This window comes from Heteronotia binoei, chromosome 13, assembly GCF_032191835.1.
Source record: "Heteronotia binoei isolate CCM8104 ecotype False Entrance Well chromosome 13, APGP_CSIRO_Hbin_v1, whole genome shotgun sequence".
Taxonomy (NCBI): domain Eukaryota; kingdom Metazoa; phylum Chordata; class Lepidosauria; order Squamata; family Gekkonidae; genus Heteronotia; species Heteronotia binoei.
In genome coordinates, this window is record NC_083235.1 from 62987715 (window position 1) to 63276072 (window position 288358).

General features: G+C 42.7%; 6 protein-coding genes across 17 annotated transcripts in view; 2 read left to right on the forward strand and 4 right to left on the reverse strand.

The window, feature by feature from the left end:
- Window positions 1-493: 493 nt before the first annotated feature.
- Window positions 494-54523, reverse strand: CSNK1D (casein kinase 1 delta). Of its 4 annotated transcripts, XM_060251919.1 has the most exons (10): window positions 54246-54522; window positions 45809-45919; window positions 42469-42617; window positions 39955-40183; window positions 38756-38926; window positions 37758-37906; window positions 22838-23009; window positions 20326-20465; window positions 7720-7787; window positions 2454-2674 (listed from the first exon to the last, which is right to left on the reverse strand). In XM_060251919.1, exons 1-9 carry the CDS (start codon window positions 54319-54321, stop codon window positions 7755-7757), a joined length of 1230 nt encoding a protein of 409 aa, XP_060107902.1. In that variant the 5' UTR covers window positions 54322-54522; the 3' UTR covers window positions 2454-2674; window positions 7720-7754. The 4 variants fall into 4 exon arrangements, with proteins under 4 accessions (XP_060107901.1, XP_060107902.1, XP_060107905.1 ...); XM_060251918.1 differs by lacking the exon at window positions 7720-7787 and having other exon boundaries at window positions 494-2674; XM_060251922.1 differs by lacking the exons at window positions 2454-2674; window positions 7720-7787 and adding an exon at window positions 10045-10376 and having other exon boundaries at window positions 54246-54523.
- Window positions 54524-62266: 7743 nt separating this feature from the next.
- UTP18 (UTP18 small subunit processome component) lies at window positions 62267-82720 on the reverse strand. The gene is made up of 15 exons (XM_060252996.1): window positions 82503-82720; window positions 81826-82298; window positions 81334-81464; window positions 80812-80907; window positions 79661-79740; window positions 79315-79406; window positions 78002-78127; window positions 77243-77417; window positions 73521-73621; window positions 73025-73115; window positions 71727-71850; window positions 69174-69348; window positions 65329-65471; window positions 63221-63265; window positions 62267-62373 (listed from the first exon to the last, which is right to left on the reverse strand). Exons 2-14 carry the CDS (start codon window positions 82099-82101, stop codon window positions 63241-63243), a joined length of 1635 nt encoding a protein of 544 aa, XP_060108979.1. The 5' UTR covers window positions 82102-82298; window positions 82503-82720; the 3' UTR covers window positions 62267-62373; window positions 63221-63240.
- A 115-nt stretch (window positions 82721-82835) lies between these two features.
- MBTD1 (mbt domain containing 1) lies at window positions 82836-169519 on the forward strand. Of its 8 annotated transcripts, none has more exons than XM_060252997.1 (17): window positions 84679-84737; window positions 90179-90380; window positions 93385-93524; window positions 98877-98991; window positions 99625-99710; window positions 113170-113287; window positions 117371-117505; window positions 117905-117993; window positions 121073-121307; window positions 123524-123579; window positions 125297-125401; window positions 126252-126399; window positions 128222-128304; window positions 129537-129771; window positions 135670-135747; window positions 143487-143678; window positions 164968-169519. In XM_060252997.1, exons 1-17 carry the CDS (start codon window positions 84687-84689, stop codon window positions 165084-165086), a joined length of 2187 nt encoding a protein of 728 aa, XP_060108980.1. In that variant the 5' UTR covers window positions 84679-84686; the 3' UTR covers window positions 165087-169519. The 8 variants fall into 8 exon arrangements, with proteins under 8 accessions (XP_060108986.1, XP_060108985.1, XP_060108980.1 ...); XM_060252999.1 differs by lacking the exon at window positions 164968-169519 and adding an exon at window positions 151063-151281; XM_060252998.1 differs by having other exon boundaries at window positions 84680-84737; window positions 93385-93518.
- Window positions 169520-173546: 4027 nt separating this feature from the next.
- LOC132581095 (nucleoside diphosphate kinase) lies at window positions 173547-180768 on the reverse strand. The gene is made up of 5 exons (XM_060252147.1): window positions 180450-180768; window positions 177809-177945; window positions 175805-175906; window positions 174518-174630; window positions 173547-173788 (listed from the first exon to the last, which is right to left on the reverse strand). The coding sequence occupies exons 2-5, from the start codon at window positions 177935-177937 to the stop codon at window positions 173671-173673; spliced, it is 462 nt and encodes a 153-aa protein (XP_060108130.1). The 5' UTR covers window positions 177938-177945; window positions 180450-180768; the 3' UTR covers window positions 173547-173670.
- A 2325-nt stretch (window positions 180769-183093) lies between these two features.
- LOC132581096 (nucleoside diphosphate kinase A-like) lies at window positions 183094-192958 on the reverse strand. The gene is made up of 5 exons (XM_060252148.1): window positions 192862-192958; window positions 191254-191389; window positions 190473-190574; window positions 187160-187272; window positions 183094-183399 (listed from the first exon to the last, which is right to left on the reverse strand). The coding sequence occupies exons 2-5, from the start codon at window positions 191380-191382 to the stop codon at window positions 183282-183284; spliced, it is 462 nt and encodes a 153-aa protein (XP_060108131.1). The 5' UTR covers window positions 191383-191389; window positions 192862-192958; the 3' UTR covers window positions 183094-183281.
- A 22208-nt stretch (window positions 192959-215166) lies between these two features.
- Window positions 215167-288358, forward strand: part of SPAG9 (sperm associated antigen 9) — a 127881-nt gene continuing 54689 nt past the window's right edge. The window contains exons 1-9 of one of the 2 annotated variants that reach the window (XM_060253431.1): window positions 215167-215660; window positions 229489-229609; window positions 240300-240370; window positions 252142-252236; window positions 258454-258607; window positions 276051-276255; window positions 278745-278844; window positions 279927-280048; window positions 288091-288148. In XM_060253431.1, the coding sequence (XP_060109414.1) occupies window positions 215355-215660; window positions 229489-229609; window positions 240300-240370; window positions 252142-252236; window positions 258454-258607; window positions 276051-276255; window positions 278745-278844; window positions 279927-280048; window positions 288091-288148 (1232 nt within the window). In that variant the 5' untranslated portion in view covers window positions 215167-215354. Of the gene's footprint in view, window positions 215661-229488; window positions 229610-240299; window positions 240371-252141; window positions 252237-252775; window positions 253160-258453; window positions 258608-276050; window positions 276256-278744; window positions 278845-279926; window positions 280049-288090; window positions 288149-288358 lie in introns of those variants that run through there. The other variant, XM_060253432.1, reaches the window with a different exon arrangement.

Consider the following 288358-nt stretch of genomic DNA (forward strand, 5'->3'; position numbering starts at 1 on the left):
TATCACTCAATTTTAGCATTTCCTTATTTTGACAACTAGCTGTCGTAATGTGACAGATGATGTACAAAGTGGAAAGCCTCAGTGAGGTCTAAAGTGCATGGGGGAAAGAAATTCCTTCATTTGTTCCCCCCTTTTCATGTTTCTTTCTTTTGCCAAAGAAGCCCCCCTCCAATTCCAACTGCACCCTCACGGTACTCAGCTTTATCCATTTAAACAGCATGCAAACAAATGCCGTCACTGGTGTTACCTGATCTGGTTGCTAAATGCACAAGTTCGTAAGTATTGGCTCAGAAAACAAAAGTTCTTCCAGTTACAAACTGAACTGCGACAAAGACCACAAAACCCGCCCCCCCCCCCCCCCGAATTTTCAGACATCTGAACAAAATTCCTCATACTCAAATATAGAACTCCTACTACTGAATGAACACAACATTCTACAGGTGGCAAATCCAGGGTACATGCCAATACGGCCACAAGACGGGGGGGAAAAAAATAGAAGTCTTATGAATTTATTTACACAATTATTAAAGTACACAAATACAGTGGTAATACAAATGAGGTGTTCTGAGATATTCGTTACCAGTACACAGGTTTAGAGAGACATTCTAACTATATTTTCAGTTGGTGATGGTTGGATTTAGCTACAATGGAAGGGCAAGGACTGCCCACAACTAAGCAAGCCTAGAAATTTGCATTAGTCGACTTTTAAGTATAGTACAGCAATTTAAGTTTCCAGATATATATAGAGAAGAGGCTGCTTTTATAAGTCTCTAACATTACATCATTTGACCACAAATATTTACAAAGAAAGCACACTGAAGTGTAGTACTGTACAAATGGAAGTGCACATGCCTGAAGAACCCACATTTACATTAACCAAGTGATACAGTTTTGCAAAATCCTCCATGGATCAACATTTTAAAAATATTCCCACAGCACTCATAAGATGCGTCCAATCAGACCCTGAACATACAAACGAGCACTTGGTTAATGTTTCAGAGCAGCTAAAGAAAAGTGACAAGATAAGTTTCTACTCAAAAATTCACAAAACTAAAAAAAGGAACTGTCAAAGCTTTTAGAGCAATAAAATGCTTGAAAATGAACAGAAAAGGGAAACCATGGATTCATATAAGCCACTAAGTTTCCAAGGAGGCAAGAATCTCACATCTGTTGATTAAAAAGTAGTAACACAACACATCTATGTATTGCACCTTCATTCCCAAGACGGGTGTGATGTTACATTGAGTGGTATTTGGTATGATTTACATGCCTTCTATTTCCCCAGATTACAGAGGGACAAAATATATTGCACGTGAAAACAGAGATTCCTCCTTATTTAGCTGGCACGTTTGTTTGCTAAGGTAGGCTTTTTTGGCCATCATGTTGTGTATCTTCAGCTGAAGGCCAGCTGTTCCAGACTGGCAAACTTTAAAATATTAAATTCAACAGGCTTTGAATGATCTCAAGTCTTGGCATCTTGCAGCAAGAACATTTTGTTTATAGCTCCACCAAGCCTTGGCATAATGCAGCAGGCTATAATAAGCACTTGCTGTTCTTCGCATACTCAGAAGCACACCTACCACAACACACTGCACTACAACTCACACTGCAGTGGCAGCGTTCATATTTTTTTTGGCATCTGTACCAAAAACCAAGCAGAAACGGTGGATCTTGTCACTAACATTTCATATGTAACCCTCCTGTAAATAAAAAGAACACATATTGTACATTCAACATTAAAACCTTCCCTAAAAGGTTATTTTAGAGCATTTGACTTTAGTTCCTCAGAGTCTATGAAGTGATCTTATAACCTTGACTGGGTACTTTCCCCTCCTTTTAAAATAACTTTTCTTTCTTGGATAGTACCAGAGACAAACATTTTTTTAAAAAAAGTTACTGAGCAGCATGGAGATTTGGTTAAAAAAAAAAAACCTCTGGAAGAACAAGACAACCAAATTAAAAAAAAAAAACTTTTAAAACAATCCCTCACCCAAAATGATTCAACCTTAACATCCATGCACTTCTTCCTCTTAGCATGGGATCATATATAAACAAAGCAGTGTGAAATAAAAGCAAACTGTTCTAAATCATTTACACATTCCCTGCCTGATGTAAGTTTACGAGAAGTTCAAGTCTCTTTCAAACTTCAGGATTGTTCACATTTCTACATAAGTTTCAGATCAGACAAAAGCGAGAGTGAATTCTTTACAGAGAGTTAAGCCAATAATCTTTAGCAAAATGAATACAAAACTTTCTTAAACCAAGTAAAAGATTTATATAGTTACAAGTCGAACAATAAAAAGGGGGGGTAAAGGCTGCCGCCTGTGGAGGGAAAACTGAAATGGCTATTAAATAACAGGCGGTTAATGCTGTAAACGGTCTCTTCCTTTTCTAGCCCTGTCGCTAGAGTCCGCGTAAGGTTATCAGGTTTCTGGCCAAAGCCTCTTGTAGTGGCAGCTGCTGGATTCTGTCCATGTTCCTGTGAGTATCTTTAGTAAATGGCAAGGAGAGATCCAGTTGTAATATTTCTTCTGCTCTAGTTTGGGGTAGCTTTGCTAGTAAAAGCCATTGGTAACATAGGAGATCAGCCATGCATTATCTGCCCCCTCAACGGCAGCATTATTCACCGATGCACAGCAGACTGGAGAGCGCTGGTTGTCGCCAGAGCAGGAATCTATTGAAGCCAAGGAAGAGGATATCAATATCAGCCCGTGCTACTGAAACAAGTATGAAAATGGATTTGTTAAAAGTCATCTCAGCCACTCGTCAATACGATTGAGCAGAGTTCCATTTCAGAAGGGTGAAATGAGATTGTGCGAATCTGCACTCCAAAAGAACCAATGTTGCACCCACCTGCAGCACCCATGAAGTGAATGGTATTTTCCTTTTGCACTGAGGCTAATGCTAAAGAAAAGCACCTTGTGAGAAATCGTTTACAGTCAGAAAAAGCACAGGCTAGCAACAAAGGAACACAATCCGAGGATTGCAGCTGAGCTCTTGAATCGGTAATGAAATCCAGATCCAGGGTTAAGGGGATAAATGCAAGTGGCACCTAGGAGAGATTCGTCTTAACAATGATACAGTATTGCATGTATTCTACAATATTGTTTTCAAAGCATATGCCGGTGTTAAGCGAGCCCCTGTGAATTCTGCAAACAAACTTGTGCTGAATTTGGCTGTGCAGGCTGTCCAACCCTATTACGATGTACAAAACAATGATTGAGTGGGCTCCAGATGTTGTTGGTATTGACAGCTTGAGTCTTAACCTCACTTCACGGTTTAAAGTAGGAACACTTCCCAAATAAGTTTTGCCAGCCTACATCCTACCTCCAGAGTATGGCCCAACATGTACATTTTCTACTAAGCTAGTAGGGGTGAGCATTCAGATATTTCTAGTCCAAATACATATCTAAAAACATCTACTGCTGTGTGTGTGTGTGTGTCTCTCTATATATATATATTGCTGTAAACATTTGGGCCCAGCATTTTAAGGCTCCCAGTACAGTTTTTCTTCAGTTTCACAGAATTCCTGGGCAACAGGAGGAAGGGGGCAGGGAGGCAACTCTCCCGGGCAATGGGATCAGGTAGGGGGATAACTAAAACCGTCTATTTGATCATGACAATTGGATTCTGGTTTGACATCAGCTCTGTTGGACTCTGGGTTCTACTTGGCTTCTTTGGTCTGACACCGGTTCTGTTGGGCTTACTATTGGGCCAAGAGAACTGTTGGTTCTCCTTGCATCGGGAGATTTTTCACCAGCAGTTGCTCTTGTGCATTTGTCTATTGGTTCCTTTGCCCCGGGGAAAGCATAGAATTCCCCCCCCCCATGGGAAACAATGCAGACATGTAGGATGGTTGAGGGTACATTATTCAGGGACTTGTAGGATTGGACCCCTTGATCAAATTTACTTGAAACTTGGGGTGGAGGTCTCCAGTGGCCTGTTTCCTGCAATTTTGGTGTCATTGGCTTAAAAATGAATCTTTTCCCAGAAAGAGTCCCTAATATCACCAGAAGGAGTCCCTCATAGGGAACAGTAGATTTTTTTTTTTTTAAAAAAAGCAATTTGAAACTGTATTGGGGATCTGAATAATCTAGAATACAGGTATGGGTACTCTTCCTGTAATCAAAAAATTCCTGATTCCCACCCCACCCCCCCAAGTGCATACCTATCTAAACTATCCCACAACTTTTGTGGAGGTGCTTTCAGATTTTACACTTAAGATGAAATCCATGTTTTACTTCATATGAATTAAGCTATTTGCTCCCATACCTTCCTTCACAAGTGTGGATGAGAAAGAAAACCAATGTTCACTTTTAAAAATAAGCAACTGAAGCAGTATAGCGAGTAGTATGCACTTCTCCATTCCCATAAGTATTGGTCTAAAAGGGCACTGCAAAAGACAGTCCTCAAACTCATGTACAAAATACAGGATTAATGGAAAGGACAGACATTTTGCCCACTTAAGAAGGATTAAGAGGGCAGACTACACCAATCCAGGGAGGGAGAATTTCACTGTGTCCATTCCTAGTTCCATCCCAGCTGAATTAGTTCTTACTTTAATGAGGCAGTAGCCTTTCAGTCAAAATGATGCTAGTCAGATTGTGTAACATTTGAACATAAAATCTTCTGCTCAAAAGTACAATTCTTCTTGAAGAACTTTTTTTGATGCACAGTTCATAGATGCTGGTTGCACTAAACCAGACATGATACCCTGATGTGCAACAAGAGGTTCATAGTTACAGACAAGGACCTCAATAGCGTGCACGATCTGTGATTCTTCCCTCAAGGTTTCGACTAGCTTCAAATAGAATTTTAAGACCAGCATAGGTGACTCAACGTAACTAGCAGGAAGTTATATTCAACACTGATGATGATAACTCACCCCAATTACACAAATGTTGGATCTTCTGTTCTTTCCCAATTTCAATTGTATGCCCACCAAAATGATGAAAGGGTGGTGATGGTGGAGAAGACGGTCATATGGGAGAACCAGCTGATAGCCAGCTGGCTGGATGACTTTGCCTGGCAATCTGCCATCTGCATACAGTGAATCCTCCTTCCCCAATAATCCCCACAGCAGTCTCAAGTGCAGGTTATCCATCTTAATTATGAAACCCAGACCACAAGAAAGATTTACTCCCATCAAAGCAGGCAAATATTCTCAGGAAGCATCTACCTAGAACATCCCAAGGTGGTTCGGAAGACACATCTTCCCAACTCAGCTATAAAATGAACAGCTGGATTATCCACATGATGTGACCCGTGTGGATAATCGGGTTGCTAATGTAATTAACAATTCAATCACTACTGAGTCAGACAAGCACAGAAGCAGCAGGGAGAAGAGAAATAGGCAATTCCGCACCAAAAAGCAAGGAGAGATTAGTGTAATATGGAATTTTATTGATGGGGGGGAACAGAGGGGAGAAAAGCAAGACAATCCAGTGAACTTCATAGCCTGACTGAACAAAAGCAAAGAAATGATTTCTAATATATTTCAGATTAGCAGCAAGCTACAGTTTGCTCATACACACTTCATGCTATTCTGCTGAAGCCCTAGCCACTTTCAAGACCATAAATAAATAAAACACACTCGATACATTTAAGAACTGCTGTCACTACAGGCAGACATTCATTCTTCAATTTTTACTAACACAGGCATTAAAGAGTCTCCTGTAAAGAGTCCAGAGGCACTGCTTCCAGCTTCATTATCAGTTTGAAAATGTTTTTTTAATCTTTGGCTGCTTGTGAGAAAGGGAAGAGAATAAAGGCTGAATTAAACATCTGTTCTACTTGCACTAGAGACAGTCATAGTTAAACTATTCAACAACAATGACGACCATTGCATCACAGTATTTTAAAATACTGGATAACTATAGAGAAGAGTCTTATTACACCTACTCGGTTATATTTCTAGATTTATAACTTTGAGAGAATGGCTGATCTTATTGTGTAAGATGTCCTGATTCTACATGTGACAGCGCTAATTTTAATTAAAACAGACTTGCTTAAAATACTTGGAGGCATATTAATTAATTAATGTTCACATTCTGCAGACGGCAATCATATTAAAACTCTACTGTTCATTAGAGAGTGCTGTAATTACTGAGCAAACTTGCTTAGCAGATACAGATCAGATGCAAGATACATTAATATCTCATTAACTGTGTTGCAGCTTCTAATCCTTAGAAACCTGAGGGCTGCAAAGATGCTGTCTAGCAGTAAAGTAACTGAGCCTTCCAACTAATTTAATGAGTTGAAGAAGGGTTATATGTAGTCGCAGATGGGCATTTCCCCTCAACACTACATGCTATTTTGTTATATTAGTTCCATACTGCTTTTGTAACTGAAATCTCCTGGACCAAAATAGGAGGGCACACAACTGAAATACCATTTTGGTTATATGTACCTGATCTGGACACAAGGCGATGTCATATAAGGGCTATATAGTACACCTTTTCCTTGACTTACTAATATTAGAATCTGGTCCTATATTGATTAATATTAGTATTGAAATAACTGAGCCTATGTGCAACGTTTGTGCTTGACCACTGAAGAAGGCCAACAGGCAGAAACGCATCTGCTTCAGGATCACATAAGCTCTTAGCTTATTTAATTTCTGGCACTCCCCTCCCTGCACAGCAGGCTCAGGGTGAGCTACAGCACCCTTACGACTTTTAAAGAAGTTAAACTGTAACACAGTCCTTAAAAATCTATCAGTTACTAAACAATACTGATACATGGAGGATTAAGTGGTGTCACAAGCTGTATAATTTAATGCGTTGGAGAAGACTCTGGTTATGTGTAGTTGCAGATGGAACAGGACAAGGTGAGTGAGTTGGTAAGGAGAGCAGCTACGACGGACTAAAGCCAAGCAGCTAAAGCAGAGCAGGGGAGGGCACTGTAGAGAATGCCACCTCATCCACAGGCCTGGCAGAACACCTCCATTTTACAGGCCCTGCGGAACTGTATTAAATCCCACAGGGCCCAGATCTTACTCGGGAGAGTGTTCCACCAGGCCAGCACCACAGCCAATAAGGCTAAGCGTACATCTTTTGCGCCGGGGATCATCAGTAGACGTTGGTCAGGGGAGCGCGAGGCCCTTTGGATCTGGAGAGACAGCCCTGCCTATCATATGATACTGAGGCTATATTTGGGTCTATAACTGTTTTTAACCTAATTAGCAATAAATGCATATATTTTTGTATAATTTGTAATAGTTATGTTGTGTTATCAATTTTAACATTGCCCCCCCCCTCAAAAAAAATTTGTATCCATTTAACCTTTCCAGTTCTTAATTTATTTTTTGGTTTTTTTGTTCCCCTCCTTCTTTCCTCATTTCCCCTAGAAAAATCTACTGATATCTGGGTGCTTCTGGCAAAGCAGACTTGCAGCTAAGCAGCGTACATTTCTCTCACATGGAGATGAGCTCTGTGCAAGAAAAATGGCGCATGGAGCACCCCCTTGATACTGTTCCATCACTACAACTTTTGTTATCCCTGTGCTCTGATAGTTAACAGCTTTTCTTACTAAGACACCAATAGAAGAGCCATTAGGGAAGGTCCAGAAAATATTTTCACTCATTTGAAATATGCCTAACTACTTCACCAGTAGGGCAACAGGAAATAAAAGTGCAAAACTAATACAAAGATCACCCAATTTGATATCCCCACATCCAAACCCACCCGCCAAATTGGTGTCTAGTGAGAAGAGACTCACCCAGTGCTGCCTTCCAACGAGAAGGAGACGAGCAGCTACTTGCCATGGTGTTCGAAGGGAATGCTATTCTGAGGTGGGAAAAGACAGCCATTTGTAACAATTCCACTGGCCAATATACAATTTCAAACTAAATTTATGACTGAAGCTGCACTTGTGAAAGGTGTATTTTAGCTGCTTCCCAGATTCCCCCCCCCCTCGTGGATTAAAGATCCCTACAAAGTTGACAACCTGAAGGAATGTGTTCAATGACTGATGTCGAAAGAAAGGGCTGCTTCAGCAGCAGGTGGCAAACCGCAGTATTTAGGAAGTGATTTTTGTTCCAGCGCTTATCAGTTTCCAGGGATCGTTATCACTTCAACTGCTTATTGCCAACACTGGCCACTGATTCAAAAAAACATTTTCCGTGTCACAAGCAATGAACTTTACAGAGCATGTAAGATCTCCGTCACTGAAGACAGACCTCATCTCTCATAAATGTACGAAGTTGTATGCAGGCCCCACCTGGTGCACTCTGGTCATGATTCACAAATAATCCCAGAAACACAAACTTGAAACTCAGACCCTATACTGAGGTGGGGGGGCAGCCACTCTGCTCTCTGAGGCAGTGCACACAATCTAGGATCCCTTGCAACATTAGCTACTCTATATTTAGAAGGAACGACAAAACCGGTCTGATGTAGAAGTATCTATTTTAATACTAACAAATGCCAAGTTTCATACACCCAACCATGCCTGCAATTCTCCAATCCAAAAATCTAGTATCTCGCTGCTTTTCAGTTTGCTCTTTTATGCACACGTACATATGTGTACACGCACCCTTTCTTGCAGCAAGAGATGGTATTTAGCGAGGTCAGACTCACTGTTTTCTGTAGAATCACACAGCAGCCAATCAGATTCCCACAAACATATCAGGGAAAAAAACCTGCCCTTAACCCCTTTCTTTCCAAAACGAGGGAAAGTAAAGCCGTATGGAATAATTTTGCAATAAACTTATACAAGTTAAGGCTTTGTTTCTGACTGCTGGGAAATAATTGTTTACCATTAAAGAGGAAGGGCAAACCAGCACTTTCTCCTGAAAAAAAAAGGTTGATCACAAAATTCGACAAAATTGAGGAAAGCTGCTATGCATAAGTCTGTGGGCACTACTACTATTCTCCAATCAACTCCCAATAACAAGATCCCCACACCTTCCCCCCCTGAACAACTACAGACTGAGAGTCCCTAACAGAACAGAACTTCTGAAACATCTGCTTGGGGAAACCTTGTGCCTGAAATTACCAAAAAGGGAAGATCACAGCAATCCTGAATAATCAAAAGTGCCTAATTTAAGAAGGCTATCACAGATAAAAAGGCTGTAAAAATGGAATAGATTTCCAATAAATCTAGCAATTTTGATGATACACTAATGAGGCAAATTAAGCTATTCTAAATGCTTAAGACAGAGCAATAGGAGTAGCTTCGCACTGCCAGGAGGAAATCTACAGGAACACAGTTATCTATCAATCCCCCATCCCACAAGTACAATACAACATGGTGCATACACTTGTATAACTGATTTCTGATGGTTTCACCACCAAAAAGGAAATACTAAAGCTGCATGCACACATAATGAAGCAGTATGTTGTATGTCTGGTGGGGTATACCTACCAACTCATTCATTTTTCAGGCTAGCTAACTAGCTATAAACCTTACGTTCTAATTCTCACCGAGCTGGAAAGCTTGTGACTGGACTGCAGTGCTTCTGAGTGCAAACGGTGGATTGTAGAACTGAATTCTTCAGTATACAAAAACACACACTTCTAGATAGGAAACGAGTTTATCAAGGAGAAAGGAGCCTGCTCCCCGCTATGCTAGCATTTTACGTGGAGGGATATTTTCCTATGGAAGAGTATTCTATCATATGAGCCTCTACTATACTCTGAAACGTTGCAGCCCACTTACAGGTTTATCACCTTAGCAGGAGCTAAGCCTTTACCACACCCAAAGGCCCAAGTTACTTGGCAGTTAGGAGCTACATACTACTACAAAGGGGTTTTGCTAAGGTGTCTGAGCCACTAGAAGGCATCCTGATTTCTTCTAGAAAGGCCTTGTATAGCCATCTGTTTCCCTGATTATGGCATATTCCTAACACTGCCTCTGATCAACTAAAAGTCCTTTTTATCTACAAACCTTTGATATGATCCCAAAGCTGGCAAAACCGTTGACTGCAATTCTAGTTTGCCCCCGAAGTTTCATTCTACTCACCTCCTCTTATTTAATGTAGCCCTAAAATGCAATGAATTCTGCATGAATAGCAGCATTGCCCTTGGTAGTCAGTATCTTAACCCTGACATGACTGATATATAAAAGCAAAGTTGTTTTACTTGATCTACAGTCATCTCCTATTTATAATGGTAGGAAATTTTTAGTAAAGGCCAAAACAAGAATCTGGCCAATGCAATCGGCCTACAACGTTAGCAGTTTATTTAGTACCGAACAGTAGAATTCAACATTTAAGGAGCAAAATGTCCCTTTAAATCCACTTCTCTGCTCTTTATTAACTCTTCTTTCTTCATCATCTTCTGATTTTTGTCTTATTTGGTCTTCCTTCTGCACTTCTTTCTTTGCGGCAACTTCAAATTCTCAGCTCCCCGCAGGCTGCACTCACACCCCATCCCCTGGTGCACCAAGGAAATAGTTAATGTGGTTGACCATTACAGGACTTTATAGCTGACAGAACAAATACTAATTAGGGTGCCAGGGGGAAAATTCTTATGATTTTACGAAGTGTAAAGTGCTCAAGAAGGAGCCACTGTACTTGGATTATTACAATGAAAATATCATTCTATAGGCTAAGAACTTCTGTTATAGATGTTGGCAAGCTGACTGTCCTGACAGCATGCAATTTTGCTCACAGTGAGAACTATGACTTTCCAGGCAAAGACTTCATATTTGGGGAAAAACATTTAAAGTGGCAGCATAGTTGGTAAAAAAATGGAGGAAAATAGTGACTCAATTAGGGATGGGCACAAACAGGGAACATGGCGTTTCGTGTTGGTTTGTGATTTATTTGATTGTCTGAATTGGCGTTTCATTTTGATTAATGGTTTATTGTAAACATATGAAGCTGCCTTATACTGAATCAGACCCTCGGTCCATCAAAGTCAGTATTGTCTACTCAGACTGGCAGCGGCTCTCCAGGGTCTCAAGCTGAGGTTTTCCACATCTAGTTACCTGAACCCTTTTTAGTTAGAGATGCCGGGGATTGAACCTGGGACCTTCTGCTTGCCAAGCAGATGCTCTGCCACTGAGCCACCGTCCCTCCCCAAACATACCCGAACTGGTATGTGGTTCATTCAGTCCCCTTCAGAGCTCACTTCCCCTTGAGCACGGTCAGTTTCAGTGGTTGGAAACTGATCAGCTCTCCCTTCCCTTCCTTTCTCCAGCCCACCTCTATGGCAGCTGGCTGGGCAAAGCGGGGGTGGGGGGGAGATTGGGTCAGTTTCACTCCCCTTGGCTTGGAAGTCTAGGGGAGTGAAAGTGACCTGTTCTATCTCCCAATCCCTTCTCCAGCTGGCCTGCCACAGCAGAGGTACAGGGAGACTTGGGAGAGGCCTCTCAATGGGCTCAGCTAGGGCTATGAGGTAAGGCAGCCTGAACTCCCTTCCCTCCCAGGATTGACTTCCAAACATACCGTGCGGATGTGGGATGACTGAAGAAGCCAAGGCTTTGATGGGAGCAGTTTAAACTGCCTCCTTTGGCTTCCCCAAGCACCCTGCACCCACGGAACACCTAGGGAAGCCGATCCCAGGGCACCTAGGGAGCCAATCCCCTGCAGCCATGGGTTGCCTGGGGAAGCCAAGGCTTGGAGGGAAGGAAAAGAACCCTTCCTGAACCCCCACAATTCATTGATCGGTTTGTGCCCATTCCTACTCTTAATCTTTCAATGTATACAAATATGCAGACAAAAAAAAAATTCATATATTTGTTCTCTCAAGGAGAGGCCAACCCATTTCCCCCTACCCCAACCTTCTCTTCACTCTTACTTGCCTCGGTACTTTTCATTCCTCACTAGTTCTCATAGTACAGCCTTGTGCTACACATACCACACTGGGTAATACAATACATTATGGTAGCTGTCAGTCTCTCGGCACCTTTCCTTCGTGTCACTGAACCCAGGACACAAAGGAAATGCAGGCACACAACTATTACAGACAGGCCCTTTGACAGCAGGTCACGAAAGTCACAAACCCTAGCGTGAGGAGCACTGTATGATGCCATGGCGGCAGAGAGTGGGTAGGCTGATACCACGTTACTTGACTTGGAGTAACACACAGCCTCTCACCCTGTTGTGTGGCATGCTTCAGAGACATGGCTTCTTTCTCAGAGGTGTACTTGCACTGCTGGCACACTACATTTCCCCCTCGAGATTTACAGCCCTGAATTGGAAACAGGTTTCGCTATATACATCACTACTGTAATCCAGTACATTACAAGCCGACCATAAGTATCAGACTACAAACTTTCAAGCATTCTTTTATATAACAGTCTGAAGAACTCTACAGAAAACTTCCATTAACGTTCATATCGAAACAGCATCTTTGAGCAGATGCATGTAACTGTCCACAAAATAATATCATTGGTTTGAATTAAACAGCACTAAAGCGGCTTTTTTTAAAAAAAAGGTGCGTTACAGGTTATTCCTATGTAACATTGTCGAAAGCTTTCCTCTGAAGCACAACAGAAAGGCAGACCAGGGGCTTGAGCTCTCCCCTATCTTGGACGAGGTTACACTCTCCTTGGAAAGTCGTGTCCGCAACTTGAGAGTGCTGCTCAACACATCAGATAGCTGCTGGGAGGTAAGTTTTGCCCAGCTTTGGCTAGTGAGCCAGCTAAACTTGTTCCTAACTCAGTTTGACCTAGCCACAGGGATCCATGCCTCAATTATATCTAGACAGGACTACTGCAGCACGCTCTACTGGGGGGGCTGCCGTTGTTCTGAGCATGCAGCTAGTGGAGGACATTGCAGTAGACTACTAGTTCGGGTCAGTTTCCAGGATCATGTGACACCAATCCTAAAGCAATTACACCAGCTTCTGATCTGTTCCCAAGCCCAATTCAAGGTGCTGGCTTTAAAGGATTACAGGATTTGGGACTGGAATATCTGAACAACTGTCTCCACCCATATGTTTCTGCCCAGGAACTCAGATGATACAGAGAGGCCCTCTTGACTGTGCCATCAACCAAAGAAGCTCATCTGGTGAGTACACAAGAGAGAGGTTTTCAAAGGCAGCTCCACAATTATGGAACCTCCCTACAGAGGTGTGCCTGGTCTTTCCACTCTATACCTTAAGGAGGCAGCTAAAGACAGTTTGATTAGTTTTCAATTCTTTTGCTACTGGCAATTTTAAATTATTGATTTTTAACTAGTAGTTTTTATATTTTTGATTGTGTTTTGTTGTTGTTTACATTGTAAGCAGTCTTCAGTTCTTGTAGCACAGAAAGGTAGCCAATGGTTAATAAATGTTTGTTGGGAAGTACTAGGTAATCGCAAAGGGGTTTATACTGAAATTCAGAACATTTTATTACACAAAGTAAACCTACAAAGGAATCCAAGCTGTATAAGAGATGATCACAGTCCATTATGTTTGAGAATCAGTTAGACACTTCAAAGAGGAGTCATCTCTTTTGGCTTGACTGCTTTACACGGGAGTGAAGACTGAATAGGTTGGGCTTTCTACACACCGTTTGCAGTGAAGTCCAAGGACAGGGCATACCACAGACTGCCACCTTCTAGAAGGATCATCAAGCGGAAATTTATAGCGTTCCCTTCTTGGATCTTTGATAATTAAGTTAGCCACATTTCTACTCGAAGAATGATTTCTTTCACAAAATGAGTGACACAAGTTGACTTTCATTTGGTTATCTACCAGAAGTGTTTTTTAGAAGGTTTTGGAGAGGCTGGAACCAAAGCCAAACACGTTGGACACAAAATGCAAACCTGTCAGTTTGAAGCACTTTCATTAAATTGGTTCAAAGTATGATGATGATATTGATGATATTGGATTTATATCCCGCCCTCCACTCTGAAGAGTCTCAGAGCGGCTCACAATCTCCTTTACCTTCCTCCCCCACAACAGACACCCTGTGAGGTGGGTGGGGCTGGAGAGGGCTCTCACAGCAGCTGCCCTTTCAAGGACAACCTCTGCCAGACCTATGGCTGACCCAAGGCCATCTCAGCAGGTGCAAGTGGAGGAGTGGGGAATCAAAGCTGGTTCTCCCAGATAAGAGTCCGCACACTTAACCACTACACCAAACTGGTATGTAATCAACCAATTTTAAAAAGATATTAGTTGAATATCTTTTTCTTAAATAATCAAGTGATTAACAAGTCTCACTACTATTTGATCTACGTTTAATAGCTGAAAGCACTATTACATATTCACACATGCTTGCAGGGTCCATGCTGTGTCATTAATTTTCCAGATCAAACAATCCGAATAAAGTGAAATTGTGTCAGAGAACAGAAGGTTGAGCCTGTATACATCTGAGGAATACTGTTCTGAGGAACACGGCCTTTTTAAATCAAAGGGTCTAAAAAACTGACCCATTATCTCTGAACATAAACATGAGTCGTGCAGGAAAATATTAACTTAATAGATTGAACTTTATGTACGTACCTACATGCACTGACTTTTGGCCACAGTTCATGAAAACTTCACATCAGAATTTATGGGAGCCATTTAGCAAAAGAATAACTACCTTGGTTTATCCTTCGCCCAAACACAACACAAAAATTTTGCTAATATACAGAGATGCCCTGGAATAGTGAAATGTTGGTCTAGAAAACATTGGCTGGAAGTTTAGTACCTTTGAAAATGGAAATATTAGCATAAACTGGAAATCATGACAGCTTGCTGAGCTTTAAATGCCCCAATACAAAAGAAAGCAAGTAAGTTCACAGGCTAAAAGAGGCTTTATTTCACGTAATTTGTGTGTTTAAAATAAGCACTTCCTCTTTCTTTTGAGGTCTGCAGGAGCTTGGCTTTAAACGTGGAAGGATAAAAAAGAGTCTCAAAATCTGCCAGCCTCTATACATTCCCACAACATGCCGTCATTCAGACCCTAAGCAGAAATCTCTTTTCTTGCCCCATCCAGCATACATGCCCAGAACGTTAGGTTTGAAGCCAAAGAGTATCATCTTATCCACTAATAGATCTGGAGACTGCATATAGTTAAAGCTGTTTAACAAAATTTGTCCTCATTTTCTAGAGTGGGTGTTAACTTCATTTCGGATTAACAACTGAACATATGAAGCTGCCTTCTACTGAATCAGACCCTCGGTCCATCAAAGTCAGTATTGTCTTCTCAGACTGGCAGCAGCTCTCCAGGGTCTCAAGCTGAGGTTTTTCACACCTATTTGCCTGGACCCTTTTTTGGAGATGCCGGGGATTGAACCTGGGACCTTCTGCTTCCCAAGCAGATGCTCTACCACTGAGCCACCGTCCCTCCCGTATAATTATATATATATATATAATTAATATATTAAGAAGCATATTCAACAGCTACCCTTTACCTACACATGAAGTGAGCTAAAGGCTGCAAAGAAAGCGAAAATGCAGTATGAATGAATTTATAATTGGGGATGAGCACTAACCAGCTTATGAACAAAAGGATTTTAGCTGGTTTGCAAAGTGAAGTTCATGGCAGGTCAACTGGCATGAGCTTTCTACGAACTTTCAAGCCATTCTGCGAATGGATACACTTCCAGACAGAATTTCTCTGCTCAATCAAAATGTTTACCTAACTTAAATGCAATTGTGGGGGAGGGGGGGCAGGAGTTCTCCAGCCTTGGAAACATCAAAAGGGCCCCTCCAAAGTTTAACAGGCACTGTTGGTTGGTAATAAAACAGTTCCCATTCTGTTTTATAGGATCAGAATGCTACACATACCCTCTCTGCACCTTCTCCTCAGCTGTTGGCCGTAAGACAGAGAAGCAGGGAACTTGATAAAAGGTGATTCCGTCTATATAAAAATTTCTGAGTAGTTCCATAAATGTAGTTTTAATTGTTTAAGTTTTATTGTTTTAAATTTGCAACCTAAAACTGTTCTTTTAAATGACTGTTAGCTGAGTCTGCTTGCGGGATAAGATAAAATAACATTTACTTCAGATTGTGAACACCTCTCTCCTGATAGGTTTTAGGTAGACTCAGGGCTCTGAGCCACCCCATCTTTCTGCTCACGCCAAGCAGAAGGGCTTAACTACTGGGTGACTTGACATTTATACCCTTCCACCCCTCTTGATTGTGAACACCTCACCACGGTGGAGACTGGGTGACTAGGTGGACTCAGGGGCTCTGAGCCACCCCGTCTCTCATGCTGAGCAGAGAGGCTTAGCTACTGAATGCCTCGGCTGAGGACCCACATTTTATACTCTCCTGGGGGGAGTTGTGAGAGTTGTGAGCATGCTTCCTTGGTTGCGTTGTGTGGCCAGCATGCCTGCCAAGCTGCTGTGGGGCTACTTTGGGGAGCCTCTGTTGAAACTCTGGGGCTGTTTGTCAGGGATAGGCGTGAGCCAGGAAAATGAAGATTCATCCAGTCCCATGAACTGAGACAAACCTCCCACACTTTGCAAACTAGTTCAGGTTCATGGATCTTTCCTCCCTGTTTTCTGCTGGTGATGGCTCCCTGAGGCCAAAAGAATGGAAGTGGGAGAGAAAGCTTCCAAAACCCATTTAAAGGGAACGTTCCCTTTAAATGAATTTTGACAGCCAGTGCTATGCAGGAGTAGAGGCCAATCAGCAAATTCAATACTTGGCCCCCACTTCTGCATGGTGCCCACTTGCGAAAAAATGATTTAAATGGAACACTTGGAAATTGGGGGTGGGGAGAGAGGGATTGCTGAAATGGCCTGTATCTATTTCAGCTTCTTAGGTTGAAATAGATGCAAACCGTTTCAGTGATCCTTCTCACTCCTTCCTACCACAAACCTCATGAACCTTCAAAACCACACTGATGGTTCTGGGAGGTTCATATAGGGATGGGCATGAACCAAGAGAGGGATTGCTGAAATGGCCTGTATCTATTTCAGCTTCTTAGGTTGAAATAGGTGCAAACCGTTTCAGTGATCCCTCTCACTCCTTCCTACCACAAAACCTCATGAACCTTCAAAACTACACTGATGGTTCTGGGAGGTTCATATAGGGATGGGCATGAACCAAGCCTCATGAACCACAAACCAAGCCCGGGTTGCGATGAATTTTAGTTTGTAATCTGGTTTATACCCAACCCCAATGTCTGCTTTCTGTCCAGAACCTGCCTTTACAAACTTGGGAGGGGGGCTGCTTGCCTTCCTTTCAGTGTCTGGCTGGGAGGAGTCTGTCCAAGTGAAGTTTCCCTGGGAATTTGGTGTCACTGGTTTGTTCCTGAGCCGGTCCATGGACTCCTGCCTGTAACCGCAACTGTCTTTTCCAGACAGACTACCTTTTTTGAGAGTCTGTAATCAGGACCACAGAAACGTAATCCTCCCCCCAGCTTGGAGAGATTGTAGAAGAACGAAAGGCAAGGTGAAGTTTCCTGTGCATTTGGGATGTGTAGTTTTGCAGGGGATCCATTCTATACGCTTTTGAATCTATGCCTGATATTTCCTCCAAAAGAACTTTCCTGGGGGCTTCTTCTTTCACGGGCCATAACTCAAACCCCTGGCAAGTTTGATGTCTCCAGCTTGCACAGAGTCCATTCTAAACACTCCTGAACCTGTATCTGTGATCTCCCCAGAAAGCACTTTCCTGGGGACACCTTCTTTGGGGTGCTGTAACTCAGACTCCATATATCCAAGCCTCACCAAACTTGGCGAGCGGGTAGAGGAGAGCCAGTTAGAAATGCTCTGCACGTTTGGTGTCCCCATCATGCTAGGGGGCTGTTCAACCACATCACAAACCTCACAGCTTTGTTTGGCACCTAAAGTTCATGTTGACTCATGGCTCACAAACCAAGCACACCATGAATCAAACAGCATTTTCCTGGTTTGTGCCCATCCTTGATCATCATGTACAGAATTAAGAATTAGCAGAAAACTTTAAAATCCCTTAAAAACCTTAATATTTAATTCTGCAGATTCTTTTATTTGAATCTAGCAAAAAAATTCTGCCAATAGAATTTTTGTCAGAGTGCAACTTCACTGCTTCAGCAGACACAAATACCATGCCCATAAAATGATGCTTCGGGGGGGGGGGGGGGCGGGGCGGGGCGGGGCAGGGGACCGCCTCCCAAGAACTGTATGAGGTCTGCAGTGGGTGTTGGGCAGTTAACCAAAGTCTTTTCTTTCTCTGCTCGCAGAAAAGTTTTGCAAAATCCAAACCAGTATATTATAATGATATTTTTGCATGTTACTGCAGCTATTTGTGTTGGGTGACAATTTGCATTCCCATGGTACTGCAATCTCATATTCCCCTTTCTAATTTAGGTCTATTGTCTGCTCAACAGACTTTTGTCCTCTGCATCACAGACGAGACTGCTGAGGTTCAAATAATCTGATGTTTGGATCACATATCTTCAACAGCCATCACTAATAGAAGCTTTAAAATGTGGCAACAGTAAGAAAGTAAACAAAAAAAGGCAAAATGTCTAGAGAGATAAGTTTTTATCAATGAACATGGCTTACAAGCTGAAAAATTTTAATCAGTTGTAACAGTCTACTAATTTTTGCTAGGAAGTAGGTTTCCTATAGAACGGTATCTTTTTTTATTTTATTACAATTAATAATCTGTGAACAAACTTGCTTCCATAGATTTTTTGGGGGAATGGTTGATTTGTTACCCAGTAGAACATTTTCAGTTAGTAAAAATGAACCACTGATACAGCAGTTTTGAACTGCTGAGTCATAAACCTGCCAATTCTTCATTTTCTTAACTTACTGTCTAGCAGTCCATCCTCATTCACCGATTTAGAAGTGTGGTAGTCTAAACATCATCCTTCATGACTGTAGTCTAAACATCATCCTTCATTTATGTATTGATCAACCACAGAAGTTTTTGCTTTTTTGGCACCTCCTTGTTTAACATCCAACCACAGACTAACTCGTTAATGCTTCTAAACAGCCTTCTCCTTGACACAGTCTGGCCTACATCTTTAGTGCTGCCTGATTCCTTTCAGTTATACAGGCCTCTCCCATTCACACTTCTCATTACACAGATACACCCTGGCACTAAACTCTAACCAGTAGTCCAGTTATTGTTTCTAAATTCACAGCTGTTTTTAACTGCTATTTTGGACTGGAAAGAGTAAGCCCAAAGAGATGCCATTTTGCCCAGCTCAATATTCCATGTGACGAGTACCTTATCGGTGGTGCCTTCATTAAATGACAAACTGGGGAATGAGGGCTAAAGCAAGTACAAAACCCGAAAGGCTCTTAGTGGTTGATCTGTAGTTTTCTGCAGAAGCATGACCATAAATTTCCAAAGCAAGGAAGGTGGGAGCAACAAAAATGTAATAAAATTGGGCCAACTCTCATTCTGCTTCACAACTATTAATACAAGCATTCACATTACAGCCTTTTATGTGCCTTTTCCCTATAACTCAACTAAAGCATTTTAAGCGCTTGGCATACTTTACAAAAATAGCGCCTACTGCATGGGAAAAGTTATGATTGCAGTTAGCATGTTTGGAGCTCTATGGTCACAGTTCCAAAGTTAAGCAGCCAGTTTACTGCATAGGATGCAGATTCATTCAACTAATCTAGATCAGTTTCACACTTTCAGCAAGGATGCAAGTTCAAAGCTAGTTTGGAAACCATTTTTACTTCTTAAACTTATGCAGAGGATTCTAAAAGTGCTAGAAGAGAAAAGAAAATCAAAGTTGTATGAACAGTACAACTACCTAACACAATTAACAAAGCACACAAAATAGACCTAGTCGTATTTTATCAGACATAATTTCAGACGCACAATGGTTTAAAGGACATCCTTCTCATATCAGGTAGAGACTGCAGACGCTAATAGCAATCAGAAATTAGTAACCATTTCCCACAGAAAGCAATTTGTTTTTAAATACAGTCCATGCTGTCAGTATCTCTGGGGAGGCACATTCTTACAGTTAGACATTCTTACAGTTAGACTGAACAATGCCTCAGTTTATTATTCATCTTTAAAAAGACAGTCTATAGCAAAGATAAGAGGGGACCACTTATTAAATCTCCTTCTCCATAAAATGTAACACATACAAATGGTATTCATTCATATACACAAAGCTTCTGAGAGCTGTTAGAAAAATGATTAGAAAAAATACAAGCTTTGCATCACTTGATAATTCATATAGTGTAACAGAAGTTCCTGAAATCTGTATGCATGTTAAAGACCCAAATACATAAATATCCTAAAACACAAACAAAGGAGGTACTTATCCCTAGATTTTAGCATCCTTTTCAACTACAAAGGGCAAAGAGTTAGGGTCTTTATAAGCGGCTGTTCAGTAATTTTCAGATAGGCTAAAAGAGCTCATATGTAACTGTTAAAAACTGTGAGATGAATTTCTCCATCAGGAATATTTTTATTCTTAAATTTCATTCTGAGGAAGGCTACTAAATTCCTACCTCTTTTCCCACAAAAATTAATCAGAATCATTTTGTACCTGTGAGGTTGACATGCGCGAGGTATCTTGTCGGCCTGTTAAATCAGACGAGGAGATATTGACAGGGGCACCACGATGCAATCGCATACTCACTTTCCGTTCTCGCTCCATTCCAGATACTGGACGAGGAGAGGTGTTTGCTGACAAAATGATTTTTAAAAGTCAAGAACTATACTTGTTGATTGTGTTAAAGTATTACATTTGCTGACCTCTTCAGAGATGAATGTCAGACATTCTGCTGTTCTTAAATATACAGTGCTGAGAAAGGGTCAACAATATTTCAATATTACATACGGTTTAATATACTGAGGGCTATTCAGTACTGCTGTTTGCCAAGAGAACAGACAAGCCATACTTCAAGAACAGGCTAGATATCACAGCTTAAAAGGTTTTTTGGATTGCTTTAAGATATCGTAAGCAAAGTATGAATAACTGAAGATAAAGGTTTCAACCTAGTACTATCATGCTTACCTTAAGTTACAATCACCTAATATGAATCTGAACAGTTTGTGTGACTGCTGAAAATTCTGAGTTTGTGGTTGCTGGGGAACTGCTGTCTGTTTGGTTTGAGTGGCCTGAAGGTGATTGAAGGTGATTGTTGCTGATTGATTAGGAGTGGCTGTGTTCCCCACCCTCTTTGCATTATTAAGCTGCAGCTTGCCAGAGGCTGAGCACATTTCAGAGAGCTCTGAGAGAGAGCAGAGAATAAGTGATAAGGGTGAGGTTTGGCTAAGCAGCTGGGGAAGTCGCTGAGAATTTCTGAGTTTGTGTGACTTCTGAAAATTCTGAGTTTGTGTTTGCTCGGGAACTGCTGTCTGTTTGGTTTGAGTGAGCTGAAGGTGATTGAAGGTGATTGTTGCTGATTGATTAGGAGTGGCTGTGTTCCCCACCCTCTTTGCATTATTAAGCTGCGCCTTGCCAGAGGCGCGAGCCAAAGGGCTCTTGGCCTGTGGCTCTTAGCCTGGGGGCTCTGTAAGGACCAAGAACCCAGATCCCTAATTTCCTTGTGCTCCCAATAAGGTAAGCTGACCCTCTAGAAGGGGAGCCACATAAACAAACAGGATTTGAAAGGGGACTGTATAGTAGAGAAAAAGTACTTTTCTCCCTTTCTCATAATACAAGAACTCGTGGGCATTCGATGAAATTGCTGAGCAGTCGGGTTAAAACGGATAAAAGGAAGTACTTTTTCACCCAAAGGGTGATTAACATGTGGAATTCACTGCCACAGGAGGTGGTGACGGTTACAAGCACAGCCAGCTTCAAGAGGGGGTTAGATAAAAATATGGAGCAGAGGTCCATCAGTGGCTATTAGCCACAGTGTGTATATATATATATATATATATATATATATATATATATATATATATATATATATATATATGTGTGTGTGTGTGTGTGTGTGTGTGTGTGTATAATTTTTTTGGCCACCGTGTGACACAGAGTGTTGGACTGGATGGCCCACTGGCCTGATCCAACATGGCTTCTCTTATGTTCTTATGAACCAAGCAGGATATTTACCCATTTACTGAACAGATGAGCAGCTTCTAGGTTAATACTTGCCACGAACACTAGCATTAAAGCACTGGGGCTTGTTTCTGCTGCCATGTCGTGCCACCTTCTAGCTACATGTATAGCCTTAGAAATGCTGAAACTGTGTTCATACACAGATGCCAGACTGAGCATGGCTTGAGCACTTTGCTGATTAGCCACAAAGTACTTTGGACTTGGTAAGGCTGCATTCCAGAAAAATCCACAGGTTATGAATTGTTGCTGGTTGACTGTTCAGAGTAAAAAAAAAGTCACCTGGCACAGGTAAGCCTTTGGTGCCCCCTGAAGTACCTTTCTGAATCCCAGCCAGGATATTTTACCTGGCTTGAAAACATCTATACAGGGCCATAACCACTATGATAACATGATGCATAACAGAACAAATACACAAGCTAATGAGATAGTTGGGCTTCAAACAGCACCAGTAAAGAAATACTTCTGTACTTCAACCATAAGCTCGCTTCAAATTCTAGCAATAGTGCCAGGCTAACAGAAGCTAGGGTTATTCATGGGTATGAATTACTTTTTTCAAAGTAACTAGGTTGAGGCAACACAAATAAACCTTTATTTGCCGTGTGCGGTTGACAATATTAATGAAGTCATACACAGCAGGGACAGCACTTTGCATGGCTGTATCTCGTAGATGCGGTAGTTGAGAGGAGATTCAATCCAGCCATGTTTACTATATTTTCATTTTGAAAGGCTCTCAAGATCCAGCCCCGTTATAGGAAGCCACACATCCTATTTCTGCATTTGTAAAAGATGAAACATTTATTTCTGAAAAATCAACTAATTTCTCTCTCATACCGAGCAATACAAACAAAGACAATACAAACAAGTACTATGTGCTTCATGTATGGCATGTTTCCTGTCTGAACATGAATCCCAAGGATCGAAGAAGCTGTTCTGTTCCACCCTGCGGCATTCGCCTTTGCATTAGGAGCCAGGGCATTTCACTGCTTACCAGTATGTGAGGTTGGAGTAAGAGGAGTTGGTGGGGCTACATCTTGTGTCCCTCTCAGCCTGCCAGAGGCAGTGGATGGTAAACCACGAACTGCAGGGTTCCGTGTATGTCTCAGTCTTTCTTCTCTCTCTCTCCGCTCACGCTCAGCATCTTCAACGGCTCGGCTGGCACCCTGAAAGATTAACAAGTAATGTGATTGGGGTTGAACTCCCGCGTATCTGTGATGTACTGAATTTATACTGATGTATGTCTTCTCCTGAATTTCAGATGACTGCCTAATTAAAAGCATGTATTCACTATTGTGAGAACTAGCTGCCTCAAGGCAAAATTGCTGAGCTTACCTGCAGTACTGAGAACAAAGTAGGAGCCCAGTAGAACCTTTAAGACCCACAAAGTTTTATTCAGAATGTAAGCTTTCATAAGCATGCATACTTCTTCAGACAGAATGAGATACAGTGAGCAGAGCTACATAGAGCTGGTGGGCAGTAGTTAAGAATGCAAAGTAGTACAAAGTTAGAATCCAATGGCAAAATAGTGAAATTAACAAACTGAAAGAGCATTTGGTCTGGATAGCATTTGCATGGGAAACCAACAGCAGGAAGCACCCGCCCCCTCCGCAAACCCAGCGCTTCGCAAGCGCTGGCTGTGGAGGGGGCGGCGTGCTTTCTCCCTGCTTGCCTGCCTGGCTTCAGCGCTGATGCTTAAAGCAAGCGCCGGGATCAGAGGGCGGAGGGAGCGATCCTGGCGCTTGCTGTAAGCGTCAGAGCTGGAGCCAGGCAGGCAGGGGCGGGAAGCGCCAGGACGGAGGCAGCGGATCACCCCCCACCCGGGAGGAACGTACGTATGGTACCTTCGCTCCATAAGACGCTTTCCCCCCCACTTTTTTGGGAGGAAAAGGTGCGTCTTATGGTGCGAAAAATACGGTACTTTTTCAATCTCATTCCCATTCTTACAATAGATAAACCAATGTCTAATAATATTTTCACTGTTCAGGAGGAGAAAATAAAGTTTCCAAAGAGACTAACATATAGTAACCACTGTTCCCTCTAAGCTGAGTTAGCGTGAGCTAGTTCAGATTTTTAGCCTCCAGCTCACACATTTTTGTCTTAGCTCAGGAAGGATGACCCCAGAACACAATAAGAACATAAGAGAAGCCATGTTGGATCAGGCCAATAGCCCATCCAGTCCAACACTGTGTGTCACACAGTGGCCAAAAACTCTCTCACTCTCTCTCTCTCTCTATATATATATACACACACACACACACACATACACACACACACACACACACATATATATACACACACACACATATATACACACTGTGGCTAATAGCCACTGATGGACCTCTGCTCCACATTTTTATCTAACCCCCTCTTGAAGCTGTCTATGCTTGTAGCCGCCACCACCTCCTGTGGCAGTGAATTCCACATGTTAATCACCCTTTGGGTGAAGAAGTACTTCCTTTTATCCGTTTAAATCATTCTAGTTGCCCTTTTCTGGACTTTTTCCAATGCTATAATATCCTTTTTGAGGTGCGGTGACCAGAATTGCACACAGTACTCCAAATGAGACCACGCCATCGATTTATACAGGGGCATTATGATACTGGCTGATTTGTTTTCAATTCCCTTCCTAATAATTCCCAGCATGGCGTTGGCCTTTTTTACTGCAATCGCACACTGTCTTGACATTTTCAGTGAGTTATCTACCACGACCCCAAGATCTGTCTTTTGGTCAGTCTCTGCCAGTTCACACCCCATCAACTTGTATTTGTAGCTGAGATTCTTGGCCCCAATGTGCATTACTTTGCACTTGGCCACATTGAACCTCATCTGCCACGTTGATGCCCACTCACCCAGCCTCAACAGATCCCTTTGGAGTGCCTCACAATCCTCTCTGGTTCTCACCACCCTGAACAATTTAGTGTCATCTGCAAACTTGGCCACTTCACTGCTCACTCCCAACTTCAAACCATTTATGAACACGTTAAAGAGCATGGGACCCAGTACTGAGCCCTGCGGCACCCCACTGCTTACTGTCCTCCACTGCGAAGACTGCCCATTTATATTCACTCTCTGCTTCCTATTAATTAGCCAGTTTTTGATCCACAAGAGGACCTATCCTTTTACTCCATGACTCTCGAGCTTTCTAAGGAGCCTTTGATGAGGAACTGTATCAAAAGCTTTATGGAAGTCAAGGTAAACGACATCTATTGGATCTCCTTTGTCCACATGTTTGTTCACCCCCTCAAAGAACTGTAACAGGTTAGTGAGGCAAGATCTTCCCTTACAGAACCCATGCTGAGTCTTCCTCAATAACCCGTGTTCATCAATGTGCCAACTCATTCTGTCCTTGATAATGGTTTCTACCAACTTTCTCGGTATTGAAGTCAGACTGATTGGCCCATAATCTCCTGGATCTCTGGAACCCTTTTTAAAGATGGGGGTGACATTAGCTACCTTCCAGTCCTCAGGAACGGAGGCAGATTTCAATGAAAGATTACATATTTTTGTCAGAAGATCCACAAGTTCAACTTTGAGTTCTTTCAGAACTCTTGGATGTATGCCATCCGGACCTGGTGACTTATTAGTTTTTAATTCATCTATCAGTTTTAGGACCTCCTCTCTTGTCACCTCAATCTGACTCAGGTCTTTCAACACCCCTTCCAAAATTAGTGATTCTGGAGCGGGCAAACACTTCTCGTCTTCCACAGTGAAGACAGAGGCAAAAAATGCATTCAGCTTCTCAGCCATTTCCCTATCCTCCTTCAGTAATCCTTTTACCCCTTGGTCATCCAAGGGCCCCACTGCCTCCCTGGCTGGTTTCCTGCTTCTAATATATTTGAAGAAATTTTTATTGTTGGTCTTTATGTTTTTTGCAATATGCTCCTCATAGTCCCTTTTTGCCTGCCTGATCACAGTCTTGCATTTGATTTGCCACAGCCTGTGCTCCCTTTTATTAATCTCACTTGGACTAGCTTTCCACCACTTAAAGGAGTCCTTCTTACCTTTTACAGCTTCCATTACTTTGTTTGTTAACCATGCAGGCCTTTTCTTATACCTGTTTGTGCCTTTCCTAACTTCCAAGCTTCCCCAACGTTTTGACTGTATTTACCTTTCCTTTCAGTTTCCTCTTCACATGCCTCCTCATCTCAGAGAATTTACCCCTTTTAAAGTTAAACGTGGTTGTGCTGGTCTTTTGGGGCAACTCTGTTTATAAAAATGGTGAAATCAATAACGTTATGGTCACTGCTCCCAAGCGGCGCGATAACTTTTACATCTCTCACCAAGTCTTAGGCATTACTTTGGCCCAAACCCAGGATCGCCCCACCCCTGGTAGGTTCTGAGACCATCTGCTCCATAGCACAGTCACTGAGGGCATCAAGAAACTCAAAATCTCTTTCTCTCAACCAGAACACATATAGACCCAATCAATCTGCGGGTAATTAAAATCACCTATTACGGCACAGTTTTTACGTTTAGCCACTATCTTTAATCCTTCCATCATATTATAATCATCCTCTATCTTTTGATTTGGTGGGCGATAAACTCCCCTAGTTAAATTTCCTTTTGGACCCTCTATTTCAACCCAAAGCATTTCTAGAAGGGAATCTAATTCTCTGACCTCAGTCTTACTGGACTGTATACCCTCTCTGACATACAGAGCCACCCCACCTCCAACCCTTCCCTCCATATCCTTCCGATATAACTTATATCCAGGAATCACTGTGTCCCACTGATTCTCCTCATTCCACCAAGTTTCTGAAATTCCCACAATGTCTATGTTTTCTCCCAACACTAAACATTCCAACTCACCAATTTTACTTCGATCACTTCTAGCATTTGCATACAAACATCTATAATTTCCCAGGCAAGCTAGGCCGCAACTTTCCTCCTGCCGCCTCGAGACTTTGGCAGACAGTCCATACTGTTTGTCACCATCTCAGTGGACAACTCTGATCCATTACCCGGTAGAAAAGTAACAGCTAACCCTTCATCTCTTTGAGATGAGTCATCCCGAACCAGAGACATTTAATCTCCTGTCGGCTTTCCCCCAAGATTTAGTTTAAAAACTGCTCTGCCACCTTTTTGATTTTAAGCGCCAGCAGCCTGGTTGCATCTGGGGACAAGTGGAAACCATCTCTTTTGTACAGTTCCCGCTTGTTCCAGAAAGCATCCCAGTGCCTAACAAACTTAAACCCTTCCTCCCTACACCATCGTCTCATCCACACATTGAGACTTCTAATTTGTGCCTGTCTCTCCTGCCCTGCACGTGGAACAGGTAGCACTTCTGAGAAGGCTACCTTGGATGTCCTGGACTTAAGTCTCCTGCCTAGCAGTCTAAAGTTTTCCTGCAGGACCTCACAACTGCATTTCCCCACATTGTTGGTGCCAACATGTACCACAACCACTGGCTCCTCCCCAGCACTGTCTATCAGCCTATCTACTACATGTGTAATGTCCACTACCTTCGAACCAGGCAGGCAAGTCACCATATGATCAGTATGCGGTTTTGCCACCCAGCTACTTGCCTAAGGATCAAATCACCAACTTCCACCCCACCCCCGCGCAGGGATGCTTCCTTGGCGCGAAAGGATACCCGCTTACGAACTGAAGAAGAGGTCCCTTCTGAGGGCGCATTCCCCTTATCCTCAGCCCAGTGCCCTGTTCCCTCTCGACCCTCATGGTCCCTGGCAGCAATGGGGCTGCCACGTTCAGAGCGGGGCTCATCTAATACGGCTCCGAGAATCTTCCCCGAGTGTCTGACTGTCTCTGCTTCTCCAGGTCAGTCACCACGGCCTCAAGGGTACGAACTCGTTCCCTGAGGACCAGGAGCTCCTTGCACTGAGCACACACCCAAGGCTTCTGAACTAAAAAAATATATAAAATTTCTTTAAGGTGCAAAATATATTAACAGACAAGACCTGTGAAGGATTTAAAATAAAGAACTATTCTTTTCCAGCTAAATAACACATTTGAAGGCATAATTACCAAAGTTTCAGCAAACACAGAATGCTTGGTAGTCACAAAGTGAGACAAGGCCTTCAGCCTTCAGGAACAGATGAATTGTTCACAGCCATAGGCAAAGACAGAGGTCTAAAATGACCTCGGGTCCCAGGCTAGCCGCTTACCCACAACTGTAAGGAATTCTCCAATCGGAAAGCAGTAAGAGACTGGAGTACCAGCTTTCCCAGGTGCTGACGATTTCACTGAAGGTCATTACCAATTATCTCTTTGTGAGAGCGTTGTTTTCTCAACCAAGACGCCTAACACAGGAACCTAAGAAGATAGGCCTAGGGTAACCAAAGTTACCCCATGCCTCAGTGAGCAGGCAGCCACCTGGAGCTTTAGGTTGCCCTCTTCATTCGTCCAGCCTTGCTATGGCTGCCTCCTCCTTTCCTGACACTTCAGTTGGGAAGAGGGCTCTAATTTTTTCATTTTGTTGCTGCAGCTGCTCTTTTTTTGTTGTTGTTGCCAGTACCACAGTATTGATTGATTGACTGTCAATTCATTCGGCCAATGACCAGTACAAATCAAAAGCAAAAACTATTCAGTAAAACATTTAAGAATAAAATTGATCTAAATATAACAGGAGTATCTCTACAATGTAACGTTTAAAATCCATACATAACTTAAAATCTGGACCTATTATGTAGCTTTAAAATCTAGAATCTATACCTAAAATTTCACACTTGAATTCTACAAGCTGCTGAGAAAAATTTAGCACAGCTAATAGTGACCTGTGGATTCGCACCTATCAAAAGCTTCCTTAAAATATCTGCATCAGAACAATCTAGGTAATTATTAAGCAGAGGGGAAATTATATTAGATCGAACTTCCTGATAAAAACAACAAAACAGTACATATTCTATAGATTCCACCTCATCAGTGCCACACGAACAGGTTCTCTCCTTCATGGGAGTTTTTTTTTAAATCTCCCATCTGTAACTGCAGATGGGAGGGCTTGCCATCTTGTCAAGGTGAAAGCCCTCCGTTGACTAGGTACCTCCAAAATGGAGAGGTAGGGTGCTGGGGCTACCACATATTTTAGCTTCTCTGGAAATAGGAAATTTGGGGTATTATTGCTATCCCTTTGGCGCTCTATATCAAGCAATCTTTGTTTAATCATTGATCTTGCTTGATCATAACCCCTTTGTAAAACAAATTCCATAGTAGTCAAACCATTTGTCCCTTGTTCCGGCTTCATGACACTTTTTTCTGGAAACTTCTTGAGTTCTAAGTTAGCTAAATTTCTTAGGTTTTGGATAATTACAGCTTGCCGTACAGGATGTGGCTTGGAGCAGAGCTTTAGCCTCCTATCCACGTGGTAGGGCTATCCAAACTGGATCGGCCTTCAACAACTCCAATAGGAAGCTATGCAAAATTTGCATAGCCCTACCTGAGTGAACAGAGGCATGACTCAGCCAGCATGGATGACTTCCCCCATTGCAGGAGAAAGTGTTTTTACTCTATTGAACGATGTCCTTGATATGCTGAATGCAAGACAGCATTCAAATGTCACAGCCAAATCTGCTTATTTGCAATGGTTGTTTTCTCCTCTGTGCAGTGCCGCTGAAAACCTGCTTCGACTTCCCATTTGCTGTGACATTCAAATGCAGGTGGCTTAACAGCAGCTGAACGTGGCCAAAGAAATTCCACAGTGCATCCATATTTGCAATTGTGACAAAACAGCAGTTCCCCTGAAACTGCTACAATTTTGTAACTGCTAGTCAATAAATGGGGAGTCTGGACACAAGGTGGAATAAAGGATTTAGAGCACAATCCTAAACAGATCTACTCAGAGGCTTACTCCCAGGAAAATGTTTTTTAGGATTGTGCCGTTATTGTTTTGCCAGTGCCTACATGATAGATGTTAATGTTATGGTGAAACTGGAGAGGAGAATAATGCCAAGAAGGTTCAAAGCATTTATCTACCTTTGCTAACCACTGAATGAAACAAACACTTTTAGGAAGGCCTGCAGCCAGAGAGATAGGCAGCATTGTCAGCATAAACAGACAGCTACCACTAACTGACAGAATACTGCTAAGGAAGAGAGAGAACTTTACAACTCAGTTGCTATGCCTGCTATGATCTAAGGTGCAGAGTGATGGTTAGCTGATGTTTAACATCTCTCTTCGTAATCATATCCCAGCAGAGGAACTACAACATAAAATGGGTGTGGTAAAGTTGATACACGCCACCTATGATGTAGACTAGGGATGGGCACAAACCAATCCACAAATCACGATTCATGCACTAATTGGCCCAATTTGTGATTTGTTATGAACTAGTTTGTTTGCTCACTCTGTGTCCAAACTGGAAAATGAACTGCCTTTTTCCCACAGTGGTTCATTTTGGCAGTTTCATTTTCCCAGACAGCCTTATTTATTTATTTATTATTTATTACCTTCCGTTTATATCCCGCCCTCTCCAGAAGCGGACTCAGGGCGGCTCACAACATCATAAAATACAATCAATCCATAAAACACATAAAACCATAATTTACATCTCTCTCTCTCGGCTTGGCTTCGCGAACGAAGATTTAAGAAGGGTGCAATAGTCCACGTTTGCTGCAGGCTCGCTGGTGGCTGACAAGACCAATGTGGGACAGGCAGGTCCGGCCACAGCGGCTGCAGGGAAAAGTCTGATTTAGGGTTGGTCCTGTAGCAGTGCGATTCTTCCTCAATCTCCTTTTGTCCTCAAGACCAGCTATGCGTGCGTTCTCAAAGGAAGAGACAGCCTGGTGGATGGTGTGCCTCCATGCTTTGCGATCTGAGGCTAGGTCAGACCACTGGTGATGGTTGATGTGACAGGTGCTAAGGGATTTCTTCAAGGAGTCCTTGTACCTCTTCTTTGGTGCCCCTCTATTTCGATGGCCGGTGGAGAGTTCGCCATACAGGGCAATCTTGGGAAGGCGGTGGTTTTCCATCCTAGAAATATGCCCTGCCCAGCGCAGCTGCGTCTTCAACAGCAGTGCCTCGATGCTGGTAACCTCTGCCCGCTTGAGGACTTCAGTGTTGGTCACAAAGTCACTCCAGTGGATGTTGAGGATGGTGCGAAGGCAGCGCTGATGAAAGCGCTCAAGGAGTCGCAGGTGATGACGGTATAAAACCCACGATTCGGAGCCATAGATGAGGGTTGTCATCACAACCGCTTTGTAAACATTGATCTTTGTGCCTTTTTTCAGATGCTTGTTGCTCCACACTCTTTTGTGCAGTCGGCCAAATGCACGGTTTGCCTTTGCCAGCCTGTTGTCAATCTCCTTGTCGATCTTGGCATCTGAGGAGATGATGCACCCCAGGTAGCTGAACTGCTGGACTGTCTTCAGAACTGATTCACCCACAGTGATGCAGGGAGGGTGATAATCTTCCTGGGGTGCAGGCTGGTGGAGAACTTCTGTCTTCTTCAGACTAACTTCTAGGCCGAATAGCTTGGCAGCCTCTGCAAAGCAGGACGTCATATGCTGCAGAGCTGATACCGAGTGGGAGACGAGTGCAGCATCATCAGCAAACAGTAGCTCTCGGATGAGTTTTTCCATTGTCTTGGAGTGTGCCTTTAGTCGCCTCAGGTTGAACAGGCTGCCATCGGTGCGATAGCGGATGTAGACACCATCGTCCTCATCTAGATCTACTGCGGCTCTTTGAAGCATCATGCTAAAGAAGATCGTAAAGAGAGTTGGCGCGAGAACGCAGCCTTGCTTTACACCTGTGCCTATTGGGAAGGGCTCCGAGAGGTCGTTGCAGTGTCTGACTTGGCCTCGCTGGTCTTCGTGTAGCTGGATGATCATGCTGAGGAACCTTGGGGGACATCCTAAACGTTCCAAGATTTGCCACAGGCCTTTCCTGCTAACGGTATCGAAAGCTTTGGTAAGGTCGACAAAAGTCACATACAGACCCTTGTTCTGTTCCCTGCATTTCTCTTGGAGCTGCCTGAGAACAAATACCATGTCGGTGGTGCTCCTGTTAGCTCTGAAGCCGCACTGGCTCTCTGGGAGGAGTTCTTCTGCAATGGTGGGCACCAGTCTGTTCAGGAGTATTCTGGCAAGGATTTTGCCTGCGATGGAGAGCAGGGTTATCCCCCGGTAGTTGGAGCAGTCTGACTTTTCCCCTTTGTTCTTGTATAGGGTGATGATGATTGCATCGCGAAAGTCCTGTGGTAATTTGCCTTGCTCCCAGCAGGTGACAAGTACTTTGTGAAGTGAGCTATGTAGTACTGTGCCCCCATGCTTCCAGATCTCTGGTGGAATTCCATCAACTCCTGCTGCCTTGCCACTTTTCAGTTGCTTGATGGCTTTAACAGTCTCTTCTAGGGTGGGGATCTCATCCAACTCTGTTTTCACCGGTTGAAGTGGGGTGAGGTGGATTGCTGAATCTTGAACTACGCGGTTGGCACTGAAGAGAACCTGAAAATACTCCGACCACCGGTTCAGTATGGATGCCTTGTCTGTGAGGAGCACTTGGCCGTCTGCACTATGCAAGGGACTCTGAGCCTGATATGATGGACCATATACTGCCTTCAGGGCTTCGTAGAACCCTCTTAAATCACCAGTGTCTGCACACAGCTGGGTTCTCTCTGCGAGCTTGGTCCACCACTCGTTCTGAATGTCTCGAAGCTTGCGCTGGAGGTTGCTACATGCAGCGCGAAAGGTTGCTTTTTTCCCAGGACAGGAGGGCTGAGCAAGATGTGCTTGGTAGGCAGATCTCTTTTTTGCCAGTAATTCTTGGATCTCTTGATTGTTCTCATCAAACCAGTCCTTGTTCTTCCTTGTGGAGAACCCGAGGACTTCTTCAGAGATCTGCAGGACGGTAGTTTTTAGGTGTTCCCAGAGTGCTTCTGGAGAAGGGTCTGTGGGGCAACTGAGGTCCTCAATTCTTGACTGGAGTTTTGCCTGGAAGGCAGCTTTAACTTCGGCTGACTGAAGGCTGCCAACCTGAAACTTCCTCCGAGGGATACCTCCTCTCCTGGGTGTGGGTTTAAAGTGAAGACGGAGATTGCAGCGTACAAGACGATGATCCGTATGACATTCTGCGCTGGGCATTACTCGGGTGTGTAAGACATCTCGAAGGTCTCTCTGGCGCACCAGAATGTAGTCGATAAGGTGCCAATGCTTGGACCGTGGGTGCATCCAGGTTGTCTTCAGACTGTTCTTCTGCTGGAAGATAGTGTTGGTGATGGTGAGCTGGTGCTCCATGCAGAATTCTAGCAGGAGGCGCCCGTTGTCATTGCAGTTGCCAATGCCGTGTTTGCCAAGTACTCCTTTCCAGGCTTCCGAGTCTTTACCTACTCTGGCATTGAAGTCGCCAAGGATGATCACCTTGTCCTCTGTAGGGGTCTTCCGTACGAGGTTGCGTAGATCAGCATAGAACTTGTTCTTTTCTGCAGGATCTGCTTGAAGGGTTGGGGCATACACACTGAAGAGTGTTGCATGCTGCTTGTTTTGAAGTGGGAGGCGCATGGACATGATGCGATCTGAGTGACCGGTTGGAAGGTTTTCGAGTTTGGAGGCAATGGAGTTCCTGACCATGAAGCCAACGCCAGAAAGGCGGCTCTCAGCCTTTGACTTACCTGACCAGTAGAGGGTATAGCCAGCACCGTGTTCTTGAAGACTACCTTCCTCAGGGAAATGGACCTCACTGAGAGCTGCTATGTCGATATTCAACCTGAGAAGTTCGTGGGCAACTAGAGCAGAGCGTCGTTCAGGGCGACCACTGCCTACTGTGTCAAGCATGGTTCTGATGTTCCAACATGCAAGCTTTAGTCTTTGCACACTTTGTGAGGCAGGTGCATGCCTTTTCTTTGTTGTTATTTTTCGACCGCAAGTAAGGATGCCCGTTGACCGCGGCTAGCCAACTGGGGTGGGGGAGACGAGCTTTGTTTAGGCCACCTTTTCTAGGCCCCTCTCCGTGTGGAGCAAGCAGTGCTGTCCCTAGATAAGGCTGCTTGGTCGTTCAGGGTGCTGCCGAAAGATGCTTTCGTCTCCGGGTTAGCATCAGGCGACCAATATCCTGAACCGCCTACATGCAGGATCGGGACTGCGGCTTCCAGTGGCACCTTCCACCTGCCGTTTCGCCCCTTGCCTATCGCTGCAGGACTTGATGCGTTGTGGGTTGTGTGTGTGGATATGCCCTTCAGGCCTGCGCAGAGGAATTTTTTAGGTGAAGCGCAGTGTGCGCGGTACTGGCTCCACCCTTTCACCTGGGGGTCATCTGCCATGGCCCAGTAAGCCGGGACGCCGGCAGTGAGTCCTCCAGGTGGTAGGTGTTACATTAACGAGCTCTATCTGCCCGGGTTTGATGTTAGAGTTTTCCTTCTCTTAGGCTGACGAGGTTGGTGGGCCCAGCCTGCCCATCCGGTTATACCGCCGGACAATTCGGTCGCACCATGACGTAGCAAAATCTGTGAAAACGGGGGGGACCAGCGAGAAGGTGTTGCTACGGATGCAGTAATGCAGGAGAGGCCATTGCAGTGACCATCTGCCAGGCATAGCCAGACAGTGACCACGCGGCGTTCACTACACCGGGAGAGGAGAGGCTATGTATTGCGCATGCACTTTCCCTGGGGGGGTAGGATTCCCAGAGGGAGCCCACCCCCCACCACCCCCATAATTTACATATATCAACTTTAAAACCATTCTATGGCGCTATTTCAGTACAATATAGACGGTATCGAATTCTCGACTGTGATTGCCAGCATTCTGTAAGATGTCCGGCGGCAGCCCTTTTTCAAACCGCAAAAGCCTGTTTAAATAATTCGGTCTTACAGGCCCTGCAGAACGCAGACAAATCCCGCAGGGCCCTTATGGCTTCTGGAAGGGTGTTCCAAAGTTCTGGTGCTGCCACCGAAAAAGCCCTGGATCTCATCACACACTGCCTGGCTTCTTTTGGGCCAGGGGCAGACAGCAGATTTTTTGTCCCTGATCGCAGTGCTCTCTGGGGGATATATGGGGAAAGGCGGTCCTGTAGATAGGCAGGTCCCTGACCATAAAGGGCTTTGAAGGTTAATACCAACACCTTGAAGCGAACTCGGTACACAACAGGCAACCAGTGCAGCTCCCTCAGCACTGGCTGAATGTGCTCCCAGCCTGGCACTGATTCAATCAGTTCCTACACAACACTGGGGGTGGACTCCTGGGAGCCCTAGAAAACACCCCTAGCAATTGTCCATAGCTTGACTAGCAGCTTTGGAAACCAATCACAGAGCTCCCGTTCTGCTCTAAGGGAGAAGACAACCTGACTCTGCTGCATAGAGAGAGAGAGGAGTTAGTTGTCATGAGAGCTGAAGTTGAGCTTTCCTGGGGGCACCTACTTTTGGGGGGGCTATAACTTGGATATTCCAAATCCAATCTTCACCAAATTTGAGAGGGCAGGTAGAGGAGAACCTGCTGAAGACTCCCACCCAGTGAGTTTTACACCTCCCAAACCAATGATTCAGCAACCGTATGAATCATAAAATGAAGCACTGGCTGGGGCAACCAAATGAACCATAAACCAACAAACCACCATTTCCCTGTTCCATGCCCTCTCTAACGTAGACCCCCACTAAGACAAGTGGAGTTTCCACATTACAGTTTTGATTTGCAGGGACTTAATGTGTCCCCTTAGATAACTTAAAAGGTGCAAAGATGATCCAGTGATAAACTTACTGGTCAACAACAGACTGAGTTGCTCAAGACAGAACAAAATTTCGCAACTTTGATGTCTTATGGAAGAAGGATTAAGGAAAAATTAAATGCAGGCAATACTGAAAACAAGAACAGTCTTTATAGCTAAAAGACCAAAAAACCAACATCTGATCCAGATTGAATGATATACTGCATCTCAGAAGGAAAGTACACTGCAATTATTGAGCTGAATCAAATACATAGTCAAAATGTATTCGATATCAAGGAGTCTGATTTCAATAAAAGCAAAAGTTTCTTATGAACAGGATGACCTGACATCTAAAGCAGTTATCTACTATCAAAGCTCAGAATAGCAAACAAAATTCTTGATTTCAGGAAAAATTGAAAAAGAAAAATTAATATGACCACAGGGACACCTTAACTCAGATTTTCCTTATCTTGCCATCATGAAGAATTGCTCTGATTCCAAATAAAACAGCTATTAGTCAAGAACCTAAGCATAAGAAAAATCAAGGCCTACATATTCAAGACCAATGAATGGCTCTATTATCTTCTTTCCATTTGCCTCTTGCTTTTAGAACAACCATAACTAATTAGAACAGATCTGAAAAGGAGCATTTACAATGCACAGGGAACCTATGGCAAAATATCTCACGTGATCTCATTTTAGTCATCAACATTGATTTAATACAGTTTGCAGTTATATAACAAAGCCAATTGAAATCATTGCAGGTTGCCATGCTACAGTTTTTTTAACTGCCATTTTTTTTACACTTATCAGACATGGTCAGCCCTCTCCAAATAAAAGTGGGCCAAAAAACATCAGAGAAGCCAGTTGGTCCACTGAAATGATGATGGTAAAGGGACATTAACTATTAATGGAGAATTTATGTAGACAGAGGATCCTTAAGGACAGCATGTGACCAGGCCTGTGGGGGGTATTGTGAGCTGCAGTGGGAAGGAGGAAATGAAAAAATTAGGCTCCATGAATGGGAAAGCCTTCCATCCTCAGAAATACTCTGTTGGATACAAGTGATAAAGCACCAATTATCGCATCGGATCAACTTGATCTCTCTAAACTAATGTCCAGGCCCTGTTTATAGTTGGATAGACTACAGGTTGCCAAATACTCATGGTCAGACCACAGTCTTCAGTAGGGATGTGTGATACTTTTTGAACTGGTATGTATTTGAATTTGGGATTTTTTGGAAATTCTGAATTTTTGGGGGCCCAATAGATCCAAGAAGAAAAATACTAGTTTTTTAAAAAGCTGGTACAAAGCTGAGTCAGCAGGGAACAATCTGCTCCCTGTGGGCACAGCCAATCCTGGCTGGGCTCACTTTTCCTGAAGTTCAGATTAAGGGAGCCCCAAGAGCTGCTGTGCCACACAGAACACATTGCTCCATGTAGCACAGGAGATTGTGGCTGGGCTCACTTCTCCTGTAGTCCAGTTTAAATAGGGCTGCAGAAGACGTGAGCCACAGGAGCTGCTGTGCTGGCGAGAGCAATGCGCTGCATGTGGCACAGAAGATCCTGGCTGGGCTTGCTTTTCTTGTAGTCCACTTTAAACTGGGCTGCAGGAGAAGTGAGCCCCTGGAGCTGCTGTGCCACTGGGAGCAACAGACTTTGCATGGCATAGAAAATCCTGGCTGAGCTCCCTTTTCCCTGCAGCCTGGTTTAAACCGGGCTGCAGGAGAAGCCACTGCAAAGCCCAGCCTGCAAGAAGCAATATGTTCCTGGCAGTACAGCAGATCCTGGGTTTGGCTTCTTCTGCAGCCCCAAGCTGAACCGGCAGGAACAGTCTACTTTCCACTAGCATAGCTGATCCTCAGACTTTAAACTTTAAATAGACTGCAGCAGAAGCTCAGCAAATTGCTCCAGCCTCTGTTTTTGGATTTGCCCAGTAATTCCTGAATATATCTGGAATTTTTTCCAGTATGGTATTTTTTTGGCATTTTCTGCTCCGATCGATCGGAATGCCTATCCCTGCTATCTAGGGATTAAGTTAGAAACTAACATCCTAAACTAACAACACAGGTTGCATTCTTACTGCTTGCAAGCAGCGCACGCCAACATACCAACTGGATCAGATGCAAAGAAATATGTACTGCCCACCCCTAGGCTTGCAATATTAAGTGCAACATCAGGAGAAATCCAAAACTTTAACCATTTGAGTAGCAAATCAATATATCTCATAGTACTTTTAACCCAAAAATAAGAGATAGAGGTTCTCACACAACATTTCCAGTTTCCCCTACTACATTTAAATGAGATTTAAATTATCTGGCTACTTACAAATTTGAGCATGTTCCAATCAAATACATAATCATAGGAGAAGCCTTGTCTGTGGAAGAGGTTTCTGAACAATTGTCTTAGATAAGAATAATCTGGTTTGTCATCAAAACGCAGGGAGCGGCAGAAATTCAAGTACGTAGCAAATTCGGCTGAAACAAGAAATCCTGATCATATTACCAAAGTCAATACAAAAAAAGGAAATAAAATCAGTACAGATTCATCAGTTCATTCCTTTCCCAAGAACTCATGAGAACTTCTGCAGTCATGATTCCAGCTATATGGAAATTAAAGCAGCGGGACATTAATTGTTTGACGTGATCAATTTTTCTCCACATATAGAGAATGTCTTTTCTTCACATGCTGAAACTTTCTCAGTGACGGCCACATAGCATCCTTTAGACATTGTTATGCTACATTAGTCAGAGCCATCCCACAAAGGATTAGAGAGGGCTCAACTCAAGTCTGCCTCAAGAATAATATAGGGATAGTATTTCTTTTAAAAGGATGGCAGGACTAAACCATTATTTCCTCTCTCAAAATAAAACAAGACATCTAAGCCGTAAGTAGCGAGCACTAACAAAGCATTTCCTGGGTAAGTGCAAAGAAAATCAGGTGGTGGGTGCAGTAAACAATGCAGCCCCCTGCCTATTCAAACAGGAACTCAGCAATTATAAGTTAAATTATGACATCATGTGAATGCTAACATCTGCACACACAACGTTTCCCTTAAGGATGCAATGGACAGTTCACCGCAATAAGCAAACACTACAGCCAGTGTAAAAGATACACTGAACAAATGTATCTGAAAATATAAAAGGGCAAAAGGGAGTTGCTGAGTGAACACAGAAAACTCAAACATTCACATATGTGAAAAAGAGTGCCCGAGTAAATGGTGGTGAACTGAAACAGAAGACATGATACTAAGTTAAAAGAAGTTTCACTGATAAATTTGGTGGCATATTTATTTCAAGATTATCTAGTCCAGAGAATAAACTTACAAGGGTATCCTTTACACAAAACCTCAATGGGCGTAGACATTTTCTTTTCACTGATGCGTTCATATTTCTGTCTCTTTGTGGCTGCTTTCAATCCCTGCCAGGGGAGGGAGCCCAGGTTAAAATACATGAGTACATAGCCCAAGGACTCCAAGTCATCTCTGCGAGATTGTTCTATAAGAGTATAAGAGTGGAGTCATTAGGTTCTATTATCTGGTGAAATAGCACAAAGGTGTTTAATACATCAAATGACAGCAAAAATATTACCTTAAAAAAAAGACACTGCTAAATATTGAGGCAGGGTATTCCGTTTGCCACGCAATCTAAAAAAAGTTTACTCCTACATTTGTTCCTAAAGATTCCTGTAGTGCCGAAAAGTACATTGTAGAACTAGGGTCATCTAGCTCATCCCCTACACAGGATCATCTATTCTGTCCCATCCACCTACCCACCAGGGGGTTCATAAATTCTGGCTTGGCTTACTAGCCAGCTGTTTGCAGTTGCTACCACTTCCCTCCTTCACCCATGTTCTCCGCATATGCTTTTGCATCTCTTGCACTGCTGCTTGAATTTGAAGGAGCAATGCTTGACGATAGTGAGGGCATTTTCGGAGCCCTGTGATCCAAACCACATATTCCAAAAAGAGAGAACTGGCAAGCGATGGAAAAGTAAATACAGAGCAAGTAGCCAGAGAGGATTCACACAAGTGATCCAAGCCATAATCTGCAGGGTTAATCATAGCAAATCTTTCACTCAGTTTAGTCAAAACCAAAAGGTAAGATTCTCTTCCTCAACCTATCTGCTCCAGCACTTTCATTACAACTGATTTCCTTATTGCTGTGGTGCTGGATAGAGGCAAGGCAAACCCAACCCAGAAGCACTTTTGCCAGCTGGACCTGAAGATAAAGGTGTTCCTTATTCCAAGCATAGGTATCAATCTAAACATGAATAAGCACAGGTATCAAACCACCCCAAAAGAAATGTATTGGTCATCAAGCATCTTGTTCCATCCTGGGATTGCCTGGTATTTTAAAGAGGTGGAATGCACTCCTTTGAGACTGTAGTTATATTAGGAAAATTAAACACACAGTTTTCAGAATGTCACCGAGAAAACGAAGTCAAAACAATTTATCTTCTCCAGCTCTCATTTTATGTGCATGTATACAACAGTGGGGGGAAAAAAAAATCTGCTCCCAGCTCACCAATTCCAAGATGAGTGTTGATGGAGGCATAGCGGGCAGTTCCCGTTAAGTTTTTATTTTCACGATATGGAATGTGCTGGTGGGTACGAGCATCCCGGTATTTCTTGGCCAGCCCAAAATCTATGATATAGACAAGATTGCCCTTCTTGCCTAATCCCATCAGGAAGTTGTCAGGCTTTACATCTCGGTGGATGAAGTTCTTCGAATGAATATATTCTATTCGACTAATCTGATTGCAAAAAAAGGTATATATTCAATATTCAACATGAATACTGGATACGTTACTGGAAATGTTCATGTTATTATGTTTCAAATCCTACTCTGCTAAAAGTTAACTTTTAAAATAGTACACATTTATTATTTTGTCTGTTTGACTCATCTTTGGAAAAAATGCCTGCCAATTTATCTACTTTTGCTCTTCAACAGAAAACGTTACAACAATTTGGTAACATGACTCTATTCTGCTGGTGTTTCTGCCATAGAAGGAAAGCTTTCTCATTGGGTGACTGGAGTCAAGGGATCCAGCTCAATGTTTAGAATGAATGTACATTACATATTGGTAGGGCAGAATTCTCAGTTGAAGTGGACTGCTAATTCAAAAGTGTAACAGAACTGACTTAGAAAGAAGCAGCTGAAAAAACCTTTATAAAGCTTGAGCCAGATTCTCAATGCTAGGAAAAACCAGCCATGGAGACTCAAACTAGCTCATACAGGGCAGGAAATGCTCAATTTAAGGGTTAATGATTGTGGCTGAAAGGAAGACTGAAGTCAGGCCTGCCTTCAGTGAACAACATCCAACTTCCTTAAAATTGCATTGTTTGCAGAGAAACAGCAATTTTTCCAGAACGATGTTATATTGCACTGCCTGAGAGCAATAATGAACCACATATATTTTAGCAGGGAACAGAAAGGCAAGGTAAATCATAAAAGATAGCACTACCATACGCACAACGATTAGCATCTTCCAAAACAACAGCAGAAGGCATCTGTACTTACCTTCCCCCCAGCAGCCCCTTTTCATATTTAAAAAAGTTGATGATGGGAGGTCAAGGGGCCCACATGGGGGGAAAGGAACATGGCTGGTCAATCAATGCTCTCTGTTTCTTACATTAATGAAGCCAGAAGAGCCACTTGGGCCCAGCTCTCAATCTTCAGTGCAGCACGCCCTGCCCCTTGGTCCATGCAAGCCCCCTAATCCTCATTACCAGCTTTTTTAGGCTCAAAAAAGAAAATATACTGGAGAAAATCTGCTTCTGTCGAACTCTTGTTCTTTGAAGGAACCATCCTTCTGCACCACTCTTGAAACATGCAGCTTATATTAGACTGATGATTATCTATCCTGTATGTTTCCAAAACCAACTATTTGCTTCAAACACAAGAGTAATGCAGCAGCACACTCTAGCTGACACCAGCACACATGCACATAGAGGGCATATGTCATGACTGCACTTAGTAGTCATTAGCTATGATATCCTTTGTGGAAGTCTAGTTCTTATTTTGAATGAAATCTGATAGAAATATAAACCAAAATGCCAATACATTTTGTTTAGAAGAACAATCTGCACTACAAAGCTACATTTTTTTTTTTAAAAAAATTAACTACCCCAGGGGAATAATGCTGCGTAAGACTTTAGGTCAGGGGTGGTCAAGCTTGTCTAATGTAGGAGCCACACAGAATAAACGTCAGATATTTGAAGGAGGGAAGGAAAATAGATGGGGAGGGAGGGAGAATTGGAAAGAAAGCAACTTTAAATGCAATCAGTTGGTTTGATTTGGATAAGTGATTTAAAGACAGAAATGCCTTCTCAAAGACGACCAACGATGTGTTGGTGGCTTCAAGAGACACATAATATGTGTGAAAGAGCCTCACGTGGCTCCCAACCCGCAGTTTGGCCACCCCTGCATTAGGTTTTACAAGTATGTTCTTCTAAAAGATAACGGTTTGGACCCTAAGTCTTGCTTCTGTCACACTGTTTTCTGTGGTGGAGGATGCTTTTGCTGCAGAAAACTTTCCTCATGCACTAGAAATTTCCAGCCATGCAAGACTAGTATCTTCCAAGGATCCAAAAAACATTTGGTGTCAGAGGAAAGGGACCACTGAAGGACCACCTCTGACACAAATGAAGAGGGAAGTAAATGAAAGCATGGCTTAAGAAACAAGTTGAGGAACACAACCCCAAATATTGCAAATGGCTGAACACACACTTCACAGAGCAATCTATGCCTATTTCAGATGCCCACCTTCTAATCCAAAAAATAACCTGTTTGGAGGGGAAAGCATGTATTCTGAAGAAGGTACAAGCAAGTTCTCTGCTGCAATTGCATCCATCAGATTCATACAGCCCAAAGTAGCCTATAACACATTTCTTATACTGAAGGATCACATTTGTCTTTTGGGCTATAAAAGAACAACTTGTAACCCTTTATAAAAACACTGCCAGTTGTTGTCTAAAAAAATTGTTTATAATTAGATCCTTCATATCCAGTACCCAAGAAATGCAAACATTTTAATACCATTTGGTCAGCAAGTAATAGGACTGTTTTGAGGCTGAATTTCCTTGAGCAGAAGTTAAAAAGATCTTCAAGGCTTGGTCCCAACAACTCCATCACCATTACATTGTAGTCACCTTCAGCCCCACACCATTTGATTGTAGGGATACCCACTAGAACAAGGGAAAACAAAGGTTATTCATAATGCTTTGTGAAAACTGCACTGCATATCAGATATCTGAAGAAATAGCTCAAATCTTACACAGTAACCAAAGCTTTAGCTATTTTCTTTCTGACAAATAATGTAGTTCTCGAAGGTGGTGAACTGAAGCTATGTATTGAGTCACCTGGAACAGAACTGTTCATGAAATTAAGAACTATGTACTCTTTCCTTTACCTATCTAGAACAACCATGTCCAACTAAAAGGCTAGAGAACAGGGAGAGAAAACTGTTGTGCTATTTTTCCTAAATAGCCAGGATCACACAAGATTACCAGCTGCCATATTAGGATATAAAGCAGTGAACATATGAAGCTGCCTTATACTGAATCAGACCCTTGGTCCATCAAAGTCAGTATTGTCTTCTCAGACTGGCAGCGGCTCTCCAGGGTCCCAAGCTGAGGTTTTTCACACCTATTTGCCTGGACCCTTTTTTGGAGATGCCGGGGATTGAACCTGGGACCTTCTGCTTCCCAAGCAGATGCTCTACCACTGAGCCACCGTCCCTCCCCATGAACATATGAAGCTGCCTTATACTGAATCAGACCTTTGGTCCATCAAAGTCAGTATTATCTTCTCAGACTGGCAGCGGCTCTCCAGGGTCCCAAGCTGAGGTTTTTCACACCTATTTGCCTGGACCCTTTTTTGGAGATGCCGGGGATTGAACCTGGGACCTTCTGCTTCCCAAGCAGATGCTCTACCACTGAGCCACCGTCCCTCCCCTAAAGGTTATTCATACGGGAGTGTTTGGAGATGTAATGATTCAACAAGAACCTGCATGCTAAGTGCTAAATGGCATATAAACACACTTGCCCCCTGAATCTGCTCTATTTATTCCAGGTGCAGAACTTGCATTTCAGTGCAAACAGAATACAGAGTATTTGGTTACACATTACTTTAAATAATTCTTCCAAAACAATGCACAGGAAATTGCCTATTTTTACCATCTACCTGCATTGCTCACTCCAACAGAACTGCCTCATCGTATCTGGCTTCCAACTTTAAAGGACAACTGGCTTGATAACCAGCATAAGAGCAGTTAATACATGGACTGTATGAGAGTTAGTGTAACAGCCGCTAATACATGACCTATATGCTACCTATTTGGAATTTTAAAAAAGTAGTAATGATGCAAGGCTAGAAGGAGAGCATGTACACAGCCACTGGAGTAACACGGTGCAGCATAGCTGTACTTCCAGACTGGACTCTCCAGCAAGGATCCAAAACATTACTTTAAGTGGATGGATTTCTGTGAGGGTTCAATTTTCCCTTCCTCCCACTGCAGCCCAAAATGACCCCTGAAATTCTGCTCTTGGGAGGTACGGACCCAAACAGCAGCATTCTGGGCTGCAGGGGGGAGGGGAGAAAGCTGTGTTCTGTTGATAAACGTCCTCCTGTCAGTGGAAAAACTTTGTAGGAACTAATCCAAGGTGAGAAATAAGCCACAAGATAGGGGATGAGCAGTACACACGCACTTGTTAGGAACCAATCAAGACATGTACAAGTTTGGTTTTAACAAACCAAAATCTAATGAATGTTGTACTTTAGAAAGCAAAAATAATTGGTTTGTAGTTACTGAAAACTAGAATTGCATGTCTGAACTAGAAAGCTTCTCAAGAAGTTCACAAGAGTGAGTAGGATCTTGTTGGCATCATCTAGAAATGTGAAGGGCCTGGGGGAGGGAAGGGGGGGGGAGGAGAGTGCCAGACTTTGCCCCATTTTTCTGGTGGAAACACTGGAGGCAATTCCACAGTAGACCTTTAATCCTGGTTCAGCCCTGACCCCAAACTGATTTTCTACATTTTAATAATAGATTCATAAACTCATGGAGTTGTTTTATACGATTCCATGACTCAAATGCAGAATGCCAGTTTGGGAACAGGGCTGAAGCAGGATTAAAGGTCTACTGCGGAATTGGCCTGGAAGTGTTTGGAACACTGAAAAACTACAAAATATTTTCTATTTTGGACTAAACGAAATCCTTTTACACAGCTTTATTTATTTAGAATGTCTTGTTATGAAGGTTTTTGTGTATGACAATCTACAGTATTACGTAACTCCTATGTATACCATATGCATACAAAGCATACATTTGTTTCAATATGATTCATTTTGTTCACAATTAACGTGCGATAACAATGGAAACATTACAATAGTTTGCCATAAAATTTTAACTTGGCATGCTGGCAAGTCCCGTGATGACTATGAGACAGCCTCAGCCCACAGAACACACTTTACTAAAAAGGTGTGCATTCTATTTCCTTTATTTATTCAAACCTCTCCGATGGCAAAAACCTAAAATACATGAGCTAAGGCAGCAGAAGGCATAGCAGCTTGCAGTTCTTTTGTCATTGTATTGAGGGTAGAATATTTACAGCTGCTGATAGATGAACACATTCAAATTTCATTAATGCATCAAATAATGCAATTTTATATGCTAACTCAGCTATGAAGTGTGCATTTTATATTGCTAAAATAGTGAAATAAGTATTGATAAGGCTTGGGAAGTATTACATGTATTTCAATTTTTCCAAAATCCTGCCCCCACAGCACAAAAAAGGGCACCCTCCAGCTTTCTCCCCATGGATTCAACATTGTTATCGCTATCACACAAAGATTTATACCTTACATAAATAAAGCAGTTTGTCAGTCCACTTAAATCAATCCATGCTTAAAAGTACCAGCAGGCAATAATTCCCAGGAAAAAGTCACCACATTTATATTCCTGACAAGTTCAAGCCTCTAATGTTAAAATGATTTTGAAAAGCAACAAAGTTTAACAGCTGAACTCGAAGGTGCCATGATTTTGCAGAGTGAAAAAGTCACCACCAACAAAGTGTGCTTTAAGACACAGAGGTACCTATCATCCCTACGGGAATATACTTTTCCCCAAAGCTCTGGAAGTTTGGGACTATTTAGCAAAGCATGATCTGATAGTCCACACAGAAACCCAAGAGCAGCTACCAGCTTTAACGCTGGGCAGCATGTTCAGGCCACAAGTTCAAGACATCACTCCCAATCATTTCAGATTCATGTTCCATGTGTAAAACAGATGGCCTGTAACCTGCCTTGAACAGACACTGAGAATAATATACTTTCATGCTTTCCAACAACGACAATGGGACCATTAACAGCATAATTTTACCTCCACCCTGCATCATTTTGTAAATTTTGCTCTCTATATGGAGTTGAGGATGTTTAGTTTTCACACATTCCAACTTGATGGCAACTTCTTCTCCAGCAGCAATGTCTGTCCCTGAAAACGAAGAGAACTCAATGTCATAATCCAAAACAGATAAATCCAGGTGGGCAGCCGTGTTGGTCTGAAGCAGTAGAACAAAGCAGGAGTCAAGTTGCACCTTTAAGACCAACAAAGTTTTATTCAGAATCTAAGCTTTCGAGTGCTAGCACAAAACTTTGTTGATCTTAAAGGTGAAACTTGATTCCTGCTTTGTTATAATCCAAAACAGTAAAAACATTACTTGACCCCCAGGAACAAATACAGCCAGCATACACTACCTTAGAATCCTGAAGCCAGAAGATATGGCAGAAGAGGTCACTGAATGCACCACGTGTTCAGATCAAGAAGAAAACAATTTGTCTTTTTCCTGAAGTGGGACAAATTATTTCTAATTTACTAAATTTAATTCCTCTCTTTTTTTGCATTTCTTTTAATGTATATTGCTGCCACCTGCTTGAATCCTTTGTACTACTCGGTTGATTAAATCAAATTTACAGAGTAAATGGAGCTGTCAACTACAGATGTGTTGGACACTTCTGTATTTGACAGACCATGTTGAAAAGAATAACTGGCATCAGTTCAGTTCGCTTAATAACTGGCATCTTAAATGTCTTAAAGAGTGTAAATTAAAAGCCCTATTCTACAAAACCTGGAAGTTTAAAAATATTTTGAACAGGTCTTCAAAGTGCATCACAGACCCAGAGGTAGTATCATTAAGCTGTTTAATTTTTTAAAACTTATTTTGGTCCGTTGTGTACTGAATGCACCATATGTTCAGATCAAGAAGAAAACAATTTGCCATTTAATTTGCTGAAATTAAACTTGGTAAATTGGAAATAATTTGTCCTACTTCAGGAAAAAGGCAAATGTATCATGCAAGGGCCTTTTACTAGTGCAACAGAACTATAGATTTCTTCTGTGAAAAGTAAACCCCCATGCCATAGTAAATGGTTTCTGAAAATCTCTTTCATTTCAAAACATTTGCCAAACGGTACCTTGGGCTGTTGTTCAAAACAGAAGTCCAAAACTCCCTTGAGGGCATGGAACTAGTTGCCTGCTTCTGTAGAAACCCTGGGCTTACTTGGTGGTCTCCCATCCGAATATTGACCAGGGCTGACCCTGCATACTTTCCAAAATCTGATGAGATTGGGCTAGCCTGGGCTTATGTGAAGGGAGGAGCAATTTTCACACATTCTTGAAGGTCTCCTGACCCTAAAGAGCATATTTTGGGGACCAACCCATTGTATACTCTCTCCACCTCATGAGGGGGGCGGGGGTGGGAAGAGAAAGAACACAAATGCACAGCAAAATCAATGGCATTAGATATTTGGGTTTTTCTGGTCTGGGGCAACTGCTGACGGATGTGAATCTTTGCCATGCTCCTCTATATTCAACGGGACTTTTATTCTCAGGAAAGTTGATCTCTAGGGTCATAGAACTTGCATGGGCTAATAGCCATGTGGAGCCAGAATGCTACACTAAGGAAGGGTAATTTTGCTCCCTCCCCTCACATGCAGTATCCCATCTCGCTTGGGACCCAAAGCCTTGCAAAAGCAAGAGCTGGGATTGCCGAGGGGTGGGGGAAATGAGAAAAATCCACACACTTTGCCCTGCTGGATCCAATGAATTGGAAATGAATATGAAAGTGAACTGGATGCATCCTACCACTCCTTCAGTTTCAGCACCATGATTTGGTAGTCTTTGATACTGCTTCTCCTTAAGCAGTCAGACATGTGAGAGCCTCTCCAAGCTTAGTGTTTAACAAAGAGATGAACTGCTCTCCTCCAAGTGTGGTGTACTGGTTATTGTTGGAGACCCAGATTTGAATGCACACTCTGTCAGTCAAGACTGCTGAATAACGCTGAGTGAGTTACACAAATTCACCTTAACTTACCTCATGGATTGTTGTGAGGATAAAGTGAAGAGAAGAAAGATCCAAGATGCTTTGGGGTCCCAATTGGAAAGAAAGGCAGGGTATAAATGAAGTAAGCCAACAAACTGCATGTAAGATTTGGGGGAAAGAAGTAGCTATTGTCTGAAGAAGTGTGCATGCACACAAAATTCCAGAATTAAACTTTGTTGGTCTTAAAGGTACCACTGGATTCAAACTTTGTTCTATTGCTTCAGACCAACACGGCTATCCACCTGAATAAAAACAATAACTAAGGGTCCTCAAGCCATGTTCTTTTTGTCCAAAGTGGACGCAACAGCCACAAAATTGATTTCAGTCTTTTTACAAATAAGAACAATTGGGGTGAGTGTTTTTAAAAGTATCTCATATTACACCTACAATCTGGCATATGTTTGTATGACTTATAAAAAGCTACATAGGAAAGGAAGAAAGAAGCAAGCTTTTACAAAGGTTAGTCATTTTACCTAAACTGTCACTAGAATGGCACATAAAACATTAAGTCCACCAAAACCACAGGACACAAACATGATATTTATTCATTTCTTAAAAGTGTACACAGCTGCAGTTGGACATAGATTTCTGAGCAAGGGAGCCACTCTTCTCAGATAAGCACATTTTCTGCTAACAAATCTGTTTAGCGAAGGGGCAACATTTCACAATACTTAAGAAAATAGAAGCTGGGTAAAGGTTAGGGTCTGAGAAACACTGAGGTAACTTGGAAATAAGTACCATTAATACGTAAGATTCTCTCTGTCTCTCTAAACAGCTTGCGATCTTTTGGTATTAATACACAACACTGGTGCATCGCAGAACTCTTACCACTAATAGCCGGAGGGTTCCAATACAAGAAAACAACAAAAATTACTTCTAGATTAATGTTTAGCAATTGTGTCCCCACACCATTCAAAAATTAAATGATGCCGTTTAAGATTGACAGGCTATTAGCAGAATTTTCAGAAGTTTAAAACAGTTAGAATTAACAAATCATTTTCTAGCTACAGCCTCTGAACTGAATCCTGCCAGATTTCAGACTCAGGTCTTATTGTTGTTTTAAAACAATTTTATTTGGTAACATATGGTAACAAATTATATTTCTTGCATCACTGGTAACTTCTTTTATCTATCCCATATGTTACTTTCTACCCACCCCTTCCCCCGTTACTTGAGCCCCGCCGGTGTTATTTACTTAATGTACTAATGTTTAAAGGTACCCTTAACTAATTGACACAGGTCTTAATGTTAAAACTTACAATCAGCCAAACATTTCTGCTGAGAAAGTCCAACAACTTCCTCCTTGAAGTCAGAACTCTGTATTGGATTTTCTGGGAGAACATGGCTATTGCCAAATAAATAACCCTTCGGCTTCTTTTTAGGTCATTGTCAAAGACATGTAACTTTGTACCACATAATACAAAGGTGGGTATTCTAGTATTTCATGAGCAAAACTTTCTCTTTAGCATATATTCTTTCACCTACAACTGTCTTGGAGACTCAGAGTGGAAAGGCAAACTTTTTTTCACCCCGCCCCCTGAGCAGTATTTGATAGCAATGCCATCTGCATGACAGGTATGCAATACACGAGATAATTTTAAAAAAACAAAAAAGGAGGCAAAAGATTCTTAAGAAAGTCAGATACTCCCTAAGACTGAAACAAAAAAATGTTTTATATTACTACTTTAAACTGCCTTCCTTTCTGTAGGAGAATCTTAAGTTATACTTAAAAATCTGGCTTAGAAATTGGGGTGTGTATAAGTGTGTGGGTAAAGTGCAGTCACAGCTGACATGGCAACCCAAAAGCATTTTCCGGGCAACAGACTAGCAAAGGTTATTTGCCATTGCCTTCCTCTGTATAGGAACCCTGGAATTTCTTGGTGGTCTCCCACCCAAGCACTAACCAGGGCTGACTCCTGTTTAGCTTCTGGTATCTGAAAAAACTGGTTTTGTGTTTCTTAGTAGCTGACAGGAGGAAGAGCTTTCACTGCACTGGTGGACTAGAACTAGATGCAATAATTATCTTAATGCTAGAATATGTAACCTGGCCGACCCTCTATCTTATATTCTTATATATGCCAATAAAGGCTGTCTTGTGTGTGCTAGAATATGAAAATAAAAAGGTTAGAGTCCAACAGTTACTGAAAATGGAGGTTGAACTGATGGGTTACCTCATGAAGATACCTAGTTGAAAGGACTCTCACCTAGTGGATGACTGTTGAAAGGACTCTCACCTAGTGGATGACCTCCAGCGACATCTGGATCGAGGCGGCTCAGCAGTACTGATGTTGTTAGACCTATTGACTGTGTTCGATACAGTCAACCATCAGTTGCTGACCCGCCGCTTCACCAACGCGGGGATCCAGGGGTTGGCCTTGCAATGGCTTTCCTCTTTCCTTATAATAATAATAATAATGATTATTATTTCCTTGATGGTCGGGGACAAAGGGTGGCGATTGGGGGTGAACTGTCCCAGAGGCACCTGCTTAATTGTGGGGTGCCACAGGGGGCGGTTCTCTCCCCGATATTATTCAACAGCTACATGCGCCCCCTTGCCCAGATTGCCTGGAGGTATGGGTTGGGCTACCACCAATATGCTGATGACACCCAACCCAAATATTATTATTATTATTCTATCTACTGATGGACGGCCAGCCTGACTGTGTCCCAAAAAACCTAGACCTGGCGTTGCAAACTGTGGCAGCCTGGCTCAGGCTGAGTAGGTTGAAGTTGAACTCAGTGAAGACAGAGGTCCTTTGCCTACGTCACGGCGTTCTGGGTAGGAAAATCCCCCTACCAGCATTTGACGGTGCGCCATTGTAAATGGCATGCAAGGTCAAGAGCTTGGGGGTGCTGCTGGAGCCTGTCCTGACAATGGAGACCCAGATAGCAGCCACTGCTAAATCCGCTTTTTTTCATCTTAGGCAGGTGAAGCAGTCGGTCCCTTTCCTGGAGCACAGCGACCTAGCAACAGTGATCCATGCGACGGTCACCTTGAGGTTGGACTACTGTAATGCCCTCTACATGGGGCTGCCCCTGTGCTGAACACGGAAACTGCAGCTAGTGCAGAATGCAGCAGGCAGGCTGTTATTGGGGCTCCCTAAATGGGAGCACATACAGCCGGGGCTGCGGGAACTGCACTGCTTGCCAATAGTGTACCAGATTCGGTACAAGGTGCTGGTCATTACCTTTAAAGCCCTATATGGCCAAGGACCTGCCTACCTTAGGGACTGTCTCTCCCCATATATTCCCCAGAGAGTACGGCGATCTGGTTCTTAAAACCTATTGACAGTCCCTGGGCCGAAGGAGGCCAAACTGAAAGTTACTAGAGAAAGGGCCTTCTTGATCTCAGCCCCCCACTGGTGGAACCAATTGCCAGAAGAGGTGCAGGCCTTGCTCAGTTCCGCAGGGCCTGCAAGACCGCTCTTTTTCAGTTGGCCTTTACTTAATGATCTTACAGCATACTGTTGAATGAATACTGTTGCCACGGAAAAACGGTACGATGTATAACACCAAGTTCTTTATATTAATTTAATCCTAGAATGTTCTGAATTACAACGATGATGAATTCTATAAATGGTTGAGTTATAATATGTATGTACTTCTAATATGTATTGTTTCAATTGTTGAAGTGCCTGTGTTGTGAGCCGCCCTGAGCCTGCTTCAGCGGGGAGGGCAGGATATAAATTAAATATTATTACTCTTATTTATTCCTCTCTTGACATCTTCCAATTACACTGGTTTCAGGTTTACACGCACTCACTACAGGCATACAATACAACTATATTTAGGGTTAGTAAAAGCTCCAGCACTACAAGTTTGAAGGGTTTTTTAAAAAAATTAACAGGATGGTGAAACAGTTCAATATCCACAGTGTTATGCTTTCACTAGTCTCAGTAGATTCATAGAGACTCAGGGGTGATTGCTAATATAAAAGGGATAGATCCCATATACATTGGTGCAGTGGCGTTATTCTCTCTCTGACAGCCCCTCTAGCTTTAAGACACTGTATTTGTATACAGTCCAGATAATAACTGCACACTTTCTAGGACGAAAAAGAAAATCAAAACAGACAGCTACTTCTCACAAACTAGCTGTTCATGTCTGGCTGCAGATTTGATACCTAGATGAATAGGGTTATTAAGATTAATAACATCCCTTTGTTTTTATATGAAGTCTCTCAACCTGCGTGACAGCTTTAACTACTGCTCCCATAGGTGGAGCTACAACAGAAAAGAATGACAACTCTTTCTACTGCTGGGGGCACACCCTTATATATAGCTCCAGAAGCACTACCTTATAACCCTCTAATAATGTCAGCGTATGAATAGCAATGAAAGCCTTTTAAAACAGTTCTCAAGTAGTTTGAGAACTAGCACCAGAGACACCAGCAAACCAGTCTTCTGATCCTTGATAATGTACAGTCAAACAGACGTTTGATTTTTCATTTTTTTTTATACAAGCAGTTAAGAATATACAGGCACATAAGTGATTAAGCACGTCAGCATTCTAAGAAAGAACACTGCTAAAGAGCAAAATTGTACAGTGGTGTACTTTAAACAACAGCTAACAGATTTCACAGATGGAATCCCTGCTCCTCTTATGCACAAATTAGTGTATTTTAAACCACAAGTCCTCAGACTTGGATTGCCTTACACTTCTGTATATCAGCATGTATAGTCAGCAATCCCATTAAAGACATTTAGTGCATACCGCAATGCTTAGCAGAGGACCTTGCAGGATTGCGACCAAACCTATTTGCCAGCATATTACCAGATATTTTTCTGGCTTAAAAAGGTAAATCACCAGTCGTTTCTGACTCTGGGGTGATGTTGCTTTCACAAAGTTTTCACAGCAGACTTTTTACGGGATGGTTTGTCATTGCCTTCCCCAGTCATCTACACTTTACCCCCAGAAAGCTGGGTACTCATTTTACTGACCTCGGAAGGATAGGAGGCTGAGTCAATCTTGAGCCGGCTACCTGAACCCAGCTTCTGCTGGGATCGAACATATCAGTTTGAAAGGAGCCACGCAGATTAGCTTACAGTTTACAAATGAAACAGAAAATCCACATCAATCCTCAGGGTCTATTAAACATTCATTGCCATTTAAGAGGCCTCTGGTTGTGGCCCACAATTATCAAAACTGGGTACTTAGTTTAAAGATAAATTAGCAAACCTTTCTGCTAGAAAAGAAAACACATACCTTCCAGATATGCTCAGCTTAAGAAAAGAAGCCTTATAACAGTACATTGGAACATATGAACCTGCCTTATACTGAATCAGACCCCTGGTCCATCAAAGTCAGTATTGTCTACTCAGACTGGCAGTGGCTCTCCAGGGTCTCAAACTGAGGTTTTTCACACCTATTTGCCTGGACCCTTTTTTGGAGATGCCAGGGATTGAACCTGGGACCTTCTGCTTACCAAGGAGACGCTCTACCACTGAGCCACCGTAGGCATGGAAAGCTACAAAAGGTGATGCTTACAAAACTATCTAAGCCTCAGGGTTTGGTCTCTTGAATTCATTTCTGGAGCCCGGACAGCACAAACAGTTCAAAACGGTCCCTCATGTTCTTTTGGACTGCCCTTTTTATAGCAGTCCACGTGCAAGATACCTAGATGCGCTGCTTTCTGACCATCAAGGCCTTTCTGACAATGCCAAGGTTCGTTTTTTACTCCACGGAAAACACAGCTTTGTCCCTACTCGCGTTGCTTGCTGTTTTACAGGTTGCGATCCAAATCAAAGAGAGGCTTTTACTCATGCATAGCCTACTGCTATTTTACGTCATTTAACTTTTGCTGTTTTTTTTTAAGGTTTTATTATATTCTATAGTGCCACGGTTGGTTTTAAAGTACACTGTATTCTCGTATTAATGCCAATAAAGGTCTACGGTATGGCCAGTCATTTACGGTCAGTTCAAATATCGTAATGGTCTCCCTCATAAGCAACTGATTATGCTTCAGAAATCCACAGGGCACCTCCAGAAGTGTATAGTTAAGTAACAAGGGCAGGATCCTCTCAAGCCCAGCTTGGGGAAACCAAAAGTGAGGGAGGAAAAGTGACTTACCCAAGGTCACAGAGGAAGTTGCCAAGCACTACTCCGGCCCCCACTTCCGGAACACGAATCATAAGGACGGAAGACTGAAAACATGTTTACTCGGAAGCAAATCCCACTCAAGAAACTGGGCCTTACTCCAAATAAGTCTGGTTATAACCGGGCAGGCTAAGCAAGGGACTCATTCCCCGACACCGCGCTCATTGCGGCTCTTGGGCGTTCCTATCACCCCACGGAGAAAGAAAGAGCATCGCCAACTGAGGCTCCCGGCTAAACGAACAGGCGAAGCTACCCATGCCTCCTCCAGGAGACCCGCTTCCCAAGGCAGGCCTCACGGAGCCCACCCAACCCCAGGCTCACCCCGAAACCCGGCCTGCTCACCTAGGTAAATGTCCCCGAAGGAGCCGCTCCCGATCTTCCGGCCAAGCCGGTACCGGTTCCCGACTCTCAACTCCATCGAGGCGGCTAGACTCGGTTGCGACGACTCCCGACTCAAAGCAGGGCTACTCCGACGACCATCGCGGCCTTCAGTCCCGCTTCCCGATGCCCGAGGGATTCAGGGCCGACGAGACACCCCAGCCGGGAAGGATGGACGCCGATTCCGCGGCACCCAGATCCTCCCTCAGCGCAGCTAGATTCAGGCCGCCATATTATGTGACCTCACTTCCTTGGCAACAGGGGGCGGAGCCTGAGAAGGCGGCCCATCTGATTGAAAGCTGGGTCGAGGGACAGGGGTTTGGTGGGACTTCAAAGCGGCGAGGCCCCGAGGCGGCCGCCCGGGCTCGTCTCCACGGCAACTGCGGACCCACAAGTCTTGATTGCAACCTCCTGGATATCGTACCGTTCCGTTAAACACTTTCGGCAATGCGTTTACTCGATGGCGACGAAGGCACCGGTAGAAACCAAGGCAGCCTCTGCCCTCTAGCTGGGCTCGACCTTTCATTCTGAGCAAAAGGAGGGCTCAGAGTATTTAGATACTGGGCTTATTCTGTATGCTCTTGAGGCAATGATAATTCCATACAATTTTACGTAGTCAGTTTGGTGTAGTGGTTAAGTGTGCGGACTCTTATCTGGGAGAACCGGGTTGGATTCCCCACTCCTCCACTTGCACCTGCTGGCATGGTCTTGGGTCAGCCATAGCTCTGGCAGAGGTTGTCCTTGAAAGGGTAGCTGCTGTGAGAGCCCTCTCCAGCCCCACCCACCTCACAGGGTGTCTGTTGTGGGGGAGGAAGGTAAAGGAGATTGTGAGCCGCTCTGAGACTCTGTCCTTGGAAGGGCAGCTGCTGTGAGAGCCCTCTCCAGCCCCACCCACCTCACAGGGTGTCTGTTGTGGGGGAGGAAGGGAAAGGAGATTGTGAGCCGCTCTGAGACTCTGTCCTTGGAAGGGCAGCTGCTGTGAGAGCCCTCTCCAGCCCCACCCACCTCACAGGGTGTCTGTTGTGGGGGAGGAAGGGAAAGGAGATTGTGAGCCGCTCTGAGACTCTGTCCTTGAAAGCGCAGCTGCTGTGAGAGCCCTCTCCAGCCCCACCCACCTCACAGGGTGTCTGTTGTGGGGGAGGAAGGTAAAGGAGATTGTGAGCCGCTCTGCGACTCTGTCCTTGAAAGCGCAGCTGCTGTGAGAGCCCTCTCCAGCCCCATCCACCTCACAGGGTGTCTGTTGTGGGGGAGGAAGGGAAAGGAGATTGTGAGCCGCTCTGAGACTCTGTCCTTGAAAGGGCAGCTGCTGTGAGAGCCCTCTCCAGCCCCACCCACCTCGCAGGGTGTCTGTTGTGGGGGAGGAATGTAAAGGAGATTGTGAGCCGCTCTGCGACTCTGTCCTTGAAAGGGCAGCTGCTGTGAGAGCCCTCTCCAGCCCCATCCACCTCACAGGGTGTCTGTTGTGGGGGAGGAATGTAAAGGAGATTGTGAGCCGCTCTGCGACTCTGTCCTTGAAAGCGCAGCTGCTGTGAGAGCCCTCTCCAGCCCCACCCACCTCGCAGGGTGTCTGTTGTGGGGGAGGAATGTAAAGGAGATTGTGAGCCGCTCTGCGACTCTGTCCTTGAAAGCGCAGCTGCTGTGAGAGCCCTCTCCAGCCCCATCCACCTCACAGGGTGTCTGTTGTGGGGGAGGAAGGGAAAGGAGATTGTGAGCCGCTCTGAGACTCTGTCCTTGAAAGGGCAGCTGCTGTGAGAGCCCTCTCCAGCCCCACCCACCTCGCAGGGTGTCTGTTGTGGGGGAGGAATGTAAAGGAGATTGTGAGCCGCTCTGCGACTCTGTCCTTGAAAGGGCAGCTGCTGTGAGAGCCCTCTCAGCCCCACCCACCTCACAGGGTGTCTGTTGTGGGTGAGGAAGGGAAAGGAGATTGTGAGCCGCTCTGAGACTCTGTCCTTGAAAGGGCAGCTGCTGTGAGAGCCCTCTCCAGCCCCACCCACCTCGCAGGGTGTCTGTTGTGGGGGAGGAAGGTAAAGGAGATTGTAAGCCGCTCTGCGACTCTGTCCTTGAAAGGGCAGCTGCTGTGAGAGCCCTCTCCAGCCCCACCCACATCACAGGGTGTCTGTTGTGGGGGAGGAAGGTAAAGGAGATTGTGAGCCGCTCTGCGACTCTGTCCTTGAAAGCGCAGCTGCTGTGAGAGCCCTCTCCAGCCCCACCCACCTCACAGGGTGTCTGTTGTGGGTGAGGAAGGGAAAGGAGATTGTGAGCCGCCCTGAGACTCTTTGGAGTGGAGGGCGGGATATAAATCCAATATCTTTATCTACCTCACAGGGTGTCTTGTGGGGGAGGAAGGGAAAGGAGATTGTGAGCTGCTCTGAGACTCTTTGGAGTGGAGGGCGGGATATAAATCCAATATCTTCTTCTTCGTAGTCTCTCAGTCACAGAAAAAGGATGGAAGGCTCGGAAGGATGGAAGGCTGAGTCAACCTTGGGCTGGCTACCTGAATCCAGCTTCCGCCAGATTCGAACTCAGGTTGTGAGCAGAGAGTTCAGATCACAGTACTGCAGTACTGCTGCTTTACCACTCTGTGCCACAGGGACGCTCATACCTAATAAATTCAACAGCAAATTTTCATTTTTTAAATTATTGTTGAAATACTAGCAATGCTACCTTATTATATTCATAGTTGAAATTATGTAAGACAAGTAGTACTTCTCTGTAGCTTCACAGCGTTTTTAGCGGAATTTTAAACCGGCTGTAGTACGAATACTTCGATTCTCATTGTCAAATATTCGTGGGACATTTGGGATTGCTCTCAGGAGTCTGCACCACCTCTGCTTTTGCGTATATAGAACGAAGTTGGAGTCCAATGGCACCTTTAAAGATCAAGCTTTATTCAAGGTATAAGCTTCAGTGCATAGGCATATATTAAAATGTTAGTTCCCAGTCCATGCAAAGGATGAATCCATTTCAGATGTTGATATATTTCTTTCTTTCATGATGTCCCCCCCCCCTTGAATTAAACCAAAACAAATTGTGACCACGTAAACTAAGCTTGTTATTCCAGTTTGATCCTTGCATCTGTCAAACAGCTTTAGTATTCTGCATGTTAATTTGCTGCTTACTCTCCACCTACATGTTTGGTCTGGTAATTTCCATTTCAATGTATCTGAAGTGTGTATGCACATGAAAGCTTATACCTTGATTAAAACTGTTTTGGTCTTAAAAGGTGCGGTTGGACTCAAATTTTGTTCTACTGCTTCACACCAACAGGGTGTCCTGAATCTTTGTTTATATCGTTAAATAGGGATAGTACACTTTTCTCCCCATTTTCGTACGATACTAACCATGTGAGGACTGACGGCAATCCTGAGCACATCTCTTCAAGGTATGTTCAAGTTTGCCCCACCAATCAAGCATCTGTGGTGGAGTTGGTAGTCCTATCTGGGGCTCCTGGAGCCTACTCTTGATGTTAACTGCTGTGTGGTAGCCTTTGCATGGGAAAGATGGATCACGTTTCTTTTGCACTGGGCCGTTTTGACTTTGCAACCACTCATGCAAATACATATAAAAAGAGCACTTCCTCTTTCCCTCCCCTCTCTTTTCAGAGAGATGGCAACTATCATAACATTTCTGTTCCTAACTATATAACCAGTGTGAAACAGGAATCGGCTTACTTCAATGTTTGATGAAATAACTGATGAAAGATTTTAAACCCAAACCTGTCCTTTGTAGGGCAGTGTATAAAGGTTTATTGGGGTAAACAAGCAGGGATTATAGCTAAGTATGATAAAGGCTGAAGTTTTTAAAAGGTACATTAATATGGTTAATATTTTTTTATTAGGTTCTCGCAGTATATACTTGGGTCTTTTGAACTAGCAGCTGCCAAGGAAAAGCTTCTGTACTGAAGTCTGTTGACTCTTACCTAATAAGCAAAGGTCCCCTGTGCAATCACCAGTCATTTCAAACTCTGGGGTGATGTTACTTTCACGGCAGACTTTTTATGGGGTGGTTTGCCATTGCCTTCCACAGTCTTTTACACTTTCCCTTCAGCAAGCTGGGTACTCATTTTACCAACCTTGGAAGGATGGAAGGCTGAGTCAACCTTGGGCTGGCTACCTGAATCCAGCTTTCGCCGGATTGAGCAGAGAGTTCAGATCACAGTACTGCAGCTTTACCACTCTGTGCCACAGGGCCGCTCTTACCTAATAAATCCAACAGCAAATTTTCATTTTTTAAATTATTGAAATATTAGCAATGCTCCCTTATTATATTCACAGTTAAAATTACTGTTCATGTTCTACCTGCAAACATTTTCATGAGTAGTTTAATATATTTTATTTACTTTGTGTATTTATATATCAACATTTCAATCCCTGCTTGAAATGCTTCAATCCCTGCTTGCAATAAACCTTTAAACACTGTCCTACAAAGGACAGGCTTGGGTTTAAAATCTTTCATCAGTAATTTTATCAAACACTGAAGCGAGGATTCCTGTTTCACACTGGTTATAGAGTTAGGATCTTATGCATGGACATGTCAACATTTCAGTTGACTAAATGTACTGCTTACTGGCAATCATTAATTTACATAACATGTATTAGTTATACAATCCTTGCCTAACTACAGAATGCAAATGGTGAACAAACAGATCTACTGTGGCCTGGGTATTGGTTGCACTTCGCGGATATAGATCCAAGAGGGCAGCCTTGTTGGTCTGAAGCAGTTGAACAAAGCAGGAGTCAAGACCAACCAAGTTTTATTGAGAACGTAAGCTTTCATGTGCTAAGCATACTTCATCAGACGAGGAATCCGGTGCAGTGAGCAGAGTCACACATAGCTGGTAGGCAGTGGCTCAGAATGCAAAATGATTCAAACTTAAGATCCAATGACGGAATAGTAAAATTAACTAATTGAGCAAACCGGTGATCTGAGTAGCATGAGCATGCGAAAGCAATAAAACAGTAATATGTCAAAATGTGAGAATGTCTGTTCCTGGGCCTAAAGGAAGGCATTTCTATCTCAGGAGTTTTCCCATCCAACTAATCTACCTTTTAACATGTAACATACATATAGTTTGCCATTAGGAGAAAAATACATTAAAATATAATGGGAGATGGGTTCAGTATATGTAATGGGAAAAACATCCAATATCCCTATTTGAATATGTCAATATAGCTAAAAGGGGAATGCATTGGATAGTGATGTTTTTGTCCATCTAATTTACTTTTTAACAAAGCAGGAGTCAAGTTTCACCTTTAAGACCAACCAAGTTTTATTGAGATATAAAACCAAGTTTTATAGATATATTTATTTCCACAGTATGATACTGGTATTCCCATTTTGGTTCTTTAAACATTAATGTTTTGCGAGAATAGTATGTTAATGCTCGTCTTGCAAGCAAGATGTGAAAAAACAACAGTTGCCTTAGAAAGGACCAGTTTTGGATCCTATTTGTAGATTATGTGAAATCATGAGCCCTGCCTCTTAGTTAAGGTGGGGTACTCAGTGATGAAAATTGGCAGCAATCCTAAGCACATTAAGAGCACTGATTGCACCAGTAACTGTTCTTAGGATTCCAGTGTGAATTCCTAGATGTTGCACAAAGTCTGAGGTGCAGAGAAACTGACTGCAACTCTTTTGAGGGAAGTCTGTGATGGCAACACCTGCCTCACTGTAACCCAGAGGTATATCTGAAAAAAACAGGCTCTAGGTTTGTTGCTGTTAAGCATTTCAATATAAGCAAGCCAATGATAAAGAATAAAATACTCAACAATGGCCACTTGGGGCCAGTATTACACGATAACAAACACCGAGATAAACTTGAAGTTAGCGACATGCAGTGCTTTCTAATGTTCACTTAATGTATAATATTAACTATTACCAGTTATATGGAACCAGGGCTTTTTTTCCTGGAAAAAGTGCCGGAACTCTCAAGCCGGCAAGGAAAGAGCATCAGAAAGCTGTGTCTGGGGGTGCTCTTGCAAAGCTTTTTACCCAGACAGGCTGGAAGACAGGATGTGGTAAAGTCCCTGCAAGCCAGCACAAGATCATTCTTCCACCACCATTGTCTCGGTGCTGTTTCCCAGGTGCTGAGTCCCAGATGCCCAAAGGTGGCTTGGAAGTAAGACGGTAAATCAAGCTCTGTACTCTGCTAATGCAAATTTGGCTAGAAGATTTGGCCCCTCTGCAGTCCAAGATGGCTGCTAGCAAAGGATCTAGGAGCAGCAACCGGCCAGATGAGAAATGGGGAAACAATGGAAACATCAGTAGGCTTTAGGAGGGAAAAGACCACAGGAGCTGTGTCCGCTCAGAGTGGAAAGAGACTAGCATTGAAGCTCCTCTCCCAGCAGAGTAAGAAGCAGAGGAGAGCTGAAAGGAATCAGAGATGCCAGTCACTTTCAGGGGGTGATTGACAGCAGGGCACTTTAAACTGATAGTGGTATAAAAGCAGGGGAATTCATCCCCCCCACCCCCCCTTTAAATTCTCCCAGAGCTAAAATAACTAAAAAAAATAAGGTTGATCTGGCTTGGCTAGCAGGAAATGGATCCAAAAACTCCCCTGCTTGTGATTTCTAATTTGCCACCTTTCATTTACAGCATTAGGCTGTCATCCACCACATCCTATTTGGGTTCCCTGCAGTCCATTCCCTCCCACCCCGCTGGAACTTGTGAAGTCTCTATCAGAGATTGGAAGGAGAGTGCATGAACTCTTGCTGCTTTGGGCACAGGTTTTGGGTTTACAGACCACCTGAGGGGTGCTGTGCAACTCCAGGATGAAGGCAGTTGAGAGAGAAGATGGGAGGTGAAAAATGCTTCCTTGGACCAGTCCTCTTCACCTTAATGGAACTAGTGCAGAAATCTACATGCAAAGACTCATCGGATAAGTGCACCTCATTCCTCTTCCCTGCTGCTGCAAAGAAGCAGGCAGGAGCAACGCACAAAAGCTGCAATCTGGGCTCTCCGTACTGGCATGCAACCTGCTCCCCACTCTGAGGGCCCCCATACCAACCCTCCACCCACATCTTTCCCCTTCCCCATCAGCTGCCACCTGTGAGGTACGTGTTTCCTCTTTCAACTGTGACTCTCCCACTGGGCTTGGCGCGACTGCTCCTGTGTTTCCTCTTCAGGCTTCCATGGTGTACAAATGCCAGGAGCCTTTGCACCAAGGCATGTTTGTGTGATTGGCAGGAAGTCAGCCTCTGGTCAAGAGGAGTCAAGGAGGTACCAGAACGCTGTTCCAGGGTGTTCTGGCAGGGAAAAAAGCCCTCTATGGAAATCTCAGCATGTGGAAAATAAACTCAGATGGCTGGAATATGCATCTCATAAGAAAGACCAAGTAGCCCAAACATATAAAAATCGCTTTGCCAGATCAGGTTGACAGTTCATCCTCCCCTAGCTCATTTTTGAGAATGTTGATATTCTACTTACTCATTTCACCTAATGGTTGATTGCAGTATCTAGTACACAAAGGTGTACTAACTGCCTCTGATTACAGACATTCCATTTGACCACTGATAGCACTATTCTCTATGAATCTGTCAAATCATTTACAAAAGTTATGTAAACCAGTAGCACTTCCATATCCATTGTATGAAGTAATGCTTTTCCTCCTCAATGTGTTACATAATGTCAAGTTATAGTATTTTTTTAATATGAGAGAAATGTCACTTTATTCACTTTCCCCCCTGCAATTCAAATACATTTAAGGGAAAGTGTGTTCATGAAATGAATCCCTCCAGATTGCAATTGAGGGGAATTAAATGCCTAGCTGTTCCGCTACAAGAAAAAAGAATCCCTGCTTATATAAGAATGTCAAAAACAGGCTATAACTCATTTTGTTTCCTCCCTACGTTTTTCTGCATTGTTAGTGGACTCAAAAAGGCTTGCAGCACAATTTCTCTGTATGTGTAGATTAAGCCCTTATTCCTATGTAGTGCACTCTTTTCAATATTACATTGCTGACATAATGGGAAATAGCTGGAGACCAGTTTGTAAAGTTACCATTCATTGTGTATTATTACTCAGGAAAGATGCAAATAAAAATTAACAAAGCAATGAAATACATCCACATTCTTAAACCCACAGATTTCAGCACCTGTAAAGAGAAAAGCACAATGTCAGCAAATGTGAAAAACACTCCACCCTACAATGCCGTTTTGTTGCTAAAATTTAAGAACAATGATGCAGCAGCATCACCACTGTATTAAAGCATCTAACAATACTGAATGCCTAGTGAAAAAATTGAACTCTTCTAAAAGATGCAATAAAATCCATTCAAGTCAGGATAAAATATTTAAATTGCCCTTTAAATCTTAAAGAAAAAAGCAGAAACAAGGAGCAAGGGAGAGTAGTTTGACATTTTAGATCCTAACATATTTTGCAATGAGCTTTGTGAGGGGATCTCAATCAGAAACTTCCCTTAACTCTCACCCTGGAAAAAAATCTCCCTTGCAATGTGCTCCTCCTTTCGCCCCTACTATTTATGGTGCAGCCCTAATTTTCTTCCCTTTAAACCTCAGAAATCATTGTGTAGTGGTTGGAGTGTCGGACTAGGATCTGGTAAACCCAGGTTTGAATCCCCACTCTGCCTTGGAAGATTTCTAGGTGACCTTAAGCCAGTTACATACACTCTGCCTAAACTACCTCACAGGGTTGATGTAAAGATAAATCAGAAGAGGAGAACAATATAAAATGCTTCGGCTTCTCATTGGGGGAGAGGCAAGATATAAAGTAAATAAATATTGATGTGCCTCTTTATAAAGTCATATTTATAAGAAAAGCCACATCAGTGGATTTGTACATTTTCACCGGAATTAGCAGTAATTTGGACAGGTGAAGCGTCTGCATATTGATAAAATGGCTGATTTTTGAGACCAGAAGAGTTAAGTTACACGGCCAGCAATTCCCCAATAGTATCCCTGTTTTATTGATAGATAAATTACCTCATTCTAAAGTAGGCAGCTTAGAAGTCTGAGTAGTGTTGCAACCTGTAATATTAAAACAGAGTTCAGCATTCCACAGCTTGAGAGCTATTCCCGCTCTGAAGGGTTGGCGAAAGAAGAAGAAGAAGATGATATTGGATTTATATCCCGCCCTTCACTCCAAAGAGTCTCAGAGCGGCTCACAATCTCCTTTACCTTCCTCCCCCACAACAGACACCCTGTGAGGTGGGTGGGGCTGGAGCGGGCTCTCACAGCAGCTGCCCTTTCAAGGACAGAGTCTCAAAGCGGCTCACAATCTCCTTTCCCTTCCTCCCCCACAACAGACACCCTGTGAGGTGGGTGGGGCTAAGAGAGCTCTTACAGCAGCTGCCCTTTCAAGGACAACTTCTGCCAGGGCTATGGCTAACCCAAGGCCATTCCAGCAGGTGCAAGTGGAGGAGTGGGGAATCAAACCCGGTTCTCCCAGATAAGAGTCCGCACACTTAACCACTATACCAAACTGGCTCATTTTAAGTCAAGAAGACAAAAGGTGTTGTAATCCCCTCTCTCCTTTGCTGAGACAGGTGTGGAGTGTACTAGAAAAAGGAAGATGCTGAAAGGTGCATCCACCCCAGATGTCAACCCCCAGAAGACAAAATTTTGACACTTTGAAAGTTTATCTTAAAAAGCTAGATCTCAGTACTACCAAGCTTTTTCCTGAAATGTTATATATTGGGCTATATTAGGCTAATTAGAAACAATAGTCTTTTGTCAAAAAAGACTCAAAGTAGCATGTGCAAGTCCTCCAGTATAATGATAGTAATTTTCACAGTGATTTTACACAATGGGTGTGATGCAGCTGCAATAAAATTCTAATGCTGCAATCTTATGAGCATTATATAATTTATGTTTTTATTAACTTTAAACTTCTCTCTCACCCTCTCCATGAATGGTCTCAGTTAAAATTACTGTTTAACAGTTAAATTACATATTGAGTAAGCTGATTTTATTGGGTTTAAGAATACCTAAATCTAAACAGCACTGGTATGTTCAACTCATTCATTTCAGTGGATCAGATTTAAGTATTTATAATGCTCCCAAACTGAACAAATTACTAACAGGCTGGATCATACCCAGTGCTTGGATATATATTGACTTCTCAATCTTTACTTTACCCCAAAGTCTGCAAGTTTGTTTAGAATTTGCTTTTCCTCTTGTACTGTGTTAAAACTACGTGTGCATTTTTAAGATTTAAAGAATTATGCAGACCAAGAGGAGAGCTATCATGCTGTCAGTCACATCCAAATCTGATTCTCTTAGGAACAACTTCATTGAGGCATGTGTCTTTAACTGCCATTTTACACCTGCTCAAAACAAAGGGTAAAGCTTTGAAGGCCTACAAAAAGGTGAGGTGCACATATTTTAAAGAAAGGAAGAATGTCTTCACTAATGGGGAAATTAAATTTCACACAGACTCATTAAAAGGTTTTATTTTGAAATAGACTGGAATCTAAATGTCCAGGGCTGGCAAAGCCCTCCTTGCAGTTACCCACAGCTCTGGGGCCAACCCAGGAGGCTGCAGTGATGTCAGGGCCAGAGGAGCCCCCTGACCCTCTTGAGTCAGAACCAGGCTGGACAGCTGCAGCACAGTTGGCAGGGCAAGAAAATCCCTCGCTACACCCCTATTTGGACGGCACTGGCAGAGCCCAGGTGGCCCTACCTCCAGGGAGGCCATTATTGGACATGACCCCATGACTCTCTGAGTGGACAGGCCTGGCTGCAACTAAGCAATCAAGAGGGTGGACCGAGGGTTGGCGAAAGACGACAAAAGGTGTTGTAATCCCCTCCCTCCTTTGCTGAGACAGGTGTGGAGTGTACTAGAAAAAGGAAGATGCTGAAAGGTGCATCCACCCCAGATGTCAACCCCCCAGAAGACAAAATTTGACACTCTGCTGTTTGTCTGCTGCCCTTCAGCCTCAGGGCAAATGCTTTGTTAACCAGCATATACAGTAAACCAGTAATCCCCATTTACCATAGATGCCAGTTAACAAAGCTTTTAATGTACAATATATCATCCTGGAAGCAATAAGAGTACAATCACAATTCTATTTGTTTAATTCAATACATACCTATACAATAAAGCTGTGCCTTTGTCATTTGCTATAGAAAAAAATCCGCTTCTGGGTGAGAAGTCCATGGATTGAGCCGAGTATATTACCTTTCTTCCGGACAGAGGAAAATTTGAGAATACCGTAAGGGAAGGAATGTGGACCTATTAAGAACAGTTGGACAAAGCAACAACATAAATGGAGGAATGACGAACAGAGGTGTACTTTGTTGTCATCAAATGCTTGCATTTTAAGTCAAGAACAGTAAGTTTGGTGTAGCGGTTAAGTGTGTGGACTCTTATCCAGGAGAACCGGGTTTGATTCCCCACTCCTCCACTTGCACCTGCTGGAATGGCCTTGGGTCAGTCATAGCTCTTGTGGGAGTTGTCCATGAAAGGGTAGCTGCTGTAAGAGCTCTCTCAGCCCCACCTACCTCACAGGGTCTCTGTTGTGTGTGTGTGTGTGGGGGGGGGGAGGTAAAGGAGTTTGTGACTGCTCTGAGAATCCGAGATTCAGAGTATAGGGTGGGATATAAATCCAGTATCATCATCTTAAAAAAAAATGTTGTTAAGAGGTCCTTCAACGTATTTACCACTACTCTCTTGACCATGGTTTCAGTCCTGGAAACCTGCTTAAGCAAAGGCCTTCTGCATGTTCATCAAGTCATTGTGGCTATTCTGATTCCAGCTTCCTGCGCACGTAACAAACCACTTTAAGCACTCCAGAATGGTCTGCAAAAATACATGCTAAATATATAATCAATTTGAACTAAGAAAGAAAAAATATGTGCCTCGTAACGTAAAATCAAATAATGGAACTGAAGAGCCATGTCTGAACATGAATAAATGACCAGGATTATATAGCCTGAAAATGCTGCACAGTGTTAAAGAGATCACAAAGTTTCATTTGTAAGATTCATCTCTCACGCTAAGGAGTAGCAGATTTTGCTATTTCCATGTCAATTATATTTTCTGCTGTCTTCTAAGACTTACTGCAACTCAGAGCATCAGACTGTTTTAAAAAGAATTCATGGAGCATAACTCATCTTCCCCTTGCCCAAGAAGCATGCCCTTTGTCCTGAAACTCCTCCTGAAGACTGGGAGAGTTTCAGAAGCAAAATGGGCAATGGGATGAAAAGCTACAGTGACAACAGGGAAATCAGGTAAGATCGACTCACTCTCCCTCCTCCCCTGAGGCAAACTACAAGCAGAAGAAGGAAAAATAGACAATTTTCTTGATTTTCATTCATCACTGCGATGCTGTGACCTGTGGCACATTTTGCTTGCAAGGCTCTTTCAGTCCTCCAAGAAGAGTTTTGGTACAAATGAAAGACTTTCAGAGGATGGGGAATGCAGGGAAGGGCAACAGACCATCTCTAATTACAGGTGGATCAGTCCCTGGGATCACTGAGTGGTGAAATCCACAAATATTGTTGGGGGCAGACCGTGAGATCAAACTGGCCGGATAAAGACCGCCCCCCAACACACTGGCCAGGGCAAACTGTGCGTGGTACCTGACTTGGCTGGCCACACAAGGTGGCTGCTGCTATCCAGGCAAGTCACACAAACACCTGGTAGCAGGAATGTGTCGCACAAGTTGCCTAACAACAGTGGCCAATGCTGCTTGGCCCAGCCTGCACATCTCATGCAGCAGCCAACACTAGGCTCAAACAACCTGTGCAACAGCTGATGCTGTTGGGCTCAGACGATTCACACCGTTGCCAGGTAAACTATCTGAACCTGGCAATCCTGGTGTCCCTACAAGTCATCCAGGCCAGGCCCACCAGAGGGACTGGGCTACACAAGCCATCCAGCAGTGGTTGTGGAGGCAGGGGACACAGTCAGTGTGTTTATGCCTACTCTCCCTCTGTGTGTTTATGCCTACTCTCCCTCTTCCATGCGCAGACTGACTGTACAGTGGGGGAAAGATCATGTGTTTAGGGTTAGCCATACCATGCGGTCAGGCTTCAGATCATAAGCGAGTGAAGTCACAAATGGTGAGGGTCTACTGTATCCGCTTTACCAGCTCCATCTGTGACTCTAATCCATCACTGTGTCTAAAAAACACATAATTTGCTGGATGGAGCAAACATCTGTATTAGGCTCAGTCCATCTTAACGACGGTGCAGGAAACTGCTACCTCTGCGAAGGAGCCAGTAGGCTAAGCAAAATGTATAATGAAAGAAATTATATACGGGAAGTTCACAATTAAACAAAAAGCCTACGACATGGAGCGACAGCAGGACTTAATGAAAATCCCAAACTTTATGGCCCCTGTGAAATGTAAATACTCAATGACAACGGCCCAGTATCTTGCGGTCTACTGCGCCCTATGCTACCACAGCACATGTAACTTTTATTTGTGTCCGCTGATGGGTAGGTAGGAAAAAATGAAAGTGTATTTGAACAGAAACACTTTCATGCAGTTACGGTGGGATATTTAGATATTAAACTTTATAAATAGCGATTACACTAATTAGTTAATTGTTAATCATTGTTACAATTAACTACATTATAGCATACGAACTGTTGCCAAAATTATATTTAAAGGTAGACATACATTATTTAAAATATGTTGCATATGTCTACCATATACAAAGGAATTGTCTTGCATAAAAATTTCATACGTGTTTCAAGTAAAATCTCATCTTTGGTTTCAGAGGTTTGTGCTCCCCCCAAATTTCCCAATGCTTCCTTTTTTGGCAAAAGTGAAAGAGTTTGGGGGGAGGGGGAATCTTTTATGATTTTTTTCTGGGCTCTCACATCCATAAAAAGGGTGTTCTGTAAGCCCTGGAGGGCAAGGAACAGGATACTGTGGAAAGAAGACTCCTAAAGTGGAGTGGCCAGATGTAGCTGTGTTAAAACTTACATAGCATGTGTATGCTACAGGCAGGAAGTAAGAAAAAAAAAAGCAAGAGAACTTTCAATTGGGGGGATATGAATATACATCAAGATGCCAAGAGACAACACCATGTTTATTAATTGAACCGTGTCATCTTACAATATGCCAAAGTTTAACTAGATAGATTCAAGTGTGTGGCAGAACAAAGATCCGAAGAAGCAGAACAAAGTTCGAATCCACTGGCACTTTTAAGACCAACAAAGTTTTATTCATAGAATCACAGAGTTGGAAGGTACCTCCAGGGTCATCTAGCTCAACCCCCTGCACAATGCAGGAAATTCACAAATATCTCCCCCAATACACACACTCAGTGACCCTTGCTCCATGCCCAAAGATGGCAAAAAACCTCCAGGATCCCTGGCCAAACTGGTCTGGAAAAACACTGCTGCCTGACCCCAAAGTGGCAACCAGCATTCCCCTGGGCATGTAAGAAAGGGCCATGAGAACTAAGCACCGATGCAACCCTTCCTGTCCTCCTTCCCATGATCTGCCTAAGTTCACAGAATCAGCATTGCTGTCAAGCAGTATATAAGATATAAGCTTTCATATGCTTGTACACTTCTTCAGATATATTGAAATGGAAGTTACTAGTCCATACAAATAGGTAGAGGTGAGCAGCAAATTAGCATGCAGTATAATGAAGATGTTTAACAGATGCAAGGACCAAACTGGAATAATAAGCTTAGTTTATATGGTCACTATTTGTTTGGGTTTAATTCTGGGGAGAAAAGTGAAGGAAATGTATCAAAATTGGAGATTAATGAACAGATGTACCTGTCTAAATTGTGGACTGCTGAAATTAATTACCTGAGACCCTGCTTTTATGCTCCATCTCCTCTCAAGCATGGAGGCCTTCATTTCCTGCACAAAACTGCTTAAATGTAGTTGCTTTAAAAAGCAAAGGACAGCTTATATTATGTAATTTGATGCAGTTATTCCTTCACTTAAAGAAGAAAAACTCTTACCATCTTCACTGCATCGTCAATTTTTTTGGAAGCAATTGCCAGTATTTCTGAAGTGGGATTGAAGGACAGTGATGTAACAGCAGTGACAAGATTCATTATAGCTTTCAGAGGTTTAGGATTGGTTTTTCTGAGACAGTCGTCATGGGCATACAAATTCACAACTCCAGAACTGGAACTAGAAGGAAGAACAATTCAGAGTTTATTAGTAATATTGAAGTACAATGGAAACAAGTTAGCAGTACATACACACCCCATCCTCTACACACACATTCAGGGTTGCCACTAAAATTTTATTTTTCATTTCCCTGACCACCATTCAAATATAACCACAAGTTAAAAAATGGGTAGATGGTGTTGCATTAATGCAAGGCTTAATGAAATGTTAATGTTAAATGGCTTAATGAAATGTTCCACTCTACACAAGTCTCAACTGCAAAAAAATTTGTCAAAGAGATTTAATATCAGATTCTTTCAACATTAACTGCAGCAACATCTGTTTTGCAATTGCACCAAAAATTACATCAAGATACAAACTTCAATTCAAGTAAACTCTGAATGTAAGTTAAATCCTAACAAGTAGGAACTTTCCAAAGCTGAGAAAGTTAAACTTTCACTTTCTGGTTCCAGAAAGTGTAATGAGCAGATCAGCAGCAAGAGAGGTGGTGGAGTTTCTGCAATCTAGAGAACCAGACAACCCTCATTTGCAAACCTTATGCATGGGAGAAATCAGGAAAGAGGGTGAGAGAGCTGGTACTCTGTAAACACCAGCAGGAACAAGCAATCACATTTGCAAAATTTACTTTGCATGATGCAGAGTAGAAAGTGCTAATTGTCTGTGAAATCCAACAGCAGCAAAACTCATTTGCGACTCTGTGCTGGGTTTAGCAGGAGACAAAACATCCATTCCATACACAAGCATGACCCAAAAACAAGCTTATATTTATATGTAAGTTAAATGCCAGTTAAACTAGCAGGTAGGGATGAGAACAGTTGGATATTTAAAGTTTTTATATTGCTAAACATTTAAACTAGCCTTGCTTTGCAAATGCTACAGGAAGACTTTGGAAATCATGCAGGGACAGAGCTCAACAAACACATTAGGCTGGTGGGGGAGGGGGGATGGAGCTGAGAAAAGGTGGAGCTGGGAAAGGGCATCATTAAGTTTTACTTGTATTCTGCTACTTTTCTATTCCAGTTGCCACAATAACAGATCATGCTCTTGCAGCAGCAGGTTAAAAATCCACTGCTTGAATATATTTTAATCACAATTTCCCTGACCAATTTCCATTTCCCCGACTTTCCCAAAAGTGGCAACCCTGACATTCCAGACACAAATCTGCCACTAAAAATAGCAATATTCAGAGGTCAGCTGGAAAACAATTCAGTTTCCCAGAACATACTCTTACCAACCTGGAAGTCATTGTTCTTTGGCAAAAGAACTTCAGTTGTAAACTACAGCATAGAACTACTGAACTGGGATTCATTAAGAGGTTTCTGTCACTCACACACACACACACACACCCTCCACAGAATTGAAAATTGGGATTTTTATCTCATTATATGTTTTTGGGTTTTTTTAATTATCAAGTTGAAAGGGACCTCCACGTTCATCTTGTCCAACCCCCTGCACAATGCAGGAAATTCACAAATGCCACACCACGGGGCTTATGGTTAACTTAAAGTAAACTTTAAGGTAGTATTAACTTAGCTAAACCTAGGACTCCCACCCATTACAGGTGTTAACGCTGTTAGCATAAGTGGCAAGCAGTCTTCAAGTTGATGGTAGAGGGAGGAGTGGGCAATTTTGCCCCACTCCCCCAGCCCCATGCAGCCTCCCAACCTGTGTGGTTATTACTCCATGTGGAATCTGCAAAACCTAGGGAATTTTCAGTGCAATCCTAAGAACGCTTTCCTAGGAGTAAGCTACATTGACTAACCCTGAGTAGGATTCTGAGTTGACCTGCTTAGGCTTGCTTTCGAACTTTCCCAGATTCCAGAAACATGACAAGTGCTACAGATTGTAGGGTCCTTGCACTACTGTCCTGGAGATTGATAAATGTTTTAAACAAAAAAGTCATTTTCAGGACGGTGACTGTCCCACTTAGAATTCAGTAGTTCTATTTTTATAATACTGGAGTTACCCAAAGCTAGTTACAAAACTGCTTCACAGAATGAGTCTGGGTTAAAATTATCCACCTGTTTGTGAAAGCATGCTCAAAATTTCACTTATCAGACTGTTTTCAAATCAGAAGAGCTCTCTTTGCCTATCAACTACTACTTACAAACAAAATGTCTTCAATATATTTCAAAAAGCCTAGAGTATAAACAAAGAGATCACTAATTTACTTCAGTTTTCCTGTTAGGTAATCCAAGATGGCACAATAAACTATTTCTACTTTTCCCCTTCTCTGAATTTGTCCTTGCTACAGCCTCTAGTCTGGCTACTCTTGACATCAACTGGCAACAAATCCAGCATCCAGAAAGTACTGTATGCTAGAGATATCTGCCTGTACATTTCACAGGAATGTGTCTATTGTTTTTACTTTCACTTACCCACAAGCCACATAGTGGCCATTTTTTGAGACTGCAATGCATGTTCCACGCAGACAACCTTCATCAGTAAATCTGTTCAAACACCGCCTACTTTTCACATCCCATATGAAGACTTCACCTTCATCTAGTAGACAAGCACATAAGGAAGATGCTTATAAAAATACTAAGCACCACTTAAGACATCGAACTGCAATGCTTGGTTTAAAAACAAGAAGTCTGCTAAGCCAGAGGTCCCCAACCCCCAGGCCGGGGACCAGTACCGGGCCATGGCCTGTTTGGAATGAGCCGTGAAGCCTCGTTGTCCCCCCACGGCACCTCCCACCCCTGTTTTTACCATTTAAAGGACAGGGAAGGGTAGGAGGTAAGGGCAGCGTCGCTCGCTCGTGCTGCTGTGGCAGTTTTCCCGCTGATCAGCTGATTGCTGTGGGGGGGGGGGGTTGGCCTGAGAGGTGCTTCACGGCCCCTTCTCTGGCCTTAAAATGGTGAAAAGGGGGGGGGGGGAGAAAAGGCAGTGAGGCTGCATGGGGGAGGAGGAAATGGGGGAGGAGGTTGCGAGGGGAGGTGGCGAGGCCGCCGTGAAGGAGGGAGGAAAACGGGGAAGAGGAGGCTGCGAGGCTGTGCAGGGGAGCAGCGAAGCTGCGTGGGAGGGCGAAGGAGGGAGGTGGATATGGGAAAGGAGGAGGCACCGCAGGGGGGAGGTTGAATCAGGTGCCCCCACGCTGCCAGCCCTGAGGCTGTGGTCAGCGGGCCGGCCCTGAGGCAAAAAAAGTTGGGGACCACTGTGCTAAGCTATGAAATGCAATAGAAAAAGCTGTCTCTTCCAGACTAAGATTTTAAATACCAACTATAATCTCGAAAAAATTTAAATTTAACCTTAAATTATGATCTAATGCCATTATTTTATAGTTTGGTACACTAGTTTTGCCCTGACTGAATGGCCCAGACTAATCCAGTTTCATCAGATATCAGAAGCTAAAAAAGATCAGCCCATCCCTATTGGGTAGGAGACCACCAAGGTAGTCCAGGGTTGCTACGCAGAGGCAAGCAATAGCAAACCACCTATGAACATCTCTTTCCAGCTGTGACTTTGTACTACTTATCACAACCACCACACTGGCCTTCAGCAGTTTTAGAGGAAATCTGCATTGAGTAGTTAATTTTATTGTATTGTTTTAGGTGCTAATAGTTTGGCTTTTATTGGTTGCTTTTTAAAGCAGCCCATAACTGCAATAGTGGTCGAATGAAGTTGAAAAATACATGCTTCCATATGATTCTGCAAATCTTAAAGATTGACTCACCCGAATGTGTATAGATGTTACTGCCGTCTGGAGAAAAAGATGATGCAATAGCTCTCCCATTTATTTTCATGCTGCCAACAAATTCTTTTGTCTAGGATACAGATGCAATGCTTTTCAGTCCAATTGCTCACAGGATGCTTAAATGAAAGAAGCCTGGTATCTCTTGAGAAGATGCCATTCCATAGTCCCAATTATAAGTTCTTCATTAAAGAAATCTGACTAAATTAATATATTTATGATAGAAAACTCAAAACATATAAAGCAAACAGATATAAGTCAGTGGTAGCATTTTAGACAGAAAACATGTCAAAGAAATTCCATAAATCAAACAAATACACTCACTGGAAAAAGTTAACATGCAAAATGTTTAATTTACTATTTTAGTTTTTAAAATGTCACTATAATAAACCACAGGTGATATTAAAAATAATGGATTAGCTTTCCAGTAAAATCAAACTACAGTCTGAACCAACAAGCTTCTTTTCTAAACATTTACCTTCATTGATATTAAATGCTGATATCCTGACAGTCCAGAGATCAGGAGGAATGATCCATCTGGAGATACTTCAAATTTTCTGACAAATTTCTCCTCTAAACCTGAAAGTAGAAAAAGTTACTGTAGTATGTTCCTTAACATATATACCAGTCATTTTCTCTACAAAGATAGCAAATGATTTGCAAATGATGCAAAGATAGCAAATGATTTGTCATATGGATTCAGCTACCTGTTATAAAAGAAACTTTGTATGTTAATCTGGGTGCACATCTATTGTTTCATACAAACCTGGTTTACAGAACTGAGGTTGTATTTTATAGCAGACTTTCTAATTGCCAAAGTTACTAACAATAAAAAGATTGTATTTTTACTTTGTTTTTAATCAACATATAGTACATTATGGCAAGTGTATCAGGGCTTGGGGTTTCTCAGAGTTGAGTTGTACATGATTATTTTGGTTACTTTCCCCCTTTCACTTAGTTTTCAACACATTGTACGTAGCTCTTTCCTTGAATACTTGATGCCTGTTTTCTTCTATTATAGGTGCCACAGGTCCAAATATATGAAATAAAATTATCCCTTCCCTATGAGAGTTCTTCTGGGGAATGAAGGTGATATGGTATAGCCCGATCTTGTCAGTTCTCAAAAGTAAGGATGGGCACAGAACGCAAAAATGGTGGCAATTTTGCTTTGTGGTTCATTTGGTCTCCTCACTTGGTGGCTTGGTTAGTTTCATGTTTTTTTTTTAATTTCCCAAACTGATTCGTGGTTTGTTGGATTTGGGAAGGGGTAGAACGGCCCCCAAGTTGGCTAGAAATGCCAAACTTGTGACTAACTCTTCAGTGGACTCTCCTCTACTTCCTCTCTAAGTTTGGTGCAAATTGGATTTGGGGGGGCCGAGCTAACCCCCCCCCCCAAAAGCAGATACCCCCAGTAAACCACTTTCCTATTTGTATGTCAAACTGCGGAAAGCAAGGGAACCCACCCTGCAGCTTCTTGTCTGTTTCAACCCCAAGAAACTGACCAGAAGACAGGGGGCTGGGGAAAGCCCTGGTGGTGCTTCTAGTCAGTTTCACTGGTAACTGTCCTGAAACGCAAGGGACTGAAGAAAACTGTGCTATCGCTTCTGGCTAGTTATATTCCCAAGAAGCTCCAAGGGAAGTGTAAATCACCAGAAATCTTAGGGGGCTAGGGAGAATCACGCCAGGCTGTCTGGAAAGATGAAGCAAACATGAACCAATCAACATGCCATGATAAAAGGTCAGTTCATTTTCCTGTTCGGGCGTGATGGGATCACAAATAGGTCATTTTTTAGCATGAATCACGATTTGTGGTTTGGTTCACACCCATGCTTACTCAGAAGCTAAACAGAGTCAGCAACTGGAAGGGAGACCACTAAGGAAGACTCTGCAGAGGAAAGCAATGGCAAACCACCTCTGTTTATTACTTGCCTTGAAACCCCTTGCTGCAATCACCAAGCTGACTGTGACTTAATGGCACTTTACACACACGCAAGCTCTTCTACTATGCTACGATAATAATACAATTTTTCTTCTTCTATGAAGCCCTAGTCAAGGAACAGATCAGCCTCACAGCCACTTTTACAAGAGTTATGATATACAAATCATCTCCCATTCAGCACCTCCCTGCTTCAGATTATTGACTGTGCTGCAGAAGGCCTATCTATTTCCAAACGTTGGGCAAGTGGATCAATCCACTCTTGTCATACACCCATCTCCTTTCCTGCATCACAACTCCAGGCTTTTTAATAGGGGAGGGAAATGTGAGTTACTACTTTTGCTCCCACTGCCACCACTTTAAATTAACCATTGCCTTTTTCTCTTCCTCCCTTATCCAAAGTTAACCATTTCTCAATTCTAGCTTACTGCATGCCAAAGGAGCTTACTGTATGCCAAGGGAGCTATATCACTGTTGTCTCTGCTCCAGTCCGTTCATTTGAGGGGGGAGTGGGAGAATGACATAGGCTTAAACTCTGAATTCAATGTAAAAGGGAAAGAAATACATGTCATTCTGCCTATTTTCCCTGTCCTCTCTCAACCAAAGTGAAAGCTTTGTCTGCCAGCTGATGGAACAGTTATGTTATGCCCTCTCCCATCGTCATGCCTGTCTGTTTCTCTTTTATTTCAAAATGCAGGACACCTTGGCCAATTCCTTTGGGCTGCCAGTTGCTGGCCCCTGCCACCAATTCAATTTCAGGGCTTTGAAGACGTGCTATAGGTCAGGCTTTGCATATCTCAACTTCTTTGTGGTTCACATCACTCTGAGACTATGGCCATCTGCACCCCAAGCACTGCCCCGCTACAAACACCTAAGTTACTGTACTGAATGGTGGTGTGGATGAGCATTTACAACAGAACTATGAAGGAATATGCCTGATGTATTCAGATGAACTCACCCCTCCTCATGCATTCAGTCTAGATACTTGTGAAGTATAACTGACACTCACACAGAAACTATGTTTGTTGGAAATGTGTGCCTCTCAACCAAGTGTTTAGGAAAGCTGCACTAAGTTTCCTTTAGCTGACTTAGAAGAGTTGGTCTGAATGTGCAAAGCAAACAACTGCTGAGTCTTGCAGCCTGATTTTGGGCCCTCTCCTACAGCCCTATTTTAAATTATCCTATTCAGCCAGCTGCATCCACTTCATAGACAGAGGAGAGCTGCTCAATGGTGCCTCAAGATTCCAGGAGAGTGAAAGATTGTGATTTTTACTGATGAAGTTATTTGTAGAAGTTAGGGATAGGCACAGAATGTGAAAATGGTGGTTTGTAGTTTTCAGTTTGTGTTGCCCAAATTGGTGGTTTGGTTCATGTTTTTTTCAATTTCCTGAACAATTCGTGGTTCGTTGGTTCATTTGGTGTGAGAAGGCTTAGAACAGTTCCCAAGTGGGCTAGAGAGGCCAGACCTCTGGAGAACTTTTCAGTGGACTCTCCTCTACCAGCATTCCAAGCTCAGTGCAAACTGGATTTTGGGGGGGGATGAGCTACAGCCTCCCAAAGCAGGTGCCCCAACTAAACTGTTCTCCTAGGAGCTGGGGAAAGAAAAGGAAGCCGCTCTGCAACTTCCTGTTGGTTTCACCCTCACAAAGCTTTGAAACTGACTAGACATTGCAGCGCTGCTCTCCCAGCCTGAGTTCTGTTCAGTTTCCACTGACTAGAAGCAGAGGGCTCAGAGCAAAGCTGCGGCGTCTAGTCAGTTTCACTGCAAAATGACCTGAAGTGCAGGCTGGGGAGAGCAAACTGCAGCATCTAGTCAGCGTCACTGAAAACTCACCAGAAGCACAAGGGCTGACAAATCATGCCAGCGCCAGACTGTCTGGAAAAATGAAGCAAACACGAACCAAGTGACACACCAAGAAAAAAAGGACGGTTTATTTTGTGTTTGGGTGCAGTGGGATCAGATTAACCCATTTGGAACAAATCACAAATTGGCCATTTTTAGCACAAATCATGATTTGTGGTTTAGGTTATGCCCATCCCTAGCATACATTAGTATGATTTTAATTGTCAAATATGATACACGACTGATTTAACAAAATCACTGAATCAAGTATTTTTCTAGAAAAAGCAGACAAGCATAATTCAAAATATTTGCCAAGGTTTTTTTTATCTAGTTCAGAAAAAACTATATTTTTTTTTATCCTTTATTGACTGACAACATTTGCGTCTGTTCAAAAGTGTGTAAAAAGCACTTAAATCCTTACCTCTGATATGGTTTACAGGAATAATCTTTCCACCCATCATGTCATATATATAGAACAGCTTTTCACGTATACTAGTAGCGATAACTTGCTCTCCATCTGCACTGAAACGTGCCTTGTAGACTGGAAAACCTTCCAAATAGATGCTTTGTATCTTTGGATTAGTTTTACCATCCACCTTGTTAAAAAAAATGTTTTAACTTGTTACATCACTGTACATTTTTAAGGGGTCTAAAAATAAACATAACAGCAAATACCAGCTCAACATGAGTTGCAATAAGCACACATACACACCTCCCTCCCAAACTAAAGACTGCATCCCAGAGCATATGTATGGACTGGTATTTCACAAAGCCATTTTGCTTCCATTCTGGACAATGTAGTTATAAAATAATTTAAATCATCTAGAAAGTGTGGATGCAATTTTAAAAATGGAAATAGTTTATTTCATTTTGGAGGAAAATAGGGAAAAAAGGAAAAGCTGCAAAGCCCAAAGACAAAACAAAACAAGTACAGAATAATGACAGTGTTCCAAAATAGATTCACAGTGTTTTCAACTGTGATTGTAATAATTGTGGATTTTATATATTACATACTTTCTATACCTTTGAAAGTCCTTGATTAAATGCTGAATTTCTTTTTTTAATCTTTAATTCTCTGTTTTCTTTCTCCCCCCCCCTCTACTCTCATTTCTTTAATTTGTTTGTAAAAATAACAACAGAATGTCCAAACATAAAAATGATGTATTCATTAACTCCTTACCTGGAACAGTGATACAGATTGATCAACCCCAGCTGTCATAACAACTTGAGCAGAATGATGGAACTGTACAGTTGTCAGTTTTGCATCTGACAGACGGTCGTTATTAGCATGCAAGCACTTTTTCATCTGCAAGAGAGAATGTTTATGGCCATAAACATAGCAAATATATACAATAAACAAAAGGCAGAATATGCATGCACACAGTTTGTGTAGAGCTGCACAATCTATGAATTCATAGAAAAACAAACATCAAAACTAAATTTACACAAATGGTATATATTCTAGCAAACTTGCTACTTACATACCACTGACACGCTTGTTCACAGGGTAGGTTAGATCCAATTTATTTACCTCATATAAAGTCAATCATTTGGGAAGACAATATTTTAAAACACAAAACGTACAATTTTCTAGACTTTTCTGTATTTGGAATCCCCAGAATGTATTACTGCGTCTATTGCACAGAACTATTTATAAATTTATTGCCTAAAATCACTACTTAAGTTACATGTTCAGCATGTCATATTTATGAATTACAATTGTCAATTTCTATTTTCACATAATGATTTGTTTTTAGAAAACTCCATTTAACTAGTTCATCATGCATTAGGTTTTCTGTTAGTATATTCAATATATGAAAATGCTCTCAATACCCCTTGTAAGGTATGTTATTTTTTGGTATAGCTAAAGCAGCTGCTTTGTACGTCCCAACGAACAGGCGTTTACTCATGATGAGAATAAACACAGCTTACTGTGGTGGTTGTGTAGTCTCCTTGCTTAGGGTGTGGAAAGCTTGAATTATATTCACATTCACCATGACATCTGAATGCAGGAGCCTGAATGGACCGAGACTCCAACTGGGATCCATGGTTTGACATCTGGGTTCACTGAAGACAAACCAAACTCCTCTTTGTGCAGGCACTTGCATTTGGTATCATGGGGAACTGGCATGAGTCTAGATCCAGGTGGGCAGCCATGTTGGTCTGAAGCAGCAGAACAAAGTAGGAGTCAAGCTGCACCTTTAAGACCAACAAAGTTTTATTCAGAATGTAAGTTTTCGTGTACAAAAAGCACACTTCTGAATAAAACTTTGTTGGTCCTAAAGGTGCAACTTGACTCCTTCTTTGGAATGAGTCTAGACTTTCTAAATTCAAAAATTTTCAGTCACACTATATGTACAACAGGAGGACAAAGGAGGACAATACAAGCATAGAAACATATTGTTTGTACTTATCATGCACAGACTTCTATTTGTCATGGTGTCTGACTGCAGGTACTGATTCAAATGTCCATGAAAACAAAGAATATTTTACCTGTAAAATACCTCTTGGTAAAGACTCAGATGTGGTCACAAAATTGCCCGTCTTGTGTAGCAGATCAGCATCTTCATCCTCTTCACTGTCATCTTAAAGACAATTATTTTTATTATTGCATTTACTGTTTTACCTATACTTGAAAATACAGTGCAGATGTATCTGTGAGGAATGACAGAAAAAAGTTTTGTACAGAAACAAAACAGCATATTCCATGCATCGCCACTGTGTACTATATACATCTTGCCCTTTATGCGGGCTTACTCTTAAGTCCCAATGAATAAGTTATTTCTTGGTAACTATGATGTTCTTTGCTAAGCTTCACAATAAAGTCCCTCTTATTTACCTTCATTTTCTGTTTTTCTATTTTTCTTCTTCATAGACCTCTGTGCCCAAGAAGGGGTTGCTCCCATAGCGCTCTGAAATCTAAGACCAATAATTTTGCATGTTATCTATAATAAACATACGACAATGTTATTCTTTTAGGTAATAAAAATATGCTATTAATAGAAAACTAGCCAAGTCTTTCCCAAATTTAAGTGGGGGAGAGAACAAGCATTAGGAAACCAGACTAAGGGAAGTAATTCACAGAACACAAAAGGTTGTTTATTCTCTTCCTGTCCTCTTATTCCTTATACTCATATGCACATCCACCTGTGATGCAACTGCTCAAGCCAGCTACTTAATTGAAAGTCTGTGGGATAACGTGGTTGAAACTCTCTCCCTACCTCATCAACCCCCAATTCTTCCATTCTAAGAAATCATATAAAATTTTGTGCACAATGTGTGTATATACCAGGGGTGGCCAAACTGCAGCTCAGGAGCCACATGTGGGTCTTTCAAGCATATTTTGTATGGCTTTCAAAGCCTCCACTGCCCCATCGGACAGCTTAGAGAAGACATTTGTCTCTTTAAATACCTTCTACAAGCCAGCCAACATGGGGGGCTTGGAGAACACATTTAAAGTTGAAGTTGATTTCTTTCCACCTCCCATTCCCTCTCCCCACCTATTTCCTTTCTCCCCACCTTTTTTTCTTCCTCTTTCTCTTTCTTAAGTTTATGTCTTGCAGCTCTAAAACATTTGAAATTTATTCTACGTGGCTCTTACATTAAGCAAGTTTGGCCACCCCTGGTATATACAGACATACTTACATTGGCATTATTTCAGCATATATTTGCACACCAGGTCATTTTTGCATCATACTTTTTCATGAATTTCTTCTCATTACATTAGATTTCTGTGTAGAACACACTTGTTTTATTATAGTAAAATACCTGTGTAGTCTTGGGATTTTATATTGCATAACAACATTTGGTCTGAAAAGTCCTCAAGTGCAAATTAATTTACATATTGCCAGTCAAAGGAGAACACCAGGTAGGCCGATTTTGTAGAAAAAAGTGCATGGCTTTTGTATTTAATCAAATATTGGACCCCACACTTCAAATAAAAGAGCTTTCCAAAATTTCATCCTCCTACATATTATTACTAAAACTTACTCTTCTTGAAGTCTTCTCTGAAGCTTTTCCTTAGTAAGTTTTCTTTCTGCATCACTTTTCATCATATTTTTCCTATATCGGTGAGTCATGTCAATTCTAGAAGAAGTCACAAGCTAAATTTGCAAAATTTTCTAAAACCACTCCACCAATCAGTTTAAGAGTTAAGAGCATGTTAGTTTTTATCATACATTGGATTATGTTAAGCAGCTAAGTTTCCATTAAGTTTTTTTTTTGAGGGGGGGGGGACTACACTTTTTTTCTCTTAGCAGCAAAGTTCCAGTAATTTCTAAAGTCTTAGAAAGAGAGCTGCTACCAAACGATTGTTTTTAAAAGTATTAATAAGATGTACACATTCACAAAATCATGCACAAATAGTAAAAATAGGGCAAATTTAAGATGTTAACTAAATCACAATCTCTAACTTGTTAGCATGGTGTAAATCTCACATAATAATACTTGCTTGGAACTGCAACCTTAGATAATCTTTAGTCAAAAATGAAATTTATTACAAATTTGGCTTACGCTTCCTCAGCTTCATCATCCTCATCCACCCATGCCGGCTTTTTAGAGAGCAGAAAGTTGTCCGCTTCATCGTCAGATTCTGAATTACAAGACTCCTCGTCAAGTAGGTTTCCACTAACTACTTCACCTTGCTTTAAAGAAATACACATATATAAACATTGCTTACCACTGTTTATTTCGAAACGTCTGACAATTGGCAAACATGAGTCTGAGGGAAAGGGTGTCCTTGGGGCTGAAACACATCACCTCTGTCAATGCATTACTTATCTACTAACAGGGCTGCCGTTTTTAGAAACACGAAAAGTCCTGGTTTGCATGAGACACATAAAGAAATTCAGTAAGCCAAGTACAACCTTCGGCACCACCCCTGCACCTCCTCTCTCAGAGAAAGGGCAACTCGTTGAATCCTTGCTTGTCACCCGGCTGCTAAAAGTATGCGGGGGCCATCCCATTCCCTGGTGACCGCGAGGCAAACCGAGGCCCCCCCAATACCTGAACAAAAGGGCGGTCTTGCAGCCGCCTTAGCAGGCTCTCTCCCTCTTCCGTATCCCCGAACACCAACTCCTCCAGGCGACGGTCCGCTGCAGATTTTTCTGCCAGAAGCGCCAAGTGCCGAGACCGGCGGGCTTTGTCCATCGGATCTTCAGCCGCCTTAAGGGAGTCCCCCTCGCTAACAGCCCCGCGACCCGCATCGTCTTCGCGCCACTCTTTCCGCGCTCGCTTTCGCCTCGCCGGCAAGCTGCAGCCGCTCGCCTCTACCACTTCCATGCTTTCTCCGCCTGCCAACCCCCCAGCGGAACCGGAAGCGGAACAGGCCGCCCTCTGCTTTTCCCCTCACGTGACCCAGAATGCTCCTTCCCACCAATCACCATAGAGATGCGCAGAGCATTCGAAATAATACGTGTGGAGGGATCGCCGCTGAGGAAAGGGGGTTCTGCGAGTGTTTCACCCATTTTTCTTCTGTCCTAAACGAATCCGAGAAATAAAAACAACGCGAGACACGCACCTTTAAAAAAAATATATTTCTACAGCCTTACTGCATATTTGCATTTCAGCCCCGCCTCCCTGTCACATGACCCAATTTTTCGATTTATTTTTTTTTCCCCCTCATAAGAACCGCTTTCTTGGTGGGCTGTTCCATAGTTCACATTGCGGGGGTGAAAACGAACCTGTTTTTTTCCCCCCATAGCGACACACACTTCTAAATACACCTTGGCCTCAGCAAACGCAAACAGCAGAAAGATTATCTTAAAACAGCTGAGTCCGAATGGGCGAACCAATCACGGAGGCTTTTTTTACAACAACCGCCCCTTTAACACCCACCCCCCTCCTCCCCCGAGTTCTTATCGCCTCTTCTTCCGCATCGTAATTCAGGCCGACCACCCCCGTACGGCGAGCGAGGACGATCTAAAGAGTAAGGGGACCAATGAGAACGCGCCGTGGGCGGAGGCGTTGTGCGCGTGCGCAGTGCGGATATGCTAATGTTGTTGATATTCTGGGGCTAGGAGTTGAATGTCTTTCTCTCCCATTAAAGTGAGAGGCTGAACTTTCTTCCTCCTCCAACCTGGCCCTGCCCCTCAGCAAGGGGAGGGGGCGAGCCTGGGGGAGGGGGCTGAGCTAAGGGGGCGGGAGGGGGGAGGAGAGCAACAGCAGGAGGCATCCCCTGCCCATGAGGGCCTGATGGAAAACACAAAGGACCTGGTGAGTAGAGCGGAGCAACCCCCCTCGGGGAAGGGGGGAGGAGGAGGAGGAAGCAGAAGAAGCTGCTGCAGCAGTAGTAGTAGTAGTAGTAATAGTAGCCGGGGGGGAGGATTGACCTGGGACGCTTTTGTGCTGCAGAGGGTTCGCCTGCTTCGCGCTTGGACTGCTTTCTGCAGACTGAGAGACTAGGCTGGGTGCTGAGCTCTCTTCTGCCTTCAGAGGGGGAGGGAAGTTGGCTGGCACGTTGGCCTGAAGGGCACTTCCACAAAGACAGCGATTGCCAGGTGAGACGTTCGAGTAGTACAGAGCACAGGAGCGTTTCCTTGAACTCGCGGCATCCCTTTCCTTTTTTTCCTCTTTGTCCCTCCCGCAGTTTTGCCGCTGCAGCGTATGAAAGCGGGTGGAGGCATGTAAAAGTTGTCCTGCTTTGTGTGTGCGTGAGGGGAACTCGTCAATGCTTTTCTCTGACTTGGTTCCAAGCTCCCTTTTTTGTGTGTGATCTGTCTGCCTGTCCCTCGCACTGTATTGTTTCATGGGCAGTGTTGGCAGCTCTTGGTTTCTTTGTCGATTAGTTTCTTTCGCTGTACTTCTGAGTTTTGTGCCCTGTTGTGGTTTGTAAACAAAAAAAGTAGTGTGTGCAGCGTGGGTGCGCGGAAGTGTTCCTGCTGCTTTTACTTTTCACGAACCCTCACACAACAGTTCCCAAGAGGATGTGGAGAATACCGCTGAATGAGTAGTGTCTTTTCAGGGTCTTTTGTTGTTGTTGTTGTGCAGGCTCTGTAGGTAGAAAGTAGAGTTTGGAGATTGTAGAGGAAATGCTTTGATTTGCAAATATTGTAGAGAAATGTGCTTCAGAATCTAGTTATTAGGAGAAGGGGAAACTTAATGACTATGGAGAGGGTACTGTTGCTTAGCTGGTGTTGATTTCTTGTTCTCATTGTTCTGTGATCTTTCCTGTTCTCTCCCTAAAGTTTGCTGATGTCTTCAGTCAGTTTTGGTGTACGCAAACATCCAGGAGCGAAATGAATTCTGTAGCCTTCGCATACATCATGTCTCTCGGAGTTCATTTACTAACACTTTGAACAGGTTATGCAGAAAGAGCTTTTAAAATTAAAGTAAACCCCCCCCAAACACACATTTAAGGATAGACTGTCAAAATATGTAGATAAATGCATGTAATGCAGCAGCACCCTTGCTGCATTTTGTTCGCTAAGGAGATTCTCATTGCTGAATTTAGTTTCTGCACTGAACTTTGTTACATGCAGTCTTTCTAATGCAGTTTGCAACATGTAAATCTTGGACCCCATTTCAGATGTTTGTTTTTTGCTATGGAAGAGATTGACAAGTAGCTAAAATATTTGAGACAGCTCTAGAGAAGGTTTGGATTGTACACGACTTGGCCATGCCTTACATTTCTGCTGTAATTGTTTCAGGAAGATGTCTATTTACCATTCTCACTTGTATCATTCTATTTGCATAGATAGATCTGCTGTGTTCATTTGGCCATAACCATTGCTATTATGCATTGATTTTATCCTACAATATTTAAAAAGGAGACCCTTCTCAATCTATTTCTTAAGAAATTTGTTTAAAAATTGTTTGTTGTACTTTCCAGAATTATTACAAATCCAGTGGAAGTTGTCCTTTGCCAGATGACCATTACTAAGTACTGCACAGCGACAAATACCCACATTTTAGGAAAGGTATGTGAGCAAGTAGTGGATAGGGAACTCTTAAGCTTCTTGGATGGAACAGACCCATTTTGATCTGGGTACAGGCCTGACTTTGGAACTGAAAGTGCCTTAGTGGCTCTGATGGACACTTTTCACCCAGAGAGAGATATGAGTGTAATGTTGTTGATTGTCCTGAATTTTTCCAGCATCTTTTGATACCATTAGCCTTGGCATCATTCAGTACCATGTGGCCAAGGTGGATGTAGATAACATAATGCTTCAGTGTTTCAGTTCCTTTCATGCTGATCAGTACCAGAAAGTAGTACTGAAAAGCAGCTTTGCAACACCACAGATTTGTGCTATAGGATTTTGCAGAGTTTAGTTCTGTTCCCTACACTTTTTAATATTTACATAAAATTGTGGGGAGAAGATATCTGGAGATTTGGAGGAGGTGTCATTGTATAAATGACAGCCAGCTTCGTTTCTTTCAGCAGTGTCTCTGCCAGGAAATGGTAATGAGCTGGATGAAGGCCTATAAACTGAAGTTCAGTCTAGATAAGATGGAGCTGCTGTTAGCTGATCATGGAACAGGTTTGCAACTGGGGGAACTAGTAGATCTGAAGGTGCAGATGGAGGTTGACGTTTCCTGTGTGACATGCAGAACTTTGTGGTATGCAGAACCCAATTCTGGATTCTGCCAGCTTCATAATATAAATGGTTGGTGAGGCTATGCTCAAAATAATTGTCATTACCGACTGTAGTCTTCTGTCATTGAACAAAACAGAGATGAATTCTGCAGAAAAGAGGTAGCACACTTAGTTCAAAGCTAGCAGATCAAAATGAATAACCCCACAATGCAGTTAATGCAATTTTGTGTGTGTGTCTACAGCTACATAGTTCTTTAAGGGATAGTGTTTAAAATAGCAATTCCTCCTTTTTTAAAATCTTGTTGAACTTGAGATTGCAGGTGCCTTTGGAATAGGGCTCATTTCCCCATGTGAACCAGAATAGAAAATATACAACTTATCGCTCTCCATGAGTACTTTTATGGGGGTTACAAATGCTTGTTGGATTTGTGAAACTTTGAGCTGCGAAGAAAGGAAAATATCAGGTCCATGTGGCTCCAGAGAATATCATTTAAACACAATACTTATAACTGTGAATAACTGGTGCAGAGAATTACACTGCAATTCTAAACAGTTACTTTTCTAAACTCATTGGTTTCAATAGACTTAGAAGGCTGTCTCTGCTCCAGATTGCACTATTAAGTCTGTTGCAGCCCAGCAAACAAGAGTCCTTTGGTAAATTAAATGTATTTAACAGAATTTTCTGTGGTCCACACAAAACCTTATGTCATAATTCTGTCTTGTGGATTTGACCTGTGAATGCCATAGATTTATATTCTCTTACCTGTGCTCTTCAACACTTATGAGATCATCTGGAGCTTTGGGGTCATATGCCATCAATATCCAGATGACATGCCTTCTACGTTTCATTACCCATTCCTCCAAATGTGTTCATCCTGGCCTGGAGCACTGCGTTGAGGCTCTGGCTGGGTAGCTAAGGCAGAACAAGACAGAGCCGATGCTGGTTAGAAAGGCTGATAAAGGGATTAGATTCATTTGTAGTGGATGGAATGGGGTTGGCATTTGCAGAGGAGGTTAAGAGTTTGCTCATAGCCCAGTCACCGGTGTTCAGAATGCAAGTTGGTTTGCTGGCCAAGAACGGGTTGCTTTAGTGGCCTTCCATCATCATCTGGTAGCCAACTCTTTCATCCTTCTTAGACACAGATTTGCCATGGTGATCCATGCTCTTCTGTTTGCAGTTGAGACTACTATACCATGCTGAATGTTGGGCTACCCTGGAAACGTCAGCTGGTTCAGAATGCAGTAGCCTGGTTATTGTTCGGTAGGCTCATGGGAATATAGCTTGCCTATTTTAGAATAGTTTGCTTCCAAGTCCAATTCAGAGTGTTGGTTATGAGTTTTAAAGCCTTTCATGGGCTAGGACTCACATGTCTGAAGGGCTGTTTCCTCTCATATATCCGTATGAGAAGAAACTGATTTTCTAGACCCATTTCAATCTGGAACTAAGATCACCGGGAGAGGCCCTCTTGACTTGCCCATCAACTAAAGAAGCTTGTCTAGTGGGTATACTGGAGAGGAGCTTTTCAGAGACAGCTCTACAGTTATGGAGCAACCTCTCCAGAGAGGTGCACCTGACTTGCTCACTCTTGATCTTTAGGAGGTAACTGAAGGCAGTTTTATTCATGATGGGATTCATTTAGTTCTTCTGCCTACTGACAGTTTGAAATTATTGATTTTAAGTTGGTTTTTAATGTATTTTTAATATAAATTGAATAAATAAAATAAGCTTCCTTGAGCTTCTGTATGGTAGAAAGGCAGCTAATAAATTATTTAAGTAAATAAAAAGTAATGTGTGTCAACTGTGGTCCTTGGGCTACTATCTCATGGCTTCTCCCCACTGCAGATACTTGACCTGGCACCAACAAGACCCTCTGTCTTCTGTAGTGTAGCTTCCTCTGTGGAATGAGCTCCCTGAAGTGGTTCAGGGGGGTCACCATGTGGAGAACATTTTTGGAGCCATTTTGTTTCCCAGTGTTTTTAATGGAATATAAACTTCAGATATCTGTTTCATGGTGGGGGGAATTGAGTTTTATTTTGTTGAGTTTAAAATTATGATGTTTTGACTATTATTTGTCAGTTGCCTTGAGTGTTGAGGAAAAGCAGGATACAAGCATTTTAATTACTAAATAATGCATTAGTCTTAAAGGTGCCGCAGGATTCGCTCTTTTTCACTTAAACCAGTTTCTTACACATTTATGCAGTGACAAAAATTGGTAGAAAATGTTAGTACATCTAAAATAAGATCCTAATGCAGTGGCTCCCAACCTTTTTGGAACCAAGGACCAGTTTTGTAAAAAAACACTTTTTCCATGGACCGGCTGGGGGGCATCGCTGGAGTTTTTGCCGCCCCAGGCTGCCCCCCACCCATATCCCATTACTGCCCCCCCCCATGGGGATCTTTAAGGGGGGGAAACTGGGGCTGTTTCTGCCACTTCCCTGCTAGGTGGCCAGGCGGCAGAAGGCTGATCTGCCTCCCCTTCTCATTTAAAGACCCCCGTCCATCAGCTGATTGGTGGGGGTCTATAAATAAAGGGTAGCCTAAGGTCGCAGCCCTGCCACCCCTTTCGCCTGCCCAGGACCTGGGCAGGCGAAAGGGGTGGCTGGGCTACTCTGCCTCATTCCAAGGCTGCCTCCCTGCCTTGGAGTGAGACCGCACTGCCTCCTTCATCTGCCTGGGTCCTGGGCAGGGGTGGTGTGGCACCTCTGCGACCCAGTTGCTCGCAGGCCATGGACCAGTACTGGCCCACGGACCCAGTACCCCTGGGACCCAGTACCCACGGACCCCTGTCCTAATGTATGTTTATCTCAAATAAGTTGTGGGAATAGTTATTTGAATCTGCAACACAGAAATATGTGCCTAGCAACTTATAGGACTACTATATCCATGGGTATGTTAATATTGTGCCTGAGGCTGTCCAGATATGCAGATTAGTCTTTTGTTCTGCAGCATGGAAAAGATGTATAAATTAAAAACATGTACTTGGTTATTTTGTGAGGAATCTTTCCTAAATGCATTTGCCTGATTTCTCCCTTCAGTTAGGACAAGAGTGCTTTTCCCTCTGTTTCTCATGCTGAGTACTCAACCACTAAAGGTATTTCTCAGATGGGAAAAGCATGACTTAGGAAGAATGGTAGCATTTGGCCTTCTTATTTAATGCATTGGGATCATTTGAGATGGTAGACCATCAGATCCCTGTATGCTGCCTCACGGAGTGGGAGGAATGGTTTGGAGTGCCTCTCCTCTTATCTAACTGGTATCAGAAGGTGTTGTTCTACCTGCTTTGCCCCACTGGAACTATCATGTGGGGTGCTGTAGGTGTCCCTCTTACGCCTTACATTTCAGGATTTACATGTGGCTTGAGATGAGATTGTCTTACATGCTGTAGTTTGTTTCTTCAGTAAGTAGATGACTATAAATGTTTTTCTTCTGCTGCCGTTTCAGGAGCATTAGTGAACCCTTTACATAGCTGAGAGAAATCTTTTGGGAGTTGATGGTGTTTAAAAAAAAAATGAAACAGAATCCTGACAAGGTTGGGGAGTAGAGAAAGGGAATAAAGCTTTACAGTATGATAGGGATTTTTACAGTATGATAAACAAGGACTCAGGATTGTGTCCTTGTTTATGCTTCAGTTGTTCAAGACCGTTTCCCCTAACTGTAAAACAATGGTCAATGCTTCTTTTGTCTTTTTAAAAATGTCTTTCTTAAAAAAAAAAGAACATGGTAAACTCAAAATACAGCAACTAAACAATTTAAAAAGAAAAAAAAGCTATACATAGAGACAAAAATGTAACAGCGGTGGCAAATCTTGACCTAAGTTTCTGTAAGAGGGTTCCAAATGTCTAAAAAAAAAAATTCCATGTGCAGTTGTTGTCTATATGCCATTTATTCAAATATTGATAGAATTCTAAGTTTCTCTATGGGAGGTGGGCATTTATCGATCCAGGATCGTAATACAAGTTTTTTAGCTGTAATAAGGACACAGAGGGTCCATTTTCCTTGCCTCTTTGTCAGTAGGTGTAACTGAGGCCTTGTTCATTATGTGCTATTTCAATATAAAATGTGTGACTTGACTTGTACTGTGCAAGGGATATCACTTTAGTTATAGGAATTTTGCAAAGTATTGTTGTCCCAATGCATAATGAAGGTATACACATTGCAGTTCTAAACTATTGTGATACTGACATGTTTCACTCTGTTTATCAGTTGCCATGGAATTGCTTCTATGGCAGATCACTACTTGAGAAGAGTAGTCTTCTTCAAACATTGAAAATGTGTTAAGGAAAGCACATGAGGGGCTGTCTAAATTCAGTGGATAGCAAAAGACACTGTAGAGACTGTAAAGAATAACAGTGATGCATACCTGGGTATGACTTATCTGGTTCTGTTCTTGCTGGAAACTGGAAAAATTCTTGGTTTTCTGAATGACATTCAATGCAGGTTAATAATGAAACTAACTTTATTTCTGGGTAAACTTCCGTGATAGCTCTATTTTCATCCCCCTCCCCCCGAAGTTTGGAAATCTGAAGCAGATAATATTTGTTACCTTCTAGTTTTCCAGAGTGGATAAATAGTGTTTAAATATTTGAATATTTTGAGGAATATCAGCAGGTGATACCTTGAGTTTGAGGGGGAAAGCACATCATTTAAACTTAATATTGTCTCATCTTCTGATTAGATGTTTTAGGGGTCCCTCATTTATTTGTGTATATAGAGTTGGACTATATAATATATATACTACATGCAATCTTAACATTTGCTCAGATGCTGAAAGCGGTCTCATGTTTTCAGAGACGTCAGTATTTTTAATTTCTCTTGTGTTTTAGACTGAACATTCTTCACGGTCAGAAAGAAAGAGACGCGACTCATTCGGGATGTTTGATGGTTATGATAGCTGCAGTGAGGATACCAGTAGTAGCTCCAGTTCTGATGAGAGTGAAGAGGAAGTTGCTCCTTTACCCTCCAGTCTCCCAATTATCAAGAACAATGGACAGGTCTACACATATCCCGATGGCAAATCTGGCATGGGTGAGCACAAAAACGTAATAGAATTTTCAGCTGAAAATTCAGTTGAATGACACATAACTGACTTCAGTGAGCTGAACTGTCTCAGAATACTTCTGAGTTCTTTCATTCTTCAGTTATGTTAGATGCCTGGATCAAAGGCTAAAGGTTGGTTCATCTATATGCTCTGCTGGAATGTCTCTTGTTGCTGTTGCGTTACAAATAAAAAGGTTTTAATGAATTTTTAATTCTACTGGGCATGCAGAAGGTCCCTGGTTCAGTCTCCAGCATGTCCAGTTAAAAAGGATCAGGTACTAGGTGATGTGAAGGACTTCACCTTGAAACCCTGGAGAGAGTAACTGCTAGTCTGAGTAGATAGTACTGACCTGACCAATGATGGACCAGTGGTTTAATGCAGTATTAGGCACCTTCATGTTAGCCATTAAAATATGCATAAAATAGTAAGAAACTGTTCTTTTAACATACTTTTTACATGATGAACACTAATACTAAAACACTAATTTAGGATAATTCTAGGAGAATGTTGTTGCTTTAAAGTTACTTTTAGAAAATGGGAGATAGGGGGAGTTGTAGAACACAGAAATTTTATGATGGGTCATAATTGCCTCTCTCAAGCTAGGCTGTCTACCACTTCTGCTATAATCCTCTACAGCAGGGGTGGCCAACAGTAGCTCTCCAGAAGTTTTTTGCCTACAAGTGGGAAGGGCGGGATACAAATCTTAAATAAATAAAAAAAAACAATTCCCATCAGCCCCAGCCATTGGCAGTGCTGGCTGGGGCTGATGGGAGTTGTAGGGGGAAAAAAAATCTGGCGAGATACTGTTGGCCGCCCCTGCTCTACAGTCACAATACACCATCTTTATCACACACATATGTATGTCCACGTGGTAGGAGGGAAGCCCAAATGGATACGGTAATGGGTAAAATCCCAATTTGAAAGGAAAGAGGAACAAACTAAGACCTGTGAGCTAAGGAGCTACTTTATTTCATGAATCTGAATGGTAATTTATTGAACAGATGAAGCTGCCTTATACTGAATCAGACCCTTGGTCCATCAAAGTCAGTATTGTCTTCTCAGACTGGCAGCGGCTCTCCAGGGTCTCAAGCTGAGGTTTTTCACATTTGCCTGGACCCTTTTTTGGAGATGCCAGGGATTGAACCTGGGACCTTCTGCTTCCCAAGCAGATGCTCTACCACTGAGCCACTGTCCCTCCCCAATTGTACAATTGTTGAAGGTTGGTTATCTTCTTAAAATACAAAATTGTTTAAGAGACATGTTTTATAGCTGAATACTACTTGCTAGAGCTCTTGTGGGCTTTTAAAGACATTCTAGTACAAAATTTAACATATTGATATCCCATTATGGCTTAAACAAGTTGCATTCCTCTTAGACATTTCAAGACTGTGCTCATTGCCTACAAGTCATGAGAGAGAGCTCCCATTTTTTACAAGTGGTGTGTTAAGTAGGAGCAGGGCAAGAATGTAACAAAAGTATTGACAAGACTGTAAACCATTGTCATTGAACTACTTAAGTCACATGAACTAACAGTATAATTAAGAACAATGTGGAAGTCATCTCCAGCTCTCGCACTAATCTTTTTTTTGAAGGTACATGTTTTAGAACTATGAGCATACAGCAAGCATGATAACATGCATTGGAAAACTAGGAAAAAGTATGTTCACATTATGTCCAGAGAATTAAAGCTATTTTGAAGATCCAAATCTGTATGTGGCCTTGTACAAAGGCTTTTTTTGCAAGGGGCATTTTAAAAATCTACTTTGTTTATACGCTTTCTTTATCCTCAGTGGAGACTCCATTCTTATCTCCTTCCATTTATCCTCACAAAAGCCCTGTGAGGGAGATTAGGCAGAGAGTGTGTGACTGATGCAATGTCATCTAGGAAGCTTTCGTGGTGACAGGAGATAACACCAGACTGGGGCCCACTCCCCCCGGTTGTGCTGCCAAAACACCCCCACCACTACCTGCAGCTCCTCTAGATGCCAGAGATGAGGGCGGTGCACCAGACACTGGCCAACTCAGCAGACCTAGAGTAGCTTTCACTGAGAAAGCAGTTGGTCTGGGCCTCCTTGGAGAGATCGGGCTAGTGGCAGATACCATGGCTGCTGAAGACTGGGAAGCCTTCCTGCATGCTGAAGAGGCCTCTAACAGCCCAGCCAGGAGCGGTGGTGAATTGGATAGCTGCCCAACTGGGTCCTCATTTTGGCACCTCCCTCTAGGCCTTTGGCATTTCCCTTTCTGGAGGAGTGGAGGCTGGGAAAACAGGGGAGTGGCCACTCTGAGACTCCCAAGTGAAGGGTGGGGTATAAATCCAATCTCTTCCTCTTCTTCAGTAGCCCGTTCCCATTGGATCTCTTCCCTGACTTTGAGAAGAAGCCAGAGTTCTTCAATCTTCAGAGGGATTGGCCAAGGTCCCAGCAAGGGTAGGACATGGCCTGGGATTGGGCAACATGTGGAGATGATAGGGGCTTTAAAAAGGGCTTCTGATGATTGCTAGGGAGGAGAAGTGGGCTCAGTTCAATACTATGCGAACTACTGCCTGGAGAAGTGATTAATGTGAAGCAACCACCTCACTTTCCCATTATGAGGCCTAGGGAGGCATTTGTGGCTCGCAGGAAGATGGCTGAGAGATGGCTGGCTGAGACTGGACAAGAGGAGAGCCACATATGGTGAAGTGGGAGTTTAAACCTGGGTGTCCCAGCCCGTAATCTGCCACTCTACCACACTAGCTCACTGATATATCAATCCCTTTATCAGAAATCCCATATAAAATTAAAGAAGGAAGAAGACCAATAAAGAAGTGCATCTGAAACATACAAAAAGACCTGTTATGAATACTTGATTTGGTTCTCCATGTCTACACAATTCATATGGTTTTATCTGAATTTGGTCTTGAGAAAGTTAAATGGAACTGCCTTCTAGCTACGTGACAATTAATGTAATGTCTTTACATGTGATTTTAGCATACCGGTTCTCTTTTTCCATTAGCTACCTGTGAGATGTGCGGGATGGTTGGTGTCAGAGATGCCTTTTATTCTAAAACCAAGCGTTTTTGCAGTGTTTCCTGCTCAAGAAGTTACTCATCAAACTCTAAGAAGGCCAGCATTCTGGCCAGACTTCAGGTAACGGTACAGTCACAATTTTATTCTCTTTATTACATAGATAAGCATATAAAGACATATGTACAAAAGTAATGCCTTTTTTTAAAATTAAGCTATTTTTAAATGAAATGTAACATTATTCCAAGAGTGTAAGAATAATTAGACGGGTCATTCAATCCAGCATTTGGTTTCTGGCAATGGCCTGCTATGTGCTTCTGTAAAAGAAGAGATTAAGCTAAAATCCTCAGAACTTTGACTTTTCTTCATAAGGAAATTTCTTCAATCTCATGATAATTCTGGTTGCCCTTTTATGTGCACTTCGATTATTTTTTTCTCTGTATGCAGAGTTAATCTTTTTTCAGTGATCTATCTACCATGATTCCCAAGATCTCTCTTGTGGATAGTCATGGCTAGCTCATAATCTTTACGTATTTCCAGAATGCTCTGAGAGAGGCAGTCAAGCAGTTTGTGGGACATGATTCCAGAGTGTCAAGGCAGAAAATTGTGCTGCTTGTACAGACCAGTGTGGCTTCAGTCTAAGGTGGAACTTGAAGCTTGTCTTCATTAATAGATCTTAAATACCTAATGTGTTCATTCATGGGAAGGAGAGATCTGGATCCCAGGATGCATAGGGCTTTATAGTTCAAACCCAGCATCTTCAAACGGACTTGTAAATATGCAGATAACCAATGTAATTGTTTCAGTATAGGTGCTGCATAAATGTGCAGACATATCCATTACAGTTTGGCTATGATTGAAGCAAAGTGGAGTGCAGGAGTACCCTCAAGCTATGAACTGCACTTTCACAGATAATGCATTCCTGTTTAGAAAAGGTTTACAGTCTCATTTGGATTGAGTTTAAATTTGTTTACCCTTGTCCAAAGCATTACTAAACCCAAGCAACAAGTTCTGAAATATCATAACCTATCTTGAACTGGATGGGAAGGAGACATGTCATCTAAGAACATAAGAGAAGCCATGCTGGATCAGGCCAACGGCCCATCAAGTCCAACCCTCTGTGTCACACAGTGGCAAAAAATGTTATATACACAATCTGCATATTTAATGCTGTTTTCCATGACTCTGGGTGACTGCTAGTTGTTTTATATAGACAAAACTGATTCCCTAGACACTCCACAAGGAAGAATTGTAGTTTCCCAGCAACACTTGGTGGAAGTTTCTTTCCAGGAGAGAACAGCACCAGTGCCATTCACTCCCATCATGATATGCAGTCCAGAAAAATTCAGTGGCTGGTGTATTGAAAGCCACTGAGAACTTCAGAAAAATCAAGAGTCATACACCCCTGTCTTTCTCTAGGTTCAGGTCATGTCAAAGCAGTTTCTATCCTAAATTCCAGCCCAGTCCAAAGCCTGTTTAAAATGAACCTAGATAATTGGCTTCATTCAAGAACATTTGAAATTATCCAGCAGCTGCTTTGACAAGAACTTTGCCTAATGTTGTAAGTTAGATGAAGGCCTAAAATTACCTAGCTTGGTGAAGTCAAATAAATTTTTAAGGAGGCACTAATAGACTCCTTCAAGACAGCTGCAGGTTGTTGTTGTTAACCATTCAGTTGTGTCCAACTCTTAGCAATTCTATGGGCCAGCTCCTTCCATATTTTCCGATTTTGTACGGTTTATTTGAGTTGTTCCATGCTCAGGTTGGTGTTGACTTTTATGGTGCCTAGCCACCATGTTCTTTAGTGGCCTGGTTTCCTTTTGCCACTAACCCATCCAAGCATAATTGCTTTTTCTAGTGAGTCCTTCCACATGACATGCCCAAAATAAGTCATTCACAGTTTTGTGATTTTTTTCCTTCCAATGGCATGTCTCGTTTTATGTGTTCCAGTACTTTCTTGTTTGTCACCTTCGCTGTCCAAGGAATGCGCAGGAGTCTTCTCCGGCGCCACAGCTCAAATGAGTCAATTTTCCTCCTGTCTTGCTTCTTCATGGCCCAGCTTTCTCAGCCATAGGTTACTTTGGGGAACATAATAGGACGGACTAATCTGCATTTGGTTGGTAGGCTGATGTCCTTGCTCTTCCATATACAATTTATGCTCATCATGAATCATGGCAATAACCCTTCCTAAGAGATGGATTTACCATTTCCTGACCAGTCAACTTATTACAGCTTGATGTCACCAGCCGCCTAGGACAAATTGTGACCTGAACATCTCCAGGTTATGTCTCCTTTGTCTTTTGGTGAAGCAACTGACTTTAAGTGCAGAATGAACAGTCAGTGTCCGAGTTATTTTTATTACTTTAAATTTCTATCCCACCCTGTCTGCAAGGGGACTCAGTTGAAACAGAACTGAGCAAGTTTTTTTAGTCTGCAAAACATTTTACAAACTGTTGACAGCAGGTTACTTTTAGTGTCTTGGGGCTTCTGTTAGCAGAAAAGTAAAAGTACTTTGCTGCCAGATCCACCATGTATCAGGCCTTCAAGTGGATTATAAACTGTTTGCAAGAGTGCAGGTGGTAGAAATTTCTGGAGAAGGTTAATCATAGATCCCAGCAGCTTCATCTTGATCAAGGTTTCAGGAAATCAAGCAGCAGCTTTGTGTCTACATCATAAGAATGGACATCTGGAACAATTTCAGTGGTTTGGGGCTATTCCCAGTTCTAGAATTCTCTCAGTGTCTTGACAGGGCATCCTTCCAGTTGAGGAGTTTCTAGCCAAAGAACAGTCTGGAAGTTCATAAGCAGCAGCAAGTTTTGGGGATAGACCATTTTTAATCAATCTCCCTCCACCTGCATAAGTTAATAAGCCCCATGACTCCAAGGTAATGATTTGTTCATAATGAGGGGGGGAATAAAATCTCCCCATCTAAAGATCAGCACCCTCATGTTCAGATTGCCTGGTAAAGAATGGGAGACTGAAAGCACATTAGAACAGCTCCATGACTGCGTCCATGAAGTCCATGAAGCTCCGTTAGTATATTAAATGTGGGGCAGGCAGTATATTTACAGAATTCCCAGTCTCTCCCTGGTACCAAATAAAAGATGCACACACTTGGCAAAAGTAGTTTGCTGGCTTATGGCCCCCAGTGAAGAAGATAATATCCATTTCATGGCAATCCACCTTCCCACTCAGTTTTTTCATGCTGCAACTGCATCAAGTGACAGCCAGAGAACACTGTGTTTGATCTTGCCAGGATTCAGTGATACATGGTAGGTTGATACATTGAGAATAAAGTCCTGGATCACTGATGAAAGACCAGCCTGACAATAAACTGTTGGGAATCCATTCAAGTAACTTGAGTCCCGGAGTCAAGAGAAGGGCAAGAGGAGAAGAGGTGAACCAATTGCTTCATCTGTCTTTTTTCTCAATTGGCCTATCCAACCTGCAGCAACACATTGCCGCCTCTTGCAAAAAAATACCTCTAATCGCTTTTGTGTGATCTGTCTGCACTCTTCCCAAAACATGTAAGACCACCAGAAATAAACAGGAGGAGGAATCAAGTGAGGGGAGTCAAGTGAGGGGAACAATTTAATGGTGATCTCCCAGTCTACTGTGACGGAGAGATGTTTAAACCATCATCTCTGACCACATTCTCTGAAGAATGACAAGTCAGACTCTCTTGCTGACCATTCTTCATAATAAAGGGAGAGGAACATTTTCATCCAACTCTTCCCTTGCCAAGCTTCCAGGTCCTTGCACTTATTCTACTTGGAGTGTCTGCCCAGAGTTCACCTCCATTTGATGACCAGTGGTGCTACTGTTGGCCTTTTTAGACCAAAAATGCTCCTTCACAAGAGGCTAGAATGGTTAGGAAATAGCTCCTGGATTGGGAACGGAGAAGATGGACACTGAAGCACTGCACACACATAGCAAATACATGACTGCCCCACCTGCTGACATAACTCAGTGAAAGGTGGAGGAAGAGAGTCTGCTATCTGCTATTGCTTCTGCTTCTATATTAACTGATGGTCAGTATCTATTTGATCTGGGATAAGCACTCACCCTAAGTTCCATCACTCCATAGCAGGGGTGGCCAAACTTGCTTAATGTAAGAGCCACATAGAATAAACATCAGATGTTTGAGAGCCACAAGACATGAACGTCAGATGTTTGAGAGCTGGAGGGAGGAAGGAAGGAGAAAAGAAAGCAAATAGATTGGGGAAGGGTAGAGGGAAGGAGAGGTGAGAAGAAAGCAACTTTAACTTTTAATGCATTCTCCAGGCTGCCGGCCAATGGTACAGTGGGGGCTTTGAGAGTCACACGCTATGTGTGAAAGAGCCACAGGTGGCTCCCGAGCACCAGTTTGGCCACCTCTGCTCCATAGTATACGTATGCCTAGGATTGCATCTGTAGCAACTTGATTTGTTGAAGAATTAAAACTAATCAATTTCATTTTAAAACATCAAATGTCTGCATGAAACATGGCTCAGGATATAGGCGTGAGATCTGAATGGATGAGACCAGTTGCTACAAGCACCATCTTCAGTCCTCTATAGAGTTTATGTGAAGTTTGCTCAGCGACCAAACATGTTAGTGCTCTTGAGCAGTAGCAAAATAAGGCAATGGGGATGTTCATGCTAAATTTTCCTATGGGTCATGTTTGTCTTATTTATGATGATGTACAAGGAATCAAGCAGCGTGTATGTGTGCACTAGGCTACCCTTGGAGCAATGAATGTGCAATTAAATTGGCTGCCATGGGCCATTTGCACCTGCAGTGTTAACTGTCCCTCTGTAACAGCAGAATACTAATGCAGTTTCATCTGAGAGTTCTTGTTAGATTAAAAGATCATGATGACTAATTCTGCTGGTCTCTCTTGAATCCTAATTCAGAGTGTGAATAATTAGGATTGAGTATACTTCTGAACAAAAATAAGCATTCTTTTTGAATTCTGACTTGGGACAGTATTCCTAGATAGATTTCTGTACTTGAAAGAAACCCCTACACCATGGCGTAGCTTTGATTTTAATCATTCTATTCCTTTTCAGATACCTAGTATTAGTGCATTGTTTCTTGCGATAAAATTTCACAGATTAGTATATAGAAATAATCGTATACTTCCCCCACCCTCCGGTGTGGTGTTCCCATTAACTACATCACACAGCTGTTTTGTGATTGTAATAGATTTGAGTAAACTCGTTGTTTTTAAAACAGCTTCTGGCTAGATATTTATGAATGATCTGATAGAGAAATAGATTTTATCCATAAATTTAGGACAGCACTAATTTCTGCCTCTCTGCTTTTTAAAATACGTATATTTTTGTAAGTTCTTTTGCGCTTGGGGTTTGCCTGTTTAAAACAACTGTTTTTCTTCCTGAGAAATTTTGTTAGTAAAAAGTGTTTTGAGCAGAATGTTCAGCATTTTGAGCAGAATGATGTGTTTGTGAAAAGGACCTTATTTAGTTCTTGTTGTTTTAGGGAAAACCTCCAACTAAGAAGGCTAAAGTGTTACAGAAACAACCTTTAGTTGCTAAATTAGCTGCATATGCTCAATACCAAGCAACGGTACAGAATCAGTCAAAGACTAAAACAGGTAACATGGGCGTTAAGAACCTGAGGAACCATAATGATGGTAATGTCTGTAATTGGGATCAATTTCAAAAGAGTTGTAAGATCTTTTAAAATATATAATCATCAGTTACTTGGGTTAAGCAAGGGTGATTTCTCTAAATATTTAAAGGGGGGGGTCTTAGAAGGAATAATTCCAGCTGTTCAGGACATTGGGGTGATTCAATGAGAAAGGATGCTAAATAAAACCTATTGAGAGGCTTAGCTGATTGGTCCTTGCTTGCATTTTTTTAGTTATATCTGCATATTGGAATGGTAACTTTATCATATCACATTGGTTTGTTTGGGAGGATGGTCTTTCCCATAGTACAGTGTTGGTGACTATATTTAATGATTTCTTAGGGGCTGTGATGGCATCTGCACTGTGTGTACTGCTCTCTGCTCCTGGCCCCTAATAGTTAGCATTGGTAAAAATCTGTAATATTTAGATGGATTTGTTTTTGAATGTGGTGAGTTATGCCTCTGAGCAGGCTTCGTCACAGATCCTTTGAAAGTTTCTTCTGATCCAACTTTTCTATGACCAGCAGACGAGAAACCAATATGTTGTAAATATCAACTTACTTATATACCTTGCTAAATAAAATAACTCTCATTTTAGCATCTGTTCCAGTGGAAGGTTTCAACTGGGGCAACTACATCAATAGCAATAGTTTCACAGCCGCTCCTGTTAACTGTTTTAAACATGTAAGTATGTTTTACTTTACTGAAAGTAATGTTAAAAAGGTATATAAATATGAAACAAAGGTTCAGGATTTCTACCCTGAAGAAGCTAACTGCTTTTCATTTAAGGAATGGACTGCTTAGAGCTTTGTAACAAAAACTTGGAAGCAGCCTTTGGCTATACCTGTGGTTCTCACCGACATGCATAAAGCTTCTTTCGGTTTCTGTTAAGTTGCTATCTCAAGCAAGTATGCCTTGATAAACAGCTAGTTTGACATGTCAGGCTTGGGTGGAGAGTTCTGCTTAGTAAGTACCTTGCTTGCTTGTACTCTAAACTGCCTGAGAACATCTTGTGTAACCAATGGAGTACTCCTCCGCAAAAGGTGGAGTTCAGCCCAAGCATGCTTTTCAGGTTAATTTTGCAAGACAGGGCATGTTGCAATAAGCTGCTTTGTCATTAATAAACTTCATTACGTATTAACCTACATGATAAAGTTCAGGTAGAATACTTAGAGATGAAAAATAAAGTTTCTTCAATAGAAAATAAGCTGCTGTAGTTATGAGAAGAACTTGTGGTTATGAATACAAGTGATATGGCGACAATTCTTTACTCTTTTACAGTTTCAGCCATAAGGCAATTCAGGATTCCTTTTGTACTGCTGTCAGAGTGGGGAATGTCACTTTTGCTCAGTTTATTGTATCAGCTTGTACAGTTTTAATTGTACTTTACTGGATCTGTACATCCCTGTAACTATAGAAAAATGGAAACAGGGTTGTGGTAGGGAGCATGAGTGAATAACAGACAGAGGAACTAATCTAGTCGCATTGAACTGGGCAGTGTTACCAAGACAAGGCAAATGCCGAATCTTTTTAGCCTCTTAAAATTTGTTGTCACCTATTCACATTTTCTCCCTCTCCTCTTCATTTACCCTCTGCCTATTGTCAGTGTGAAACTATTATAGATTTTCACCACTATTGAAGCCCCATGACTCAGAGTGGTAAAGCTGCAGTACTGCAGTGCAAGATCTCTGCTCACAACCTGAGTTTGATCCCGGCAGAAGCTGGTTTCAGGTAGCCGGCTCAAGGTTGACTCAGCCCTATATGCTTCTGAGGTCGGTAAAATGAGTCCCCAGCTTGCTGGGGGGAAAGTGTAGATGACTGGAAAAGGCAATGGCAAACCACCCCGTAAAAAGTCTGCGATGTGACGTCACCCAGAGTCAGAAACGACTGGTGCCTGCACAGGGGACTACCTTTACCCTTTTTTTTAAATTGTCAGTGTGAGTTTAGGCATATTGAAAGAGACAGATCAAAGTCAGTGTATAGAGCAGGTGTGGCTGCAGCAAAGGAGTGTGCTAATAGGCTCCCTGTAACCAGAGGAACCTGTGTAGTCATTTCAGAGTCTATGTCAGACATAGTGAGATTGCCTTCGTGACTGACCACCTTTGGTTTTCAGTGTTATACATGCCTCAGAGCTGAATCTATTTATAAGGAAACAGAAAACTAGACATGGCAGAAAGAAGGCTACGGACCTGGTGTCTTCTATGGCAGCACTGGGACTCTCTTGGATTGTATCACATCAAGCAGGCCACTGGATTTGACCTTTGCTGTGGGGATCGATGTGAGTCCAGTTGCTGTTGATATACTGCCGTGGTAGGACCGCTTTGTACTAAAGGTCCATCTGGATGTCCCAGTTCCACCCCTGCATAGTGGCGAGCTGACTTATCCTCGCTTGCAGAGTCTGATAGCCCAAGTTGGGTTCCAAAATGCTCTGTGGGATCAGATGCCCCCTAGTGACTCATTGGATGTGCTGATAGATAATTGGCATATCCCTCTTTCTGAAGCCATCGATGAAATCACTTCCTGATGCCCTCTTCACCCCCGTTCCAAATTAGCACTTGGTATTCTGTGGAACTTTAGAGGATCAAGCAGAGGCTTAGATGGCAAGAACATGTTTGGCATCAGACTTGTGAAAAAGCTACAAGAACCTTCTATATGATGCCATGAGATGGCAGTGAAGGCCATAAAGAAGGAATTTTATGTGGCCACTGTTGCATTCACTAGTTCAGGGGTGTCAAGCATGCAACTTGGGGACCAAATCAGGTCCCCAGAGGGCTCCTATCAGGCCCCCGAGCAACTGGCTGTCATCTGCTTCCTTCTTCCTCTCTTGCATGCCATTGGCTGGGTCTGCTGCTCTCTCCTGCCCACTGTCGGCCCCAGAACAGATGAGAATTGGGCCACTGGGGAAACTGCTAGGCAATCAAGTTTGCTTTTGTCAGTAAAATGCAACCAATGTTGGTTCTCTCACTGAAAGGCAAGGGGAGGAGACCCTTGCTAGGCCTCTTTTGGCCTTTGAGGGAGAACTCATTAGGGCCATTCCTAACTAGGGTTGCCAGTTCCAGGTTGGTGGGAAATCTGTGGAGATTTTGTGATGGAATTTGAGGAGGGCAGGGTTTGGGGAGGAGAGGCCTCAGCTTGCTATAGAGTCCATCCTCCAAAGCAGTTACTTTCTCCTGGGGAAGACAGATCTGTTGTCTGGAGTTCATTTGTGATACCAGATCTTCAGGCTCCACCTGGAGGTTTGCTACCCTTGGCCTGACTGCTTGCTATTGCTGCTGGGAAGGAGATAGGGTTGCCAACTCCAGGTTGGGAAATTCCTGGAGATTTGAGGGGTGGAGCCTGGAGAGGGTTGGGTTTGAGGAGGGATGGAACCTCAGACAGGTACAATGCAATAGATACCACCCTCCAAATCAGCCATTTCCTCCTGGGGAACCATTGTTGTCAATTTCCAAGTGAGGGCTGGAGATCACTCAGAATTATAACTGCTCTCCAGATGGCAGAGATCTCCTGGAGAAAACAGCTGCTTTGCAGGGTGGACTCTATGTCGTTATATCCTGCTGAGGTCGCTTCCCTCCTGCTTTGGTCCATGCTGTGATTTCAAACCACTCACAGACTTTCAGCCTAACCTATCTCACAGGGTTACTGTGCAGATGAAATGGGGAAGAGGAGAATGATGTGAGCTGCTTTGGTCCGTTGTACTTTTCCTACGTAGGGGCCGAAGGGGGAGATGTGTGTGTGCGCATGCCTGGAAGACATGGTGACTTCTGGTGACCCCTACTATGTCCCAAGCCGAAGTCAGATCAATTTCTCTACAGAAAACAGCTGACTTGGGTGGGTGGGAAGACTCAAAGGTTGGAGGGAGCGAATGCCTTCAGTTGCATGAGTGGGTGGGAAGACAGCAAGGGTGGGGGGGCATTCACTCACAACCTATTTCTAGAGCCCGTTGTATTTTCCACCACAACCCATGGAGACCTTAACGTTCAGGCAAGGGAGGATCTTTTCATTTTAAAATTGGGACATACAGTTAAGTTTTGTAGTCGTTGCCCTGACCTGGACAGCTCTGGCAGTCCCAGTCTCGTCAGATCTTGGAAGCTAAGCAGGACTAACCATGGCAAGTACTTTGCTGGGAGACCTCCTTGGAACCCCACAGTCAGGGGCTGTCTGTATCAAGTCACTTCTCGGAATGTCCTCCATGCCCTAGTAGGGGTCACCAGAAGTTGCAATGTTTTCCAGGCATGAGCACGCATACAAAATACAATATTTTTTTTTTAAATTGAAGTTATTAGGGAGGAGCTGTCATTGGGGGGGGGGGTGTTTTTATTTTTGTGTGTGTGCGCACTTGGAAGTCATGTCGATTTCTGGTGATTGACCCCTGCTGGAGGCCTGGAGGATATTCACAGAGGTGTCTGAAAAAAAGCCTGGCCCTGTCCTCGTGACTGGGTATTTCAAGGAAGTCTCCCTTCCAAGGACTGACCACAGTCAGCTTTGCTCAGCTTCCGAGATCTGATGAGATCAGGTTTGCCTGGGCTGCCTAAGTCATGGGGCAAGCTGTCATTTGTTTTTGATGGATCCCTGCAGGTGTAAGTGTGTCCAGGGAGGTCATGTGGCTATACGGTATAGGATAGGCTGTTTTTCGAAGAAGCATCATGCGCCAACCAAGCCTTGGCTTCTAAGTGTCCTTTCTGAATGTGGCAGATTCCTCTGTTTACAGAATAGGGGAAGGGCAATTTTCACTGTTTCCCCCACAATAATTCTGGGATTCTGCTGACCTATAGGGACAAGACTTCAACGGGCACAGAAGGCTGCACCAGAAGGGCAGCTTCACTTGTGATGCATAGGATCCCAATCCAAATGTACAACAGATTTTTTAAAAAGTTAGTTTCTATCCCAGCAGAGTTCTTCAAACGCGTTAAAGAAAATCTTGCAGTTTTAAAATCTGTTTTGGAAAGTATGATATGAAAGTTATTGAAAGGCAGCTTTATGCTGGTGTGTCTGAAGTCAGACACCTTAATTTCTTTAAACAGCTCTTGTGCTAGACTCCCATCCCATATGTCAAAGTGGCAAGTTTGTATAAAAATCGGGATTTGTGTATTGGCAGTGTGTATGAATGATGACTGCAGTCTGAATACACGTGTTAAGTATTCCTGAATTTGATACCCCAGAAGGAAAATCCAAATGATAAAGCCAGATGCCATGTAACCAAATCGTATGACTGCATGAGGATATTTATTTGGAAGTGTGTAAGGTAGCGTAGAATGTACCCAGTCAGTAGTCCTTGCACTTGTAAAAGAGAAGTATCTGGGGTTTTCTGGTGGAAGACATGTAAGTTAAATGAATTTTAAACCATTTTTTGTATTGTAGCACAAATGCAGCCTGTGTTGTAGAGGTCTTGGAACACTGGGATAGATCAGGCCACAGCTGGTGAAGAGCTAGGTCATTTTTTGTAATGGAGGCACCTGGACCCCACCAGTTGTGTACCTATCTTTGACAAGGTTCTGCAACACTGGAAAGAAAAAACCCTTTAATATTTTGATTTTTTCATAGATATCCTGCACAGTCCCCTAACCCTGATAATGCATATCAACCTGTTATCTCTTCCTACGCACTTTATGCTATGGAACAAGTCTGAGATTTTAAATATAAAGTCTGCAACATTTGAGTATATATCTTCTGCATTGTTGGCAAAATAGGACTTTGTAACAACCATGGAACTGCCTCAGTAATATTGGGTACAATTAATGGAGGTGGGCACATTCAATCCTGGTGTTTTATTCAGGTGAGAAAAAGAGCAATCTGAGTGTGGAGATATTCTTACTAATTTAGTTGTCATGACTAGATCATCACTTAGTTAAGTTTAGGCTTTCAGGGCTCCAAAACCTTTAATGGTTAGGAATCTCATTAGGATGGTTTTTCAATAGTTAACTGAGCAAACCTAGGGACAGTTTCTTGAGAGTAGGCCCATTGAATAAAGGTGGGCTTGCATCTAAGTAGACTTGCTTAGAATTGCTCCCTAAATTGTCTTGAGAGACTTTCCTATTGGAATGACAGGCAGCCCTCCTGAAGTTCTGGTTGAGTTGTTGAATCAAGAGGTGATTGAGCTGTAAACAAAAATGCCTTCTTTACCAGAGAAAGTCCAGGCCTCACCTTGGTCTTCTAAGATCTTGGACTGGGATCAGTGAAATGTCAGGAAAGAATGCTCGTACTGAATCCAAATTAAGGTTTATCTTTGAGCTCAATGATTGAGCCTTTACAAATAATTTTTGCCTCTTGGATGTTCACTAGTTGTTCCTTACTCTAGAGAAATGGGGCAGTAACAGATGTAGCTTCTCTTTAATATTTTGCTTTTGATGCATTTGAGTAACCATTCATGAACATAAGCACACTGGGCTAGCTATAGAAGCAGCAGTATTACATAAGCGGGGAGAGAGCCATCCAGCATATCGTTAAACAAGTGGCGAAGTCTAAACAATGTTTTGAAGTTAAACCCTGGTATAGTTAGTGAACTGTCCAGCTCAAGAACTGATTGATAAGACTACCTGGCGTTCATTTGTTATTTCCGTCCTTTGCATGCCTGTAATACCATTTTTAAGGCATTCAGTAAATGAAGACTAGAGCCCCGTGGCGCAGAGTGTTAAAGCTGCAGTACTGCAGTCCTAAGCTCTGCTCACGACCTGAGTTCGATCCCCGGTGGAAGCTGGGTTTTCAGGTAGTCGGCTCCAGGTTGACTCAGCCTTCCATCCTTCCGAGGTCGGTCAAATGAGTGCCCAGCTTGCTGGGGGTGGGGGGAGTGTAGATGACTGGGGAAGGCAATGGCAAACCACCCCGTAAAAAGTCTGCCGTGAAAACGTTGTGAAAGCGATGTCGCCCCAGAGTTGGAAACGACTGGTGCTTGCACAGGGGACCTTTCCTTTCCTTTTTTCAAATGAAGACTGGCACCCATCAGCATAAAATATATAGGCAGTACTGATTCTTTGTACACCACATTTCTGGTTTAAATTTCACATTTTAAACCTGCACTTGGTGAGTTAAATTTTGTCATGCTTTTAGTTTTATGCCCAAGGTCATCTGAAATAAGCCCTGCCCTCTTAAATGTTGATAAATTTATATCACTAGCTGCTTATGTTCTATTTGATGTCAAGGAGGAAGATGCCTTCTATACTATTAACCTTTCTCCTCCTCTGTGACCTGTGCAATGAGTTTTGGGAGCAGGAGATTGACACAGGTCAGTAAGGAACATGTGGTATGATAACATGCGGTACATCAACATGCCTTTTGTAGGTAGAGTTTTGTTGTTTTAGTACTGCTAATTCATATAAAAATCATTTTGCTAAATAGAAGGTACAAATACTTTCATGCCTAGTACTTTCTCCAGAAATAACTTCATTGTAGGACTGTGTGACTTACGTTAATTAACAAAACCGGGTTCTATCAATAGTCTTCTTGAAAACTTTTCCTATAAAACATTTCGGCCTATTGTTTCTTCTCTCACAGAAGGGCATGTTCTTTGGAAATTTACTCATTGCACAGGCACCCTCGCTAAACATTTCAAAAAGCAGAACGTTGTATGGATATGACATTATCTGCCCGATAGAAAATAGCAACGTCTTACTGTGCAGCTTAATGGTACGCACTACAATGTTTACTAATAGGACAAGTGAACACGAGGGTTGATCGTGCTGTTCTCTGAATCACAGTGTGCATTTGAAAATAAAAGTAATGTAGTGGTTTTTTTAAAAAAAATAGGATTAATCAGAGTTTCACAAAACAGTGCGTAGTCTTTTTCAAGGTTTCTAGAAATCATCAGGCCAGATCTTTAAAAGAAAAGCAGTGATGGAGATGTTCCAGGTCCTGTTGTTAAGGCTTTTAGTCTGCATCTTATGCAGGGTGTGTTAGACTCTGTTAGGGTCAATGCTCCCTGTAAGCTGTGGAGTCTTGTGAGCAAATATTCTACTTCATCAGCTACTGGCATTAAAGTTGTGGGCGAGAAATTTGGCCACTGCATAAATTAGTTTGCTCTGGGGCCATCCTTCCTGAGCTAAGAGAAAAATGTGTGAGGTGAAGGCTAAAACACTGCGAGCTAGCACACACTAACTCAGCTTAGAGGGAACACTGGTTAGGTTCTGTGATGCTGGCTTCATGTGACGCCTAAGCCTTCTCAGAAAAAAATAATCTCTGTTTGAGAATTCAGACGTCTCTCCAGAACCAAACAAAATGCACATTTCTTAAAAGAAATCTGACTTTTGATGATTGTAACTGTATTCTTCGGGAGTTGCTACTCTAAATTGATTTGAATTTTCAGCTTGTTTATAAATTGTATATCGTTAAGAGAGAGACATGCCTTTGCCACTAAATGGCACTGAGTTTACCAGCATCATCCTCTTACTGCCCTAAGTCCAAAGTGATGGTGTAGATCAGGGGTGGCCAACGGTAGCTCTCCAGATGTTTTTTTGCCTACAACTCCCATCAGCTCCAGCCATTGGCCATGCTGGCTGGGGCTGATTGGAGTTGTAGGCAAAAAACATCTGGAGAGCTACTGTTGGCCACCCCTGGTGTAGATAGCTCTACATGCATAGCTGGGTTTTCCTTATTTGATTTCAAGCAGCAACTTCCATTGTTCTTCAAAACAAGCAACTCATAAAATTTCCCTGCATTAAAAAAAAAGCAACTCACGTATGACATTATGGAAGGTTAATGGGGTAAGGAAGTAGGGTTGATCTTAGAAAAAGAAATAGTTAAAAATGCATTATAAACATGTATTCTGGATCATAGCTCCTGCGCATACAAAAGATAACCAAACCTTGCTATCAGAGGCATCAGTTACATCTTGTTTGCCGTCTGAAACAAAACTACGCACACGTTCTGTTCCTAGGGTACTCTGGAAACTCCAGAGCCTTCAAAATTCTGCCAGTGCTTTTTAAAAAGAAAATAATAAATATGTATATAAACACACCAAGAGAGCCAGGACTACATACTTGCTGTCCTAGGCAGTAATTATAGGGTCAGCCTATTTTGGGTTGGGAAACCAATGTACTTAAAATTTGGAGCTCTCCCACCAAGACCTTCCTGATTGCAACTTACCTTGCAGGGAAGGCGGCTGTCCCTCACAGATAATTCCTCCAGAATGTGCGCTGGATCAAAGTGGTGGTGGCCAGGCAGACCTTCCTTTTATTGGGAAGGAGCCAGAATTGGATGTCTTCGGCGTGAATCTGAAAGGTAAACTTGTTCTTATCTGTATGCCTATGGTTCTGCTAGTTCATATATATGATGCCAATCCAGGTCAGTTATTGATACAATTTATTTTTGGATTAGAATTGGCACTTACTCAGTGCTATTTTCCCTCCCCCATGTTTTGAGTAACACCGAGCAGGCGAAGTTGGGTGGCGTGAAGGAAGATGAGCTATTATAGCTGTAGATTGTCTGCTCTTCCAGGAATAAATGTAGAGACAATAGAAGACAGTATATTGACTATACTATTGAAGGCCACAAAAGGATTGGTGTAGGAGGAGCTAGCAGAACCACTATCTTCACAGACAAGGACAAGTTTAAATTTCTGCTATACCCCTATACCAATCCACACCCTTGAAATCTGTTGTATCAGTTGAACAGGGGGGGGAATTGACAATTTGTTAGTCTGTGAACTAGTTTAATGGGAGTTAACTCCTGGTGGTTCTATCAAAACCCCACAAAGATCCAACTGAATATCTCTTTCAAAATAAAATAAGGTGTGCGGTGATAGTGATAATGAACTAGGTCAGGTGTTTAGAAGAGACTGTATTGGCTTGACATCAAAATTAGTATTTCAAATGCATGAAATGATTTCAGTGAAAAATGTGGCTCTAGTAAAATAAGATTACATTATAAACTAAGGTCATTTAGTTCCAAGGATTTGAAATGTAGAAATAGTGTGTAACTATATATCATGGTCTTGATTTTTTAAGCTAAATATAAAAATATTTTTATAAACATATCATGGTTTTTTCTATTCTGGGTTCTGTTAACAGTTTAGCTGTCTTGTTCTGAGCTATTTCATATTTCCGGACACACAGCACATTGCAGTAGTTCAGCCTAAAGAGATCAAGGCTTGAATGACTGTGGCTAGGGCGGTGGGTCTCGAGGCACAGTTGCCAAAGCAGCCTAAGCTGGTAAAATTAACTTCTGTCCATTACCACCCCCTGCACATCCAGATCTAGTGATGAGTCAGCTGCTAACCTGAATCTTGTTCCCTTTGTTTCAGATGAGTTTAATCACAATTCTGTTTTGGCAGCTTTGGGTCCATTGTGTTATTTAAAACATTCGATAATTTTATTGTAATCTGGTTATCAGCAATTTATGTAGTTTAATTATTTAATATGTGCACAATGAATCCTAATTTCCATTATAAGGTAGGTGCCTGTTCAACTAAGTAATGTTTTCCGCATCTTACTGGTACCTTCACATGGTAGTAAGATGGCATCAGAATAAATTCATTTGTTGAAACTTCTGCATTAAGATTAGCCACACCTAAATAATAATGATTTTTGTCTTGCTGTAAGGTTAAGACATCTGTTGCACATGCTTAAAAATTGCTTTTGTAAATTTAAGTTAGACCTGAACAGGTCATTATTTGCCTTGTTCTTAAATAGTGAAGATCAGTTGTCCACCTTTATAGAGGCCTTTAAATAATTTGCATATTTGCCCCTCAAACATATTTTCATACAACATTCTGCATCCTTCAGCTTTCATATTTCATTTTTGTTCCATTTAATTTTTAAAAAATCTTCACCCACTAATCCACTTGCATATAATAGAGGAACTGTGTTAATAAATAATACTCTGAATTGTCTGTGTACCTTTTCTGAATACTTTCCTCTCCATAAACTAGTGATTTTAGAAATTTCATCACCAGGATTCTTTAGCAACTGTTGCCAGCCAGATGCTGAGCAGGGCCAGAAAACACAAAGCCAGGGTAGCTGTATATAATATATATTTTAAAATGTCATCCTTCAGTTAATCTGTATAGTCTGTCTTACAAGTGTGTGTTCTCTAAATATTTGGTAATTGTTATCCCAGCCTCTTAGTATGACAAGATATTAGTTTATCAGTTGTCCACAGTCACTATTTGTTTTATTACCCCCAAATTTGTTTACCTAAAAGTAATAATAAATATTTAACAGAAAGAAGCAGTGTCGAAACACCCTGTGGGAAAAAATCTCTTAAGGTTTTAGATACACCTGTTACAGTTGTATTCCTCTTAAAGTGCACATATTTTGCATGTAGCCAATATGTACTCCAAAATCAACTTCGTTTACTCATTTGGCAGTCTCTTCAAGCTTCTTAATAATAAACTTTCAAACGTTGTTTCTTGAATATTCTTCATTTTTAACGTTGGATTAACTGAAGTATGACTTTCTGAGATGTGCACACTTGAAGACATTTTTTTCATTATCACAGTCAGAGATACTGTTCAGTAATTCCTTTTTCCCCAGGACTTCAGAAGTGACATTAATGCATTATAACTCTCTGGCACTCTACTGATTTTGAGTTGAATATTTATTTATTTGTTTGTTTATACGTTTGATTTCTAAACTGCTCTGCCCTATGCTTGGAGCTCATTTAAAACAAATTAGAAACAATAAAACGGGTACAATAACAATTTGAGATGGTATCTAAAAAACTAGATTTATCCTAAGGGGGGGACAAAGAAAGGAAGCCCAGGCAACTGAAGACTGTTGCTGTCTTCAACCATAAGTCTGGAGGAACATCTCCGCCTTACAAGCCGTGTGGAACTGGTAGAGTTCCACCAAGTTGGAGCCAGGGCCAAAAAAGCCCTGGCTCTGGTTGAGGACAACCGAGGACAACTGGTTCAGGCCAGGGATTACCAATAGATTTTTCTCTGCTGAATGCAATGCTCTTCAAACTAGGAGAGGTGGTCCTGAAGGTACATTGCTCCCAATTCATTTAGGACCTTAAAGGTTAGTACCAAAACTTTGAACCTGATCTGGTGTTCAACCTGGAGCCAGTGTAGTTGGTAAAGCACCATTCGAATATGTGCTGTTAATGGGGTTCTGATGAGAACCCAGGCCGCTGTGTTCTGGACCAGCTACAACTTCTGAGTCACGCTCAAGGGTAGAGCAAGTTACAGTAGTCTAACCTAGAGGTGACTGTTGCGTAGTTTACTGTGGCTAGGTCAGGATGAGATAAGAAGGGGCCAGTTGCTGGTCCTGGCACAGCTGAAGAAATGCCAGTGTGGCAACATTTGTGATCTGGGCCTCCATTGATAAGGAGGCATCCAGCAACGCACCCAGGCTCTTAATGGTTGGTGCCAGTGTCAGTGGTACACCATCCAGGACTGGGAGTTGGTGCCTGAACCATTAATCCCATCTCCAGCACAAAACCTCCATCTTAGATGGATTCAGTCTCAGTTGGCTCTGCTTCAACCACCCAACCATGACTTCCAACCCTTCAGCAAGGTCATTTGAGATGTTGTCCAGCTGTCCGCCCGTCAACAGATATAGCTGGGTGTCATCAGTATATTGATGGCAACCCAGTAAGAAGCTTTGCATCAGCTGGGCAAATGGGCACATATAGACATTAAACAACATTGGGGGGAAGATTGCCCCCTGAGGGACTCCACATAATAAGGAATTTTGAGGTAATATCTTTTCTCTTAGCATCACCCTCTGTCCCCAACCTTGGAGGAACGAGGTAAGCCACTTCAAGACCACTGCATGGACTCCTACTTTAGCAAGGTAGAGGGCCAACAGGTCATGGTTGACCATGTAAAACGGTTGCTGTCAGACTGAGTAATAACAGCAGCTCTTCGAGTTATATACATCTTCCCAATACTATGGCAGTCATACTTGTGCTTAATCCTCTGGTTGCAATCTATAGAGTCCTTAATTCTAGGTTTGCATTTTTTCTTTTAATATTGCTATGAAGTAACTTCTCCCCTAAAGAATGAGATGTGTAAGTTAGTCCCCATACATTGGTCACTGTTAGCGAAGAGAAGGTATACCAGCCATTTTCTGGTCAGATCTGACATTTTTTTCACATGTCTTCTTTAAGAGCAGATGATATTATAAACTAGGAATGCAGTCTTATCTTAAACAAAATTCAAGGTTTAAACATGAGATTAGTGGTGTGTGTGTATGGGGGGATTCACTATAATTCGCTAAAGTAAACCAAGAATTATTAGTTGCAGAAGCAGTGAATCATATTATCTCTCCAATAAGAGCTGTTTCTGTACTGCAACCTTTCTCTATCCTGTAGGGTTGAATTGACACATGTTATCTAGTTAGTTAAATCAATGTACACTGCTTCTATCCATAACGGTTACATAATATTCAAAACTTAGTATTTTACAATTACTGTGATTAAAACAAATGAAAGCATAAGTGAATAAACTTAATGCAAGCAGTGTTATAACTGTCCATCACATTCAAGCAGTTATAGTTGTGTGCGATGAGATTTCTAAAAGATTTTCTTTCTCTCCCTGCCCTAGAATTTAAATGATCTGATTAGTTGCAAAACCTTGCTTTAACAGCAAATCACAACTTACAAGGTGACTCAGAAATGAGGCTAGTTCAGTTCAGCAAGTGACAGAGGCCCTGACTGAGGCAATTTAGCTGACTGCTGTAAAAATTAACAGAAATTTCAGATTACTCATTGAGATTACTCAACACCCCCGCCTTTAAAGCTTTATGCTAGGGAAGAGTTAAGCAGTAGATCAAGAACTTAACTTGTAAGGTGGTAACCAAAGTTCTCTTTCTGGAGTATAATTAATCCCCAATGTCTTCTAGTGGAATTTTTTCTGTGTGTGGAAAATGGTGCATTACATTAACAAATAGAATTCTACAATGCATTTGGGGCCAATGCTTTAATTTTCCTGTTTGTTTCTGTAAAGATCACTTATAGGCCAGTGGTATTCTGGTATTTGTCTTAACAGTTTTTATAAGGAAGAACAGGAGGGGTGGAGTTGAAACAGTGGAATATAATTTTACTGAGTATGCAAAGTGGTACATTACTGACAAAATGTATATGTTGAGTTCTGTAAAAACACATTGCTAGACGAGGGTTTAAAATTGTGCATGTATTTCTTGTACAAGTTTATTCACGCAAACTGAATAAAATGTGTAACTTGACAGTATTTTTGTCATTTTCATTGCAGGCACCCATGGGGACTTGCTGGGGTGACATTTCAGAAGGTGTGCGTGTAGAAGTCCCTAACACAGACTGCAGCCTACCTACCAAAGTCTTCTGGATTGCTGGGATTGTAAAATTAGCAGGTAACTAATTTTGTGTGGGATCATATGTTTTCAGGGACTGAGAGAATTAAGTAAATCTTCCCAAAAAATAATAGTCTTTTATAAAAATAGCAATAGGGTTGAATAGTCAGCTGCAAAGTGGTACTCTTTTAAGCAACCCGTGTTTATAACAGTATGTCCTGTTTGTAAATGGCACCAGCGTTGACTTTAAAAGTCTGTCATACTAACATCTGCTGTCATGAACAATATGAGACTATTAGTTGACCTTTTTCCACAGAGGTTGATAGGAATAAATGCATATATCTTATTTATTAAAATAGTTTTTAAATATAATTGGATTTTCCAGTTAAAATAATTTACAATACTTATAAGGAAAAGGAATAAAATAATAGCATCAAAACAGAACCAGCAATGAAATACAAACATCAAAGCAATGTAATATTTAGCCATTAGTTTGGATGTGCAGGTGTTTAAATTATGAATGTAGATGACGTCTGAGAATGTGATGATGGTGAATGGCCTTGGCAGAAGATCTTATTAGGCAGTCTTTAAGCGATCTTGGTCTCAGGGAATTTAGTGCTGTATACATCAGTGCCAACACTTCACATTGTACTTGGAGGCAAATTGGGAGTTAGTGAAGTTCTCTCAGAATTAGAGAAATGGATCTAGTTGTCATAATCTAGACCAGGGTTTCCCAAACTTTTTCCCCCCATGGCCCAGTTATTTTTACACTTCTCCTTTGTGGCCCTCTAAAATTCGGGTATGGAGCCAGAAGACTTTGGGGGTGGAGCCGGGAGATAGGAATTATGTCTTTTCCTTTGGTGTCACTTCCAGGTCAAGGGCCAAGTGATGTCACTTCCGGGGCACACTGAACCAAAACTCCACCTTTTCCTGTGATGTCACTTCTAGGACACTCCTCCAAACCTTCTTTTTCAGAAAAATCTCTCTGAAATTCATGCTGAGCCAAAATGGGGGTGGAAAGTGGGTGGTCTGCAACTTTTTCATACATTCTCAGGGTCCTCTCTTTCCACCCCCACACTTGCATGCACCTATCTGTTTGTGTGCTCTTCTCCAGCTTGCAAGCACTCCTAATGCCCATGTTCAATTACCTGCACCACATACACATCCCTTCCTTAACAGTACTAACCAATGTATGCAGTTGGGAGTGCTGTTGCCATTGCCACCAAGAATGCCAGCACTGTGTACCACCCATACTGGGCCCTGGCAGCTGGTCTACCTCAAAATATGCTGACACATTTAGTAGGCCCTTCCTTCAACTGCTACTACTGGAACCTTGTCTCAAGTTACGACCAAGCTTGCTTGGTTTCAAGAAAATCTTTTGACAGCTATTTTTCATACTTTTCCGTGACTGAAACACTGGGAAATTGCTGTGAAAGCTAGCAGAGAATTGTACTGCAGTTAATGAATTAATTTCAAGTTATATGAAGTTCATACAAGCTTTTCTGCAATTATCCCAAAAAAGGATATTTATGAGGGACTTGCATCTTTTTTACTGGCTGTGTTTCCCATGCCTTTAAAAGCAACCTGTTGTGCAGATATTTAGCCAATGAACTTCTTTAATACTTTTTAATATCTACAGGAGGAATTTAATTTTGGTATCAGAAAGCTGTTAAAAGCAGGACCAGTAAAATGGTGCCAAGTTCATAGTACCACCACTTCCAGTGCTGTTGAGATATACAGCAGTAATCTCCATTAATCTCTTTCTGCCCCACACCTCTCACTCTCACTCACTCACACAGAAATCTCATAGCTACAACTGCGGGTGCCAACTTTTCATTGGCAGAGCTCCTATGTCTGCAACAACAGTATGATGAACAGAAAAGCTCCATCCAGTAAAAATGAAAGGAAAGAAAGAGAAAGGGAAATAATGAAATGGAAGGAAAGGAAAGGGAAAGAAAGAACACAGGAGAAGCTATGTTGGATCAGGCCAGTGGACCATCCAGTCCAAAATTCTTTCACACAATGCCCAAAAAGCACCAGAATGTCCACCAGTGTGGCAGGGCACTAGAAACCCTCCCACTGTTGCTTCCCCCACCCCAGCACCAAGAATACAGACACATTATCACTTGTAGGGAAAGAAAGAAGGGGGGACATAGGAAAAAAACCCTTACTCACCATCAGAAGACCCCAGCCAGCAGCAATTCTGCCCAGGGGCTGTTTGGTAAAAAAAAAAAAAAAAAGCTACTGGAATACCCACTCTCCGCCCCTCCTGGCTGAAGAAAACATGCCCCCCTTCTTTGCTGCCCAGGCCTCTCAGGGAGATCTCCCCAAAAGAACATACTGCAAGGCACATGAAAGCTCATACCTTGAATAACACTTCATGGGTCTAAAGTGCCTGTGGACTCCAGCTTTTCTCTCAAACACTGAGAGGAGAGGAGAGAAGGAAGGAGAGGCAGCCCAGCTCCTCTCTGCACAGCAGAGAGACAGGGGAAGGAAATCAAACTGAGCTCAGGCTTTTGCGGGGCTAGCTTTGGCTTTTCTTGTGACCCGGTAGTGAGGCTTCCGTGGCACGGTACCGGGTCACGACCCTGCAAATGGGAAACGCCAATCTAGACCATCTGAAATCTGCCTATAGTTCTCAAATGTAGTCCTACCTAGAAAACATCGTAGGAATTAAGCTTGGGTATAACTAAGTGATAACTGATGGGATTTTTTTTGTCCAAAAGGACCAGGCTAACACATCAGTTGAATTTAAAATTAAAAACAATAAATAATTTCTGAAAGGCATTTGGAGCAATTGTGTCTGTTGCAGCTTGGTGACATGATAGGATTGGTTCCCTGGTTCCTGACATCTCCTAGGATTAAGCTTTTTCTTACCTCCTTTCCTGCTGTGATGTCTCTTTAGTTTAGGAATCTGCTTATTTAAAGAGTTGGATTCCAAGATCTAGCAACAGATAGTGGTGGTTCCCCCCTCCCCCCGCCCCCGGGGACTAAATTGTTCTTTCTGTCTGTGGTGCTGGGGAGCTCTGCTGTTGGAAGAGAAGCGAGGGTGGTTTTACTTCTTTTCCCTTTCCCCACTGCAACCTCCTGACCCATGTGGCTATTGTACCACAGGCGTCCTGCATTCCCAGGAATAAACTTCTCAGAAAGAACTGCTATAAGGAGGGGAAATACAGAACAGATCTTCAGTCCTTGCATCTTTGGATTGCAGGATTCAAATCAGTTGTTGTTGGAGTAAGGTACTGTCAGGATGCTGGAAGTTCTTGGGTCTTTTTTCTTCCTTTGTTACCTAGGCGTATTTGCCTGGGGCATAGTACGTAAGGCTTAGGAGCTGGTGGGTTTTAAGGAAAGGAGCTAGGCCAATGAATCCAGCATCTGTAGCTCAGTTCCCCCCCTAGTACGTTGAATACTTCTGTGTTAAACAAATGGCTTTAAAAATCTGGAAACAAATGGCTTTAAAATCTGGAAAAAATGTTTCATATTGTCTTCTAAAAGGATCCTTGCAACAGCAAGAGCATAGTATAGTATAGAATTATTTAAATTCTGTACCCTATTTTTCTTGTTTATAACATAAAATACTCAAAGTACAAATGTAAATAAAATCTGCAATACCTGACAGTTCCCTAGTCAAACTTAATACAGATGATAAGCTGTGAGAACGTCATGGGGTATTGCTGGAACTGCAAGCATGATTTGCATAGGGTTACAGTCTGCAAGCCCTGGGTTAAGAGCTGAAGACCAAACGTTTGTGCATCTTGCAAAGCCCAGACTTTAAAGTATACCTGCAAAAAGGGAATTAACTTAAAGGGAGATACTCAGCTGGCTTAGATCTTTCCATTTTTCTCCTATTGGGAAATGCACACATTAATCTTCTCTTCTGTACCCATCATGCTGGTCCAACTTGGCATATTTGATTTATTTAAACCACTTTATGCAACATTTTTTTTCTTATAAAGGGCCCAAAGTGACTTCCAAAAGAATGGCGAAGTGTTCTTCAGCAGCCAGTGCCAACAGTGGCAGCTGGAGAACACTGCCAGCATTAGCTTCCTTTTTTGTAAGCCATCAACAGATGGAAGGGACTTGATTCTGTCCCTTACTTAGAAGAGTAATGTGAATCAGCGTGTGAATTTGCTCTCTTCTCAGGTTTCAATGCTTTACTAAGATATGAAGGCTTCGAAAATGATTCAAGTCTTGACTTCTGGTGCAACATTTGTGGTCCTGATATCCACCCAGTTGGTTGGTGTGCAACCAGTGGGAAACCTCTAGTACCACCTCGAAGTATGTAAATCTGGCATAACTGCTTTCCATCTTATACTTTTGTATTGATCATGTAGTTATGTCACATAAATATCCTAGGTTTTTAAATACGAGTGCAATGCAACAAGACTTCACTTACAGCCCTCCTGACCTAATAGTATGAGCAAAGTATATTTACTTCATACATGTATAAAGATGATTGTGGTTCATTTATTACTTATTAGAATGGAACAGAGGGCTGTACATGCATTTAATAAGACCCCAGGGTAGATGTCAAAACATTGTGACATTATCAAAAATGTTGGAAGCATTTCCACAGCAGATAATGTAATGAGTGAAGTCTAAAAATAGGTCATTTTTACATATCTCACTTGATGTTGTAAAATACAGCTAACATTTTTTTCTTCTGAACATTGACAGCCATTCATCACAAATACACAAACTGGAAAGGTTTTCTAGTGAAACGACTCACTGGTGCCAAAACTCTTCCCCCTGACTTCTCTCAGAAGGTAAGTCTCATTGTAGCAAAAGCCTGGTCAACCTCTTGAGGATATATAATATTTATATACTATATCTGAGCACAAATAATCTCAAGATAGTTTTAAGGATAGTAAAATATTATGAGTTCGATTCAGTGATCTGTGGGCACAATGACTGTGAATCTTTCCTTTGTTCTCTTCCCATCAGTCCTCTTAGATTTCAGAAAAGTGGATTCCCAGGGATTCCCTACAGATCAGGAGGCTGCACTGCAAAGGGGGGAGGGGGTGATGTCACCCTCTCCTCTTTCTTCCATCAGCACAGCTCTGTTGACAGAAGAAGTTAGGAGGAGCAGTTTTGCATCTCCCCTGCTTCTCAGCACAGAGCCCTGACATATGTGGTTCTTAGTTCATATAGGTCCCTTGACCTCAGGAACTGAATGCTAGAGGGAACCCTTCCATTGAAAGATTGCTGGACCCAACTTGGTATATGATAACTGAAAGTAACATCTGCCTGTGTATACAGCTACAGCAGAATGAAAACAAAAGTCTGAGCTTACAAAAATTCAGCAGAATAATCAGGTTTTCACTTGTGTCCAAAAAGAGGCAAGACAAGTTGCGTTTCTGGCCCTAGATGGGAGGGAATTCTGTAATTCAGAAAAAGCTCAGTACAGTATATCTAAAAATTGTGATAGAAGGATGTTTCATTTGCTGATCACAAAATAGGTAAGGCGGTATGGCAAGATGGTCCTTGCGATAAGCAGGGTTCAGGCTATTCAGTGCTTTAAAGACCAAATTGCTGCTTCCGTTGATTGATTCTTTCTCTGCATTGCAAATTCTGATTGGGCCCTACTTACCAATGTTTTAGATGCCCCTAGTGTAAATATTTAATCAGTTAAAAAGTATGGCTAATGGTTTTGGCTGAAGCTTGCATATGGTACTAATATAACCTTACGGCCACGCACACAAGAATGATCAGACATACTGAGGTTCCAGCAGTAAGCATTCTGTACAGAGTTGTCATTCGACCAAACAACGATGTATGCTTTGCTTACATAGTTTTCTGTAGAAGAATCCGTAGTTATTGTACTGTTTTGAGGTTTAAAACTGAACACTTAAGTTCTGCTGAAGCAGCAGGTGGAAACACAAACCCAAAAACTAGCCCTGGAAACCTGGTGCCAACTCTGTCCCAGTATCTATTATAACGACTTTATCATAGCACCCAGTAACATTAGTCATACCTTCAAGGGTGCATCCATTTGCACATCCCTTAATATGATAAATGCTGTCACGTAATGATTTCTGCCATTTATATTGGCTGAGCTGGAACATCTGTACGCAAGAGAATAAATGGACACAAAGTGTAAATTAAAAATAGACCTAAATTAGTGGGAACGTTTCAGCATCCCTGGACATTCAGTAATAGACATATAGGTTCTAGTACTTCAGCAGAAAGGTTTCAGAGGTAGGCTCTGGTAAGAATCTGTTGAGTTGGAATACGTATGCAAATCTGATACTGTCAAACTTGGCTCAATGCACTTATAAAACATGATTGTTCCTCCTCAAAGATTTATTTATGCCATTCAGATTCAACCTGTTTAGCCAATTCATCAGCAATTAGGAGTGGTCCACAGCTGCTCTAAATAGATCACTTTTGGTCTTGTTTTTAATGTGTACTTTGCAGTATTATGTTGTCCTGGGAAATGTAGCCTTCTGACCTCCTTTTGTTGTTTGTAGCTTTGGGTATGAATTGTTCTACCAAATGAATGTAATACTTCACATAACGAACAAAGTGGACTCTGATTCAGAAAAAGCTTATGCTATAAGAAGAAGAAGAATTGCAGATTTATACCCTGCCCTTCTCTCTGAATCAGAGACTCAGAGCGGCTTACAATCTCCTATATCTTCTTCCCCCGCCAACAGACACCCTGTGAGGTGGGTGGGGCTGAGAGGGCTCTCACAGCAGCTGCCCTTTCAAGGACAACTCCTGTGATAGCTATGGCTGACCCAAGGCCATTCCAGCAGGTGCAAGTGGAGGAGTGGGGAATCAAACCCGGTTTTCCCAGATAAGAGTCCGCGCTCTTAACCACTACACCAAACTGACTAATTAATTTGTTAGTTTAAGGTGTCATAAAACTTTTAATAGAACATCATCAGTTATTAACATGACACCCAAACTGATATTTCATTGACAAATGTCATACAATTCATGAAACAATTTTTGGAGACTTTTTGCTTCCCTCTCCCGTTATAAAACTGCTGAAATAAAAAGATTTTCACAGTTTCTCTAATTTTTCTAAAAGTAAAAACTGATTTGGTGAAAAGAGTTCCAAGGGGAGAGGCCATGGCCCAGTGCTGGAGCAGGTTCTGTGTGTGCAGAAAGCATCAGATTCAGTCCCTGGTGCCTCTGACTAAAGGGTCTTGGATTACAAATGTTAAAAGAGGTTCATTGATTTTTCCAGGTCCCTGAAGATTCTTTGCTAGATAGTTGATAATGCTACATTAGTTGGACCAGCTTCATAAGTACACCTATGATGAGAATGTTGCTGCTGAAAAGAGACTGTCAAAATTACTTCAGCTAAAGAATGAGTTTTGGGTTGACGTAGTGTATTTTTACACATTCAGAGTACACATATTTGGTTCAGGGTCTCCTCCGAGTATTGTGCCCACAGGCAGACTTGAGCTGCAGGTTCTTAAGTCCTGTGTGTGTGGCGTCCATTTCAGATTAAGACTGTGATGCACATTTCCTGAGCCAAAACAGTCCGTGAGGGAGAAATATTTCCCCAGTGGGCTAAATACTGTTCAGGTTGGGAAAATGGCGGAGGTAAAGCTTACTTGCCATATTTGCCAAAGTAGTGATCCAAGTTATACCCATGCAGAAAGTGGGAAGATGAGTTTTCCTAAAATAATCTGGACCAAAGTTGTTTAGGGGAGACAAACTGGGAGGCAGTGGAGTTGTTTCAGCACCAAAAATAGGGCTGTGGAGTTTTGAACCAGCTGTTCACAACATGTAAAAGTAGATTTAGTTCATAAAGATTCTTTTGGGTAGCAAAAAATTTGTGTAGAATATTATATTTTCAAAGACCAGCCCATTACTCTTCTTTGTTTTCAGGTATCAGAAAGCATGCAGTATCCTTTCAAACCTTCAATGAGAGTAGAAGTTGTTGACAAAACGCATCTCTGCCGAACACGGGTAGCAGTTGTCGACAGTGTAATAGGAGGCAGGTTAAGATTGGTATATGAAGAAAGCGAAGACAAAACAGATGATTTCTGGTGCCATATGTGCAGTCCTCTTATCCATCCCATTGGTTGGTCTCGAAGTATAGGACATCGGTTCAAAAGATCTGGTAAGTTCATCTGGTAAAGAGGGAACACCATTGTTACATATGTCCTTTTAATGGATAATGTGCACATTTCCCATGAACATGTCAGTATGTACACCTGGTTTGTCTATTGCAGCTGTGAAAACATGAGTGGTACAACAAAAAAGGATTCTTTTCTCATCTTCAAAGTAAGAAAAGGAGCAAGGAGATGGTAGACCCCTTGCGTGGACAGGAAAGTGAAATTGTAACAGGTGATGAAGAGAAGGCAGAACTGCTCAGTTCCTACTTTTCCTCAGTCTTCTCTTGTGAGAGAAAAGTGTTCAATGTGGCAAAAACAGAGCACATGATATGGGAAGGGAGTCACAGCCTAGAATTGGCACAAGGGGTAGCGCCTAAACACCTAGTTTCTTTAAATGAAACAAAGTCCTTGGGGCCAGATGAACTGCATCCAAGGGTATTAAAAGAACTTGCAAATGTAATTTCTGAGCTTCTGGTCATTATTTTTGAGAATTTTTGAAGAAGAGGTGATGTGCTGGAAGATTGGAGGCAGGCAAATGTTGTCCCTGTCTTCAAGAAGGGGAAGAAGAAAAATCCAGGTTACTACCAACCTATCAGCTTGACGTCTATTCCTGGAAAAATTTTAGAACAAAAAAAAGTCAAAGTCAGTCCTTGAGCATTTAGAAAGGATGGCTGTGTTTACGAAGAGCCAGCATAGGTTTCTCAAGAACAAGTCATATCAGACTAACCTTATCTCTTTTTTTGAGAAAGTTACTACCTTGCTGGATCCGGGGAATGCTGTAGACATAGTTTATCTTGATTTTAGTAAGGTTTTTTTATAAGATTTCACATAATATTCTTGTTGAAAAATTAATAAAATGTGGTTTGGATCCTATTACTATTAGGTGGCTCTGGAACTGGTTGACTGATTGCACTCCAAGAATGCTTGTGAATGGTTCCTCATCCTCTTGAAGAGGAGTGACAAGTGGAGTGCCTCAATGATCTGTGTTGGAACCTGTTTTGTTTAATATCTTTATAAATTATTTGGATGAAGAAATGGAGGAAATGCTTATTAAATTTGCAGATTATACTAAATTGGGAGGGGTAGCAGATACAGTAGAAAATGAGTCAGGATACAGGATGATCTTGACAAGCTGGAAAACTGGGCTAAAAGAAATAAAATGAATTTTAACAGGGATAAATGTAAAGTTCTGCGTTTAGGCAGGAAAAATCCAATGCATGTTTATAGGACGGGGGAGACACGGCAGTAGTTTGTGTGAAAAGGATCTAGGACCATACGCTGAACCTGAGTCAGCAGTGTGATGTGGTAGGTAAAAAGTCCAATGTGATTTTCAACATAATTTATAACATTCAGATCAAACAAAGTGATGGTATCTCTTTACTCTGATCTGGTTAGGCCTCATCTAGAGTATAGTGTTCAAGTTTTGGGCACCGCAGTTTAAGAAGGATATAGACAAGCTGGAATGTGTACAGAGGAGGGCAACAAAGATGGTGAGAGGTCTGAAGTCCATATCCTGTGAGGAAAGGTTGAAGGAGCTGGATATGTTTAGCCTTGAGAGGAGACGAGAGATGATACAATCAGCATCTTCAAATACTTGAAGGGCTGTCATATAGATAGTATAGAGTTGTTTTTCTCATGCCCCAGAAGGTTGGACCAGAACCAACAGGTTGAGATTAAAGAGTTTTCAGCTAAACATTAGGAAGAACTTCCTGACAGAACAGTTCCTCAGTGGAACAGGCTTCCTCAGGAGGTGGTGGGCTCTCCTCCTTTGGAGGTTTTAAACAGAAGCTAGGTGGCCATCTGACAGCAATGCTGATTCTCTGAATTAGGCAGATAATGAGAAAGAGGTCAGGAAGGGCTGCATCAGTGCTTTGTTCTCATGGTCCCTTCTTACACGCCCGGGGAAATGCTGTTCACGGCTTTGAGCAGCAATTTTTCTTGAAGCCAACTTTATCAGGGATCCTGGAGAGTTTTTTTCTTTTTTGCTATCTTCTGGACTTGGAGCAGAGGTCATGGGGTGTGTATGTAGGGGGGAGGTACGTGTGAATTTCCTGCATTGTGCCGGGGGTTGGACTAAGGTACCTTCAAACTCTATGCTGCTATGAAATCTGTCTCGTCCAGTTTAGACCAATTATATTTTTAAGGAATGATCTTTGAGGCGATGAACTAGAAACCTTTATATTTTCGTAACGTGCGTCTACTTTTTATTTCTTCTCCACAGATATTGTCAAGAAACAGGACTCTCATTTCGATGCACCCTCACATTTATTTGCTAAGGTATGACGTTCTACAAGGAATTTCAACTTTTAAAATAGAAGGAGTTACTTCTTAGCACTGATGTGAGAAGTAGCAATAGGATATTTCCCTCGCTGAAGATGTGCATTTTGCCATTTTTTTTATTTGAAGTATTTGAATCTTATTTGCATATAACTGAAACATTACATAACATATATAACATATATCAATACATCAAATACTGCTTTCCCCCCTTTTCCCTTCCCACTCCCTCCTCCCACAGAACGACCAGTAACAATACCTTATTTTATATCTGTAGCCATGAGCACACCTTTGGGAGTTTAACCAATATATTATTGTTGGCCCCTCCTGCTTTTACCCATCCTGTATACTCCGACCACCTCTTCTTAACTTCGACAATCTTATCCTCACCTGGCTTTTCTTTAGTATTGATAATATGTCCGACTGGATCCGTTCATATAAATATCCATTCGATCTTTCTATAATCCATTTTGTGGCATCTTTCCAGCCAAACACTAACTGTATGGACAGCTAAAATCATAGCTTTAAATAGATCTGGTATGATTTATCTATTTTATAATTCCCCAAAATTCCCATGAATAACACTTCCCCCAGTAGCTCCACTTTAATCTTACATACTTCTTCCACCTTTTCCAGGATCTTTTGCCAGAATTCAGTCACCTTTGAACACTCCCACCAAAGATGTGCATAATGTATCTTTTCCTTTTTACAATGCCAGCAGTCAGATGTCATACCCTTGACCATATAAGATAGTTGAGCAGGCGTTCTATACCATTTTAATATTAATTTCATCTCCATTTCTCTAAATTTCTCCATTTTTATTTCCCCAATATCTCTCATAATTTTATTTATCTCATTTTCTGATAATGCTGCTTCTTTCTCCCATTTTGACTGTATTATGCCAATCATATAATTTGTATCCTCAATCATTATACTGTATATCTTTCTTACAATGCCGTTTTTATTATCTTTTTTAGTTCCGTACAGCTCTTCCTTCAGGGTATCCTTCTCCTTTAATATTCCAGAATACTTTCTTTGTTTCAGAAAATTATATAAAATCATAACCTTTAACCAATATTGTTCTCCCACTCTTCCGAATACATCTTGTATCGGAATTAAACTCCCTTGAGTATTATACACATCTTTCACTTTCCATAAATCCCCTCTCTTTAGTTCCTTCCAAAAAGTTGTCTCAAAATTTTTAAATTCTTCATTCAGTGATTCAAGTGGGGCCCACTTTGCCATGTGCTGCTCATGGAGATGTGGATTTTTAAAAATAAGGATTAAAGAAAGCAGAACTACATTTTAGAAGCATCTGTAGTTGTTTAAAAATTGCTTTGAAACCCTGATCCAGATTGGGCATGCAGTGGCCCCAGGAGCTCTTTTTGGTGCCCCCCATGCCTTTCCAGTGCCCCCCCCATGCCTTTCCAGATGCAGAAATAGCTCCCTGTAGCATTTTTGGGACTTGAAAAGGCATGTTGGGGGGTGGGGAAGAGCTCCTGGGGCTGCTGTGCTTCCAATCCAAATTGGACTCTCATGGCAATTTATCAAGAACTACAGATGCTTCTAAAATAGCATTTGCAGCTATGGGATGGACCTGTGGCCCTGGTCCCTTGTAATTTGGCCTTGAGCGAGTAACTTTTTTTTGCTGCTGACCATTCTGGTTTTATGGCATTTATTTGTTGCTTCAGAAAAATATCTGCTATGGTCTCTTTAGGTAAAAGAAGTTGAATCAAGTGGAGAATGGTTCAAAGAGGGAATGAAATTGGAAGCCATAGATCCATTAAACCTTTCTGCAATATGTGTGGCAACGATTAGAAAGGTAACAACGTTAACATATTTTGGAGTAGTGACAGTCCACATGGCCATTCTCTCTACACTTGCATTGCAGCCAAAACCAACTGACTTGCTCAAATGAAATAAGTACCCGATTTTACCAAAGCTCTGCACTATGAAGTGGCCCTTGATCGACTCATTACAAGACTGTTCCAAGACCCACTGGATGACATACTGTTTATTCAAACCAAGGAACTGAATTAGTGACCAGCTGGTGAATTAACATACTGCAGCAATGAGCTATTCAGAGCTTTGAAAAATACAATTGTATTATATTTAGAAGTGCTGCAGCATCTGATATTTTGATGCAATTTGTAATTCTACCTTGTCTCCTTTCACTGTAGGTGCTGAAACATAACTAGTGCGCACACAACTCCACTGATCACTAGTAGGGGTCTCTGAACACAATGCTCTTAATCCTTTAATGATGATAAGGGCCTATGCTTTGAAGTCACACTGCTCTCCACCTACCTCCACACCTGCCAGTTGCCCCTGTCCTTTTTTTGCCATTCTATGCCATGTGTTAAAATTTACTTCAGCATCTCCTTTAATCAGAATTTGAAATCACCATCAGATCCGTAGTTAGTATTAATGATGTAAAGCTGGCAGGAAGAATTTGGTAAAGCGAGAAACAGGAAGACTGCCCTACTTCTTCATTAACTTTATTTAAGAGATCAAGGGTGTTATATATGTACAAGCCTTAACTGAAATGCTGTAATACAATAAATTCCTCTTAACTTTGCTCATTACTCTTTATTCCCTGCCTTTATTCCCTCTTGTGTTTAACTTCGAGTAGAAATAAGTCCTAACTCTTCTGTGTCTTTTGTTTTATCAAGGTATTAGCAGATGGATATCTTATGATTGGAATTGATGGCTCTGAGGCAGCAGATGGGTCTGATTGGTTTTGTTACCATGCTACTTCTCCTTCTATATTCCCAGTTGGTTTCTGTGAAATTAACATGATAGAACTAACTCCACCCCGAGGTATTTATGCCTATCTGAATTACATACTTTTGTCAGCAGTATTATATGAAAGGCTCTAGTCTCTTTAATATATCTATCCAGAATTTGTCTTCTACATCTTTGTTCAGAGTAGGGGTGTGCAACCCCTTCCCCCCAACTCCCACAGTATATTTTGGATCTGGTTATATTGAACTAGAAAAAAAAATGTGTATTTCCTGATATTCCCAAATCCCAATAGCAGTATGGTATTGGGATTTGGGAAATATTCGGGAAACCTAATTTTTTCCAGCTCCATTATACCCTATGGAGCCAAATTAACAAAAATTTATAGTCAATGGTTCCTATAGGGTATAATGGAGAATCTGTCTGGGGGCTGTTTTTTTAGGTAGAGGTACCACATTTGCAGAATAGCTGCTGATGCCTCTCCTACCAACACCCCCAGTTAAAAAAGAATTGGACCAGAAGGTCGAGTTCTATGGGCCCCCAAAGAAAGTGCTTTCATCCTCCATTGATTTCAATTGAGGGGGGAAAGGGTATTTTCCCTTGAAATGCCTTCTCTAAGTCACATGACTCCATGGCTTGAAGAATCCCCAAGGCATTTAAAGGGCTTGCAGTCCCTTTATATGCTTTCTGGGTGAACTTGCCATGGTGAGTTCATCCAGAAGGCATTTAAAGGAACTGTAAGCCCTTTAAAAGCCTTCTGAGTTCACTTACCATGAAGTTGTGGGGCTTGGAAAAGGCATTTAAAGGGACTGCAAGCCCGTTAAAAGCCTTCTGAGTTCACTTGCTATGAAATTGCGGGGCTTGGAGAAAGCATTTAAAGGGACTGTCTATCTGGTGGTCCTGAAAATCTCGAATATTTTGGGAATTTCGGGAGCTTGGCCATTTTGAATAGATGAATGATATCTAAAATCTATAACCAGCTGAATCAATACACAAAAAAATACGTATAAGGTATGTCCCTAGTTCAGAGTCTAGATTGAAGTTACTTAGCCGGCAGCTGTTCAGCTGAAAATGTTTCATTACTACCTGCTCTCTTCTTTGGTGTGTTGAGATAGGATGTACAGTTTGTTCTTTCTCCCAGCTCCTTTTTTAGACCCTGATGATGCAGTCTGGTAAGGTAAGGCTAGGCAAAAGCGAATGTGGGGATTTGCCACACAGTTGTTTGCTTGCTGAGATGAAGGGGATGGGAGAAGGCACCAAGCCCAGGTGCGCTGCTGTTCCTACTGACTTCTGCTTACCATCTCTTCAAAGCAAATGGCTCTTTCCCTCTTTTGCCTAGACAAATCAATATCGTACTGCCTTTCTTGGTTGCTTTCTTTGGCTCTCCCACAATCAACTAGAACAGCGAGGTTCAGGGGAAAAGAAGGAGCAGCGGTTATTCCCATTTTAAGTCTTCTCTATAACAAAGAATTTGCCACAGGCTGAAATTGAGCAGCTGTACTGAGCTGTGTGCACAAAAAAATGGTCAGCCAAATGAATCGGGGAAAGGAGAGTGAATAGGTACTGAAAGTTGTTGGTAGAAGAAAGGTAGCAGTGACATGGATAGGCATGTTAACTTAGGCATATTAAGAAGAGTGGGGCAACATGACAATGTGATTTGGCATACTATCTCTAGCTAACAAATTCCTGTGCTCATTTTCAAATGTCGCTGTCATTTCCTGCCCCAGTGTTTAATCAGTGGTTAAAAGCTACTAATTTAACTTAAGATAAAATTGCTGGTTCATAATAAGAGGGTCACATGGGGTGCGATTGTTCCTTTCTGTAACAACCACTGAGAGACTGAACATGTCATATTGAAAAGCATTTTTGTGTTGTTACTACATAATTGTTAAATTTGCAGGTTATGCAAAACTACCTTTCAAATGGTTTGACTACCTCAGGGAAATGGGTTCAGTAGCAGCTCCTGTGAAGCTCTTCAACAAGGTAAACTGTTACACAGACCAGATACTTAATTTTTTTTTGGAGCATGTGAGTAAGGATGTTTGCAGATGTAGTTCTTTCTTACCATTCCCTTCCCCTAGAACTCACCCCCAGACCTCCAGAATGCTGATGGATGTGGAACTTGAGTAGATAAAAGCCATCCGTTCCAAGGGAATAGCAGTTTCATAGAGGTTAACCCAGTATTCACTGGGCCATATGTAACAGTTTACCTGGAGTAGGCAGTTTGATGGTGTTCGTAAACCTTAGGTTTGTTCTCATGTCGTTTTGAGGTTGGGGGATTTTGTTATATAGGAAATTTTTGTACTGAATTCACAGAATTTGTTCATTACGCTTCCCTTTGCTGTCCCTTTGGTGTAAAGTAAATAATCTTATTTTTAATATAAATAAGATGAAGGAAATTATAGTGGATTACAGGAAGAATAGTTTGGACATCCAGCCGTTGTTTATTGATGGTGTTATGGTAGAACAAGTGACAGAATGGAAGTTTCTGGGAATTACCATGAAACAGGATCTAACATGGGGGGCAAATACTTTAGCTCTAGAGACAAAGGCCCAGCAATGACTATACTACTTAAGACTCTTAAGATCACTACAACTGTCAGGGAGTCTGCTGGTTGCCTTTTATCGTAGTTCCATTGAGAGCATTTTATCTTATTGCCTCTGCGCGTGGTTTGGGAGCTGCACGGAAGCAGAGAGAAGGGTGCTCCAAAGAGTGACGAGAAGAGCACAAAAGATTTGTGGATGTTCTCTCCCCTCATTGGTGGATCTGTATAATATGGGATGTAAAAGGAAGATACAAAAGATCCTAAGGAACCCTTCACATCTGGGCCATTTGCTATTTGAGATCTTACCGTCAGGTAGACGATATAGAGTGTTGAAGGCTAGGACAAACAGTTTTAAGGACAGTTTCTATCCAAGTGCTGTGGTTAGGCTAAATGCAGGGTTATGAAGGATTATCTGTTTTAGATATATTTAAATGGTTTAAATGGTTTTAATGGTTTAAATGGTTTTATGAATGTTTATCTGTTTTAGATGTATTTAAATGGTTTTAATGGTTTAAATGGTTTAAATGGTTTTAGATGTATTTAAATGGTATGAATATGAATATGTGTGTTTGATGTGTTGGTGTGTTTTGTGGAAGAGCACCTCATTTCGTTGCTCTCTTTTTGTTGAGAACAATGACAATAAATTTATCTATCTATCTATTATTTCAGGAAGTTCCAAACCATGGATTTCATGTTGCAATGAAACTGGAAGCAGTAGATCTCATGGAACCTCGTCTAGTGTGTGTGGCCACAATAACTCGAATAATCCATCGTTTGTTGAGGATACATTTTGATGGCTGGGAAGATGAATATGATCAGTGGGTGGATTGTGAATCTCCTGACCTCTATCCTGTTGGATGGTGTCAGCTAACTGGGTACCAACTACAGCCTCCTGCATCACAGTGTAAGTAGCTTTTGATTTGCAAGGATTTATCCTGGACTGGTTTTATAGCTGAAACATAACAGATTAATTACGGTATACTTTGTCATATCTGTGTGCATGTTTTTTGGATTTGCTATTAAATCACCAGCTGGTACAAAAATGGAGCAGTACTACAGATTTAGAAGCTCTTGGACTTAATCTGTTCTGCTGTGTAATCAACAACGCTTCATGGAATTTTAGTGATAAGTATAATTCTGTCCCTGATATCCCCAGATACATTGTAAATGTTAAAGAATCTTACTGAGCAGAAATGCAGCTTTGCCTTTTCTTTTGCCCTCAATGTAACTTATGATACATTTAGATCAAGAAGAGATTTGCACATAATCCTATGTGTGTGCACATAAGTGTGTGTTGCTGTCATTGGATTCCTAACCTGCCATGACATTCTTTTGTGGCAAAAAGAATGCCAGTTTAGCACACTGCATGATAACTGCCAGTTGCTAAATTAGTGTGATGGACAGCTTGTGATTTTGGTGCTCAGTCTTGGGTAGTGTGTTCTTGGTGCAAAGTATATTTTCTTCCCACGTTAGTATCTAATACTCTGAGCACCATTGACAGGATATGCAATAATGGAAAGCATGAGGTTAGTCTAAAACTGAACACAAAGTACAGTACATCAAGAATAACAGTATATTTTGTTGTTCAGTCGCACGGTGGAGTCTGACTCTTTGCGACTCCATGGACAAAGACACGCCAGGCCCTCCTGTCTTCCACCATCCTCCGAAGTCTGATCAAATGTGTGTTTGTTACATCAGTAACGCTGTCCAGCCATCTCATTTTTTGCTATCCCCTTCTTCTTTTGCCTTCTGTCTTTCCCAGCATCAGGATCTTCTCCAGTGAGTGCTCCCTTCTCATTTGGTGGCCAAAGTATTTGAGCTTCAGCATCTGACCTTCCAGGGAACAGTCAGGGTTGATTTCCTTTAGAACTGACTGATCTGATCTTCTTGCAGTCCAAGGGACTCTCAAAATTCTTCTCCAGCGCCACAGCTCAAAAGCATCTATTCTTCTGCACTCAGCCTTCCTTATGGTCCAGCTCTCTCAGCTATACATTACTACTGGGAATACCATCGCTTTGACTATATGGACTTTTGTTGGCAGGGTGATGTCTCTATTTTTTATTATACTGCCCAGGTTCACCATAGTTGTCCTCCCAAGGAGCAAACGTCTTTTAATTTCATAGCTACCATCACCACCTGCATTGATCTTGGATCCCAGAAATGTCTGTCACTACTTCCATGTCTTCCCCTTCTATTTGCCAAGGTGTGATGGGGCTGGATGCCATGATCTTAGTTTTTTTGATGTTGAATTTCAAGCCAACTTTTGTGCTCTCCTCTTTCACCCTCAACAAGAGATTCTTTAGGTCCTCCTCACTTTCTGCCATTAGAGTGGTGTCATCTGCATATCTGAGGTTGTAGCTGTTTTCCCTGGCAATCTTAATTCCGGCTTCTGTTTCATCCAGGCCAACATTCTACATGATGTACTCTGCATATAAATTAAATAAGCAGAGTGAAAATATACATCCTTGTTGAATTCCTTTTCCTATTCTAAACCAATCATTTCCATATTCTGTTTTGACAGTTGCTTCTTGACCCTTATACAGGTTTCTCAGGAGACATGTGAGGTGGTTTGGTACTCCCGTCTCTTTAAGGACTTGCCACAGTTTGTTGTGATCCACACAATCAAAGGCTTTAACATAGTCAGTGAAGCAGAAATAGGCGTTTTTCTGATACTCCCGTGCTTTCTCCATAATCCAGTGAATGTTGGCAATTTGATCTCTAGTTCCTCTACGTTTCCGAAACCCAGCTTGAACTTCTGGTAGTTCCTGATCTACATACTGCTGAAGCCCAGCTTGTAGGGTCTTTAACATGACCTTGCTGGCATGTGAAATGAGTACAATGTTGCAATAGTTTGAACATTCCTTGGCATTACCCTTTTTTGGGATTGGAATATAAACTGGCCTTTTCCAATCCTGTGGCCACTATTGCATTTTCCAAATTTGCTGACATAATGTGTGCATCACTTTAACGGCATCGTCTTTTATGGCTCGAGGTCAGCGATTTCACTGTCATGGTTTGTTTATTTATTTATTTATTTAGTAATTTATATCCCGCCCTTCCCACCAGGTTGTCAATAGATCCTTCTTGTATAATTCTTCTGTGTATTCTTGCCACCTCTTCCTGATCTCTTCTGCTTCTGTGTGGTCCCTACCGTTTTTGTCCTTTATCATGGCCATCTTTGCACAAAACGTTCCCCTGATTTCTCCAATTTTCTTGAAGAGATCTTTTTTCTCCATTCTGTTATTTTCCTCTATTGCTTTGCATTGTTTCTTCAGGAAGACCTCCATTTCTCTCCTTTCTGTTCTCTGGAAATCTGCATTCAGTTGGTGAATTTTTCCTTTGCATCTTTGCCTTTCACTTTCCTTTTTTCCTCAGCTATTTGTAAAGCCTCATCAGACAGCTACTTTACTTTCTTGCATTTCTTTTTCTTTGGGATGGTGCTGATTGCTGCCTTCTGTACAATGTCATGAACCTCTGTCCATAGTTCTTCAGGCACTCTATCTATCAACTCTAGTTCCTTAAACCTATTCTTCACCTCCACTGTATATTCATAAGGGATTTGATCAAGGTCAAACCTGAATGGCATATTGGCTTCCCCAGTTTTCTTCAGTTTAAGCCTGGATTTTGCAATGAGTAGCTCATGATCTGAGCCGCAGTCAGCTCCAGGTTTTTCTGATTGTAAGGTGTTTCTCCATCTGATTTCTGTTGCCCATCAGGTGATGTTCATGCGTAGAGTTGCTTTTTACGTTGTTGTAAGAGGGTGTTCGCTATGACCAGCTTGTTCTCTTGGCAAAACTCTATTTGCCTTTCCCTGGCTTCATTTTGTTCTCCAAGACCAAACTTGTCAGTTGTTCTGGTTATCTTTTGACCTCTTTCTTTGGCATTCCAGTCCCCTATGATGAGGACATCTTTATTTGGTGTTAATTCTTGAAGGTGTTGTAGATCTTCATATTTATTTCATTTATATCCCGCCCTCCCCCACCTTGGCAGGCTCAGGGCGGCTAACAGCAATCCATAAAAACACACCATAATAAATAAAACATTAGAATTACATTATAGAACAATAAAACATTAAAACATTAAATTAAAAACCAGTCTAGTAGATACAATTATACTGCGGTATAGATCTTTGGACCGCATTGGCGGATCTTTAATTACCATTTTTCTTAGCAGTCCGAATATGCTGATTTAAAAAGGATGGTCTTGCAGGCCCTGCGGAACTGTTCAAGGCTCCGCAGGGCCCGCACCTCCTCGGGGAGTCGGTTCCATAGGGTAGGGGCCGCGATCGAAAAGGCCCGTATTCTGGTGCTCTGATATTTAACTTCCTTCGGCCCAGGGATAGTCATTAAGTTTTTCCCCGTTGACCTCAGTGCTCTCTGGGGTTCATATGGGGAAAGACGGTCCCTCAGGTAGGCAGGTCCTCGGCCATATAAGGCTTTAAAGGTAACGACCAACACTTTGTACTGGACCCGGTATATAATCGGCAGCCAGTGCAGTTCACGTAGTCCCGGCCATATATGCTCCCGTTTCGGGAGTCCCAACAACAGCCTGGCCGCCGCGTTCTGCACTAGCTGCAATTTCCGGGTCCGGCACAGAGGTAGCCCCAAGTAGAGGGCGTTACAGTAGTCTAGTCTTGAGGTGACCGTTGCGTGGATCACTGTTGCGAGGTCCCGGCGAGGTCATAGAACTGGTCCACTTCACCCTCTTCTGCGTCATTGGTTGGGGCATAGACTTGGATTACTGTGATATTTAATGGTTTGCCTTGGATACGGACTGAGATCATCCTGTCATTTTTGAGATTGTATCCCGTTACTGCCTTCCTCACTCTCTTGTTAACTATAAAGGCCACACCATTTCTTACTGCCTTCCTCACTCTCTTGTTAACTGTAAAGGCCACACCATTTCTTCTACGGGACTCTTGCCCAGAATAATGTAGTGATCCTTTGAGTTAAATTCATCCATTCCCGTCCATTTTAGTTCACTGATTCCCAAGATGTCGATGGTCAGTCTTGCCATCTCTTATCTGACTACATCCAGCTTACCTTGATTCATAGATCTTACATTCCACGTTCCAATGCAGTATTGTTCTTTGCAGCATCGAACTGTTCTTTCACCATCAGACACATCCACAGCTGAGCGTCCTTTTGGCTTTAGCCCAGCAACTTCACTCTTTCTGTGGTTACTTGGACATGCCCTCCGCTCTTCTCCAGTAGCATATTGGGCACCTTCTGGCCCGAGGGGCTCATCTTCCAGCACCATATCTTTTAGCCTTTTGTTACTGTCCATGGGGTTTTCTTGGCAAGGATACTGGAGTGGTTTGCCATTTCCTTCTCCAGTGGATCACATTTTGTCTGGGTTCTCAGCTGTGGCCTGTCCATCTTGGGTGGCCCTGCATGGAATAACCCACAGACTCACTGAATCGTGCAAGCCCTCTCGCCTCGTCAATATAATGAAATTCAAACACTGCACAGCTCCAACATAATATAAATACCATAAAATCTAAACACTACACAGCTCCTACAGTTTCAAAACTGAAAATTTCCAACTAGAAATTGGCTGACTGACTTCTAAAGTATATGCATTCTATATATCCCATTAAGACAAAACAGTAGAAGTTATAAATGGCAGAAATCCCTTTCAAAGCAGTGTTACAGCAGCATTTTGAGGGCCTTCTATGTATTTTATTTAGTAAATTTGTATCTCTCCCTTCCTTCAAGAAACTCAAGGCAGCATACATAGATCTCCATATCTCCATTTTAGTCTCCCAGGAGCCCTGAGAGGCAGATTAGGATAAGAGTGAATGACCCAGCAAGCTTGATGGAAGAGTGGGAATTTGGACATGGTCTCCCATATATCCTACTCTGGCACTCCAACCACTATACTGCAGTGGTGATAATTTGACTCCCTGGCCCATGGTTCTCAAGTCTCCATACCTTTTCCCTTCCTTCTGATAGAGTGTAGCCCCTCCTGTCCCTAGTAGACCCTGTATTGAGTTCTCTCCAAGCCCTGCTTTTTTGTTGGTTCCTCCAAAGTGTTGGAGACATTGATCATTTTCTTAGATTCCTGCTTTTCAAAGATGTCAGACAAGTTGACAGTTTGGCAGGGATGAAGACACATATGCTTGGAACACTAGTAGCTATGTGAGTCTTGCTAAAGACTGGAAGATGATTCTGAGGGAGATACAGGAGCTCAGAGGCACAGGGACTGAAGGAAGTACCTTCTAATTTGTCTATCCTGTCAGTATTCAGCTTTATTACTTTTTAGTCATTCATCTGAATTTTTCGCTGTCTTGTACTTGGTTTTTTGTATACATTCATATGATACTTTTTCCCAGTGTTCTGGTTTATCTCCATATATATTTCACTCTTTTTATTGATTCCTTACATTGATCCAATCCAATCAAAACAGAATCATATTGCTACCAACTAATTTAGGGCAGTTGTTGAAGATATAAGATGGTATGATTGCACAAAAAGGCAAAACTCAGAATGGACCAACTAGTGTGTGTGTGTGTGTGTAGTAAAGATCATACTTGTCAAATCATTGCTCTTCATTAAAAGACTTCATGAAAAAACTTGCTACTCTATCAACAGAATTCTTAATTCTTATTTTAAACTACTTTAATTACTATCTGGTCAGAAAATGAAGGCTGGAATTCTGCACAATTTCAGTGGGAGAATATCAATGGTATCAGCTGTTATACTGAGTATAATTGTCTACATATACTCTCTCTCCACAAAAACACCACCCATACACCATGCCCTGCAAAAGCTGACTTAAAACATTTTTTTTAAAATTTCAGCATCAAGAGATAGTCAGTCCAGTTCATCAAAGCAGAAGAAAAAATCGAAGTCACAGCAGTACAAAGGACACAAAAAAAGTAGGTAATAAATGTGGTGCCGTGTGTTTTACCCTTCTGGTAGAAACTGTGCCCCTTTCAGGAAGTGTTTGCTTTTTTTTTTTAATGCTGTTGCCAAGTGAAACATTTCAAACTTTAAAGTGCATTATAGCATATAATAGAATTGAGAATTATATTTTTGTAGTACTAAGTGAAATAAAATGTAAATGAATGTGGTAGTATAAATGGATACTTTCAGTAACTTTTGTTGCAATTTCTGCTTTACTGAATTTTATCCCCTTTTATATAAACTTTTTATCTCGAACTAGAGGTATAACTTTAATATCTTGTTCAACAAAATAAGGAATGTGATATATTTTATTCAGCTGTCCATAGAGCAACATAATTGGTACAGTCTCCAGCATCACATACAACATTCTCCAGCTCAAAGTAGAAAACTGTGATTTTCTGAAAGGCTGCTGGATTGTGTAAGAGGGTTAATGTTGAACCTCAGATTTAAAAAATATTGTGTTTGAAAAGGGACAAGCATTCTCCTGTTGACTAACGTTATACAGGATTATAATCTGTTTTGTTCAGTGTGATCTTTGTCCCATTATATCACCCAAGAGCACTTTGTCTTAGTTACAATTGCCGACCATGAAGATAAGCAGCCTCAGCTATGAGAGGTCTGAAAAACACTGGAAAAATATTATAAAAATGTACTACATAAACTAGCCAAATTAAGATTTTTTTCTTTTGAATAGACCTGTTAGGATGGCGTCACTACATTTTAAGGACTCTGTTTTTGTGGCATTTAAGCATCTAAACTGATAAACAGAAATATAAATAATTCTGGAGTGAACTGAGACTTACTAAACCTAAAGTGCCCCTGGAGTTGCTTAGTATTTCCTCGGGAAAGATTGTGAAAAGGGAGGTTTATGAAAAGGAAGTTGGAATATTTTTTTGACTGAAGATGACAAGGAATGATATCAACACCAGCAAAAACAAAACCCTGGAGGCCAGTACTGTCAGCACCAGTAGCCCAATGAGTACACAGATTTCATCAGCAGTATTTTTGCATATGTTGACTGACGCATAGTATCTTCTTGTAGAAACTGTCTAGTTTGAGCTAAGTCCAAAAAAGTTGCAGATCTTGTGTCACGAGCAGGGGACCCAGGAGGGCCTTCTGCTGGCTGCCACCACTCTGATAAGGGTCTGTCTAGGAGAGCCCAGAGCACCCACCCGACCGCTGTCTTCCTTCTTAACAAAACCTTCCATCTGTGACTGCAGAGATGTGAGGACCCAGACAGTATAACAATAATTTTGTTAGAAGTGCTCAAGAATAAACAAGTGAGTTTTAATTATTAGTACAACAGTGAAAAGTAGAAACAGTAAAGGTGATGCAAAGAAAATAACAGCCCTATCGTGACTAACTAAATGTTCCCTTCGTCTAATGCCAACAGACTCATCACTGCTTGGGTGAGGGAACCCTCCTTCTGCAGCCTTTCCAGAGAGAACACCTTCCCTCTATAGCCTGGCCTATATATTCTTTCTTCCCAGGTCCCACCCCTCTGTTCTTCACCATAAGAAAATTACTAATCATAGCTATATTTTGAGATTTTAAAAGTAAACAGAATTCAGGTTCAACACCACATTAATTGCAATTGTTAGAATTTTTACCTAGCAATCTTATTTTTTAAAAAAACCCACTGAAAGATCTTGACCATAAAATTTTTGTTTTATAAGTCAAATATTTAAGAATTTTATCTCATTTCCTACCGAAAGTAAAGTGCCCTTTATGTAGCAAAGAAAGATAAAGACTGTACTTACAATTCTGCTGTAATTTTAAATGATCTATAACCACATGGGCATATATGTACTGCACAGTTATGCATATACATATTCCACAGTTGTTCCTTCCAATACCAACCAGACTTTGATTGTCTTTCAATTATATATAGTTGGCCTGCACCCATATAGTGGCAGGTATTTGGGAAGGTCCCATGAAAGCATCTGTAATATTTGAGAGACCCAGATACGACACAATAGATTAAGATAAGCTGAATATTTAGGGCAAACACATTTAACTGTAAATTCAGTTGTTAATTAAACATTAATTACTATAGGAAGTAGTGGAGTCCTTTTGTTGGAGATGTTGGGAGTATAGTACACTTTTATGAATTCAACTGAAGAATAAAAGACTTTGAGCTCTTGTATTTGCTGTAGTCATAGAAAGCAAATGGTACCAAAAGTTTTTAACTGAGGCCAAAGCACAACAGGGCTGAGTTGCTGGGCTTGTTTTCTTGTAGGGGTGAGGGAATCTGACAAATGTGAATAAAGGAAATTGTACGTCTGGGGTATTGCAGAGTGCCTTACCCTCTCAGCTGGATAGCCATAATCAGGACCCATACACCTGGAATTAGGGGTGACATGATTATATGGTATGATTTAATGATTAATTGAGCTGCCTGTCATTTTTAGAAATTGAATACTAAATAGAACAATAATAAAAGCTTGTAATGAAGTGCTGTGAAAAGAACAGGGCTTTTTTTGAGCAGGAATGCATAGGAACACAGTTCTGGCTCGCTTGGGGTTGGAAAAGAATATCAGCAAAAGTGTAACCAACAGTGCAATTCTAAGCCAAGTTATACTGTTCTAAACCCATTGACTTTAGTGGACTTAGGAGGGTATAACACTGTTTAGGATTGCATTGCAGGCATTGATACTTAGGGACAAAGGGGAACTAGTTGGCTGTTAGTCATTTCAGCAGGCCAGAGATTCAGCTTGCAGAACTAGGTTGAAACTGCTCTTATACATTCCCAATTATGTGTGATTTCCCTCTAGGATAGCATTAACCAGAATGATTACTCAACAGAGTGTAGTAGTGACCCTTTCCCAACTGAACTCAAAAGCTTATGTCTCTAAGGATGGAGAAGGCCCATCTCGCTTTCCTGTTGCTGGCACACCAGTTAGAGAACTCATGCAACAGATCAGAAGTAGTGTACTTTTTCTTTATTTAAACAGGGATTTAGTAGACTAAAATAAGTCTGTTGAAGCTATGCAAGTTTTATTACCTCATAGTAGTATTGGCAAGCTAGCTATTGCCATATGTGAAATGCGTTCTCATAGCTGCAACATTTCTGGTGCTTTTGATGAATAGTCTGGAAACCCTGCACATTGGAGAACTTTGAAAATAAGTATCTTGAAGGTTTAGGACATAGTTTCCCAAATTCCTATCCCATTCTTTGCCAGTTATCTAGCCCTCTCCTTTATGTAGCCTTCTCTTTTTGTTTGTGCTATTCTGCTTTGGCGGGGAGGGTGGGAAACAAACAAACAAACAAATAAATAGTACATCGCATAAACAGGCACTGCGTAAAAGACCCCTGGCACAGAACAGTAGTTAAAAAGCCAGACTGGTTTATTGCAAAGGAAATTATAAATTGCTTGACATTTAGAAGTAAAAAGCAGCAGATCTTCTAAAACAATAAAAATGTAAAATATATATATATAAAAATATATAAAACAATTGTGCAGATCCTCATATTTATTACCAGAAGGGATCAATTGACTTAGTTATGTGGAAAATCTTTTGTTCAAGCCATTTTGAAGAAGAAGAAGAAGATAGAAGATATTGGATTTATATCCCGCCCTCCGCTCCAAAGAGTCTCAGGGTGGCTCACAATCTCCTTTACCTTCCTCCCCCACAACAGACACCCTGTGAGGTGGGTGGGGCTGAAGAGGGCTCTCACAGCAGCTGCCCTTTCAAGGACAACCTCTGCCAGAGCTATGGCTGACCCAAGGCCATCTCAGCAGGTGCAAGTGGAGGAGTGGGGAATCAAACCCGGTTCTCCCAGATAAGTGTCCGCGCACTTAACCACTACACCAAACTGGCTCTCCAGTTATGTAGATATGTATATGTCTGCATACTGTCCTCAGAAAGAAGGATATTTCTCTAATGAGCTCTGGAATCTTTCCAGACAGAAGAATATACTAATGTGAATCTCTTAAGAAAGTATCTTCTGGATTTGATCGGTTGGATTGAAAGTGTGTTCAACCAACACTGGTAGAGGGCTCTTCAACCAGTAAAATGGATTGGCCAGTTTCTGTGTCAGAAGTGTAGACAAACAGGGTGTTCATATGTCATGTGGTGTAGGGGAAGACTATCTCATCTGGCATTTGTGTCGTAAGAATGCATTTCTGATTGCCTAGATGAGACAGGATTCTGCCATAGAAAATTAGTTGTGTAAACTTTAGAAATACATAAAAAAAATAGGCTGTTTCTGTTCCATCTTCCTTAGAACCTGTCTAGTTGGTGATCAAAATGTCTACTTTTAATGGGTTCTAGGAAGAAAATGTGGAGATGTGAATTCAGTTTATACTCAAATGAAAAATCAAATATAGATGTGATATTTAAAAAGGTCGTCCCCTGTGCAAAGCACCAGTTGTTTCTGACTCTGAGGTGATGTCGCATCACAACGTTTTCGTGGCAGACTTTTTACAAGGTGGTTTGCCATTGCCTTCCCCGGTCATCTATTTAATCAGCCATAATTAGCAATACAGCTTGTTTTGTCTTTCTGTCACCCCAGTTCATTAGAAACTGTTGAAAATTATCAGTGTATGAAATTCTTCCATGTGCTGTTGGAGTAGAGTATACAAATTGGAAAAATTATGAAAAGATTTACACAAAATTAGGTAGGTGCACATTTGGAGACCACCACATTGATAATGATAGCATCCATTATAGTCACACAAAAAGGTAGCCCCCTGTGCAAGCACCGACTCTGGGGTGATGTCACATCATGATGTTTTCACGGCAGACTTTTTTATGGAGTGGTTTGCCATTGCCTTCCCTAGTCATCTACACTTTCCCCCCAGCAAGCAGGGTACTCATTTTACTGACCTCGGAAGGATGGAAGGCTGAGTCAACCGTGAGCCGGCTACCTGAACCTAGCTTCTGCTGGGATTGAACTCAGGTCGTGAGCAGAGCTTGGATTTCAATACTGCAGTTTACCATTCTGCACCATGGGGCTCACACAAGCTCATTGTTAATGCTATCTTTCTTATTGTATGCATGTCCAAAATTACAAGGGCAGAAGAAGGCTCTACAGGAATGCTGGTATTTGCCATTCTGTTTATCTTCTGTGTTTTCATTCTTTATGTGAAGAATCCTCTGATTTTCTGGGATAGAGAAATTAATTCATTCCGTCTCTGTAATATGAGAACTCTAGGGTAACAAACCTAAGTAGGGTCCCTTGTTTCAGCTGCTTTAGTAGTCTGTTTTAGTATGCTGTATTGCAGTTGTCTCTCATGAACTCACCCCTGTCTTTATTTCTATATGAGGCTTAGGGAACATAGCTTGCTTTTTTAATTCCACAAGTGGTCTGACTTGCCTCTTTAACCTCTGAACTGCAGTTTGACAATGAAGAATGAGCAATGTTCTTAAATTGCTTCTGCACTCAAGTGTGGCTCCCATTACACTGGGTTGCTGGCCAAGTGCTCGGAGATGGAAGCAATGAGTCTGACTTCCCACTATGTGGAGATTTCTTATGCTACTGATATTTTCTCTGTCAAAATGCTGTGATGTTCATATTGTTTTTCCATTAAGCATTGTATTGTTTTACAGAAGACAAGGATTTTCATATCTCTGCACTTAGATGTCCAATAGCCTATTCTCAAATACTGCCCAAAATAGATACCTTCTGTCTTGGAAGATAATGGCAGTGGTTTTCAAAATCTGCCTGGAAAATGTAATTTGCTGTTGAACTTTACAAATTACAATCTTTCAAACCATTCTGAGGCTCTAAAGAGTAGTGGTGTCAATCTGAAGTCTTGAAGCCTTTGCTTATAGCTTTACTTTGTAGTAGAAAGCAATGGCAAAAATTGAATAGACACAATTCAGGGGGTGTCTTGTCTACTTAAATTAGTACCTGTACAAAATCCTGTACTTCTCACTTAAGAAGCTGTGAACCAAAGCATCTGGATTAATGCAGAATAGTGGCTTCTTACTTGAACATTTAAATTTATACAGAGAATTTTCCTTTTCCATTTTTTTAAATTTGTAGTATCTTGGCTTTGTAGGAATTCAGTTGTGATCTACGCTGTGATTGATTCGAGGTTTCCTTAGTACTTGTCTGTTCTTGTATGGCCTACAATATAAACCCTATTGCCATTTTTAGACACTTTATGTAATGCGTTGGTAATGTTGTCTGATATTTTTAGTTTGTGACTGGATTTGGTCTGCTTTGTTATTACCAGGTCTCGCTTCTTTCATATCCAAGAAGACAGGGTATGACCTTTTGTGAATATTTGAGTAGGTAGTGTCTTCTGATGCATTGTGGACCATCACTCATGGTTTACAAAATGAGTTTTGAATGGATTGCTCATACATCTTTTACTCTTTCATTACGAGCAAGGAGTAATATTGCCAAGTTCTAAACATTGCATTTTTCTGTACTTCTGAGATCATTCTAAAGATAGCCAAAGGAACAGGCTATATATTTAAAAACGAGATCTATGGACTGTCATCACTGTGTCTCTTATAGGAAAGGAACTGTAATGTAACCTTCAGTGAATTACAGCACCTTTTACTTTATTCTTAATTTTAATAAGATAATTGATGCTTCTCTTAACATTTGTCTCTGATAGGACTTCACGTGAGTGTCTTGATCCTTTAACCAAAACTGCAGTTCCAGCTGTATGCCTGTCAGTTCAGCACCCAAATTCTTAGCCTCAGGGAGGTTTTTACAAATGACATGGTACTTCAGGTTCTGTCTTGGTAGTGTAATTCCGTTTATCATAGTCTTCCTTATATAGATAATCAGAAAACCACAGACTGAAATGTTGGAAATGTCAATTGCTGCTTTGGATTAATTTGTGTGATATTTGAAAGTATTTGTTCCATGTTCTCTGGGTAGCTGTTACATATATTTAAAGGGTAGCTGCTCAGAGCTAGTTATATAAATGCTTATCAAAGGAGAAATGCTTGTAGACCAGTTCTCAGTTTCTGCTTCACTAAACTTGGGATAGATTTATCGAATGAAAAATATCTGTGGTTCTCAGGTTTTAAGCAAATTAGCATATGTTTTAAGTGTTTATAGCAGCCCCGTGGCGCAGAGTGGTAAAGCAGCAGTACTGCAGTACTGTGGTCTGAACTCTCTGCTCACGACCTGAGTTCGATTCCGGCGGAAGCTGGATTCAGGTAGCCGGCCCAAGGCTGACTCAGCCTTCCATCCTTCTGAGGTCGGTAAAATGAGTACCCAGCTTGGTGGGGGGGAAAGTGTAAAAGACTGGGGAAGGCAATGGCAAACCACCCCGTAAAAAGTCTGCCGTGAAAACGTTGTGAAAGCAACGTCACCCCAGAGTCAGAAACGACTGGTGCTTGCACAGGGGACCTTTCCTTCCTTTTCCTTAAGTGTTTATAGAATAGTAGCTAAGAGAAGAATATCAATTGATTTTTTTTTCACTGTTACCTTAATGTATTTTCCCCAAATAAGCTATTCTATTAATGTTAGTAATAAGCTAGTTCATTAATGTTTAAGAAAATATAAGGTAAAATAATCATCGAAGAATGTGGAGCTCTACAAGGGCATCTCATACTGTCTGAGGCTCTGCTGTGCATCAACTTACCAGCCTTACCTTTCAGTAGAATTCACTGAAAATTTAGCTATAAACAGAGTTGACTGTCAATCAGATGAACATCCACTGAAGTTAGGTCATTAGTCTTGAGTTGCCTTTAATGCACTTTTATCTAAGTGTTTACTTTAGTTTGACTTGATGTTTAGAGAGGAAGATACCAGTTGGGAAGAAGCCTGTCAGTTTGTCGAGCGTCCCCATGACAGGTGGGGTACGGAGGAGCTTCTCTGGTGATGAAGAGTTGACTCCTCCTCAGTATCGAATTCTTCCAGCACAGACAGCCCCGGAGGCCTGCCAGCCTCTCAGGACTAGCAGAGAGTTCAGTCCCAGCCTCAAAACAGGTAATTGGTCATGTAAAAACAAATAAACCACTCCTCTTACGGAAAGTAAAGTTGACTGAGGACCAAGCATGGTCAGGCATAAAACATGCTGACTCATTGCCGCCCTCACTTTTCATTAAAAACAGAAAGAACACATTCATTTTCTCTGGTTATGCATCAGCCCATCTCATTGAATTAATCATAAGCGTGGAGTCCCTTTTTACACTTCTTCAGAATGTTGTAAGTTAACAACCATGCTCAAAAAAGGGGAAAAATAATTAAAAGTGTTTTTCAGTTAACTCACTCAAGTAAAATGGTTCAAGAAGCAACAGAGTTAACACTTATTTCTCTTTGAAAGCCTGGATATCAGACCCAAGCAGATAATTGATTGCACAGGAAATTCAGGCAGAAAAATCTCTTTTTGGCAGACATAAGTTTAAACTTAAATGTACTTTTACATTTGAAAAAAATCTGAGAGGCACTTCGACCCTTTGACTTACTCTCAAAATAAGTATGTATTCTAAAATATAAGTGTTTTAAATTAAAAAATGTTGCAGTAGTAAAGAAAAAGGGATTGAACATCACATAAGGATAATACAGATCATTTAAGTTAGATACAGATGTCAACTTTCAAATGTAGGAGAACTAGATGGTATATATGCAGTGCATTCTATGAAAGTGTAGACAGGTGCTTAGCAAAAATTGCAAAAAATATATATCTTTATATATTAGCAAAATATATTAGCAAAAAATATGTATCTTTATATATTGCTTATTATTCTAAGCCAATTTGCCACTTGCATACACAGAATTCCTCTGACAAGTAAATGCTTCCCAGTCACTCTAGTGAAGGTGCAGCTTGTGAGCACAAGAGCAAAAAGACTGTGAGCAGAGTTGTAGCCCTTTCCAAGAGAGGTTATTGCTAATTTCTCTTGTAAGTATGCAAGTCTATTTAAACTTCAAAAGACTTTTTGGCTGAACGCTTAAATTGGAGTCATTAAAGATCTCTAAGACACTTCATAAAATAGGCATACTTGTTGTCTAGCTAGATTTCCCTTTTGAAAAGGTGACAGCAAATTCCGCCTAAGGCAGAATTATCTGCATGTTGAGGTTTTGAGGCAGAACATGTTTCAGATTTTTTGGGGGGAGGGGGGGGGGCGGCTTACCAGAATCCGTAAGGGGATCTTTTTGAGGCAGTCTCTTGGCACCTAAGTGCTTGTTCAGGGCAAAATGATGCCAAATATCAGGGGCACAACTGCTGTGTCCCATCATCTAAAGGCCTCTCTCTGTTCAGCCTGCTGCCTGGATGGCACAGATCAGACTGCAGCTGCCCCCCAAAAACCATCCAGGCATGTAGTAGAAAAGGCCTAAATTGTACAGTGTTGTAGAGACCCTTGATTCAAGTTATGATGCTGGAACAGATGAAGACTAACAAAAGACTTGATATTCCTTGGAAGTCAGTGCCTGGCTTGGGCATGTTAATTGTTCCATGGAATTCTTTCATACCCATTCCTGATTTTTTAAGCATCCCTACTTCATGAGTAGTTTACATAATGACTGATAGAGGAAAAACTCAACACCTGTCAGCGGCCTTCTCATGAACAGAAACAACCTACTCTTTTTTTCCAGTAAGTATGCTGAAGACATCCACCCTGTTTAAAATAGCAATTATTAGGAGCCTAAATTCCAATCATTATACATCCCCATTTTCCTGTCCTCCTAACATCTCTGCAGGTATATTGTTAAGTGATAATTTATTTTGCTACTTAACAGCTGGTTTTGCTTCCTGAACTATTCATGCAACTGGTTTTATTTTAAAATGTTAACAGCAATACTGTTGTTGCATTCAGCCCTGAAAACGTGTAACCTTAAGTAAATTTTCTTGAGAGAATGATCTCCTGAAGAATATGTAGCATCTCCAGACTAGTTCCATTAAATTTCACTAACACCATACTGATTTGAAAATACAATGGGATTGCTATTCATCAACCTTTTTAGGGAGTTAGAAAGGGAGACAACTGCTGCAGTTAATTGAGTTTAAGAAGGCTAAGAACAAACTTGGCGTGTATTCTACCTTCAGAGAATTTTCTTTTCTTCACCCAAATCCAGAAAGTTGAGTGAAATATGTTGTTATTCACATCATCTTTTAAATGTTGAAGGAATGTGTCCTTGGGGTTGTTCATCAACCAGTATACATTTCTCTAGCTATTCTGAAGAGGTGTACTGTAGTTCTCTGAACAGAAAAGGCAAATATTTGTTGGAAGGCATGAAATGAAACATCTGCGGTTCCCACCATCACTCCCTTAAAGTAATTCTTCGAACTGCCCATAGGCCTTCATGCAAGTGTGTTATAAGCTTCTCTTGTTCACATGTGAAATCCCCATTTTCAGTTGTATTCGTTAAACAGCGTTAGCATGGTAAGGTTTTAAAGGAAAAGCAGATGTCTTATGCTGTTACTGTATTTTAGTTATGATTTACATTTTAAGATAGTCATATACTTAATAGGCTTTCTGGAAGCGAACGGCAGAATTGTTGATCACTAGTAGTAAAACCTGCAGTATGTTATCTTAAAACTGTAGTTTGTTCCAGTGTGCAAAACTGTGTTTGCCAAAAATTCCAAGCATGGAATTCAGATGTCAATACATTTTCATATATCTTTTGTTCTGTATCTACCCATAACAAAAGGGCTCTTACTTATGTATTTATTACACTTATATCCTGCCCTATCCTATTGTGGGCTCAGAGTGACTCACAACATAAAACCCCCCGAAAATAAATATGTAATTAAGAACCAGTTAAATAAAGCAGGATGGCAGCAAAGAAAGATACATTGCTCCAGAGCAGTCCAATATGCTTTCTGTTAGAAATTAGCAGGAGTGGAAGCATCCGTAGACTTACTATGGGCAGGGGAGGCCGTGTTGGTGGAAGCATCCACCATCTCAGCCAAAGGCCTGGTGGAATAGCTACATTCTGTATGGCCTGTAGAACTGTTAAGAAGTTCCACAGGACCCTGATTTCAATTGGGAGCACGTTCCACCAGGCCGGGATCGGGGCAGAAAAGGTCCTGGCCCTGGTTGAGGCTAAGCAGACATCTTTTGGACCAGGGACTACCAGTGGATGTTGGTCTGTGAAATGCAAGGCTCTCTAAGGCATATGTGGGAAGAGATGTTTCCAAAGGTATGCTGGTCCCAGGCCATGTAGGGCTTTAAAAACCACCATAACCTCGAAGCGGATCCAATACTCAACTGGTCATCAGTGCAGTTGGCATAGCACTGGTTGAATGCGTGCCCACACAGATGCTGCTGTCAGCATTCTGTACTAGCTAGAGTTTCCAGGTCAGGTTCAAGGGCAGCCCCGCATAGAGCAAGTTACAGTAATCCAACCTGGAAGTGACCATTGTGTGGATCACTGTTGCTAAGTCCTGGGAGGAAAGATAGGGAACGAGTTGCCTGACCTGCCTCAGATGATAAAAGGCAAACCTGGCAACAGCAGCAACCAGGGCCTCCACTGAAGGCTCTGTGGATTTTAATTATCAGGTTGACCCCAAGTTTGAAGGCAACTTTTATGCCCTTTGTCAGTGCACCACTCCTCTTCTGTTGCTGTGCTTATTGGATTTGCTTAACTTTTATATGCTGTTTTTCTCCAGAGAGCTCAAGGCAACTTAAGAGGTTCTACAGTAGTTCTTCCATCACTGAGTTTACTATATCAAAACGATATGAGGAAGGCTGCTGAGTTTTATGCCTTCACACTGTTCTTGTTAGCATATAAATCTATAATCACCCTCTATAAATCACCCTCCCCTGAAGGGCTCAGAGTGGTGTGCATCATAAATTAAATGTAAATCATTAAAAACAGCAAATAGAAAATAACAAATGGTTAAAACAGATAAATCAGTATAGTTTCTCCAGATTAAAGACACCATAAGCATAACTTCACTCCCTCCATAGAGTGGAACGCACGCTGGGATTGGTAAGACCAGATGGAAGCCAAGATTGTAAAGAAGGTTGCCACTCCAGAAACCCTACAGATAGGGCTCTTCAACCCAGCTGCGAGCTATTTACGGCACAAAAGGAGACTCCTTATTCAGTTAACACATAGTTCTTCTTTATTTATTACTTCCAAGAACCAAATAGGAGGAAAGGTGAAAAGCAAGAAGTCAAAATAATCATACTTAGCCCATGTAGACTTCACAGGAGTTGCCACAGTAAAAGTTCCAAGACTTCAAGCAATTCTTTACTACAGCTTCTGGGGAGAGCGTTTTCCAACAGGCAAGATAAGATAAATCTCAGACATCACACAACCACCAGCTGCGACTAAAAGCATTGTCTCCTCTCCCCCAAATTCAACTCTGGGCGCTTGCTTCTCCAGCTCAAGATACCCCAGGCTTAACTCACTACAGCTGTCAGCTCTATCCTGCAGGGATAGATTCAAATTAACTTAACTCCTGAAGGTCCAAGGAGCGGGAATCTTAGAAGGCTTGCATCTGCTGTCACAACGTTCTTTATCCTTTACAATGATAAAACCCGTTGCTACCTCTCCTGTAGGTCTGGTGGAACATCTTCATTTTACACGCCCTGCAGAACTGAGCATTTTCTGCAGTGTGTGGATGTTGCTATGTAGAGAGTCCCACCAGACCATGACCAAAAAGGCCCTGGCTCTAATTGAGGACAGCTGGACATCTTTCATGCCAGGGATCACCAATAAATTTTGCTCTCCTGAGTGTAAAACTCTTTTGAGGGGCATACCAGTTGAGGCGGTCCCACAGGTACGTTGCCCCCTGACTGTTAAGGGCCTTAAAGATCAGGACCAAAACCTTGAAGCAGATTCTGTACTTGTCTTGGAGCCAATGCAGCTGGTGAAGCACATATTGAATGTGTGTAATCATTGAGGTACCTGTAAGTACCCATGCCACTGCATTCCGGACAAGTAATTTCCGTATCAGCCCCCTATGTAGAGCGAGTTACAGTAATCTAGTCTTGAGGTGACAGTTGCATGGATCACTGTGACAAGGTCGGGACTTGAGAGGTAGGTAGAGGGCAAGTTACCTGACCTGATGAAGTTGGAAGAATGCAAATGTGGCAATATGTGCTACCTGAGCCTCCATTGATAAAGAGAAGTCAAGGCTCTTGATGGTTAGCACCGGTGTTAGCTGTCTCCTGTTGAGCATTCAGAGCTGACTCCCCAATCTTGGGTTGCTCCCCCCCCTCCCATGCCCTTTATGTCTGTAAGGCAGACAGATGTTAAAGGCAGTGCAACTAGATCGCAAAAAAAAAAATTCTTTTACTTTTAATTACCCAGAACACTGGGTCCCATGTGTTTGAGCTGCATCACATTCCAAGTGACTTTTTCATGTAAAAATGGAACAAGAAGAAAAGCTTTCCTGGGTGGGGAGAAAGTGTGAGGGAGAACCGTATTGACTGGAACAGAGATTCCGCCCCTCCGTCCTCCATGCAAGTGTGGCTCCTTTCTCTTGGTCATCTGAATCTAATAACTGTAAGTGGAGGTCCACTTGTTTAAAGAGGCAAAGCTGAAGTAGGTTATGTGGTCTTTTCTCCATAAGCAAGGATAGGATCCAGACTAGATGTTTCTGTAGGTGCAAAGGCTTCCTCGCATTGAGTATGATTGTCCCAACTCCCCTGTAATGCTGGAGCCTGAGGGGGCCCCTTGAAATCTGAGAACAATAATTTGAGGAGGCCTCTTGGGGTGCTGCATTAGACTAGATATGGTAAAATCATGCTTTGCAGCCGGAAGTGTTTGCACCTGCAGAACCATCTAGTTTTATTTCAAGCGCAAGATTCAAATGAGAACATTTTCATGAGCAATGAAGCAGGACTTGCGCACTGAGAGAAACTTTGCAGGGTGTTTAGCAGAAGGTAATCTTGGGTAGACATTTGGATTTTGGCCATTCATTGGCTAATGACACTACTAGTGATGTATGTGTTTGGTACAGTGCATACATAAGCACCCATATTTTATCTTACTTAGTGCAAAATTAAAGCTTATTGACACGAGGAAGATGCTTACTGCAGAATAAAGAAATGTAATTTCATAGCAAGAAGTCTTGTTTTTAATATATTTTCCTTGATGAAAAGTTGGATCAAAAGTACTGTTGAGTGCTTTCCCTCCTGGGCTCTCCTTCAAGGGATCCTCATGATCCTCATGGAGATATAATGGAGGTCTGCATTTCACAATAAATACCAATCATGACTCGTTCATGTTTTCAGCTTTAATGTGGCATGCATACATCAATAGCGAAGCCACTATCTGGAAAATGATGAAAAATTCAGATGTCTACCGAAGTTGTGTCTCTCCCCCCCCACCCCCCAAACCCACTTAACATGCAAAACCTTTTGAAGAGCATGCTGGGTGTCCTACCCAGCTACAGAAATTTACTGAGTTTTGAGACAAACTAACTTATCTAATTCTGAACTTATTTAATTACTTTCTTCATTGAAGAGATTATACAGGTTGAACTATAGTAGAGGGGAAGTGAGGTATATAGTTGCCATACCCTTGTTGGTAATGGTCATGAATACGATAATTTAGTGAACTTGAAATGCTGAGCAAACTTGTGGTCTGACAAAAAAAAAAATCATGTTTGTGTTGGTAATGTTTAAAATCGGGTCCATGGTTTGAAACTCCCAATTCCTGGATGTCTTGTCTCCCCTAGAGCTCCATGGTACAGGAGTTAAGCTCCTGCCATGACCATGGAAAAAGTTTACTGGTCCCTTGAGCCACAAGTCAGAAGCTTGTTACACTCAAAGGGCCTTTAAAAGCCTCCCGCAAGTGGTGTGAAGGTAACTGCTGTCATGACATAAAACCCTGGTGAGATTAGGAATGACAAAGAATGAGGCAGGTGGGACACTCTCCTGCAGGGGAAGTATTTTGATATGTATTTTGATTAGCCTTTATATTATTTGATCTTCCCTCAGGCCGCTTCCCCTTTTCTTGGGTGACACGTCACTTTAAAATAAGTTACTGAACTGGTATAGCAGGGGTGGCCAACGGTAGCTCTCCAGATGTTTTTTTGCCTACGACTCCCGTCAGCCCCAGCCATTGGCCATGCTGGCTGGGGCTGATGGGAGTTGTAGGCAAAAAAAAAATCTGGAGAGCTACCGTTGGCCACCCCTGTGGGTATAGTGTTGCTGAAAAGAGGGTTATAGGTGTACAGCCTGACAACAGGCAAGTGACAGAAGCATTTAGCTGCTTTGATGAATTCTGGTGCTCTTGTAGGCTGCTAAAAGAAAAGGAAGTATGTTTTAATCTGAAGACTCGGAGGGCAAAACACATGGGTATATGGGGAAGAGACAAAAGTTTGCATTGGCTACATAGAATTGCATATTATTGAAGATGTATAATTATAATGTCCACATTTTAATGCTTGATTTTTAAAAATTTTGTTTAGCAGAGGAATGTGTGTCAACGAGGAAGATGGTATAGAATCGTACTAAGACAGAAACTGAATGGCCTGTATGTTTTAGTAAGGTTCCAAGTAGAATCAGGTTGAACTTTGAAACAGCACCACAACAGACTCCTTTATAATTTTTAAAAAGACGCTTCTGTCGGTGTTGATAATGTGAACTGCCATTTGGATTAAAGCAAAGATCAGTTGAACTCACCGCCTTGTCATCGAGAATAGCAACTAATGGATGCTTCTCATGAAGCATACAAGAGAAGCAGCTGTACAGTGTGATTGTTCCCTGTTGCCCACTTTTCTCTCCGGGGTCGTTGATCCCCTCCGCATTGTTTTAATTATTTGATCATCAGTCCTTTGGTTTATATGGATATTGCATTCATTAAACTTCAACAATACTTTGTTTTGCACTTTGCAGTTTAATTTTAACTATTTTTCATGCAGTTGTCATGATAATTTGCTTTGTATGATGCTTTTGACCAAGACAAGATGGTCTTAAAAGCTTGTCTGAACTGAATCTACTTCCTATGCATTCAGCTCTAATGCTTCTTCTGTAATATCTCAGCTTTTAAACTTTTTCTGTGTTAAAACTATAATTCTTGCTGGAGGGAGCATTGAAATTTTAAATTTATTAATGTCAAATATGTTTAGCAACATAGTGAGTTCTTAGATACAATAGAGCAGGGGTGTCAAACATACGGCACGTGGGGCATATCCATCCCCTGCAGGACCCAAGTCTGGTCCGCTAAGCAATTGGTTGTCTGCTGCTTCCTACTTCCTGTTTCTTGCATCACAGCTCCTTTTGCCCAGTCTCTCCTATTTTCTGCTTTGCAGAGGAGAAGAAAGCCTTCCCTCAGTGGGCTGAGGGCTCCTCCCCCTCATCTGGGGAGGGAGGGAGAAGAAAAGAGCCAGAGAAAGAGAGAGAGAAAAATGGCTTCCTGTGGCAGCAGACCAACTACATTTTGTTCCAAGTATAAGCTTTTGTGTGCAAGCACAGTTTTTCTTTCTTCAGAGAGAGCGAGAGGGAGGGAAAGAGCCAGAGAGAAAAATTGAGTCACCTTCTTTAAGATCGACAATGTTTTGATCTTCTTTGTGGTCCCTGTGCAGTCCCACAAATGGGTTTTGGGCTTGCCCACGAACCCGACCTTGGAGATCTCCAATAGCAGTGTCAGCGTCTTTTTGGTGGCCTTTTTCTTCTGCTCTGGAAAGCAGGCTGCTACTGAGCATGCGTGGAGCTGAGGAGAAAGCTCCATCCCCACTCAGTTTCTGCCTCACTGCTGCCTCATCTGCATCTTCTTGTGTTCTCTCCACCTCATCACCTCAGCATCTTCAATTTGCCTATTTTTTTTTCTTTTGGACTCTTTAAATTTCTTCTCATCATTCTCTTCACCCCCTTCCCCCCAAAAAATGACCCTTTATGAGTGTTTTCTTTTTTCTACTTCTCCCCACGCTTGCTCTGGTGGATTCAAAGGGGAAAACTACCTTTTAAAAAAGGTGCAGGGTGAAGTTACCATCGTCCAGCAGTCACTAACTCTGCCTACTTTGTCTGAAGAAGGGCACAAGATAGACTCTTTCATCCATTGCTGAAGTTTCGGAAAGCAGGTCCAAAAAACCTGCATTGCCTGCCTTGGCAGCCATCTTTTGGAGGCTTCTGTGCTTCCTGCTATGGTGCAGTCCACCTCCTAAGTCCTTGCCACCTCCCCCAAAAGAGAGGGGAGATTCTGCCTTGTTGGCTGCTTCTCACAAGGCTAAACATTGTCTGACAAGAAGAACGAACGCCCTCTGGGATCTTTTTTAGATTCCTCAGCCCGGAAGTTTCCAGAGCCAATGACTTCAACCCAGTCCATGACCTTGGCTCTGATATCAATAACAGCCTCGATACCAACTCATGCTTAAGACTTCGATGGGTCACTCTGAATCTGTAGTTGTTCTCTCCTATTCTGAATAGTTCAACTCTGCTGCCATTGGCTGTGGCACAGCTCAATAAGTTCCTGCCTTCTCCTTCTCGGCTGGCTTCCATCAAAGTCACTTTCTCATATCTGACACTGCCATTTATGATACCGGTGTTTTGACTTGTACCAACTAGCTTAAGGATATTCGCCCATCAGTTCTCCATGCCATCCTCCCAGCACTTTCCGTGATGTTTGTAGTCCTCAAAGTCAATTGCATCCTTCCTCTATTGGATGGGACTCTCGATGGTCCAGATCACCATTTTATTGTTACCATTGTTGGGATCAGCATGGATATCGTCACCATTACTCATCAGATTCTAGGTCTCAGAACCTTTAAACATCAATATTATGCTGACCACCACGAGTCCCGTTTCCAATCCCATTATGAAGACTGCCAATGGCACCAGACCTACTATCATCCACATGAGGTTACAAATTATATCCAGTCTCTTCGCAATGCTCTGCTATATGATGCTGCTCCTTCAAAACCATCAATACCAAAAAACTCCATTGCAACTGTCTGCTGTGCTGGGAGTGCACCAAAGCCAGAATCTTCCTCTGTACTGACTCCTGATTTCCTACCCTTGTATATGCCTGATGACTTGGCTAAACCCACTGATCCAGATTCAAATTCTTCACAATTCCAACAGCTCAGGGTCTGAACCCAAGGGCCCTCTGAATACTTCACCAGACCCTGACATAACACATCCTTATGCACTTTCACCATTAGAGAGTTCTAAGCCCTATTTGGAACTCATCACCAAACTAATGGGATGTTTGATGCCTTGGGAATTCAGATACCTATGGATGTACCAGAGGTTAATGACCTTGTCTATAAATTGGTTCAATCTGAACTTCCACCAGCTATTATACTGCCTATGCTTCGAGTTCATTTGGCTGCTTTAAAAGAAACCTGGGGAACTCCAGCTTCCATCCTCTGGTGCCCCACCATTTTGATTTCATGCGAAAGTCCTCTTGTCCCACCAGCACCCTATTCAGTAATTGTACAGGCTGCCTTCAAAGCTAAACAATCTTGTTATCCTACACTTCCTGACAGGGACGGTCGCAAGAGACACTGTAGGTCGTAAACTTCATACTTTGGCACCAACTCTGAGTGAACTTCACAATTATTTAGCTTACTTTGCTGCCTATACCTTTAATCTAGCAAACAAGTTCATACATTTAATTTCTGAATTGCCTGAACCTTCCCAGAAATTGGCTACCCCAGGTTCTGAGACTGGATATTTTTGTCTTTTGTTACATTATTGAACTTCTAAAATTTAATAAATAAAATATTGTGCTGTTTTTTTTTTAAAGGGTCATGGCTACTTTGGTGTCTCCTTGCAGGCATGCTTGGCTATGTATGACTTCTCTCCAGCCTGACTTTAAGAATAAGATTAAAGATCTGCCATTTAACAGGGAGGGCAAATTCCATTCAACCAAGGATCTGGTCCTTTCAAATGTTGATGATAGTCCAAACGTGTGCAATGACTGGGGGGGTTACCACCTCTGCCTCATCTAAACAATTCAAGCTGCATCAGTGGTTGTCCTCCCATCAAAGGAAGCCATTATTTTCCTCAGACTCTTGGAAGTGTTGTAAGCCTTCTGCGCCCAAGCGAGCCTACCCTTCTAAGCAGAAACCACAACAGACCAAGTATTATACATTGCAGACTAAGCAGTCTCTTTGACTTTGTCTCTCTGGATCTGCCTCCCACCACCACCCTACCCTTGGGCACCAGACTTTGTCCATTCCTGCCCCTCTGGGAATATATCACATCTGAGTCCTCACTATCATCGGGGGGGGGGGGGGGGCGGGTACGCAATAGAATTTTTCAAGCTCTCTCGTATGAGCCATTTTTCACTAACTCCGCTGCCCCAAGTCCTCAAAGATGGCATACACGTGTTGCTGTCAAAAGGGGCTATAAATGAGCACGTTATTTGTGGTAGGGTATGTTCTTCATGAATCACTCCTCACATCTTCAGACTTATTTCCCTTTGTACTTTGCGTCCTCCTGGACTGAATCCTCCTGTACCAAACTGAGACTTAAGTTTCCTGTCTCATTAGCAGTGCTGATATCTCCACGCCTACCACCCCTCTGCATATCACGCGTAATCCAATCAAGCCTGCTATTGCCATTTGGCATCTGAAATAAATAAAGTTTATATCTCTGGTATCTCATATTTTATGGCACGCGTGGCCTAGCCCAACAAAGTGACGTTATGTTAGGTCTGTCCCTTGTAACAAATGAGTTTTGACACCCCTGCTTGAGCCTGTTGAAAGTACTGTTCCTAAATGTTTCCATTTTACTTGGTCACCCCCATCTTGGCGATGGATACAAGAAGCCAAATGAAAACCAAAATTCAGTATAAAACCATTAAGTGTTTGATAATCCCTTAAATAATCAAATTGAATACCAGTTAAAATTACCAGGGAAATCTACATAAAACATTGTCCAGTGTTTTATGGCAAAACTTCCAGCTGTGGCTTTAATGCAGGGGAAAGGAATTCTGTGGTCCTAAAGGAACCAACCTTTTCTCTCTGTTCCCAGGATGATATGGCTATAGTTGAGAAGAATCTCATAGCTGCTGAAAGAGGCTGTAATTCAGAGTCATTACATTCTTTGAATCTGATGGGAATGTACTGTGTTGAACTGTAAATGAAGGAGTGCATGTTTAAATATGTCTCCCATGTTGTTTAAAAGTCCTTATATTCAGTTCATGGATACAAGAGGGAGAAGAGTTCCAATTGTTTCACGGGGGAGTGCTTACATAATAAAAAGCATGATATTCAATATAAACAGGGCTTTACTTAGTTATGCTGAACAATCCTTGAAAATTAGGAAGACCATTACAAAGAAGGCAGTTTTAAGACATTGAAGTAAGACTCCTTTGGCTTACGTTGAAACACACACAATGAGTTGTGGCTGAAAGGCAATGGTGTGCACGTGGTGAAACCAGCTTCTAAGTAGCTCTTGCAAACCATCCAGCTTAGCATGGGGCGGGCTCCAATATAATATAGGCTGCCATTTTTATTTTTATACATACGTGCATGTACACACATGTTAAATTAGGAAGCAAATGTAGCAGGAGGCAGCAGCGTCACTAGGGCGGGGCCAAGGGGGCCATCGGCCCTCCCCCAGAGCATTCTCATTGGCCCCAGGCGACCAATCCTCGCCAGGAGAGGGGAAGAGAAAGGGAGTGAAGAGAGAGAGGAGCAGGGAATGGGAATGCGCCTGCACGCGCACTCGGCCCAATGGCGCGCGCCCGCCTGCCCGCCGGAGAAACACAGAAGGGAGAGTTTGTGTGTGTGTGTGAGAGAGAGAGAGCGCTTCCCCTCCCACCAACGGCAAGCGCTGCCTGGTTTGAGAGGCAGCCAAAGGGAAGGGAGGGGGTGATGCAGCCCTCCAAAAGGGGTGATGCCCAATGGGGGGGGGGGTGACTTGAATCAGTTACACCCCAGGGTGCAACCCACCCTAGTGACGCCTCTGGCAGGAGGAGTTATGGATTTTAGGTTCTGTTGCAAACCATGGGACTGTAGTAGCACACCAGGCATTCTGAGAAGTAAAGAAAAATCTGACCGCTTGCTATCTAAAAAGTTGAACATACAGGAGGCTAGTAATGTAGTTCTAAGCCTATGGAGGTTAGAACTACATTAGCTTTAGAGGGTGTAATTCAGGATTGCTCTCTACATCTAGGTAGAGAACGAAAGGTGAGGGAGAGGCAAGGCTTTGGAATGTGACCTATCATGCCAAATGTATAAGATCTTTCCAAGAGCTTGATAAAACCTTCATCTTTCTCTCTGCAATTGAGACTGAAAAAGGATGGGCTGTGTTCAGCTTGATGAGCTGCCCTAGAAAGGAAGTTCAGAAGAAAATTAAAAACATTTTTTTTTACACACACACGTACATGCAAGGTAAAATAATAGAACAACCTTCCCCTTCCTGATGCAGCTTGAACTTCGGCTCTTGTAGGGCATTTGAAACTCAGGTTCAGGGGAAGGTGTCAGCAGTAGGAGGAGGAATCTGTGAAAATCTTGTGCAAGCAGAAATGCCGCTTGCATCAGAAGGAGGCATAATCTCCAATTTAGGCTCTATTTTTTCACCAGATAACATAGGGTGTCCTGTTGGATGAGCTGAATGGACCATCTGGTCCAGCATTGTGTTTCACAATGTGGCTAAGTAGTTGCCATGGAGGGCCTACAAACAAGGCATGGAGGATGAAGTGTTGCACAGGTATTCAGAGCTTTACTGCCTCAAAATATGGAGATTTCCTTTTGGTAATCTTAGCTAGTAGCCATTGATGAACGTACCCTCCTCTGGCTAATCCTTTTTAAAATCCATCTATGCTCATGGCCATCGCTATGTCCACTGGCAGTGACTTCCACAGTCGAATCTCTCATTGAGTAGATTTCCTTTTGACCATCCTGATTTGGTGGTCCATCAGCTTCACTAGGTGCCCTCACAACAATTCTTTCAGCCTGATGCCAAGTATTAATTTCCCCATTTTTACTGTAAATAAGGCATCACGTCTTAATGGAGAAGAGGGGGAATACACAACCAAAGTAAAATGAGTGTGGGCGTTGCATTGCCAATGATGAATCCGTCTGCAGCCAACAGTGTAACAAAAAAGGGCAAGTGTCATTTGGAGTTCCTCTTTTAAAGAACTAAAATATGCCAGAAAAAGTGGAGCCTGTATAAGAAGGCCACTTCATATAGGCCATCTTACCGAACTGAATCTTCTGATTCTGTGCATGGCAAAGAGTAAATACCTTCTTGCAGTGCCTAGGGTAACCCAGATGACGATCCAAATTGAATCAGGTCTATGTGATGCTCACTTTCTAAGACGACTGCACCCAACCATCTCTTTCATGATCATACATGTGCATTCATTGCTGTACATTAAAATCTATGGCTCTGAGCCATTGTTTAGGAGGAAGGCTTTACTCTAGTGTAAGAATTGTGTAGGAATAAGGCCCTGCTTGGAAGACTATATTCTAGTTATAGTAGCCTCATTTTAAGAAGGGTAAAAACAAAGGAGAGAAAACAATAGCAATACTAGGTCTAGAAAGCAATCAGTACATGGGTGAAGGACTTGTTTAGCCTGAGTAAAAGCTGACTGTCATAAACAAAAAGGAGAATTGTGACAGGCTGTTGGACTGAATGAACCAACTAGTTATTTCCAGCTGAATGACAATCCTAAAAACTCTTTCCTGGAAATAAGCTCTGTTGAACAGACCTGACTAGGATTCTAATTAGACCTTCTTTGGATTGCTTTCTGAGTCTTTCTGCTCTGTTGAAGTTGTTGTAAATAATAAAAATAGGGTTTTGGGATATGAGTATCAATAGTCCATCAAGCCTCGTATCTGGTTTTAGGCTAATTATCACAGATGTGTTATATCTGTGGGTTGGATCCATTGCAGCATTATCATGAGCACAAGGACTTCTGCCAACAGAATGCTAGGTTTTTAGCTCCCCCCCCCTCCCAGAGCAGCCTCATATGCTTCCCCACACCCTTTTCTGTCCTGGCCCCAACCTGGTGAACCAGGTCCCATTGGATAATCAGGCCCTGCGGAGCTTGTTGCAATTGCACAGGGCCTGTAAAACAGAGCTGTTCTGCCAGGCTTTTAGTTGAGGCGGCAAACATCATTAAACATATTAAAACATTAACATGGCCTCCATGCCACGTGCAGGCCCACCTGTGAATACCAGTTGAGCAGGACTTGATCTTGGTGGTCCCTGTGCAGTCCCCCACTTGGGTTTGATGCCCTGCTTGAATCCAACCTCGGTGATTTTCAAAGAAGCATCAGCATCTCTTTCCTTTGGCGGCCCTCCCCTCCGGCTGGAAGTGGTCACTGTGCATGACCAGGTCCGGAGGAGAGGACCGCCTCCCACTCAGTTTCTTTTTTGCCACTGCCCTGTACAGACCTCGTGTACCTTGCTCAGTGTTTCAAGCCCTTCGATTCTTCCTTTTCTCCTCCTCGTCTTCATTCTCGTCTCTGTTGTCGCCTTCTTTTTCGTCCATCTCGTCTTCATTGTCCTAAAAAGAAGTTTTCAACCTTTCTTGAGAGTGTTTTCTCTCTCCCCCGCCCCACCTACCCTGGCAGACAGGGAAAGGGCCACCACCTTTTTAAAAAGGTGCTCAAAGTGCCGAGCGAAACTCCCATCCACAGATGGTCACTCCCTGTGCTTACTCTGCTTGGGAGAGGGCCACAACGTTGAACGGTGCGCACATTGTTGGAGCTTCGGGAAGCAAACACTGACAAATCGAGCGGCTCAGCTTTGAAGCCACCTTCTCAAGTTCTCCCTCGTGCTGCACTCCCTAATCGACCAGACAATTGCTGCCTCCCCCCAACAAAGAGCGGGGAGATTTGGCAACGGAACAGGTCACCCATAAAAAGAAGCACAAAACTGGGAAGAAGGAAACATCTTGCTCCCAGGCTTCTACCGCCATCGGCAAAACCATGGGCCTGCTTCCTCCAGCCCAACAGTCGACCACGAAACTGACAGCGCCATCGATGGTGACCACATCGAGCACAACCTCTATATCGATGCCAACTACAACCTCAATATCGATGGTGACCACCACCTTGACATCGATGCTTAGTGCACAACCCTCGACATCGACAGCACCGACCTCAAGAGCACTGCAATCGGCATACCCATCGACGGTGACACTGCAACCCCTGACCGACCTTACCACAGACGCAGACACAGCAGCAGTTATCATCATCTGAGGCAGTGCCTACCTACATTCAAGTCTTAGTGTACCAATCGCATAGGGACCAGTGTCCCTATAACATGTCCAGATTCCAGTATCCTTTTCAGAGGCTGGCCTCTACTTTTCCACCTTGGCTTCGAGAAGAAGTGGACCCAAACAGAAACTAGGGCAGCAACTTGCCTCTTCTAGGGATTCTCAGGATGACTTTTTCAAACTGACCTTCAGGCTAGAGCGGTTCTTTGACCTCAGTCCAGCCTTCAGGGACAAGGTGTGTCCCTTTTTTGTCATGCTGGAGTAGTAGTACTGATGACAAGTGGGTTTTATCTGTTGTGGCTGAGGGTTATAGGTTAGAATCTGTTTCATTGCCGCCAGTTCAAAGGGTTTCTAAGGCAGTGGATAACCGTCTTCCAGAGTCAGAATACCAGCTCACTACATTGTTACAGGAGGCAGTCAAGGAGGTTCTGAAACCTGACCTATTGCCCAGATTCTATTTTAAATTCTTCATTGTTGATTAGGAAGATGGTGGTTCTCATCCTATTTTGTAACTTAGACATTTGAATAAGTTCCTCTGGTTGACAAAGTTTCAAATGGACGCATTGGCATCTGTGTTCCAATTATTAAAACCTTATACTTAGTTTGCAGTTATCAATCTGTTGTACTCTGCTCTGAGCCCTTCGTGGGAAAGGGTGGAATAGAAATTAGCTAAATAAAATAAATCTCTAAGATTTATGTTGCAGTTCACAAGGAGTACAGGAACTGCCCTGAGCCTGCATGAGGGAAGGGCGGGGTAGAAATTCAATTAAATAAAGCATCTCTGTTTTAAGTGCGAGGGAAAGGATTACCTATGCAGTGTTGGCAGTTAGTAACTTGCCCTTTGACTTGGCAACTGCCCTCTGTGTATTTACAAACTGCATGGCTTCTGTTGTTGCTTTCCTTTGTCCAAGAGGATGCACCATATTCTCTTGCCTGGACAAGTGACGATTAGTAGCTGAATCAAGTCAAGAATGTGTCATGTCTGAGGCCTAACTGTTAATTGGAAAAAAGTCAAAATTGGAGCCTACTCAGACCATCCAGTTCACTGGGGTGTCCCTTAATTCCTTATTGGCAAAGGGCTACCTCTCAGTTACTAGAGGTGTGGTAATAAAGGTTCTGATTGTTCACCTGTCATGCTACCATTTCCAGAGTGCACTGTTGATCCAGAGATTGCTGAGACTAATGGTAGCTACCACCACTGTCCTACCCTTTCAGAGTAATCATGCAACCATTGTGGATATGGTTTGTATCTAAATTCAAGTCAGAAGTACACTCCCCTCCACCATCAGTTCTTTATACCAAGATATGCTATTAAAGAATTATCCTGGTGGTTACAGGATGAAAACCTATTTTCAGCTTTCCCCTTTCATGTTAAGACAGCATAAGGTGATCATAACGCCTGATGCCTCCTCTTATGGGTGTGTGAAAGTCAGTTGGCCATGCCCAGACCCCCAAGATCACCTGCACCTTTGGAACATCGTAGATGAAGACTGAGAGCTGAACTACAGGTCCAATCCCCTCTTGAAGCTGTCTATAAGAACATAAGAGAAGCCATGTTGAATAAGGCCAATGGCCCATCCAGTCCAACACTGTGTGTTACACAGTGGCCAAAAAACCCAGGTGCCTTCAGGAGGTCCATCAGTGGGGCCAGGACACTAGAGGCCCTCCCACTATTGCCCCCTCCAAGCAAAAACAATACAGAGCATCACTGCCCTAGACAGAGAGTTCCATCAATAAGCTGTGGCTAATAGCCAATGATGGACCTCTGCTCCATATGTTTAGATAGACAACATAGTGCACACCTCCTGGCTTATCACCAGTTGCCTACTGATATTTAAGATGAATCTTTGCAGGACTATCCCTGAGCAGCTGGTTGGAAGCATGACACTTGGGCATTCAGCTATAAAGCCTCCCAAGAGAGGCTTTTTGGATGTGGGCACAATGTGTACATTCAATGCCTTGGACTGCACAACACTGGATTTTGGAAGCTTCCTTTGACTTTGTTATTTTGAGAAGCTGAACAAGACACTGTAACCTGATATCCAGACCCTGCAAATCAGTGTATCTATATTGCAAGAGAACAGTTTCCTAACCAATACTCTCAGCAGGATCAATTCAGTCAGTCATGAATGGTCACTCATGAAGCAATACATCCAACCCATCTCCGACCTGTGTGGAAACCCTGCAGTAGATCTTTTTGCCACTCATCGCAACAGCAAGGTCCAGTGTTTCTGTTTCCTATCTGGACTCTCTGTCCATAGGGGACACCTTCCTGTTTATTTGGAAGGGTACCTTTTTTCTACCTGTTCCCCCCTCCTCTTGACAAAGGCAGTGGCAAAGTTACTAGAGGACCACTTGGAGGCCATTCTCATAACACCCTTTTGGCATCGACAGGTGTGGTTTACCCGTTCCCTTAAGGGATCCAGAGGGATCTATATTCACCTCCTGGAAGCCCCCGACCTGTTGAAGATAGGACAGCTGCTGCATCACAACATCTCTCCTTTCAACCTCGCAGAGTGGAGATTGATGAGTAACTTGTCCCCTGCATATTCCTGTGTAATTCCTGAAAGGCATCTACCAGATGCTGTTATGAAAATAAGCGTGGACCCATTTGAAGGGTTATTCCCCCATATCATGATAATATCTGTAGTTCTCCATTGCCTATTCACTTGAAATCCCAGGGGTTGGCCTACTCCTCAGTAAAGGTTCACTTGGCAGCCATATTCACCTTCCATTCTCACATCAAGGGCCAGTTGATATTCTCCCATCAGCTTTCTAAGCAGTTTCTTAAAGGGTTGATGAACATGTATGCCCTAGACCCCATTTTGGTTCTGCGGTGGTCTCTTTAGATCCCTCACAACTGATGCTAAAGCCATTTGAGCCCATGGCCACTTGTTCAATGGACCTGTTGTCAGTCTAAGTTTGTTTTTTAGTTGCTATAACTTCAGTTAGACGAATTAGAGAACTAGTGACTTTGCTGACCCCCTATTTTTGAAATTCTTTGCAGAACATATAGTACCCAGGCCTACTTTAGCATTTCTACCTAAGGTGGTGTCCACATTCCACCTGTTACAAGCTATTATGTTGCCTATGGTTTTTCCCAATCCCTCCTCTTCCCCGAATGTGCATCACACACCCTAGATATCAAGCGGGTGTTACTGTTCTACCTCAAGAGATCACGACTATTCAGGAACTGCATTAACCTCTTTCTTTCATATGTTGGATGCAATAAAGGGAAACCAGTGTCCTCACAATCATTATCAAGATGGATTGTGTTTGCAATAAAACTGTTACAAAAAGGCAGGGGATGTCATCTCCTTTGCAAATTTATGCTCATTCAACCTGCTTGAAATCTGCAGATCTGCTACCTGGTCATCCATGGACACGTTTGTGAAATATTACACTCTGGACCTGCAGGCAAGAAAAGAACCTGAGGTTGGCAAGGCTGTCCTGTACTTGCTGTTCCAGTAATATATAAGGTGAGAACTTCATCTCACCTCCTATATTGTAGCTTGGGAACACCACAGTGGGGGACTGCACAGAAGGCTGAAGATGAAAAGAAGGTTGCACTTATCTGTAACCATTGTTCATTGAGTTGTCTTCTGTGCAGGCACACATTTCTCTCTGCCTGCCCCACTGTGAGTTCTCATTTAGATTTTGTCATGGTGACTCAGGCAGAACTGAGGGGAGGAGGAACTTCCTCCCATCAACCATGTGACCATTTAGGCTAGAAGGATGGGTCACAGTGGCTCAAAAGGAGAGAAGCACCCTCTAGAGGCCTTTTAAAAAAAATTTGGAAATGAATCTTCCATGGCAGGTTTGCTTAGATGGAGGCCCAATGTGTGCTTGCACAGGAGACAACCTGATGAACAACCGTTACAGGTAGGTGCAACCTCATTTTTGTTTGTAGTTATAATGCTTTTTATGTACTGAGGTAGATGGTGTTATAACACTAAAGTTGGGGGAAAGTACCACATTAGCAGAACCATTCCTTCCTCTATATGAGAGAAAGTGTTTACTCTGATCGGTGTTAATCTTTCTATTCATGGTGGGGAGCTTTCCTATGGTGGAAGGAGCTCTGTCCTCATATATCAGGCTCTTGCATCAGGAAAGATTCCTTGTGCTGGGGGAAGATGCCTCCACAAATAGAATGGATCCATGGGAGCCAAACTCAAGTAATTTAAGAAGATTTGATAGAGATATAATTAATCAACTAAAATGTCTTCACTTGGATAACAGCCCTGCTTATTTTGCTGTCAGCTGTATAGTTACAATGTGGTTTAATACCTAAGTTCTGACTAAATAATATAAGGGCAATCGTAAAGGATAAATTGTTTACTCCCTACCTTGGCCCACAACTATAATAATTGAATATCAGCCATGAGAATCAACGTGTAGTTTTTCAAGGAGTGTTGAATTTGGACTCAGATAAGATCTAGCTTCAAAGTCCCACTTCTGGTAAAAACTCATCATGTGGTTTGGTGGTGAATAATTGTCAGTCTCATTTTCCTGATCCGTACCACAAGTAGTGAGGGTTTTTTTGGTGGGGGGGGGGGGGGTTGTGAGAACAAATAATATGACCGTAAAGCACTTTGCTTTCTGATAAGTGCTGCTGAAACAATAAATAATGAGAGTGTAACTAGGTCGATCCAGTGTAGTGAATCTCTTTCCCAAGGGTGACCCAGCAGTGGGCTTTTATTTGTTTTGGACCCAGTGTCCAGTTCCTTCCTTTGATAGAAAGCATCCGCTCCTTAGCCACTTATGTGTTTCATTCTTTTCTGTCATCAGAGTTAGAATGTTTCTCCTCAAAAATTCATGGGAACTGTGGATCGATACGATGAAGATTCTGTTGACAGCGCAAAATAAATATCTCTGAAACAACTGGATGGAAATTACATTTGAATCCTCACAGTATCTCCGTGTACATTTTCATTTCCTGCGTCCTGTCCCTCCAGTCATATTTTCCGTTTCAATTCACCAACATACAACTTTGGGAGGTTCTCAGTATGCATACTGAATTTAAAATTTCGTTTTCCAGCATGAGCTTTAGAGCTTACATTTTACTTCTTACAAATGTAGCATCAAAAGTTTGAGCGTTATGGGCTACTTCACAAAAAAATTAACTGCAAAGATATGTTCCTAGTGTCTTCATATAGTCATTGAATTAACTTTGAACCTCCTTTTTCATGTTTAGTATCTTCACTGCAGCTGAAGGAAGAGTTACTAGATGGAGAAGAATACAACTTTCTTCAAGGAGCATCTGATCAGGAAAGCAATGGGTCTGCCAGCCACTACATCAAGCAAGAACCCTAAAGCCGCTCTTTGAAGCCTGTATAAAAAAAGCCTTTCTGCGAGACTGACATTCCCATTCTGAGGATACAATTGGACAGCTTCTACTAAAGGCACTTTGCTAATTGGAGATAAGATTTCAATTGAGAATTTTTGGAGGGCGGGGAAACTATTTTAGTGAAAAAAAAAGATTTTTCAATTTATTACAAAAATGACACTTTTGTGTTGTATTTGAAGCTTTTGAAAGAATTTTTGTAATATTTTCAAGTTCAGATTTATTGTGCATTGTTTGAAAAATGAAACTCTAATTTTTTGGTAAGAATTAAAAAGCTTAATGAGCAGGATTGCAGGAAACCCTTGGAGGTTGGTAGTAGAAAATGCAAGTGAACTGTCGTAACAAGTGAACCTTCTGGTACAAGCTGGGAGATTCTGAATGTTAAAGCTACAGAATTCATATAATCTGTCTTTTCCATTGTCAAATCTTGCAACTAAAATCTTAGGGTGGTGAAAACATACTCAAATAAGTTGGAATGGAGTCTGAACAGGAGAGTATTTTTTTCAAAAAAGTGACATGCTTCTTATCTACCTGACATTCTGTTAAATCATGTTCTAGTCCAGTCCCTGTTGAGGTTAGTGAGTGGTGGACTAGATACAGTTGTATTCTGGTTTGCGTTTTGAATTTTTGGGACATTCAAGCAAATCAGCAAAGTGTCAAGGGATTTTAACTGGAGCGATTTTAGAATGGAAATCAGCTTGGGAGTTTTGTCATGCAAGGAAAGGGAGATATACTATACTTGAAAGGCCCTTTTGTGCAGAAACATCTGCAGTTTTGCTTTTTGTCATACTGGAAGACAACAGATGAAGAAGTGAGAAATGCAGCATGGGAAGGTGCAAAGCCTGCTTTGGTATTTTGCTTTGTCACTAGTGCAGAAGAGCTTTTAGCTTGTAGTGAATTAAACTGATTTGCCTGAAGATTGTGTTTGGACCTGAATTTAGGCATCCTGTTTTCTTCAACTTGGCTGCTAATAGTTTTACATGAGCATCTTTTTCCATAGCTGGTTGTGACTGGTGTGGCAAAAATACAAGCATGCTGAATTACCTAGAATCTTTTTGCAGAGAGTTAAATCTGGATATCAGCAGATGGAATTGACCATGCTGACATCTCCACTCTGTGGTGTTGTGACGGGATGATGTATGTCAAGAGTTTTGCTTTTACCAGTAAGGTTCATTAACTAAACTCTCAGGAATTAACTGCTTATGTTCTATAAAGTGCTTCTGGGTCATAGCAGGTCCTATTTAGAGCAGTATAACTTGTCAAATTTTTTTTAGGGTAGGATTTAGAAGGAATTAATTCTATTGATTAACCTCTACAACCTTCAAGCCTATGACTAGCAACCTACAAAAGCCCCAGAGACAGGTTTTTTTTGTTTTGTTTGGCATATCATTGTTTTGAATTTTTAAAATGCGTAGAAAATTGAAAACCAGCAATTCGATTCTTTTCTTAATTGTTTTGCTCTATTGTTGGGTATGTACCGTTGTCGATATGCAAAGGTTTACCACATTCTATGCAAGAGGGGATAATGGTGTAAAATTTTTGTAGTAACTACTGGAAGTACATTTTTTTCTGTATAGTATAGGAATGTATGAGAGCAGTTTCTAGTCATTTTTCGATATAGTTGGGCCATTTTTGACAACTGCTACATGTATACATATTTTAAAAACGGATTTTCGGTGTCAATTGCCGGTGAATTGGATACTTTATGTCCTATAATGATTATGGTCATGATCCAGAGAACTGTGAGGGGAACTTCCGGGTCTAGCTGGGCCTTCTTTCTTTTTCCGAGCGGCATGCTTACCCCACGTCATCCTTAAAAGTTCCTGTTGTGTTTTAAACTTCTCCCATTTACAAAACAGCTCATAAGCAGCACAGGAGGGCTGCTCTCTGGAGGGGAGAAGCAGAAAGCTGTATTGTGCGCAGACATAAAGGAGCTCACTGGATCACGGCCAATATTAATTTCCAGTGTCCTCGTCAAAACAGTCTAACTATATCTTCTTTTTTCTTCTTCTAGTAATATGTTACTTTACATTGATTTCTTGAAAGCCAGTGCCTCCCCAAACAAAGGCGTAACTCGTGTTACCTGACTGTCCAGCTTTTGGGATAGAATGACCTAACAGACATACAGTCCTGAGGAACTTGTGACCAAGACATGGTAGTCATCCACTGTTCTTCCCGGTTGGCGAGGCTCTGTCAATCTGGGCCACGCGTAATTAAAATAGTAAACTATGCAGGACTAGCAGGAAATCGAGATCAGTGCTCAAGGAGAGAATGTGTTCCACATTAACTTACGTAGTCAGAAGGACTTAAGAGTAGTGGCTTATGTTTCTTATGATTTTAGTAGGGACCACTTGTATGCATAATACTGCTTAATGTGAAAAAGAGATCCAGAACAAGGCCTAGAGTACACCCGGACTACCCAGGCAGCAGAATTAGGCGGTAGAATATTTTGTATCACTGCAGGAAGGTGCATACGTTTTTAAAAGTTCCCTCGACATTCATAGTTCCCTGTAAGTGGGAAACTAGCACAGCATGGAGAAAGGGCTAGGGAAAAGCCTTTCTCCCTGATATGCTAGGGTTCCCCTCCCCAGAGGACTTCTACACAAGAGAACTTTTAATATGTGATTGCCCCCTTGCGATTCTACCACCGCATTCTGCTGCACTTCCCGAACAGTCGTAGTTTCTTTTGTCATGAGGAAGTTACAGTATAAGCTTTAATTTGTGTATAAATAGATTCTTGTATAGACGTAGTCTGAACTTGAGCTTGAACCAATACATCCAGCTGGAGTTGCCACCTTTTTCCTGACATGCTTTGTATCTTTTTAGAAGCTACACAGCAGACAGATATTCAAGAGTTTTATCACTGCACATTTATACTTGGAAGCATCGCCTGTTGAATTTCTGCCAGCTAAGTGGCTCTTTTAAAGCACATAACCTTTGTTAGGAAAACAGATGGCAACCCTACTTCTACCTCTGTTGAACATGGCAGCTGCAGGGAAATCCATAGCCAGCCTCAGTCCCCTGCCACATCAGCCTAGAAAGTGAACCTGAAACATTCAAAATAGCCTGCTGGACCAGGTCAGACCTTAAATCATACTGTGGAATGCTAGCCTTGATTAGTGCACTGTTGCTAGTCCTCAGGTGTCTGGAAATAGATCTGCATATTTAAAGGAGAATGGTCCCAGTAGTGGGAGGCGAGTATACTGTGTATTATGCCATATTGCTGTCACTACTGATCTCTTACCCGTTTCTTTTTTGTGGGCAGAATTTCATGCCCCGAGAGATCTGTGCATATAGTAGAAATTTAAATTTTGGAACCTCACACCTGTTTTTAAACTTCTTATTTATATGCCATGCAACTATCTTGACTGGTTCTGTTCCACGTTCATTGAATAGGAATCTACTTCATTCTTGATTCTGCACAGCATTTATTTGTGGCCTCATAACATAGCAGATGCCAGGGAAGACAGTAAGCTTTTCTTTGTGCAGCTTTAATTGCTTTTGGCATGCATGCATTTTTGGTATAATGTAGCGCTAAGAACATTATTTTATTTTTTACTGTGAATTGATTTACGCAAACAATTTGGGATAGTGTTGGGGATGGGGTGGGGGTGTCGGTCAGGGGTCTGAGGCCTATACTGATGCTAAGGGTTAGCAAATTTCAGTAGTTGGCACGTGGCAGGATTTTCTATGGAGAAGGGCACCGCAGACAAGGTAAATTGTGTCACAAGTGCTCCTTCTCACTGCTCAGAATCTTAGCTGATGCTTTTTAAGTTTCTTTTTAAATTTCCTTACTGAATCTGAGTAAAGCAAAAGCAGTTAGCAGTTTCTTGTTCTATTGATACTAACACGGGTTTCAGTGTGTGTTTGTTTTTATTGTTGTCATTTTTATGTGATGTGAACACCTTCTCCCATCCATATTTGTATTATGGTGCTAATATATTTGGTAACAATCCTTTATTGGAAAGGGATTAAACTGTGATTAAATTGAAATTTGTTTCTTTTTAATTTTCATATTTAAGTACAGTCTCAGCCATTTATAAAAAAAAAGAAAAAAAACCAACAACTTTTGCCCCAGGAAAACTTTATCCGGGCAGAAGTTTTTTTTAAAAAAAAACATAATAGGGTTTTTACATCATTCTGTATGTATTTGATATATAGATCAATATCTGTATAAATTCAATGTTTTATTTTCTTGGTAATGTGGTCAAATGGGAGCATTTTAAAACCTCTAATGAAATGTACATAACTCAGTGAAAAATGTTACTTTCATTTTTACCAGACTGCAGATTTTCAAGCATGGACGTGTAAAAGCATTAAAATTATAACTTTGTGTACAAGATGAAAATAATTCACTAAATTTGCCTTTTTTACACAAAATAAAAAATGTTAAAAGTAAAAACAAGATGGGTTGAGTCTGTCTTCAGAAATACAGTTCAGGGATGGGTTTGTTAGTTTTGCATGTTGGGAAAAGGGTGTACAGAAGCTGCAGATGGTTGGGAATGAACACCTACATCTGCTCCAGCAAGATTCTTGTCTCGGAGTGTATTGAAACCATTGGAAACAACTGAATGAAGATGCGCTGCTTTTTTTTTTTTTGGTACTTCAGTCAATTTGGTAAATTGCAGCTCCCTTCGTGTTGGACAATGAAACCTCAAATGTGGTTGTTTGTTCCTCATCTGGATACAGGTCAAGCTCCCTTTAAGGTTCGTAGGTATGTCACTGTCTATGGAGCTGCAATCCTAATCCTTTTAAGTGTACCACAAAGTTCAATACAAATTACGAATAAACCTCCACAGGATTGCATGGCTGTTGAGAGGGTAAAATGGGAGCACCCATCTGTGCCACCCTTTTTCCCTTGAAAATCAAGCATGGTCTAAGTAGTGTTGGGCGCTAAGCAAAATCAACATATCACTCCCACCTTGCAGACTTTCCATTAGCTACCAGTGGCTTAACTCAAGGTTCTATCACCTACAAAGCCCTTAATGGCACCGGACCCATATATCTGCAGGACCATCTTTTCTGCCATTACCATTGAAACAACTGTTCTTCAGAGCAATGCCTCCTAAAGCAGGGGTGGGGAACCTCTGTCCCGAGGGCCATCCTCGAAGTCACTTGGTGTGGCCCTCGGGGATTGCTGGATCGAACCGAGCCATGTGGCAGCTTCCTTGGGGCCTGGCTGGCCAGCGAGGATCATGGGACCCAGCTGCGCTGTGCAGCAGCCTCCTCAGGGCCAGGCAGGGATCACAGGGCCCAGATGTACTGTGCAGCTGCCTCCCTGGGGCCTGGCTGGCCGGCCAGAATTGCTGCAGGGCCTGGAAAAGTTACTGTCACAGTTGTTTGCACTTGATTATCCCAGATTGTATGGCCTAATATGCTAATGAGTGTGTGACCTAATATGCTAATATTAGGGGATGTGGTCTAATACACTGCTGAGTTCCTGCTGGGCTTTTTGTACAAAAAAGCTCTGGACCTATGCATTTGCCTAGGGTGACGGGCTGTGTGTGTGTGCGCGCGCGCGCGCAGGTTAGGCTCTCCCCACATGACTTCAAATAGAAAAACTATTTGCATTAATTTTGCTGGCTTGAATTGTTCTCCCTCGGCGGAGTACTGTTTTTTAAGTTGATAATTCTTTATGGCCTGCGAATGATGCTATAAATATCCATATGGCCCTTGGCAGAAAAAAAGTTCACCACCCCTGTCCTAAAGGTACCACTATGCCAACAGGTAAAATGGAGCAACTGCCCGTTCTTCAGCATTCTTTGTGGTGCCCCTACATTTTTGTTTTCCAAAAACTGCAAAACATTATTGTGGCAGAGAATACTTTTGTAGAGGAAGTAAAGCTGTTGTGTGTAATGTATCCACTCTCTATTGGGAATAGTTTGCTTTTTCCCTTCCAGTTCCTCAATACCAGCCCTGCCCCCCATTGCATTGTTTTACTAGGAATTGCTGTAAAATGTTGCCGTATTTGTGATCTGCTTGCTAACTGACTGAGTTGTCTATCATAAATGTAATCTGCCTTGAATCCCAGCAAGAAAGGTGACCGACGAATGAAAATAAAATAAATGTGGTAAAACTACTTCAAGGCAATGAATTAAGGACCTGCACTGATAATTTCACCTGTATTTGTTTCACCTGTATTTGTTTAGCATAGCTCATAGAACACTGCCTCACAATCACTGGGAAAGGTGGATGATACAGAATACAAAGCCCTTAGTTGCACTTCTTTTCAATACACTGAGATGTTTTAAAATACAGGCAGTTAAAAATGTAGGCAGTTTGTCTTGGCAAGTGTTTTAGTGACTTTCGGTATAAAATAATTTCATTGGACCAACTTCTGTTAAGTGTGAAACCAAACGTAAGTTTTTCAGGGGCTGCCTTTAAAAGATATGAAAATCACAGCTGTGATTAATATTTAAGAAATACAGTGCATTGCATGGGACTACAGAGAGTCCAAAGAGGGACAGGCAGAAGTTCTGTAATGAGTAAGACAGATAAAACAGCGTGAAGTTGAAAAAAAGAGCAAATAATTTGTTTTAGTAGAATTAAGAAAGTAAACAGTGCAAACTAATCTTAATATTGATGCTTGCATGTGGAAACAATCTAAGAGTGTTTTCTAAACATGAGCGATTGTCTTTCCAAAGAAATCCCCTATAGAGACTTAAATCTTCAGAACGCTTTGGCATCATTCTGAAGAAATTTATTTTGGGAAATCAGTCCATAACTGCTTAGGAGGCATGTTCCCTTGGAACCAAAGCTCTACATTAACAGGAGTTAATATTTAGAAAGTATCCTTCTAGTTTACAGCTCGGGGGAGGGCAGTTTGGTTCATCATAGAGAAAACTTATCAAGGGAGTAAAGGAAGATTCAGAGGCAAAGTATGGTTTAGAAAACTGACTGGGTTGAACATCCCTTAGCAGAGAACCCTCACAATCCCAGCATTGTCCATACTCAGATGGGAAGATAATGTGAAAAACTTATGTTCTAATTTAATGTACTCGTGTTGTATAGTGGCAAACTGGACCTGTTCTTGGCTCTTATGATATTGGATTTATATCCCGCCCTCCACACCGAAGAGTCTCAGAGCGGCTCACAATCTCCTTTACCTTCCTCCCCCATAACAGACACCCTGTGAGGTAGATGAAGACATTGGATTTATATCCCGCCCTCCACTCCGAAGAGTCTCAGAGGGGCTCACAATCTCCTTTCCCTTCCTCTCCCATAACAGACACCCTGTGAGGTAGATGAAGATATTGGATTTATATCCCGCCCTCCACTCTGAAGAGTCTCAGAGCGGCTCACAATCTCCTTTCCCTTCCTCCCCCACAACAGACACCCTGTGAGGTAGATGAAGATATTGGATTTATATCCCGCCCTCCACTCCGAAGAGTCTCAGAGCGGCTCACAATCTCCTTTCCCTTCCTCCCCCACAACAGACACCCTGTGAGGTAGATGAAGATATTGGATTTATATCCCGCCCTCCACTCCGAAGAGTCTCAGAGCGGCTCACAATCTCCTTTCCCTTCCTCCCCCACAACAGACACCCTGTGAGGTGGGTGGGGCTGGAGAGGGCTCTCACAGCAGCTGCCCTTTCAAGGACAACCTCTGCCAGAGCTATGGCTAACCCAAGGCCATGCTAGCAGGTGCAAGTGGAGGAGTGGGGAATTAAACCCGGTTCTCCCGGATAAGAGTCCGCACACTTAACCACTACACCAAACTGGCTCTCCAGTTTGTCTCAATAGTACCACTGTTGAGAATATTCTGCTTGCCAGACATGTAAATTTGTGCCTGTTCACTAACATAAGTCATGAATTTAGGCCAGAATCATCACCCCCCCCCTGCTAAAGCAGCTTGGAAAGAACTGTCAACTTTTCAGTCAAGACCAGTAATCCCATTACATATAGTTTATAAATAATGCAATCTCTCCCCATTAGGAATATAACTTTTAAATGGTAGATTAGTTAGTTGAAACCCTAATCCTAAATTACAATTTAGCCTTAGATTGTGGAACTGAAGACAACTTTTATACAAGCATATCAGCTTCCTCCCCTCTCCATCAGGACTGATGTATAATGCCCACATGAAATCAACATTAATCCATCTTTAAAGCTTTGATCTTTCATACTATTATGCATGAGTTTGGAGCATTTAGGCCATTTTGACTGCAATATATTGCTGTGACAGGGTATTCCCGTTGAAAGAGTAAACCATTTGAAAGTTCCTTCAGGATACTCAAAGCTGGATTACTATCAAGACACATCTCATCCGACCAAGGTATGAAAGGTTGCAGAGATATGAAAGGTTACAGAGATTTTACTTTTTCCCAAGTGTATTTGTTTTAGTTGACATTCCTTAAAGCTGTATACAGCAGTGGGCACTCGTTCATGTATTACATTTGTTTCTTTAAAGTACAGAAAAGAAGCACAGCCGTTCATGAATGTTTATTTGTTAGTGCCAATAATTAAAGATAATCGTGGTAATCGTCCTAGCTCAAATACTCGAGTGGAATGAGATACTTTGCTAGAAAAAGGCATAATTAACCGAAAGACATGTTTATTCATAAATCCAGTCATGAGCACAAGACTTGAAGCTCACAAGTTCTTCAGGCTTGAACCACAGGTTAATCTCCTTCTGAGCACTCTCTACGGAGTCACTGCCATGAATGATGTTCCTTCAAACAAACAAGAATCAAATTGAGTCTTGAACAGAATTCGTAACTTCTTTAAGATAGAAATCTGGAGCCAACGGTTTACACAACTAAGAAATTAAGTTTCTCTAAGCCTAAAAACTCCGTAAGATGCAATCAAAGCTTACTGTACTAGAGAGATTTCTCAGATGCGCACACATACACTAAGGGCGTTTTCGCACTTACCTTAATCGGCAGCGACGCCCCTCTTCACCGCGCAGGGTCTGCACGGTTTTCGCACTAATCGCTGTGGAGCACCCGGAAGAGCCGCAAAGTCCCGCAGCTTTTGCGTCGCAAATGTAAACCACCAAAACCCGGTTTACATTTGCGACGCAAAAGCCGCGGGACTTTGCGGCTCTTCCGGGTGCTCGGCAGCAATTAGCGCGAAAACCGTGCAGACCCTGCGCGGTGAAGAGGGGCGTCGCTGCCGATTAAGGTAAGTGCGAAAACGCCCAAAATTAACTCACTGTGACATTCAATTAACCCCTGAAAAAATTAACAGTTGTCATCAGCTCTCTGCAACCATTTTGACTAAAGCAACATTGAGCAAGCAAATTAGCCCATCCTGTAATACAAAAGCATTATGTTTTGCTTTACATATGTCCCAGTTTTCTATCGTGAAATCTGTATTCAGCACATTTTCTTCTAAAGGGTTTAAAATGAGCAGAACCAGCAAACCCTTCTGAATACTTGAGCAGATGTTCTTATACCAACCTGCCCACTTGAATGCAGAAGTCACCACGGATAGTGCCAGGCTTTGAATCTGCAGGGTTAGTTTCTCCCAACATTACTCTGCCAGTCTTTACAACATTGAGGCCTTCCCAAACCTGTATCAACAAAAATAGCTTAATATATGTGGTTCACTCTTGTAATTTAACAGAGGGAAGGGACTGGGAACCTAAAGACAAAACATGCTCTTTAAAAAAAAACACCTTAAAAAGATGCCAACTAAAGTTGCCAATATATCATGCAGTAAACTCCAGCATTGGCAAATAATGCTCTGTTCTTTGTCTCTGGACCAATAAGTAATAGGGACAGAAAATCTGCAGTGAACTGTTTGAAGCTCTGGAAACTGAGGACTCCTTTACCAGTGTGCTGAATGTTATCAAAACCTACATGGGTGCCTAGACACTGAAAAGTAATTAGATATTCTCAGTAAAATTAGAAGGGTTAGTCTTGCTAAATAAAAACCTAAGCCTTGAAAATATCTCATTAAAATGAATCCAAGAATAACATAGACTCAAGAGCACAAAGATCTGACTTTAAAACCAACCATTGCACCAATTATGTCTAAAACAGTCTCAGTGCTATCTGTTGGTTTTAATCTTCCAAAATACTGTGCATTTATACAATTGGTTCATTTTGTTTTAAACAACATGAGAATCACACTGCCCTTTCTTTCTAAACATGGAAAGTTCTCAAATAGCTAAAACATACAACAGTAAAACAATGCAAGACTGAGTATGACTCAGACACACATTAAAGATAAATTTCCATCATGACAACTTACAAGCCATGAAATACACTTTGCTAATTAAGCTAATTACAACATCTAGGTTCAAATATTTATTCACTTTTCCCACTACTGATGTTCCAGCAACTGACCTTAAAGTATTTAAATTGGTTCCTAGCCAAAGTTTCATACAGTCCCCCCCCCAAGGCTTAGGTAACACCAGGCCCAGTGCATGACTTTTCAGATTACAGCTCAAGTGATTATCAAGTCTAGCAAAAAGCAGAACAAGGATTATTCACCTGCCTTGTATATAAAAGAAAAAAACAGATCTACCTACAACTCTCATTCCTTCTGTTCTCTTAGAAGTGAAGGGCTGCTATAGCAGACAGGAAAGAGATAAATATATTTATGTTACAGAAGATAACTAATGATTGATTACAAGCCTTTTTTTACTCCAGTCTCTTCACTCTCCTTCCCATGAAGAGTTGATACATCATGTCTAGAAAGATTTACGGAGGAAGTGGCTAAATTCAACTGACAGTACTTACCATGGCTACTACAGGTCCAGAATTCATATATTTAACCAAACCTGAGTAGAATGGCCTATCTTTCAGGTCAATGTAATGTTTTTTGAGAAGTTCTTCAGAAGCCTTTGGAGAGATGAGAAACAAAACATGAAAAATATTACCCAGCACCAGCAAATATTAACTTTTTATTCTACACTGGAAAAAGCAGTTGGTAAGTTGGTCCTGTTTTAAGCCCCTCCCCAGGATCCCAGCAACAGTATCTAACAGCAAGCAGTAAAACACATACAGTTTAAGTCAGAATTGAGTCAAAGTTTACTGAGTACAAGTATTTTAACTTTCAGTAATGCTGGTAGTACATCAATTATCTAGTATAACCATAGTCCAACAACGCGTTTGTATTGTGTAACATGGTTGTTTTAATACCACCTGCTATACCCATACAATGCCAGACTGATCTATCTGAAGACAAAATTCATGGATGTGCAAACAGAAGGCCACATTTTTAAGCAACAGAATGAAAAAACTGGGGTGCATTTTTATAAGCAATAAAAGCAAGTCTCTGCTCTAACTAAGGCTGAGTTCATATATGTAGGGAAATGGGGTGGTAATGAGGAGCCAGGGCACCAGGACAGAATGAGCTTGCATCATTTCAGACTGTATGTCCGCAATTCCTGCTGTAAATCTTTCTCCACTTAAGAACCTCCATGTAAATAAAGAACTATAATAGCAAGGACAAAGGTTCTACTTTGTCTTTGTTTACTGTGAAGAAGAAGAAGAAGATATTGGATTTATATCCCGCCCTCCACTCCGAAGAATCTCAGAGCGGCTCACAATCTCCTTTCCCTTCCTCCCCCACAACAGACACCCTGTGAGGTAGATGAAGATATTGGATCTATATCCCGCCCTCCACTCCGAAGAGTCTCAGAGCGGCTCACAATCTCCTTTCCCTTCCTCCCCCACAACAGACACCCTGTGAGGTGGGTGGGGCTGGAGAGGGCTCTCCCAGCAGCTGCCCTTTCAAGGACAACCTCTGCCAGGGCTATGGCTGACCCAAGGCCATTCCAGCAGGTGCAAGTGGAGGAGTGGGGAATCAAACCCGGTTCTCCCAGATAAGAGTCCACACACTTAACCACTACACCAAACTGGCTCTCCACTGTGGTGGCCTTCTATCTGCAAGGAGCTTTTCAAGACAGGGAAGTTGTCCAAAAAGTGAGGCTCCACCTGCAGTCTTAAGTGGTGCAGACCATTCCGCCACCCCAATCAATTTAACAGAGGGAAGGGACTGGGGACCTAAGGACAAAACACGTTCTTTAAAAAAAGCACCTTAAAAGATGTCAACTAAAGTTGCCGGTATAACTCCCACCTTGACCCTAGATTTATGCAAGCTACATACTGCACTAGAAGCACAGGCACGTTTAAGCTTTCTGAGTTCTATATAAATAATTTTATATAAATAGAACTACAAAGAAAACACGCACCTGTGGATCAGGGTATCCCTTGGTCTAAAGTGCTTTGGTTTGTTTTACAGGGGACACCTCCCCATCCCAAAACAATGCACAATATGAACGGGCTAATATTTCAATTGTTTGGAAACCATGTAGGGGAAATTTTCAAGCTACTGTAGTAATGTCAAATGCATACATAATCTTCCTTCCTCAAGCTGCTACTACCATTTCTATCCTTTTTCTCACATATTATACACACACATGCACATACATATACGTATATGTATGTGTCAACTTGAATTCTACATAGGATATATGCAGATGGCATTTGCAGGTGGGCAATTTTCACCAACTCCCCCAGCTATTCCTGGGGAGGGTGTCATGTGTCTCCCCCAGCAGCAGCATTTCAGAAGACATTTTTGGGCTGCACAGTGAGAGCGGAAGGCTGAAAGACGCATTTCATAGACAAAAATCCTTCTGTCCATGGAAATCCTCAAATCTGTAATGACAAATAGCAACTGCTTGGTTGATAAAGGACTACTTGTCCATACGCTGCTATCAGAGGAAGGATGAATCTTACATGCATAAATTTCATAGCCACCAGTCGGAAGCCCTTCTGTTCAAAGCGCTTGATGATTTCTCCTACTAATCCCCGCTGGACTCCATCAGGCTTGACGGCAATGAAGGTGCGTTCTGTGTTGGAAGCCATTATTAAGACTGCAAACAGATGCAAAGAAATAACAATGGAGACGGACAGCACAACAGGCCAGCACTTGAATAAATAAATAAAAGGTATTATTATTATTATTATTATTATTATTATTATTATTCCCATATTACAGAAAATCACCACAGAAAGTAAGTCACCAAGCCAAGGACACCAGTTCATAACTCAGAAGCCAACCACATAAGAATATATATGAATGTACCATGTATTTCCCGATCATCAGTGTGACCGGCCTGCTCTACACATGCAACGAAACAAGGAGGTAACAGAATAGATGGCTCCACTTTACACCACAGATAGGGTTTGTTAATGTTCTCCAACATAAAAGGTTCACTGCCAAATATAAAACCAAGAGGGCAAGAAGTATGCTGGACAGGAATACTTCTTTCTGATGTGATGTTTTGCAGCCTTTTACATGGAAGTGCGTGCAAAAATAGCAATCCCCATCTGCAGTGGTACCATCTACTCCACTATCTCAGGATTTTACTGAGATAAATAATTATTTACTTTTCATTCAACAGTTTGTGTTTTCCATGCTTCTGCTGACCAAGGAAACATTCACCACCCATAAAACACAGACTTAAATACAGATTTTTCTACATTCGTTTTTCAAAAACAAGCTATGAATAAGGTCAGAGGTACTACACCACCAACCCCCCCCCAAAAAGGGGGGGGGAGCTCACTAGAACAGCAATGAAGCAACTGTAACATCACCCCTCTCTAGCTCTTTTTATGGGATTAGCCTTGCTACTTTGGAAACCCCTTTAATTTCTAGCCTCAAAACTCAATGGATTTTTTTTTTAAATCCAAGGTATGGAATGTTTACTTTGAAAAAGTACTTTCCAAATCAAGTATGATGAATTCACACGTGGGACAAATACTCCATAGTGTTTAACTTCCACCTTTGAAGTCTTTGCCCAATCTCTAAAACTCACAGGTGGCGTCTTGGAATTGGGCTTATTTCTAGAGAATGATTTTACCATGTAGAGATGGGCTGCAGTCATGCACACCAAATAATGCACTTTTAATTCACTTCCAAACTGGATTTGGCAGTTCACACAATAAAACCCAGTTGGAAAGTGCACTGAAAAGCGGATTGAAAGTGCATTATTTAGCGTATGTGATGTGACCGCAGCCTAGGGCTAGAAATCGCATTATGTATCAATCACCATAGATTCAAGGGAGAATCATAAAGTTGGAAGGGACCTCCAGGGTCATCTAGTCCAACCCCCCGCAACAATGCAGTAAAGTGTGAGTCTGTCTCTTTTAGAAATTTTATATCTCCCCTACCTAGCATTACATTTTTATGACACACACGGCCTGGCCCACCAAGCTCACCCCAGCCCAGGGGAGTGCTTCAAGCCAGAACAGAGGGCAAGCTGGAGCCCTTACCAGGCAGGATGGTGAGGCAGAGCAAAGAGGCAGGTGGTGGCGAGGGTGAGAATTTGGAACCAGGCTGCAAAGAAGCTTACTTGTTCAGGAAGCTTCTTGCACGTTGATAGGAGGGACGGAAGAAACAGCACGTGTCGCAATATGGGCCTCGGACAGGAAATGAGCAGCAGCCCTTGGCTTGACGCTGACTTAGGGCTCCCTAACCCGCCTGTCTTCCGGAAGAGTCCTTTGTCCCTTCCTCCTATAGTCACTCCTGACGGCTTCAGCACCACTTAGGGTTGCCAAGTCCAATTCAAGAAATATCTGGGGACTTTGGGGGTGGAGCCAGGAGACATTAGGGGTGGAGCCAAGATCAAGGCTGTGAGAAGCATAATTGAACTCCAAAGGGAGTTCTGGGCCTCACATTTAAAGGGACGGCACACCTTTTCAATTCCTTCCTTCCACCGGAAATAATGGGTAAGGGCACCTTCTTTTGAGGCTCATAGAATTGGACCCCCTGGTCCAATCTTTTTGAAACTTGGGGGGTATTTTGGGGAGAGGCACTAGATGCCATATTGAAAATTTGGTGCCTCTACCCCAAAAATCAGCCCCCCCCCAGAGCCCCAGATCAATTCTCCATGATTTTCTATGGGAATAAATCTCCAAAGGGAATAATAGAGTTCCCAGCAGACATTTCCCTCCCCCCCCCCCCACTTTCTGGAGACCCTGAGGGGGGGAAGGCCTTCAAACCAGGGGATCCCCTGCCCCCACCTGGGGATTGGCAACCCTAGCACCACTTCTGCGGCTGACCGTCAATCGACCTCGGCCACGTGGCGGCAGCGCGGAGGGGGAAAGGCACAGGCTCCTCAACCCTGCATCTGTCTAAAGCGGGGGCGATGGAAGGCCCTACATACGAGCCGCCCTGGCCGATTTCCGCCGTTTCTTCTACCTGCTTCCTTGTTCAGCCCCCCCCCCCCCGTCTTTTCTCCTCCATCCCTCACTCAAGGAAGAAGCTGGATCCAGGTGGGCAACAGAATAAAGTTAGAGTCCAGTGGCACCTTTAAAACCAACTTAGTGCAATCGGGCTCTAACGCAAGAGAGAAGGTGGTGGGATGCCACTTACCGCAGACGGGTGAGCTCTAGTCTGGCCTGGAGAGCGTGGCTTTAGCTGCAGCCTCCCTGAAAACGCCCGGGGGAAGAGGCGGAGCGACGCCGGCCGGAGATGGAAACCAACGTCAGCCCGACAAAAAGGCAGGTCTTCATCATAGAGCTCTTTCTGACTGCTCCCTCTCTTCGCCTTTGCAGCACAGACGCTGGAAGAAACTGAATCCTTTGGGGAAAGAGGCGCGCCTGCTTCCTTTCCTCGCCAAGGTCTGGGAGGAAGGCTTTGCTGCTGAACCCGAAATAACTGAGCCTATGCAGGGATCGGGGGTGAGGAGCCCAAACTATCGTGGGAAAAAATGAGTGCTGAGAGAAAGACGAAGATTAACATCCCCTGCAGTTTTCTTCTCCTGAATGAATAGTGCAGTTTTGCGGTACCTTCAAGACTAACAAACGTGTTAAGCATCGCTTTTTGTCAACCAGAGCCTCCCCTCCTGACCTTTCTTCTGTTTCTTTGTGCATGCGCCTATACATCAGATTGTTATTTTGGCTGCAGAAAACGAACGGCTGACTCGCAACAATTTGTCTCATGAGGGTCTAACTACATGATACACAGCTTATGCGTCCACTCTGGGTCCTGTTGTCCAACCAGACGTGACAACTCTGCTGAAACTTAATTCTCGGATGTTCAGCTTGGGATCACTACAAGTGGGAGAGAGGACTTAAGTCCCCCACCCTGTAACATTTTTCCAACCTGAACTCAAACTCGGGTGCGGGGAGCCTTTTGTTCTGCTGGGAATCATACACATAGTCCATCAGTACACTTTCCCCCAGTGGGGCAAATAATGGCATCACAAGATGCAAAAATTATTTATTTATTTATTATTTATTTATTACTTTTCATTTATATCCCGCCCTCTCCGCAAGCGGACTCAGGGAGGCTTACAACATTACAAAATAATGTGGGGACAGAAGATTTATGCTACCTGTCACAGTCATGATCCAAACTGGGCTCTTGCTCACCTGGGAATTCATTTTCAACACAACTCCTAACACACTTCTGGTTGGCAGGACACAGAGCAGACCCATAAATAATGCATTGTGTAGTTAGGCCATGATCAAATAGTAAAGACTGCCTGTTTAGTGTTATTCGCACAGCCACACACGTGGAACAGAATCACCACATGTATGTTTTGAGAAGATAAAAAGGGGGAAAGGAGAAACACATACATTATCCTGAGCTACTGGGAGACCTTTCTTTCAACTACTTTTTTGGAAGCACAGAATGTGGACAGGACATGCTACAAATAAAGATTCAAAACAGGCAACTGAATGCATGGGTTTTTTTCTGAGTGCTGCAGAAACATTATTTTACCCTAAAGGGCACAGGAACCAAATGGCTTTTTGTTGCTGTTAGATTAATTGCTTAGTGTTCCAGCAATTTGTGATTTACAGCTGCTTGTCTGTTTTCATTTCCTTTCTGCTCAGCACTCCAGTCTCCAGTTGTATGGCTTCCAGAGGCCTCAAGAATAACTGATTTATTAATCTGAATGCTGTATATAGCCATGTTTTGCAAACCAGGATTTCTGATTTTGGTTTGTCAACTAGTTTGTTAGTTTAAATACTACAGAAAACCACAGTTCAGCTTTCTCAACTAACTTTGGCATGTCTGAATTATGTCATTTTAAAGTTTAGTAATCAAGAGAAGGAAATATGTACAAACATGTTGTAAAGAAAGAAAATCGCTCAACTGTAAGAAGAAGCAATTCTGTAATTCACCTGTTTTCAATATCAAATGGACAGAAATAAGTGACAGGAGGAAGAGATTACTGAACAGCCTTTTCATTAATTTCCTTTTCTCATCTAAGCACATTGCATAAGTGCTACATTAATCCTGCTTTTCAATGTCACAAAGGAGAAATTCGAAGGTGACAGAAGACAAAAAATAAGCATCTGTAGAAGCATTAATTGCAAAGTGAAATTGCATATTGGTTCAATGTAAAAACAAGCTTGAACTTTGCCAACATTTAGATTCAGGTGGGAATCTTGTTTGAGAACAAGGTTTGAGAACAAAGTTTGAGAACAAAGTTTGAGTCCAGTGGCAACTTTAAGACCAAAAATTTTTTATTTAGGGTATGATACATGAAAGCTTATTCCCTGAATAAAACTTTGTTGGTATCAAAGGACTCAAACTTTGTTTTGTGAACATTTGTTACAATTCAGTCGTGCATTCAATAATTCTTCAGTTTGCAGTCATTTACACCAAATTCAGGTTTATGCAGCAGCACCACGTCTTCTTAGTTTATAGGTAAACAGAATAGTCATTCAATTGATCTGTTTTAGACAGTATATTATTTTATGCTAAATCACCTATATAATATACCCTGTATATAATATATACCCTGTAGCCAAAATTGCAATTTTCAATACAGTAGTTTCCCATCTCTCAGCCTCTCATGCACAAGTAGTTTCCCATCTCTCAGCCTCTCAAAATCTAGGTAGAGTCCATTGGCTGCAGTTGATTTATGATAACAAAATAAAGCATATACAATTGAGCAACCACTTAATAAGAGCTCAGTAGTAAAAACTGAGTGTGCTCTTTTCCCACACCCTTTTACCCCTTGGCATTCTCTAACTGAAATTAAGTACAATCCAATCCAGTAAATAAAGCATTTCCTTTCAGCCAGAATAAAAACGGTGATTGCACATATATTTTAAATCACACAAAAATATTTTCATAAATGCACAATTGCAAATGTGAAGGGGATACAACCCATAAAGGATAATAGAGGTAGGAATTGTTTCAAGGTCAACAGTCAGTGGAATGAAGGGATAAGCAAGTGACTCGTCAGTTTTAGTTATAGATCCATGGGTGCTCACAGCTTCTGTAGTCAATCACTTCTTCTGGAGCAAACCATAGGTTAATTTCTGTTTCAGCACTTTCTACAGAGTCACTGCCATGAATTATATTCCTAAAGAAGGAAAGCAATTAAAAAAGCAATGGGTTAGAACATGACCAGGGGGAAAGGTGGCACGGTATAGCCTGATCTTGTTACATCTTGGAAGCTAGCAAGGTCAATACTTGGATGGAAGACTGACAATGAAAGCTCTGCAAAAGGGCATGGCAAACCCTCTCAGCTTCTAGTTTGCCTTGAAAGCCCCTTGCTGGGATTGCCATAAGTCTATTGCAACTTGACAGCACAGGAGATGACCATTATACTAAAGAAGCAGCTAAAAAGGATGAATTAACCCCTTGCTGGGGTTGCCATAAGTCTGTGCAACTTGACAGCACAGGAGATGACCATTATACTAAAGAAGCCGCTAAAAAGGATGAATTAATAGATCCCTCCCCCCCCCCCCAATTTTGTTTTGACAATGGGACCAGAAAAACAATTTTCAGTTTCAATATCACATATAGGCTTGGATCCTCTGGAGCATTTATTCAGGCAGAAAGATTTCTGCACTTGGAGGGTGCCTTCTAATATCCCCCCATTCTGCAGCCCAAAATGCCCCCAGAACACCATTGAAGGGGGCATTTGAAGATGCAACAGGCTACATGTGAGAAAGTCATGCTCCATGGGGAGAACTCCAGTGGATTTAAGCCACAGCGGTATAAAAATGACTATGTGCAGTCAAATTGACAGATAACATCATTATTATTATCAATGTATTAAATTCTCCACATGGCCAAATCTTTGGATACCTAAATCCAGAGAATGGAGGCATGGACAAACAAGACAGGTCTGAAAAAGGCCCCAGGTTTGCAGAAAAAGCTGAATTTTTTTCAAAGGTTTTTTTTTTAAATATCCCCAGATGATAAAAGGAGCACCTTCAGTTTTAAGAAATGGATGTTCAACAGCAGCCGTCCCACACAAGCCAGTGTGATATAAAGGTTAGAGTTTCAAACTAGGATTACTTCCTCCTGTCAGACAAGGGAGGTGGCTAAATAGTGTGTCCAGGTTCTCAAGGAACATAATTCATGTGGCAAATAGTTGTAAGTTTCAATCCTTTATCTTTTAACTACATTTTATATGAGTTTTAGGGCTGTTTTATCCTTTTTTGGTTATTGTCTTAGATACCCACTTACTGAATGTTATTGTTGGACTAACTTTATGTATTCAAATGCTTTATGCAAATTGATTGAGTGAGCTGATCATTGACTGTAAAAATAAACTTGAACTAGGATTCGAGGAGATCCAGGTTTGAATCACTACTGTGCCATGGAAGCTCATCAGGTGACATTGGGCCAGTTATACATTCTAAGCCTTGCTTACTTCACAGGGTTGTTGTGCAAATAAAATGGGAAGAGGAGAATTGTGTAAGCTACTGTGAGCCCCCATTGTGAGATATAAATGGATTAAATAATAAATATAGCTGAAAGTTGGGGGTATGGGGAGATAAAGGTAGATAAAGGTTAGTGGGTAGATGGGAAGGAAGACTAGAAGACAAGGAAAGATGGGAAGGGGGGGGGGTGCCAGGACAAGGGAAAGAGAAAATACAGTGTAGAGTGGAATACAAAAGAAAGTGAGGTAGCCCCCCCCCACACACACAAGGTTTTGCAGGTTCTTCACACTGTACACCTGGGCCCAGCTTGGCAGATGGCACTGCACAACAGGGCCAGTTTTCCTGGACAGAGCCTGTTGTGGGAAGGAAGAAAAGGTGAAGCTGGGGATGGGGGCAGAGAAAGGTAGATTGACTGGTGGATGGGAAGGAACCAGGAAAAGGGGGGATGCTATAGTGACTTTCAGCAAAGGGAAAGAGGAAATTGTGTGGAGGGGAGGGGTTAGGGCTACCCGTGAAAGTCCTTGTGGGTCCCCTACTTGTTATATCTAATAGCAAAGTTGTGACTTCCATGCAAATAACAAACACGGCACAATGTATATCTGTGGGAATTCCTAGGTACATAGAAAAGCATGAGTTTTCCTTGCAGTTTCTCCCCTGTTCCCCCAAGGAACCACCACAACTATGCATGCACATGCTCCACAATGAAACTTGATGCGGATAACATCCACTGAGGTCACAAAGTCAGCTTCAGCAGCCACCAAGGTATCTGCCTAGCATTCTGTCACAAGGTTGCAGGCTCACAGCAAAGAGTTTGGTTCCCTTGTCCAAGAACTGGGCATCTGCTGGATTCTGCAGTGGGGCTTTGGTGGTGTAAGGGTGCAGTACATGATGTGACTAAATGCCGCCTTTGTTGGAACTTACTTTTTAAAAATGGCTGGGTTTTTTTTTCCCCTGGGGGAGGGAGTCAGTTTGCAGCTCACTTATAGCAGACTGCTTGCTTTCTCTCTCCCCCCTCCCCTTCTTAATCATAGAGGAGGGAGTTATTTGCTAGAGGGGCAGGATGAAAACAGGAAGCTCCAGACAAGCTTTGGGGCTTTTCTTCCCAGAGTTCTCTAGGGAAAAGGTGACCAGTTCCTGGGTGGGAAGGAGAGTTTGGAGAGATTCCCCAGCGAGGGAGAAAGAAGGTAGAGAATGCTAGTCTCCTCAAGCATTGCAGACCTCTGGCTGGGCTTTGCTGCACGGTGGTCATTTTGAGAGACCGGGAAGCTGCAGATCTCTCTGGTGACGGGAAGGGCTTCAGGCCAAACGACTTATGCCTGCTCCGCTCAAAAGAACTAGCTAGAGTATGTGTTAGGGGAGGGAAAGAATGCATGTGTTTACTCCACGATTATTTTGTTTCCGTTTTGCTGATCTGGTGATGGGTTAAGGGTATAGATGTAGGAAAGGAAAGGTCCCCTGTCCAAGCACCAGTCGTTTCACAACACGGCAGACTTTTTACGGGGTGGTTCGCCATTGCCTTCCCCAGTCACCTACACTTTCCCCCCAGCAAGCTGGGTACTCATTTTACCGACCTCGGAAGGATGGAAGGCTGAGTCAACCTTGGGCCAGCTACCTGAATCCAGCTTCTGCCAGAATCGAACTCAGGTCATGGGCAGAGAGTTCAGACCGCAGTACTGCGATACTGCAATTTTACCACTCTGCGCCACAGAGCCACTATATCCTTTATGTATGTGTGTGTGTGTGTGTGTGTGTGTATATATATATAATGTGTGTGTGTGTATGTATATATGTGTGTGTGTGTATAAATATATATGTGTGTGTATGTATATATGTGTGTGTGTGTGTATGTATATCTATATCTATATGTAGATCTTTCAATAAAACTTTTTGAATCTGGCAGTGTTCTCTGGGTCACATAGTTATCCAACCTCTTGGACATGCTACACATTTGCCAGAGAGAGCCCCAGATTGGGAGGGAAGTGGTTAAGGCACCCGTTGCCAACCCTCCTGGGGGGAGTTCCAAAGAGGGAATTTGGTCCCTGTATTAACCAGGTGCTGGATAACAGGAGACCAGAGAAGGAGACTCAGGTTGAAAAGGGAGTCAGGAGTCTGTTCCTCCTGGCAGGGAGACCCCAAGAGGGCAGTGGTGGCAGCGATACCCAAGTGGCAGGAAGCAGAATATCTCCCTCCAGGAGTTAGTAACCCAACAGAGTGGGCAGAACTGGGCCTACGAGGAAAAGCAGGCAGGTTCTGCCACACATGTTAATGGGGAAACTAGACAAAGGAGAAAGCATTGGGTGTTGAATGGGGAACGATATGCAATTGGCAGGCTGTAAAAAATGGAACAGCTGACAAAGGATGAAGTTGAGAGTGTGGTGGAGGTTAATATGAGCCTGACGGGGAGGACTAGAGAACGGAGAATTTGATAAAAGGGCATTTTAGGATTACCTGCCAACTTGTACACAGAAGTCTCCACGAATTGTGCCAGGTCTGGAATCTACAGGGTTAGTTTCTCCCAGCATTACTCTGCCAGTCTTAATGACATTAAGGCCTTCCCATACCTTTAACCACACATACAAAAACAGATAAAAGTGACTGTACAAATTAGAAGGTCACATTTTCTCACATTACTTCTCTGCACACATACTGAATATAGCTAGAAAATAAAGCACTCTGTGTCAGGCTTTCTAAAAGCTGTTACAGATAATGGACATCATCCAGGATAACATTTTGTGCACTTAAGCCCTAGTGATTTACTTAAGAACATAAGAAGAGCCCTTCTGGATCAGACTGGTGGTCCATCTAGTCCAGCATCCTGTCTCACACAGTAGCTATCCAGGGGAGGGCCAACAACAGAGCACATAGGCCAAGACCTTCCCTGATGTTGCTTCTTGGCACTGGTATTCAGAGCTTTACTGCTTCTGAATGCAGAGGTTCCTTATAGTCACCATGACCAATAACCACTGATAGACCTATCCTCCATTAATCTTCCTAATCCCCCTTTAAAGTTGCCTATGCCTGCAGCGATTACTACATCCTCTGGCAGTGAATTCCACATTTCAGTTTGTATGGGGCTTACATATGTATAACTGTGCATTATGGACAGTTTATCAGGCAACAAATGCATATGGGATGCTTGTCTAAAACTGCATCATGTATCATTTAGGTTACCAGTCTCCAGGTGATAAGATAACAGACGGACACAAGTTCCATATCCAAGGTGAACAGACCAAACTTTATCCTTCCCAGTGACTTAACAGTCGACCTGAGGCATTCATTTCACCAGATGGTTTCTTTCCAGTCAGAATAGAATAATATTAATTTACAAAAGTCTCAATTCTTACCGTTTAACCTCACTACCAGCACAAGTCTTCCTCTAGTAAATGTTCTTAGTTAATTTCATTCTGCTTTGGAAGGGACCTCGCTGAGGTCCCTCCCCAAACCCTGGCATACTCAGGCTCCACTCCCCAAATATCCAGGAATTTTCCATTCCAGAGCTGGCACTGCTATGTACTGTTTATTTGGACAAGATCAGCTCCTCCAGTTCTTAAGAATGGTCTTTCATAGATTTATTTGTACCATATCCATCATATACATTCCTCAAGAACGACACTTTGTTTGAGGTCTCTAGACCGGTTATCCACTAGCCTTGTCCCAGTCTCACGCTCCTCTTCTCTACGGGGCTTCTGTCCAATTTTGCACAGGCTGCCCCGGGGCTGCAACCAGTGTTCCCTCTAAGCTGTGGAGTCTTGTGAGCAAAAAATCTACTTTGTGACCTACTGGCATTAAAGTTCTGAGCTAATGACATTACAGTTGTGAGCTAATGCATAGATTAATTTGCTCTAGGGCCATTTTTCCTGAGCTGAGACAGAAATGTGTGAGCTGGAAGCTAAAAAATTGTGAGCTAGTTCACGCTAACTCAGCTTGGAGGGAACACTGACTGCAACTCGCTCCACCTCTTTCGCGCAGCAAGCAGGAACTGATTTTTAGAGGATCTTGCTTGTCACACGAAAGAGGGGGAGTGAGTCGCAGCCCTGGGGCAGCTTGTGCGAAATCAGAAGGAAGCCCCACAGAGAAGAGGAGCATGAGACTGGGACAAGGCTAGTGGGGAATCAGTCCTACTGAACTATCCCAGTGTTCAATCACTGTTGCTTGGCAAGGAGAATTCCTTTTTCAAGCAGTATGGCTATAGCAAGTAGCAGTGCTGTGTTAACTGCAGTTCTGTGAACATCTGGAAACACCGATGGATATTGCAGATGATATCACATGCAACTGCAGCTTTTGTTCATGATAGTTGCATGTCTTTAAAATCATCTCCCTTCCTCTTTGCAGCAGAGTGTTCCCACGTTCTAAGGGCTACCAAGCAGGAGGTATATTTCAGTAATACCCCTCAAACATTAACATGCTCATACAGAAAGGTGTAACTTACCCTAACATTTCTGATTTAAAGATTAATGTCAGGCTTTTCTAGCCATTTTTAAAATCTAGAAAATCTAGATAATTGTCCACCGACACAAGCACATTCTATTAACCATTTTTTACTGTATGATAAATGTAATTAATACCTGGATCTTTTTTTTTATCATGCTCCCCTGTCCCAATATTCCACAAATAGCTTTTCAACTCCAGAATTTATGACCTCGTCTCTCATTGATTTTGTGACTTTGTCTGTTATTATCAGGTTCCTTTATACTTCCTCTTTCATTTCTTAGAACATTGACATTCTGTGAATTTTCTTAATCTCAATTAGAAGGTTAATTTTTGTTAAGAATCCAAATTGCAGTGATTCAGGCAAGAACTATAGAACAAATGAGGGACAAATTACCCATCTATATAGGGTTGCCAGGTCCAATTAAAAAAATATCTGGGGACTTTGGGCGTGGCGCCAGAATACTTTGAGGTGGAGTCAGGAGCAAGGTTGTAACAAGCGCGATTGAACTCCAACGGGAGTTCTAGCCATCACATTTAAAGGGACTGCACACCTTTTAAATGCCTTCCCTCCATTTGGAAACACTGGAGGATAGGAACACCTTCTTTCAGAGCTCATAGAATTGGACCCCTTGGTCCAATCTTTTTGAAACTTGGGGGTTGTTTTGAGGAGAGGCACCAGATGCTATGCAGAAAATTTGGTGCTGATACCTCAAAAAAACCAGGCCCCTCCCCGAGCAATGAGCAAAAATTATTCTTTGTGAGCTCCTGGCATTAAAGTTGTGAGCTACTGCATCAATTAAGTTGCTCTGGGGCCATTCTTTCCTGAGCTAAGACAAAAATGTGTGAGCCAGAGGCTAAAAAACTTGTGAGCTAGCTCACACTAAGCTTAGAGGAACACTGCCCGCCAGCGCCAGCTCTGGGGAGCTGGTGCAAGGCTGGCGTCCCAGGCTAAGCGTCCCCCACCACCCCTCGCTTTCTTGTTGAGGGCAAGCTCAGCAGCAGTGGCAATGGGACTTCTGGACTCAGTGGGCAGGCACATGTGCCCTCCCCCAGAGCCACGCTCCAGGCAGCTGCCTCATGCTGCCTAATGGACGCGCTGCCGCAGAACCTCATAGCCATGGATCAATTTTCCATTATACCCTATGGGAGCTGATCTCCATAGGGTATAATGAAGTGCCCAGCAGACATTTCCCTCCCCCCCTGCCCTCCCGGCTTTCTGTTAACCTTGAAGCAAGGGGATGGCCTCCAAACTGAGAGATCCCCTGCCCCCAACTGGGGATTGGCAACCCTGATTATTCTATTCCTACATCTTTACTTGTTGAAAACTTACCATGGCCACAACAGGACCAGCGTGCATATATTCAATTAAACCGTCAAAGAATGGCCTGTCTTTCAAGTCAATGTAGTGTTCTTTCAGAAGGTCTTCAGAGGCCTACAAGAATAAATAACAATTTAAGAACATCTTGTGTCACATTAGATGAACCACAGAAGGAAGAAGAAGAATTGCAGATTTATACCCCGCCCTTCTCCCTGAATCAGAGACTCAGAGCGGCTTACAATCTCCTATGTCTTCTCCCCCCACAACAGACACCCTGTGAGGTGGATGGGGCTGAGAGTGCTCTCACAGCAGCTGCCCTTTCAAGGACAACTCTTGCGATAGCTATGGCTAACCCAAGGCCATTCCAGCAGGTGCAAGTGGAGGAGTGGGGAATCAAACCCGTAATATTAATCCCTGTATTTCATGTGAACTTGTCAAAGCCTGGGACACCACCTTATTAGGGAGCTAATTTACTCAACTGGTGCACATTTGAAATTTTCTTTGGTATAGTGCTTTTTTACCAATTCATTACCAAAACAGTATTTGCTTATCTGATGACATGTAAAGCATTGTTTAAAATAAACCAAAAAGGTCTTTTATATTAAAGACATCTGCTTGCTAAAAATAGGATGCTCAGGATGGCTTTATCTTTCTAGATATTGGAAAGACTCCAAAATACCAGGCTAGCATATACAAGCAATGAGACTTTTGACAGGAGTCCATGGTGAAAAATTACATTTACTTCTAATGGGTGGCATTATCTGGACAGAGGAATGACTGAAAGAAAACTTACATGAATTAATTTCATAGCCACCAGTTTGAATCCTTTCTGTTCAAATCGCTTGATAATTTCTCCCACTAAGCCCCGCTGTACTCCATCAGGCTTAATGGCAATGAAAGTACGTTCAGAAATAGAAGCCATTGCGCCACTACACAGAAAAGTAAATAAGGCAGAAGAGTCAAGATACAGTAGAGGCATGGATGGTATAAAACACAATCTGTCACAGTACTCTGCTTCGGTATTAGACTGCTACAAGGACATCAGTTTAATTAATCCTCTATAAGGCACTGTGTGTATAGTATAGCTATATCACATCAAGACTAGCTCAGACCAACAATAGTTGCACAAGTATGTACCTGGTAAAATACATAGTCAAGTTGGGCAAAAAGAATGCAGAGATTTTACAGTCAATCAGAAGATACGTTACTGGAATACTAGGCTATGTTATGGGACTTTAACAAGGAGAAAACGGAAAGGATCTTTTCAAAAAAATTGATCTAGCGGGATACCATATCAAATATCACGGCACATTATAATAATATAAAACATTTGCCTAGAAACATCTAAAAAGTAATTTTAAAAAGAATAAAGATTCCTACGTCAGGTGTTCGATTTGAAACAAGGTAAATGGACTTGATTTTCAAATATAGCACAGAATGAGCAACTTTAATACAGGAATACGACACATTCTGTATGCTTCATTATTTTCAACAATTCATTACCATTCTACCTTTTGTACTTGGAGCCTAAATGCATTTACTTAAAATTTATTTTACCAGAACCTAGTTTATGTAGATGCATTTAGGTTGCTAGTGTTAGAGAAGTTATCAATGACTTTGGTTATAAACTATGTTAAAATTGATCTCATCTGTCTATTATAAGCTCACAGAAATATGCCACATGTGCTCTTCAAATCTCATATACCTTTGCAGAACAGTGCAGGCGCTCGGTTCCATAACAGCTTTTTCATCATGTACTCTCTCAGCAACTTCTTAAATGACTAAAACAGGGGCCCATTAAAGCTCATGCTAGCATAAAATACTTATAAGCAGGCCTCAGATTCATGGGAGCTCACAGGAGCACAGCTCCTGAACCTTTCTGAGAGTTTCACCTCCTCCTTCTGAGAGTTCCACCTCCTTGTCCATTGAATAGTAGGTACAGCTGCATAACAATCCCTGGAGGAGCTCCACCACCTATTTTTCTACAAAACGACCCCTGCTTATAAGTCCTTAAGGTGCCAAAGAATTCCTATTTATTTTTGTTGCAAAAGACTAGAGTTCTTCCTCAAATGGTTCGGTACATTAGGCTTTCCTGGATGGTTGATCTAATGCATTCTGTCAAGGATTTCTGCACTTGGAAGGTGCCTTCTAACATTCCCCTGTTCTGCAACCCAAAATGCCTCTTTAACTGCACTCTGTGACCATCACTGCATCCCATCCACAGTATCTCATGAATCCTTTATAGCTCCCTCAGCAGAAACACATATTATCACCTCCGTAGCAAAACAAAGCGAAAAAAACAACAACAACCTCAGGCATCTTCTGATCCTCCTGGGCTCCCCATTTCCCCCCCAGGTCCAAGATTTACCCAATCTGGCTTGGCTTGCATGAGTGCACCTACCTGCCTGCTGGTGCTGAGCTGACTGAGCTGGCACTGTCGGCCGTGCTAACACCACTGATGCTTTAAGCCTCAGCTGGCCTACGTCCAAGGTTAATTTTGACTGGACACATGTCCCCTCATCCCATGTGTCCTTCAGCTGTCTGCTGGCTAACTAATTCGCAAAGCAGAGTGAACTTCCTGGCTTCTTGCTTACTGTCTGTTGTTTCTTGTAAATACTACCTTAAATGTTTCTGTAGATAGTCAGGATACTGAGAACAGTCCAGAAACCCAAACAATGTCTTCAATATACAGGGCTTTCAGAGGGTTTGTAATTCATGTATAGTATGGTACGAGATTTTTCCATGCATAAGGTTCCAGATTGAATCCCTACAATCTCTAGTTCAACTTCAAAAAAGAACACAGGCCCTCAGTATCTGAAAATGCTGGGCTAGACAGACAGATGATCTGACCACAAGGCACTACCCATAATCTACTCTCTCCTTATAATGAGCCTCTTATGGCATTAATCTGTCTAAGACTTGAAAACAGTTCATGTCCCTTGTGTCCTTGGTACACCCAATGTATTCAAAAGCTTGTTCTAATTCTCATTGAGGTGGCAGACCTATGTCTGGGCTGATTTGATGTTTGTGACTAAGCCTCCACACACACAAATTTCTGCACTTAAAAAACTATGTGAAAGACAGTGTTATACAGTGGCCACTGGCCAGATTAAAACTGAGGAGACCCAGGTTCAAATCTCCATTACTGTGAAGCCTATGGAGTGGCCTTGGGCTGGTCATTCTTTCTTAAAGGTAGTCTCCTGTGCAAGTACCAGTCATTTTTGACACTAGGGTGACATCGCATCACAACATTTTCATGGCAGACTTTTTAATGGGGTGGTTTGCCATTGCCTTCCCCAGTAATTTACACTTTACCCCCAGCAAGCTGGGTACTCGTTTTACCGACCTCAGAAGGATGAAGCATTCTTTCTTAGCCAGCATAAATAAGAGGATAAAATGGAGAAGAGGAGAGCCATGAATGCCACCCTGAGATTTTCAGAGGAAGGGACAATAAAAATGTACTAGACAAATGTTAATAAGAATGCTATAAGTTTGAAGGAATGTTGAACTTGTATATGTAAGAATAAAACTGATAAGCTACAAGACTGTAAGTGGCAGAGAGATTCTTCTATCTATACTAGTGTTGCAGAGTTCTTTAAAAATATTTATTCTTACAGTATACATCTGAATCAAACATAAACATTTTATTAACTATATTTATAGACCATCTTTCTTACTGAGAATCAAAGCATAACAGTGTAGGTCAGTAACAGTCCATACAGACAGACATCTAATGATATTTATTATTATTTATTCACTTGATTTATATCCCACATTGAATAGGAATTCAAAGCAGCTCACATTGTTCTAATTCTCCCTCTGAGTCGGAGGCCATCTTGGGTGCTTTCCACCATCTTGTCAGGGAGGCAGGAAATAGAATAATTCTTCTTCCTCTTCCTTGACCCTGAAGCACCCAGATCTCCTCAGTTTCTTACCTGCCTCTAGTGGGAGAGCAACTAGCTAGCTTAGCTCCTAGAAGATAGGAAGCAATTTTAATCCTATTCTTTATTCCTAATCTAATTCTTCCTTTTTTCCCAACCTTACTCCTCTGTCTAACAATCTTCTTAAATTCCAGTCTGTTACACTGAGCTACTTTCACTTTCCATCTGCCTTCACACCTTCACAGTAGTTGGGAGAGTGGCGCGGCCTTGACTGCTTTTAAAGGGGCTGACTTTTTTTTCCTCCTTGACTTCACTTGCGGAGCGCGGCAAAGAGTGGCGGATGGAAAATTTCAGGGACGAGTTCCTAGAAGACGTGTCCTCCGTAAATCCTCACACTGAAGCTGTGGGAGTGGACCCAGGACCGGCATGTCTTCCCAGCTTGCTGCGGTTCCCGGCAACATTGCCCGTTTTAGTGACTTTAGTCACCGCGGGCTGAAACGTCCAGGGGCTTCAACGGAAGGGCTTGAAGTTCCTCCCCACCAGAGGCTCGCATCTGACGGCAGCCATTTTGAAGGAGGATTTTTGGCGCGCGTTTTGCCAGACAGGCGCCAGGAGCCTTATGCTTTGCCCCTTGGGACGGTTACCAATCTCCTGGCGGGAGACAATACAGGAGGCCAACCCCTATCGGATCACGCCTCCACGGTCGACCCAGCCCTAATACAACAAAGTGGTAATGTACTGTACCCTAAAGGGGCATTTTCTATTGAATTTATGACTATGCTCCAGCAAACAATTAGAGCAGAAATGTTTAATGCCTGTCAATCAGGGGCTATGGGCATGGGGTCAGTGGGATCCAGATCTCTTTCCCCCCCCTTCCTCCTCAAGGCGCCCAGAGAAAAATCTTTCCAGAGAGCGCAACTGGCCAACTAAGGCAGCCAGAAAAGAGATCTCTAACTCTAGATTGTTAGAGGAAGATTCAGAGGAGAATCAGTCGGATGTGGAGTCACAATCCAAAGATCAAGAGAGTTTAATTTCAGATGAGGAGGTGGAGGATGTCTGTGTCCCAGAGCAGTCAGATCGCTGCTTTAAAGCTGATAAATATCAGTATTTGTTAACCAGGGTCATGGCAGCACTGGCGCTCCAAGATTCTGCCTCTGGGGAGGAGAATCCCAGTACCGATACCAATCGCAGGAATAAAACTACTGGGGATAGGGAGTTTTTCTCAGGCTCACACACCACTACCAAGGTTTTCCCTTTCCCACAATTCTTTGAGAGACAATTAAAAGCTGAATGGGGAAAACCTAACTCTAATCGGCAGTTTCGTGCCTTTGTAAAAAAGTTATATGATTTGCCTGTTTTTGCAAACAAAATGTTGGAGGTTCCAGTAGTGGACGCACCAGTTATGGCTCTTCAAAATCCGGGTTTTGTGTCAGAAGACGGGCACGGTTCCATTAGAGACAATTGGGACAAGAAAACTGACCTAGCCCTAAAAAGATCACAAGAGGCGGTAACTATGGCAATTAAGGCATGTACTGCATTGTCTATTGTATCTAGAGCAGCCATAGTCTGGGCTAGGAGACTCTCTCAATTGCTACCAGAATATAATAAGAAATTGATGGAGGGAACCACCAGACTACTTAAAGCAGCAGAGTTCACTGCCGACGCTTCTCTAGATGCCCTCACCTTCTGTTCCAGAGGTCTGGCGTCAGGGGCAGTAGCCAGAAGAGGCATCTGGCTTAGAGCATGGCCTGCAGACAACCATTCCAAACAAATTGTGATATCGTACCCGTTTCAAGGAGAAAAGGTCTTTGGTAGTGCCTTAGATAAGATCTTAGTGGAAACCAAAGACAAAAAGAAAGCCATGCCAAGTTTGCAGAACTGACAGAAGAAGTTTCTATTCTCAGTCCTTTTGTTCCTCACACACATTGGCCAGATCAAGATCCTATGCAGATAACAAGAGATCATCCTGGAACCAACCAAGACAACCCTTCAGAAAAGGGTTCAATAATCCTAGATTCAACAAGCAGATTCAACAAGGCATGACTGGACTTCAACTCCGGTAGGGGGAAGACTTCAATATTTTCAAGACGCTTGGGAGGCTTCCCAAACAGATTGCTGGACATTAGAAATTGTATCATGCAGGTATGCAATAGAATTCAAAAGCATCCGGAAGAACTCTACAAAAAGATCTATAATGAACAAGGTCATCACACATCTCTTAGAGATCAATGCCATAGAACACGTTCCAACAGATCAGAGGGGTCGAGGTGTTTATTCAATATTCTTTACGGTTCCCAAGAAAAACAGGGACTGGAGAGCAATACTCGATCTAAAGTTTTTCAACAGATTCATTCATTTACGACACTTTCGTATGGAGACCCTGAAGTCAATCACAGAGGTCTTACAACCAGGAGAGTTCCTCACCTCACTGGATCTCACGGAAGCTTATTTGCACATTCCGATCCAGCTATCTCATCGCCGGTTCCTTCGGTTCTGTGTGGGGAACAGACACTTTCAATTCAGAGCGCTTCCCTTTGGTCTAGCCACAGCCCCCAGGGTATTCACAAAGGTGATGTAAATGTTGTGGCACATCTCAGACAATAGGGGATACACGCTCATCCATACCTAGACGACCTTCTGATCAGATCAGCATCCAACCGGAAAGCTCTGTCGGATGTCCAAGCAACTATGCAGTGTCTACAGGAACACGGCTTTCTTATAAATATAGCCAAGAGCTCTCTAGAACCAACACAAAGGTTGGAACACTTGGGGATGATTATAGATACACGAAAGAACTCTATCTTTCTTCTGAACGACAAGATACAGAAAACCAAGCAACTCATGAATTTAGTCATTCAGAACACTCACACTCCATTATTGACTTTAGCCAAATTGATGGGTTTGCTCATCTCAAACATAGATGCAGTTCAGTGGGGCAGATTACATACGAGACTGTTACAAAGGTTATTCCACCCTCACCAGTACCAGATCATGACAAAACAGAATCCACAGATCAAGGTCACATTAGAGGTCAAGAAATCTCTGATGTGGTGGTTCAGGGATTCCAATCTGCGACAAGGGAGAGTTTACTATCTTCCCAGAGAGATGCAGCTGTTCACAGATGCCAGTCTGTCAGGTTGGGGAGCAACGCTCGACAACATACCAACGCAGGGTCGATAGTTACCGTCAGAAACCCAACTGTCGATCAGTGTATTGGAACTACGAGCAATATGCCTAGCCCTATTATTCTTCACTGATCAGGTACAGAAACAGCATGTACTAGTAAGAACAGACAATGTGGCTGCAAAGTCCAACTGAACCATCAGGGGGGCTCGAGGTCGTCAGCTTTGTCCAGGGAAGCAAAGATATTATTCAACTGGGCAGAACACCACCTTCTTTCCATCAGGGCAGAACACATCAAGGGTATTGCCAATGTTCAAGCAGATTAGCTCAGCCAAACGACCATACAACCAGGGAAATGGAGATTAAAGACGTCAATATTCCAGCAGATAGTCGAACAGTTTGGTCAACCTATAATGGACCTGTTTGCTTCTCATAACAACTACCAGGTAACAACCTTTTGCACCAGATTTTTTCACCCGGCTGCGGCAGCGGTGGACGCACTGACAGTGAATTGGCCTCAGGGCCTACTGTATGCCTTCCCCCCAATTCCGGTGTTATCAAGGTTTCTTTGACAAGTACAACATCAGAAAGCACAGTTCATATTAGTAGCCCCGGCTAGAAATCGTTCCAGACATGTTGATGCAGGGTCCAATTTGGCATCCACATCCAGATTGGCTGCAATTGACCTTGTGGAAATTGAACAGTTTACATTCCTGAAGTTAGGTTATTCTTCAGAGATCACTGACACATTATTGGCCTCCAGAAAGAAGTCCACCATTAGAATTTACAATACCACTTGGAAAGCTTTTCATAGGTGGTGTCGCAGAAAAGCAAAAGATCCACTAAATCCATCAATTCAAGACATATTGGAATTCCTACAAGATGGATTACAATCTGGACTGAAACCAGCCACCTTACAGAGACAGGTAGCAGCACTATCTTCCGTATTGGGACTGATACAAGGTAAAGATCCCTCCAAGCATGCACATGTACAGAGGTTCTTAAGGGTAGCCACCCTCAAGTGCCCTCCACAGACTCATAGGTTTCCGACGTGGCGTCTACACACTGTCTTGTCTGCACTCACTAAAACACCCTTTGAGCCTATTCAAGGCATTTCTCTAAGATGGTTACTCTTAAAGACAATCTTTTTAATAGCGATCACTTCAGCAAGAAGGGTGTCGGAGATCAATGCACTGTCCAGTGCCAGTGCCTTCCAACGCTCAGTTGAATTGTAGGCAGAAACAGGCTGATCAAACAGAGGGGGGGAGCAATCGTTATCCCTATGAACAGATGACTGAATAGAGGGGGGGGGGGCGGGACTCGCCACACCGACAAGTCTCTCTGTTGAATCTTCATCTGCAATACAGCAAAACAGATCCATGGCAACTGTGCAGGAGATCCATGCTAGTCTCAGCCACAGATGTCCTGTCCTGACAGGGTCTGCAAATGCAGCCCCATGGGGGGGGGGTGGCTTGCCACAATTCCCCCCATGAGGCACATGATGGAACTAGCCAACTCACACTCACCTTGAATTGAAGTGCTCCTGGTTTGTTTGGAATCCATCCGCCACAGCAGCTGCAGCTCAAGGTTGTGATTCTGCAAAGGAATGATTTAAAGGGACAGTCTCTGAGCTGGTTCACCGCAAGCAGCAGAGCAACTGCCAGACCCCTCCCCCCAGACGCCGAGGGTGGGAACCGGGCAAATGACAGACCATCTCATGAATAACTTTCCAGGAAAGTTTTCCTATGGCATGTAAAAGCTATAGCACCAAGTGCCCGTGGCTTATGTCACACCACGTCTGAGCTCAATGCTGGGTTTGAGTGCAGAAGATGCTGTCACACCACCCAACTTCAAGTGAGGGAAGAGGGGAAAGAAGTTTGGGATGCCTGCCTGTGCTTACCTATCTGTGTGTGAGCACCCTTGTGCGTTGAGCCTCTGAAGGTCAGGTAGCTGTTGGGGTTATGAAATGGCTTTGCTCTCCTCCTTGGATGTCAAAGTGTACGCCGTGTACTGCTAAGTGCCCTCTCTGTATGTCTCCTACCACCAAGATGCTTTGCCCCTTGCTCTAAGTTTGCATGGCAGGGAGTTCCAAGACAGAATTACCATGTGGTAATTGCCATGTGGGGGGCCCACAATTGGGTGTTGTGGAAGGGGCTTGGCCACCCCAGGGAGGAAGGGGATTGAGCCTGTAGTTGGCACCCTGAAGTCTTCCAAAGCTAATAGGCAGGGATTCAGCAGTGGGGGAATACTTTATTTTCATGATCCATGGATGCCTATGGAATATGCCTTTTTTTGTTGTCATAACTTTCCGCCTCTTGCAGTCTTTTCTGTTCCCAGGCAGAAAAGACTCAGGAAGTTAACTCCTGTTCACCTTGGGGAAGCCACTTTCTGTGGAGCTTGGCAGAAAGAAGAAGAAATACATGCCTTACCAGTATCAACATTCATACTTTTCCTTCTTAGCTCCGTTTTCATGCTTTTTGTCCAGGGGGCTCTAATCTGTTACACAGTTCAGAGGGAAAAGTGGGTGGAGCTTGCTTGTATTGTGATCTACAATATCCGTGTCTGTCTCATGTATGCTCCTTTAGTGGGATTTAAGAGCTTCATGGCATTCTACTGGCTGTCCAGATTCCTAGAAAGCAATTGGTTTCTCTGGGTCTCACAAATGAACCACATTCCAATGAACATTGATTACGACAAGAATCTAGATTGGGTCTCTGCCCAGTTTATGGCAACGTGCAATGTGGACCAATCCCTGTTCAGTTATTGGAATATGGGACACTTAAACTTCCAGATTGAACATCACCTTTTCCCAACAATGCCTCGACACAATTATTGGAAGGTGGCTCCTCCGGTGAAATCCCTCTGTGCCAAACATGGTGTTCGGTACCATTACAAGCCCCTGGCTCACTGCCTTTGCAGATATATTGCGCTCTCTGAAGGAATCAGAACACTGAGAGGATGCCTATCTTCATGGCTAAGCAGGGCCTCAGGAGGAAATCTCTAACATCACGGCACAAACAGATTTGGTGGGACAGGATGGTCTTAACTATACCACTGCATCAACACTATGAGCACCGTCAAGTTTTGTAATTTATTGATTTTATTGAATATTATTTCTTTATATCTTGTTTTATTGGTTGTTAGCCACCCAGAGCCCGTATGGGAGGGTGGGATATAAATCAAACAGACAAAAAACATGATAAATCATTAGCCTGATTCAATCCCCAAGGTTTTACAGATTTCAGCCTGAAGATCCACATAGCCTCTTTTTGTAACAATAATTTATGAAGGTCCCTTGGTCTATAACTTTTGTTAGTGACCTTTTGTATAACAAAAAGTCTAATAGACTCTGGATCATGCCCTGCAATCCTAAAATATTCCACTAGGGGAGCTCCTTGCACTGTGTGGTGAAGACGAGGCACGTGTTCTAAGATCTATGTTTTTGCTGGTTTTGAGTCTTGACATTCATCCTACATAGGTTTTGCTGCAAGGGCAGACTGCAGTAGACGGTGCCCCTCGTTGCGCAATTGTTGAAGGATTTAAGGTGGATTTTATAATTGCCCACAGTATCAACATATTCTGAAATACTTAACGTATATCAGCATGCTTTGCAAGCTCCACAATGGTAGTGCCCTATAGGTTTAGAGTCCGGTTCACTAATATCAGACATGTCTGCTTTACCAACATATCTGGAAAGTTCTGCTTTCTCTTAAAACCCACCAAGGGAGGGAGTTTGCAACCGGGTATGTTGGAAACAATGTGCCAATAATGTTGGATTATATTCTTAATAGCCAAAACTTGTGGAGTAAATTCAAAGGAGCAAACCAGCCGATTGCCTCCCTGCCTCCTGTCCTATTGCCCTGTATTAATTCTCTCCTTACCAAAAGCCCTCCTTCTTGCTTTATTAATCACATGCTTGGGATAACCTTGCTGCTAAAAGAATATGCTCAGTTCCTTTCTACCCTTCCAAAAATCAGCGTCTGTGGTGTTATTTCTCTTGATCCGCAAGAAATGCTCAAACGGCAAATTATTCCTTAAGTGGTGTGGGTGAAAGGGGGAGTATGTAAGCAATTATTTCTATCCACCTCTTTCTTATAGCTCTTAATTGCCAGAGTATCCAAAGTTGTTTTATACACAGTGGTATCTAGGAAGGTCACCATATCACAATCCTGCTGACATACTGTCATGAAATGAATTCATTCAACTCATTAACTCGTCCAAAACCCCTGTGTGGCAAAACACCATAAAGACATAATCAATGAACCTAAAATACATAGCCACCTCTGCAAACAAAGGATTCTTCTGTAGATTACAAATATAGTCCGCTTCCAATCTGGCCATTATGGGCGTTTTCGCACTCACCTTCAGCCGGCGCGACCCCCCTCTTCACCGCGCAGGATCTGCGCGGATTTCGCACTAAATGCCGCGGAGCAGCCCGAAGAGCCGGAATCTCCCGGCGCAAAAGCCGCTCAAACGGAAACCGCCAAAAAGCAGAGTTCAAGTTGAGCGGCTTTTGTGCCGGGAGTTTCCGGCTCTTCGGGCTGCTCCGTGGCATTTAGTGCGAAATCCGCGCAGATCCTGCGCGGTGAAGAGGGGGGTCGCGCCGGCTGAAGGTGAGTGCGAAAACGCCCAAAAAGACACGCAATGGAGGGAGTGAAGGAACTCCCCATAGAAACACCTTTCTTCTGGAGAAAAAACTTTTCTTCAAACCTAAATCCCCCCCCTTATAATTAAATACACCTGATCTAATAAAAATATGTAGGTGGATCTTGATTAGATCTTATTTCTAAAAACATGGTAGTCTGAGTATACTTGGAAGCAGGGGGAGAAGCTTGCAATGCACAGACATTTCATATTTTCCTGAGCCCATTGCATTTTATATTTCTGGTTTATATTTTTAGTTTCTCCTATAATCCTTGTGCTTTTTCTTTTCTTTTTTAAAGTCATAAAATATGTTTATTGAAATATACAAAAGTAAACAGAACATCGACAATCTTAGTGAATGATTTCAAGGAGTATGGTTATAGATACAACAATAAAAAATATGCATGTTCTGACTCCCAAGTTCAAGACCCCTGATCTATATAAAATTTGGTAAACATTTTGTTTGAGTGGAGACAGTCTATCTGGAAGTGTATTCATTAATAAACCCACACGATCGCCATGAACTGCTTGCTAGTTTGTGGAAAGTTCATGCAGGTTGACCCGCCATGAACTGCAGTTCATGAATTGGCCAAAATTCATCAAGGACTTTAGTTAGTAGGCTGGTATTGTTCGTGAGCTGGTTTCCATTCAGAACAGTGAACTAAATAGGGACAAAGGATTCTTACCTCACAACAGAAGCTATTTTTCTGCTCCCAAGCATTTCCCTTCTGTTCTACTCAGCCTGATTACTACTTGCATCCTGAGTTACTTCTTTGCAGCACCCCTCCCACCTTCTTAGTGGAATATAACAACAAATAGTATGGTCTTTTAAAGATGTGGAGGGGAAACAGCAGGGTAGAGAAACCAGTCACTGAAGGGACTTGGGACATGTTGGCAGGATCCTGGGGATGTCCTGCTCCAGGTACTCCTTTATAAATCCTGCCTGGGGACAGCCAAGGAGATACAAGAACAGGTCTTGTCCTCAAAGCTAGAGGTCAAGCAGAGGCTGGGGAGAAAAGAAACCATGGTAAGGGAATACCCCTCTCCTTTCCATTGCTGAGGCTGTGCCCACAGGAACACTGCAAAAAAAGCTGGAAGAATCTCCCCCCACCCCACCCCACCCCACACCTGCTCTGGCCTGGAGACTGACAGTGAGAGAAACTGACTTTTAAAAATCCCCTTCATTTGTCTAAATCCTCTTGATATCCTCTTCATGCATAATTTCTACATAACTGATTTCTGTTGTCGTGAATGACAAAAAATGAAGCAAGGAACTAGTTCCTGATGACGGCACTAGGATATTAATGTTATAAATATATTTATAAATTAAATTTATGGATTGCCCAATCTCTGAGTTCACAAGGCTCTGGGCGATATACAACAACAAATAAAACACAATATAAACATACAGTCTTAAAAACAATTCCCAGATGGCATCCATAAATCAGATTTTAAGCCAGTTCCAGTGTCATGGGTGCTGGGGACCCTTCAGAGGAAGTTGAGTCTGATGAGGAAACTGTGCCCCTGCCACCTGCACCAGCGCCCCTGCCTCCTGCTGGAGAAGATCCCAGCCCCCCTGCCTCGCCCTCTCGGGTGGCTCGTGTGCGTGACCGCCTCCGGCAGGACCTCAGGGATTGGAGGAGGGCGGCACGCTCACAAGCAAGACGCTCCCTGAACCCTGAGTTCTGAGAGGATTCTGGCCCTTCTAAGAGCAAGGATGCTTGAGTGGTAACAGGATCCTGGCTGCCTCCCTGAGCCAGCAATTAGCCCAAACGGGCAACAGCCAGCAGAGGGCTATATAGCTGTGGGCTTTGGGAGGAGGCTTTGTGGAAGCAACTAGTCATCTCCCTGACATTCTAGCATCCACTCCGGCTTGACTTTGGTTCCTGACTCCCTGACTTTGGCTTTGGACTTCTGGACTCCCTGACCTCGGCTTCTGGACCTCAGACCTGCGATACTTCTACAGTGATTCGGATTTGGCGCCTCGGACCCTCCAGCTTACTGGCTACAGACCTCGGACTGCCTCTGGATTTTGCCTGACCCGGCCCTAGCCGTGACATCCAGACTGTGTTAATGCCTTGCAGGGTAGGGAAGGGGCCAAGAGAAAAAAAAAAGATGGAAGGAAGAAGGGGGATATTAATGTTAGTACTTTTATTCCTTGTGAAGCAGGGCATGTCTGCTTTTCTATCTTAGCAACTTAATATTCACAATTTTGTGTTAAATACTGGGTTCAACACGGAGGAGTTCAACCAGGAACATGCTTTATTAAAAAACTACACACTAAGGCAAAATGGCGGGGCCAAGACCCCACTTATAAACATGCGAACAAAACACCCTCCCAGAGTACCACACCAAATCATGGTGGTAAAGTTTTGTGCCAAGACCGCTCATAGGCTTCTGTTCAGAGTTCAAATCTATCAAGTGTTTTAGGCATTCCCGTGGTTGCACGAATGTGTGCGAAAGCTGCCACGAAACATTAAATTCAGTACACGACACCCCTCCCCTGCAAGTTCCAAAATCCTAGCATACATAATCCTCCAGGTACTCTGGTCCATGACATTCCCTCTGTGAATACCAGGACTCTGCCTGAGGTGAAGCTGTCGCGGGTGCTGTGCTAGGCGCGGCCTCATTAGCACTTGGCTGTGGTGGGGAACCTGGAATGCTTGGTGGTGTAGGGGAGAGTGGGGCCCCCTCAAGACTTACTCCTGCTGAGGGTAGGGGGGCTGCTTCTCTGTGGGTCTCTGTCACTGGAAGTAGTGGCGCCGATAGTGGTGCCGGCTCTCCCCCTCTCTGCAGCAACGCTGGCTCTTCCCAGCCTTTGCTTTCCTCTGTTTTCCCTGCGTCCTCCAGCTCTCAGCTCCACCCACCTCAGGGTGTCTGTTGTGGGGAAGGAAGATAAAGGAGATTGTGAGCCACTCTTAGACTCTGAAATTTGGAGTCGAGGGCAGGATATAAATTTAATATCATCATCATCTTCTGCTTCTTTTGGAAGCATCCCGCGGCATAGCTGATAGATGTGCTTGCGGAGGAGCTGGTCCCTTTCCGTCAACACTTTGTAAGAGTGGGGTCCCATGACTCTGATCACACTGGCTGGAATCCATTCAGGGCCACTCACAGAGTTCCGGGCATACACAGGGTCACCCCGGGAAGAAGCCACTTCCTGGGTCTCTGGATTTGGCCACAGCTCTGGAGCCCGGTCGGGGTGCAGGCAGTCCAACATGAGGAATTCCTCTGGGCTGCGGCCTGTGGCTGTACTCGGTGTTTCCTGATTTCCAAAAAGGAAGGCCACTAATCTGTGGTCCCAGTCCCCATAGATAATTCTTCGTAGGGACTCTTTGGTTGTGCACACCATCCTTTCCACTTGGTCATTGGTGATTGGGTGGAAGGGAGCGGACCGAATGTGTCATATCAAATAATGTCCCCAAAACTCCTGGAACTCCCCAGAAGTAAAGGCAGTCCCGCTATCCGTCATGACCGTGTCAGGCAGGCTGTGGGTACTGAACACTCTTCTGAGGGCCCAGATGGTGGTCCTTGTGGAGGTGGAGGCGACAGGAATCACCTACAGCCATTTGGTGTGTGAATCCAACAGAATGAAAAAGATCTGGCCGTGGAATGGCCCCGCAAAGTCCAACTGAAGCCTCGCCCACGGTGTGCGTGTAGACTCCCAGTGATGGACGGGTGCTCTAGGAGGATCAGGGCGCGTTACCTGGCAGGGCTGGCACCGCTTCACCCATGCTTTGATCTTCTCATCCAGCCCTGGTGAGGGCCTTCATGTGCACGATTCCCAAGTGCATCTCGTGCAGGTTCTCTAAAAGTTGCTTCCGCAGTGGCAGAGAAACCATGATGCAGCTTCCCTATAGGAGACACCCCTTGTGTGCTGACAGTTCGTTCCTGCGGGAAGCAAATGCTGGTGGGCTAACCCCTCCCCACCTGGTCCAGAACGCAGAAGAGGATGCGGTCCCAGGCTGTGTGTTTGGCTATATCCGTAGCATGCAAGGGCTGATCAGGCAGAGTCTTGATTAGCAGGATTTGATGTGCTGGGGCTGGGTCCGGGTCGATGGAGCTGAGTGCATCGGCATGGTCCATCAACTTTCCAGGGCGGTAGATGAGATCGTAGCAGTAGGGGCCCAGGGAGATGTTCTAGTGTAGGATCTGGAGCGACAGGATCTGTGGGGTTTGCCTGTTTGGAGTGAGCAGTCTGAGCAGCAACTTGTGGTCCATTGCAATGGTGAAGGGGTGCCCCTATAAGTAGCAGTGGAACTTCTGCACTCCAGCCATGACTGCAAGTGTTTCTTTATCTATTTGAGAGTAGTTCCGCTCAACAGGAGACAAAGTGCATGAATAGTAGGCCACGGACATCTTCTGGCCATCTGGCAGCTGATGGCTCAGGACAGCCCCAACGCCGTAGGGGGTAGCGTCGTAGGCGAGGACCACGGGCAAGGTCTCGCTGAAATCGTGCAAGACCTCATTTGATACCAGAATGTCACTGATGGCCTGGAACACGGCCGCCTGTTTCTTTCCCTAGACTCACAGAGTCACCTTGTCCAGCAGGCGGTGGAGCAGTTCTGCTAGGGCAGCTTTGTGGGGCAGGAAAGAATGGGAAAAGTTCAAGAGCCCCAGAAATGCCTGAAGTCTCACATTGGAGTTGGGGGTGGGGGGCTGGAACTATGGGGCAGACCTTCTCGGGAGTCGGGTGGATGCCGGCTGTGTCAACTGCAAAACCCAGGAACTCCACCCGTGGGATGCCCAGGGAACACTTTTCTCTCTTCACCTTTAACCCAGTTGCCTTGAAACGTTGCAACACAGAGCGGAGGCGTTAGCCGAACTCTTCTGCAGTGTGGGCGGTGATCAGAACATTGTTGAAAAATGGCTGCACTCCCGGGATCCCTTTAAGGACAGAGTCCATTAGGTTCTGAAAGATTCTGAGGGCTACTCACCCCGAACTGCAACCGCTTTACTCGAAAGGCCCCCCCAGTGGGTGACGATTGTTTGTGCCTCAGCTGTTCTGTCATCTACAGGGAAGGTCCAACTTGCCAAAGCCAGTCAGGGAAGCCAACACATGGCTGACTACTTGGACCGGGTATGTGTGATCCTGCAGCGCTATATTAGTTGTGCACTTGTAGTCCACGCAGATGCAGACATCCCCATTGAGTTTGATAGATGTCATTATAGGCATTCCCAGAGGGCATGTGGGACTGGTTCTAGTACCCCCTGTGCTACGAGGCAGTCTAGCTCAGCCTCTATTTTAGGCTTGAGTGCAAGCAGGACATGCCTGGCCTTCAAGCTTATGGGCTGCACTGCCAGATTAAGTTGCAGGGATACCGGGAGACTCATGTAGCAGCCCAGAGCTCCATCAAAAACCTTGGAGAACTCTTCACAAATGCGTGTAAAGCTGTGAGGCTGGGTTTGGTTTACCCCTATGATTTCTATCCCCAGGGGCTCGAACCAGGCCAGTCCGCGTAGGCTTGTGCACTTGCCCCCAACCACCAACAAGTACAACAAGCTGTCAAAATGTTTGAACTGCACTCAGAAACCGCCTCACCCCTTTATGTGCACCGGGTTCTTTTGAAAGTCTCTCAGGATGAACCTGGCCGGTCGCAGCAGAGGACCTCCCTTGGGGTAGAGTTTCTTAAATGTGTCCTCTGAAATAATGGATATAGAGGAACCAGAGTCTAATTCCATTAGGCAGGGGGCCCCGTTGATTAATACAGTCACTTTAATTTTGTCTGGAGACTTGTCGAGGCCGTGGTGTGCAGCTCCACTGACTCATGGTAGGTTGCCTGGTGTCTTCTGGGTGTTTTGGCCTGGCATGCTCTGGCAATGTGTCCCATCTTGCCGCAGTTCCAACATGTAGCGTTCTGGAACTGGCAGGCACAGCACTTGTGCAGATCCCCACAGCTGGTGCAGGTAGCTGGTGCTGGCTTATCCATTGGCCATGTTGGGGCAGCAAGTCGGCTTTTGCAGCAAGGCGTACGACGGAGCTGGTGGGTCACCTCACTGTCGGATGCATCGGAGGTGGAGGATGCAATGGCCTGATGCGCTGCTATTGCAGGGCAGCTGCTGTGCGACTGTTCCAATGCAGTGGCCTGTCGTGGTGCCTTCGTCAAGGTGATGTCATTCACAACAAGTAGCTTTCAGTGCAGCTTGTCGTCCTAGATCCCTACTGTGAACCTGTCCAGGAGAGCCTCATCCAGGTTCTGGAACTTGCAGTGCAGGGCGAGGCCTCTCAGCAAAGCCAGGTAGTCAGTGGCAGACTTGGCAGGCTTCTGGTGCTGGGTGTAAAACTTGTCCCGGCGTGCCATTCTAGTTGACTAGGGTGCCAAACGGTTGGTGACCGCCCGGATCAGGTTCTCCTACGAGGCAGCTTCGAAAATGGTCAAAGCAGTTACGTGCTTTATCAGTTGCAGTGTTTTGATGCTGCAAGAACTTAGCAGGAGCGATTTCTTATCAGCCTCATCCTCAATCTTGTGGAAGAGGACGTAGAATTTGAGCCTGTCCACCCAGATTTCTTACTGGTCTGGGTGAGTGGGGTTGAACTCTGGCAGATGCTGTCCTGGAGCAACAGCCATGATCCCAGCCACGATGTGGTGCAAGTCGAGCGTGGGGCACTGGAGCTCAGTGTGCAGTGCGGCTGAGCGATAGGCTGACTCAACAGGATCCCACCTTCTTCGCCAGTGTTAAATACTGGGTTCAACATGGAGGAGTTCAACCAGGAACATGCTTTATTAAAGAACTACACACTAAGGCAGGGCTGTCCAACTCATTTGTTATGAGGGCTGAATCTGACATAAATGAGACCTTGTTGGGCCGGGCCATGTTGGGTTGGGCCATGTGTGTACCTATTTAAGATTAGGTAGCAGAGCTATAATTTTTATAAAGAACACAGACAAACACAAATATATATATTTTTAAAACGTTAGCAATCATTGGTATTAAAGATGCTTTTTTTGTATTTCTCCCATGGGATCCAGGAAACTGGGCAGAGGAAGCTCTGGCTCTTTCCTTCCTTCCCCAGGGGACTGGGGGTGGAGCCTCAGCCAAAAGAAGGAAGAGAGGCTTGACTCAGTAGCTGCTCTGCTGTGCAATTCGCGCCAAGACTGTTCATTGACTTCTGTTCAGAGTTCAAATCTATCAAGTGTTTTAGGTGTTCCCACGGTTGCCCAGATGTGTGCAAAAGCTGCCACGAAACATTACATTCAGTACACGACAATTTCCCTAATTCTTTCAGCACTTTCTAGTATAGACTCTTCATTGTCCTCCATATTTTCACCCACTGTTTGCTTTTTACCTTCCACATTGCACAGAATAGTTTTTTGTCTCCTTGCCTCTGTTGTCCTTTCACTATTTCTTTTATATAATCTTTACCTTGGCCTTTCACTGTTGGTCTTTTAATCTGCTCTCTGGATTTTCAGTGTTTAGTATTCCTGTGAATGCCCTTGATCCTTTTATCCTCTGCCTTTTAATACCCAGCTTTACTCCTGGGCACACTAGTACCCAAAGAACTTTACTGTGGATAACAGCTAACATAGGTCATTTACATAACATTTGCATATCTAGTGTCAGTATTCCCCTCCTTCATTTTTTTATGTTGGTGACATGTTTTTCAATTGTAATACTCTATTTTCTAGGGCCATAAAAAGTCTTACTGCTGTTTACCTTTGTTTACTACTTGTATATCCTATTTCCATTCAAGGATATCAGGAGGATGCTAAATAGAGTCATCTTGTCTTACCTTCACTGTAACCGTGAATTAGGCTAGGCTGAGAAATGGAGAGCTAGGCTGAGAAACGGTGTGCGGTGCGGCTGAGCGATAGGCTGACTCAACAGGATCCCACCTTCGTCGCCAGTGTTAAATACTGGGTTCAACATGGAGGAGTTCAACCAGAAACATGCTTTATTAAAGAACTACACACTAAGGCAGGGGTGTCCAACTCATTTGTTATGAGGGCCGGATCTGACATAAATGAGACCTTGTTAGGCCAGGCCAAGCCATGCCAAACTGGGCCATGTGTGTACCTATTTAAGATTAGGTAGCATATAAATCTTATAAAGAACACAGACAAACACAAATATATATTTTTAAAAACTTAAAACATGCTTAAAATGTTAGCACTTGTTGTGCTAACAAGTCTTAAAGATGTTTCCTTTGTATTTCTCCCATGGGATCCAGGGAACTGGGCAAAGGAAGCTCTGGCTTTTTTCTTCCTTCCCCGGGGGATGGGGGGGAGGAGCCTAAGCCAATAGAAGAAAGAGAGGCTTGGCTCAGTAGCGCTGCTGTGTGATTGAGAGAGCCTGGAAAAACAAGCTCTGCCTCCCCCCCCCTTCCTCTCCAAGGGAGGAGCCTCAGTAAATGGAGAAAATAGAGGTTTTGCTCTGTAACTCCTGAGCAAGCCTTGCAAGCAAGATATAGGGAGGAGGAAGCAGATGACAGCCAGTTGTTCGGGGGCCTGATAGGAGTCCTCCTAATTTGGCCCCCGGATTGCATGTTTGACACCCCTGCATTAGACACTCTAACCACTACACTATACCAGATCCTCTTTTGCCACGCACAGCCGGACTACAAACAGCAACGATCAGGTGACTGTGAACCCTTAGGAGCCTGTTCAGGTGTACGCATGAAATTTCCTGTCAGTATCCTTTCTGCTTTAGTCTGCTCCTAATCCTTTGTAATATAGCTGCTTCGTAGAACCAATACCCCATTTCACAAAAACTTAATCTCAGGCAGAAGGAAGGGCTGATAGTTTTTGGACAGATCAGAATTCTTTACGCAACAGGAGATAAATATCTATGCTCTTTGAGTTATATTTATAATTAGAGTACAGAGACAATTGCAGACAGTGCCGGCCTGTGGGCGCATAGCGCCTCAGGCAAGCTCTGTCGCCCACCCCTCCAGGCTGATCCTTACTTCCCGCCCTCCCCCCCCCCCCCCGGCCACCCCTGCTCTCCTCTCCTTTGTGGTGCTGCAAGCCAGCGCCGCTCTCCGTTGTCGCAGCCCCCAGCCGAGCCGAGGCTGGTCCTTACCAGCTTCAATGCCGCTGGCGTGGCTGGGGGTGTGTGCAGTGACAGAGCACAGCACTGGCTTGCAGAGCTGCGAAGGGAGGGAGGGAGAAGGGCGGTGGGGGGAAGAGGGAGGCAGGCAAACTAGGCATTTTCCATGGGAACTGGGAGGGGGGGGGAGCCCAATTTGACCCCCACCAGAGGGTCATAAAATCAGTTTTAAGAGACTATAGAGTTGCTTTAAATCCAGCATTTGTGCTAAACTAAATTAATTTAAAGTGAAATGTTCATAGGAGCTGAAACTTTGAAATCTGATTGGAAAAAAAATTCTTAATACAAAACTTTGTAGGGTTGGGAAATTCCTGAAGATTTGGCGGCAGAATATGTAGAAGAGAGAGCACTCAGCAAGGATGTGATGCCACAGAATCTACTTTCTGGAACTGCCTTTTCCTCCAGGGAAACTGATATATGTAGGTTGGAGACCAGTTGTAGTTTCCAGTAGAAATCCAGGCCTCATCTGGTAGTTATAATCTTCTTGAAAAAGCTACTTTTCGTTTTAAAAATGTGTGGTGAAAACTTTGTCACAATACAGTTCAATAGCAAACAAACTTATATATTTGGTGCTAGTAGTCTCGTTGTTGCCGAACAAGCAGAGGGAATTCAAAATAAAATATCAAAATATTTGCACATTTAACTTAAAAATACATAAGACGTTAACATTCCTGTGACTTCTAGTAAGCATGTTGAAAATACATGAACTCATGAAAATATATAAACCGCAGACACAAAATTTCACTTTGGTATTCAGGGCTTTTTTTGTAGCAGGAACTCCTTTGTATATTAGATTACACACCCCTGATGTAGCCAATTTGTCAATAATTTACAAGGCTCTTCTTACAGGGCTCTTCTTACAGGGCCTACTGTAAGCTCTAGGAGGGTTGGCTACATCATGGGGGTTTGGCCTAATATGCAAAAGAGTTCCTGCTACAAAAAAGCCCTATTTGTACTTGAAATTGTTTTAGCAATTATGACTGCTATTTAAAAAAAAATAATCACAGAACGTTGCTAATAAAGCAGAATCTGGCCATAATACCAAGTTGTCAAATGCATCATTTCTGCTTCATACCCATGGGATACAGAGGACTCTAGAGGTGTTGGTACTTGGTCAAAATATCACAATACTTCAAAATACACCCATCCTTTCCAGGCTCTGCTGTTGCTATTGCTCTTCTTCTAAGGGAAAAGCAGAGAGAGCCTTTCCTGCCCCTAGAAGCACAAAAGGATTTCCCCTCAACACAGCACATACTTTTAAAAAGAGAGTATAATTGTTTAAAACAATTACAAGTCAGGCTAGAGTTTCCAGGTCCTTCCCAGTCATCAGCAGGGATTGGCAGGGGGCAAGGTTGCCAGCTTCAAATTGAAGATGAAGAAACTGGTGCAGAGGGAAATAGAATCTTTAATAATTGTACAGCCTCTACACATCTCATGTGTAGCTTCATCAGGGGAATAACTGTATAATTATTAAAGATTCTATTTCCCTCTACACCAATTTGTTTCTTCTTTGTTTTGCCTTGGTGCAGACCCCTTTTTGCCAGCTCCAAATTGGGAAAATCCTGAAGATTTGAGGGTGGAGTATGGGGAGGACAGGGACCTCCACGGGGTTTGATGCCATAGAGTCCACCATCCAAAGCATCTGTTTTTTTCTAGGGAAAACGATTTTTTGGTAGTCTGGAGATCAGTCGTAGTTTTCTAAAATCACCCCTAAATGCAGGCTATTTTTTTTTAAAAAGAATGGGCTTAGAGGCTGTTTTTTCTTCATTTTTACAAACAGTATTTTCATGGCACAACCCCCCACACACTCACGTTTTTGGACACAAGATTCTGTTGTGAAATATCCAGTTTCAGGTTTGTATGCATCCACCATCATTGTGAAAATTCTGATTCATAGTTTGCAATGCTGCACGTTTTTCACCCACACACCAGCAGGTTCCAGTTTTTCCAGAGCCATTATAATTATTAAACATTCCACTCGCTCACAAGCCACCTTTGGTATCAGTCCCACTGCACCTTTTATTCTTCCTCCTAGCAGGCTACAAAATACAGTCCAGGGGTGTTGAACTCACTTGTTATGAGGGCCAGATCAGACACAAATGAGACCTTGTCAGGCCGGGCCATGCCATGTCGGGCTGGGCCACGTGTGTACCTGTTTAAGAGTAGGTAGCTGAGATATAAACTTTATAAAGGACAGAGACAAACACAATTAAATATTCTTTTAAAAAATCTTAAAATAAAACATACTTAAAACATTAGCACTCATTGGTCTTAAAAGTGCTTTCTTTGCATTTCTCCTATGGGATCCAGGGAACTGGGCAAAGGAAGCTCTGGTTCTTTCTTTCCTTACCCAGGGGACCGGGGCGGGGGGAGCCTCAGCCAGTAGAAGAAAGAGAGGCTTGGCTCAGTAGCTCTTGTGCAATTGAGCAAGCCTGGCAAAGCAAGTTGTGATGCAGACGAAAGCAAGAGAGAGGGAGAATGAAGCAGATGACAGCCAGTTGCTCGGGGGCCTAATTCGGCCCCCGGACCGCATGTTTGACACCCCTGCTCTAGACACTGCTCGCATATACCATTATGATACAAAGGCCCATGCCATGGTACCCCCCCTCCTTTGATTTCTTTGCAACTGGTTCCTACCCACATTTACTTATAAGCTCTACTAAGATTTACTGACTAGTAAGGGATTTTTTTTTTAAAGGTGAGAAACAAATCGATTACAATTGGTCAGGACATTGAAAAGTGTTATTTAAAAAGTAGTATCCGTTTGTTAAGCCTGTTTTTATGCTTAAAAAAAAGTTCTTTCTTGATTTCCAGTGGTTTTGTTACTCATATTAAGTCCTTTTTGACTGGGGACAATTTTTAAAAATGTTTTATGTTTCTTGATTTCAAATGGTTTCGCTGTCCATATTAAGTCTGACGGAATAAATATGTAACACATTGCTTTAGTGGCCCGAAGCATTCGTTACTGATGTAACTAACACAAATTTGAACAGACTGTGGTGGAAGAAAGGAGGGCCTGGTGTGACTTGTCCACGGAGTCGCACAGTCGTTCTCGACTGCGTGATTGGACAACAAAGCGCATTGTGACGGGGAACCATATCCGATACACATTAGGCGAAGCTCTATTTTATTTTGTTATACCCCAACACTTGAACGAGAGCCAGTTTGGTGTAGTGGTTAAGTGAGTGGACTCTTATTTGGGAGAACTGGGTTTGATTCCCCACTCCTCCACTTGCACCTGCTGGAATGGCCTTGGGTCAGCCATAGCTCTGGCAGAGGTTGTCCATATGAACATATATGAACATATGAAGCTGCCTTATACTGAATCAGACCTTTGGGCCATCAAAGTCAGTATTGTCTTCTCAGACTGGCTCTCCAGGGTCTCAAGCTGAGGTTTTTCACACCTCTTTCCCTGGACCCTTTTTTGGAGATGCCAGGGATTGAACCTGGGACTTTCTGCTTCCCAAGCAGATGCTCTACCACTGAGCCACTGTCCCTCCCCAAAGGGCAGCTGCTGTGAAAGCCCTCTCCAGCCCCACCCACCTCACAGGGTGTCTGTTGTGGGGGAGGAAGATAAAGGCGATTGTAAGCCGCTCCAAGTCTCTGATTCAGAGAGAAGGGCGGGGTATAAATCTGCAATTCTTCTTCTTCTGCACACATGAAAGTCATCTTACAATGGGAAGTCTGTAAGATGCTGCTACCCTCCTGTTTATCTCCTCACGTCCGAGACAAATATGTGAAAACTGAGGTGTTATTGCTACTTTGGCAACAGTAAAACGGGACCTGAACTAACAGGCAGGGAACGAACATTTTCTCAGATGCAAAAACCACGCAATCATTGCACGGGCCTGCAAGAGTCCCCTCTTCCCGAACTGCCCTGCGCACCGCCCACAGAACCGCCCATTTCCTCTTCCCCACTATGCCCCACCCTGCTGCCTATTTCCTTCCCTCGGGCTCTCCTGACGCCGTCGCGGCTCCGCCCTCCTATCGGAAACGTCACTGGCCCGCGTCCCCTCCCCGGCGCCGTGGGTGACGTCAGTGCCGCGCGCCTGTCACCCAGGCTCCCTCCCGTCGGCGCTGAGCTGTAATCAAGGCCCTGCTGCAGAGGGAGGCGCTGCTATTGCTGATCTTCCGGAAAGAAGCTTTTGGCGCTTACCCGCCCGCCCGCTCGGCCCGGTCGGCACTGCGCTCGGAAGCCATGGAGCTGGCGGACGGCGTGGTCTACCAGGAGGACCCGGGCGGCCCCGGCCCGGCCATGATGTCGGAGCGGGTGTCGGGGCTGGCGGGCTCCATCTACCGCGAGTTCGAGCGGCTTATTGGGCGCTACGATGAGGAGGTGGTGGCCGAGCTGATGCCGCTGGTGGTGGCCGTGCTGGAGAATCTGGACTCGGTGTGCGCTCACAGCCAGGAGACCAGCGTGGAACTGGAGCTGCTGCGGGACGACAACGAGCAGCTCCTCACCCAGTACGAGCGGGAGAAGGCGCTGCGGAAACAGGCCGAGGAGGTGAGCGAGAGAAACCCGGGACGGTTGTTGTTGGGGCCGCTGGACTGGTACCGAGAAAGACTGAGCCCGTGCTGTCTTGTCCCATTGTGGAGGAGGGCGGGAGAGGATGAAGGCTGGCTAAAGAAGAAGCGGGGAGGCTAGGGAGTGGGGGAAAGTTTGGGCGGGGAGATGGGGGCACTTCCTCGACGTTGGGCAGGGTTTGAGGGTCAAAAGGAGGCGAGGGGGACACCCAAACCCAGCGGGAAGCTGGCAGGGTACCCCTGTCATAAACGGAGCTGGCTGAGGCGGTGACAAGGAATATATGTTGTTCATATAGGTGTGCAGGGGAGGTTCCAGTGGTATAAGGATGAGCCTTCTGCCGGCTAAACGGAGAGAAGTAGTAGGGTGGCCTTTATTAATGCCTTATGAGGAGTAGTAATTAAGGGGGATGGGGGCAGAACCAGAAATTAAATGCTCTGTTGGAACCAGGCCTGGTCCTGCCACTAGACGCTGGAAAGATGTTGGTTTTACCCAGCACAGCTACTCTGTATTCTCATGATGTAGGTCTTGGACTAGACTGGAAGAGGTTTAGTGTATAGCTTTTAATATTTATCCTCCCTGGAGCTCTTAACTTGTGCAATGGGTAAATCTTGAATTGTGAGGCACAAATACACGTACACTTGCCTAAAATGGAGTGGCTTGCGCTACTTGGAATCAGATAAAGTTGATCTTCGGAGCTGGTAGATGAAAAGAATTTCAGATAAGCAACAGGTGATGCAACGAAATTTTACCCCAACAAAACCACCAAATCAAATATTGCTAGTATATTTGATTCTAGCAATATGTATCTAAGGTAATTTTATGTGAAAACTGAGGCGTTATTGCTACTTTGGCGCACTGTTCCTTTTATCACTTGCTCGGTCTTCCTGGGTCTCAGCTTTTCTAGTAAGAAGTTAGATAGAAACATGCTGTAACTTTTTGGAAGTGTAAACATAATGGTGGAAAGGGTTAATCACCTTTCTTTCGCTCATATTTCTGTTCTTCCTGTTCTGTTGTACCACAGTCCCTGATGCTGCTCTTCATAAAGCAGCTGTATGAAAAGCTGTGGGAATTTAATGGGAAATTAAGTATGGCAATTGAAAGAGTACAAGATTTCAGTGCAAGAGTTTTCAGATTAGTCCTGAGCAATTCTAGCTCCTGATAGTAGGGGAAAAAGCCGCAGACAGCTACAGCGCTCATATGTGTTCTGTTTACTTAGAGTGGTGTGATGCATAGTACTGAAACCAGAAGTAATTGCTGCTTTACCATTGATGCCACTGGGTTTTTTGAAACTAGGGAAAAAGAGCAATTAACTTCTTATGTGTAATCAGATCTGACACCTTGTGGTTAAATTCCTAAACGGTTGATGCTGGTGGCTAGGAATTGGCAATTTTTTTCAGGTCCTGTGTATAATGGATATTCAGAATGGAAAATAACCAAAAGTTCATGCTTTTTTTTAAACCCAGGACTATGCCAAAGCACAAATACAGCAGAGCAAATAAGTTAAACTCCTTAGTGGTTTGTTGCTGAATAGAGCAGCAGATGTTTAGAATATCTATAAAAAAGGTAAAGGTAGTCCCCTGTCCAAGCACCAGTCGTTTCTGACTCTGGGGTGACATTGCTTTCACAACGTTTTCACGGCAGACTTTTACGGGGTGGTTTGCCCTTGCCTTCCTCTGTCATTTACACTTCCCCCCAGCAAGCTGGGTACTCATTTTACTGACTTCGGAAGGATGAAAGACTGAGTCATCCTGGAACCGGCTACCTGAATCCAGCTTCCACCAGGATCAAACTCAGGTCGTGAGCAGGGAGCTCAGACTGCAGTACTGCAGCTTTACCACTCTGCGCCACGGGGCTCTTAGAGTATCTATTAGGGGTGTCGAAACTGATTTGTTACAAGGGCCAGATCTGACATAAATGGGACTTTGTGGGGCTGGGCCATGCATGTCATAAAATGTAATGCCAGGTAGCAGAGATATAAACTTTATACAGAGAAACACAATTAAAGATATTTTAAACTTAAAATACAAACATACTTAAAGCTCTTGCAATATTTTGTTTAAAATGGAAAGATGGGGGAATAGTGGGATTTGGCAATACAGTTTTTAAAATAAAGCATCAAGAAAAAGCACAACGATCACAGCAGAAACTAAAAATATAAACTAAAATATAAAATGCTCTGAGCCTAGAAAAACATGAAATGGCTGGGTATTGCAAGCTTCTCCCCCCCCCCCCCCCCAGCCTACTAAGATTAGCAGTGGCTCTCCAATGTAATATCTCCTTTTGGCTATGAGTTCCCAGGTTAGAGTACTCACTAGGTACCAGGGGTGGAATTCTAGCAGGAGCTCATTTGCATATTAGGCCACACACCCCTGATATAGCCAATCCTCCAAGAGCTTACAAGGCTTGTTTTTGTGAGCTCTTGGAGGATTGGCTACATCAGGGTGTGTGGCCTAATATGCAGAGGAGCTCCTGCTAGAATTCCACCCCTGCTAGGTACCAGTTCTCAGGTCCATTCAGCAGAGACAAGCTGGCTCAAAGCACCAACTCTTTATTTGCAGGGTCACACAACTCTAGCAAACAACATCTTCAACTGACCATACAAATACTGTAAAGTGAAACTATTTGAGCTGAACTCCATTGGAATATATTGCAGCAGAGACAAAGTTGCAAGGCAAACATGGAATGGATTTTCCATTTAAGCCTCTGTGCTCAGATGGTACTATAATGACAGCCCCCAGAGTGAAATGACAGTTCCTGGGAGTAGCAGTAGTGTTCTGGGATTGGAATGTGGGCCCCAGAGTGGAATTCCATTCCCATAGTGGAATTCCATTCTCAGAATGCTGCTGCTACTCCCAAGAGCTGTCATTCCACTTTGCACCTTGTTATTCCACAACACAGTTTCTATTGCTATGGACTGGGGGTGGCCAGACTTGCTTAATGTAAGAGCAACATAGAATAAACATCAGATGTCTGAGAACCGCAAGACATGGAGGGAGGGAGGGGGACAGAAAGAAATAGATGGGAGAAGGAGGGAGAAGGGAGAGGTAGAAAGAAAGCTACTTTAACTTTAAATGCATTCTCTAAGCCATTGGCTGGCTTGGTGAACTGATTTGAAGAGATAAATGCGTTCTCCAAACCAGCCAATGGGGTGGTGGGGGCTTCAAGAGCCACACAATATGTGTGAAAGAGCCACAGTTTGGCCACCCCTCCTGTGGACTGTTACTTTGGGGGCTGTCATTTGAATCCCAGAGCACTGTTTTTATCGCTGTTGTTGCTGAATAGAGCAGCAGCTGTTTAGCATATCTATCAGGAGTGTAGAGACTGATAAGAACATAAGAGAAGCCATGTTGGATCAGGCCAACGGCCCATCCAGTCCAACACTCTGTGTCACACAGTGGCAAAAATTTTTATATACACACATACACTGTGGCTAATAGCCACTGATGGACCTGTGCTCCATATTTTTATCTAAACCCTTCTTGAAGGTGGCTATACTTGTGGCTGCCACCACCTCCTGTGGCAGTGAATTCCACATGTTAATTACCCTTTGGGTGAAGAAGTACTTCCTTTTATCCGTTTTAACCCGTCTGCTCAGCAATTTCATCGAATGCCCACGAGTTCTTGTATTGTGAGAAAGGGAGAAAAGTACTTCTTTCTCTACTTTCTCCATCCCATGCATTATCTTGTAAACCTCTATCATGTCACCCCGCAGTCGACGTTTCTCCAAGCTAAAGAGTCCCAAGCGTTTCAACCTTTCTTCATAGGGAAAGTGCTCCAGCCCTTTAATCATTCTAGTTGCCCTTCTCTGCACTTTCTCCAATGCTATAATATCCTTTTTGAGGTGCGGCGACCAGAACTGCACACAGTACTCCAAATGAGACCGCACCATCGATTTATACAGGGGCATTATGATACTGGCTGATTTGTTTTCAATTCCCTTCCTAATAATTCCCAGCATGGCGTTGGCCTTGATTTGTTACAACGGCCAGATCTGACATAAATGGGACTTTGTGGGGCCAGGCCATGCATGTAATAAAATGTAATGCCAGGTAGCGAAGGTATAAATTTTATGAAGGATACAGAGAAGTACAGTTAACACAATTACTGCTAGAAAACAGTCCGAGAGTAGTCTATCTGGGCACAGAGGCCTTAATGGAAAAGGCATTCTGCATTTTTGTTGCAGTTTTGCTAGCTCCGAAGAGCTTCCTGCTGAAGCAAGCAAAGATAAAGCCGAAGGAGCTGGGAACTTTGACAGACTTGGAACTTCAAAGGGGGAGGGTGGTTGAGGAAGAGGGCAGAAAAGAGCCACGGGAATGGGTAAAGTCATGAGTGGACTGGTTGCAGCCCATGGGCCGTAAGCTTGGCACCCTGATCTACATTTTCAGTTCTGTTTTCACTTGTGAACAACTTATTTGATAGATAGATCTTCAGATCTTGGAAGTTAAGTAGGGTTGGCCCTGGTTATACTTGAATGGGAGACCACCGAGGAAATCCAGGATTGCTGCCTAAAAGCGGGCAATGGTAAACCATCTCTGTCTCTTGCCTTGAAAACCCTCGGGGTTTGGCTGCAACTTGACGGCACTTTCCACTACCACAGTGGTGCATGTGATGAGTTCTTAAAAGTGATAATAAGGTTTTTTTTCAGATTTTTTCAAACAGTCAGATATAGTTTGCTGTACCATAAATTTTAGGAAGTAGAAGAATCTGATGATCTGCTGGTGATTTACATGTGACTGTTAAATAACTTGTTTTTCCCAAGTGACTATTATGAAAATAAACATTTCAGTTGTAAGGAGGGGTTATAGTTAAGACGCTCCATACAAAAAAATGAGCAGAGACCGTGTCTATGCTCTGTTGCTCCTGGATGACGATACCCTGTGCATTGCAGGTTTCGGTGCTTTTGTCTTCTGTGGTTGTGATGCTTTTGAATCATTTTGTCATCTGCATCTTGCAGAGATCTATATGAGATACTTCTCCTTTTTTCAAATGCTTCCAGAGAGCCTGATTATGGGTATTGCTGGCTGTATGATAGTTTATGGCACCCTCTGTTGTGTCCTGTTTTTAAATATCTTGCAAGTTATGCATTTTGTATCCTATAGTAAGTGCTTTAATATAAACATACTTTGATCACTTAGTGAGGTTTCAAAACTGCTCAGCTGAACACTTGTGTAAACCTTAATTAACCTTATAATTTGTGGGAAAACCCTGCTGTAGGGTGAGGAACAAGGCAATATTTGCTGATTTCCCACTTCCAACTGCATATCTCCACTTTCCTTCTCCTATGTTCTTTCTGGAGGACTGCTAATCCCCAGGGACTGGGATTTTTTTTACAGACAGAGGCTGGAAAGTTCCCTTTTTGTGACTTCTGCTGTAGTGTTACAGGATAATATCATATCCAGGCTGATGTGTAAAGAATTCCCTTCCCACAGTTCTAACAGGGTGAGTGTACATGGGAAAGGAAATGTAGAGGGGCAGGTTACAAGGATGTAGTGAGATTTACCTACTGTTGACAGTGACAGTATTGGTATACTTCTCAATATTTATTTTAAGCCATTGGCAATTAAAACCAGAGAATCTGTTTTCCTTCAAACTGGCGTTCAGTTGTCATTACATTATGCTTTAAAAGATTTAGATATTAGAGCTAAAATAAATAGGTCAGAACCATGCTATTGAAGCCTTCAAGGGGCATATCATAACAGCATTAAGCAATTAGTGCCAGCAATATCTTACTAATTTTTGGTTGTGGTTCATCGACCAAAGGGGGAAAAAAACACTCCTGTTTTTTGCAGAGTTAACTGGAAAAACAATTTTGTTAACAGCCTTGTCAGTTTATTTGAAGATTGGATTTGTATTTTAGAGTTCAAACAGCAGCCAAGTTAAAAGGTGTGTAATGTTATTGAACTTGGACGTTATTGGCTCATATTCTTAAACAGTCTAGGGCCAGCCCGGGTTGGAACTTAGAAATTACATTTGCACATTCTGTAGTCACATGAACTACTCTTTTGAGAGGAAACATAACTTAATAGTTTCTTTTTTGTATTAACTGTAGCTATACAAAGAACCAAAATAGGTTGCCACTAATAATAGCTTGCTCAGTGTAATAGACATAAGAGAATGAACAAGGAGCAGTAAAGGGACAAGGAAAAGCAGGCTGCTTGGAGAAAGATGTTAGGAACTGTGTTTTCAGTAAGGGCAATTTTAGATAACCCCTGTCAAGTCTTTTAGAAGTAGCAATATCACAGTCTCACATGTTCAGGTGTGATCGTTCTTGGCTTGTTTACAATGTATCCATCACTTTATAGCTTAAGTTTGTAGGATTTCTTCCATATGCTAGTAAATACTGTAAGTCTTAATTGCACTTTTCATATTAGTGATTAATGTTTCTTAAATACAGTGTAGCGTAACTTCAGATGAGTATACAGCAGCAGTCCCCAACTTTCTGGCACATAGGGGCCGTATTAGAGTGCCCAATGCCTAAAAATGGCCACATCTTAAATAAAAATGTAACAAAATTATTAACTTTTCTATTTAGATCAAAAAGTAAACATTCAGAGGGCAATGAAAAAAAATGTTTAACTTGAACACAATCCATTTTGGAACAATATTTTTATCTAGCTACACACGCTTACCTAGTCAGTGTGATTTTTGTGTCTGTTTTCTGTTAGCTAAGGCATTAATGTCCAAGTCGAGGTTTGTGACAGATACCCTCAAAATGTTGTGTAAATATTCGTCTAAGTCTTTACCTACACTTGGATTTCATAATTTTCATCTTGGAAAAAGTTTGTTCACAGATGTATGCGGTGCCAAAGACTGTGAAATGCTTGCATCAAATTTCTGTAGGTTGATAAATATACCAGGTAAACCAGAATAGAAATCTGACAGACTATTTTCTTTGTAAATGTCTCTGGGATGATCATTGGCTTGTGTTCTTATTTCCTTTATATGCTTATGGCAATTAGTGAATCTGTTCTGGAATTCCACCTGCAATAGGTTCAGTGCTTTGATGTGTCTTTCAATATTGAGTTGTAAATTCCTGTCCCTTTCAAATTTTAGTGCGTTGCAGCATGAAAAGCTTGAAAAATTTTGCTTCACAAAAATGTTTAGTTTTGCTTCAAAAGCTTTTGATTCAGAATTTACATCAAACACAAGCTTTTCTTTTCTCTGCAGCCTTCGATTCAATGTGTTCAGAGGCTCTGTAATATCAGTTAAGAAAGCCAAATCAAAAATCCATTCAGGGCCAGAAAGTATTTCTTGACCTTTTCCTTTCTCCTTGAGAAGGGCATCAGCTTTATGATGAAGGCTGAAAAAATGTTTGAGGACTTTGCTTCTGCTAAGCTACCAGACTTCCACATGGTACAGCACATCTCCATATTCTGCATCTGTCTCTGAGAGAAAATTTTGAAACTGACGATGAGTAAAGCCACGATGCCTGATGTAATTAATGCTGGATACAATAATACAAATCATACTACACAAGGCTTGCTGTTGAATGATGTAGTAAAATTTCTTGGGAACTGTACTGTTTAATTTTGAAGCTGGAATCTATCCCCCTGATAAAAAGTAATAGCTGAGCAGTGACTGTAATATCATCACTCTCATCTAATGCCAAAAGGGGAAAAATCAAAACTTTTTGCCTTGACCAGTGACATATGCAGCTTTTCTCCTAGTTCTTCAACACACCTTATGATTGTAGGTGCGGATAAACTGACACAATGAACACAAGCTGTCATGGGTCAGCCAGGGCTCAGTGATAGTGAGGTCTCCTCAGAGGAGGAGGGGCCTTGTGTAGCCAGCTCAGAGTTGATAGAAACCTACCAGCAGGAAAATGAGCTGCAGGCATACCAGGACATACAGCCAACAGCTGGTGCAGAACCACCTTCACCTCCAGCCCCAATTCAGCAGCTGAAAGTCAGTTGACCACTTCCAGCCCTCCAAGAGCACCCACACCCTTGGAACGCTGCAGATGAAGGTTGAGAGCTGAGCTATAGTCAGACAATGAAGTACATGTCTCCTGGCTTGCTGCCAGCAGCCTGCTGATAATGAAGATGAGTCTTTGCAGGACTGTTCCTGAGCAGCTGGCCAGAGGCTGTAAAGCCTCCTGAGAGAGACTGTTTGGGTATGGATGTAATGTGTACATTCAGTGCTCAACTGCCAACACTGTGATTTCTGGAAACCTGACCTTGGACCCAAAGATCCTGCTTTGATTGAGCTCTGAAACCTAGACCTTGGACTGCATGCTGGACTTCAGAAACTTCCTTTGGCTTTGCTTTTTGTGAAGCAGAACTATAGCATGATACCCAGAGCCTGTAACTCCATACAGATACCGTATTAGGGCACATTTCCTCTGTTACTTTAACCATGCGCTTTAAAATAAATGCACCATCAGTAAATGGTCTTGTCACTCTCAGCAATATATTTAGCAGCACAATAGCTGGCCCTCACATAAGATTAAGTTTATTAAATTTATACCCCGCCCTCCCCGCCGAGGCAGGCTCAGGGTGGCTTACAACATTAGTCATAATAACAAAAAAAGACTTAACACATTGGTACATAAAATCAATTAATTAATAAAACAATTTAAAACAGTTGGTGCTAATAACATTTTGGTGTCATTCAGTTACTATGATGTCAGTATTTCCTGGAGTCCTCCTGCTGTTATAGGTCAGCTGAAAGCAAGCCAGAAGAGTATGGTCTTACAGGCCTTGTGGAACTGGGCGAGGTTCTGCAAGGCCCTAACCTCTTCTGGCAGCTGGTTCCACCAGTAAGGGGCTGCTTCTGAGACGGCGCAATCCCTGGTAGTCATCAGTCTCGCCCCTCTCGGCCCGGGGATTGCTAAAAGATGTTGAGTTCCTGATCTTAGTACCCTCTGGGGAACATGTGGGGACAGACAGTCCCTCAGGTAGGCAGGTCCTCGGCCATAAAGGGCTTTAAAGGTAATGACCAGCACCTTGTAGCGAATCTGGCATACTATTGGCAGCCAGTGTAGTTCTTGCAGCGCCGGCTGTATGTTCTCCCATGTGGGCAGCCTCAATAAGAGCCTGACCGCCGCGTTCTGCACTAGCTGTAGTTTCTGGGTTCATGACAAGGGCAGCCCCATGTAGAGGGCATTACAGTAGTCCAGTCTCGAGGTGACTGTTGCATGGATCACCGTTGCCAGGTCGCTTCGGTCAAGGAAAGGAACCAACTGTTTCACCCGCCTAAGATGAAAAAAGATGGATTTCACAGTTGCTGCTATCTGGGCCTCCATTGTCAAGGAGGACTCCAGTAGCATCCCCAAGCTTCTGATCTTGTGCGCCATTGCCAGTGGCGCACCGTCAAAAGTTGGTAGGGGAGTTCCCTGACTCAGACCGCCGTGACTCAGGCAAAGGACCTCTGTCTTTGTTGGATTCAGCTTCAGTCGGTTCTGTTTAAGCCATCCAGCCACAGCTTGCAGTGCTTGGTCCAGGTTTACTGGGACATCATCAAATCGGCCGACCATCAGTAGATAGAGCTGGGTGTCATCAGCATACTGGCGGCAACCCAGCCTATACCTCTGGGCAATCTGAGCAAGGGTTTGCATATAGATGCTAAACAGCATTGGGGATAGAACCACCCCCTGAGGCACACCACAGTTAAGGGTGTGTCTCTGAGACTATTCTCCCCCAATTGATACCCTTTGTCCCCGACCACAAAGGAAAGAGGAGAGCCACTGTAAGGCTAACCCTTGGATTCCTGCGTCGGCAAGGCGCAGTAGCTGATGGTTGACTGTATTGAATGTAGCCGATAGGTCTAACAATATCAGTACCGCTGAGCTGCCTCGATCCAGATGCCGCTGGAGGTCATCCACCAGGGCGACCAAAACTGCCTCTGTCCCATGGCCTGGACGGAAGCCGGACTGGTGGGAATCTAAGACGGAAGCATCCTCCAGAAAGCTCTGTAACTGTAGCGCTGCTGCCCTCTCAATAATTTTACCCCAAAAGGGTAAATTTGAGACTGGCCAGTAATGTGCCAATTTGGCCGGGTCTAGCATGGACTTTTTCAAGAGAAGGTGGACCACTGCCTCTTTAAGAGACGTTGGAAAAAGCCCTTCCGAGAGAGATCTATTTACAACATCCGTCTAAGATGGCATCTCCAAAAAAGGGTCCCGGTAAATAGGTGTGAAAAACCTCAGCTTGAGACCCTGGAGAGCCGCTGCCAGTCTGAGAAGACAATACTGACTTTGATGGACCGAGGGTCTGATTCAGTATAAGGCAGCTTCATATGTCCATAGGATATCGGAGCTCTCCCTGGCAAGCTTTAATCAGCCAGGATGGGCGAGGGTCATTAGACAAATGTGCTTTTTAAAACTGCTTTTAAAAACTATTTTGCTGCAAGAACTTTTTTTTAAGAGACTTTATCTTGTTAATTCACATCTCTCTTTGCTATATTGCATAGCTTTTGTGACAGGATTCAAAACGCTTTCAACATTGCACTCCTTTAATACTGAAACAGTTTCAGATATATCAGGCAAACTGCTTTAACATTTGTTATCAAAGACACAGGGTCATTTGTAATTTTTTTTATTTCTTGGAAACAACGCTTTCTTTTGCAGACATCTTACAGAATTTGAGCAGAGTAGCAGTTGCCAAGTTTACATGGCAGGGCATGCACAATCAGCCTTTTTACTGCGCTTTCCCCACTCTTTTTGCATAAACAAACCAGACGTCTCTTGTACCCATTCACACAGCTTGCTTTATTTTCTTTACACACACATGTAGCCTTCAGCATGGTAATGCATAGAGAGTGGGAGTGAAAAAACTGAGTGGTGCAGTTTTGAGCTTTGCTGGCAAAATGCTGGTATTGAGGATAAGACCAAGAGGGGGCTAAGGAGCCATGAAGACCAGAAGAAACAATGTTGCTATTGTTTTTTTTTTTTTTTGCAAGAGAGGAACAGGAAGAACAAAAGTAGATGGTGCTTTTTGAGGCAGGAAGAACAGTGTGGGTCTGAGCAAAATGCTTTGAGGGTGATATCGGCAAACAAGCAGTTTGGAGAGCCATACAAAAAGGGCTCAGGGGCTGTTGTTAACAATTCCTTGTAGCTTCAAAGCAGGGGTGTCAAACATGGCTGTCATCTGCTTCCTTCTCCCTGTCTCTTGCTTCCTTCTGCATAACAGCTTGCTTTGCCAGGCTTGCTGGATTGTACAGCAGAGCTTCCTTCTATTGGCTGAGGCTCCTCCCCCTCCTGGTCCCCTGGGTAAGGAACACAAAATCTGTTTGATGATCTGTTATCTATCCCTGAACCAAGGGAGGCCAGACTGTGCTTCACACGAGGTAGGGCCTTCTCACTGGCAGCACCAACAATTTGGAATGCCCTCCCAAAGACCATAAGGGCCCTGCGGGATATTGGGGATTGCTGGTATACAGTGTACTGTCTATGGTGAAATAGTGCTAATTCTTTCTGGGCTAATGCTTTTTCAGTGTAAGAGAATGAAGACTTTAAAGTCGTGTTCTTTATCTTGCCTCAGTATTACAAGTCGTAGCATCTTGGCTCAGACTGAGTCGACTGAAGTTGAATCCGACAAAGACGGAGGTTCTCTGTCTGAGTTGCGGTGACCCAGGAAGGGCAATCCCTTTGTCAGCTCTTGATGGGGTGCCACTGATAACAGTCCCTAAAGTCAAGAGCTTGGGGGTGCTTCTGGTGACTATGGAGGCCCAGGTAGCAGCCACTACCAAATCTGCCTTTTTTCATCTCCAGCAGGTACAGCAGTTGGCCCCTTTTCTGGAGCATAGTGACTAGCAATGGTGATCCATGCTACGGTCACCTTGAGAATAGGCCACTGTAATGCTCTTTACATGGGGCTGCCCTTGACTTGGAAACTGCAGCTAGTGGAGAACACTGCAGCATGGTTGTTAATGGGGCTTCCTTGCTGGGAGCACATTCCACCGGTGCTGAAAGAGGTGCACTGGCTACCTATTGTGTTCTGAATCCGTTTCAAGGTTCTGGTATTGACCTTTAAAGCCCTATATGGTCGAGGGCCTGCCTATCTGTGGGACCGCCTTTCTCCATACGTTCCTCAGAGAGCACTACGCTCAGGAACACAAAATCTGTTATCTATCCCTGAGCCAAGGGAGGCCAGACTGTGCTTCACACGAGCTAGGGCCTTCTCACTGGCAGCACCAACAATTTGGAATGCCCTCCCAAAGACCATAAGGGCCCTGCGGGATATCTTCCAATTCTGCAGGGCCTGTAAAACTGAATTGTTTTGACAGGCTTTTAATATCTAACAGGAGAGGACTGCCACTCTACACTGCTGAGCGACATCATTTATGAGGCATTATATCCACCACAAGATCACTGTCAAAAGAACGAAAATTATGATCCTGCCTATACTGAACTTTGAGTAGCGCCATGAAATGTATTTTAATTGTTAATTGTTTAAAATCATAATTTTAAATTGTGTTTTGATTGACTGTTAGCCGCTCTGAGTCCGTTTGCGGAGAGGGTGGGATAGAAAACTAAAGTAATAAATAAATATCTTCTCACCCTGTCTTGTTAACAATTCCTTGTAGCTTCAAAGCAGGGGTGTCAAACATGCAGTCTGGGGGCCGAATCAGGCCCCTAGAGGGTTCCTGTCAGCCCCCCCCCCCCGAGCAACTGGCTGTCATCTGCTTTCTTCTCCCTGTCTCTTGCTTCCTTCTGCATAACAGCTTGCTTTGCCAGGCTTGCTGGATTGTACAGCAGAGCTTCCTTCTATTGGCTGAGGCTTCTCCCCCTCCCAGTCCCCTGGGTAAGGAAGAAAAGAGCCAGAGCTTCCTTTGCCAAGTTCCCTGGATCCCATGGTAGAAATACAAAGAAAGCGCCTTTAAGACCAACGAGTGCTAACATTTTAAGCACATTTTACATTTCTTTTAAAATAATTGTCCTTTATAAAGTTTATATCTCTGCTACCTAATCTTAAATAGGGACACACATGGCCTGGCCCAACCCGACATGGCTCGGCCCAAAAAGGTCTCATTTATGTCAGATCCAGCCCTCATAACAAATGAGTTCAACATCCCTACTTTAAAGCTTTCATGTGTTGACATTTTTTTAAACCACCACTTGACTCAATAAAAGCAAATTTATATAGTGGAATTTCCAGACATGTGACAGATTCTGAAAACAATTTCAGTGTCTTGAATATGCATGCAGTTGTAGCGTAAAAATGGCTCAGACATGTATCTTTTCCCTTGGTGATCCGTTGATCTCTTCTATATGGAATTCAGATTACATGTAGTCAGGGGATTTTTTATAGCTGGAACTCCTTTGCACGTTAGGCCATACACCCCTGATGTAGCCAATCCTCCAAGAGCTCACAGTAGGCCCTATAATAAGAGCCCTGTAAAATGTAAAGCAGTCAAATATGGATGGGTGGTCATCAATAGGAGGAAAGCTTGGTTAAATGTGGCTAACCCTAGATAAGTATGGATACAATCTGACAATGAATGGTGTACTGTATTATGTATATTATAGTGGGATAGAATTTTACTGATTGTTTGATACATTTAAATGTACATATCAGTAAATTTTAAATGTAGGTAATGCCCATGCAGTATGTTCAGACCTAAGTTGTTTTAATGTTTTTTCTTCTTATATTACTGGTCTGTCTGCTTCATGATTTCCTTTAGTTCTGATTTGTTGCTGTGATGGCCTTTGAATAATAAACTGTTTTTGACTACTGTGACCTCTGTGCATTGTTAGAAAAATAAATGTGTTCAGAGAACATTTGGAGCATTCTATGAAAATAAAATACATCTGTATATAGCCACAGGCCTATTTAACTATGTTTTGTGTTTTTATACTTATCAGAAATTTATTGAATTTGAAGATTCTCAAGAACAAGAAAAGAAGGAACTGCAGATAAAAGTTGAAGCTTTAGAGTCGCAAACTCGGCAACTTGAACTGAAAGCAAAAAACTACGCTGATCAAAGTAAGTAGGAATATATAAAGGCTCTAACTAGGACTTTTTTGTATGCTTTGCATGGATTTTTCACTCCTCTTTCTATATAAAATAGAATGGTTGTATACCATGTGTTAACTGATATATTTCACTCTCATTGTTAAAAGTGTACCTCACTTAGTTCTTATTTTGCAGTCAAGAGAGTCAAGCTGAACAGCTAACCAGTCTTTTTGTGATTGTTTCCCTATTTGTCAAATTTATTTTGTCTTATTCTGTTAGATGGCGCTGATAGCACCTTACAGGAAATTTCAGGAACAAAGTAGAAGTCGAGCAGCACCTTTAAGACCAACAAAGGTTTATTGAGAATGTAAGCTTCTGTGTGCTAAAAACACTCTTCATCACACAATGAAATGGGGTACAGTGAGCAGTGCTACATACAGTGGGTAGTGGTTAAGCATGCAAAATAGTAAGACTTCAATAGCAAGATAGTGAAATTAACAAAGTATAGCATAAGTTGCCCACAAGCTATATGTAACACTGCTCACTGTACCTCATTTCATTGTCTGATGAAGTGTGCTTTTAGGACACAACAGCTACTTGACTCCTGCTTTGTTCTATTGCTTCAGACCAACATGGCTGCCCGCTTGGCTCTATCTACAGGAAATTTCTAGGTATTTCTAAAAGTAAAACTGAAGGAAGATGCCCTGTAAGAAATCTTCAGAGGTGTTGAACTCATCTGTTATGAGAGCTGGATCTGACAGAAATGTCACTTCGTCAGGCTAGGCCACCGTGTGTGCCGTAAAATGTAATGCCAGGTACCATATATGGAAACTTTATAAAGGGCACAAGCAAACCTAATTGATGATATTTTTTACTTATAATAAAAACATACTTTAAAGATTAGCAATTTTACCGTATTTCTTTAAAGCTTCTCCTGATGCCCACCCTCTCACTTCCACCACTCATTACTCATTAACACTGGGACACTACATAGGGACATAATATACAACCATTGTCATCTGGCATAAAGGTAGTGACCAGTTGCTCACAGGCCAGATAGGAGCTCTGGACGGGTTGGTTCTGGCCCGTGGGCCCCATGTTTGATACCCCTGGTAACTGTTTCCGGATTGGGGTGATCTGCTAATCTAGAAAAGTCATGGGGCAGAAACCTCCTGGGACTGCACCACATTAGAAAACAGGCGGTGCGTGACAGAATTAAATGTTCTAGCTGTGCAAATGTAACGACTAAGACTGAGCCATTAGTGGCGGTGTCTCTCTGTCCCAGCTCTTCCATAAAGTTATGATGTAACCTAAGACAGGCCTCTATTTCTCTCAACCCCACCTGAAATATGAGAATAATATTACGTTAACATTATTATGTATTATCAAGCATACCTCAAAGCATCATATACATGCTGCTTAGTATTAGCACAGCAGGGGAAAGCTAGGTTAGAACCCTTATCAGCTAGCTTTTCATAGGCAGTCATTTCTTTCACATTAGGAGTATTGAATCATACAATCCTTCACTTGAATTTGGAAATTTAATTATTTTCTGAAAGTGTAGAACAGCTCTTCTTTAACTACCTAATAGGAAGCTTTATGGATAGATGGAGAAGACTCTCGGGGACGTATTAGATGAGCCCCACTCTGAACGTGGCAGCCCTGTTGCTGCCAGGGAGCATGAGGGTCGAGAGGGAACAGGGCACCATGCTGAGGATAAGGGGAATGCGCCCTCAGAAGGGACCTCTTCTTCATTTTGTGAGCGGGTATCCTTTCGCGCCAAGGAACCATCCCTGGGCAGGGAGAGAGGGGGGTCTTGGTGATCCTTAGGCAAGTAGACAACTGGGTGGCGAAACTGCGTACTGACCGTATGGTGACTTGCCTGCCTGGTGCGAAGGTGGCAGACATTACACGCGTTGTTGATAGGCTAATAGACAGTGCTGGGGAGGAGCCAGTGGTCGAGGTGCATGTTGGCACCAACGATATGGGGAAATGCAGTTGTGAGGTCCTGGAGGAAAAATTTAGACTGCTAGGTAGGAGACTTAAGGCCAGGACCTCCAAGGTAGCCTTCTCAGAAGTGCTACCTGTTCCACGTGCAGGGCTGGAGAGACAGGCACAAATTAGAAGTCTCAATGTGTGGATGAGACGGTGGTGTAGGGAGGAAGGGTTTAAGTTTGTTAGGCACTGGGATGCTTTCTGGAACAAGTGGGAGCTGTACAAAAGAGACGGTTTTCACTTGTCCCCAGATGGAACCAAGCTGCTGGCGCTTAAAATCAAAAAGCTGGCAGAGCAGTTTTTAAACTAAATCTTGGGGAAAAGCCAACAGGAGATGAAGTGTCTCTGGTTTGGGAGGACTCATCTCAAAGAGATGAAGGGTTAGCTGTCACTTTTCTACCGGGTAATGGATCAGAGTTGTCCACTGAGATGGTGACAAACAGTATGGAGTGTCTGCCAAAATCTCAAGGCAGCAGGAGGAAGGTTGCGGGCCTAACTTGCCTGGGAAATTATAGATGTTTGTATGCAAATGCTAGAAGTGTTCGAAGTAAAATTGGTGAGTTGGAATGTTTAGTGTTGGGGGAAAACATAGACATTGTGGGAATTTCAGAAACTTGGAATGAGGAGAATCAGTGGGACATGGTGATTCCTGGATATAAGTTATATCGGAAGGATAGGGAGGGAACAGTTGGAGGTAGGGTGGCTCTGTATGTCAGAGAGGGTATACAGTGCAGTAAGACTGAGGTCAAAGAATTAGATTCCCTTCTAGAAATGCTTTGGGTTGAAATAGAGGGCCCAAAAGGAAATTTAACTAGGGGAGTTTATCGTCCACCAAATCAAAAGATAGAGGAGGATTATAATATGATGGAAGGATTAAAGATAGTGGCTAAACGTAAGAACTGTGTCGTAATAGGTGATTTTAACTATCCGCAGATTGATTGGGTCAATATGTGTTCAGGTCGAGAGAAAAAGATTGAGTTTCTAGACGCTCTCAATGACTGTATTATGGAGCAGATGGTCTCAGAACCTACCAGGGGTGGGGCGATCCTGGATTTGGTCCTAAGTAATGCTCAAGACTTGGTGAGAGATGTAAAAGTGATTGCACCGCTTGCGTTATTGATTTCACCGTTTGTATAAATAGAGAATTGCCCCAAAAGACCAGCACAACTACGTTTAACTTTAAAAGGGGTAAATTCTCTGAGATGAGGAGGCATGTAGAGAGGAAACTGAAAGGAAATGTAAATACAGTCAAAACCCTTGGGGAAGCTTGGAGGCTATTTAAAACTACAATCCTAGAAGCTCAGATAAAATATATACCACAAGTTAGGAAAGGCACAAACAGGTATCAGAAAAGGCCTGCATGGTTAACAAACAAAGTAATGGGAGCTGTAAAAGGTAAGAAGGACTCCTTTAAGTGATGGAAAGCTAGTCCAAGTGAGATTAATAAAAGGGAACACAGGCTGTGGCAAATCAAATCAGGCAGGCAAAAAGGGGCTATGGGAGCCCTAACAGCAGCATAAAAATTTCTTCAAATATATTAAAAGCAGGAAACCAGCCAGGGAGGCAGTGGGGCCCTTGGATGACCAAGGGGTCAAAGGATTACTGAAGGAGGATAGGGAACTGGCTGAGAAGCTGAATGCATTTTTTCCTCCATCTTCACTGTAGAAGATGAGAAGTGTTTGTCTGCTCCAGAACCACTAATTTTGGAAGGGGTGTTGAAAGACCTGAGTCAAATTGAGGTGACTAGAGGGGAGGTCCTACAACTGATTGACGAATTAAAAACTAATAAGTCACTAGGTCCGGATGGCATACATCCAAGAGTTCTGGAAGAACTCAAAGTTGAACTTGTGGATCTCCTGACAAAAAGATGTAATCTTTCATTGAAATCTGCCTCCGTTCCTGAGGACTGGAAGTAGCAAATGTCACTCCCATCTTTAAAAAGGGTTCCAGAGGAAATCCGGAAAATTTCAGGCCAGTCAGTCTGACTTCAATACCGGGAAAGTTGGTAGAAAGCATTATCAAGGACAGACTGAGTAGGCACATTGATGAACAGAAGTTATTGAGGAATACTCAGCATGGATTCTGTAAGGGAAGATCTTGCCTCACTAACCTGTTACAGTTCTTTGAGGGGGTGAACAAACATGTGGACAAAGGAGACCAAATAGATGTTGTTTACCTTTACTTCCAGAAAGCTTTTGATAAAGTTCCTCATCAAAGGCTCCTTAGTAAGCTCGAGAGTCATGGAGTAAAAGGACAGGTCCTCTTGTGGATCAAAAACTGGCTAATTAATAGGCAGCAGAGAGTGAGTATAAATGGGCAGTCTTCGCAGTGGAGGACGGTAAGCAGTGGGGTGCCGCAGGGCTCAGTACTGGGTCCCATGCTCTTTAACTTGCTCATTAATGATCTGGAGTTGGGAGTAAGCAGTGAAGTGGCCAGGTTTGCAGATGACACTAAATTGTTCAGGGTGGTGAGAACCAGAGAGGATTGTGAGGCACTCCAAAGGGGTCTGTTGAGGCTGGATGAGTGGGCGTCATCGTGGCAGATGAGGTTCAATGTGGCCAAGTGCAAAGTAATGCACATTGGGGCCAAGAATCCCATCTACAAATACAAGTTGATGGGTTGTGAACTGGCAGAGACTGACCAAGAGAGAGATCTTGGGGTCGTGGTAGATAACTCACTGAAAATGTCAAGACAGTGTGCGATTGCAATAAAAAGGCCAACGCTATGCTGGGAATTATTAGGAAGGGAATTGAAAACAAATCAGCCAGTATCATAATGCCCCTGTATAAATCGATGGTGCTGTCTCATTTGGAATACTGTGTACAATTCTGGTCACCGCACCTCAAAAAGGATATTATAGCATTGGAAAAAGTCCAGAAAAGGGCAACTAGAATGATTACAGGTTTGGAACACTTTCCCTATGAAGAAAGGTTAAAACTCTTGGGGCTCTTTAGCTTGGAGAAACATCGACTGCGGGGTGACATGATAGAGGTTTACAAGATTATGTATGGAATGGAGAATGTAGATAAAGAAGTACTTTTCTCCCTTTCTCACAATACTCGTGGGCATTCATTGAAAGTGCTGAGCAGTCAAGTTAAAACAGATAAAAGGAAGTACTTCTTCACCCAAAAGGTGATTAGCATGTGGAATTCACTGCCACAGGAGGTGGTGGCGGCTACAAGCATAGCCAGCTTTAAGAGGGGATTGGATAAAAATATGGAGCAGAGGTCCATCAGTGGCTACTAGCCACAGTGTGTGTGTGTAATATATATATATATGTGTGTGTGTGTGTGTGTATATTCACACACACACATATTGGCCACTGTGTGACACAGAGTGTTGGACTGGATGGGCCATTGGCCTGATCCAACATGGCTTCCCTTATGTTCTTATTCCACTTTAAAATGAGGGGTGTGAGCTTTGCCTATGCTATTAAATCCCAGAAGATAGAAATTCCTATGCACATTTCCCATGGAGTGTGAAAGAGGACTAGGGGTTGCTTTTGTGTGGGTTGTCTACCTAGAATTGAAACTTTCAGTGGCATCTGAATTGACATAAATGTAAAGCTAGGGAAAGCATTGGCTAGCTGGAACATTTATCTGTGCTGCCATCCCGAATGCCTTCCCCTCACCACTTTCCAGTGCTTTATTGAAAGCAGTATTTTCTCCCTTTTGTATTCCTAGTAAAGCTCTTATCTTTTCCCTGGAATCAGAACCTGTGATGCATCTGTTGTGCTTGGAACATTTTCATAACTTATGCACCTCTGTCTAAACAAGGATTCTCGTGTGAAGAATGGACTGTTGGAGGGTGTTGCTGTCTACCATCTGGCTGGAAACATGAAGAAAAGTAGCAAATTTCAAGAAGCTCCCATTCTGTTCTCTTGGCTCTTTCTAGCACAAGAAGGAAGGAAGAAGTGAGCCATTTCTTCTTTCTCACCATCTTTCCTAAGCCTTAGGAAGCTTCCAGATTGATGCCAAACCACATGTGAGTGGTTGTAGGAGCAAAGTTTTAGGTTCAATCCCTGGTATCTCCAGTTAAAGCACCTGGGATAACAGTTGCTGGGAAACACCCTTCTCTCACTGAGACCTTGGAGAGCTAAGGGCATAGTGGACACTACTATTCCAGTTGGACCAACAGTTGGACTCAGTGTAGGGTAATGTCTTGTGTTTCCTTTGGGCTGTTTGAAAGATCTCTTATTGCATTTCTTGCCAGTTCTCATAAACATTGCATTCTTTTAATAGCTAGCTTTTTTCATATCTCCTGAAGGTAATGAGTGACAGGGTTCATATGGACAAAGGAATCCACAAAGGCACTGTCTAATTTTATTTGCTATGCATGACTTCAGCAGTAATGTATTTTTGAAGCATTTATTCTCACCCCTAATCTCAAAGAAGATCCCACTGTATTAGTAAATAGTTGGTCAACTGGGGTGAGGGAAGTTCCTGAAACAAGATGTGCATTCCAGAAAATGTATAATTCACAACAGATAATTCAAATTTGGATGCAAAAGCAAAAATATATTCCTACCTAATGAAGCCAGAATGAAGAAAAAATTCAGTTGTGTTTTTATTATTTGGAAGTGTGTGGATTTTTATCTGTATCCATCTTGAAATTTTTAAGGAAGGTAACAGATGCCAGGATTGTTACTTGGTTAGCCAAGGAGACATTAAACTCTGACCTACTTTACCCTGAGGCAGAGTACTCTCATAAATCTTAAGCATAACAAAATAGGAGTCAGTTGTACTTTTAAGAACAACTTAGTTTTATTCAGAATGTAAGCTTTTGTGTGCATGCATGCACACTTCTTCAGATGAGGAATGAAGTATAGTAAGCAGCACCACATATAACTGGTGGGGTTTGGAATGCCAAGTGGTACAAAGTTAAAAACCAATAGCAGAATAGTAAAATTAACAAATTCAGAAAACCTTTAATCTGGGTTGAGTTAGCATGGGAAACCATAAAACAGTAACATGTCAGAATGTGTGAATGCCTGTTAATTATTCTATTGTTAATAAACGTATGCTAAACCCACTTTCACCAAGTAGGGCGATATATCCACAGTATTCCAATGTATTTCTCTTTTAGGATAGTGTATCAGAATAATGCTTTTGTATTGACATACTCAAACAAGGGATATTGGCTGTTTATCTCATTATATATATTAAATCCATCTTCTACTATATTTTAATGTATTTTTTCCTAATGGAAAACTAGAATGATATATATGTTTATGTTACATGTTAAAAAGTAAATTAGTTGGACAGGAAAAACTTCTAGGAAAGAAACACCTTCTTTTTGACCCAGGTTTATTAACAATAGAATAATTAACAGGCATTCTCACATTCTGACATGTTGCTGTTTTATGGTTTCCCAAGCTAATTCAACCCAGATCAAAGGTTTTCTGAATTTGTTAATTTTACTATTCTGCTATTGGTTTTTAAGTCTGTACCACTTGGCATTCTAAACCCCACCAGTTATATGTGGTTCTGCTTACTGTACTTCATTCCTCATCTGAAGAAGTGTGCATGCATGCGCACGAAAGCTTACGTTCTGAATAAAACTAAGTTGGTCTTAAAGGTGAAATTGACTTCTATTTTGTTCTACTACTTCAGACCAACGCGGCTGTCTCTTTGGATAAATCTTAAGCATGTGTTTCTTTTCTTTCCTGTTGCAGGTACATATTCATGCTGACTTCTCTTATTAACAACTAATAGTCAAAACTGCAAGAGTTATACTAGGAAGAACAAATGCATGGCTATGGCTCAATAGTAGGTGGAGTGACTTTGCATGCAGAAGGTCCTAGGTTTAATTCCTAGCATCTCCAGTTGAAAGGATCAAGTAATAGGTGGTGTGGAAGACCTCAACCTGAAGCCATGCCAGTCAGAGTAGATAATATAGAGCTTGTTAAGACTAATGGTGTGATTCAGTATAAGGTATCTTCAAATATTGTAGTACTGATTTTGGAGAGAGGTTCCTATTTTCAGTGGCTGAACACTGGAATTTCTGTGGGCATTTTAGACAACATAAACTAACATTCAGAAGAAACTGCCTAACCAAGCAACGACATGCTATTTGGCTGCAGTAACTGGTGTAGTCTAGTGTGTACAGGTTAATTGGGGCAGCTGTTGCTTTTGTCCATTCTGTTTCAATATGGCTTACTCCATGCAAAAATGGGTATTCTTTGTAGCAGCTCCTCAGCTGTGGAACTGCATCCCTGAAGAAAAAGATCAAATCTTTCTGACTTTTGGAAAGGCCTGTTAAAACTCATAATACGTGTTAAATCTCATAATACCTAATACTGTGATTCGCATCTATAGTGCCATGTTAAAACATGGCACTATAGATGTGAATCACAGTATTAGGTATTATGAGATTAATGTGAGGTGATGTCTTCTGTCATGATTATGGGTAAATTATAACTATTTCTGAACATTGTTCTTGAAGTATTTTTGAGCATATTAACTGTTGTGAGCTTTTCGGAAAGAAGAAGACTGCAGATTTATACCCCGCCCTTCTCTCTGGATCAGAGACAGAGAGGCTTACAATCTCCTATATCTTCTCCCCCCACAACAGACACCCTGTGAGGTGGGTGAGGCTGAGAGAAAAGTGGAATGAAATAGTAAACATCATTTGAGAGGCCCCCCCCCATCCTATTTTAGGGGGGAGGGTGAATAGTCCGGCTTCATGCTGTGTACAGCTTGTGCTCAATTATCGACTCTGCTTACACTGCCTGAGTTTGCATGTTATCAAATCAAGAGTCCACTAGATGGAGCAGAAACTGTTTGTCAGATGGCTTAGTATCTAGAAATAGTCATGTTATACAACTGGAGACTAAATGAAATGAATTCGAAAACAGCCTGAATATCAGTCTGTCACACTTCCTCCTGCATTCATGTAACTAGTCAAATTTAAGGAGAATTTCATGGATGTGTACTAATATGTTTGAGAATGAACTTGTTTTGGTACTAGGGACCTACTCATGAAGAAAAAAACATATTTGAGGAACTTTTGTGTCACGTGATAAATAATAGGATGGATCAAAAAATTGCCAAAGGAATCAGTGCATCTGAATGCACCTTTTCTTGCTTTTCATTCCCAGCATCTTGGAAAATCTTCTCTGAGGGTTGGGAGACCCTTGTGGTCAAAGTGCATCATAGTATGTGAAAAAGGGTAATTGTGGCGAATAGTCTTATTTTCCCTCTCCCAGGAGAGGAGGAGGCAGCTTCATCTGATTGCTAGTTCTCATGGCTCCCCTTGTACTGTGGTGCACTTTGTTCATGAGTGTGCCCTGATTCTTGATTTTCAGGACAAGCAAAAAGCTGCAGGGGGAAGAAGAACATGGGAAACACTGCTCTGCCGACTGGGTATATGAGTTTTTCCATGAGAGCCATCCCGGCGGTTTGGCACAGTCTGTTCTGATTTTGCATGGAGCAGGATCTTAATATCCTGGAGCAAGTCAGTGGGTTGTCCATTGGAACCCCCCCTCACCTGAATAAGTTCTGAAGGCATTTAAATGCCTTCAGAGCCTACTTCTGGGTCAGGCCACCCAACCAGAAGTGAGCCTCAAAGACATTTAAATGCCTTCAGACCCCACCTCCAGGTCAGGCTGGCTCACTCTTGAAACTCAGTTGAGTCAGCTGACCCAACATGAGTGAGCTCTGAAGGCATTTATACGTCTTTGGAGCCCACTTCTGGGCAGGGTCTGCCCATATAAGGTCATTTAAGGCCTATAAGTCTTCAGAGCTCACTCTGAGAGCTCAGTTGAGCCAACCTGACCTGGAGGTGAGCTCTGAAGGCATTTGAATGCCTTTGGAGCTCACTTCCAGACTCACCCATGAACCTGGGTGGGTTTGGGGATGAACCAGTCTCACAAACCCTTGGTTCGTACTTTGTGAACTGGCCTGGTTCATGCTCAACTGGGGTTCATAAGTCAGTTTGTGCCGATCCCAACTACCAAGTTTGTGCTCATGCTGTCCCTTCCACTATGTGAGGTAATATGTAATAATAAAAGTTTTAGCTTTGATTTTGATTTGTTTTTTTAAGCCAGTCATAACTTGGCTTCTTGGATTGTAATGTGCAGTTGTGGTCCCTCCAACCTGTCTATAAATCAGAAAAACATAATATACTTTCACACATAATTTCTTGGGTTAATCACCCTAAAAATATTACAACTTTAAAACTGCTAGGCTTGCCTAACAACGTATCGGTAATGGGATCTGTCCATTGTTAATTTTATAAAACAATATGAAATGAAAACTCTTCTGAGGAAATAAAGCACTAGAAAATTTCCCATTCCACAGAAAATCTTATACTCCACTTTTCTGAGTACCTCTCACCACCGTAATATTCTGCATTAGAAGTGTATGTTGCTGGTTATGAAATAGTTGGGCATTTTTGAAGGACCAGGCTGGGCAGGAGGAGTCCATCAGCAATTGCCCTTCTGTTAAAGACAAGGATGGTGTATTCTTACCATGCAAGGCAGACACTTGGGCTCCCCTGTAGTCCACCGTTGCAGTGGGCTTTAATGAATGGCAGGACAGATGAATTGGGACTCAGGTAGACAAAGCAGCAGTAAGTTTAGTTTAAAAGACTGGCACCAAATTCTGCTTGGAACAAAGAGGTGTTCACATGCTGTTGGAGGGTTAGAAATATATATGTAAATGGACTCTGGTTCTGTTGCTGATGTCAACTCTGTTTCTGAATAAGCCAACTTTATCTTTTTCAGTTAGCAGACTGGAAGAGAGGGAAGCAGAACTGAAGAAGGAATACAATGCTCTTCATTCAAGACATACAGAGGTAGGTAATGAAGACTGCAGTCTTGTAGGCAGTTGTGCTCAAGGCGCAATTTGCTGCCTCCTTCCGTATCAGTGTATAGATCCAAGTGGGCAGCCGTGTTGGTCTGAAGTAGTAGAACAAAATAGGAGTCAAGTTGCACCTTTAAGACCAACTTAGTTTTATTCAGAACGTAAGCTTTCGTGTGCTCTCTGAGCACACTTCATCTGATGAAGAATCTGGTACAGTGAGCAAAGCCATAGCTGTTAGTCAGTGGCTCAGAATGCAAACTGGTACTAATTTAAGAACCAATGACAGTATAGTAAAATTATCTGGTAGGGAGTGGTTTAGAATGCAGAATGGTAAAAAAAAATTAAGATTCAGTGACAGAATAGTAAAATGAACAAATTGAGCAAACCTTTGATCTGAGTAGCATGAGCATGCGGAAGCAATAAAACAGTAATATGTCAAAATGTGAGAGTGTCTGTTAATGACTATATTGTATTAAGCCTGGGTCAAAAGGAAGGTATTTATATCTCAGAAGATTTCCCACCAACTGATTTACCTTTTAACATGTAACATACATATAGTTTGCCATAGGAGAAAAATACATTAAAATTAGTGGGAGATGGGTTCAGTATATGTAATGGGATAAACAGCAAATATCCCTGTTTGAGTGGGTCAATACAACTAAAAGAGAAATACATTGGATAGTGATGTTCTTGTCCACCTAATTTACTTTTTAACATGTAAACATCATTCTGGTTTGCCATAGAAAAAAAAGAATACAATAAAATATAATGAAAATGAGTTAAGTATATGCAATGAGATAAACAGCCAATATCCCTATTTTGAGTATGTCATTCTGATACACTATTCCAGGGGTGGCCAGTGGTAGCTCTCCAGATTTTTTTTTGCCTACAACTCCCATCAGCCCCAGCCGTCAGCCATGCTGGCTGGGGCTGATGGGAGTTGTAGGCAAAAAACATCTGGAGAGCTACTGTTGGCCACTGCACTATTCTAAAAGAGAAATACGTTGGAATACTGTGGATGTATAACTTAGTGAGAGTGGGTTTAGCATTTGTAATGAGATAAAAAACCAATATCCCTGTTCAGTCCTGAGGAAGTGTTTGTTCCAAGTTTCAGAATAATTTGTAATTCAGCAATTTCTCTCTCCATTCTGTTCTTGAAGTTCCTTTGCAGTAAAACAGCTACTTTGAGGTCACCTATTGAATGCTTTGGAAGGTTAAAGTGTTCCCCCACAGGTTTCTCAGTTCTATAATTCCTGATGTCAGATTTGTGTCCATTTATCCTTTGGCGGAGGGTTTGTCCTGTTTGCCGTACGCAGAGAATTGAAGGGCATTGTTGGCATTTAATGGCATATATAATGCTGGAAGATGAACAAGTGAATGAGCCTGAGACGGCGTAGTTAATGCTGTTAGGTCCAGTGATTGCGTTGTCTGGGTGTATGTGGCAGCAAAGTTGGCACTTGGGTTTATTGCAAGCTCTGGTACCAGTGTCCATGCTCAGAGGAGATATATAGTTGTGGGTGAGGAGTTGTTTGAGATTAGGGGGCTGTCTGTGTGCAAGAAAAGGTTTACCCTTTTCTTTTGAAAAGTACCCAGTACTTTTGAAAGTGAGCTGTCACTATTCAATAGAGGTTGTAAGTTGTTGATGGTACGTTGAGCTGTTTTCAGTTGAGAGTTGTGTGTGACCACTAGTGGTGTTCTGTTATTGTCTTTTTTGGGTAACATGTTTTCTCTGGGTGTCATTCTGGCTTTGTTAATTATTTGTACCTCATTCCTCGTCTGAAGAAGTGTGCAAGTACACGAAAGCTTACGTTCTGAATAAAACTAAGTTGCTCTTAAAGGTGCAATTGACTCCTATTTTGTTTGTTCATAGTGCTTTGGCTTCAGACATTAACGAGAAAGCAGTTACAGGAAACAGTTATGTTTGCATCTTGATGACTTTTTAAAAAATGTTTTTTTCTTTACCTTTAGGCTTCTTTCCCAGGGGAACAAGTTAGTTTGGAATTCTCAGTTTTTTTCTTGAACAAATATAAAAGGGTAGATGTAGTCCCCTGTGCAAGGACCAGTCGTTTCCGACTCTGGGGTGACGTTGCTTTCACAACGTTTTCATGGCAGACTTCTTTACAGGGTGGTTTGCCATTGCCTTCCGCATGAACAAATATAGTTAACACTTAACAAAACAAAGTGTGATAACTTCTGTGTCTTCTGATAAGCTTCTATAAAACAATTTTATTTAAAAAATTAATTATCGTGTGCTAGTAAATGACATGCTTTTTGATGTATTTTCTGTTTGTTTCCCAGGAGAATGGTGAAAAAAATGTTTTGAATGACATAAGCCCCCTCCCACATTGGAATGGTGTATTAAACTTTCCAATAATAGTGTTAGATTTTTTTTTTGAGAGAGACTATATATTTGTGGGTGGGGAGCAGGTTGGGGAGGTGTTACAATTAAATTGGATGTATACAGATAATTGGTTATGAAAGAATACCTGTGAGAAAAGAGTACCTGTGGCTGTTTTGATTTTAAGCATTACAGTGTTAAAGGAGTTTAGACAATATTAGTAAATATTGTATTATCAGAGCAAGTATGGTGAACTTTCTGGCTACACATAAACTATGAATGCTGGGTGTTGGTTACATAATGAGGAAAAATTATTGGTTGCAATCTTATTTCTCATATTTTTGCAGAACTAAGGAAGGGATACTGGTAATAAAAAGGGCTTCTAATGTTTGGCAGATAAAAATGAGTACCTTAATGTTGTGGCACATAGCGTGGAAGTGGAAAGGAAATAGAAGAAGAAGAAGATATTGGATTTATATCCCGCCCTCCACTCCGAAGAGTCTCAGAGCGGCTCACAGTTTCCTTTACCTTCTTCCCCCACAACAGACACCCTGTGAGGTGGGTGGGGCTGAGAGGGCTCTCACAGCAGCTGCCCTTTCAAGGACAACCTCTGCCAGAGCTATGGCTGACCCAAGGCCATGCTAGCAGGTGCAAGTGGAGGAGTGGGGAATCAAACCCTGTTCTCGCAGATAAGAGTCCGCACACTTAGCCACTACACCAAACTGGCTCTCACTTTAGGGGATCCAGTGAAGTGCTGCTGCATCTGAAGAGAATGAAATGCTAATATATGCAATCTTTGCTCCTGCTGTATAGAAATCACATTTTTTTCTGCACTCTAGAAAATCTGTTACTATGAGGTTCCAGCAGAATTTCCTTCAGGGAATTACGGAACCCTTTTCAAGATCCAGGAGAAGCAGCATGTAGACATCCATTAAGAAGGAATTGCACACACATGCACACACACACACACACACACACAAGCACATTTTTGTTAACTGAAACTGAATCAAGCTTATTTAGTGCAAATTTGCTGCATCTTATTTATTTATTTAGTAAATTTATATTCTACCCTTTCCCATGACGGGCTCAGGGCGCATTACAGACACAATGAAATGGTTAAAACCCAACAATAAAACAGCATATCAGAATAAAATACAATATAGGCGGTGCGGGCTTGTATTTCTCTCCTGGTATTTGGTACAGACTGATGCGTGCTAGCAATTCATAGTAAAGTATAATTAGTTGCATAGTGTAAAAATGCAAGAGGGCAATGTAGTTACATTTGTTTAAAAACTGTGTTTGGGAATGTTGCAACACTCTGAGGAACAGCTAGGTTATCTGTATGCTTCCAGAAATCTAAATCCAGCTGTCTCAAGTGTGACTGGAATTATCTTACTAAAATTGATTTGCAGTGGCATATCTTGACATTTTGCTATAATTCCTTGTGGCTGTGCCATAGTTGAATTTTGTGTGTGTATGCGGTCAAAAGCATTCCAGTGTCTAACATAAAGATGTCCATATATGTTTCACTGAATGAAAGCACCTCACAACTTTATGCAGCTCACAACTTTAATGCCAGTAGCTCACAACTTTTAATACCAGTAGCTTAAAAAGTAGAATTTTTGCTCACAAGACACTACAGCTTAGAGGGAACATTTAGACTATTTAGGAGAAGTAATTCCAGCAAGAACATTTTGGAACATTTTGTCCTAAGAATAGTTCAGACCAGTGCTCTAACTAAGAAGTTACTTGAGTTTATGAAGTCCTTGAATGGGGCAAAAGAAACTGTGGCCTGAAGAAGGTCTTGTGACTGAAACTGGTTCTCCTGTCTCAATTTTTCAGAGAGTACCTTGCTTCAATTTGTCTGAGATTGTCGGAAGAAAAGAAAATCACAAGAAAATTGCCATTTGTTGCTCTCAGTCTGAAAATATTACTTTCAGAGTGATTCATTCTGGTTTTGTGAGATGTGATGTGTTGATTTATACATAATTTGTACTTTTCAACTTTATACCTTTATATAGTATAAAGGTATTGCTTTTGATACATAATCTTTACTGTTTGATGACATTACTCAAGGGTACGACTGTAGCACCCTGAAAGACGGGTGTACACTGAAGGTAGCACACTGAAAGTCACCTTCCCCCATGTGCAGTTCTTTTCTAACCCCCCTCAGCTTGTTTATTTTGTCTAGCTTTGGCCTTGTTTGTGGATGGTCTTTCTAACTGATTATTATTGTAATAAACCTAATTTATAGTTCTTAATGAGGAAGGTTGTTGTGATCTAACCTGTTTCCCCACAGTGTACTATATTGGCAAAGCAAAGTTTTTGGGGATTTTTGGAGTTGCACAACACTCATCATGGCATCAGAAAAATGTTCTGCTTAAATATTCATTTAGCTCAGTTATCATTGAAGGGGGACATGGTTTATTTGGTTTCATGTTGGCACTTATAATATAGAACTTCTGTTGTGGTTTAGAACTCAATAGCCCTGAGAGCTGGAAAAACAATCTTCTGGCATATTGAATGCCCAAAATGTGATCGGCTGTGATGTTACATCCTGCTTATCTGTAGGTTAAACGCAGAGATACGTTTTTATTTAAAACTTTTCTTTGCCTTTCCACCCAATTCAGGTTCCCTAAGGTGCCAGGCATTAAAATATTTCAAACTTTAAAACATTAAAAAGCATTTAAAATGCCAATATATGTCAAATACTTAATTAAAATACAAAAATGAATAAAAACATGTAAACAGGGAGGAGGGCTAATAAGAGTTAGTGAGGGAATGCCAAACAAAAAATTCTTCATCCGCTGGTGGAAGACAATGATTGAGGGAGACGGATGAACTTCCCTGGGGAGAAAGTACCAAAGTTTTGGTACCACGACAAAGACAACCTTTTCTTGGGTTGCCACCCATCTAGTCTCAAAAGTCAGGAGCACTCATGGAGTTGTCATGTTGTTGGAGATGCACTTGTTAGAGTTACCTCTTATTGGTTCAACTGCTTCAACTGCTAAGGGAATTGCATTGAAATGCCAACTATTTAACATTTTTTTTTAATGCACGGCCATATGGTCTTTCACAGTTGGTAATGTTTAGCCAAATAAATGCTTAGAAGATGCTTCAGTTCTTAAGACTCTTCTGTCTCTGTGCTGTTTTAAGGAAATGACTGACGACCTTATTGAGTATCAAAGTTCTTTGGACATATATTTGTATACTTTTTCTTGCACTTCACCAAAAACCTCGCACTTAGGGTCTTTACAACACTGAAAACTAAAACATAATGAAGCAAGTAGGAACCTGCTAGAACAGGGACGTTAAATGTGTGGCCCTTAAGCCATAGCCATCCCCCACAGGGCCTGTATGTAAACTGCAAGCAACTCACTGTTGTCTGCTTCCTTCTCCTTTTCTCTTATTTATTTATATATTTCGATTCGATTATATATTTCTTGCTTTCTTCTGCATCTTAGCTTGCTTTGCCAGACTCTCTCAATCTCACAGGAGCTATGGAGCAAGAGAGCTTGCTGTGCCAGGCTCTCAGTCGCACAACAGAGCTGTTGGGCAAGAGAGGTTGCTTTGCAATGTGAACTATTTAGATGAGGAATAACAACAATCCAGTGAGGTAGATTAGGCTGAAAGTGTGTGTCCACACCAAGTTCACAAAGCACATTTCCTTTACAGACTGAGGTTTTTGAATTTAGACTTTCCAGATTGTAAGCTGATACTAACCCTACTATACTGACTCTGTTCATGCACTTCCACTTGGGAGTTGTAGCTATTTCTCTGCGGAAGACTATAATTTGTAGACAAGCACATAGCCCTCAGTCTGTGTCATGGTGCTTTCATATGTTCTTGACCAGCACACGAAGCAACTTATGTACAAAAGCTCATATTGCCCAGCCATTTCATGTTTTCCTTTGGGTTTTAGGCTTAAAGCATTGTCCGTGAGATTTCTGTAGTAAATGTCAATAGATCAAAAGTAGGTTTGAAACTTATAGATACGCATCTGAACAGCATACTCAAGACTGCTGCAGCACAGACATTGTCTCTAGTTTTTGATGCAATAATTCAGAGCAAGAGGTGGCAGTTATCAGAGACCGTTAAACAAAATATTGCAAGAGTGCTAATCTTTTAAGCATGTTTTATTTTAATTTTTTTTAAAAAAATCTTTAATTGTGTATGTGTCCTTTAAAAAGTTTGTATCTTTGCTACCTGGCATTACATTTTGTGACACACAAGGCCTAGCCTGACAACGTCTCATTTATGTCAGATCCCGCCCTCATAGCAAATGAGTTTGACACCCCTATGCTAGAACTTATGGGGTGTATTTCATTTCTCCTCCCCCATTATTTCCTCTTTCTGTTCCCTGTTAGCCCTCATAGCCTCTCCAACTTTCTTATCTCTTTCCCAACTGACAGCAAACCTGCTTTTATATGTCACTGTCTTCTGCTTTTCTTCCACCATCAGCTGCCTCTGCTTAGGAAAACTATGGCACATTTGTGTGGTGTCAGCTTCTGGAAAGGCTCAGTTCCTTGGCAGTGAACCCTCAAGAACTTTTGCAAGCACCTCATTCCCCTCCCCCCAGGATCCCCCTCCTCACATTAGGTCCCCTCTCCCTCCTCCTAGCAGCCTCCATATGCTCTCCTCTTTCCCTGCTTCATTCTCAGCCATTCACCAGCCTACCTTTTATCTGTCTCCCATCTTCAGCTGTATTATTTATTTACTCAGCTTATATCCCACCTTTCTCGACAGCTGATGTTCTTCTCTTTTTATCTTCACAACAACCCTGTGGGTTAGATTAGGCTGAAAGTATGTGACTGACTCAAATCACCCAGTTAACTTCCTTAGCAAGATGGGGATTCAAACCTGGGTCTCCCAGCCCGTACTCTGAAGGTCTAATGGGTACACCATACTGGCTTTCATAAAGTGGCTGTCATTGAAGAGCAGCAAACAACCCGTCAAGTCATCTGATGGCAGGCATGGCCTGGATATTCAGAGGCCAAAACAGCCCACAAAAGGGCCCCTCGCCCAGCCTTTTACTGACTGAAACAAAGTGTAGAATGCTGTGGCTGGGTGTTCCTTTTATCATTTTGAGAGTTTTATTTTTTGTTTTGTATTTTATGTGTGAGTATGTGTGCATCTGGAAGACATGGTGACTTCTGGTGACTGACTCCTACTGGGAGCCTGGGGGCAATTCATAGAGGTGGCTGTATAAAGCCTGCTCCTGCCTCTCGTATTTCAAGGAGGTCTGCCATCCTAGTACTTGCCAGAGTTGACCTTACGTAACTTCTAAGATCTGACAGGATCGGACTTGTCTGGGCTATCCAGGTCAGGACTCATTTTGGGCTTCTTAATGTTGAAAAAAGTATTGTCTGGTGAATAAAGAAGAAAAGAAGCAGATCCTGAAGGGGGTAGCAGTAAGACAATTAGGGTAGCGAGGTCAGCACCTTCTCTTCTGTTAAGTGTCATTCCTTGTCTGTCTCCAGATTGCTAATCTTAGGACAAATTTTTTCCTCCTTGGGAGTTCTTCACTCAGTTTCTTCCTCTCTCTTAGCTAGGGATGTAATTAGGAACGTATCTCTGTCTCTCCTTTTTCCCATCGTATGTTATTTCCTAAATAAACCTTTATTTACTCTTTCAACTCTTTAATCTGGTTTTGCACAATTGCTGTGTTAATTACTCTGCCAGCACTTAACCTTTTTTAGATTTCAGATTTTTCTGCAAATATAGGGCATTTTTCAGGTTTGTAGAAAGTTTTGTCTTGCCTGTTCACAGCTCAAGTCACCAGATTTAAGTATCCTCAGATTTTGCCCACTTGGTTGTTAGAATATAAAAATGGGAACCTACAAGCACTTGTGGGAGACACCACATTTCCCCATTGCCTACTAATTCCTCTTTCTCTTCCCTGAAAGTCCCAATAGCATCTGCTTTTTTTTTTTTAATTCTCCTTGCTACACAACAGTCAACCTACATATATCTGCCTTTCTCCACAGCAATGAGGAAAGCAACTTACATCATTCTCTTTGTATTCTTATAATAACACACTGTGACTGGTCCCAAATCACCCAGTGAGTTTCCACAGTGAGATTGGATTTGAACCTTGGTTAGAGTTGTAATTGCTGTACTGGGGCGGCTTTCTTAGAGTGGATGCATTTGAATAGTGGCAAACCATCAGACCTAGCTAAGTCATGAAAATTAGGTGGCATCTAGTCACCCAGACCTAGAGTTGAGAACCTGAAGATTTCCTGAAATTTTAACTGATCTCCAGAGACTTCTCCCACTAGAGAAAATGACGACTTTGTGTGGACTCTATGACATTGCCTCCCTTCCTTTCCACATTCTACCCCAAAATCTCCTGGAATTTCCAAATCTGGAGATGATAACTATAGCCAGGCCTGGACTTGATGAGTCCTCTTTCAACAGCAAGACAGCCCTGGAAGGACTCTTTCCTCCTCCTCCTGCCTTTCATTCACTACTACTAATGCGGCTTCCCCGTCAGGAACACATTCAGCCTGTGCTGAGAGCGCTGCACTGGCTGCCTGTTGCATACCAAATCCATTTCAAGGTCCTGGTATTAACCTTCAAAGCCCTATATGACCTAAGGCCTACCTATCTGCAGGACCGCCTTGCCCCACATGTTCCTCAGACAGCACTTCGATCAAGCTCTCAAAATCTTTTGGCTGTCCCTGGGCTAAAAGAGGCTAGGCTTAATTCCACCAGAGCAAGAGCCTTCTCGGTTGCAGCCCCAATACTCTGGAACACCCTCCCAGAAGCCCTAAGGGGCCTGCGGGACTTATCGCAGTTCCACAGGGCCTGCAAGACTGAACTGTTTCGGTTGGTATATGACATCTAATGGGAGAGGGCTGCCACCACATATGGATCTATCGCAGTAACTGCCTAGGATCTGTATGCGTTGAGAAAGGAAATATTATATGCTTGAAGTAACACCATTGCGATTTATCTGATTGTTTTATTGTTTTAATATTACTTATTGTTGTGTATTTTATGTTGTTGGCCATCTCACGTCTGCATAGAATAGGCGGGATATAAATATAATGTAAATAAATAAATAAAAAATAAAAGAAACCAAGCCTCAAATGCTCTGTTTCCCTAGCAACAGCCACTGAGGGAATCCAGTTTTTAAAGCTACAGGTGCTCCTTTTATCATTTTGGGGTTTTTAATTCCTCCAGGTATATTTTAAAAAAAAGATTGCACACTTTCCTGCATCCCTAGAGCATTTTTCAGGTTTGTAGATCTGTCTGTCTTCTAGTTTACAGCACCAGTCACCAGATTTAAGTTTCCTTAGATGTGTCTGACTTGGCTATTAGAGTATGCATATGGGGACCTGCAGACAACATGTAGGGAAAGTGCATCCCGTCCTCCTGCCTTTGTTGGAGAAGGGGGGTGAGGGAAGGAAACAATCTTCCACCCTCTCTTTCTCCCCCCCTTTCTCCCCCCCTTCCCCTTCTCTGTCAATTGTCCCTCTCTGTTTCTCTTCCTCTCTTCTCTGACTATCTGCTCCTGTATCTTCCCCTCCCTTTCTCTATCAGTATTTCCCCATCTCTCTCCTTCCTTTCTTTACCTTGATCTCCAGTTCAGCTACAGTGTTGGTAGCAGGGCTATTGGGAGTTGCCATGTCGGTGGCAGAGTCCCTCAAAGTTGCCATGTCAGTTGTGCAGGTAAATAATCTGCACATATACCCAAATAAGTACCCCAAAGACTCATTGTACCCAGTAAGCTGGGGCAACTAGCATAATGACTTGTGAATGGTTTCCCTTGAAAGTTTTAACTTGGATTCCCACATGACTAGGTGAAAGGATGAGCACTCTCATTTGCTGTGGGGATTAAGCTATGGGATGGCTGGACACCAGGTTTTCCAATCAATAAAAATGATCCTACAGCTGCAGTTCTTTGTTATATTCTTGGCTATCACTGGAGGAGTTAGGAGGGGGCTGAATCCTGGTATTTATCACACTGGCAAAGGGGTATTTCAGATTTCTGATAAATGTTTTCAGTATGCTAATGTGGTTGTGTGTAAATTTCATTTTTGCCTTTGTAGATTTTGACTTCCCAATTAAATCAGAATTTATTCTAACCCAACTACCATCCTTCCTCTTCTCTGTATCCAAATAAACCTTACTTTTACTTGGAATGTTACTGCTGCGGTTTTACTAAGCTGTCTACATGTGGCCTGAAAACTCCTTATCTACGTCAGGGAAGCTGGCTTTAACTCAAACAGGCTGCTGCTGAGGGTCCTGAATCAGCGAAGAGGTGTAACTGTGGACATCTTTCTATCTAAATTCTGTATCTGGTGCCGGTGATCCACCAAACCCTATTATATGGGGTTCCCAGCAGTCTTTGTCCCTACACCCCAGCTAAGGGAACTCCACTTTGGGTATGACAAATATGCCATACCGTGTGTGTGTCACCTGCCATGGAATGCGGGTAAGCAGGGCATATCTACTTGCCTTTTGTAGATGATTTAATAATTGAGCTGGATTTCTTGCTATTGCTGTGACTAAAACTAGTATCTTGATTCAAATTAAAAAGTTGCTCATTGTGTCTTAATAAATGTAAAAATATGCATTATGTGGGAAAAAAAACTGGTAATACAACTTGAGAGATTACTTTCCAGCATTCCAGACTGGCTCAGAAACCGTATAATGTGTCCAGTCTCATGAGTCATGACACACAAAATTCTGTGGATTTCGGGGCAATTTAAATGTTGATTCCTCTTTGTTTACTTTTGCTTTTCAGACTTTTATCAAATGCTTATATTTTAGATCAAATTCTTTCAGAAATTATTCTAAAATTTGCTTAATACCAAAGTTATTTTTGTGACTATATGGTCTAAAGCTTGCATGAAAATAATTTTAGTTTCTATTGTCACGTGAGTTCTAAACGTTAGCCAAAATAGAGATGTAGCTAAAACAAGGGATTGGTGTCAGGTTCCCTGTTGGCATAAGTTTATGGTTCAAATATGTATTTTGTGTGTTTCTTATCTTGCTGTGGAATCTCTCTTCCACTCAGTCACTGGGTGCTTGCTGGATCTGTTGGTTGCACATGGGTTACAAACTATTTGTGTGTGTTTTACTATGCTGTTTGTCTTTGGAAGTTGTTCATTGAGAATGGTAACTGTTAGTGACCTTGAAGTCATAAAGATGTCATCAATGTAAATGATCAGTGGAGGAGAAAAATCAGTATAACATTGGGCTCTAAGCAAATATTTAAAGGCTAAAAATTATACTTTACCAGTTTACTTCATGAACTAGCTTAGGTTTGTTACTCCCAAAACTGAGTGCTACTGGTGCCTATTTATTGTATTGGGCAGGGTGGAGGAGAAAAGCCATACATTTCATTTCTAGTCTGCTGAAACAGACATGGAGCAGTTTTTAAAATTAGTTTTATATTTTTTTCCATTTGATAACAGATGATTCATAATTACATGGAGCACTTGGAAAGAGCCAAGCTTCATCAACTGACCGGGGGTGATCAACTAGAGCCCATCATGCACAGTAGAATTAGGTAAGCCTTATTGACTTTTCACTGGCCTTAATCTGTTTGTTTGTATCCTCAAGGCTTTGTGTGGTGTTGTCTTCAATGATGCTTAGGCTAATTCAGAATTAAATGTGGGTGGAATGTGTGAGGAGAGCAGTGTAGAAGCAGGGTGGTGTGTGGGGGGTGGTAGTGGAAATGGTTATACTCTTGAGACAATGGGAGGCCTGGCTGCAATTATCCATGGCTGTTTTACGTTTAAGCATATCTTCTTACAGTTCTGGTAAGGCCGGTTTTCTCCCTTTTTCACCCAAACCAGCACAAAAGCAGCAATGAAAGAATGCCCTGCTAAAGGACTTGAAATAATTGAATTACATTTGCATGATTTGTACTTTTGTCCACATGTTCCCGAGACAGCTTCTCTAAGAGATCTTTGTGGCTACATTATGTAGATGTCAGATCATCCCATCCAATGAACCGTCGCGGAGCTACAAAGCTTTGATGTGATGGGGAGGGGAAAGCAGCTTGCAAGCTTGCTTGTTTCTGTAGGTTGCTGCATAGATGCTAGGGAGAAGGGAAGCAGCTCTGTGGTGGCTTTTTTCCCTTGTTAGGTGGGGGAGGAGAGCGAGGTGATGTCATTGGCTTTGGAGCTGCTGCGGAAGAGATTGGAAAGCTGCTGCCGATGGCATTGTTTTTGTGGCAGCAGCTGAATGACAGACTCTCACTACAAAGATACTCCCTTGTCCCCTGTGTAGCCTCGGTTCCTGCATTTCACCATGCCAGCGCAGCGCCATGAGTCCTGGATGCATGCTGCTATTTGTGTTTGGCTTCGTTGGCGGGGCGGTGGTCATTAATTCAGCTATTTTAGTGTCTCTTTCTGTTTTGCTGCTTGTGCACTTTTCTATATCCACTGGCGTGCCAGCTCTGACGCAGAACTTACCAAGGATTCTCAGGTACTCGGACCACTGATCCTCTGCCAACTGTATTCTTTGTTCTTTGGTTGCTTGTTATTTCTCTCTACTTGGGAGAGGAGGTAGTGGGATGGTGATCTGTTCAGTGCTGATTTAAAATCCTTATTTAAACTTGGCATCCATAGGCTGTGTCCTAAACCTGTCCACTGGAAACATAAAATGCCGTTTCCTTTGTGCTTTCTTTAAGATTGCAACAAAGTCATTTATGTTCTCAAGAACAGGGTTAGCCTTTTCAGTGCTATCCTTTGTAAAATGCTGTGTGAAAACACTGTGGACCAGGATTCGCATTCTCTATACTGTCAGATGCTTCAGTAATACTTGATAGCCTGGCTGCTACTATATAGTAGAGGCCTTTCATTTATTCAGTTTGTCTTTAAAAAAAACTGAACAAACTCCAGAGGATTCTGCAAAATTTAATACTGAATAGCCTTTCAAAAGGCAAAATATCACGATGGCCTCTTAGTGGGGGGTATTTTTGTAAATTAATTGCTGGAATGAAAAGTTATTTCAAGTATTTTAGGTGGGGGAAAGATGCATTTAAAGATCTCTGTTAAATGAAAGCTCTTTTCATTCCATCTATATGCCATTTGTTTTCATTGTAAGAGCACCGTAGCAGAACTGTGGTGAAAACTATAGTATGGTTTTCAGAGGACTTCTGTTACGTTTTAAAACATAATATTTCATATGTTGGCAATTTACTATTGCATAATATGTTAAGGCAGAGTTAGCGTATGTTCTTTAAACAAAGTGCAACTTTTATAATTTATAAAGTCCTCTTAGAATTAATTTCTTCATACTGTATTATGTAATAGGGAGCATTTGAAGCAGGCCCTTTAAAATTTTGGGCCCTTGCTGAGTAAAGATGAAATAAGTCACAGATCCTCAAAAATTAATGAGCTAAGGAGGCATATTCCATAATACTGCCCTACTTTGAAGACCAAGCTCTTGAGTGAATGTTGAAATGGGGAGAAGCCACGGTATGTGGTCTTCCGATTGGTCCCTAGTATCTCGTATCACAAAAACAGAGGCTGTGAGATGCTAGCAGAGGGTCTCGTATTGCGAATGACTTACTTTAGTGATGGAGGAAAATTCAGAATTTTAAAACATAAAGTCAAATAAATTCTCTGAGTTAATATCTGTTCATTCAAAAACAAAATACCAATTTGCAAAGATCTATACTGCCCTTTGGTAAACTATACTGCCTTTTGGTAAACTTAAAAAAGAGTTAGGGGTGCTATGGATAATATGCAGGTAATGTTTTTTTAAAAGATTTATATTAAGTAGGGTCAGAGAAATTCTGTTCATACAAGTTTCTCTGAAGTATAAAGAATTTGGCTGCAGAGTTCCATAGTTGTAGCATTTTAGTAGTCCATGATTGACTTTCACAAGTGAATTAATGATGTGTGACCTTGTGTTTAATCAGTGGTGTATTTTCAGTTGTGGTGACTTTCAGAGTCAAAGATGCTTTTAATTATCTGTTTTTGTTCATGCACTTATTAAAAAAATTACTAATATTCAAGCTAATTGAATCAAGAAGATTCAAGCTAACATACTACTTAATCTAGAGGTCTTTCCTTTCAAAGTAGCTTTTGTACAGGGAATGTATAATCGTTTACTCACTTGTTGAGTGTGATCCAAACACTGTTCTTTCTCCACTCCCTCTAAGGTTATCTTTTTCATAGAAAATATTCCCCCCTTCAAATGGCAGTGTTGAGCTGCTTGGGAAAATGTAATGACTCACTGCTCTCCCCCACCATGCCACTTCTGCCTCAGACACTATATTGTTGCCACAGTTGTCTGGTTCATGATTATCCTGTCATGAGTACTTTTAGGGGGTGATGCCTGCTTCATCATTTTAATGGGCTTGCATTCCCTAACCTATACATTGCTTGTTCCACATTGTTTCACTTTGTTTTTTTCTTGTGGTTTCAAGTCTCCCCTCCTCCTCTTTTTGTAGAGCTGACGCTAAGTCTTTCCCATTATTTATGTGTGGTTTTAAATGTATTTCTTGGTGGCAAGGGTACCTCCAATTATTGTCATTACATGGGAAACTAGGGTTGCTTCTGATGGGAATGATTCCATGTTCTGATCCGATTGATGCTATGAATGCCTTACCCTCAACTCAACAACAGTGCTTCCACATGGAGATTTACTTGGTGCTTTTCACTTCCGCCTGTTATCCTCCTTTGCACTTGCAGATACTTATTTTTTAGTTGGGCATCTCTGTTAAAATACTATGAAAATATCTTGTTGGTGGAGGGGTAGTAATGCCAGATATGAGTAGGGATGTGTGAAAGTCCACAGTTTCTGAAGTCCTAACTAGATCTGGGGGAAATCACAGCAGAGTTGGGGAAGCCCGAAAAGTATATGGTTGCAATGCTATGTTGTGAGAAATAATACATTGGGTTCAGTGCTAGCTTTATTTTTTGTAATTTTTTACTAACTTGTCATTTGTAGCACATCGAAAGCCTGAACCAAAAAAAAAAAAATTCTCATCTTTCCTTTCTGTTTGCCTGGAGGCAATTTGTGCTCCCCAACGAGAAATGTCGAATGCGGGGTGACATGATAGAGGTTTACAAGATAATGCATGGAATGGAGAAAGTAGAGAAAGAAGTACTTTTCTCCCTTTCTCACAATACAAGAACTCGTGGGCATTCGATGAAATTGCTGAGCAGACAGGTTAAAATGGATAAAAGGAAGTACTTCTTCACCCAAAGGGTGATTAACATGTGGAATTCACTGCCACAGGAGGTGGTGGCGGCCACAAGTATAGCCACCTTCAAGAGGGGTTTAGATAAAAATATGGAGCAGAGGTCCATCAGTGGCTATTAGCCACAGTGTATGTGTGTATATAACATTTTTTGCCACTGTGTGACACAGAGTGTTGGACTTGATGGGCCGTTGGCCTGATCCAACATGGCTTCTCTTATGTTCTTATGTTCTAACAGTATGTATGTCTTGAGTAGTGGTGCTTCAGCACTTGCGCATCAGAATGCTTTTGGTTTTAGGGTTGATCCCTTGATCAGAAATACTGGTCTGGGCCCCAGCACATCATTTAGCAAAATCTGAAACCTTCTCCAACTTCAGTGGCTTCTCTGTGAGAGGAAGAGTCACTTAAACAGAGGAAGGATTCAAGCTTCATTGAGCAGAGTAGTAGGATACAAACCACTGTGTAGGAACTCATTAAAGGTTATTGCAGGGTAGAGGAGGGCATGTGAATGTTGAAAGCTTGCTTTTGTGCCTCCGTGTATGTGCAGGCTACAAGTAAGATGGTTCATACAGAGAAGCACTAGTTTTTTTGGCAAGCCTCACAAGCGCTGAGGTGTCAGAACAACAATACAGTCCATTGCATTTGCTTTGAGGAGAAGAGGTCTCCCTTTGATCTGGTGTGGTGATAGATCATATATACAAGAACTGAAACTTGGAAAACAGTTGTCATTTAGCACTGGTAATCTTTGAAGATGGTTGTTTGGAAGTAGTCTGTTCTGGCACTGGCTCAGAAGTCCAGAAATTTTCCCTTCAGGAGGTTAGGCCTATTTATTTGGTTGTTGTCTGTTTGCAGCTCAATTTGCTTCTTCTGTTTGCTTCTGTACATCTGAAATATGTCTTTGCCTTGGTTCTTTTCTCCATGCTACAATATTATACTCCACCTCCACAACATTGTTACACATGAGGGCTTCAGGTTTTTGTAGTTGTAACTGCTGACAGTGGACATTGTCATAATACAAACAGTGATAAACAGTTACCTGCAAAAGAAGTACGCCTGATCAGTTTAAACCGGTAATGTAGATTTTCTGGAAAAGCAGGAACTGGAAAATTTGACAGTGGCCTCAATCTGATATCAATCAATATAATCTGATAAAATATGTTTATTTTGGCTTATTTAGTAAACACAATTTTTAAAAGTACCCCATATTTTATGTCCCAGTTGCAACAAAAACTTGAATTAAACCATTTCATTAGAGGGAAAATAATGTGACTGATATTGAATTTAAAGGTTTATATGGAAATTATTTTAATTGATATAATTGTGAAAATGTAAGGGAAATATATATTATATTCCCTTACATTGTTTAACTTGAAGAAAAAAACTGAAAACTGTTGATTAATTTGTTAATTTTAGTGCACCCAAAGAACTATTTATGATATACAGTATACTATGGATGTAGTTGCCTACTTGTCTATTTCAACAGAATTTAACTCTGTTCTGTGGAGGTTATTGGGGCACCTGAGTTTCACTGTCACTCTTCATCACATCACTTGTATTAGGGCTGCCAATCCCCAGTTGGGGGCAGGGGATTCCCTGGTTTGGAGAACCTCCCCTTGTTTCAGAGTTATTAGAAAGTGGATGGGGGGGGGGAAGTTGAATTTCTGCTGGGCACTCCATTATACTCTATGAAGACTGGTTCCCTTAGGGTATAATGGAGAATTGATCCACGGGTGTCTGGGGCTCTGGGGAGCTGTGTTTTGAGGTAGAGGCACCACATTTCCACCATAGCAAGTGGTGCCTCTCCACGAAAAACTGCCCAAGTTTCAAAAAGATTGGATCAGAGGATCCAATTATATGAGTCCCAAAAGAAGGTGCCCCTGTCTTTCATTATTTCCAATGGAGGGAAGGCATTTAAAAGGTGCATGGTCCCTTTAAAAGTGATGGCCAAAACTCCTTTGGAGTTCAGTTGTGCTGGTCACAACCTTGCACCTGGCTCCACCCCCAAAGCCCCCAGATATTTCCTGAGTTGCTGACCCTACTTGTACTACTATTTAGTTTCACATCGGGTTGGTGATCATGCTATCTCTTCCACCACATAAAAGGAGACACATCTACTGTAGCTTTGGTTTTTATTTAACCTTAAATAAAGGGAATTCATAGCTTGATTTCTAAAATTTGGATTATTATATATAATTGCCCCCCTCTGGGTTTACAAATCAATAAAGCATACATACTGTATACTCTCTCACAAATTCACAGGGATAATTACCTAAATATTATGGCCAAGCTTGTCTAAATGGCAATGACATGCATTTATTGTTGTTCATTTAATGAAAGAATGAAACTTAACCGGTGGACTTTTTTTCTGAAAAAATAAAATAAAAGCACTGTAAAAATGTCTATCCCTCATCTCTGGTTTAAACATATAAGAAAACAGCTTTGCAAACTGCTGCCTTAAAATATATTTGAATTTTTAAAAGTATTTGTTAGCTTGTGCGACTTTCTTGATTCAAAAGTAGATGCAGTATAAGAAACTGATGCAGATATTCCACCCCCCCTCCAGCAGAAAGGAGCGTCCTATATCACTGGGCCTCTTTCCACTACCTCCAGGAGATGCAATTCTTACACCTGACACTCAGAGGGGAGCAGTGGAAACTCCTGGGTCAGACAATTGGAAGTTCCATGGACTAAGTCAGCCACGCTCTCACACCAGCTTAAAGGTGAGTTAGTAGTTATGGGGACATTTTCCAATTAAGAACATTTAAAAAAAATATTTCTTGTGATAACATCATTTATAGATGATTCCTACATCCTCAATTTCTGTCTTTAGTTTTTACCCTTTTAAATGTGAGTCTGTCCAGGTAAGTTGAAGGTGAGTTTTTTGTGTTCTGTGTCTTGATGAATGGGTCTGAAGTGGCACTTGGGATTGTGGGAAGCACAAATCTTGATTTCTGGCTTTCTGAGAACACTGTTTCTTCTTGATTAGTTTTCTAAATGTGTACAGCTTTTTAGTGTGAATTTCTTGTTATGAATTGACTAAGCAGTTATATTTTTCTGTTGGCTTATCTGTGTGGTCAGAGTTGTAATTTTGGTTTTTCCTATGGGAAGAATAGTTGGGAAAATGAATGGGGATGAGAGTAAAATAATATTAAAACGTAGGTTAAAAAGCTAAGTTTGAAAATAGTTTAAAGAAAAATACTGTATATAATGTATATATATCTAAAGTTCCTTCTTGTAAAGGAATATAAATTATGCTCGTTCAAGACTTTTAATGGTATAATAAATAATAACTAAAAATGCAAACAGGAACTAAAATAAAGAAGCAATTAAGACAATGTCACTGAGAAAAAAAATACTAAAAACAGAATTAATCAAGTACTCATTGCCTTTTCCTAGATATAGAGCCCTCATAGATTCCTTAATTACAGCTGACAGTTGGGAGACGTACTTTCGGAAGCTATATTACAAGGGTCCTTCTGAATCTTCTGTACAGTGGCCTGCTAACCTCCCAGAATGGCCCCCTGTTTCTGTAGATTAAATCAAGTCATTGATCAACCAACTTAAGAGAGAAAAAGCTCCTGGAATTGACAGCATTCCACCTGAACTCTTAAAAAATAATATTGAATGGTGGGCCTCTCCTTTGGTTTCGTTATTTACATAGATTGACTCCACAGGCCGCATCCCAGAGGAATGGAGACAGGCAATAATAGTTCCATTCTTCAAGAAAGGGCGGAGGGATGAACCAGCTAACTACAGACCTATCAGTCTGCTTAGTATAGCGGGAAAACTCTATGCGAGCCATCTATTAGATAAATTTAAATCTTGGATAGAGCACAATAATTTACTGGCTGATGGGCAGGCTGGATTCAGAGAGGGTACATCTATTTTGGGGCAAAGCTTGATAATGCAACATCTGATAGATAAATATGCAGCCAGCTCTACTGTTTCTTTGCACGCTGCATTCATTGATCTAAAGACAGCCTTTGACTCAATATCTAGGAAAAAACTTTGGGAGAAGTTAGAAACTACTACTATTGACCAAAGGCTTCTTCATTTAATGCGAGCATTATATGTTAACACATCTATTCGAGTCAGATGCAATAGGAATGGACACCTTACTAACTCCATTCCAACAGCAAAAGAGGTGAAGCAAGGATGTCTCCTGGCACCTTTATTATTCATCTTTTATATCAATGATATGATTAGTAGCCTAAACAACACTTCCTGTCACACACACCCCCCCCCCCCACTTTAGCTAATAGAAAGGTCCCTGCACTCTTATATGCCGATGACACAGTACTCTTCTCTAGAACACCTGTGGGGCTCAGAAGAGCACTTCAGGCATTTAGTCTCTTCTGTGATGAGAATCAGCTGGTAATGAATTACCAAAAAAACCCAAAAATCATGTCTTTTGAGAAGAGAACTAAAAAGAGGGTCTGGTTTATCAAGGGGCACAGGACTGAGCAGGTAGAGAGGTTTATTTATCTCGGAGTGGTATTACAATCATCAGGTTCAAGGAATGCCCACCACGAGCATGTGGCTGCAGTCGGCCAGAAATCAGCCCAGGCCATATTAACATTTTTCCAAACTTGAGGAGGGCAATTTGTTCTCGCTGCACTTAAGCTATACCAGGCTAAAACCCTAGCTCAGCTTTTATATGGTACAACATTAGGCCCATCATCCTCTTGCTTTGCTCCCCTGGAATGAGTGCGGTCAGAGTTTTATAAGGGAGCTTTTACGACTCCCCAGATGTGTTTCCAATGCAAGCTTAACGCTTGGAATCTGGCTCGATTAAAATAGAAGCTAGGGCTTATGCTAAATTATTGCCCCCAAGGATTGCCATCATTAGTCCTTCAGGATGGCTTTTGATCTTCTTCGTTAACAGCGGTCTGCAATAAATTGATGAGCCTAGGTCTTTTCCCACACTCTCTCCTAAATACAGGCTTAGACCAGGCAAAAGCCACCACCAGACAGAGAGTGCTTGATACCGAACGGCAACGTGATCTCAGTGAAGTGCCAAAATTTTTGGCACCAGATACATTGTAGCACCAGCAGCGTATCTCTCATTTCTGGGATCCCCCATTCATCGTAGAGCATTTTCTCTAGCCAGATGGCATGCACTCCCCTCAGCAGTTTTAGAGGGGTGATATAGAAAGATCCCTATGAATGAGAGGGTCTGTCCTTGTGGAACAGGGGCCATCGAAACTGTTGAACATGTTCTTCTCTCATGCCAATTTTACCAGGAGATACGGGCAAGGTTAATTAGTCCCTCAACAAGTAGATTTCAGGGCCATTTCAGTCTTTCTAATTTGGAGTTCAGTAGGAAGCTTCTTATGGGAGTGAACCCACAGATTACAGGTCCTTGTGCAAGGTTTTTTGCAATTGCACGTAAAATTCGCAATGCTATATTACGTTCTGATGCCAAATTTTAATTGCTATTTTATATACCTTATTTCCTACTGTTCCTACTGCAATATTTTAATATTTTGTTAGTATTTTAGCTTTGTTTTTTAACTTTCGTAAATTCTTCCTGATTTGTGCTGGTCGTTGACCGTATTAAATTCAAACGAACGAACAATATAGAGTAACCCTTATACTGTACAGTAGCCAAATACTCAGCCACTATTGCAGTCAAACTGGCGGATTTATCAGCAAGTAAATACTGGGTAATTCTTTCTGGAGGGTCAGAGAGGTTAGAAATAACAGGATCAAAGAAGTTGCTGGCATATATTACAGAACATGGGGCAATGGAGAAGAATATGGGTAATTGAATCTGGCTCCAGTAGACAATATTTATATAATCTGTTCTCGAAAGGAATATTATGGTATCTGCCAGAAAGAACAGATGATGGAAAAATATTCAATCTGGCAAGCATAAAGGCCCAATGGTGTTGGGGATTAGTAAGATTTTGCATGTAAGCAACTCCTTGCCCAGCAGAGGGCAACAAACCAAAAAAACATGGAGAACAAATCAGATTAATTATGTTGTGTCTTCCATGAGATATTTTTCAGAAAGATCTGATATCAGGGCCATAGCGTGCCTAGAGACATTTAAGATATTTTCCTTTCCCTCCCTAAATTGTACATACCCACCTAGCAGATACTGAATAACTTATTAACATTCATGGTGGTGACTTTCAGTGTTAAATTTTTTTAGACAGTTCAAAATTTAAATCATGGTACCAACTATATATATAGCTACAGTTGCTATGCACAGGGAGGCAATGGCAAAATGTCACTAGCCTTGAAAAACCTTATGGGAAAATTTTAAAAAGTGTCCACAAACCAAACAAAAAAGGAGGTGATCATTTAAACCAGGGGTGGCCAATGGTAGCTCTCCAGATGTTTTTTGCCTACAACTCCCATCAGCCCCAGCCAGCATGGCCAATGGCTGGGACTGATGGGAGTTGTAGGCAAAAAAACATCTGGAGAGCTACTGTTGGCCACCCCTGATTTAAACTCTGCTACATCATTGTTTGGATAGCATGAATTAGGATTATCTGGTGAAGGGACATCTTCTGTGCTCTGACTGAGGCATTGTGCAGCTCAATACTGAAATGCCCTGGGATGAAAAATACTGTGAAGTAAACTTAAAAAAACGAAACAAAGACTACCACTATATTGAAGATATTTCCCCACTGTTCTTCTGTTTCCTGCGATGCAGCTCTAAAGAGAGGTGGGAAAGTTATTTGCAGTCTGCTTACATGACAAAATAAATTGCATAGTTATTACATTTTAGAGAAAATATGACATAGACCAGGGTGTTGAACATCTGGCCCACAAGCCTGTTCCATTGCCCACAGGGCTCCTATCAGACTTGCAAGCAACTGACTGTCATCTGCTTCCTTCTCCCTCTCCTGCTTCCTTCGATCACCAGTTTTTATTTCCCCCCTCTGATGAGGCAGCTGAGCCAAGCAGCCTCTTTCCTTCTTCCCTCTCCCTCTTCCCAAAGGGGGAGAAGGAGGGAGGAGGAGCCTCAGCCAGTGGAAAAGCTGACTCTGTAGCTCTGCTGTGTGATTGAGAGAGCCTGCACTCTGTTACACAGCAGAGCTACACAGCCAAGCCTCTTTTCCTTCTGTTGGCTGAGGCTCCTCCCCCTCTTTGTACCCTGGGGGGGAGGCAGGGAAAGAGGGAGAGTTTCCTTTGCCTAGTTCCCTCGATCAATCGCATGGGAGAGAGACAAAGAAAGCACCTTTAAGACCAGCAGCGTTTTATTCAAGGTATGAGCTTTTTGTCTTGTTACAGAGAGAGAGTGAGTGTGTTATGTTAGGCTGTTATGCCAGGGCCCTCCTGGATGCAACTAGGTTCCCCTTCTCTTTTTCACTGTATTAGTGCCCTCATGGTCCAGCCTTTCTCATCAGGAAAGCAATGTGAATTATTTAGCTGAGGAATAACAACAATCCGTGATTAGTCTGAGAGTGTGTGTCCAGACCAAGTTTACTGAGCACATTGCCTTTGTTTTTTTTTCCTTTCATATTTTCCTTTGGTTTCCTTTGATTGGGGATTTTGAACTTAAGACTTCCCAGATATAGTGGGTGATACTGACCACTATATATGGCTGTCTCTCTATTCTTGCACTGCCTCATAGGAGTTGTAGTTATTTCTCTGAGGAAGACGATAGTTTTGTAGACAGCCCTCAGTCCTTCACATGTTCTTGACCAGCACATGAAGCAGCTTATGTATGAAAGCTCACAGTGCCCAGCCATTGCATGTTTTCCTCTGGGTCTTAGGCTCAAAGCATTGACTATGAGATTTCTGTAATGGATGTCAGTAAATCAGAAGTAGGTTTGCAACTTACAGGCGCACACCTGAACAATACCTGAACTGCATACTCAAGATGGCTACTGCACAGAATATTGTCTCTAATTTTTGATGCAACAATTCAGAGCAAGAAGTGTCATTTATCAGAGACTGTTCAGACAAAATATTGCAAGCGTGCTAATATTTTAAGCATGTTTTGTTTTAAGTTTTTTTTCAAAAAATCATTAATTGTGTTTGTCTCTGCCCTTTATAAAGTTTATATCTCTGCTACTTGGCGTTACATTTTATGATGCATGTGGCCTGCCCTGACAAGGTCTTATTTACGTCAGATCCCACTCTCATAACAAGAGTTTGACGCCCCTGGTATAGATGGTGTTTGTTCCAAAACTTTTGAATTGGTATTGGCTTGCGTTGTAATCAAACCTCTTAAATTATTAAGTCTGCCTAAGACCTTTTTTCAGAGTTACCGAAGGAGTTTTTACATGTCACTTAAAAGCTCATTTGAGCCTTCCTCTCCCTTCTTATATCTCACATGAATATTAATATAGACAAGGGCATGAAAGACAATTGGCCAGGAAGGGCGAGGACATGCGAGTGTTACAGTTACATTATGGAAGACAACGGTACAAAAAATACTGTAAGCCTCTTTTGTGTAAATGCACTACGGCTAAGCGATACAGGAGGAGTTTTCCTTTCCCGGCCCCAAACGGGAGTGTTAGCATAACCCGCCTTCCTACACATCCCAATATTATGGAGCTGTAAATCTTCTGCCTTTGCATTCTGAACTACAGGGCAGTTCCTTCATAGGAAATGGGGCAAGAAGGAGAGTCCAGAATCCTGAGTGGGATGATACATATTCCTGATCACATAAGGGTCGGTAAATGATATTCAAAAATTATACACATAAGGGGTCAGTAAATGATATTCAAAAATTATACAGGAATAAAACCAGCAATACAACAATTGAACATATGAAGCTGCCTTATACTGAATCAGACCCTTGATCCATCAAAGTCAATATTGTCTTCTCAGACTGGCAGCGGCTCTCCAGGGTCTCAAGCTGAGGTTTTTCACACCTATTTGCCTGGACCCTTTTTTGGAGATGCCGGGATTGAACCTGGGACCTTCTGCTTCCCAAGCAGATGCTCTACCACTGAGCCACCGTCCCTCCCCATGAACATATGAAGCTGCCTTCTACTGAATCAGACCTTTGGTCCATCAAAGTCAGTATTGTCTTCTCAGACTGGCAGTGGCTCTCCAGGGTCTCAAGCTGAGGTTTTTCACACCTATTTGCCTGGACCCTTTTTAGTTGGAGATGCCGGGGGTTGAACCTGGGACCTTCTGCTTCCCAAGCAGATTGTCACGGCTGGGGCCGGGTCAGGCAAAGTCCAGAGGCAGTCCGAGGTCTGTAGCCAGCAAGCAGGAGTGTCCGAGGTGCCAAATCCAAATCGCTGTGCAAGTATCGCAGGTCCGAGGTCCAGAAGCCGAGGTCAGGGAGTCCAGAAGTCAAAAGCCAAAGTCAGGAATTCAGGAACCAAAGTCAAGCCGGAGTGGATGCTAGAACGTCAGGGAGATGACTAGTTGCTTCCACAAAGCCTCCTCCCAAAGCCCACAGCTATATAGCCCTCTGCTGGCTGTTGCCCATTTGGGCTAATTGCTGGCTCTGGGAGGCAGCCAGGATCCTGTTACAACTCAAGCATCCTTGCTCTTAGGAGGGCCAGAATCCTCTCAAAACTCAGGACTCAGGGAGCGTCTTGCTTGTGAGCGTGCCGCCCTCCTCCGATCCCTGAGGTCCTGACGGAGGCGGTCACGCACACGAGCCACCCGAGAGGGCGAGGCAGGGGGGCTGGGATCTTCTTCAGCAGGAGGCAGGGGTACTGGTGCAGGTGGCAGGGGTACAGTTTCCTTGGCAGACTCGTCTTCCTCTGCAGGGTCCCCAGCACCCATGACACTATCCCCCCCCCCAGGGCCCCCCTCCGTCGAGGGACCTGGGAGGTCAGGGTGGTCGTTGTGGAACTGTTGCACCAAGTCCGGGGCATGAAGATTGTCCACGGGCTCCCAAGACCGGTCTTCTGGGCCGTATCCCTCCCAGTCCACAAGGTACTGGAGGCCTCCGCGATGGTACCGGGAGTCCAGGATCTGGCGCACCTCGTATTCTTCCTCGTCATCCACCAACACCGGTGGTGGCGGCGGTGGGCAAGGAGGCCGAGCTGGGTCAGGGGGTGCAGCTGGAACAAGGAGGGAGCGATGGAACACAGGGTGAATGCGGAGGTGAGGTGGCAACTGGAGCCTGAAAGCGACGGGGTTTATTTGGTCCATGACGGGGTAGGGTCCGATGAACCGCGCATCCAGCTTGTGAGACCGACCAGGCCGGCGCAGGTAGCGAGTCGAGAGCCACACCTGATCCCCCGGCTGGACTGGGGGGCCTTCCTGCCTCTTCCGGTCCGCAGCCAGTTTATAGGCTTCCTTGGCCCGCTGTAGCTGCTCTCGGAGCAAGTCTTGGCTGGCGCGGAGTTCTTGCAGGTAGGCCTCGACGGCGGGGACATTCGTGGGTGGCAGGATCGCCGGGAAGAACCGAGGGTGGTAGCCGTAGGTTGCAGCAAACGGGGTCATTTGGGTAGATGAGTGGACCGCGTTGTTGTATGCAAACTCCGCTAGAGGCAACAGAGTGGTCCAGTCGTCCTGCTGGTAGCAGGTGTAGCAGCGGAGATATTGCTCTAGCGTGGCATTGGTGCGCTCTGTCTGACCATCTGTCTGCGGGTGGTAGGCTGAGGACAGGTGCACTCGAGTACCCAGGCTGGAATGGAGGGCTTGCCAGAACCGAGAGGAGAACTGGGGCCCCCGGTCTGAGATCAGGTGGGCTGGGAGTCCGTGCAGACGAAAGATGTGTTGCAGGTAGAGCTGAGCTGTCTCCTGAGCTGTGGGAAGTTTCGGGCACGGAATGAAGTGGGCCATCTTGGTAAATAGGTCGACGACCACCAAGATGCAAGTCTGACCTTTGGATCGTGGGAGTTCCGTGATGAAGTCCATCGAGATGGTATCCCAGGGTCCTGAGGGTGCGGGCAAGGGCTGTAACAACCCCGAGGGTTTGGCCGGGACGTCTTTGGCCCGCCGACAGACGTCACAGGAGCTGACATAACGGGCAACATCGGAGCGAACTCGTGGCCACCAGAATTCTCGCGTCAGCAAGTGGGTGGTCTTATGCTGTCCGAAGTGCCCGGCGGGCAACGAGTCGTGGGTCAGGCGTAGCACCTCTGCCCGTAAGGGCCCGGGCGGCACATAGAGGCGTTCGCGGTGTAGCAAGAGACCGCCTCGAGTCGTGAACTCGCCTGCCGAGTCATCTTGGAGGGCCTGGAGGTGTTGCTGGACCCAGGGATCGTTGGCCTGGCTAGCACGAATGTCCTCCACGAGTGTGGGTGTAGTGGAGGTGGCTGCAAACACTGAGGGCGGCAGGATGGGAGCAGCGGGCGCGGCCTCAGTTGAAGCAGGGGCGTATTCCGGTTTCCGGGAGAGTGCATCTGCTTTCCGGTTCTGGGTATGGGGGATGTAGGAGATCTGGAAGTCAAAGCGAGAGAAGAATAGGGACCACCGGATCTGGCGCTGGTTGAGACGGCGGGTGGTCTGGAGGTGCTCTAAGTTCCGGTGGTCGGTGAGCACTTGAACAGGGTGGCGAGCCCCTTCGAGGTAATGCCTCCAAACCTCAAAAGCCGCCTTGATTGCGAGCAGCTCTCTCTCCCAGATGGTGTAGTTCTTCTCCGCAGCGGTGAGCTGGCGCGAGTAATAGGCGCAGGGCTGGAGTGGCTGAGACGGCTTCTCGCGCTGGGACAGCACTGCTCCCAGGGCCACGTTGGAGGCATCAGCTTCCACCGTAAAGGGAAGCTGGGGGTCAGGGTATCTCAGGAGTGGCCCGGTGGCAAAACGGGTCTTCAGAGTGGAGAAGGCGTTATCGGCCTCTGGGGACCAGTGGAAAGGTTCTTTGGGGCGGAGTAGTTGAGTCAGGGGCGTGGTCAGAGATGCATAGGCCGGGATGAATTGCCGATAATAGTTGGCGAAACCAAGGAACCGCTGCAGGTCTTTGCGATTCTGAGGGGCCTGCCAGGTCAGGACCGCTTCCACTTTTTTCGGGTCCATGAGGATTCCCTGTGGTGACACAATGTGACCAAGGAACTCGACGGAGCGCAGGTCAAAGTCGCACTTCTCCAGCTTGGCGTAGAGGCCATGGGCTCGTAGGCGCTGCAGGACCTGGCGGACGTGCTCGGCGTGCTGGGCAGGATTGCGGGAGTAGATTAGGATGTCATCCAGGTATATGATCGCGAAGCGGTCGAGCAGGTCCCGGAATACATCATTCATGAACCTCTGGAAGACAGCGGGGGCGTTGGTCAATCCGAAGGGCATCACCAGGTGCTCGTACTGCCCGTATCGGGTCCCAAACGCGGTCTTCCATTCGTCTCCGGGCCGTATGCGCACCAAATTATACGCTCCGCGGAGGTCCAGCTTGGTGTAGATTTGGGCCCCCTTTAAACGATCCAAGAGTTCAGGGATCAGTGGTAGAGGGTACCGGTCGCGGATGGTGATCTTGTTCAGGGCCCGGTAGTCATTGCACAGCCGGAGCTCCCCACTTTTCTTCTTCACGAAGAGGACTGGAGCAGACAGGGGAGAAGTTGAGGGTCGGATGAATCCGCGTTTCAGGTTCTTGTCCAGGTAGTCTCGCAAAGCTGCCAACTCAGGCTCCGACATTGGGTACAGACGCCCCACCGGGAGTGGTGCTCCAGGTACCAAATCAATGGCACAGTCATAGGGTCGGTGAGGGGGAAGCTGATCTGCTCCTGTCTCCTCAAAGACATCGGCGAAATCCGCATACTTCTGAGGGAGCTGAGGACCACCACTCGGGATGCCGGCTGCTAGAGTGGTGGGAGGAGTCAGATGGGGGCATGGGTCTCGGAAGCGTAGTTCCTGCTGGGCCCAGTCCACGAGGGGGTTGTGCAGCTTCAGCCAGGAAAGGCCTAGAATCAGCGGGAAGCGAGGCATGCGGGCGACATCAAACTGTAGCTGTTCTTGGTGCTGCTGGACGTGGAAGGTGATGGGACAGGTCTCCTGGGTGACGGGGCCAGAACGGAGGAGGCGCCCGTCAATAGCCTCCACCAGCGTTGGAGTCTCTTTTGGCTGCACTGGAATCTGGTGCTGCTTTACAAAGGCGGCATCTACGAAACAGTGGGCTGCTCCCGAGTCCAGCATGGCATACACGAACAGCCAGCGTCCATCGGGCAGACGGAGTTTGACTGGTAGCAGGAACGGGCCCGGGGTATCAGCCTGTTGTTCAGAGGACCCAGCTAGTCGCCCCAGGCTGGAGGGTCCACTTACGCCTGGGGCTGGCCTTTTGGCGGCGGTGGCAATGTAGGTCCGGGTATCCGATGTTTAGCAGGGCAGCCAGAGGCATAGTGGCCTGCCGTGCCGCAGTAGAGGCACAGGTTCTGCGTGTGGCGTCTGGCCTTTTCTTCTGGAGTCAGGCGGGGTCGAGCAGCTCCAAGCTGCATAGGCTCACCCTCGTCTCTGGTACTAGCTGGGGATGGGAGAGGAGCCAAGTGGCATGGCGCAGGGAGCTGGCGCCCTCGGGTCTTGGCTTGGCGGCGACTTTCCAGGCGGCCATCGATGCGGAGGCAGAGGGTGATAAGTTCCTGGAGCGTGGGGGGCCGCTCCACCCTGGCCAGTTCGTCCAGGACTTCCTCTGCCAACCCCTCGGTAAACTGGTCCATCTGAGCAGCCTCATTCCACGCCAAGTCTTGGGCCAGGAGCTTGAATTCGGTGGCATACTGAGCCACCGAGGACTGGCCTTGTTTCAGGGCCCTGATTTTCCAGTTGGCTGTGGCTGCTTGGACTGGGTTGGAGAAGGCAGCAGACAGGTGGGCCTCAAACCCCTGGTAATCAGTCAGTAGGGGAGAGGACCCAACCAGTAGGGGTGTGGCCCACTTGGCCGCCTGCCCCTTTAACAGACTAATGATAAAACACACCTTCGTCTTGTCATTGGAGAAGTCCCGTGCTCTTAGTTCAAAGTACAGCTGACACTGTGCCAGGAAAGCAGGAAATTCTTCCACGGCACCCCCAAATCTGTCAGGTGGGGGAACTGGGCACTTGGCTGGAGCACTGGCCACAGGTTGTTGCTGCAAGTGCACTACTGCCTGTGTTAGCTGCTGTACCTGGGCTTGGAGCGCAGCCAGTAGTTCGGTGGTTTCACTTGCTTCAGCCTCCATCCTGTGGAGTGGGTGTTTGTCGGGTGGAAGCAATCTGTCACGGCTGGGGCCGGGTCAGGCAAAGTCCAGAGGCAGTCCGAGGTCTGTAGCCAGCAAGCAGGAGTGTCCGAGGTGCCAAATCCAAATCGCTGTGCAAGTATCGCAGGTCCGAGGTCCAGAAGCCGAGGTCAGGGAGTCCAGAAGTCAAAAGCCAAAGTCAGGAATTCAGGAACCAAAGTCAAGCCGGAGTGGATGCTAGAACGTCAGGGAGATGACTAGTTGCTTCCACAAAGCCTCCTCCCAAAGCCCACAGCTATATAGCCCTCTGCTGGCTGTTGCCCATTTGGGCTAATTGCTGGCTCTGGGAGGCAGCCAGGATCCTGTTACAACTCAAGCATCCTTGCTCTTAGGAGGGCCAGAATCCTCTCAAAACTCAGGACTCAGGGAGCGTCTTGCTTGTGAGCGTGCCGCCCTCCTCCGATCCCTGAGGTCCTGACGGAGGCGGTCACGCACACGAGCCACCCGAGAGGGCGAGGCAGGGGGGCTGGGATCTTCTTCAGCAGGAGGCAGGGGTACTGGTGCAGGTGGCAGGGGTACAGTTTCCTTGGCAGACTCGTCTTCCTCTGCAGGGTCCCCAGCACCCATGACACAGATGCTCTACCACTGAGCCACTGTCCCTCCTCCTTCTACTAATTCTAATTAGTAGAAGGTTAATTATGCAACTGGGTTAGTCCCTTTCTTTGTTCAACTATTCAAACTAACTGCTTTGGTTTCCTTGGTCTTTTTTTTCCCTCTTGGCAGTCAGACTGTTTGTTGGAAGCTTTTTGTTTGCTAAAGTCAGTGGTCTGTGAGCTGCATTCTTTCATGAATGCAGTTGGAATATAGAAGCTGCGAAATGTTTGCATAGAGCCAAGTTTTTATTCCCGTCTGGATGAGCTCTGGACTGCAGCTTCTACCACTGATGAATCTTCAGTAATTCAAGAGATGCAATAGAAAAGAAGTGACCAGCTGCATTGCTGAGATTTTTTTTTGTAAGGTAGGAGAAATAAGCATGTAAGGGGCATGTGAACTAAGCAGGCTAGCTAAAAACCTCTTCCAGAGGTGCTTTCCTGAGGCATTCTGTGAAAACAGGTCAATGAATGATAATAGATTCCCCTAAAAATGTAGTGATGATTGATTGCAACTGTTCTCACATTGATTGGGTAAATGTGTGCTCAAATCGTGCCATACAGACAGAGTTTCTGGACACCGTAAATTACCATGCATTTAAACAATTGGTCACAGATCCAGTTACAGAGAACGATGGCCTTGGATGCTGTTCTGAGTGGAGCTCGACGCATGGTGAGATACATAGATGTTGTTGCATCCGTTGCAAATGGTAACTGCAGCACTAATAAGTTAAGCTTACAATGGCCTTTTCATAAACTTTCCTTGACAGATTTTTCTGGAGTAGATCATCAGGTCTTTCTTCAACCCTCCCCATTTATCTGGATTTGGTACTGGCATGTACACAGGTGTACATAGCTGGATTTGTGCTGTGTGCTGGAGAAGGCTCCTGCACATTCCTTGGACATTAAAGGTGACAAACAGACAAGTATTGGAGCACATAAAACCAGACTTGCCATTGGGAGGAAAAATCACAAAACCGCAATTGACTTATTTCAGCCATTTCCTGTGGAAGAACTCACTAGAAAAAGAAGTTATGCTTGGATTGGTTAGCTGCAAAAGGAAACCAGGCCATCAAAGAACATGGTGGCTAGACACCATAACACCAGCCTGAGCATGGAACGACTAAAAGAAACAGTACAAGATAGCGTAATTATCACAAGAAGAAATAATGAATTTATAACTTACGGTGCTATGACAAACTTGCGAGGTATGATCAAGATATGGCAAGAAATCAAAGCTGGAAATGAAATGAAATGGTGGACATACTTTCAGATTTCCTCAAGACTTAAAAATGGTATCTATACCAAGAGAGTTACCAAATAACTAACTTTGAAAAGATTGTTTTACAGCCTAATTAGGATGAATTTACAAGTTATTGCATCAATACGATTCTGAAAAAAGACCAGGTAAAATCCTTCATGATGAAATGGATGCAAAATTTCAGTGAGGAAGTAAAATTTCAGTGCTGGGAAACCTATGTACTAAGGACATTAAATTTACTGCTAGTCAAGCACCAAAAGAAAACTGGTATAAGATGTTTTACAGATTTGTTGTTGTTCAGACGCACAGTTGAGTCCGACTCTTTGCGACCCCTATGGACAAAGTCACGCCAGGCCCTCTTGTCCTCCACCATTCTCCGAAGTCTGCTCAAATTCGTGTTTGTTGCATCAGTAACACTGTCCAGCCATCTCATCTTTTGCCATCCCCTTCTTCTTTTGCCTTCTGTCTTTCCCAGCATCAGGATCTTCTCCAGTGAGTGCTCCCTTCTCATTTAGTGGTCACAGTATTTGAGCTTCAGCTTCAGCATCTGACCTTCCAGGGAACAGTCTGGATTGATTTCTCTTAGGACTGACTGATTTGATCTTCTTGAAGTCCAAGGGACTCTCAAGAGTCTTCTCCAGCACCACATCTCAAAAGCATCTATTCTGCGCTCGGCCTTCCTTATGGTCCGGCTCTTACTGGGAATATCATCGCTTTGACTATATGGACTTTTGTTGGCAGGCTGATGTCTCTACTTTTTATTATACTGCCCAGGTTCGCCATAGTTGTCCTCCCAAGGAGCAAACATCTTTTAATTTCATAGCTGCAGTTACCATCTGCAGTAATCTTAGATCCCAGAAATATGAAGTCTGTTACTACTTCCATGTCTTCCCCTTCTATTTGCCAAGGTGTGATGGGGCCGGATGCCATGATCTTAGTTTTTTTGATGTTGAATTTCAAGCCTACTTTTGTGCTCCTCTTTCACCCTCAACAAGAGGTTCTTTAGGTCCTCCTCACTTTCTGCCATTAGAGTGGTGTCATCTGCATATCTGAGGTGATTGATGTTTTTCCCGGCAATCTTAATTCCGGCTTCTGCTTCATCCAGACCAGCGTTCCACATGATGTACTCTTCATATAAATTAAATAAGCAGGGTGACAATATACATCCTTGTCGAACTCCTTTTTCTATTCTAAACCAATCAGTTGCTCCATATCCCATTCTGACAGTTGCTTCTTGACCCTTATACAGGTTTCTCATGAGACATGTGAGGTGGTCTGGTACTCCCAACTCTGTAAGGACTTGCCACAGCTTGTTGTGATCCACACAATCAAAGGCTTTAGTGTAGTCAACGAAGCAGAAATAGACGTTTTTCTGATACTCCCGTGCTTTTTCCATAACCCAAAGGCAAAAAAAGGTCACAAAAAAAATAGCACTAGTATCAGGAAATCCCTTCTTTTTCTTCTTTGCTATTGTTGTTCCTGTCAGCGCACGTAATTTCTGTGTATGTAGTACAAACTATTTTTTAAAAAGTCACAGGATGATTGCTAATGAGAATAAAGCTTCCAGTATTAGGAAGGCAAGATAGATTTTGGCACTGGAGCAGTGAGGCAGGACTACAGGCAATAAGATTTAGATGCACTGAGGAAACCAGAAGTCTTCAAGGGCTTCACTGAGATGTGGCCAATTGAGCACTGTTAGGTAGGGGAGGAAAGCAGTAAAAAAAAATGCCAGTCTTACCCAAGAGCTTCCATGATATTGCACATTCTTTGAAGGCAATAATGCATCAATGCAGATAAATCTTGCTTTTTGGCACCTGACAGATAATAAGGCTTTAATATTTTTGTATCTGAGAACTGTACCATTGCTGAAGTTTGCTTGCATTTTTATTGTTACGCAGACACTCAAAGTGGAGCATTAGACTTTCTTTTACCTTCCTCCAAACATGCTTTATCATGTGCTAATAGAACAAAGGTAGGAGTCCAGAGTTCCTGTGTTTCATCCTAATAGACCAGAAGCCTTGACCTGGATAGCCCAGACTAACCTGATCTCATCAGATCTCAGAAGCTAAGCAGGGTCAGCCCTCTGGTTAGTAAATGGATGGGAAGACTATAAAGGAAGTCCAAGGTTGCTACACAGCAGCAGGTAATGGCAGACTACCTCTGAACATCTCTGGCCTTGGGCTGCCATCAGTTGGTTGTGACTTGATGGCAAAAAAAGGGGGCCAGAATTATGTCAGATGGTGGCATGTTGACATGTATCCAGCAATCTGTTCATGGAAGGTATATGGAGTTCTTTTGCATTTTTCTCTGTTCTTGGAGCCTCTTCTGTCTGCTGAAAATATCTATGGAATAGGAATAAGACCTGTTGTGATGGAAAAGACAGACTGACCTATATTGGCATATCAAATATAAAAATACATTAAAGTGCATAATGATGGAAAATACAACAGGCTCTAGACAGAGACTGTGGGTGAATGTCACCCCCCCCCATTGTCTTCCCGCCCACTCACCCACATGAAGGCATTCACTCCCTCCAACCTTTGTGTCTTCCCACCGATCCAGTGTGGCCATTTTCTGTAGGGGAATTGATCTGACTTCAGCTTTCCATCTCCTCCCTCTTCCCTGCAACCTCTACCTAGAAAAAGTACAGTCTTTCTCCACAATGTGGACCAAAGCATCTTACATCATTCTTCTCTTCCTGTTTTGATCTGCACAATAAGCTTGTGAGGTAGGTTAGGCTGAAAGTCTGTGAATGGTCCCAAATCACAGCGTGGACCAAAGCAGGAGGGAAGTGACCTCAGCAAGGTATAATGACACAGAATCCACTCTGCAAAGCAGCCATTTTCTCCAGGGAACCTGATCTCTGCCATCTGGAAAGCAGTTATAATTCTGAATGACCTCCAGCCCTCACCTGGAAATTGGCAATGGTTCCCCAGGAGGAAATGGCTGGTTTGGAGGGTGGAGTCTATGACCTTTTATCTGTCTGAGGTCCCACCCCTCCTCAAACCCCACCCTCTCCAGGCTCCACCCCTTAGTGCAGCAACATTTGCACAAATAGGTTGGTGCAGCCCAGATTAAACGTTAAGTGATACTGACTACCCACTCAGCTTCCATGTGGTTCATGTTCATCTTCCCTTGCAAAATATGCCCGCATGTAGAACTTCAGAAAGTTCATGTAAAAATTCAGAAATGTTAGCTGGCCTTGAGTAAATGTTATTTTCATTTATTTCAGTGAAACTGCCTTTGAAGTGTGAACTGTAATGCAACAGTCTCACAAATGCTTTGTGTGAGCTATGATTAAAAGTTCTTAGGAAGTGTTGATGTACTATTTTTGTTCAACATTAAGTAATTGATTATATTGCTATCCGTTTCAATTGCGATGAGGTTTCTTCCAGTTGTACACAAGGTTGTAATTTCATTAGTGAATGATGGTCAGATCAGATTTCTTTCTGGATTTCCACCTAAGAGCAGTGTCGTATCAGGCACAATGGGATCCATGTCACATTTGTTCTTCATATATCTCTGCCCTGATAATCTCTAAAGAAAGGTGATGGAAGACTATTTTTTGGTAGCAAAATGTGCATTGGAAGGAAACCTGCTGAACCCTTTACCGTCCCTTATCACACCTCAGGATTCTTCATCACTGCAGGCATTTTTTTTCCTGCTCCAGCTCTGATACCAGAAATGCGGTGGAGTGGGAATGGTGTTTTGAGTAACTGAGCGCAGGCAAGTGGGGTGGGATGGGGTTGTCAGCTACTCTTATGCACACAAACGTTGTAAGTCCATTTTTTAGATGCGAACAGAGGATATGTATCATGGCTGCTTCTATTCTCCGAACATGAGATTCTCCTTTGGTGGAAGAGAGTGTCCAGCATTATGGGATTACTCTTCTCATCTGGGGGGAGGGACGGCGGCTCAGTGGTAGAGCATCTGCTTGGGAAGCAGGAGGTCCCAGGTTCAATCCCCGGCATCTCCAAAAAAGGGTCCAGGCAAATAGGTGTGAAAAACCTCATCTTGAGACCCTGGAGAGCCGCTGTCAGTCTGAGAAGACAATACTGACTTGGATGGACCAAGGGTCTGATTCAGTATAAGGCAGCTTCATATGTTCATGTGTGCTCTAGTAGTAATAGGCATCTTTTGACTAGAAAAGACAACATATTAACTGGCTTCGCTACCTGTCTAGGAGTGTCGTCATAAAATTATGCATACATTTTTTGTAATTCTTGCAAAATTCTCTGTCTTTTAGGATGAGCTTTCTGATAGCCAAGCAGGTTCAAAATCTACTACGCCGGTATTGACAGCCGCTTCAAATGCACTCGCAGCTGCTGAAACCCCCCCGAATGAAGACGATGAAGGACTTGTGAAGAACTCAGAGACGGGGAACATGAAATTGGACATAAGTAAACACATTGAAGTGCAAGTAGCTCAAGAAACAAGAAATGTATCTATTGGTAAGTTCCTGAAATGGTTGCGTGGCTGTAGTTAATATTTTGAGAAATTTTAAAATCAAAATTTATTATGTTAAGAAATAAAATGGTCAGCTCTGAGTTTTAGAAGACTAAAAAAGTTAAGGTCGTCCCCTGTGCAAGCACCGAGTTGTTACTGACTCATGGGGTGACATCACGTCGCAATGTTTTCTTGGCAGACTTTTTTATAAGGTGGTTTGCCATTGCCTTCCCCAGTCATCTACACTTTACCCCCAGCAAGCTGGATACTCATTTTACCAACCTTGGAAGGATGGAAGGCTGAGTCAACCTTGAGCCAGCTACCTGAACCCAGCTTCTACCAGTATAATAATAATATAATAATAATAACTTTTTATTTGTATCCCGCCCTCCCCGCACAAGCAGGCTCAGGGCGGCTCACAACATATAAATGTAAATACAACATAAATGTAATACAATATAATAAAATCATATAAACAATAAAATCGTCTTAAATCAGTATACAGTTACATTAAAATTGACATTAAGGTGCTAAATGGATCTTAAATTCAGTAGAAGAGCAGAAAACATACACAGAGATGTTATCTTAGCTCAGCATGGGCGAAGGCTATTTTGAAGAGGTATGTCTTACAGGCCCTGCGAAATTGATTTACACATCGCAGGGCCCGTACCTCCTCCGGGAGTTGGTTCCAGAGTAGTGGGGCCGCAACGGAGAAGGCCCGATCCCGGGTGGTCTTTAATCTGGCCTCCCTTGGCCCAGGGATATTCAGCTGGTGCTTACCAGCTGACCTCAGTGCTCTCTGGGGCTCATATGGGGAGAGACAGTCCCTCAGGTAGACAGGCCCTCGGCCATATAGGGCTTTAAAGGTCATGACCAGCACCTTGTAACGAACTCGGTAGACCACTGGCAGCCAGTGTAGTTCGTGCAACCCTGGCCGTATGTGCTCCCATCTTGGAAGCCCCAATAGCAGCCTAGCCGCCGCGTTCTGCACCAGCTGCAACCGCCGAGTTCGGCACAAGGGCAGCCCCATGTAGAGGGCGTTGCAGTAATCCAGTCTGGAGGTGACCGTCTGGAGGTGACAGTCTGGAGGATTGAACTCAGGTCGTGAGCAGAACTTGGACTGCAGTACTGCAGCTTACCACTCCGCACAATGGAGCTCTCTTTTAGAAGACCAGCTATCAGTTAATATTTATGGCTGCTTAAATATTATGCAGTTATGGTGTAGGTATCACTTTCATGTAGAAAGCATTACACACACTGGAAAAACAAAATTGCTTCATCCAGTGTATTTAGATTAAATGTATATGTGAAAATCTATGCATTGGCGGAATACTGCTCTTTGAAGGGCTAGCACTTAAATCTGAAATATGCATAATAGCGAGTTAATAATCCATAGGGGTGTTTAATTGGTTTCTATGAAACTTACTTTCATGTATAATGCATGTGTCATCATGGTATTGTTGGTATTGCCTCTCAATGAATTTTCTAAGAGCTAGTAACGTCAAACGTTGCAAACGTTCTGTGTGAAAACGAACTCTGTGTAGGATTTTTGTAGCACAGGAAAGAGCCATTATAACTTTTTCAATTCTTCTAAGCATGGGAAAGCCCAGTAATTCAGTGAAACTTTTTGCCACTTGGCAAGATCCATCAGACTGAAACCAGTCAGTGTATCAGATTAATCTATAGCAGTTGAGTTGATTCTGTGAAAATCAGTGATAGATTCAGATCTCTTCCCCATCAGAAAGTTGACTCCTAGGGTCATGGAACACAGCTGGACTAATAATCATGTGAATTGAGAAGGAGAAGGGAGGACAATCTCTGTTCCTTCTTCCTATGTCAGCACAGCTGCACTGATGCAAAACAGACAATAATGTGATTTTGTCTCTACACGGCAACGCCTAGAGCCATATGATTAATATCTACATGGTTCTCACTTCCCTCCCATATCAACTTTCCCAGAATTGTGAAAGGCCACTGAGGGGAGGGAAACATGAGAACTTTCTGACTCTTGCAGTTATGGATTGCAGAATATAACCCATGGGTTATATGTGATAGGCATTAGCAGAGATCAGGAAGGAGAAAGGTGTATAATTACTAAGTCCCTATACCAGGGGTGGCCAAACATACTTAATGTAAGAGCCACATAGAATGTACATCCGATGTTTGAGAGCCGCAAGACATGAATGTCAGACGTTTGAAAGCCGCAAGACGAAAAAGGAAGGAAGGAAAATAGATGAGGAAGAGAGGTGGAAAGAAAGCAACTTTAAGTTTAAATGCATTCTCCAGGCTGCTGCCTTGCTGGGCAGTGGGGGCTTCAAGAGCTACACAGTATGTGTGAAAGAGCCACATGTGACTCCGAGCCTTAGTTTGGCCACTCCTGCCCTATGCAATTCAGGAGCCCCGTCATTAGTTAGAGACTTTATATGTGACATATCAGGTTTCTTAAGCAGTTTTTTCCCTTCTGTTAACTGATATGTACTGCTTTCTTCCCAAGGTTCTAATGAAAATGAAGACAAATCTGAAGTTCAGGCAATCATTGAATCCACACCAGAGCTGGATATGGATAAAGACCTTAGTGGATATAAAGGTTCAAGGTACTTGGCACAGTATTTTAGCCAGTAAAAATTTAGAAAAATTGAAAAGTTATAACAATCTTTGTTTAGGACAAATGCCCTGACAATCCCTAAGTGGTACAGTCAGCCACAAAACCATTTATCATTTTACATAGGGTGCTTAGGAAGGTCAGAAACAGTTTGAATGCATCCTGTACTGCCTCAGCTAAGGTACCAAGAAGGTCCAAGCATTTTATTCAGAGTCCCTCAGGAAGGCGAGGGCAATTTGACAAACTTGGTGTGTCCAGTCTTTCCAAGCATCTGGCACAGAATGAAGGACTGTACCCCTCAGATACTGAGAGGACTTGGGAGAGGAGGAGAGAAGAAGATGCTAAAATGAACCAGGTTAGTGGTGAGACAGAAGGGAAACAAGATGGGCCAGATGAGCAGTAGAGAAGTGGATAAAAGGTAGGAAGAGAAGGCTAGGTGAGCACCTCTGTGTGATGGGCATGGCCCCATCCTCCTGCTTTATATACACTTGGTTTCTTACTTAATTCTGGAGGTATGCCTCTCGGTAGGAGCTGCAAGATGAATGTGCAATGTTATGAACGAGAACATATTTTATCAGTTGCTTGTTGTATTATAATTTTTTTTATTTATTTCAATAAAATATTTAATTTTTTTAAAAAAAACAAGAGCATACATTGTCAGATGGATGCTGTGGTTAAGAAGGTTGTTGATGAGTCATTCATGGATAGATTGAAGAAGCAATTTTTACCTGTATTTTAACTGGATCTAGACTTCAGAGCTGTTGGCAATAAATGAAAATTCATTAATCTGCTCGTAAAATTGATTTGGATCTACAAGAGATGGTGGAAAGCCAAGTCGCAGCCCACTTACAGCCTCCCTGTATGGTTTTCAAGGCAAGACTGAGAGGTGGTTTGCCTTTATCTGCCTATGCTTTGGATTTCCTGGATCCAAATATTAACCAGGGCTGATCCTGCTTCTCTTCTGAGATCTGAGGAGATTCACCTAGCCTGGATCTGCATATGTAATGTTTAAACCAGTTAGCACTATTATCTTTTTTAAAAACTTCTTTTTTAAATTTCAATTCTGTTGCCCAGCACTCCTACCAAAGGCATAGAAAACAAAGCATTCGATCGTAATACAGAATCACTCTTTGAAGAGTTATCTTCTGCCGGCTCTGGTCTGATTGGGGATGTGGATGAAGGAGCAGACTTGCTGGGTAAGTGGATACTTCAGAAACTGCTGTTGAAGACAAATAGGAAAAATAAGTGGGGATTTAAGAACCATGACGATTGCGCCGTGGCCTTTAAGTACTGAAATTACATTTTTAAAAGTATTGAAGTGAGATGATTAACTTTGTGTAAAATATTCCTTTTGGATTCCTTACAAATGATGATGAGGATAAAAAGCATTCATTCTGTTCTAAAATATGCCTACCAATTTGTTCAAACCTTTCAGTGGATAGCGTGGATTTACAAGAAGAGTAGTTTGTGGACAGCCTCTAGGCAAGAATCAAGTATTGTGTCATGGGGAGCTCTGAAGCCACTCCCAGAATCAGTAATCTACGCAACGATAAGGGGAAGCATATACAACCTAAACTGCTGTTTTTTAAAGGAAATTTTAGGTCACTATCCTGCCTCTTGAATTAATCATACACAGGCATTGACTTCCTGGTTCAGGCTCACATCTTCCCCAGTTACAGCCCACAAATTGACATAATCCTCTTTACTTACATGTTGCACAGCTCAAATACACATAGTATGTGTTAGTTGGTTGAACTCTGCCCCACTTTATCATTTTGTATGCTGTCATGTTGGATTTACATAGTGGATCTACTTCTTTTGTAGCCCCCCCCTCCCCCCCGTTCTGTTGAGCCAGGAGAGGGTTGGCGTTGACAGTAACGGAGCAGTAGGATGACTTGGTTACAGCAGCAGATAGGGGGGCTGCACTGACCCTCACTTCCCTATGGTGTGTGTTCACTATACACAGGAATACAAGCATAAGCTCACCTCACCACATTAGCCAGAAACAACCACAAAACATAATAGCAAAAGCTTCTCTTTTTCTAAAGCTGTGGCTCCACTGAAGTCTAGCATGCTCTATCCTTTAACTTAACTTTATCCTGTATCCCCCTTGCCACACTATTTCCTTTTTCCTTTTCTTGATAACACTTATATCTTGAACATTTCCCTGTCTTCTTCCCACCTCACCTCCCAGTCTACGTTTGATCTGCCTCCCCATCTTCATCTGTATTTATTATTTGATCCTGCCTTTCTCCACAATGAGGACCCAAAGCAGCTTATATCATTCTTTTCCATTTTATCTTCCCAACAACCCCGTGATGGGGTAGTGTGTGAAAGTGGCTGAGAGTGGGGATTTGAACCAGAAGTCTGTAGCTCCTCTGCCCTAAGTTCAGGGCTGACTACGTGAAGCTCCTCTGCACCCCTGAGTCCCCTTATCCTGAGGAGTCTCCAGCACTACTTGTCTCAGGCTGATCCAGGATATTCATAGGGTTGCTGTTGGAGACCAGTTGTCATCAGTGTGAGACCTATCCTGTGAAGTTCCTCAGGGTGCAGTTCTATCCCCCATCCTTTTCAATCTCTATGTAAAGCCCTTAGGACAAATCATGTATAGCTCTTGGGCTGGATGTCATCAATATGTGAATGGTACTCCGCTCCATATATCCTTATCCAAATCCCTGGTGAAGCGGTAGAAGTCCTGAATTGCTACCTGGCTGCTGTGGTTAATTGGCTAAGAGTGAACAAAATTGAAACTAAACCCAGAAAAAACAAAGGTAACGCTGGTTGGGAAGATGGAGATCTTGAAGGATATTGTTCTCCTCACTTTTGATGGACTTCAGCTGACCCTTGCTGACTCAGTTAAGAGCCTTGGGGTTATAATAGACGCAGCTTACTGTGGAAACAAATTAATGCAGCTGCAAAAAAAAGGCTTTCCCCCCTCAGCCTAGCCTCAAAATGATCCCTTAACTTGATATGGCTGCTCTGGCCTCATGGACCCATGGCACAGTAACATCAAGATTAGACTATTGTAATGCACTGTACATTAGTCTCCCCTCAAGGTAAATTTGGGGATTCCATTTGGTACAAAATGCTGCACCTCAGCTATTATTTGGAGCTAGATGGAGCACTCATATTACTCTCATCCTGCAGGCACTTCACTGGATGCCCCTCAGTACCCTCGTATCTATGAGACCACCTCTCCCACTATACACTGCCATAGTTTCATTCATTGGAGCTGGGGGTTTTGCCAGTCTGCAAATGGGCAAAATCAACATCTGCCCATATACGTACCTTCTCCATTGTGACCCCTACCTTATGGAATGGCCTACCTGAGCAGGTCAGGAAAGCTCGCACTCTCCTGACTTTCTGAAAACAATGCAAAACTGATTTATTCAAGAAGACTTTTCTGTGCAAGCAATAGAGTCTCATTGTATTAAATATTTTACAAAGTTATTTAACTAAATTATCAGGGATCGTGGTGTATACTGCTGTTTATTGCTTGCTGAAACTAGGATCCTGCTGTGAGAGCCCTCTCCAGCCCCACCCACCCCACAGGGTGTCTGTTGTGGGGGAGGAAGGTAAAGGAGATTGTGAGCCGCTCTGAGACTCTTCGGAGTGGAGGGCGGGATATAAATCCAATATCTTCTTCTTCTTCTTCTTTTCAGGGGTGGCCAACGGTAGCTCTCCAGATGTTTTTTTCCTACAACTCCCATTAGCCCCAGCCAGCATGGCCAATGGCTGGGGCTGATGGGAGTTGTAGGCAAAAAAACATCTGGAGAGCTACCGTTGGCCACCCCTGTGCAATGTAATTCTTGCATCATTTAATGCGTCATGATAATACTTACGTGTTGTTTCAGTTCTGTTTTTAAATTTCTGATTGGTTCTATAACTCTAATCCTATTGCATTGTTCGTTGACTGTCCCATCCTGTTGATTATATTGACTTGCTCTGTGCAATCTGCCTTGAGTCTAAGTGAGAAAGGTGGACTATACATAATGTGAAGTAAAAGCTACTGGTGCTTCTTTTATTGTTTGGGAGTTTTTTTTAACCCCACTGTTATTGTTTTTAAAAAAAGATTTTGGATTTTTCTGCAAATCTGGGCTGTTTTTCAGGTTTGTAGAAATATCTGTCTTGGCCATTTACAACTCCGTTCTCCAGAATTAAGTATCCACAGATTTGGCAGTGCGGAGAATTGGACATATTGATATATTGGCAGCAAATACAACTAGTAATAGGAATTTCAGCCTGTTTTGGCCCTACAAAAAGCATGGGGAGATGTCTGAATTACAGCTGGGGAAAACATTGTATGTGTGTATGAATCCCCCCCAGCCTTGTGCTGATTCCTCCAATCAGAAATGGTACTGCCAGGCTGCTTTGTGCCCTTGCATGGAAAAAAGGCACAAGCAGCCAGGACAAGGATTAGGAATGGATTCTGATTGGCAAAATAGTGTGTGTGTGTGTGTGTGTGTGTGTATGTGTTAATTCTCTCTATCCCACAACCCAGTCCTGAACAAGATTGTTAGGTATCATAATTTGTAGTTTACTCTTAGAGTTTGAAGAGAAATTACTAAATGTGGTCTTATATTGAGATCAAAGTAATCACATATTCACAGAAAAGACAAAGCTTAATGCCAATAGCCCCTACTGTAAACCAGTCTTTTGATTGTGTTTACTGTCTGTAAACCATACAGCAGGGAATGTGTTGTGGAAGTGGCAATTTGCTTTGCATGGTTTTAATTTTTATTCTTTTTGACATATATTGAGTAAAATACTTTCCCTCCTCTGTAGTCATGCTTTGTATCTTCAAAAACTAGTCAGACTGCCCCTGCCTCTTGAAGTATTTTGCTCATTTAAGTTGGAGGAGCACAGTCTGAAATCTGAACAAGAGAGGATGGTACAAACTGCGTTTAGGGACCTTGTAACCTTTCACCTGAGAGGGAGCTCCCTAAATGCTCCTCCCCCGCGCTGGTAATATCAAGTGGAAATGGCATGCCCCCCCATAACAGTGGTTTTTACAACATCAGCTTTTTAACTGTGCCCATTCTCAGCTTGGGGAATGGAATCGGGTAAAGGATGGGTGTTGGTGCATTATGGTTGCTGCTACTAATGTTATCAGCATGGACAGAGGTATAGATTATAGCCAGCTTGGAACTGAAGGAAAGAAGTGGGTAATGAGCTGGGGAGGATGCCGATGAGGCAGTGGGCCGACCTAGTGGGAAGGGATGTGATGGCCACGTCTTCATACACATTCCCACCATCTAGTGGGCATCCTGTGAGAGAATGGGAGATGTTTGTAGAAGCATATCTTCCTCTCAGTGGCCCCCTGTGCTCTCTGAAAAGCTGCTGCTGAGGAACAGGAGGCACTCCTGCTTATGTGAGAGGAGTTGGGGAATTCCTACCTTTGTGCTGCAAGTGCAACCCTATGCACTTGACACTTCTCTTGAGTCCCCATTTTTCAAGGGATGTGGGCTGCTGGGGCAAAAAGGGGGGCAGGAATGATCTGCTTTTGCTAACTCTTCCTAGTCTTAGGAGTTTGGATCCAACCACACATACTTAGTTTTAGAAAAAAAAAAGTATTAAGGGTTTCATTGTCAGTATTCTGCTGTAAACAATGTTGCTTTTATAAGATTTTCCTAGGTACAGCTAAAACAGTTCTTATGAGAAAATCTTTGGCTCTCTTGTAATGTTAACCAGCATTGTTAATAAATCTAGTGGGTTTGGTTGTTTTAGGGAGGGAGTGTAAAACACTTTGTGGAAATAGAACTAACAGCATTATTCTAACCGTATTTACACAGAAACTTCACTGAACTTAATAGGACTTCTATATAAATCTTCTAAATGTTTTATTTGTATGCATTTTGCTAGTATTTTAAGGAAAGTGTAGTTTTTAAGCATTTTTAACATGAACTGCCTTGATCATATGTCTATTCACGGAAACATGGCATATAAGTTATATAAAGAAGTGGGCCTGGGCTGCTGCTTTACTCTTACTTTCAGAGGCATATTCTGTATTAATGGTATGACATGCAGTGTATTGATTGTTTCATTTGATTAATGGTGCACAGTGGTTTCTACAAAATTAGTTAATTGGGATTCTCTAATCTGCTTTCTCTTGGGCTGCGTACCCAGGGGAATATTCTGGTGTGTATGCTTTTTCTATATTTTGAAAGTGACCGTGTTAAAATTCAGTGTTCATGGCTGATGCTCTCATAATGTTTGTGCTTTTTAAAAACAATCTTGCTTGATATCTTTTATTTTGCCTAATATTTATTTATTTATTTTTGTTTGGGATGCCTATAGTTAAAAGTGTAGTGCAAAAACTTTAGTACTCTTTCTGGATAAGGATTATACAATGTCTTTTCAAAAAAGCCAAATCACAAATATTAATGGAAAAAAAGGGAAAAACTGTTCTCTTTATTACTGGTCAACAATTGTAAGAATGATGCCTTGTAGATATCCTCCAAGAATGTGTTTTGGTGCAAGCACATGACCAGGACTTAGCTTTCTGGAAGCCCCTTCACCGTGTCCCAGTTACTGGATGCAGCGTAGAGGGTCAATCGCTTATCTTTTAAACAGATGTAGGATGCAAATACAAGTACGGGCTACTAGTAAAATATAAATAATATATTGCAGTACAACTATTCCAGCACTATGTGAGCCTGGGACAGGATCCTAGCAATTTCTGCGCTGGTGTGTGGGGTTGAGGGTTTGACCCTAAAAAGGCTTATGCTGGTAATCGTAGGTATCACTTGGACAAACAGCCACATGCAGTGGAGCTTGAACAAGGAGAAGAATGGGGTGAGACTGCATCTTTTCCCTTTTATACCAGCAGAAAAGCAAGTTGGGGTCGCTACCTACGCACACAGTAAAAATGGGATCCACTGCATTTTTGGAAACAGGTCTTATATTTGTAGGGCTGGTGTAACATTTCAGCAACTGTGGAAATGGCTATATGAAACGCTATTAATTTTGTCAAGATGCCATTTCTAAAGAGAATATATAGATACACATTTTTATCTTGTTATTCCTTCGGGGAGCTCCGGGTGACACACATGGTTCTCCCCATTTGTATTTTATCCTCAAACAACCTTGTGTTAGGTTGAGTGAATGACTGGCCCACGGTCACCTAGTTAGCCGCATGGCAAGTGGTGATTTGAACCTGGCCTAGCACTCTAGCCATTGTGAAGACACAGGCTGTCTTCACTTTATACCTATCACTCAAAAGGTGAAAAGAATTCACTACTTTTTGTGACTTCAAAAACAGGGGTTTGCCCTGATCTTGTGACTTTCTTCAGGTCTCTGATGTGTACATGGAGCTTTCTTCCTAATAAGGACTTTCCTGTTCACTTAATACAATGGTAAGTTTCTTGAGCTCTGTTTTTCAGTCACAGCACCCTGTGAACAGGAAATCCCATTTGCTTGAGAGCTCCATTTGGGTATGGAAGCAAACGGGGGCATTTAGCACAGGGCATTTGTCTTGTATTCTAAAGAGACGTATTAATGGAAATAATTTATTCAGTTTATAAATATACACTATAAATAGCAAGTCTGTTCCAATTTAATACACGTCTGGGATTAATTTTCCTAGATCTCATGTGGAACCTCTAATCCTTTATCGACTCCTGCATTCTAAGAGACATGAAACATGATCCAGATTAAAAGTAAATAAATATGTAGCTTTCATTGCAATTTTCTAAAAACGTTTCTTTAAATATAATTATCTTTTGAAGATCTAAAATGTACAGGTATTGATGTATTATAAACTGTGAACACCTTTCCTCCACACTTAAATAGCAGATTCCAAATGCACTTGAATAGCAAATTCCATTGTTAAGACCTTGCTTGTAATAATATTCATTGTGCAGTGTATTCTGCACAAAACTTGCTGCTTCATCTCAAAAAGAATATTACAGAGCTGGAGGAGGTACAGGAAGGAGAAGCAGAATAATCAAAGTTTATAAAATGACGCATAGTATGAAGAGATTAGATGCTAATAAATGTATTTTGCTATTTCTGTTAATTTGTTAGGTAATCTAGTCATATAGAGGTAAAATGTTTTTAATATCTTATAAGCATTTGAGGTCACTTTAGAAACAGATGGGTAGGACAGACCAAAAAGAAAACTACTTCACACAATACATAGAATGATTATAAAATGTGGTGTGGCTGCTCGTTTTAAGAAGCTTTAAAAAGGTATTAGAGAGATGGCGGAGGATAGATCTTAATAGGTAACAGAATCGACATATTCAGTAGTGTCATATTAGAATTTCAGTTGCAGATAAGCTAAAGAGGTGGGTGGTATCTTTTATAATCTGTTTGTGGATTTTTAGCAACATCTGTCTGGCCACTGTTTGGAAATCAGATGCTGGAGTAGATAGACCTGTGATCTGATCAGCAGGGTTCTTACATTTATCTTTTTGACACTACTCTCTTAACTGTTATTCTTTCTACTTACTCTTGTTTATAAATAGAACATATTTTGCTTCAGACTTTCCATGTCATCTTTGTTTGGAAATCTTCCATATCTGGCAGATCTCTAGTCTTGTACCACACCTCACCCATACTATCCTCCTCACATTAAATGTTTTTTCTTCTTTCTGCTCTTCATGGGATGCATGGGCTTTAAAGACCATGATTTCTTTGGTAAGGCTTCATCTCATTTGGGGATGATTTTCAGGGCAAGATGGATTGTCTTTGAGCTTTCCGTATTCAGCATGTCTTCTGTGTAATATAAATTACCTGGCTTTAATATCTCAACAAATACTACAACTTTGGTTGGTTTTGACCATTGTAAACTTCAATTTATTTTACTTATCTGGCAAAAGAACAGTCAATTTTTTGTGAGCCAAGGCTGATGTGGAAGAGAGGAAGGGGTGTATGAGAGATCCAAGGGCAAAAGCCTATAAAAGTGAGTACATTCAGACATTAGAAACTTGGACTGAAATATTTTTCTTCTTCTGAAGGGTGTCAGCTTCCATACTAAGCATTTTCAAATTCTATCAGCAAAACATACTCAATTTATTTTTAAAGATGCTTATTAGTCCATTAATCATGGGTGCAGGAACTTCAGTATATGAACAGAACTGCACAGACTTCTCTTCCATCTCAGTGGAGAACATGTACAGTCCTTTGAGATTAGTGTTGAATCCTGTTTGTGCGGTATCTCCACACTCTGAACTCTGGTTTAAAACACATAAATCTGATGCAAGTTCTCAGTGTTTCTCTCTTCTGTCTTTGAAAGGAATGGGCCGTGAAGTTGAAAACCTTATTTTAGAAAACACACAGCTGCTAGAAACCAAGTGAGTAATCCCTTTTCAGCTTTTAAACATGGATATAATTCTGCTAACCTGTTTGATTTGTTTTTGAGCATAAGATTCATTGAAAGAGCTTGTGGATGGCATTGGCAGAGCAGATCTCTCTCTGCATTCTGCTTATTCAAGCAGTCTGCCACTTGTCCTTAAGCTCCTGTCTCAGGATTGGCAGAGACTCATAAGTAAAATGTGCCACAA

Bases quoted from the DNA above. Each gene is read 5' to 3' on its own strand.
- LOC132581096 (XM_060252148.1), bottom strand. From the start codon at position 191,382: ATGGCTTCTATTTCTGAACGTACTTTCATTGCCATTAAGCCTGATGGA. The intron at 190,575-191,253 runs GTAAGTTTTCTT...TTATTCTTGTAG, and splicing joins TGGCTATGAAATTAATTCAT to GCCTCTGAAGACCTTCTGAA. The intron at 183,400-187,159 runs GTAATCCTAAAA...TTCCTTCTTTAG, and splicing joins TTCTGTGTACAAGTTGGCAG to GAATATAATTCATGGCAGTG.
- UTP18 (XM_060252996.1), bottom strand. From the start codon at position 82,101: ATGGAAGTGGTAGAGGCGAGCGGCTGCAGCTTGCCGGCGAGGCGAAAG. The intron at 81,465-81,825 runs GTATTGGGGGGG...ATTTCTTTAAAG, and splicing joins AAGACCGCCCTTTTGTTCAG to CAAGGTGAAGTAGTTAGTGG. The intron at 78,128-79,314 runs GTAAAATATTCT...TCTCTCTTGCAG, and splicing joins TACCAAGAGGTATTTTACAG to ATGAAAAAGTGCTTGCATGC.
- LOC132581095 (XM_060252147.1), bottom strand. From the start codon at position 177,937: ATGGCTTCCAACACAGAACGCACCTTCATTGCCGTCAAGCCTGATGGA. The intron at 175,907-177,808 runs GTAAGATTCATC...ATCTCTCCAAAG, and splicing joins TGGCTATGAAATTTATGCAT to GCTTCTGAAGAACTTCTCAA. The intron at 174,631-175,804 runs GTAAGTACTGTC...TTGTTGATACAG, and splicing joins CTGGACCTGTAGTAGCCATG to GTTTGGGAAGGCCTCAATGT.
- CSNK1D (XM_060251922.1), bottom strand. From the start codon at position 54,321: ATGGAGTTGAGAGTCGGGAACCGGTACCGGCTTGGCCGGAAGATCGGG. The intron at 40,184-42,468 runs GTATTAAAATGT...TTTTGCAATCAG, and splicing joins TATTACTTGCTGACCAAATG to ATTAGTCGAATAGAATATAT. The intron at 20,466-22,837 runs GTAAGCAGTGAA...TCATTTTGTCAG, and splicing joins TACTCCAACCTCACATACTG to CAAACACCTCTCCTCGTCCA.
- MBTD1 (XM_060252997.1), top strand. From the start codon at position 84,687: ATGACCATTACTAAGTACTGCACAGCGACAAATACCCACATTTTAGGA. The intron at 126,400-128,221 runs GTATTTATGCCT...TTAAATTTGCAG, and splicing joins AGAACTAACTCCACCCCGAG to GTTATGCAAAACTACCTTTC. The intron at 128,305-129,536 runs GTAAACTGTTAC...CTATTATTTCAG, and splicing joins CTGTGAAGCTCTTCAACAAG to GAAGTTCCAAACCATGGATT.